The sequence below is a fragment of the Pongo pygmaeus genome, chromosome 17 (assembly GCF_028885625.2).
Source record: "Pongo pygmaeus isolate AG05252 chromosome 17, NHGRI_mPonPyg2-v2.0_pri, whole genome shotgun sequence".
Lineage (NCBI taxonomy): Eukaryota > Metazoa > Chordata > Mammalia > Primates > Hominidae > Pongo > Pongo pygmaeus.
Window position 1 is genome coordinate 76264699 of NC_072390.2, and position 288358 is coordinate 76553056.

Genomic DNA, 288358 nt, shown 5'->3' on the forward strand with positions numbered 1-288358 from the left:
TTTCTATCTCCACTCCCCTTTCTCATCCTGCTTCCAGGTTCCTGGTTCAGGCCATTATCACATCTTGCTTCAGCGACTACAAGTCTCCCACCTGCACCCCATCCCTTCAGTCTCCCACCTGTGAAATGTCCCACTCTCAAATAAAAAAACAGCTGTAGTTGTGTCACTTCCCAGCTCAAAAGCAGCACCATCTTCATTGCCTTTAGAATAACATATCCATTTCTCCACACGGTGTCTAAGGCCCTCTGGGCTCCACCTACCTTTCAAGTCTTATCTCCTTTTAATGTCGTGTGTTCCAGGACTCGATGCAATCATAGCCGTCCCTGAAATCCCTGCTGTGCTTTCCCAGCTCCGTGTCTCTACCACTGACAGTCACTCCACCCTTTTCCCCTTATCCAAATGATGTCCATTCTTCAGAAACCAGACGAACAATCACTCCTTCCATGGAACATTCTTCTGTCCCTCCCCTACTGAAAAGAATCTTTCTCTACTCACGGGGCCCCCACAGCCCTTCATTTTAGATCCTTTACTAGGAAATCTCCATTTCTGCCTTAGATCTTTTCTTTTGCTAAATATCAAGGCCCCTCTCCCAGATTATAAACTCCTTGAGAGCAGTCATTGGTTTTATTCCTCTTTGAAACATTTACAATCACTTGCACAGCACCTTGCCCATGGCAAGGACATTGTGTCAGATTCAACGGAATGGATCAGTAGTGTCAACTTAAGAAGGTTGTCACAAGCACTGTTTCTACAGCTAGTTCTTCTTGGAGGTGATGGTGGTGAGATACATTTTTTCTCTATTTTATTCATGAACACAGTGAGACATAGACAGGAATCGACAGATATCTACAGTGAGGGAACCAATTTCTTCTTCTGAAAATGACTGAAAGTCACGGATTAACCCATAAATTTAAAGGACAAAATAAGTGTATGTTACACAAAAACAAAAGTAAGATAACACAAAACTGCAAATGTCCTTAATAAAATCAGTCCAGAAACATCATCTGAATTATATACAACTGCTACAGAAAATAATCTGTAGATTAGTAGGAATTCCTGACTTTGTGAATGTTGTCTGTGTGTATTTTTTTAATCAACTGTTCATTAATGAATATGTATGGAAAAGACAGGCTATGAAGGCATAAAAGTGTTTTTGGTGTGTCATTGTCATCAGTTCTACTAAATAATTATCATTACACATCCAAAAATATCTTGAATGGATAATACTGAATAATCTAGATTGCCAAATTGCATCAGAAGGGTATTAGCTGACTCAGGAGACTAATTATAATGAGGTATTGAACTGCTTATCTCTCATCTCAATCTTAAAACCATAAACCACACTGTATGGGCAGTGGCTGCCAATCAGGGCCAGTGTGGGGTAGTGAAAATAGCCTTGAACAAGGGGTCAGGAGCCTCAGCTCTGTCATTAACTCTGTAACCTTGGGAGTGCTTCATAAAGATCATCCTATATGAGAAAAGCAGAGCCCTTCTTTAGAGAAATACAGCTGTACTAGTGGCTGAGACTGCTTATTCACGAAAAAATACTCTTAAAATGCAGAAAGACTGCACACACACACACACATGCACACACACATACACACACGGACACACACACATTCTGACTCACCTCTCCCAGACGAATACCTTCTTGCTTAATGGGCCAGTTTAGTGCTACTATTAACCAGATGATTATAATCTGAGCAAGTGTTATCCATCCATGTCCCAAAAACAGAAACTGACATAAAAGTTATCAAACGCTTTTCTCACCCATAGAATTTATCAGCCAGAGGTCAAGGCTGAAATTATTATACTTGTTTCGGAATCTACTTTTGAATAACAATAATATCTTTATATGGTATTTTTAAATTTCCAGACACCTACCAACTATTTCATTTATTCCTGATAGCCCAGTAGAGTCAATGGAACACATTTTCAGAAGTGTGATAGGACTGGTGTTGGTGCTGAGTGCTTCCCATTCAGCTAAATTTGGGGACACAAAAATTATTAAGACAAAGTTTCTGACTTCAGGTTGCTTTTGATTACTGGTAGAAACAACTCATTGTGTTGTAACTATTTATTTACACATCTTAGATGTCCTAAGGGAGCACAAAGGAGGGAATTGTTATTTCCACCGGAAAAAGAAGTGTGTGTGTGCATGGCAGGGCTGAGGGAGGGAAGGCAGAGGGAGATGTCAAAGACAGTTTCACTGAGAAGGTGACTTTGTTCTTGTATTAAAGTCCCTGTTCTATCCCTTCCTAGGAGAAGCTCTGAATGTTACTGAATCTCTGTGAGCTTGAGATTCCTCATCAATTAAATATAGATAATAATGCTGAATTCATAGGGTTGCCGGAAGCATGGAATGAGAAAGCATATGGGAGAGCAATTTGCAAGTAGCAAATACTCAGTAAAGAGAGTATTATTCTTTCCACTTTGCACACTCACTAACTTGGTTCACTCCAAAGAAGAATGGCTTGTCCAAGAGGGCCCACACCCGCAACAAGGAGCCAGTGTCCCCGCTCAGACTCCAGTGGTCTTCCCCCAACTCCGCCCACTGAGACTCTTGAGGAAATATAGAAAGCACTCATCCTGATAACATTTTATGGCTCTAAAATCATGTTAACATATTCATATAAATACATATTCTAACATCGAAAGACATTTCTGTGAAATGTTGCTTCTAAATCCTAAGTGGATTCTCTCTATAAAAGGAAGAACTAACAGAGCATTGTAAGGGAGGAATCATGATTGGGAAAATCATCAGTATTTAATATGAGAATGAAACAGTCATACACTTTTTTAACATAAAAAGTTTTAAACTACCCAAAGTTTCAGAGAATAAAATATGGCAGATCCCCAACGTTTAAAAGTGATTTAACTGTGGATTTGAACAGAAAACATTTGAATAGACATGTGCCTTGCATTTAGTGGGTACTCAACAACTGTTGAATTCAAAGATTTAAGCTGATCATTCTTATCCCTAAAATTATAATACTCAAATTTCTCCCTTTATATAATATCTATAAATTTTGCTTTAATCTAATATATTATAGTCCATTTTCAGTACTTGAAATATAAAATGTTATTTCAGTCTGGTAGTCTCACCCATGTTTAAAAAAACAGGAAAAATAAAATTGTTCTGACCTTATTAATAATAGGCCTGGAAAATCTTAAGTAAAAAAACTGCACACTGTGTACCAGTGTATTGGGAGATGGAGACATTTGATATCCATGGGAGATTCACAAATACTTGTGTTTACTGAATATATCAATTTGTATTAGTTGAAGTTCTCCAAAGAAACAGAACCAACTAAAGGTAGGTAGGTAGGTGGGTAGATATAGTATAAGGAATTGACTCATGCAATTAGGGAGGCTAGCAAATCCATAATCTGCAGAGATGATGTCTGAGTTTGAAGGCCATCAGGCCAGAAAATTCTTTCCATCAGGCCAGAAAATTTTACCATCGTAGAAGATAAGACATTTCTCATCCCAAAGGCTTTTCATAAGACCTATAAAAATATGCAAATATCTAGTCCTAAAAAATAGACACAAGCTCTGTGCAGAGAAATAGCCCTTTATAATGTGCTGTTTCCTTTCAGTAAATGGAATATAATTTTGGTAAAAAAAAGTTTTCAAACACACGTTTTGTAGAAGGTAAAAGAAGACATTTCTCACCCCAAAGACTTCTCATAAGAACCTATAAAAACATGAGAAAAGCCAGCTCTTATTTGAGGGTAGATCAACCTTTTGGTCTATTCAGTCCTTCAACTGATTGGATGAGGCCCACCCACATTATGGAAGGCAATCTGCCTCACCCAGCCTGCCAATTTAAATGCTAATCTTATCCAAAAAACACACTCACAAAAACTTCCAGCATAATGTTCCACCAGATATCTGAGTACCCTACGGCTCAGTTAAGTTGACCCATAAAATTAACCATCACACTATCGAAAAAAAGAAAAGGCTCATGATTTTCTCTAAATTTTGGGTAAGAAATTGATCACCAAAAACAAGTTACTTCAACAAAACACCAAGAAAGCAATTTTCTTTTTAGACAAGAAGACAGTGTAAGCTGCTAGAGACCGGAAGGCCCTGGACCACTAATCAGAGTCCTTTGGGTCAAAGTTGACCTCCCCACTTATGAGCTATATGACCTGGACACACTACAGTTGATCCTTGAACAACAAAAGTTTGAACTCTATGAGTCCACTTAGGCATGGATTTTCTCCCATCTGTCATCCCTGACAGGGCAAGACCAAGCCTCCCTCTTCCTCCTTCTCCTTCACCTACTCAACATGAAGACAACAAGGATGAAGACCTTTATGATGATCCACCTCCACTTAATGAACAGTAAATACATTTCATTTTCCTTAGTATTTCCTTAATATCATTTTCTTTCCTCCAGACTATTGTTAAGAATACAGCATATAAAATATGTGTTAGTCGACTGCTTATGTTATCCATAAAGTTTCCAGACAACAGTAGGCTATTAGTAGTTAAGTTTTGGGAGTCAAAAGTTATATGCGGATTTTTGACTACACGAGGGTCAGTGTTCCTGACCCCCATGTTGTTCAAGGGTCAACTGCCCTTACTTTTTTGAGCCACACCTGCATCATCTATTAAAATAGAGAAATAATAGTCTAGACTGAATAGAGTTGTTGGAAAAATGAAATGAAATAACATGTGTAACACATGTCTGTCATATAACAAGTTCTCCATAAACATTAGCTATTCTGCTATTAATAATCATTGTTATAACTATGAGTTCTAATTCTAGGCCTGCTGAAAGCTATTAAAATATGGCATGACTGCCTTAACTGGGATACTATTTCTATTGTCACACACTTGGGAATCTTATTGGATATTTATATATATCATTTTATCAGTTCTTTACGCACATTGATCATTTGGCCACAGAGCAGTTGTACAAATAGATTATTTAGTAACCTATCAATTCAATCAAAATAACTTGCTGTATTACAATCAGTGATGGGGGAGGAAATCCTCCAAGCACCTTGCCTGAAGAGAAATGTAGAAACTGCATCGGGCAAAAAGTCCCCCTCCAGCCACTGTGAAACCCAAGTTGTCATCAATAACTTGACATTCTAGGGTAGGAATCAGGACAGGAGAGAGGTGATCTCTCCTTTTGACCTTGTGTATTCTGACCTCAGAAATAAGAACTTGAACTACAGAACTGGAATTGCCTTCTGGAATGGGCCTGTCACTGTATTGTGTGATTTGGGGGACCCTCTTCATCTGGGGCAGAAGGGTGGTCTCAGCTTCCACCTCAGAAATTTCTGACCCTTAATATACCTCCACCCCATCTCTAGTTAAAGGCTTAAAACTCTAAGATTTTCCTATGAGGACAAAAAGAAAAGGAAATCTGAGCATTTGAAGAAATTCTTGAAAGTCGATGAGTGAGGTTTCCCTCACATATGCCATCTTCCCCTACCTCTCCTCTTGAAAACAATTAGTCTTTTGCACCTTCAAGGTCAAGGTTAAACCTGGGTTGGTACTCATTTCCTTTCTGATCTTATTTGCCTTATCCTGTTCTACTCCTCAATTGCCTCTTCCAGAATCTGTGCAAAATAATTACCTCAACTTCAGGGGAAAGTTTAGATGTAAATACCCCCGCCCCCCTCCCCACGTCCACACATCCCCTTTCTTCTCTCTTCCTCTTAACATTTCCTTACGCTCTCAGCCAATAGAAGAGTTGAAACATTTAAATGCGGTATCTAAACTGCATTTAAAGAATTAACCCATTTTGCCCCTCACTGGTCTAAACCACGGGGTGCCAACCGGACGTTAATTGCTTTCATCTGGTGGGATTCCAGACAGCTCCTCAGAAGGAAGGAGCGCACATTCCTGGCACCAATTGGCTAATTCAATTTACTTCAGCGGCATTAGCCTCTGTCAGAATATTCATGAGCAGGGGAATGAGGACCCGCGGCACAGGCAGGCAGCAGCCACTCCGGCTAGGGAAGGCGCGAGGGAGGGGAAGCGGACCGCGCGCCACGCTCGGGGGACGGTGACCGCGACCAGGGGGCTCTCCTCACTGGACAGGCCGAACGCGGCGGCCGCGGGAGGGCAGGGCAGGGCATCGGCGGGGTTGACGCACTTGGCAGTGCCCCCCAACTCCTGGCAACCGCACGGAGACTTTGCGAAACATCCGAAGGCAGACAAGCTGTGACACTTCTGACAGAAGGGGTAGGGGGGTGGGGGGCGGGGACAGCGCCGCGAGCAGGGGCGAAGAGACCCAGCGGGGCACCAGCCACCCAGTGGGGGAGGCAGCGATGTGAGCAGGACGCCCGCCCTGGAGCAGTCAGGACCGAAGGTCTCCGGAGAGTCGCCGGCCGTGCCAGGTAACGCAGAGGGCTCGGGTCGGGCCCCGTTTCTGGGGCTCGGGACTCTGGGCGCGCCGAGCCAGCCCTCTGGGGCGAGAGCCCCGGGCGCCGCGCGCGGTCCCGCTCCGCGCTGCGCTTTCCCAGCAACTCCCTGCCACCTCGGCAAGCCTACCGGCCGCTCCGAGTTCGACTTCCTCGGACTTAGTGGAAGAAGGGGATGGAAAGGGGCTGCCGGGACTCGGGGAGCTGCTCTCTGGAAGCAGGGAAGCTGGGGTGCACCGGGGCAGATGGAGGACGTGGCGCGCTGGGAGCCGGGACTGTGCGCGCCTGGGGATGGTGACTGGGGATCCAGGAGCGCGGCTTGTGGGGGCGCTTGGCACCGGCTTCACCCTCGCTGGCCCCGCGGGCGGAGGCGCCTCCCTCCGCCTGCAGAGGGGACAGGGTGGCCGCGGTCCTCGCACAGAGATGTGCGCCGGGAAGGGGACCAGAGAGCGAGGCTCCGGGGAGGTGCAGGCACCTACGGGGCCGATCCCTGGTCCGCGCCTCGCGCCGCGCCCCCGCCAGAGCTCGGCTGTGGGAGGAGAATGTGGTGGGTACTCGCGTCCCCGCCACCTGCCGGACTTCGCCAACTCCCCGGATTTCCTGTCCTCGGTCCCTGACACTCCCAAGGAAAGCTCTGAATTGCGCGCGCGCTGGTTGGTTTTTGCTTGTTGTAGTTACTCTGGGGGAAGAGCCAGGGGCAAGGGGGTCAAGTAGGGTGAAAGTTTCAGATTTGCAAAGAAAACGTTACGGAGGAGTCCGAACGTGTCCTTAGCAATCGGAGAGACTGCAGCAGCCTTTGCCTAGCTATCCGCCTCTGGGGCAGCAGTGGGGGCTGAAATCTGGAGGGCAGCCCGGAGGCAGCGCCAGAGCCTTGTTTTGTTTCATTTGTTTCTGCTGAGACCAGGCTGTAAGTGAGAGGGGCTAGCACCAGAGAATCTGGGAGTTGGTCGCCTGGTAGATTCGGAGTTTACTATGTTGTTGCTACTATTATTAATGCTCTTGTTATTGGCACGAGCACCAGGAACAATTTTGTTTTTTTCTGATTGTTATAAATCGCCTGCAAATTGAATCTGCAGCCGCCTCCCCTCAAATGAAATGTCCCCGGACCTCTTTTAGTCTCTGATGTGTGTCTTTCCACCAAAGGAAATTACCCACTCAGAGCTGTGCTTCTGTCAGGGACTTAGCTAAGGAATTGGATCTACCTAAGGACAACAAAAAGTTGAAACTGGATGTGTTTGAACCCACGCTTATAGATGAGTATTATGTTCCTATCTGCTCACCTTCCTCAGCCGCCTCTGGCTGGGGAACACTGAAGGCATAACCATCTTGAGCTCCATAGTTGACCCAGCGTTTCCCTTTCATTTATTTATACAACCTGGGAAAATCTTTTCCCTTTAGTGTTACCCTTGCAGTCTCGTTGGACATGCTGAAAGGATTCAGATCCTGACACTGGAGGAATCCATAAGGGCACCTGTGGTTGCCAACTCTTGGCTTGACCCTGTTCAGATGTTGCCCAGGGCGCAGCCTTGGGCAGCTGATGCAGCAGAAAGCTGGGCGAGGGTGTGGGAGAACAGCATGGCAGAGTTAAGCTGAGTGCAGGAGATGAGGTCAAGCCTCCACGCTGGCCACATCCCTTCCTGCCAGAGAAAAAAGAGACAAATGAAGAGCAGGAGGGAAGTATTATAAATTGGAACCGAGCTCTTAGAGTCTACTTAGGCTGTGAACCAAGCTCTCAGCATCTACTGAGGCTCTGGCCATTGACTTTGGCATGACCTTCCTTTCCAGTGCTTCTGATTTTCACTCCCTGCAGATACTCAAGTAACTGTGCCTTTCTAACAGGACAGTTGTCATGAGATGATCTAATTTTGTACCCAAAAAAATGCCTTGAGCATCCTGGGAAAGGACAGTCTATAAAATATGCCATTTTAATGTTTTGTGAAAAGTTTGCTACACTGCAGGTTAAGGAGATACATTTTTAGCATGTGTGCCATGTGGCAGTGTAAAATTAAAATGGAAAAGGAAAGTACAAACATAAAAATGACTTAGCATTCTTGACATTCTTGTGCATACTTGTAGAAAAATTATCTTTCGTTTGGGGAGAGTTGCCGGGAAATTTAATCAGTGTTTATACTACTGAAACGCCCCCTTCTACCTTTCTGCCCTGTAAAATTTTATGACCCAGTTCTCACCGGAAAGGCGATGTGACTGTAGTAAGTGCTGAGGGCTGAGAGGAGAGATTGAGAGTTGTTAGGGGAACTGTTACACAGGGTTCAGAGACTGGAATCGGAAGGAAGACGCCACTATCCTGAAAGAGCAGAGCAATGTTCGTCTGGAGAAAGCAGTTGAGCAGCATAGGATAACAGATCTAGCATTGCTTGTCCTCTGCTCTCAGATTCAGGAAGAGGACTCCCTGAGATAGCCCAGAGGGCTAACCAAGGTATTTTTCCCTCCTCCATTGGATAAAAGCACTGCCTCCTTCTAGACTTTGGATTGGTATTAACTTCTCTCTTCCTGTCTGTCACAGTGCAGTATTCTTCTCTTACCATCTCCAAGAGACTCAGATGTACCCTATACCCTCTCAGACTCGTATACATTTGTAAATATCCCCCAAGTTCTGAAGCTTCTCAAAGACCTGCAGCTGTTGGTGGATTTAAGTAAATAGTTGGAAGTCATCAAGAGAGCCACTGAAAAGTGGACATGTTTTTCCCCTGGTGGAGAAATTATTGAATGCCTTTTGAGCTAGAAAATTAGCAGTTCAGAAAAGCAGGAGGGAGTCCCTTGACTTCCCTCTACCCATAAACCAGTAGTTGTATTTTTCTTTCCCTCATAGTAGTGAGCACTGTTTGGCCAAGCATTTTTTTACAATTTTGGACTTAAAATGGGGTTTTGCTGATGGTGTTCTATGGAGAAAGGAAAAACGTAAAGAGACACGGAAGGAAGAGCTGCAGTGGCGAGAACATAAATCAGCCAGAATATATGGGGGGCGGTGATGAGAATAGGTCTTTTCACCCTAAAAAAAAAATGTCCACTTTGGAAGAAAAAGAAGTCTGATTATTGGCATCCAGGGCTGAAACCGAGGCAGCTGATGCCGAGAGGAGCCAAAGGGCAGTTCTTCTTAGTTTAGAAACAGCAAGACAGCCTCTGCCAAAGATTGCTGTAAACACGGAATAAAGATTTCATTGTGGGCTGGTGTGACTAGAATAATTAGACAGTTAATTGTTCATTGTGATCTGGTGGTGCTGCCATCAGTAGGGCAGGGTGGCGAAAATAAGAGAAGAGAGAAATGGAAAAGTAACATTTATCACTTTTATATTCATTTGTTTTACTTTAGTGGTACTTTGGGAAATCCTCCTTATTTCCCCTTTCCCCCAAAGGCATACCCCCAGAATACCAGAGAGCTAAGACTCAGGGCTGCCATTTTTTATTCCCTCCACATTCTACTTCGGATATGGGGAAAATTTCTTGTCCTCTAAAAACAGCATGTGAAGTTATAATAAAAATAAATGTGTTACCTAATTCTAGTATTAAATATATTTTATTTATACGTAAACTCCATGTCAACTCAATCAACATATATGCAAATAGCACCAGATTGTTATGCTTCTCCAATACTTTTTTCTTGGACATATAAGACTTAAAAAGTAAATATTTCATTTTTGACATTTAATTATTGTCTATTGTGAAACAAATTGCTACAGTGATTAATCTTTCACATTGAATTGAAGAAACAACCTCCTCTGTATTTTCATACTAATTTAGAGACCAAGAAAACATATTTTATGTAATAAAGGTGGTCTTAAGCAACTGAGCATCTACAGGTTTTATATTCAGGAGACTGTGACTTATTGTTATTTACTAAAAGAAGGCACTGTCATCAACTCCTTCTAAAATGACTACTGCAAATGTAGACATAAGGGACTATACACAGCATTAAGCACACGGTGTCTGGGGAGGGGTAAATGAAGAACCATGTGTTCATTAGGTTCAGCCCTCCCTGAATCCTGATATTGACACGAAATATAGAGCAAAGTTGTCATTAGTTGAATATAAAAAAGGAACATCTTTAAGTGTCAATGTTAAGTATAATTGTTCTGGGAATAAAAGCATTGTTATAAAAGCATTATACATTAGCATAAATATAACGTAACTGTATAACATAAGGTCATACAGTCTCATAAAGAGAAATACTTAGTTTCTCCAAATATTCTTGTCTGTTTGCTTAAGAGGTGCAACACTATCTTTACTAACCTTTAGTTTATTTTACCCATCACAAATCAAAAGGGATTGCAAAAGCAGAAGACTTACTGAAGTGTTAAATAGCATAAGTAGTACAAAATTACAAAACTAGCTCTCAGAAGACAAAATTTTGCTTTAAAAAATGCACTGTCTACAGCAATTAAAAATAGAAAATCATATTACCACATTAAGTTATTGCAACAACCTATTTTAAAGAGCATTTTATTCTTTTTTTTTTAATTTAATTGCTATCCATGGTTTGCTAACTAGTGTTTCAGAATAATCTGCCAATCTCTTGCTAACCAGGACTCTCTAGTTAAGAATGTTCCTAATTACATATGGATTAATTTAATTTTAGAACCCTGAGAACATTCAACTCGAAACATTACTCAAATGCAATGCAAAATAGAAATGATCCAATTCACCTCAAGGTGTATGTAATTTTTATTTTTAGCTTAAGAGATCATAAAAGAGAGGACATCTGGCCTACAAATATATCATTGAATAACCACTATAAAAGAGAAAAGGAAGCTATAAACTATTACATCCTTAAAACATAAAGTTTTAACAATACCACTCATCTCTTCTTCCTAAGCAGTAAGGGCTAGCATGTAAAGTATCATGCAAAAGTGCAAATGTCAGAAACGTGCACAGCATAGCCTGAAATGGGGGTATCCTTGCTATTTATAAGAATGTTTAACAATCTAATCACAAGTTTAGAGTGTATTCTGACTAATGCCATTACCTCCAAAGAGTAAAGAGGTATCTTGCACGGGAGCCCTTTCTTCTTCTTTATAGTTCTACAACTCCTAACTAGAATCTTGCTCATAATAGATTCTTTAAAAATATGTGTTGATTTGGTTTTTAATAAGGAATATAAAATTGAATCAATTGAATTTTCAAGTTAAATAAATTTGTAATATTTAATCAAATATTTAGTCAAATATTTGAATGGTCCTTGTTACTTTGAATTATTTCTTTCAATTGACAAGACTTGCCTGTGACCGTTAGTAATAATTATTGGCAATATTCTGGTGTGGACACGAGCGGGGTAAGAAAGTAGGAAATCTTTAAGTTAATGGGTTTTTTTTTCTAAGTTTTACCTAACTCTTAAATGGGCATATGCATATATAAGTTGTTAAAATGTACAATATCTCTTTATAAAAAAAGTGGTATTATCTCTGAATTATTATTTACAAGTAGTAACACAAACAGATTCTACTCTTTAAGTACTGAGTCTTTTTTATTTTAGATTCAAGTGGTACATGTGCAAGTTTATTACACACACACACACACACACACATATATATATATTGCATAAGGAGAGATTGGACTTCTAGTGTATGCATCACCCAAATAATGACCATTGTACCCCATAGATAATAATTTTTCAACTGCCAACTTCCTTCCAGCCTTCCCACTTTTGAAGCCCCCAGTGTCTATTCTTTCCATCTTTGCATTCGTGTATTAAGTGCTGAGTCTTAGACCAATCATGACTAAATAACTGCATGTCCTCTGTTGTATCAACTAATTAAAGGGTAACTAATAAAGTGATAATTTGATTCCATGCAATGGATACATCTGACGAGCATAGAATTTTTTTTTTTTTTTTTTTTTTTTTTTTTTTTTTTTTTAAGATGGAGTCTCCCTCTGTCGCCCAGGCTGGAGTGCAGTGGCATGATCTTGGCTCACTACAAGCTCCGCCTCCTGGGTTCACACCACTCTCCTGCCCGCCACCACACCTGGCTAATTTTTTTGCATTTTTAGTAGAGACGGGGTTTCACCGTGTTAGCCAGGATGGTCTCGATCTGCTGACCTCGTAATCTGCCTGCCTCGGCCTCCCAAAGTGCTGGGATTACAGGCGTGAGCCACCGTGCCCGGCCAGGTCATAGAAATTTCTTTGACATGTAGCCCCCAACACCCCAACACTCCAACCATACAACTACAACTCTGTGTTCAACATCTGACAGGATAACAAAAACTTAATTCTTAATACACTCCTACTTATCTGTTCCTGCACCTGGTTTATAACTAAAATAAGCTATGTTAACCTTCCACCCAAAATGAAAACCAGATGTTTGTTAGGAACTAAATTGTCTTTAGCTAAATCTTCAGCCTTCTTTTTTTTTTTTTTTTAAGGTCTGACCTTAGCTGAATGAACAAGGTAGTCTTAGCATTTTCCCAGAGAACAGTACATAGTGTAATACGTTGGCATAATTGGGAGCTAAAGCCAGGATAGAATCAGCATGAAGATTCAATTACCACTTGTTCCCAGAGAGGGTTGTTTACTAGGATTAGAGTTAAGGTTGTGGGCAAAATAGCATGGAAAGAGGTACAGGAGTTTTTTTGTTGCTATTCTTTAGCTGGTATCTTTGGACAGAACCAAAGTTTGATTTCCACTTTCCCCCAATAATTTAAAAATATAGCTTACTAAATAGCAGCTTACATAAATTGAGCACTAAGTGTACTCATAAGTATTATAGATATATTTATACAAATCTTTGGTCAAAGCTATTAATACAAAATATTTTCTGAAGGAATAGCATACATCTTTTATCATATTCACGATTGTTTCACTTGGTAAACTCAGCATCTTTGAACCCCTTACCAATCCTAATAAGGGATTAAATTGTACATATTATACATAATTGATGAACTTACCATAATTTGTTTTTAAGACAACAGATGTAATTTCCTTTAGCAATTTAATTAAAAATTGGCTAAAGAAATTTTATTTAGAAGTAATCTTATCTATATTTGAAAGGGCTACCAAATATATGTTTCTTTTTAATTTGAAAGATGTTGAGCACTAAAATAAGAGTAACAAAACAGATAGAAATGAACATTTAATCTTTGCATCAAAGGATATCTTTTTCCATGCAAATGGCTTGAATAAACATGTAGAGTAGGCAGTATCACCTACCTACCACTGTTGAAGGTCAGAGAAGGACTAGGAGAAACTAACTGGATGATACAGCCATCTCCATGCCCACCTCCCACAGCGGTGCCAATATTCTCTTATGCTTTACTCTGTCCAGGCTGTTATGACAAAATACCATAGACTTGGCGACTAATAACAGAAATGTATTTGTCATGGTCCTGGAGGCTGAAGTCCAAGATCAAGGTGCCAGCATGGTCCGTTTCTGGTGACGGCCTTCTCCTGAGCTGCAGACTGCTATCATCTCATTGTATTCTCACATGACAGAAAGAGGGCAAGAGAGCTCCCTGGGGTCCCCTTTTTTTTAAGGGCAAGAATTTCATTCATAAGGGCTCTATCTACCCTGATTACACAATGACTGCCTTGAGTCCCCCCCTCCTAATGCCGTTCCATTGTGGGTTAGGATTTCAATGTGTGAACGTGGGGGAGACACAAACACTCACAGGTCATTGCATCTCATCTTCATTTTCTAATGCAAGAAACAATACAATTTTCAGTATTCCTTTTTCAAATCCCTTGATTCCCTGCATCAAAGACTTCATATCAATTTGCAGAGGCACCATCATTACATCATTGAAAGCAAGCACCACACTTGAGACCATGTGTCTTGTAGGCTTTTTTGGAATATTAAGTAAGAATCTAAATGTATGCCTATACTTTGCACAAACTGGCAAGATCTCCCAAGGATGTTCGTCTTATAAAGATTAAATAACACTTTTGTGCTACCATTAATATCAAATTGCATTTAAAGCAAATAATAGCTGGCAACCAAAGTACATCTTCATTAACATCACAGTTTTGAAGTGTTATAGTTGCATCTACCTTTATGCTTAGCTGATACTCTCATCTCCATAATATTGGGAACATTTATTTCAGTCTAAAAATATGAGGCATACTCATATTTGAAAATAAACTCTTTGATCAGTCATTAAAATATTAATCCATTTGGCAGTTAGCATCTCAGTGGAATACTTCAGGCAGCTCAGCACAGAGGATATTATTTGACTCGTGGAGCTGGCTAACATTTGAAGATCAAATTGTTTAGAGTTGTTTCTTTAAACACAGGAAAACAACAGATTTCTTCATGAAATACCAAGTGTTATACATTTCTCTGGCTACATCTATCTATTTCACTCATGTCAAAACATGTAGTATTCAGAGGAAAAACTGACAGAGCAAAAAAATAAATAAATAAATAACCGCCATTTATTTAGCCATACCTCTCTGCCAGACACTGTGAGTGCTTCATGTGCATTACCTCTCTAATCCTCTCTTTGAATTCAGTATTGTTACCATCTTCACTTTGTAGATGCAGAAACTGAGGCAGGATGAAGTAGTCACCACAAGAGGTTTCAAACACAGGACTCTCTGGCTCCCACGCTTGTGGTCTTCACCACTCAGTTCTACTGCTTCCTCTTCCCAAGCAGGGTTTCTCACCCTGGCTATCACTACTGACATTTTGCCTGGCAAATTCTTTGGAACAGGAAGTCCCCTATGCATTGTAGGATATTTAACAGCATCTCTATCTTCTACTCACTAGATACCAATAATATCTTCCCACTTGGGACAACGGAAAATGTCTCCAGACATTGCCAAATGTCAAATCCAGAAGCAGAAGTACGCCTAGTTGAGAACCACTGCCATAGTAAAGTTCAATTTTGATGTATTCCTTATTATAGTATACATTTTCAATTTAAGAGTAGGGCATCTATTTTCCAGATCATAATGTAGATAGTTCCCATGGTTACATCAGCCACATTATATATGATTTGTAAAAAAGATATCTATCGGACAAAACTTTAGGAGAAAAAAATCATTAAGTCAACATGCCTTCATTAAGATCAGGTTTTTCCCTACTAAACTGGTTTCCTTTGGGACCATACTGGGTGATCAGGGGATTGCCATGTTTATATCTTTGTACCAACAAAAGCTGGAACAATGGTTGAAAGGGCATTGTCCACAGTGCCCCCAAAAGCCCATTAATAGATGGTCTATTAGACTCCAAGCTCCTTGAGGGTAAGGATGGGAACTCTCTTGTTCATCTTCATAAGCCCTGAACCCAATATCTTACCTGGCACATAATCAGTGCACAACAAGTACTTCTTTAACAAACCACTGAAGCCCTGGTTACCCTAGTACAGGTTCCCAATGCTCTGCTCTAGGCTTCTAGCTGGATTTGCCGTGTATTACATTTTGCTTTAATTTGTGGCATGGACATGCACATCATGGTATGCCAGTCATACAAATTTAATGAAACCTGAATGAATAGTTTATATTAGATGAAGAAATGGGGTCAAAAAGGCTGATATGATCCGCTATATATGACTAGATCAAATTGAACACAAACATGTGCCAGTGAGAAAAGCAAACCATGTGGAGATTGAGTGCCTCACCCAAGACCACTCTGCTGGAGAAAGGCAGACCCAGGATGCAAATTCAGGCCTTTAGATACCCAGTGTTTCCAGGGATAGCTCCAACCTGCTTTACTTTCTCTTGATCAGGGTGCACTGAGATGTCCTGTTCTCTTCCACTCATCACACCGTACCTGAGCTGTGTAGAAAGTAGCCACTGGCTGGGAAAGGGCTCAACAACATGCCTTCCACATGAGAAATGGTTGAAGGTCTTCAAAATAGCTGAACGGACACAGAAAAGACTTAGAGGGAGCACAATAATCCTCTTCAAGTATCTGAAATATCTTCATGTGAAATAGAAAATATATTTATTCTACATTGCTATGGAGGCCTGGACCAGGGTCAATGAATGGGAAGCATATTTTATCCCAGGGAAGCATATTTTATCCTAGCAAAATGATGAGCTTCCTAATGGTGAATTGCCCTACATTGAAGTGAGCTTTCCTGGAGAGCAGTGAGTTCCCAGCAGCCAGAGGGGAACGTGCAGATGACTGGCCTATAGGAGTCTGAGCACAGACATCAGATCAGGGAAGGTATCAGAGGTCCTCCAAGGTGCTTCCTAGCCTGTGGTGCTTGCGAACTCTTTCTTAGAGGCTATTGGTTGACCTTGTAAACTACTCTGTGTAATTTTGTTAAGAAAAGCGAGATGTACTATTTTCTCTAACCCACATAGTTACTCAGAGGGGTAAATTAGAGGGAATACACAGGAAACACGATCCTACCATATGCCATATAAAATAAGAATCAGTTGCCATGGGCCAAGCCCTGTCAAAAGCACTTCATCAGTATTATCCCATCAATTCCTGATAATGCCATGAGGTACAAATATCATCACCATTTAGTAGCTGAAGAAATGAAGTCACAGAGAAGATAAATACGTTGCCCAAGATCACATAGCTAGTTATTCTAGCCTTACTGCTTGAACCTGAGTCTGTCCAAAATTATGAAGCCTGTTTTGTAACTATAATACTACAGCATACCACCTCATCCTTTCAGCAGGGATGCACTATGTAATTTGAAATGTTGCCAGTTTCTAGAGTTTGAGACATATGGCTATTTAAATGCAGATACCTAAAATATCTTCCGAAGAATAAAATACGTCATTTAAAAAATTATTTGCTGTTTTCTGTTAACCATGATATCACTTCCTTCAAATAGTGCAAATTACCATGAGATGACTTTAAGTAAATGAGCAAAATAAGGTTTTTAGGGCTTAAAAAATGTCTATAGAAGAAAGATTGGTAATGGCATTTCAGATGCTGTTCTATAAATTAGGGAATTAGAACCTAGGTCTCCAGACTGCAAGGCACTAGTGCAAAACAAGATCATGACTTTCGTTTCCACAAGTTCAGAAAATTCTAATGGTCAAGGGTTTTTTTTAAGATAATTTTATCATTACAGATCATGCTGTCTTCTGATTATGATTATCTCCTTTGGTTATCTTCTGTCTTATGATTATTCTGGTGAACATTTCATAAAACCAAACTGACTTTGAAAACTACTTTCTCTGCCTTTATCATTTCAATGCCAGAAAGACACTGAAAACCTCTAAACCATTGTGCCAGTGAACTCTGATTTAGTTGCAAATTAAATCGGGTGACTTCCTGTTCTTAGGTAGGACTGCTTCATGCCCACCGTTCCGGACAATATTGAGCAAAAGACTTAAAACACTGTTCAGCATTTGCCGTCTAAAGTTATTGCTGCCCTGGTGCTCACATGCACTTAAACGTTTATGGAAGTCTATAAGTCTATGTTTACCATTCTTGCAAAGTACCAAGATGGCTGTAGGAGGGAGCCCAAGCACTTATCATAGGACTTAAAAAGCATCTTATGCAGCTCTTGGTGGGATGGTTATTTTGCCAAGAGGCTTTGCTGGGCCCTGTGGCTTGCAGAGCTGAGGAAAGACCCATTTCTTCACCTGTCAGTGACCAGGGTCATCTGCTGTTAATGAGACAGTTTTAGGCTGAATGTTCACAACCCGCCCAGGCACATGGCTAAAATAACTGTCTCAATGAACCTCTTACCATAACATTTGCTCACTAGTGTACCATTCCTTCATGTCAAATTGTGGCTTGAAGAACATTTATATGAATTTGTGAAGTGGAATGGAGATTAGCACATCGATGTTTTTCACCCTAGTTTTTTACGTTATTTCTTAGGGGAAAACCTATATAAAAGAATGCTCTCAGGATACTTCCTGATGATGGGAAATGTTCTGAATCAAGAACCCAGATGTCTTAATGAATCATGGGAAACATCTCTAAGAAGTACGCAGGATGGAGTGCGAACCCAGGAGAGCAGCCCTTCCATCCTCCACGAGCCACCCAGAACATAAGATCTGAGAGGTTGTTTGGGGATTTGGACAAAACAGACTAGGATTGACATGGGAAGGAAACAGGGATGCCACCCTTTCTGGATTCACCAAACTTAAGACCAGACAGATCCTATGACCACTGAAGAATATACCAGGCAAGTGCTGCCAGTACCTTGGCCCTGGGCTTTCCAAGTTCCTTTAGCCAATGTGTGACAGAAGTCATTATGGCATCCATCTCTACCCTTATGTCTAATTCTGGAAAGCGTAGCTGACCTTAGGTGGTGGCACCTTTAGAAGTCATTGGCTAGGTATCTGAATAACTAGGGCAGGAGTAAGTGAGAAATAGAAAAGAAAAAGAATGACCACTAAGTCATGGTCTTGTTTATCAGAAGGGAAGAGAGGAATTGCATCATTGTTATGAGCTATTTCTATTACAATATGCAGTCGTTAAGTTAGAGGGATCTGCTAACTTCCTTCCCCACCTTGACCCCACCATTATTAATTTCCCATAGAAGATAACAAAATAACTTGCATCCTTGAGATGAAAGGAAACCTATTATGCATTTGATTCTGGGTAAAAGAAATATTTACACCAAATTGAAGGCATGAAAAATAAGTAACTGCATTGAAAAGTCACAGCCATATTGAACAATAAACAATTTATGGAAGGAGCTTAGAAAAAAATTGTTTTTTAAAAAATTGAAAAGCATAGCTCTGACAAGTATTCTTTATTTATGAGAGTAGAATTTTCAAGGAAAACGAAAATATTAAAATAAAATACAAGTTTGACACACGTTTCTCTTTGAGGTTTTGCAAAAAAAGAAAAATCTAGGTAGATATGAGGTTAATTACACAGTTTAGTTCAATTATCATTATCTACACTAATTGAGAGAAAAGAAGAGGTCAGGATTATGTGAAATTGTAAATGATCTGAAATAATTTACAGTTGAGTAGGTGAGTGATTTTTTATATTTGAGCTGAACACAGGTAAGCCCTGGATCTAGCAATTTAATTTTTCAAAAGAAAAGTCAAATAAGTGAAGTCCAGGTGCCCAAGCTTGGAAGTTGCTCTTATTCCACTTCCTATCTCATTTCAGCTCCTCCCAGCATGTCCATCTGGGGTGCTGTCATGCTGTACCCACCTGGCCAGTGCTGGGCTTATCTTCTGCAGGGTGTACCAGATAACCCAATGGTCCATCGGTTCCATTTTTGCTCTTGCTTTCTGTTCCTTTATAGTTGCTGTGATTTTATACATTTGATAGTCTGAGAGCAAGGAATGGGAGAATGTGTGGAAAGGGTTAACCGAGGAAGTTTTTTGCCAACAAATGTTAATGTCACAACCCCACGTCTAACAGTCCCCAGAGTGGTTAGTACTATCAAAAACACAAAAACAGGCCAGGCTCAGTGGTTCATGCCTGTAATCCTAGCACTTAGGGAGGGCAAGGTGGGTAGATCAACTTGAGACCAGGAGTTTGAGACCAGCCTGGCCAACATGGTGAAACCGTATCTCTGCTAAATATATATATATATATATATATATAGATAGATATCTATATATATATATATAGATACATATAGATATATATATCTAGATATATATATACACACACAAAAATTAGCCTGGTGTGGTGGCACACACCTGTCATCCCCGCTACATGGGAGGCTGAGGCATGAGAATCACTTGAACCTGGGAGGTGGAAGTTGCAGTGAGCCGAGATCATGCCACCATACTCCAGCTGGGGTGGAGTGACACCCTGCCTCGAAAAACACACACACACACACGCACACACACACACACACATGCTTTGTTGAACATTTCTCTGGTTCCAAGGCAAATTGGAATATTCATTGTTTCAAATTCTATGTACACAAAGTGACTAGCTGTCAAAAAAGATATAATTAAGGAGGTGTTGTCAATAAATTTGAAATAATAATTTACCTTGGAACAGCCTCTCCTCACAGGGCCTCCTCTAGGATAATCTAGAGTTTCCGCAATAAAATTAGGAGGGGAAATGCCATATGTAAGTTTTTAGAGACTTTGAGAAATTCATAAACAATACTTTTTTTTCAGATGGACATGTGGCTAACATTTTCTTAAAACTCACGATGTATTTTTGGCCAAATATTATCAACTGACCACCCCCCACACACATAAACAACTCAAACATAGTTTTATTAGTTGATAATTATAGCAATAAAGATACTTCCTGAGCCTATAGAATCTTACCTTTGCAAAGTTTGGCTTCACGTATATTATTTCATGTTTTCAGAGCTACCTACCATCAACCTTTCTCCTGGTTATAATTGATTTCATTTGTTTTGGGGGGGTGGTCCACTGGAACATTTTAGGTCTCAATTAATGTTTTTAAGCCAAAGTGTGTTTGTGCCAAATGTGTTACTTTCCTTACTCTTAGGAACTGTTTCTGCCGCAGGCTTGCTCCTATCATTCCCACACCTTGAGGAAACTGTATTTCTTTTGAACTCTCTGATCCTTTCCCAAAAGATGGTTCAAAATTACTCTGTCTGAATGAGACCTTAATTAGTCATAGATTACTCTGCCCCACCCCAAGACTCTGATGTTCTCCCCTATATTAAATTACACTTGTGCACCATGTTTGATGGTATCCTCACCAGTTGTTATCTCGGGTGTTGAATTTCTCTCCCCCCAGCTGAGTCATAACCTTCTTCAAAGCAGACTGGGGTTCTGATTTCTGATGGAAGAGTTCTCCATTCTGAATGGTGGGGCACATGGATACCAACGGCCCTGGGCTTTACAACACCCCTGAAACATACCACTGTGTCAGTTCAGTGCTGGGAAGGTTCTAAGTCCACATTCCTGTCAGTCAGCCGATTATCCAATCCACATAGCCGTAAAAACATGAGAAATCTAGATTGTCACCTCGTCTAAAGAAAGGAGGGATTGCAAAGGTAGAAAGTGGGGGTAAGAGAGCACAACTAGCATGGAGAGAAGAAAAGGAACATTCAGAGGGGAATTGGGAGGGAGCAGTAAGGCAAGATTGTGTGAAAAAGGAACAAACTTCAGCTTGGTAAAACTATGAATAACTACATTTTATTTTTATTCCTTGGAATCTAGGTGTAGCTTTGTGGGGCAGTAAAGCAGGATTGTGTGGAAAGGGGGAAATTTTTCAGCACGAATAGCTAGATTTTGTTTTTACTTAGAATCTAGGCGTTGCTTTGTAATGCATTGGAGGAAGTAAATTTATTTTTAAACTGCATGTAGGCTGTGCTTTTAAGACTGTGGGGGTTGAAATGTGTATTCTTTTTAAATGATCACTTTAGAGTGGCTGTTAGAAACATTGGAATTACCAGAACAACTAACCATGGTCTCCATCTCTGAATTCTAGACAATAAATGGCATTTTGGCAAATCTGTTCTGTGTGCCCTACCAGCTAAAAAATCTCCTGTTTGATTTTCACCATCTGCTTCCTCCTAGCAGATCCAACCCAAATCCAAAAATGAACAGGTGAATTTAAGCCCCAGAGATTGGCGCTTTCCCAGGGAAAACAGGAGACGTTCATGAACTGTTAGCAGTTTGAAATTCTAATTTACAGGCTGAACGTAGAAGACTCCTTCTCTGAATATGTCTTCCCAGGTTGAGATGTATGAATATGAGACATCCAGGAAATAGGCTAATTTAGAAGGAATTTAAGTTCTTAATGAATGTTTCCTACAGATTCTATAATGACTCCATTCTGTTTTTGCCATGCAAAGAAGTATGCCCTTTTCACTGTTGTTGGCATGAACTTTTTAAAGATTCACTCCTACACAGCACAGTGACAATTATTTTTCCATGGATATCTACAGATTCAGCACCTAGGAGTTCTGCAATGAGTATTAGAACTTCTTCATTCAAGCCATATCTCTCCTAAGACTAAAAATCCAAATGCCGCAACATCCTAAATTAGGCCAGAGAGTATATAAACTTCTAAATTGTCACATGCAAGTGACAGATGAAAAAAAAAAAAAGAGAAGAGCAAACAATATCAAAATTAGGTATTTTAATCTATCTCACATTGCAGGTTGTCACATGTAATTTGGCTTATATTTCCACAAACTACATGAGCTGAATATTTAAATGGATGACTAAAAAATCAAGGCAAAGATGCCATTTCCACCAATAAAGCTTATTAGCTAATGTATTTGTTACATTTACATTGACTCAAGCACTAAGAAATCACTGCATGTTGTTTGGAATCCACTGAGTTTAAGTGACTTTCCTAGCAGTCACACAGTAGTTGACTAATCTGAGACTAGATTCCAGGACCTCCATGCCGTTGCTCCTGCTTGTACAATATATTATCCTCCCACTAGGTCCCCTCTCTCCCTGCTAAACTGCCTGTATACTACTTTGGTGGACACTGCATTTCACATTGCTTAGCAGTGTTTATTGCTGTCTTCTTCAGAAATACCCAAAGAATCTACGTTATTCTCTCTATTCTACCACTTTATGTTCTGGCCCTCATAATTTTTATTTAAATTTCCATAAAAAATTATTGCTGATCTCCAAGCCTTCATTTTCTTCCTTTTTGCAGGACATTTAACTTCCTAATGGGACTGCACTCCCTTTAATAATCACCTTGGTTGTAGAACAGGACTTCCAGCGGTCTTGAATTATGTAGATGGAGGGCGATTCCATGCAAGATTCCACCCTTAATCCAAAGGAACCATAAGTGAATGACTGGAACTTATTATCTTCTTGGGAAGAGGAAAGGGTGCTATCTGGGGGTTCAAAGCCATTACTGCAAACAGGGTTGAGGTGTGAACTGCCCGCTAAATAGGGTAATATATGCTAGTTACTCTAAGAAAAACACCAAGTCTCAGTGGCTTCACACCATAGTCTATTTCTTGCTCACCTCATAGTTCAGCTTTATGTCAGGTGATCCTTCAGAGTGCTTTTGCTCTAAGCAATGACTCAGAAATTTGGGCTGCTTCCATCTGGTGGCTCTACCTCCTGTAGGTAGAAGGCAGAAATCTTTCCTCAAAGTCACCAGGGGAGCAAAGACAGAAAGTGCAGAGGATCTTTCAGAGTGTTTTACAGTTAGTAATAAAGATGCCTTTCTGTGGCCAGAACACTGCCTCAACCTAACAGCAAGGGAAGGAGGCAAACATTCTCTTCCTGTGTGCCCAGGAAGATGAAATGGGACACATTAGCGTCTTCCAGTCTCTGATACAGCTCACAACCTTTTCTTCATTAGCAAGCAGCATCTTGGTGCCTATCTGAATTCTTGTAGTTTGATGGCACTGATGGTGGGTGAAGGAAGTACACCAAATAATTGTCAATAAGTCCACATTAGCTGTAACATGAGATGCAAACTCCCTAACAAATCTTGGAAGACACAACGTAGCAGTACTGTGTATTGGTTAAGTGCATTGTCTACCGAGTAAGACCATCTGGATATAGATGCTGCCGGTCCCAGGGTTACTTGTTGAGAGCCACTGCCATAAGCCTTCCCATTTCACTCCCCCCATCCTCTGGTAAGCTCCTATAGCCTCAGGTGCGGGTTCAGCCACAGATGTTGCAGTCTGGTTGACTTTAAATCATGCTCTTGCCTCTCCCTGAGCAAGTTACTTAAATTTCCAGACAAGTTACTTAATCTCTTTGATCAGGTTCACTCATTTGAAAAGTGGGAGTAACAATGCTGATCTCAAAGGAATTACATTTGATTATCAATATAAAACATTTTGTACCTTGCCTAGTACATAGGAAACACACAATAAATGGTAGCTGCAAATATTATCAGGAGAGAAGAACTTGTTTAGTTTGCCTCTATGTTACTTTTGGAAAACAAAAATAACTGCAAAGTCTAATTAAAAAAAAAATTTTTTTTTCAGGCGATATGGGGGGTAGTTTTAAAAAGCAGCACCTTTGGGATGCCTAAATCTGTGTACAAGCTCTGTGATATCTGCCAGGTAACTTGATGTCTTTCTTTAAAATATATTCCTACTACCTGTGTCATGAGATTGATGTCATGAATACCTGTGTCATAAGAAAACTTGTAGACACATCTAGTATGTTCCTGTCACATGGTAGATTCTCAATACATGTTGAGTTACAAATATCAACCTCCTCTCAAAATGCTTCTTCAATGAAAAGTGATTTTCAAACTGTGAGAGCAAGATAAAGCCATGCATAAAGACTTGAGAAAATAAATGATTATCGTTTAAAAGTGCTTATTAAGATGTTTTTGATCTGACCTTCATCACTGCCCACTCCTTCCTTGGAGAACAGCTTCTCTATGCCTCTATTTAAATGATAATCACTGTTCAAAACTCAAAGTCTCTTCTTTCAGTAACTTACAGTACACATCTTAATAAACCATAATGAACTGGAAACATGAAGAATAACTGGATAAACAGGCCTCTCTCTCCAGCTGTCATGTCTGTTTGTGACAGCAACTGGTATTTCATTGTAAAAGATGCTAATTTCAATCTGAGCTGTAGCAGCATTGAGAGGAGCATAAAAGGAATTCTTGATTATCTATATCAGTAACTGTGGTCCCTGGGGATGCACTCAGAACTTCAGATCACATATGGCAAGAGTGCTGTGATAAAATATGCATCAATGGAGCTTTGTGATTTATGATAATAAAGAAATGGAAAGTTTTGCCCTCTATGATAACTATTTGTGGCTGGTATTTCTCTTTTTACTATTTCTGGAGTTGTAAATGACATTTGTTGTACTAATTATTACAGCATTCGGTACCTGGATCACCGTATCATTTCTATGACTTCTGTCAAGCTCCTGAGGGCCTGCCATGATACTGTTTTAATGATGATGATTCTCCCAATCTAAATAATGATAATATTATAATAAATATAAATATAATATTTATAATAATAAATAATAATTACCTTAGTTGCTGGACCACATTGGCAAGTAAGACCACACTATTCTTACTTGACAAAATTAAACGTTAGTAACTCTGACTCCTCCCTTTGGCTGTTTTGACCAATTCTTGAAATTTCAAAATCTAGAAACTACTTGGACTCTTTCCTGTAACCGCCCAACACAAAATCCTTGGGTGGCCAAGGGCTTACTCACTATTTCACAAGGTATCTGTTTCATTCATAGATGTTCTCATTGTTAGGAACTTACTTGTTTTATTGATCGAAATCGGCCTGCGTAAAAACGCTATCTTGGCCCCTTATAGTGCTGCATAGAATAATTCTCATTCCTTTTGACATAACAGCTCTTCAAACATATAAACAAAGCCAACGTGGTCTCCCAGTCAGCCTCTTATCTAGCAACGTTCACATGCTGTCCATGGCTTCTATTTTATGGCTACCCTCGTCACCTCCCCTGCAATCACCTCCATGATGTGTGCCCCAACAAAGGCGTGGGTCTGATACATCAGTTTCTAACTTAGGAACATTCATTTAATTGTCTACATAACAAAGTTCAGAGTTTTTAGCGTGGCATTAGTTTCTCTACCATCTATATCCAGATAACTCTCTTGCATGATACACACCGATACACATTCTTTCCTTTGTTCTTATACTTCTCTGGCCCTGGGCTTTTCTCATCTACATGCTGTTCTCGATCTCTCTACATCTGACAACTCATCAAGGCTCACCTCTCCACAAAGCCTTTTCAATTTTATGGGTCAATAGTTACTTCTTCTTCCCCTAGATTCTCATAAAATGGACTTCATATTGCAGTACCAGAACTAATCATTTGTCTACTTGTGGTCCTCTTGTTTTTTCTAGAAGATGATCTGTAATTGTATAGACACAGCTTTACTTTTGAATATCCAGTAGTGTGTATCACAGTGCTTTGCACATATTTTAGTGTTTGTTAAGATTTTGTTCAGTTAAATTTAATGGACCCTCAAATTTAACGGACCACCACCTATCAAATGTCCTTCGGCCAACTCCAAACCCACTGAGATCACTCTTGATCTTGGCCTGCACTAGCCAATACAGTAGCTACTAACTACACAAGGACATTCAGCTTTAAACTTACGTTAATAAAAAGTTAAAAAAATCTTTCATTTCCAGCCGGTCATGGTGGCTCATGCCTGTAATCCCAGCACTTTAGGAGGCTGGGGCAGTTGGATTGCCTGAACTCAGTAGTTCATAACCAGCCTGGGCAACATAGCAAAACCCCACCTCTACCAAAAATACAAAATATTAGCTGGGCATGGCGGCATGCACCTGTGGTCCCAGCTACTTGGGAGGTTGCAAGTGAGCCAAGATTGGGTCATGCACTCAGCCTGGGTGACAGACGGAGACCCTGTCAAAAAAGAAAAAGAAAAAGAAGGCTTTCAGTTTCTCCATCTCATGAGCCACATTTCCAGGGCACAGCAGCCATTCAGGGCTGTTAACTCCCACACTGGATGACACTGATCTGGAACACTTCCATCTCTGCAGATGGTTCTCTTAGTGAGTGCTGGTCTCGACACCATTCTACTTTTCCAACAGTGATAACATTGCCTTCTTTCCTGTGGAATTACACACATTGGCAAAAGTCACGCAAGCCTCTGGCAAATTAAAACCACTAGGTCTCCCGGTGTGGTGGCTCACGCCTGTGATCCCAGAACTTTGGGAGGCCAAGGAGGGCAGATCACCTGAGGTCAGACATTTGAGAGCAGCCTGGCCAACAGAGTGAAACCCCATCTCTACAAGAAATACAAAAAATTAGCCAGGTGTGATAGTAGTAGGCACCTGCAATCCCAACTACTTGGGAGGTTGAGGCAGGAGAATTGCTTGAACCTGGGAGGCAGACGTTGTAGTGAGCTGAGATAGCGCCACTGCACTCCAGACTGGGCGACAGAGTGAAACTTCATCTCAAAATAAATAAATACATAAATAAAACCCCTAGGTTTCTTTTCAAATGAGTAGCTAAACTTCCCTCATGCTGTACTGAGACAATTACTTTTGGGGATCTAAAAGTAACCCCCTCTGCATTAAACCCTAACATACATTCATATTATTTTTTCTATTTTATTTCATCTGCTCAGCTTATCCAGATCTTTATTTTTAATTCTGTCATATTTTGGGCTATTCTATTCTAGGTTGGAGCTACCTACACATTTGTAAGTACTTCTGACATCATATCAGTTGTTAATAAACATGTTGTCCATAAATAGGGTGACTATATAATTTGTCATTCAAATGGGTACACTTCTCAGAGTGAAAGGCAATGCTGTAAAAAACTGTGCTTAGGCACTGGCCTTAACTGGTACTGTCCGAGGCTGACCAGGAGAGATTGCACTCCACCCTTAGAAGGTCACATCTAGAACCACTGCTGCATCACTGGAGCTCTTCCTCCAGATTAGGACTAATGTAACATTCAATAATCTGTTAATATGTTGACTAAATTCTACCTTATTTCAGATCATATTGCTTTTTTTATTTATATGATTATCATGAGAAATAAAATATTTTGCTTGAGTTCAAATTATTCTACTGCTTTTAGCATTCAATAGAAGAACCAATGTAGCTTTTTTTTCTTTTTTCAGAAAAAGAAAACACACTAGGAAATAAAATTACTTATACATTAGGACAATTTGAGCAGAATAAGTGAATTTGTAAAGTTTTGATATAGTATCATTCTTACTGGGACTAAAGGACTCCAAAGGTTTGCAGAATATCTGCCTGTACATGAGAGGCTAACAATGACTGGTAGCTACATTTTAGGATTTACACACAAGGAAAGAACACATGTAGCCAAGTATACTTGAGAAAGTTATTCAACATGTATCACTTTATTTGTGAAAGTGTCTATATGGAGGCAAACCACAGCTGATAGTGGTCATTAACTATCACTTGCCATTCGTCTATGGCTAGTGGACCAAAAAAGTCCCTGTAAACTCTAAACCATAAAACACAGGCTCTGATTAAAATAAACAAGTAAATATAAACAAAAACAAGTACAGATGCCGAAAGAATGAAGAAAATGGAGTAGCACTGTCAAGCCCCCAATAAAATAAAATCAAAAGATTCATGTGGAATTCTGTTTTCATGGATTTTATACACAGAAACATTAATAAATTTGGGCAAAAATTGGGCAAAAAATCCATAAACTAATGTAGTGAAAAGTCAGATAAAAGTCTTAGCATAAGATTGAAGGAAAGAGATAAAAGTATACTATTAAACTGAAACCAGAGGAGAGGGACCAACTTTGAGCTCCACTTCTAATTTGCTCTGTAAACTTAGTCAGGTCTCTCTTAATCTCTGCACTTCATTCTTCATCATTCAAGAAACAATTCTTGGCCCTCAGGGTGGGCTGGGGAAGAGTAAAGAGTGATTCCACCCCTCAAAATCTACACTCATGGACTTGAACCCAAGGGTTCTCCAGCTTTAAAATTCTGTAATGCTAGACATGAGTTTAGAAGGAAATACTTAAGCTTCTCATATCCATTGAAAATATAGTTCTAAATTATAATTGCAATAAACTCTTTTCAGAGTTATGATTTATTTCATGGATCTTTGCAATGTGCAGCAAATGTATGCATTCTATCTTTTGTACTTTTAAGACATTTTTAAAGCGCTATACAGTATGACTCCACTTATTTCTTCTGCTTTTCAAAATATATTTTTCTCACATAGTATTTTTCTTAATTTTTAAATCAGGCATTTGTAATTAAGTACTTACAAGTGAACTATTATTTCAACAAAATCTTACACCTTTAATAATACTAAAATGAAGATTATATTATCTCTTAAGAAAATACTTATTTTCCTCTGCAGCCTAGATATACAAAGGAAAACAATTTACCAACCCATAATTTGTGGGATAAGTATAAGTTATTATTTTACTTTGGTTCTTATTTTAATTCCCAAGCTAATAGCAATTCACAGGCAGTTAAGTAACTCAATTTGGTCAATTTTCTAACTTCCTTGTTTTTCATTAGGATGATCCTTAAGGCAGGTGGCTTTCAATTAGTTTGGCTGACAGCTCTCACTAATGTTTTAATGATCCCTAGCAAAGGAAACAAAAAAGAGGAGAAAATATAAGGTAGAGGGAGATTTACAATGACGAGGATAATCTAGATCAGGCAGGGAGACAGAGCACATAAACCACTAATTAACGTTCGTCATAGTCATTTAAACATCTGCAAGCAAAAGGAGATACCCAAGTATACCTATACTGCTGACAAAGTTCTTGAAGTATTTAAAGAGTGTCTCCTAATTCCATATTCCCAGACATGTAGAAACTAGTTCAATAGCCTGCCTGATAGTACTATTACAACATCTAATTCTTGAAGGCTTAACTATACCAAGATACTTTTAGTAAAACAAATGGAAGGGACAACAACTGTCTCTTGCCTTCTAATTGTTCTCTCTGCTCCCAACTTGCCTCGCTGCTGTCTCATTTACACAAAGCAGCCAGAATACTCTCCAAGAAAAAACTAGATTATACCAGTCTTTTGCTTAAACTCCTCTGAAGGCTTCCTGTTGCAATTAGAATAAAATGCAAAAATCTTTACCATGGCAAATATAAACCCTACAGAATCTGGCCCTAACCATTTGTACTTTTAGCTGCATGAATCAGAAACCCATCTATAATGGCTTAAATATTCTAACCCCTAAACAAGCAAGAGATTTAAGCTCATCACCATTAAACAACTAAGAGGGTTTTTCCCCCCTCCTATAACAAGCCTAGAGGTTGACAGTACAGGGCAGATACAGCTACTCAACAAAGTCATTAAGGGGCCAAATTCTATCCGGATTTCTGCTCTGCTGTACTTAGCATGTGGTTTTTGTCCTCGTGGTTGCAAAATGGCTGCTTTGTCTCCAGGACTGTGTCTATATTCCAGGCAGGAAGAGAGAAACAGCAAAAGGTGAAAGTATTGCATGCCAGCCAACTGTGTCTTTTAATCAGGAAAACAATTGTTTTCCTAGAATAACCAATAGTCTTTATCTCACTAGCCAGAACAATGTTGCAAGGCTGTTGAAACACAACAAAATCAAGTGTTTGTTTTTTTCTAAGTGGGTACATGACCCCCAAACACAAATTTCGAGTAAGGAGAGGAGACTGAAGAGGGTAAGCAACTGGCACAGCTGCCGCCCAATCTTTCTGACTTCATCTCCTGATCTCTTCACTCCCTTTTCAAGTATAGCCTCTCTGGCCCTCAGATACCCCCTTCTTCATTCCTGCCTCTTGATTCTAGCAGTTGCTGTTCCCTCTGCCTAGACTTCTCTTCCCCGAATTGCTGCATGGTTCATGTCTATGCACCATTCAGATTTCTGCACAAATCGTCAATTCCTACAGGAGGCCTTATCCAATCCCTTCAGCGAACATAGTCTTATTCCACCTCCAATCCCTTTCTTTTATTTTGCTTCTGTATTGTTCCTTTATTTTCTCTATAGCATTTCTTGATATTTGAAATATTTTGTTTTTCTTTATGTGCTTCTCATCTACCCCTTGTATTTATATACATAATGGTGTGGACTCCCTGTATTTTGTCTGTTACATACAGTGGCTGGAAGAGAGCCAAGCATAGGGTAGGTGCTGAGTTAATAGTTTGATTCTGACTTAATGAATGGATCAGTGGTTTTCCTCACCTGTCCTGAACTGTTGACCCTTCTCTTCACTACACACTTACCCATTTTTGACTCTGAAATGAACAATAGCATAATGCTGCTTAATTCTATTTGAATTTTTAATTATATTTCATGTTTTCTTTAATTTCCATATTGCTTAGTTGGCTTATGTAAGCATGATTTTTTTGGTCATAAAATATGAGGAAATGATTTCAAGTTGTTTGATATATCCATTGGACTTTTCGTTTCCCTATTTTATAAGCCTCTGATTTTAATTATTCTATAATAAATATTGGTGCCATGGACTTTTTTTTCTGAGTGACTATATTCTGGGGTGTATTATTCACAATTGGTCTCACAACCTTCCGTTTTTAAAATCTAAGCTCACACATTAAGTAGTTCCTCGCAAACATCTCTAGAAACCTTTCTGAAATAAATAATTAAGACATTCAATTTTCACATTCTACTATCAGACAAATCTCTAAATCTTTGAATACTAATATTTTTAGCTATTTGAGTTTTGTTTCTGATTCCAACTTGGTAAATATAATAAGTGACCATAATGTGACGTTCCTTATTCCATCTACATTTTGCATTCCCTATAATACATTTTGCAGAGCATTTTATAGGGACTCAATTTTCCTTATCCCAAAGATTTAACATTTATTATGCTTAAATCTTCTAAAGATTTTTTTGGCATAGACTTTTCCTTTATATTCATTTGTTCTGCTGCAGGGACAAAAAGCTAGGTGAGCAGCAGAAAAAAAAAATAAAAAAGAAAGAAAGAAAAAAAAAGAAACCCGCAAAGCTTAGAAATCTTTTTCCCTTTCCCTCATGGGTATAAATGAGAACCTTTTTATGACCAATCTTCTAAGAATTCACTTTTCTTTTCACTCTAACTTCACTGAATAAGGGTGGGGAGCATGGATTATGTGGGCAAAGTAGAAATAAAAATAGTGCTAAACTAAGATATGTGCTTCTTGAGAAGCTTGAGGCATGGTTTATTTAAAAAAAGAAAGTTATCAAATTGTCTCCCATCCCTGGGGATAATTTCTAAAGAGTCAAGAGCATTTGGATATACTGAGGTGAGTTTAACATGTATGGAAACAATAGATGTTCCTTATAGGTGACCCAAAATTGATCTTTCTGGCCTTAGGTTCTAGTCACTGGTGATCACGAGTCATCCATAATTACAGCTATTTCTTCTGCAGCCTATACTGTGTGGTAGGTGCTGGGCTGGCGTTCTGATTCCCAAACTCCATCTATGTGCACCAAGAGACAAGAGATACAGGCAGCTATTCCTTGAGCAAGGTCAACTCTTCCAGTCAATTACAGAAAATCGTTAGCAACATCCTAAAGGAAAAGTCGCCGTCAAATTTAAGTGTGTATGAGAATCACCGGAGGGCTTGTCAAAAATGCACCCATTTCCCTTTTCACTTTAATTTCATTGAATAAGAGTGGGGAGCATGGAGTATCTGGGCAAACAGGGAGGAAAAATAGCGCTGAACTAGGATCTGATATTCAATGGGTTGATGTGGAGCCTAGGAACCCACATTTAACAAGCTCTTCAGACAATTTTGCTGCTAAATGATCTGCAGGTTACCCTTTGAGAAAAAGTCCCCAAAACTACTTAAGTGGGCATAAGGGAACAGCATGGCTCATGCCTTGACAAGTCAGCTTGTTCTCAAAAGTTGGCATTAGATTGATATTAGATATTAGATTGATGAATGGATGGGGGAAAAGTGCATGAATGAATGAATGAATGGTTTTCTTCATTAACACTTAATGGAGGGAATACAAAATGAAAGACCCAGTTCCTGCCCTAGAAGTGCTCAGGGTCTCTGGAATGAGGCACATGCAACCACCACACCCCATGTTGTGTGTAAAGGAGGAGCCCAGGCAGGAGGCGAGGGGAGGGGAGGGGAGGAGAGAGCTGAGATTTATGGAGCAGTTAGACTGTGCAAAGCACTGAGGAGGCAGAAACTGTGCAGGCTCTGCCTGGTGGCATTGAGTCAGACCTCACAGGGGAGATGACATTTGAAGAATGGACAATAATTTACCTGGCAACTAAAGTGGGAATATTCCAGGGAGAAGGAACAGTGCATGACCAGTTAAGTGAATACCAAAGCCCAGCCAGGCAAAAGGACCCAACACATTTCTAACACCACTTGCCCCAGGGCTGGATACGGACAAAGGAGTGGGGAACAGCATTTGCTAAAGTGGCGATCAAAACCATAAATGTTTTCCCACATTCAATACTTCCTTTTTCTGTTTTAGTTTCAATTTGCAGACATCATGTTATATTTCTCACACTGATGTCAGCAATAAGGAAATGACTGTGATTTATGCCTCAGTATTTTGAAGCAAGTGTGCATGTTAAATCTCAGTCGGGGTTCTTGGTACTATATCATTAAGGTGGACAATTAATTTGATTATCATTCAGACAGATTATTTCTCTGAATGTATGTAACAAACCCTGTATGGTGACTACAAGTATTTCAATTAGTTTGCAAAAGCAAATGCCATTCCCTTCTTCCCTTTGCTTTGTGGGTACCTTCCTCTTCTGCTGTAGGTTTGCTGCATGGCGGTAACAGAGCTAGGGGGAAGGAAGTAAACAGATGAACTCAAGGACATCCATCATACCCACACTTAACAGATGCCTTTGCTGTATGTGCTGTACACCTGAAAGAAACTTTAACATGAGGTGACAAATTATCTTTCTAGAAAATGTACAGCACTGTACCTTGTTTTCAATTATTAGTTGTTCAATTTGCATGATTTTTGTTTATAAATTTTATCATCTGGGCAAACTGGCAGTAAAAATAGTGCTGAACTAAGATCATCAAAATCGATCAGCCTTTTGAAATAAATGTATAAGGGAAAATTACAACTGTTGAGCTAAGACCAGATTAATATTTTTAAAAAATGCATCTCTTTGCTCACTCACTCACTGGATACAGTAATAGGACCAGAAGAATCATAAGAGGTCACCTAAGTGCCAACCAGTGCCTGCCCGTGACAAGTATAGAAATTGAGAGTAAGGTTAGCAATATGTATAGCAATTTGACAGAAATACTTTGTCTGTTAAGTCTAAAAATAAATTTAAAATTGTGGCTCATTTAAAATTTTTTTTTCATTTTGTTTTTCTAGCAAGTCATTTTATTGTATTTTATAAAAGCATGAGAACAGAATAGATTAGAAAATAAAACCAGCCTTTCCATAAGAACCAATGATACAAGATGCCCTCATCTAAGATGATCTCTGGCATTCTACAGACCTATAATGATTATAATTACAGTATTAGTTACAGTTGTACAATGCTTTATGTTTATTCTCTTGGTCTTATAGCAGCCCTGTTAGTTATTAATCTCCATTTTACAGGAGAAGAAATTCATCTCCAGGGAGGGTGAGTGAATCACCCAGGGTCACACAGCAAGTCTGAGGCAGATGGAGGAGCAGAGCCCATAAATCCACTTACTCCAAGAAACGATTTTCATATCTTCCCATAACCCAAAACCATCACTTAAAAAGCAAAATTACAGAAAACTTAAGAAAATCTAACAACATAGGAATACATGATTTTACATTTTTTTAGGATAGAGTTCAATGTAGTGTTTAAAAATTATTTTTTGTTTATATGTGAGTAACCCACATACCCCCTTTTCTGCATTATACATATGGAAACATAGAGACCTAAAAACAGAAATGCTGTTTAGCAGCAGAGTCAATGCTGTACAGATGCTAAATCTCCTGGTCCAATGTCCTTTCCACTTGTCGGCACTTTCATGAATTTATTCAACACATATTGATTGAGGATCCATGATGCACCAAGGGCTCTCCTCAGAGTTGAGGATACAAACAAAAAAAAATCCCAGCCCTCCTGCAGCTTGCATTTTAGTGGGGACAGACAGATAATAAATATAAAAAATAAGTAAATTAGACATTCTGTTAGACAGTAATAAGGTACTATGGAGATAAAAGTATGAGGAAGGGGAGCATGAGAGCAAGAAAGCAACAATTCTGAGTAATCATAGTAGACTTTATAAAGTAGGTCTTTGCTTGAATATACATATTACGTATATACATGTTTAATTTACTTATCCAAAATTTCTCAAAAATGTCATCACTTTTGGCCAATGATGAAATGCATTAGGAGCAAAATCATAGTTAACTAACCTCCACAGAAGATAAAGCCTGTGAGTCAAGAGACTGAATACTTAAATGTCCTGGAGAAGTTGTCTTCTTGCCATCATCGTGACTTAAGGGGCAGAAATTAAGGAGAGCAGATGCACCTTTTATGATTAATTAATGAGTGTTTATCTTGGGCCCTTAATATGCCCAGATCTGTGCTTGATTTGTGAGGAAAACAAAAAGAAGATATTTGATCTTCTCTTTGGAAAGTTTACAGTCTAGCTTGGATGATAAAAAATAACATACTTAAAGCATCTCAGGAGCCACTTGGGATTAAGGTAAGCAGTACTGGCAGCAATACACAGCATGGTATATTGTGCAGGTTGTTTACAGAAGCCCTCGGTGCAGATCTCTTTATTGAGCTGTGTACTTTTTATGACACCCAAGAATTTTCCTACTTAGGAATTCTACTCTCCATCAAGTAATAATGTAACATGGCATAATATCATCCTTTCTATTATAGCTAATTTATAGTGGGAGAAAAAGTATCTCTCACGGATAAGAACTAAGACTAAACATAGATGAATAAGAGACATCAGGAAAATTAAAATATAGCATTCCTTTAATGTATTTGGTATTATTTTAATTAACAAATAAAAAGGTGTGTTTTTAGTAAATTTGAAGCATTTTTTGTTCTTTTGGCTGAAAGAGTGTCAACCTTGAATATTCGTGTGGTTTAAAGTGATGCTTGTTTTCTGGACTTGTGCTACGTGCCAAAAGAGAATAGTGACTTACTTATTGCGGATTTATGAAGAAGGTCTATAAAATTTTATTTTGTCTTACTTAAAACAAGAGTGAGGGAATTCGTCCCACCGGATGGTAGTAACAGCCTTTTATTACATCAAAGTTGGTGGTAGCTTACAGAGGAAAAATTGGCCTTCCATGGTGTGTAACTTTATGACCTAAATGAAATGAGATAGATGATCCTCCCCCGGGTGAATTTTTATATTGTTTTACAAAAGAATAGAGAGAATGAAAAGAAGAAAGAAAGGGAAGCGCTAGTCAAGCTCATCTGACTGCACAGGTGCATCTGTGCTGCTGAGTGAGGTGGTACCAGATACACTTGGAACTGCACCTTGAGTCCAACTCACAAAATGGCCATCTCTATCATGACATTAAATTTATTATAACTCCTCGGATTATATGTGTAAAAAGTCAACTGCTGGTGGGGGGAGGGAACATGATAAAGCTATGGTGCTGTAGTTTGGATGTCTGTTCCCTCCAAACCTCACATTTAAGTTTGGTTCTCAGCATTGGGGGTGGGGCCTAATGGGAGGTGTTTGGGACACCAGGGCGGATACTCTCTGAATAGATTAGCGTCCTCCATAGGTGGAGAAGTGAATGAGGTGTGTTGGTTTGTTTTAGACCGAGTTTCGCTCTTGTTGCCCAGGTTGGAGTGCAATGGCGTGATCTTGGCTCACCACAACTTCCACCTCCCCCGTTCAAGCGATTCTCCTGCCTCAGCCTCCCTAGTAGCTGGAATTACAGGCATGCGCCACCACACCCGGCTTTGTATTTTTAGTAGAGATGTGGTTTCTCCATGTTGGTCAGGCTGGTCTCGAACTTCCAACCACAGGTGATCTGCCCACCTCGGCCTCCCAAAGTGCTGGGATTACAGGCGTGAGCCACTGTGCCCAGCCATGAGTTCTTACTCTAATTATTTCCTGAGCGAGCTGGTTATTACAAAGTGCCTGGCACCCCTCCCCACCACCTGCTTTCCTGCCATGTGATCTCTGCACATGTCAGCTCTCCTTCCCCTTCCACAATGAATGGAAGCAGCCTGAGGCTTGCTCCAGATTCCAGTCTTCCAGCCAGCAGCACTGTGAGCCAAATAACCCTTTTTTCTTTCAAAATTACCCAGTCTCAGGTGTTCCTTCAGAGCAACACCAGTGGACTAAGACATGGCTACAACTAATGTTTGAGAAATGAGTCATTCTAAATAGCTACACTAAAGTTGAGGTATAAAACCTCAATTTTAAGCATCTAAAACTATTTTTATTATTTTAATGTTGACAGAATCACATTTCCTTAATCAGGGAAAGCCTGTGCTTCCCTACTATTATGTCTCTACTTCCAAGACATTTAACTCACTATCTAGAAATTACTTATTTTCACATCTGTCTGCCACCCCAATAGATCTTACATACACTGTCTAGGAGCAGACACTGTCCTTCATTCTACTTTGCTTCACACAGAGGAGGTGATCAATACCCTTCATAGAATAAATCAACAGTGGCTTCACCATTACTACTGCAGCATCTTGGAAAGGATTCCCTCCATGAGTAATGAAAGACATCATTATGAACATTCATTATTGGGTTAGACTACAACACAGTAATTCCATCTTCTGTCGGGTCCCACTGAAGATTCTGAAAACTGTCTGCCTCTATATTAAATGGTCCCAGATGCCATGGGTTTCTAAATTCCTATTCTAAGTTTTGGAGTTTTAGCTATTTCTAATCTGCTGGGTAAAGCAGATAATCACACTTTTTTTTTTTCCAGATGCCTTGGCATAGAAATGGGTTTCCAGTGAGAGTACCAGGAATAAAAAAGGTCCACTGAGTAAAAATTGGAGTTTTAATCAAAGGTTTTTGTAAACTCACTTCTGGCAACTCAAAACAACCCCCTTCCTCTTTTTTTTTAAACTTATATTTTAGTTGTCAGTTATGTATCAGAGAGATAAGGTTGCTCACTGTATAGCTGAAATGTTATATTTTCCAATCCTGAAAACTCCTGTAGTTCTAGTAGGTTTACAGGTTCCTGGTAATTGAATCCCTAAGCAGGCAAATGTTTTCTGGAATTCATGGATTCTACAAACTTGTAAGCTACTGAAGTAGTAAAAGTTCCTGTGCAATGTGATACAACATTTGGCCATACCCTAGCTATCACAAGTCTTAAGTCTCTTCACAAAATAAAAATTGACCTTTGAGGGTGTAGGTGTTTAATATTTCTAAAATATTTAAAACTCCTTAGGTAAAATTTTTTTGGTAGAAATATTGGGGGGTTTTGTTACATTTATCACATTAAAAAAGAACATGACTTGCAACATTGCACATTTTAAGCCTCTTATAGTTTTCATATGCATTATCTAATTTGATTTTCATAATAATTCATAAATACAGGCTTTTGTGAGATCTTTATCAATTTATCTGTAATACTGAACTCTCAAATTTCATTTGGTTCTAAAACTGACCTCCTAAATTCTCTTATCCTACGTATTATTCATTTCTTGTGTAAATGTCAGGGGCCAGAGAAAAATAAACTCACATTCTGCTGCTTGGTATAAAGTAAGGAATCTAAACCAATATCATTAGTGTGGACAGTGTTTGTGGTAAGCACTGCAAATACTGAGAATGTTTTTTAAAGTTAGAAGGAAAGGGCTTTTGCTTCCCTTATGGCCTTCCTTTGACCATTTTAAATTTCCTTAGACTTTATTAAAGTACATCAGTTACATAGTTAAGAAAATTTAAATTAATGTTTATAATATGAATGTGGTATTATATCTCCAAGATATACATTAAAGAACTGGACATTACATAAATCCTTATTCTTTTTTATAACAAGTATTTGATTTTTTAAAAGATTAGCAGGTGGTATGAGTTAAAGTAGGATTTGGATTTCTTAATTTTTGATGTGAAATTAATCTGAGTAGCTAGCATATCTGATTTTAGACATGCCTTAATTATAATTTAAAATAATTTGTTATACAAATTAGCCTAGAAAAATTTGAATGCTACTTGAAGATTTATAATGTTGCCCCTTCCCTCTTCCCTCACACACATCAACTTTTCATAATTCCCTTTTCCAATTTCATTTCCAACAGTGAAACAAAGCAGAGATGTTGTAAAAAAAATTTCTTCCTGCATGGTTATATTTTTACCTAAAGATTATCTATTAATTGTTCCTTTATACAATGCTAAATTACCTTGAAAAATTATGGGATTATAGATGAGGCTTATGAGAATATAAGATGAATATATTAGGACTCAAACAGGTAAAATCAATTCCTAATTCTTATGTCCATCTGTGGTATGACTTAGAGGTGCATCTGGGATTATAAAGTAATTTCAGACAGGAAGAGAGAAATAAGAAAATGAGTCTATTGTGTGCCTTAGTATAAAGGGCTTCTCTAGCCTTTTTACAAAAGGTGCACACTTTTAAAACATTTCCTCTCATGTAAAGCAAGGGAACATCCTAAAAGAGTTTGCCAATTCTTAAGAAAGTAAGAAGAGAAGCACGACAAGTTCCTTTAAAAATGTTTTACATGTTCTCTACAATAGCCGACACGGAAAAATGGGCGAGAGCCCAAATGCTTTGAACCCAAAAGAGATGAAACCAGCACAAAAGGAAGTCAAGTAAGATCCTAAGGAAGTCAGATTTCATACTAAGAGAAATTAAACTCACTCACTGTATATGTTTTCTGTGGTGGCTGTAACAAATTATTATTTCGTGGCTGGAGATAACAGATTTATTATCTAACAGATCTGTACTTCACAAGTCTAAAATGGTTCTCACTGGTCTAAAATCAAGCGGTCAGCAGAGCTTCGTTTATTTCTGGAGGTCCTGTGGGAGAATCTGTTTCCTTGACTTCCCCAGTCTCTAGATGCTGCTGGTATTCCTTGGCTCGTGGTCCCTTCTGCCTTCAAAGTCCACAACGGCCAGTCCAGTCTTTCTCACCTTGAATCATTCTATGACTCTTCTGCCCGCCTCTTCTACATTTAAAGAACCTGCATTAGTTTCCTGGGGCTGCCTAACAAAGTACCACAAACTGGGTGGCTTAAACAATATAAATATATTGTCTTACAATTCTGGAGGTTAGAAGTCCAACCTCCAGACTTCTGGGTGTCGGCAGAGCTGGTTCTTCCTGAAGGCTGTGAGAGAAGGATCTGTTCCAGGTCTCTCTCTTTGGCTTGTAGATGGCCGTCTTCTCTTTGTGTTTTTGTATCATTTCCCCTCTTGTCTTGTACTTGTCTGTGTCCAAATGTCCTTTTCTTATAACGACACCAGTCATATTTGATTAGGACTTACTCTGATGACCTCATTTTAACCTGATTACCTGTGCCGAGACCCTATCTTCAAATAAGGTCACGTTCTGAAGTACTGGGGGTTGGGACTTCAACATATGAATTTTTTTGGGAGACACAACCTAACCCATAACAGGACCCTTGTGATTACATTGGGCCTGCTTGGATAATCCAGGATAATCTTATTTTAAGGTCAGCTGATTAACAACCTTGACTCCATCTGCTGCCTTAATCGCCCCTTTGCCATATTACATAACATATTCACAGGTTCTGGGAATAAGGATGTGGACACCTAGGGGGAGGGGGAATTATTTTACTGATCATACTGTCTCCTTTTCTTCTTTTTCTTTAATTTCAAGTGTTTATTAGGAAATCTACAGTATGATGGTGACTTAGATATTTTAGATAATTGATAAAAGGAGACTGTTGGAAGGACTGCTGGGTCAGGGGGTGGGGGGCAACAACTACTAAATGTAACAGACTGACAACATATGTTTGGGGGTAAATAGATATTTTTACAAATCATAAAAACAGATGTAATATAATATTTTAAGAGATTAAAAACAAATATTTTTGGACATTAGAAGACTATGTTTTACACTGATACTATTATGTCTAAATATCATATAATGTTGAAAAAACTGTATGGTGATAACATTACATACCTTATCTCCCATTAAACACAATTAGTAACCAATTGCATCAAAGTAAAAGTACACTATTTAATAAAAATTCACTTTCAAAGACATGCTTGGGAAGAAGAAGACAGACATTTTCTCAAATGTCAAAAACAAAACAAAATCTATAAGCTGCAGAGGTCATATAAAGCCAGGCTGGAATAAAGTAAAATAGAAACTAGTTCTTTTTCAAAAAAAAAAAAAAAAAAAGTTCCCAGTAACTTGGGAGTTCTATAAATCATGCTTTCCCACTCTACTAGTCACATGGAAAAGCTGTGCCTTGCATGTAGTAATTTAAAAACCTAGCTTCTGATTAAATGATATTTTACTGAAAATAAGTCATCAGATACAGATAACTTGTAGGACCTGGAAATGTTCTACAGAAACTGGAATTTGGGATTTGGGTTCAAACAAACCAGCAAGAGGAAAAAGAGAAGTAGCACCATTTATTATGCCGGTCTACTCTGCATCTGGTGGATATGTATATTTCAAATAAGGCTACAAAGTAGAGAAGGAGGACTTACAAATGTGAAACTGAGGATCAGAAAACTTGCATGATTTATACAAGGTCAAATACTTCTAGGGGAGGAATTGGAATATGAACTCAGGTTTATCTGACTGCAAAGCCCATATTCACTCCACGCAGCTTCCCTGGATCAGAACAAAATATCCAGGATGGGTTTTTAATCTCTTTAACTGTATGACAGACTTTTAATGGGAGTCTATAACTTGAAGCATAATATATATTCAAACTAAATAATCTAAAAATACCCAGCTTGAATGTTGATTACATACATTGAGCATCATAGTTTTAGGCAATGTATTTTAAAAGAGGTGTATGTTCCATGTTTATATTGTCATTTCCTATCATTTGACCCAGGAGTCCCATTACTGGGTATATATCTAAAGGAATATAAATCATTCTGTGGCAAAAACACATGCACACGTATGCTCATCCCAGCCCTATTCACAAGAGGAAAGACATGGAATCAACCTAAATGTTCATCAGTCATAGACTGGATATAGAAGATGTGGAACATACACACCATGAAATATTATGCCATAAAAAAGAATGAGATCATGTCCTTCGTAGGAACATGGATGGAGCTGGAGGCCATTATCCTTAGCAAATGAATGCAGGAACAGAAAACCAAATGCCACATGTCCTCACTTACAAGTGGGAGCTAATTGATGAGAACACATGGACACATAGACGGGAACAACACACACTGGGGCCCAATGGCAGGTGGAAGGTGGGAGGAGGGAGAGGATCAGGAAAAATAACTAATGGGTACTGGGCTTAATACTTGGATGATGAAACAATCTGTACAACAAAGCCCCATGACACAAGTTTACCTATGTAACAAACCTGTACATGTGCCTCTCAACTTAAAAATAAAAGTTAGATAAAGATAAAGTAAAATAAATTTCCAAGAGTTGTCCCTTAATTATGACTAAAAATTTCTGCTCTTATGAAGAGAGTTAAAACTTCATGGGGTGCTTTTTCTGTTGTTTTGTCCATGTGATTTTTCTTTTTTTTTTTTTTGTATTCATAACAAGTCCTGTATATATTTCAGATACAGCATATATAACATCTTTCTTATTCTAGTCATGTTGAACATGTAGCATTACAAAAAATTAAAAATCACTTTACATTTTAAAATGTGACTAACATTGTTTATTTATTTATTATTATTATACTTTAGGTTTTAGGGTACATGTGCGCAATGTGCAGCTTAGTTACATATGTATACATGTGCCATGCTGGTGCGCTGCACCCACTAACTCGTCATCTAGCATTAGGTATATCTCCCAATGCTATCCCTCCCCACTCCCCCCACCCCACAACAGTCCCCAGAGTGTGATGTTCCCCTTCCTGTGTCCATGTGTTCTCATTGTTCAATTCCCACCTATGAGTGAGAATATGCGGTGTTTGGTTTTTTGTTCTTGTGATAGTTTACTGAGAATGATGATTTCCAATTTCATCCATGTCCCTACAAAGGACATGAACTCATCAATTTTTATGGCTGCATAGTATTCCATGGTGTATATGTGCCACATTTTCTTAATCCAGTCTATCATTGTTGGACATTTGGGTCGGTTCCAAGTCTTTGCTATTGTGAATAATGCCGCAATAAACATACGTGTGCATGTGTCTTTATAGCAGCATGATTTATAGTCCTTTGGGTATATACCCAGTAACGGGATGGCTGGTCAAATGGTATTTCTAGTTCTAGATCCCTGAGGAATCACCACACTAACTTCCACAATGGTTGAACTAGTTTACAGTCCCACCAACAGTGTAAAAGTGTTCCTATTTCTCCACATCCTCTCCAGCACCTGTTGTTTCCTGACTTTTTAATGATTGCTATTCTAACTGGTGTGAGATGGTATCTCATTGTGGTTTTGATTTGCATTTCTCTGATGGCCAGTGATGGTGAGCATTTTTTACCATGTGATTTTTCTTAGTAAGTCCTTTGTGCTAAGGAAATGAAACAATATCAAGTCTCCCATCTTGGGGCGTAGGGTATGGTGTTTACAAAGACACTATCCTAAGCTCATAGGATGCTTGCTGCCTGACATGTCCTTTTCCGAAAGGCATTTCAGGTGTAATTTAATAACTTAGATAGCTTAAAAGTGAATATATCTATGCTTCAGGTCCAGAAGTCTAATAGCTACTGGATATAGAATAGTTTTCATAGTTCTATGAAGTTTTCATAATTAAGTAATATGGTGATAAACGATCACCATATTACTTCTCCTCTATTAACATTTTTTTCTTTTCAACAAATAAAAATTGTATATATTTAAGGTGTACAACGTGATGTTTGCTAAACATATACACTGTGAAATAATCACCACAAACTTATTAAAACAACTCATCACCTCACAAAGTTATTATTTTCATGGTTTTTTTTTCTTTTGTTTTGTGGTGATGGCACTTAAAATGCACCCTCCGCAAATTTCAAGTATACAATACAGGATTATTAACTATAGTCTGATTGCTATAAATTGGATCTCCAGAATTTATTCATTTTGCTTAACTGAGACTTGGTGAAAGAGTACAAAGTCTCAGTACTAATATTTCCTTTGCAATATTGGCCCTTTCATACTTTGGATCAACATCCAAAGTATCTTTTTTGAAAAGTATTCAGTGACAAATCAATTTTTAAGTTGAAAACCATAATCAGGACATTCTTTTTAAATAGTGATGGTATTTTCTCCAACTATAAAAAAAGTTAGACTAGGCATGTAGCCCCTGAAATAGTTATTGATGGTAATAAAATCTATATTACTGAACAACAAAGGAACATTTTTAATACAACTCTTTGTTGATGGGGCTATGATCTCAGATCAGAGCTTCTGGATTAAGAATGAATTTTAACAACAAGAAATATTCTTTTAAAAGAGAGATTATCTTCCCTTGCATTTGTGTTTTCTAGGTTTTAAAAGGGGCAGAGAGGATTAGTAACCTGTAATTAACCTGCTGTATTTTCAAACTTCTCATTAATCAGAGTGCTTTCCCTTGTACCTGATGAGACAGAGCAGCAGGGTAATATTTCTTCATTAGTGCTGGTTGACTTGTTTTTGGTTTTTGTTTCCTACTGAACAAAAAATTAACTGGTGATGATGAAATGGTAACTGTCTTGAATTGTCCCTTGTTATAGGTACTGTATAGTGAATCACTACAATCTTCTTTGAGGTTGTTATTCATATATTGAAACATGATATTGAGTGAATTAAAGAGGCCGACTCAAGAAAATGAGGTCACACATATTTTGGAATCCATTTATATGCATGGATATAAAATATGCATTGTCTTAGATATAAGGAGAAAAATCTTTTAAATAAAACTAAAGAGAAAAATGAGGTATTTTCTTTCCAAAAATATCCATGCCTTCTGTGTCACTACACAAAAATGACTGACAGCTGCCCAGAGGGTTTGGTCTCAAGAAAGGCTAATAAATGGCCAAAAGAAAAGTAGCTCATTAGGAGTTAGAGAGCAATGATTTTTCATATCCTACAGCTAAATTTGTGACAAATATGATTATTGGCCTTATATTTTCCAAATGGTCTTCTTTCTTTCATTACAGCACAGGAATACACGCCCCACTGCAAGTCAGCATCTCTTATAGATGACTCCAGTAGAGGACTGCTAGGTAGCAGGTAAATACCTTGATTACTCAAAAATGTACTAACTTCTAAAACAATATCTTAAATGCAGTCATTTCTCCCTCATACTTTAAGGCTATGTTCTTAAATATCCCTGTGGGAGTTAAATTGCAAGTTGAAGAAACTATCACTGTAGTAAAAACATGAGACTGGAGTTTATAGTCAGGAAAGAACCTATAGGAACCCTTCTACTTTTCACTCACACAGTATGTGTGTATGTAAACAGTGCACACTAAATAAAAGTTATTTTTAAAGTTTTATGCATTTTCAAATTTGAAATAATGGGTACTATACTATTAATTTATATTTGTCTTTCCTAGCTCTCTAGAAGTTTTTCAGGATTTCTTCTCCCCACAATTTTACTAAATTCATTTCATTTTGTCCTAAATTTCATTTTGTTCTGTTGCACAGAATACCCATGCTAAAACATTTTCTGTGTCTATTGATCCTTTCAAATGCTCAACTCATTTTTAAGTTTGATAATGCCTTATCAATAAAAGAAAAATATTTATCATAAAGTAACAGGTATTTCAGCATGTAAATACTCAGGAAATACTTTATCAGAAGACAAAAAATATTCCCATAAATTATTTAAATTCTCCCTAGGGGGCAATATCTACGCCAATAAGAACGTCTAATTCTGACTGGAGGTCAGTCAACTGTGGCCCACTGGTGGTTTAACTAGAACCCACAAGCTTAAGAACAGATTTTCATCTTTAAATGGTTGGGAAAAAAAATAAAAAGAAGGGTATTCTGTGATATTAAAAATTCTATAAAATTCAATTTCAGGTTCTGTAAATAAAGCTTTATTGGAAAACAGCTACGCTTGTTCATTTATGGATTGTCTATGTCTGCTTTTGTTCTGTAACTGCAGAGTTGAGTAGGTGTGACAGAGACTGAATGGTACACAAAGCCTAAGGTATTTCCTATCTGGCCCCTTATAGAAAATGTTTGCAGACTCCTAATTTAGACTAAAACTTCCCCCAGTACATCGTCAAGTTGTATATTCTCTGTCCATGATAATCCTATGACAAAGCCTATGCTATGAACAACCTCTCACTGATAGAACATAATTCTAAGGCAGGATTTTACTTTGTCTTCTTTTATCTTCCCCCCACCCCACCCCCATCTCAATGTATCTAACTTTTCTACTTTGGGTTTTGTTTTGTTGTCTTGTTTTAATTCTCTCCAATAAGAGTGACTTTTATTGTGCATAAAACCCACAGATTGCTGACCCTATTCAATAACAGATTATATGTATTTTATATCCCCTAATGACTATTACCTGAGACTACTTCACCTAACTGCCAGAAATGCATCCTCAGCAGATTTCAAACTATTGTTCAGGCCACTGCCTTCCATCTTCCGTCATGGCACTGCCCCAACACCCACTCTGATTTTGAGTTGTCGACTATTCTTCTCCAGGGCTCCTTCCAAAGCATGGGATACACCTTAATTCCCCACCATATGTGTGTATGGGACCAAGTCTTTAATGAAGGCTCAGGGATGACAGAAGAAAGTATAACACAAAACATAACTAACAACTGCTACTAGAATGGCTACTTTTAAACCTGCCCAGAACCACTCATTTCCAGGAAATCACCACCTGCCTCCTCCTTGCCTTGGCATCTGGGACCAACTGAGACCCCATCAGATGTGGAGGAAGTTGCCCTCTCCAATACAGCACCCACTTCACATTTTATGTCATGTCTGGGAAGATCAACTTTCTCCCCAGATATTTATCTTCTCAAGGGAAACCAGTTCCTCAGAGACAAGGGACTGAGTTGGCACCATGGCTCAGATAACAAAAGCCCAAGTCTTTCAATACAGTTTTCCCAAAGTCTGAATTGTGTTCGATGCTTTGTCAGTCTTTTCTGTAAGTTTGAGAGACAAGGAAATCAGGTATGCTCTTCTCTCTGAGTCTCTCATGATCGTATCTAAATCAATTCATAATTTTCAGGCATACAACAGTCTGTATTCAAATCTAGAGTGTGTGCATATTGGAGCAGGAATGGAAGGGGAAAGATTTTTCACCCTTGGTAGCCATATACCCAGTCTCCATCATTAAACATAACTCTTAACACCTCAGTGTGAAACGCCTTCACTGAGTTGTCTTGTCAACACTTTCTGAGAGTAGTGAGTAGGTGCATAACCAACTACACCTACCATCATAGGGGCTTCTCCAAAATTTAAAGAAACATAGTCTTCCCCAAATGAGGGGAAATTCCTGTAACTCTTTAAAAGGTCATTTTTCCATCTAAAAACCAAAAACAAAGTAAGACTCCAGGTCCAGTCTTTTGAATGGAAACTGTAACCAAAATTATTACCATTTACAAAAGAGTATATAGAAAGAAATTTGTGTACATTACTTTCCCCAAAAATGAAAATTATTGTCTTATTAGAGAGAAATATTTTTATATTCTGCCCATGTTTGTTTTTCAAAACATTAGGATGAGATCGACTGGCATTTTGCACAGAATTATCTACTCACCTTTTTCAAAACTTATACAAAATTTTTATGTTTAAAATGCTTAAACCATTTTTAAACACTTTCAGAGTTTTTAGATTCTTATGGACTTGAATACCTTGCCTTCCAGCTGTGTGTTAAAGAGCTAATTTTGTCCTTGCAGTTTCAGATACAGGTCACTAGATGCACCTGTCTACACAAAGCAAGCGCAACCAAAAGACACAGTCTCAGTGCATTTTGTAAAGTATGTTTCTTTCCTGGCTATCCACCCTGGGCACAACTTCTTATTTTATCATTTGTCAGTTCCTCTACCCAATTTACATGTCTTTAGCAATCTCTAAAAAGGTTATTTTATTGTGGGCGTTTATAAGGACAGCAAAAAGATTAGATTAGTTGAAAGTTACTGAACTCATAGTGCAGGGTAAATCTTACAGAATTTACTAAAAAGTATTTAGAAATGTACGTCAATCAAGTAATATATAATGTGAATCCAGCTTTAATTCCCATCCCTATTCATCAGAGAGGCTAAGGGACATGTCTCATTGTGCGCCGCTCTTCATCTGGGGTTCCGTCCAGGCCAGTCCACACTGGACCAGTCACTTCCTAGCATTAGAACTGATATAGCGGTAGCAGATAATCTTCAGGATTTGTCTATGGTTACTGATAGTTCATAATTGAAGTATTCACAGAAGGTGTTTAAAAGCTCTAACTTTGCTCTTACAATTACTGAAGCATTCCACACAGCGCTGAATTCTGCAGGATTCATCCTTCCACAGACCCTACAAATTTCTGCTCTAGTTGGAAATGCCTGGGAGTGGCTTCTTTCTCTCTCTTGGCTTATACAGACTACCTTAGATTTTAGTGAAAAGAAAGTTGCCACGCTGAATGCAGTGAAAAACGATCCTTTGTGCTACTTCCACCCTCCCTTCTTCCATCACACAGACTTCCTGTAGGTCACTGAACAAGGAAGCTGTTTCATTCTTCAGTATTTTGTATGTGCTATTCTCCACCTGGAATGCTTCCTCATCTTCCCCTTCCATCCATCTAGTCAACTCCTTCTTCATCATTTAAAGACCAACTCAAGTGTCACCCATTACCCCATCCCCTCCCTAGGAGGTATTATTCATTCATTTAATAACAAACTTTAATTAACAGGATACCATATGCCAGACACTGCCCTTAAATTTTTTTCCTCACTTTTAATAATATCAGGGACCAGAACAACAATTTCACTACAACTGTCTTTAATCTCTTACATTTTCCGGGGCTCATCTGGTTTAAAAGAAAAAAGTTAAGTATCCAACTGCATTATCCTTCCACCACCATCTTTCTTTGTATAGACTTAATTATTTAAGTTTTATTTGATTAAGATTCAATGGTTAAAATTATCAACATTTAAAATAACACCTAATAGTAACCTAATAGTACTTGACTGCTTAAAATATATGAATTATTGCATTTATTAACAAAATAACTTCGTCTATAATTCTTAGAAAGGTTATTTATTCATTCTTGCAGATAATATTATAGAATTTGAGGCCCCTAGTAGTCTAGTGACTAGGATTTTGTTCCTTATCTTGATTTTCGTATCAAATGTATGAAAGACACAAAGCAGCACTACTAAAATCACTTAAGGCAGCATTTCTACAAACCAACAAATTCATTTATTTAAAAAAAGGAATTAGGGTTATATATTTTTATTGAATTTTTACATGTACATTTTTAGGAATTTTAGTTCACATTTTGATACAAAATTCACCTATCTGCTATTTTTTAGAGAGTTACTTTTCTCCAAACTACTAGTAGTACTGTTCACATTATCTAAGAGAGATTTCTAGCATTAAATGTGGAACACAAATGGAGAGCTTCTTAGATGCCGATTCTTTTGAAAACTGAAGTTTTCCAATTTGATATTTCCTTCAAAAAAGTTGCCTTTTATTGGACTTATGTATATGTGAGACACACAGAGAGAAAATAAAAAGAGAAAATAAAAATAAACATATTAAAAACCTTAAGCCCTAAACTTTGATGGGATTATTGATGAGAAAAGGTACTCTGAAGACAGTTTCTTTATGAGTAAAATAAGTTTGGCATGTGTGTGTATTTGGAGGTATAACTTTAAGTTATTCACAAGATTCTTCTTATAACTTGTGAGCTATCTGAGGGTGTAACAGCTTTCAAAAGGTCAGGAATCAGGGAGATAATGGCTAGGAACAGGTGTGTATGCAGGCAGAGTTGGTTATGTGTGGAGGGGAGGTATCAGAGGAGACAATGAGGTAAACTGAAGGATTCTTCTGCTGTTTCATTAAGAAAGATAAGTAGCTGTATTAGCTAGGCTCAATAAAGGCTTAGCTGATATGACCAGAAAAGTAGAGAATAATTTATTCTTCTTTCATGACAGAAAGCGAGGCAGCTCTGCTCCATGAGGTCATTCAGGGACATGAGTCCCTTCCAGCTTGGAGCCCTTAGAATTTACACAGTCAAAACTGATTCACCCCCATTGCCTTTTCCTCACCAGAAAAGTGAGAAAAGGAAGTCTGAAACAGGTAATTTCCTTCTGGGCAATTTATTATAGAAGTTGTACTTGGTACACCCATTCACATTTCACTGGAGAAACAGAATTTCATGACAGTATTTAGACACAAAGGAGTCTGAGAATGTGGCCTCTAGCTGGGTAGTCAAGCCCCCAGATAAACCCTATTACAATGGAACAGGGGAGAACAACAGGGAGAAAACCAGGAGGGAGCCTCAGTAGAACTGAAACATTAAACCTGGCCACATAAGTTTCCATTACTTGTATCTTACTCAGATTTCATCAGACACGCAAAGCCTCTTAAGTGGCCAGCCTCTTAGCCCTCCTCCAGATTGTCCACCGAGAGCCCAATCCACTCTGAGTTTTTACTTGGCTGCATTGTTAAATTTTTGGTGACCACTTCAGAAATATATTTTATTTCTTAAATTAAAATGAACTAAAATTAATATTTTTAAATATTTTCCAACAAGCGCACACATCCCTTTTTTTAGTAAATGGAGTTTATTTGGCTGTCACCAAATCAAGATTAGGGATTCCTACCTCAGCGGCTCATTTGCACACTCTATCATGGGTTTCTCAATATTACGATATATCTGTTTTTTACATTGTGGGCCTACATCTTGAGGGAAGAAATTATGTATTGGATCTATGTTACGGTTCACTCCACAGACCTGCACATATTGGGCCACTTACTAACTCTTATACTAATTAGACTGAGTTCACATTCTGACAAACAATGACTTATCTACTTCACATTTTTGAAATGTCAGGACTTTAAGGAAGGGTCCACCCAAGCAGGAGAAATCTTTACCTTTCTTAAGCTGAGAAAGTCTGTGGGGGACCCAGGAGTTCCCCGTTTTCCTAGTAGATTCCCAAGGGTCAACAGGGCTCTGTTCAGATCAGAAATGGCTAAAATACTGAAGAACAGATTGCTCACTATTGGCTCGTTCTACCCCAGGAGCAGACTAAATACTTGTATGGGCATTCTAAATTAAATTTTAATATAATAGGTGTATAGAACACCTTCATTTTCAAAATTCTGTGGACTCTGGTTAGCTGATGTATTTGCCATGGTACTCTAGTGAAACAGAACCAATGGTAGACGTGTATCTGAGCCTGAGAAGTCTCAAGATCTGCAGGTAGCAAACTAGAGACCCAGAAGACTAATGGTGAAAGTTCCAGTCCAAGTTCAGGTCCAAAGGTGGGAGAAGACTGATGTCCCAGCTCAAAGACAGGCAGAACAAGCAAACTTCCCCCTTACACAGCCTTTTTATTCTATTCAGGCAGCCAACGGATTAGATGATGCCTGCTCGCTTTGGAGAGGGCAAGCTGCTTTACTCAGTCTACTGGCTCAGATTTTAATCTCATCCAGAAACATCCTCTTTACTCAGTCTACTGGCTCAGATTTTAATCTCATCCAGAAACACCCTCATGAAGACATCCAGAATAATGTTTGGCCAAATGTTTGGCACGCCACAGCCCAGTCAAATTGATGTAAAATTAACCATTACAACTGGTGACTGTTGTTTTTGTCTTAGTAAAAGCTCTGATTTAGATCAAATGTGACAAAACTTTCAGGTAGATAATAAGGGAAATAGTTGTGCTTTTTTCAAAATTAATTTCTAAAGAACTGGCATTTGGTGCTTCAGCTTAGGTGTGACTTGGGGTGTATTTTAAGGAAACAGCCACACTCTAAGCACAATTAATATGAAACACTCAGGATTGTTTGCAGGAATAGAATATATACTGCAAGTGATTTAAGAAAATCTTATAATAAATTAAATTGTGGCCTTTTTCTCCCCCTCAGTAGTTTTACTATAGTATTAAAGACTTCCTGAGATTACTTAGATAAATATGATATAAAATTAAAATTTAAGAAGAAAATCTACAATTAGGTTTTTCCCCTTATAAGTTTCAGGCTTTTAGGCTGTATCTCTTGAAGTGATGTATAAAAATGATAATGACTCAGATACGGTTAACACAGGTAATCAGTTTAGATAATTACCGCAGAAGAGTGGCTCTCTTTTATTTCAACTGGCTATTTTATCAGATAAGCCTAATAATAATCAAGCAATTTCTCCTTAATTTGTGCTGGGCACATAAAATTTCAATAGCTGTGAAGCATTATTATGCTCCCTTCAAATTTTTCTTAGGGCTCTTTGAGAAACTTGTAATGCTGAAATATTAATCGCTTTATTGAGGATGCCAAACCTTAGAACATTAATAGAAAAGTCCCTTCCCAGGATTGCATTGACTTCTCTGGCTTTAAGATACAGAATAGACAAACTTAGTGTCTTTTCTCTTTCTAGGCTCCACAATATAAAGCTTACTAGAGAAAAGGAAAGTCTATGGAATATTCTTTAGGGCCACAGACAGAGTATCTATTATTAACCGATAATTTTGGTATTGTGAGATAGTTCCCAATATGAATCCCAAAGATAAAGTTTTAGTGGGCATTAAGTGCTAAGAAACCATCAGAAAGGAGCCTTGCCTGCAAAACTATGGGCTTGATATATACATCTATTTCCTCATCTAGTGTCTTTGTATACAAAATAGTATTGTTGGAGTCTCCTGATGTAATTTGCTGACTGATCCAAGAGTTTCACTTACATGAGATAACTATTACAATTGAGAAACCTGTCAAGAGGCGGAAAGCAGAGAGGTAGGTCTTTGACGGTTTCATTTGGATTTTAACATCCTTAACCATTCAAAATTAGACTTCAGGCCTTATAGCTACTCTCCCTCAGCCACTGAACCAAGGCAATAAGCAAAGTGCTTCTAAGGACTGTCAGCTTGTAGTTGATACAGGCAAAGCATCCTTGTCAGGATTCTTAATGCAGGCAGACACGCGGATGTTTATTTTAGATCATTTGCTCTGACAAGACTGTCGATTTGGAGTTCTGCGACTGTGGGTTAGGGAAGTACTGAAAGTGGCTGCAGGCAGATAAAACCCCCTGAAGGGGGCTTCAGGGGAGAAAGGCCAATATCCTGATGAAAAGTCTTCTTGAATTTATCCACAGTTAGCTTTGAGCTTGCAAAAACTAAAGTGAAATCAGTGTATTTTCAGGAGTTAATGCAATAAAGAAATAACCATGGCAATTTCCTGCATTTCATGAGACCGTGGAAAGAAAAGGGGAGGAGGTGAATTCAAACTGCACATATATATTATAAATACCATCGTAAAATAAGTAAGAAACACTGGAAAGAGTGAAGTATATGAAAAACAGAGGACAAAGTATGGGTTGCTTTTTTGTTGTTCACACAAGTAGAAATTAAAGCCAGTCCATATTTCCATGTTTTAATTTCTGCAACTTTTGTTGTAAAAATTATCAAGACAGCCAGGCACAGTGGCTCATGCCAGTAATCCCAGTAGTTTGGGAGGCCAAGGTGGGTGGATCACCTGAGGTCAGGAGTTCTAGACCAGCCTGACCAACATGTTGAAATCCGGTCTCTACTAAAACTACAAAATTAGCCCGGCGTGGTGGCACATGCCTGTAATCCCAGCTGCTTGGGAGGCTGAGGCAGGAGAATCACTTGAACCCAGGAGGCAGAGGTTGCAGTGAGCCGAGATCGTGCCACTGCACTCCAGCCTGGACAACAAGAGCGAAACTCCATCTCAAAAAAAAAATAAATAAATAAAAAAGCAAGACTCAAGATTTAGAAAAAAGTCAGCACAGAAATACTTCTTGGTCAGTTGGTAGCATATATTGCTGAAGTAAGATAAACGGCTTCTGATTTTGAAAAAAGCAGTTTTTCTGCAGAAAGCATATAGCCATACTTTTAGTGTGATGAACAATATGTTTACTATAAAATGCTAATTAGCCCTTCAAATTATTAATGTAATTGTTGTTCATCTAAGGACATAAACCTGACAGCCCCTAAGGACAGGGGTGTTTCTCATTTTAAAGAAGCATGCTAAAGCACTTTTGTACTTACCTATGTGCTTATTTTAAACTAAATCACACTTAAAAGAAAGAAGAAATTTAAATATCACCGAGTTGCCAGTCATTTGAAGAGGACAAAGATGCTTGGAGCTAACAAAAGAAATTCTGAAACACACTGAAACTTGTAATTATAAGTAAGACATTATTTTTAGGCCTAACAAGCAGATTTAAAGGTATGTACTGTGAATTTCTCATTTAATCTCTGATCAGGCATTTTATTTGAGTACTCTCTGAAAGAATCATTGGGACAAGGAATAATACAAAAAGTAATGTTACTCTGTTCCCTAAATATAGAAAACTTTGGAATGGGTCTATTTATTTGTAGTTCTTACAAAACTCCAAAGTTATGTGTCCTCAGGGTTATCTTGCTCTCCTATCCTTCCTGCCTTCTTTGAATAAAGAGGTACCACTTTGGTCACCTGCAATAAATAAAATTATCTTGCTGCAAAGATGAAAAGCACATTAGAAATTCACCAATCATGTTCTAGGGGGAAAGTCAGTAATTTCAAGAAAGACAAAAGGGAGACGGATGTTAGAGAGGCAATCCAAAAATGTCTGATATACAAGACGATCTACCTTCATCAAAAACACCATTCAAGTTGCTCATTAGGACCCTGTAGAATCTCTAAGAGCTGCAAATATTGTCAGAAGGCAGACCCTCATTTTCAGATGTCTGAGATTTCTTCTTGAACATCCCACAAGTTTAGCACATTCAAATGTTTAAAATAAAACTGACCTTCCCTCTCAAAAGTTGTTCCATCTTTTATATTCTGCATCTCAACACATGAGATCTCTTCTACCAATTCAAATAAACTGGAAATTTCAAAGCTGTCCTTGACCCTTCTTTCATTACTATCCCTCCAGTATGGTCACAACTTCTGCTAATTCCATATCCAAAACATCTCTTGGCTCTATCTCTTGCTCATCAATCCCATTTCCTTCCCCTAATCCATGCCGCATGCTCTACTGAAACGATGCCTTGCTGACTTCTAAACTTCAGACACATCTAACTCCAATCCATCATTTCATTGCTATTAAAATTACAAACATCATGGACTGTTTAAAATCACCCTTCAAAAAGTTTCTTTTACTATTATTGATATAAAGCCTCGGATCACTTTCCTCCTTAAGTCTACACTTCAAAACATTCTTCTAAATGCATCATAGTAATCAGGCTAACAACAAGAAAGATTACTTAAATTGAAAAGTGTTTGCTAAAGAAACTAGAGTAAAACGTAATGACCAAAAAGTAGAACAAGAAAAGGGCTTTGGAGTCAAGAAGTCCTGGAATGTTTCCTTACTTAGCTGAGGGTAGATTCATCAAATCCCTTAACCTCCCAGTGGTAGTTTTCCACTCTTAACATGCGGAATATAGTCCCCACTTTGGGAGCTGTCCAGGGCTTTAAATGTGGTAACAGAATCTACAATGAACTCCAACAAATTTACAAGAAAAAAACAAACAACCCCATCAAAAAGTGGGCGAAGGACATGAACAGACACTTCTCAAAAGAAGACATTTATGCAGCCAAAAAACACATGAAAAAATGCTCACCATCACTGGCCATCAGAGAAATGCAAATCAAAACCACAATGAGATACCATCTCACACCAGTTAGAATGGCAATCATTCAAAAGTCAGGAAACAACAGGTGCTGGAGAGGATGTGGAGAAATAGGAACACTTTTACACTGTTGGTGGGACTGTAAACTAGTTCAACCCTTGTGGAAGTCAGTGTGGCGATTCCTCAGGGATCTAGAACTAGAAATTCCATTCGACCCAGCCATCCCATTACTGGGTATATACCCAAAGGACTACAAATCATGCTGCTATAAAGACACATGCACACGTATGTTTATTGCAGCATTATTCACAATAGCAAAGACTTGGAACCAACCCAAATGTCCAACAATGATAGACTGGATTAAGAAAATGTGGCACATATACACCATGGAATACTATGCAGCCATAAAAAATGATGAGTTCACGTCCTTTGTAGGGACATGGATGAAATTGGAAATCATCATTCTCAGTAAACTATCGCAAGAACAAAAAACCAAACACCGCATATTCTCACTCATAGGTGGGAATTGAACAATGAGAACACATGGACACAGGAAGGGGAACATTACACTCTGGGGACTGTTGTGGGGTGGGGGGAGGGGGGAGGGATAGCATTGGGAGATATACCTAATGCTAGATGACGAGTTGGTGGGTGCAGCGCACCAGCATGGCACATGTATACATATGTAACTTACCTGCACATTGCGCACATGTACCATAAAACCTAAAGTATAATAATAATAATAATAATAAAGGAAAAAAAAATGTGGTAACAGGGTTAAGTATCTAATGTAGAATGTCAGATCTCAACACACAATTGCTATTATTATGCTTTGTACTAGGTACTTCCAAAATTCTGGTTTTTCTTCCTTATCCAAAACTAAACCTATTGCAGAATTCATATTCGATGATGGTACACAATTCTAATAAGTTTTATTCTGATTTTCCAGCCCAAATCCTGTGAATGGCAGCAAATTGAAAAGCAGGAAGAGTGAAAATGGTGAGAAATAGTAGATGACAGCAGGGTAGCTTAAGGAGACATGTTAATGTACACATGTAAGAACTCAAAATGAACAGTAATAAGGCAAACAGCCCTTGCTAGCCCAGAGGCATCCACCGTGTAAGGCACAAGGAAAGAATATAATATGGTGGTGAAGGCACAGATTGTGAACTCTGGCAGCATGGGTTTGAATCTCAGCTTCTCTGCTGACTAGATTACAGTCTTGGACAAGCTTTCAATCTCTCTGGGCCTCAGTTTCCTCCCTATAAATGAAGGTAATCATGGTACCTATGACATAGAGTTATATTTAAGTAAACATAGAAGTAAATAACTTATTTGCTGAAAGGCAGTTAGAACAGTGCTGGACCCATAAGGAATGACCACAAAAGCACTCACTTATATTATTATAGCGCAGTATCATCAATAACGCTTATCTGAAAGACTGAACCATCAAAAAGTTCAATTATGTTGTGTATCTTCTGTTTCTAAAGAGAAGTGGTAATACCTTTGAGAATTAGTTCAATCAAAAATGTTACATTCCGGCCAGACGTGGTGGCTCACACCTGTAATCTCAGCACTTTGGGAGGCCGAGGCAGGTGGATCACCTGAGGTCAGGAGTTCAAGACCAGCCTGGCCAACATGGTAAAAACCCGTCTTTACTAAAAATACAAAAATTAGCCAGGCATGGTGGCATGGGCCTGTAATCCCAGCTACTTGGTAGACCAAAGCAGGAGAATTGCTTGAACCCAGGAGGCGGAGGTTGCAGTGAGCCTAGATTGTGCCACTGCACTCCAGCCTGGGAGACAGAGCTAGACTCTGTCTAAAAAAAAATAAAAAATAAAAAATACATTCTAATGAAGGTCTGGTGCTTAAGATAGAAAATTTCAGTTACCTGAAATATTTACATATCTGAAATTCTACTGAGAGTAACAGAAAAATGAGATACATTTAGAAGCTGAATTTTTAAGTTGATGTTATTTTCAGTACATTAAAAAGAGTCATTTTGTTTTTCCGTGCCTCCAGAATTGAAAGGAGAGACAGGCTCTTTCAAAAAGAGTTCCTGAGCACAGCCATGGTGAGGCTCAGCCTCAGCAGAACTTTCTAGGGTGGGGAGAGGGAGAAGCTGAAGTAGTAGGGGAAGAATGGGACATGATTCAAATGTTCCTAAGTGACCTGAAGATCCCATATATGAGATTGCCAGATCTCAGAAGAAGCCTCTCCTACCATGCACACAAGTGTGTCACAGACACCTTTCTTCTCTTTTCTGAAAAGAAACCACAAAACAAATCTACTTATTCCTGTTCCCTTAATTAAGAGAAACAGGGGGTGGTGGTTCTCGAATTTTTACAGATGGGTGAAAATGGCTTACAAAACTCTTGTGAATAGACTGTCTCAGGCTACCAGGTATCTTCACATTAGAGACCTTTAAAAATAGTAAATCATTCCAAAAATGCTGCACTGAATGTTCAATCCAAAAGAAGATTAAAATCATTTATCATCATCATTCATAACTGTTTCATTGTATCTCATCAGGAGAACGAAAATAAGAATTGTATTGATAAATGGCCCCAGTTCATGCTAATTTTGACAGTAAGTTAACATAGGCTTCAATATTTCAATCTCAATTTTTGGAATAAATCTTCTGAAGGTAGAAAGAAATGCCTGCCCTATGCCGAGAAAACTTAAAACCAGTGTGCTGTCTTACAATGTAGCATCTTTTCTCAAGTAATCCCTACCAATAATATTAGAAAACCTAAACAAAAAGATTGCTAGGCCTTTGTAGCCAAAAAGATTGGCTGACGTTGTCTTTCGACTATAGTTGTGAGCACTAAATAAATATCTGATAGGTAATTCAAGGAGATACTGATTTTATTTCCTAACAGAATCTACAGGATTCTCTTAGCATTCATGGCTTAGCCCCAAACAATAACCAATTTTTTCATGGATAACATCCAGCTTAAGGATTATTAAAAGCCCAACATTAATATTTACATTTAAAAAAAACTAAAGAGCAAATTTGAGAGCATATAAAAATAAAAATCCACTGAAGCCAAGTACTTTATCCCATCAATAGAAGAATATCTATTAGTATTAAGCGTGATATGATTAGCTCAATAAATACAAGGAATTTCACAAAATTCCCACCTTTTTCTAAGAATAGCAAAAATAATGGCTGACATTTATTAAACACCTCCTACTTTCCAGGCCCTATGCTAAGGGGTTTAGATGCATTATCTCCTTTTACCATCTCATTAACCCTATCAAGAAGGTAGCATCACAGACTCCATTTAATAACTAACGTTTAGAAACACTAAAGAACATGACCAACATCTTACATCCAAATCTGCCTTTAATTCATCATAATATACAAATTTTATTTGTAGTAGATAAAGGAATATAAGTCAACAACTTTAACATAATAAACTATATTTACCTTAAGCTGACAGCCAATATCTACTAATGGCAAACAAAAAAATCTATGCTTACTATCACCATGATTATGTGAGACTGTCAGTAAGCTCTTGTTAATGCAATAAGACAGAACAAAAAATAAAACAGATTTAAACATAGAAAAGAAACAAGAATATAGATTAAAATACAAATAAATATCAATACTTAGGTTAGGAAGATTCTTTTATTGAAGGAGATACATTTTCTAAGCATAAATATATGAAAGGAAATATATACCACTGATACATTTCACTACACTCAAAACATCAAAATCAAAAGGCAAAAATAGACAGTAAAAATACGTAATATCAATGCATATAATGGACCATACCTCAAGGAAAAAAAATGAAATGAAAAGGCAAAAAAAATTGGGGGGAAAAAATACCTTACCGTAGTTATGAAGAACACAAAGACCCTGTATAAAAGATATTCACAGTGTACAGCTGAGCGCGGTGGCTCATGCCTGTAATCCTAGCACTTTGGGAGGTCGAGGCGGGCAGATCACAAGGTCAGGAGTTTGAGACCAGCTGGCCAACATGGTGAAACCCCATCTCTACTAAAAATACAAAAATTACCCGGGTGTGGTGGCACGTGCTTGTAGTCCCTGCTAATCAGGAGGCTGAGGCAGGAGAATCACCTGAACCTGGGAGGCAGAGTTTGCAGTGAGCTGAGATTGCACCATTGCACTGCAGCCTGGGCAACAGAGTGAGACTCTTGTCTCACAAAAAAAAAAAAAAAAAAAAAAAAAAAAAAAGATATTAACAGTTTACATAGAAAATGCAAGTGGATTAATATGTAAAAAAAAAATAACTTCACTAGTAATTGAGTGTAATCTTAAAAAATAAGGTATGCTTTATACCTACCAAAATAGCAAACATTTCAAATATTTTTTGAGGATATACTGCAAAAATTACTTGTAGAAGGGTAAATGTCTCTAACTTCTCTGGTCAGAAATTTATCAATAAATACAGACTCTTAGACACTTCCTATCCTTTGCTATGGTCTGAATGTTTGTGTTTCCTCAAAATTCATATGTGAAAACCTAATCACCAAGGTGAGGATATTTGGAGGTGGGACCTTTGGCAGTTGACTTGGCAGTTGATTAGGCCCTTTTATAAGGTCACACAGGGATTAGTGCCCTTTTTATAAAAGGCCTGAGAGAGACACTCTCAACCTTCCTTTCTTTTGAGGTCTCATGGAGAAGGCACTGTCTATGAACAAGGAACTGAATCTGCCTATGATGTGATTTTGGACTTCCCAGCCTCCAGAACTGTGAGAAGTTAATTTCTGTTGCTGATAAGCTACCCATTTTTGATATTTTGTTGTAGAAACCCAAATGAATTAAGACACCCTTTGGTGAATAATTCCTGTGATACATATTTCCCCTAAGGAAATAATTAAAATTTGAACAATAATTTACATAGAAAAAAATTCTTTGAAATTTTATATCTAGCATTGAAAAGAATGAAACCAGCCTAGCTATTGAATAATAGAAGAATGGTTAATTTTATTTCATCCTTTTGACAGAATGTTAAGCTTTTAAAATGTTTGAATATTTACTTACTTAAAAGTGATCTATCTCAAAATGTAAATATCAAAAGCTAAATTAGAAAAGGATAGAATATTTATATACAATATGATCTCATGTATCTGTATATTAAGAGAAAAAGATTGAAAGTAAAATATATGAAAATGCTGTGAGTCAGTATTTCTGTGTGGCAGGTATATAGTTGATTTTGATTTACATTTTTATCCATTTCTACATTTTACAAAGTTTCTACAAGGAACTGTTATAACTCTTACACTTAAAAAAAAGTTATAAATATGACAGTGCCTAAATTAATAGTATCCTGTAGATGAATAATCTGGTACTATCTCAATTTTTGTCAGCCAGGAACTCTGGTATTAGTCATCTATTTTCATCCATACATCTATTCAACCTTCACAAATAAAACAGCTTCCATGTCATTGTTGATGTCCATTAGAGTGAACTAATGCTAATGACCAACAGTGTGGTCCTGACGGCAAGCACACCTCTCAGACTGCAGTTCTGGAGCCCAGCTTTGTTACCACAGCACAGACTGTCAGTCCTACCAAAAGAAGTAGAGAATGGAAGAGTGGGAAGCCGGAGGTAGACAATTGCCAGGGTCTGAACTCAAAGTTGCAGCAACATGTTCTTCAGTGCAATGATGAATCTGTCAAGGCAACATGGTACTCACTCCTGATTACCCTCAGGAACTGTGAGAACCTACAGGAGCATGTCTCCACCATTTGGGATGTGTGTCAGTTTGCTCAATTCAATAAATAACCAGTTCTCACTCGACAAAACAGTTGGAATTCATTAAAGTCTGCTAAATTTTGTGATAAGGACGCATGTGATTTCCAGAGTCAAGTGCCTTCACGAAATACTTCCCAAACAAGCTTGTCCATACTTTGAGCAAAACCCTTCTTTATTCTAAATATCTACAGAATTGTATGTGTATACATAGACATCATTATATGTCTGCCAGCCAACTACACTGTACATCAAGAGTCACACAGAGACAGAGAGATTTACAGTCTTCTAGTGCTTTGAAATCAACAATGTCCACCCAATTAAACCCAATGCTTGTCCATGGCGGAGGAAACATTAGATGAATTATTTCAAATTCTAAGCACTGATTGTATAGGGGCAATGGATAAGTGAAATGATTCTTTTTCATTTTAAATTCTGTTGCATTTTCCCAAATTTTGTCTCATTGAATGTATGTTACTTTTATAGTGGGGAATAAAAACCCTTACAATATTTAATGTTCTCTGCCCTTGCAGAAATTAAAACCTGGCAAGGAAGACAGATTTTAAAGGGAGCTATATGGTAGCTTTTGAATGCTATACCTACAGTGCAAAGTTCTAGGGGAGTTAACAGGGGAAGGAGAAGATTAATTCTATCCAGGAAGCAGGAGGCGCCATGAGGATGAGTGAGCTAAACAGAGGAAGCAGTTTATGAAATGAGCCTTGATGGATGAGTAATATTTTTATCTGGCCAAGAAGAGTGTTCCAAGAGAAAGATCAGCGTGTAGAAACTCAAACATGAGAGTACAGAACATACTAGGGGAAGGACAGTTAATCTGGAGTGACAGCCCTTATCTGATGTGGCAACCCCAATTGTCAACCCCTTCCAACTCAATGTTTAGTCTTGATTAACTTTTAATTTCTCAATAAGCATTTGGTTTAAAACTGATTTCTTATTTTACCATGGTTCACAATAAGTGGACTGCATGCCTCATCTGTCTCAATCTGAAGATTATTTCAAAAATGAAAATAATTTCAAAATTAAAAGCATTTTAGAGATTTCTGTTGAGAAATTATAATGATTCCTCACAGCTCATTATTTTTCACAATTTGATTAAAGGTTCTGTAACTTAGCTAACTCAGGTGTGGAAAAACATTTAGGCAAACACTTTTAAGTGGTTTTATGACATGCGTGTGGATGCGAACAGCAATACAAGTTAGAAATTCTTTCAGGAATTTTAGTCAGAGTCTTCCCTGAACCAACAGAAAGCCAGGTGAGGGAAATCATTTGATGGCAACAAAAGGACTGGGGCTCTCATCTATGCTCCTCCATCTACTAGGCAAGAAATTACAGCAAATGATAAACTCTGAACCTTGTTTTCCCATCCTTGAAACAGACATAATAGTACCATGCACTCTTTACTTCACAGGACGATTAAAATCACATCAGGTAGCACATGCCATAGTTTATGCAATTCTTAAAGACCTTAGAGATCATCTTATGAGGTCTGTAAATTTTGCTCTGAGAAGCTCCATTCAGGGTCCCCTCACAGCAAAATGAAGGCAGGGTTGAGACAGGCTCAAGGACACTGCTGCAGGATGGGTGGGGGCTCCCCCTCTCACATCTCTACTTTCGTCTGAGGAGTCCTCGATTACCTGCTTTACATAGTAGGCTCCAGAAAACCTTTCATACGAAGAAAATATCCAACAGTTTAAAAGGATGGAAAACCACTGATTTATCCCAACTGGCTTATTTTACAACGAGAAAAGTAAAACCCAGAGAAGCTAAATAACTTCCCCAGCTTTAAGTAACTACAAACTGGCAAGGCAGATGATTGAATCCAAGCCTTCTGTTTCCAAGTTCAATGCCTTTTCTACTACACCATATGGTGAAGTTACACAAATATTACATACTGACATGCAAGTACTAAGAACCAGGAAAGTTTTGTATAGGAGATATGACATCACCTAGACAGTGCGAAAATTCCATTCAGCAGTATAAAATGAATTTGTGTACTTATTCAATAAATATTAAGTGTCATATATGTCCCAGACATTGTTCTAAGCACTGCTTTCAGCCCTATAAAATTCAGTTTCCAACAAAGAAGTTATGACATCTAAGCTTAACACTGGAATAAAACATCCTCATTTTTGCTGAAATGGATGAATAATTAGTATAGTAGTATAAATGTGGTTATTGCCCATGCAAAAATACCTCTTTAGTTTCCGCAGTGAAATAAACACTAATCTGCTTGTACCTGGGCCCACTCTTTCTAAAATTTCTATTATTAATTTGCTCCTTCTATCAAAGGCTAACATGCCACTTGTGGAGTACAGTCCATCTACTTTCACCTTGAAGGAGCTGGATCCTGCAAGCATCTCCTTTCTCTTCTGTGTATTTATTTTCTCTCTTTCTGGTGATCATTTTGCAGCACATAAATATGCTCCAGTGACAGTCATCTTAAAAATAAAACAAAAACCTTCCTTGCCCCCATGACCAACTGCCACTCAATTTCCTTTCTTCCTTTCCAAGCAAGTATTTTTGGAAAGACTTGTCTGCAGTCACTGTGGCCTTCCCACCCTTACCCCCACCCCATCTGTTGTCAAAGGCAAGCTCCACTGCTTCTCCCCTCTGGAATATGAGAACAGGGATCCTGCCATTCACCATGTATCCCAGCACCTGAAACAGCACCCAGCATATGCTTAGCTCAGTAAATATTTGTGGAATGAATAAATCATCTAGAACCATATAGTGATTTTGTGAAATACATAATGTACAGCTTGCCTGTTTCTCATATATTTCAGAAAGATAGGTCACAATATATGCCAAATTTTACTTGATTGCAAATTAAATTACTTTAGCCACTATTTGAAAAAATTTGTAATGGCCCAGAATGCTAGAGTAAAGCAAACGTATAAATGTAATATAAGTCCTACCAAACTTGCGACAGGATATTTTTGTATAAGTTGGGAAAATAATTCTAAAATCCATTTTGAAGAATAAATATTTAAAAATAACCAGGAAGACTTGACAAAGAAGAATAATGTGGATAAAACTGCACTGCCAGATATAAATTCTGTGTTACAAAATAACAGTAATTAAAACAGCGTGAATCTGGCACAGGGGATGAGAGATCAAAAACAGAATACAGAGTTCAGAATTGAGCTCAAATGTATTTGGGGATTTGGTAAATAAAAAAGATAGCATTTCTAATCAGGGAAGGAAATAGTGGTTATTCAAGACAATTGCCTAGGTTAGGGAAGGAAATAGTGGTTATTCAAGACAATTGCCTAGGTGCTTGCTAAATAAATAAGTGTCTCTCCCTTACTCCTCACACAGAATTCCAAATAAATTCATAATAGAAAATATAGCATTGGAAAACCTTTTTCTAGCCTTGGAGTGAGGAAGGCCTTTTGAATATATCAACAAAACTACAACCATAAAGAAAACCACTGACAGATGACAGACGCTACTTAGAAGTGAAAAAAATATATATATGGTAAAAGCAGAACAAAGTAGAATAGGAAACCCTGTCAACAAAATTAAAACACAAACAAAAATCTAGCAAACACTTTTGCTATGTACATATGACAAAGGGTTACAAAAAAGTTATGTTTCATCAACAGGGAAAAGAATATCCTGAGACATAAATAGGCAAAAGAAATAGATAATCTACAAAATAATAAATAGAAATGGTCAGTAAACACATGAAAAGATGGCCAGTCTCATGAGTAATCAGAAGAATGCAAGTTAAACTACTGAATTTTGTTTACCTATTAACCAGCTAAAATTAAAAAGATTGACAATACACTGGGGTTTGAAAGGGGATAGACAATGGAAGTCTTATGCGCTATTAGTGAGAGAATAAACTAGTATGTTTCTGAGAGTTGGTTTGGCAACTAATATAAAATATCCATTAAGGGAACAATCAGACAATTAATACATAATACAATTTGCAGAGTCATTTGTAATTGAAAAAAGTCCATCAGTAGGAGATTATTGAATATGTAATAATTGATCCATACAAGGAACTATCATAGAGACCTGATTATGGAGATCAACATTTTTGAAATGTAGAGACAGACCCACGGTGCTCGCTTCAGCAGCACATATATACTAAAATTGGACTGATACAGAGAAGATTAGCATGGCCCCTGTGCAAAGATGACACGCAAATTCGTGAAGCATTCCATATTTTTACAAACCTGCACGTCCTGTACATGTATCCTGGAACTTAAAATGAAAAAAAAAATACAAATGAAAAAGAAAACATAATAATCCAATAACAAATGAAATCAGGCAAAAATTTGAAAAAAAGATAAAAAGACAGAGATTCACAATATGTCAAGTGGAAAAAGCAGATTCTAAAACTATTCTACCTCAATATTTCTTGACCCAATCCCCGTCCTCCATCTCCATCATTACTCTGCAACATCCTCTCTCTCCTGGTCCTCCAGCCTCCTCTCATGCCTTCCTCCTGTTGATCTTCCACACTGCAGCTGTGGGGAAAGTCCTACAATGCTAGCATCTGAATCTTTTGCCCCTCACTTAAAAATTGTAATAGCTTACCATTGCTCAGAAGGGTTACTGCCCTTGCCTGATCTGCTCACACCTCCAGCCCCCTCTCTTGCCTCTCTCTCCCACTTGCTCTAGTGACCTTTTCAGTTCTGTTCCCACCCCACCCCACCCCCGACTCCAACCTTGCTCCTTTGCACTTGTTCTCTGTGTGGAAACTTCTTGCTCACACTCCACCTCCCATCTCCACATTGTGCCCATTAATGCCTCTAGACCTTTATGCACTCAGCACAGACGTCATGTCCTCAGGGAAGTCTTCCCGGTTTACCCACTCTAAATCAGCTCCCCTTTTGTATACAGTCGGTATCTGCAGATGCAGAAGCTGTGGATACAGGCTGGCTGTAAAGGACTTGAGGGGTTGAAGTATCCACAGGGAGTCCTGGAACCAATCCCCATGGATACAGAGGACAGGCTGTAGTCTCACAGCTCTCTTCCTTCTTCCTCAGTCACCTTGTTACAGCTTGGAATTATGTATTTCTAGATTATATCATGACTATCCATCTCCCTCTCCATGCTGAGGACAAGGACCATGTCTCTTTTCCTCATCATTATATCTTTGCTATATATTAAACACATTTTAGGGACTGACATGATCAGACACTGAAGCATCTTGAGTGAAGAAAGGAAAGGCTAGAATAAGGATTTGCTACTCTATTACTTGACAATTGGTAAGAAATAGACGAAGAGCTATAAGAACTTTTTAATTACTATGGTAAAAAAATGTGGATAATTCATCACAAATTTTGAACCATGAAAGCAGCAAGGTATTTTTTTCCTAGTATATTTGTCCTTCCCAAATCAGAGACTCAGTTGTGCACTGTCTGGCTGTTGCACCTCACTTCCAGAAACAAGAGGGCAGTGTCATCCCCAGTGGCAGGATCACTGCCCAAGTCAAATTTGCAGCAAACTGTGGAATTCTGATGCTGAGAACCAGACCCTCTTGAACCTAGTGGCCTTACTTCCTAAATGTTGTCCATAATGAAGCCAGTTTTATTTTCCATTTGTAAACTATAAATCAGAAATTCAATGTTGAATTGATTCCAGATTTCTTCTTCTTACTCTCTGTTGCCATGTTCCTAAGATAGTCTCACTTTCTTGAAAAATTTCACTATAAACCAGAAAAGGGGAAGATCAACTACCCCTTCATCTTCTTTCTCTTTTTCTAGGCTTTCCACACCACACTTCACAGTGCCCGCCAAATCCAGCCATACCCACCTAGGAAACTCAGGACAGACATTTTGCTTCCCACAGCCATCAAGTGGCTCCCAGCTCAACAATGTATTTTTAAAATTTGGAATTGTCAATGTTTATCTGTCAATGCAGTGAAGAATCCAGGCCTTTGCATAGAGCCCAGCCGTTTCTCCCAGGTAGGCTACTCTTACCTCACTTAAGAAGGTGAAGGATATTTGAAGAAGACGACTGCAGTGGTTTAAGGTGGCTAATGGTTTTATTTTTTAAGGATGCAAGAAACTTACAGTGCATTTTGGCATCAAATACAAATTATATTAATTGTGTATAGCTGTAGGCAGATTGGCACCTGTGGATAGTGGGTGGTTGAAGATTTATAGTCAATATTTAGTCAACAGCTCAGTCACTGTCATAGAAATGTCTCTGACTTCTTTTAAACATTATTTGCTACTTCATGTTCATAAGTTTAGGTAATCATTTTCCTGACCAGTTATATAAAAATAATTTTTAAAATAATACATCTCAAAGACGTTTGACATAATAGAAAATGGGGTTGGATGTGTGCTTATATACATGGTGTAACTGAAAGAGCATATTTCCAGTTGGCAGACCTGCAGCAGACCATTTAACATTTCTAGAACTAAGATTCCTTACCTGCAAAATTTAAAAATAAACCAAATTAAGTCCAAAGCCCTACTCTGCTTCTCATTAATTTTTTAATTTACATAATAATCTGATGGTATCTCACAGCATTAATCAGATCTGACTTGTGTTTTAGGCATCTGAGTTTGTCATACTTTACCCACTCCCTCTACCTCCCCCAAGTTCAGGCCCTGGGAGCCAGAGATTTTGTTTCATTCATTTGTATGTTCCCTGCTATACCCAGAAAGTGCCTTGAATGCTCAGGTGCTCAGAACAGATTCCCAATCGAATGCGAGTGGCCAGGAGTGAGCGGTGCCCCTAACACCACAGTTATATAGTCAGGATTGTCTCCCCAAAATTCCATTGTTGAGGTTCTACCCTGCAGGACCTCAGAACACAATTTTATTTGGAAATAGGGTTCTTACAGATGTAATTAGTTGTTAAGATGAGGTCATTAGGGTGGGCCTTAATCCAATATGACTGGGGTCCATATAAAAATGGGAAACTTGTGCACAGACACACACACACAGGAAGAATGTCATGCAAGGATGAAGGCAATGATTGGGGTGAGGCTTCTACACCCCCAAGGAATGCCAGTGATCACCAGCAAATGCCCAGAAACCAAAGGAGAGGCTTGGAACATCCCTCAGAAGGAAACAACCCTGCAAACACCTTGATCTTGGAATTCCAGCCTCCAGAACTGTGAGACAACAGATTACTGTTGTTTAAGCCACTCCATCTGTGGTACTTTGTTACTGCAGCTCTAGGAAGGAATATGCTCACTGCTTTACCACTTGCTGCCTCAATAGAGGTAGAGCAACAAACTCCTCAGGGCCTCCATGGTGTTTACCAATGTCGCTGCCAGAGGGCTGAGCCCACCTGGCAGTTGTCACCATTATCTTCATCCTCATATAATCTCTGCATCTGACTACCTCCCTCACCCTGTCTCTCTCCATCCACCCTCCTGCTTGGCCTTGGCGTATTTCAATATTCTCCACCTTTTCTTGGAATAGTCCTTCCACCTCCTTGACCTAAGAGGAACCTGTGTTCCCCTGGAGGAAACCACTGTCTAGAATCTGCAGCTACCTTCAGTGGAGACTACTGTTCATTCACACTCCTCATGCCTCAAGGCCAAGACTTTGAGTTGTTCAAGACTACTTCTTCCTCTTCCCTTTGCAAAACCTCCCACTTCTTTAAGGTTCACACTGTACCCTCTGCCGTCTGTCCCCTGGCCATAGTTACATCATTCACAGATACTGAGAGAAAAGTGGTAAAGAATGCAGGCTCTGGGGCCAGGCTGTCTGGGTCTGAGAACTAACAGACTTCACACTCACTAGCAGTGGTGCTTGGCAAAGTTTACAAACCTTTGTAACCCTCACTGTTCTCATCTATAAAATAAATGTAACAATAATATATAAAATTCATAGTGCAGTGCCTGGTACTTGATAAGCACTGAATAAACATTAGCTATTATTATGTGAGTTTTTAGGACTGAGTCATCTTCATCTGCACCTTAATGACCATATTCTTTGTCGATGCCTTCCATACATGTGGGATGATCCATCCCAACCCTGGATTGTTGGTTCTTTGATCTCCTTACCTCCAATGACCTTCTCCTTCACAAGGCCTGAACCACTGATGCCCCTGGTCACATTCCAGCCTTGTCAACTCCGAAATCTGTATTACCTCCAACTTCTGAAATTAAAAAGATCCCCTACTCCGATCACAGATGTTAATGTTTTGTCATATGTGCTTTGTATTTTTTGAAATAAATTTATCTACTAGTAAAAATATATATATTTTCAAATGCTCTCACTACAAAAATTATATGACCTTGGCCAGGCGCAGTGGCTTATGCCTGTAATCCCAGCACTTTGGGAGGCCGAGGTGGGCGGATCATGAGGTCAGGAGATCGTGACCATCCTGGCCCATATGGTGAAACCCTGTCTGTACTGAAAATACAAAAATTAGCTGGGTGTGGTGGCACGTGCCTGTAATCCCAGCTACTTTTTCGATAGTGTTAGAAACCATCACCCTCTGAGACTGTGCACTGGCCTTGCAGTGAAGTGAAGATTGTTCCCCAATCTCTCTCCAGGCATAGTATCTCTCCTGTGCACTCACACACTGTGTGTGTGTTCATGCACACACACCATGTGGAGAGGTACATCTTGGTAAATTAGGAACAAGCACCACTGAGGGCATTCAATTCACTTTAACCTTAATAGCTATTTCTTAGAGAGACTACAGAAGAGTGTTCTCTCTCTAGTGGCTGCTGCTATTAATAGTATTGCCCTTTCCTCTCCTGAAAGAGTATTAGTTCATTCAGAAAAATCACCATCCAAGTTAGAAGCCATAAAAATCATTTTCCAAACTCTTCCTTCCTAGGTATTCTTCTGGAGATCAATAATTTAATTTACTAAAAATTAACAATTTTTTAAAACCTCTATGGTACCTTCACCTGTTCATCCTTTTTTCTAAAGACCAGTTTTTATCTGCTCAGAGGGCTTAAAACATTCTCTTGTACTTTTTCAAACTCAGCCTCATCACAGCCCACTGATATTTCCAGAATCAACAGTGACTTCTAGGAATCGAGCTCCTTTCTGTTAGACAGCTCTCCCACAGGGTTACACGTGTTGCCTCCAGATGACTTGGCTTTCATCCTGGAGTTTGTAATCAACCCAGGGTGTGGATATGTGCTGCAGGTGAATTTTTAGCAAACTTGGAAGATATCTCCACATGAAGCAGGTAGGAACTTCAGTCCATAAACACACATGTGCAAGACACCAACTTTATTTTTTCATTATTCCCTTTCCATTCTGAGCCTCTATCCTGCAGAGGTAGCAGGCAGTTAATCCCCAGCAAACAGCAACTCTGCTTTTCCTGGGGTTGACTTAACTTCCTGGGGCCAGGGGAAGCCTTCATAGTAGTAAGACATTGCTGAAGGCATTTGCAATTTGTCCACACAGTCTCCTCTGAGACATCTCTCATTGCTGTCTGTTTATCCCTTCAAGCCTGGCTGTTCTTGCCACTATGTATGTTCCCGAGGACCATGAACTATTTGGTTTCTATGCTGTACTTGGGCACCAGAGTCTCTGTGAAACTATCCAAGACCCCAGATATAATGTGCTGCCAGTTACTCTAGTGGGAGAGATAGGTGTTGCTTCCATGGGCATCTAGCCTAGGATATAAGAAACAGATTGCCCAACCTTAGTATCTTCTGGATTCTTGGGGGTTGACTACTTCCCTAAGACTTTCTCTGGAACCCACCTACATCTCTGCCCTCCTTACTCCCCTTCCATCTATTTCCCATCCTCACCCAACCTCCCCATAATGAAGGAATATTTTATCTCATCCAGGAGAATAATTTTCTCTGCCTCATAAAATTTCTTCCAGGCATTTTTCCTGGAGTCCTCCTGGCCTGGCCCACCCGCTCCTGAAGCAACAAAGCACATGACTGCCTGCTGCAGCCCTGCAGCCCTGTGGAGTTTCTTGAGCATCCAAGGCCCTCCCAGGGCCTGGATACTCTCAGGGCTCTCTGGCTGGCTCCTTTTAACCAATCCTGCCTCCATTTAAATGTCACTTCCCTGACCATCCTATGTAGCCACCCATCACCCTCCACTACCTTGCTTGTTACAGTTCATCATTTTTTGTTTCTTTCTTGCTTGCCTGTTTATTGTCTGTATTCCCTCTGGACTGTAAATTCCAGGAGGACAGAGACTGCCTCTGTCTTGTGGTTAAGAACACAAACTTTGGAGCCAGCCTACCTGGGTTCTAATCTCTGCTCTGCCACTTACTAGCTGTGTAACCTTAGGCAAGTTACTCAACCTCTGTGACTTGGTTCCCTCATCTGTAAAATGAGGGAAACACACCTCATAGAGTCATTACGAGAATTAAATGAGTCAATGCCTGGCACACAGTAAGTACTAAAAAGTGTTTATTAAAAGAAGTATGTAGCACTTAGCATAATGCCTTAATCGTAAGAGATGCAGGAAACGTTTTTGTTGAAAGTAGGAATTAATAAAAGAATGAATGAATGCTACAACTCCAAACAAATGTAGTCTTCCGACTGTGATTCACTTGCTCTGCTAGCTAAGTCAGAATGCAACAAGATCAAGGCTATTTGTTTGAATCCTAACAAGGGCAGCGGAACTTATGGCCTCGTACCAACTAACTACATCCCTATCCTGTGTAGCCATCTAGCAATTGCATTGTGCTGTTTACAGGCTGTAATGAATGAGAGTCTGAATGGGTCAATATTTGTCGGTCACAACTAGTATACGAATCATACATGGTACATGTCTTATTTACTCTAATTTTGTAGTTTTATCTGCTTTGTAAATGATAGTTCTTGTTTCTAATCATCCTATAAAAACTATGTAATTTGCCAACAATTCCAGAACCTGAAAAGAGTAATATCAATTTAATTATGGTCTTAATTTATATACATATATCTATATGTACATATTTACTCAAGTAGCTGGTTATGATTAGGAGATCATAATTAGAAGATTAAATGATGAGCCAAGTATTTAAGGGATAATCTATGGAAGTGTCTGAAAAACCTTTCTGCTGATCAGCATATTGACATTTTATTTTGAATGTGTAAAAACAACAACAAAAAAGGAAAATATAAGATATTTAAGAAGATATAAAAATGGTTCTTACAGATGAGTTATTACGAGTTTAAGATGGTCTCCCCTATCTACAGAGCACAGGCCTTCTTGTTTTATTCATTTGTGGGCTTTGAGACTCCTGAGTATATACTTTTCTGTTGGGTTTGCTTTTCCTCTGTCCACTCCAGGTCACTCTACAGGAATCAATGGCATTGTCAGCATGGCCCAGTCACAAAGAAGCATGGCCCAGTAAGAAAGAAGATTACACTAATATTAACAAATAGAAATGAGTTGGAAGGATGTATTTACTGTGGGAAGATCTGGCTTATATCAATATGTTCTGAGTGGCCAGCACAAGACTGCCAGGGAAGACAGGGTGGTCCCCTTGACCCCATGATGAAGGGAAAATTACTATTTCCCTGGCCCAAACTTATCAGCTTTTGAGGAGCACGGGGTTATCATGGGTAAATGAGAGTCCCTTCATCTACCTGTTCATAGAGTACATTTGAAGTTTAGTCAAGCATGGAAAATATGAAACTTTTATCCACATGACTAATGGAATGAAGACATAAGTCAGACACATTTTGCAGTGACCAACCTCTCTGATCCTGACTGCACAGTAATTCACTAGTAATACACATTGGGTTTTCAGTGGGGTTCACAGAACACCAGCAGTTGTCTGTACCTCACAGAGCAGGACGTCTAAGTTTAGTGAATGTTCCTCGCAGCAACATGTTCTATATTCCACCATTAATTCCATAAAGTACTCGAGTAGCCTAACTTCTAATTTAACGTCTTCTTTCTGCTTTCCTTGGGTCTCATGTTCCAATTCTAAAATCCATATAGCTAGAAGGCCACATATGGAAATGATATCTCCCTGTTACACTTGACTTTGTGTCAATGATACATTTCATACCTTTCTTCTCCAGCCTGAAATCCCATCATGTTTTATTCAGCTCACTGGATCAAAATTACATCACCACATTGTTTCCCCACTGGAAAATGTACTACTGCCATTTTTTTCATGGAAATCAGTCTTTAATATTTGTTCACTGATCTTCACCTCCCCCACCAATGCCTCTTTCCACTCCTGCCTAAAATTACTCATCATTCCAATAAGTTAATACATTGGAATGGAAAAAAATTGATTTCAGTCTCAGGGATCAATTTATGATCATCTTAAATCAGCCTCTTTTTAACTGATGAGTCTACTGCAAATTGCATACCTTGGTTTACTCTGTAAAAAATACAATTACACTAAGGCAAAGCTGGTTATGACTCATGTATAATGAAATGAAAACAGTATCATCATTAAGCACCAAATAAAGTCATGGATTCCGTGTATTATTCTGTCAGTTTTAATTGAATTGCATTTCCCCCTTTCAGTTCTTAATTATGCAGTTCATGCCGAATCTTTATTTTTATGCACAGAATGGGATAATGTTCCCTTCCTCCTTACCTTAGTGTCTAAAAATATAAGCCTATTGAGAACAGAAAAGTCTTTGTTGGTCTTAATTAAAGCAAAACACCTGCTTTTATCCTGGGATCTGAATGTGTTGCTGTACTGTGAGACTGTTACCAAGTGAGGGGACAATAGGGCTGCTTCCTGTTGTATGTCCACCTCTCTGACCTGTAGTCTCAGCCTCTTTCCAAATTCTATCAGAAGAAGAAAACATCACACTATCTGGCAAAGGAGGTCCATGGGGCCTCTCCAGCCTGCTAATGAGCATTAACTCTTGTCTAGACTGTCAGGTCTAGACAGAGCAAGGCAAAGTAGATACTGCTTAACTTGGGGGCAGATATGATTAGTGAAATAACAGTCAATCTGAAAATTCATTCTTTTCTTCAGTTAACTTGTGAAAGACCTAAAGGCAAAAGCAGGACTCTCTTCTCTGATATATGTCGCATAACAGAGATTATGTGCGAGTGAAAATGAGCAAAGGGAGATGGAATATCTATCGAACCTAGATTTAAAGGAAATCCTGCTACCACAGTGTAATTTCTGCACTGAAAAAGAGACAAAGGGAACACAACCTCTACACTCCTCTCGTTCCATAATTGTGTTAGCTGGATCGAAAGTGCTTCTGCCAGATTCAGGTAAATGCATCACCCTAATACCTGCACAATTTTATTTCTAGGATTCAATTCTCAGAAGGCAAATGTTCTTGTGTAAAGATATCAAGTCATAGTGTTAGGAAGTTATTCATCTTGGACCATATAATAAAGGCTATCTTGGGATTGAGAACCAAAGAATGAGCTCTGGTCAGTCTTTGGTGTCCCAATTGTATTCGATATAAACTGAAAGATTATTATCATTGGCTCGAAACCCCAAATGACAAGGGTCTGACTCATAATAAGTATTTAGCGGGAAAGAGGAAGTGGCTGCTATTTAGACTTAACCTTAGAGTTGAGGGATTGGCTTCCTCGGGCTGAGAACATTTGATCTAATGCGTTGAAGGGCTGGCCCTCCCTGGAATATCTCCTACCTCTGGCATATCAAACTATGCGCTCCGTGCAGCTGCATCTCCAGCATCCATGCTAATAGAGGACACTATCTTGGAATGAGAAGAGGCACTAATCATTCTTGTACTTATTTTACCCATGTTCAAACTCATCTGCCAATATTTCCTTGTGCAATGTGCTGCAAAGCATTCTAATAAGCTTATTCCAGTTCCATCTTTTTTAAATTCCCAACCTATCCTTTGATAAAAGTGAGGAGAGAAAGGAAAATGCCCAAGAAATAAGAAAAGGGATTTAGGATGGGAAGAAGGAACTCACATTTATTGCGTTCGTTTATGTTACAGGCACTATTGGGTTCTATACATTAGTGACCCGTTTTTGTTTTTGTTGCTGTTGTTTTTATATCAATGATCAGGGGTTTGTGTGCGTGTTTACACACATATATTTATGTAGAGGATAACAGGGAAACAAGATAAAGTGACTTAGATATTAGACAACCAAGGGTTAAATGTAAATGCTAGGACATGACTCTACATATTTATAATATCCCTGACTTCAGATTCTACAGTAACAGGTAGCTGGTAAGTCTATAAATAATGTTGATTTTCCATGTTCATTGTTCCTAATGTTGCAGACTAATGCATATGCCACGGTAACATCTATTTCAAATCAATTTCCTACAAATGCCTTTCACAACTATTTTGTTTTTATTAATAAATTAAAACACAGCATATTTGAGAAATGTATTTTTGTTCCATGCAAATTCACAGAGATCAAAAAGATTATGAAGGAGATAAAATTTGCATTTACAAGAGACTCTCCTTCAGAAGCGTTTATGAAATTATTCTTTCACTATTCAAAATAGGAAACCATAAAACAAGGAGATTATAATAAATCCTTGGCAAAAATTTACATGAATACTTCCTGCCAACATTTTAATTAAGAATAATAGGTTGGCTTATCAAATATAATTGAGGGAATATTGACCAAAGGTTGGTTTATCTAAGGGGCAGGCAATGGAACATAAGGTTCTAGTCACAGCCTCTCTCACATTTCCCCTTGACTCCCTTTGTAAAGAGACATTTTCCCTCACCTTGCCTTCTCAGACCTAGAAACAGATAAATTAGAAGGCGCAGCTGGATCTGACCCCCAGGTTCTGTGGAAGTGGAAAGCATTCTGGTGCTGATGGAACTTTTCAAAGTTAGACACTAAAGGGATCCCCATGCCTTTGGGGATCCAGTAGGATTCTCATGCCAGAGGAAGGCTCATTCTTCACCCTGCTGTAACTTGGGCTTCAGCAAATTCTCTGATAAGATTTACTGAAAAACTTCCAAATGTAGGACAACATAGATTTCCCCTGCCAGCACAAAGGAATAACTTTCCTGAGATTTAAAAACCATCACATATTCAAGGGAAAAAAAAAGGAATTTGACGAGCAAAACTACCTCATGAAATACATCTCTTGATTCCTTAATGTCATCCTCTTTATGAACCAGATTTTCTATTGGCCTAAACTACTCCCTGATTATAAATTAAGCACCATATGAATAACTTGCCTGATGGTATTACAGTGATCTAAGGTTAATGTTTAACTATTAACAGAAAATAGGATTCCAGGTACTATAACCTGAGAAGAGTACCATTAGGGTACCATTTAGAAAATTCTGCTTAAGTCTTATAATAAGGGAGCAACTTAACTGCTAGAGAAATTTGAGCCAATGAAGAAATTGATGTGAAACGAATCTATCCCCTGGGCTGGGGTATTTTATGTTTCAATATTGAAACTTGAACATTTTTTTACACCAGAAAAGTTATTCTTAGTAGTTGGCAGAGTAAATCCATGTTATCGTGCATTCTGAAGCAGTTCAGCTGAATCTAATTAGAACATCTGCAGATTTATGCAGCTTTCTGTATATTAAAGTCCTAACCCTTGTGAAATAAATATTTCTCCTCAATCCTTTATTTTTACCCTTCTCAGGGTTAATCAGACTAATATGGTATAAATTTTAACAATCATTTTTATGATCCCAGGATGAATGGTGCAATACAAGTCTAAAATATCAAGATCTTATAAATAGTGTCAGTATGTACTGGCTTTCAATGCCTTCCTCCTGGCCATCAATTTTGGCTTAGAGAAAGGGAGACAATTATGAACTCAGTCACTCAGTCACTTGCTTCTTTTTATTAGTTTTTCAGAGATTTTCAAGGTGATCCATGCATTTCTGGGATGTTGAGGAGAACGTGTTTGGTCTTACTGTCTCTCGATAGAGAATTCATTGAATCATGTAGGCAATTAAGCAAAAAAGGTCAGTTTGGTTTTGCCACTTAGACAAATTACTCAAACTCATGTAGAAAATGAGTGTTTTGCTAGAGTTATCTTTAAAATACTTCTTAAGAAACAAGGCTACCATGTTTCTTGGGTAACAAAACACCTAGATGTAACACTTCACATTAGGACTTTTGCCTTAACCAGCCTTCTATGTTAGATCAGGCTGATAAGTAATTTCTACTTCAGTCATGTAATACCTCAAGGTGTTACCAATTAGTCTTAAAATTAGTTTTATCTCAGGCTGAGAAGCATTGTAGCAAAAAGAGGCCTAATCCTGGAGACAGAGAGCCCTGTGGAAGCACCAGCTATATCACTGGTCAGAAGTGAACCACTGTGCAATAATCACACTACCTAGAAGCTTAGATAATTCATGGGTAAAGAAATACCATTTGACCCAGCAATCCCATTACTGGGTATATATCCAAAGGAATATAAATCATTCTATTACAAAGATACATGCACACGTATATTTACTGCAGCACTATTCACCATAGCACATTAATGACAGACTGGATAAAGAAAATGTACATATACACCATGGAATACTATGCAGCCATAAAAAGGGATGAGATCATGTCCTTTGCAGGGACATGGATGGAGCTGGAAGCCATTATCCTCTGTAGACTAACACGGGAACAGAATACCAAACAACACATGTTCTCACTTCTAAGTAGTAGCTGAAGAATGAGAACACATGGACACAGGGAGGGGAAGAACACACTGTCAGAGTTGTGGGGGGCAAGAAGAGCATCAGAATAAATAGCCAATGCATGCGAGGCTTAATACCTATGGTGGGTTGATAGGTGCAGCAAACCACCATGGCACACCTTTACCTATGTAACAAACCTGCACATCCTGCACATGTATTCTGGAACTTAAAATACAATTCAAGCATGGACAAGGACTTCATGTCTCAAACACCAAAAGCAATGGCAACAAAAGCCAAAATTGACAAATGGGATCTAATTAAACTAAAGAACTTCTGCACAGCAAAAGAAACTACCATCAGAGTGAACAGGCAACCTACAAAATGGGAGAAAATTTTCGCAACCTACTCATCTGACAAAGGGCTAATATCCAGAATCTACAATGAACTCAAACAAATTTACAAGAAAAAAACAAACAACCCCATCAAAAAGTGGGTGAAGGACATAAACAGACACTTCTCAAAAGAAGACATTTATGCAGCCAAAAAACACATGAAAAAATGCTTACCATCACTGGCCATCAGAAAAATGAAAATCAAAACCACAATGAGATACCATCTCACACCAGTTAGAATGGCAATCATTAAAAAGTCAGGAAACAACAGGTGCTGGAGAGGATGTGGAGAAATAGGAACACTTTTACACTGTTGGTGGGACTGTAAACTAGTTCACCCTTGTGGAAGTCAGTGTGGTGATTCCTCAGGGATCTAGAACTAGAAATACCATTTGACCCAGCCATCCCATTACTGGGTATATACCCAAAGGACTATAAATCATGCTGCTATAAAGACACATGCACACGTATGTTTATTGTGGCATTATTCGCAATAGCAAAGACTTGGAACCAACCCAAATGTCCAACAATGATAGACTAGATTAAGAAAATGTGGCACATATACACCATGGAATACTATGCAGCCATAAAAAATGATGAGTTCATGTCCTTTGTAGGGACATGGATGAAATTGGAAATCATCATTCTCAGTAAACTATCGCAAGAACAAAAAACCAAACACCGCATACTCTCACTCATAGGTGGGAATTGAACAATGAGAACACACGGACACAGGAAGGGGAACATCACACTCTGGGGACGGTTGTGGGGTGGGGGGAGGGGGGAGGGATAGCATTGGGAGATATACCTAATGCTAAATGACGAGTTAATGGGTGCAGCACACCAGCATGGCACATGTATACATATGTAACTAACCTGCACATTGGGCACATGTACCCTAAAACTTAAAGTATAATAATAATAAAATAAAAATAAAAAAATAAAGAAACTACTAACAGAAAATTCTATGATTCCAGAGTGAGGAGTAATGCATCTGATCAGAGAAATACATGGTTTATTACTTAAAAAGATAGGTGTATTTTGTCTTTGAATCTTGAATTTTAATTATTTGTTTTGAGAATAAAGGCCACTAACCCACCAAAATATAATAAGGTCTGGTTAAGGAGGAAAACCCCTAGGGAAAGTTTTCAGCCGATTTCTTCAATATCATATTACAGACTCCCACATATAGAAATCCAGAGTGGATCTGTAGGGAGCAATGAAATTCTACATCGTGATATGAGGCAAGATATTGAAAATGCTATATGAAATCTTGGTTCTGTCACCCAAGATGCAATAATAATCCATGGGTAAAATAAGGATTTACCCACCAATTTTAAAGATTAAATAAAATAATGTGTATAACTAGTACATGATCAATAAATGAGAGCTGAGATACAGAGATGGGACCTTTAAAAATGGAGCATAAAAAAGAGACCCTTTTCCTTGGCAGTTAAAAAAATGGAACATTTGTTTAATTAAAAAAAAATTGTCAACTGTTTTTTTTTTTTAACAAGCTCCGGCAAATTTTATTAAGGGGAAATTTTGCATGGTTTATTTTTCACCAGTCTGTTCTGGCATGCTTCTAATGGTGTCAGAATCACCTGGATCAATGACAGCCAGTGTGCATACTCTGTAGTTTTTTTCCTCATGCTGTGCCCACTTCAGTATTATTGCCACTGTAGTGATGGACACCAGTTTTAACCAACATTGCATAGTACTCTATTTCTGATTTCTTCGAAGTTGGACAGTTGTTACAGAGAATGACCAATTTCGCTTTGCCTTGTCTGATCATCTTCAGAGTCTGCTTGTACCCCAGCACGTGCTTTTCACTTTTTATAACAAGTTAGAGCCTAGAATTGATCAACTCCAGTGACTTTTTTGTCTTCTTTGCAGCCACTATCTTTCTGCCTTAGGTGCGGGACGGCCCCCAACCAAGAGCTGCTGCTAAGATGGCCCGGGAGCGAGAAAGGCCATTGTCAACTCTTAAAAGACTGTTATAGGGTTGGGTTTGGTGGCTCATGCCTTTGATCCCAGCACTTTGCAAAGCCAAAGTGAAAGATGGCTTGAGGCCAGGAGTCTGAGACCAGCCTGGGCAATATACCAAGACCCCCATCTTTAAAAAATAAAAATAAAACCCTAAAAATTAGCTGTGGTAGGCCAAGCTACTCCAGGAGACTGAGGCAGGAGGATTGCTTCAGCCCAGGAGTTCAAGACTGCAGTGAGTTATGATCACACTACTGCACTCCAGGTTGGGTGACAGAGCAAGACCCTATTTCTAAATAATTAAATAAAATAAATTTTAAAAAACTATTATAAACAAATTCCATCAGGTTCTTCTAGTCAATCAGTGCTTTAAAGCAGTGGTTCTCAAAGTGTGGAGCCTGGATCAATGTCAGCAGTATCATTTGAGAACTTGTTAAAATGCAAATTCTTGGGTCCCAAGGCCTACAGAATCAGAAACTTCTAGGATGAGGCCAAGCAGCCTGTGTTAACAAACCTTCCAGAGGACTGTGCCACATGCTTAAGGTTGAGAAACACTGTGTTAAGCCTTCCTTCAAATATCAGCATAATTTCAAGGCTTCCACTGTCTCAAGGGTCTTGCAGAAGGTCCCTTCTTTGTCTGTTAGGATGTGCAGATTCCTAGTAGATTTGCTGAACAATCTGAGTCTCCACTTCCTCCTTCTTGGCATTCATCTCCTGCTCTTTATTCAGGACTAATTGATGTTCACACTGGCCAATTAGTCAATGCTACAATTCAAATGGCCCCAGCTGTATCCAGAATTAACATGAAAGCTTTCCTAAAATATTTGAGTGGGTTTAAAAAAAAAATCACAGATTTTCCTTTTCAAAATAAGCATTCGGGCCCATTTTTGTTCAAGTATGAAGGTGAATTTTTCATGTATTATTTCCTTAATATAATTATTTTATGTGTTCGTTAAATACAGAGACTGCTAAAACTTGCTTGTTGAGACTTTCACAAGTTGATAAGGAATAGGATAAAATGGACATCTCCATTATTTAACTACCCTAACCTGCTTATCAGTCTCATCTCACTCATTAGTTCATTCTACAAATATGCATCAAGCACCTATTATGTGCCAGGCACTGCTCTAGGTATGAAGGCTTCGGCCATAAACAAGATAGATGGGGTGAGATTGGACAGATTGGAGGGGAGTCTCTTCCTGCTACAGCTTGCATTGTAGTGGAGGACAGAACACTATAAATAAATCAACAAATTAATAAGTACAATAATTACAGGTTGTATTAAATACTCTGTAAGATAGAAACAGGATAATGTGATAGAATCTCCGGAAGGGGTGGCTTCCTTAGACAGGGTGGTTGAGAAAGGTGTCTTTAGGGACATTATATCTGAACTTAGTCCTGGAGAGTGAAAGGAGCTACTTAAACGAAGAGGTGGAGGAAAGTGGAGGAATTCAGGGAGAGGATTATACAGCAAGCAACAGTTCTGCACTTTATGAAACATGAAATAAAGCCATAGTAAGTCAGCGGGAAAGAGTATTGGGGAAACATCATTAAAAACAAAATCTCCTCCCAACACAGAAAACCTCTCTACAGACTAGAAGAGAAAGAAAGTAATCTTATTATTGAAAAAGCATTGAATATGTTAACTATCACAGGTAATCCATTAAGAGATTCCAAAATTCAAAAGACATCTCATCCTCTTACCATGTGGTACATACTTGTCATCAAGATAAACAATAACTAGTCCTCAAGTAAGAGGACTTGGCAACATCATTTGTCACACATAGCTCTTCCTAAATTTACTTGGTAGTTGAGGTGACCATCTGTGTTAACTATTGGCTTTATTCAACAGAAAAATAAACTTCTCTTTATGATAAGAGATAGGTTTGCAACTTGGAGTGAGGCACATGCCCTCTCACAGAAATGGAGAAATAGGGGCACTATCTTCCTTGATTCCATTTGAAAAAGATGGCTCCCAGGGCCTTGAGAAAGACATTCCTGGGTCTAAAACTGGCCAGAAGCTTATTTAGCTTTCAAAAAGATTTACATATATTTCACAGAGACAGAGAAAGAAGTTAACAATTACAAGTTTTCTAAGTAAATGCTCTAAGAATAAGAGGTTGGGGCGGGAGAAGTCCTTCCTTCTATTTTCAACAACAAGAATTAAGACTCTTAATTTTAAATTGTATTGGCCCTTACAAAAGGCATGTTAAAGTAACAGGGACCAAATTATGCAGGATCTTAGAAGAGTTTGCCTTTTATCCTCAGAGAAATGGAAACCCACTGAAGGTTTGTAACATGATCAAACTTATATCTTTAACAAGGCATTTAGCCACCGATAGAATGTACTGAGAAGGACACAACGTCACTTTTGTGATAATTCTTGTTAAAAATGCATAACCCAATCCAGTCATAGAAAACAGCAGATGAACCTAAATTGGGGAACATTCTATCAATCAACTGACCAGTACTTTTAACAAATGTCAATGTTATAAAAGGAAGACTAAAGATCTGTCACAAATTGAAGGACGCTAAAGAGATATGACAAGCAAATGTAATGTGGGTCACTGGATTGTATCCTGGACCAGAAACATTAGTGGAAAAACTGGTGAAAATCGAATAAGGCCTGTAGCTTAGTTAATAGTATTACATCAATGTTAATTTCCTGCTTTCCAAAATTGGTTATATATGTAAGATGTTAAAATTAGGAGAAGTTGGATGAAGAATATATGAGAACTCTCTGCACTATTTTTGTAACTTTTTTATAAATTTAAAATCATTTCAAAATAAAAAATTTAAAAGCGAAAGAGCTTTAAAAACATTTTAAAATATCATTTAGGATACTGAGTTAATAAATTATTAACGGGGAAAATAGAAGTGGGGAGGCCAGATAGGAGGCTAATGAAAAAAAAATTGCAAGAAATAAGGGTTTGAAGATGGTGGCAGAAATTATGGAGAAAATTAAGAATCAAGATGCATTTTGGGTTCAGAACTGACAGTACTGGTGTATCTATTGAGTGTGAGAACTGTAGGACAAAGGTAGTTTCTAGAACTTTGCATAAGTAACTGTTGGGATGTGCCATTTTTTCAAAGAGAAGGAACTAAGAGAGACATAAGGTTTTAGGCTGGATGATCTCTGGTTTCAATCTCTCCTCTACAATGTTATATCACAAATCCAGCTCCCTCTGAGAGAGCAGCGAGCATTGATCAATGTTGTAATGAATGATATATGATTTTAACATTATTCTTCATAGAGGTGGCCACAGACACTTCAAATCCCAGTTTAGACCTATGTACAAGGTACAACCATCAAGTAAACTAGTCTAAGACTTGTTTCTTACCAGTTTAGTTTTTAGATTGATTTTTCTTTTCCTCCTCTCACCCCATTACTTTAGATAGCAAACTAGTCAGCAACAAGTTGTTAATCAGAACCCTGGCTAAACCATTTGGTCCTCTTAATTTAGCCAACTGTGGAAGCCAAAAAAAAAAAAAAAAAAAAAATAAAACCCACCACCTATTTTTTTACTCAAAAAGTCAAATTGCACTATGTGGACTTATAGATTGTCTAATTTTAACTAAACTAAACGTCACAAAATTGACAAGTATGGATAAAAGATAATACTAATACAAAAAAAGACAGACCAGACCTTTTTAATTCTAGCATCAGCTCCTCATCTGCCACACTACAACTTAAAAGCAAGCACAAATTTAATCAGAAAAAACAGTAGCATCTGACTCTATATTTTTAAAAGAATAAATAATTACAACTTACCCCTTCCAGGAAAGGATGACTTTTTACAGAAACTGAAAATGTCTTTACTTTTGAAAAGAAGTCTATGCTATGCCTCCAACCCATTCTGAGCATTTTTGAACTGGTTGCTTAGAAATTTTTTCGTTAATACATGATTTTGCCACCATAAACCATGCAAGTCTTCCAGACAGTTCTCACTGTGGAGAAGGGAGGTCCCTACAGTGCTTCTGTGTCCCACTCCGCAACCTCATCTCCACTTTTCCAGAGATTTTAAGACCCTGACTTTTAAGGGGACAGGCACCTGTTTCTGTCTTTGCTGGCCTGAGCCTGGGACAGGCTCCTTCAGCATGATCCTGTGGCAGTCCCGGGGAAAGGATGGCACATCTCAGCAGACCCTTTGATGGGGACATTTGGACTCAGAAGTCACACCACTTGGATTCACAAAGTGGCCCGGCCGCTTGCCAGCTCTGTGACCTTAGGCAAGTTGTGTATCTCCTTGAGCCCCAGTTTTTCATTAGAAAGTGGGGATGGACATAGTGCCTCCACACAGTAGTGAGAAGATCTCATAAGCCAGAGAATATAAAGCTTTTAAGACAAAGCTTAATAAAGGCTGGCAACTGTTAAACTAAATTAAAATTGTGCCTGAGGATGCCCCTGTCCTAAGTCCTTAAGTAATGAACTGCAACATAATATAGTACATTAACTAAACCCTAACTTAGGAGTTTACCCAAGTAACAAATATTAATAGCTGGTCTGAGTCAATCACAGATCACAGTAGCTGAGCTCCAGCCAATCACAGTAGCTGAGCTCCAGCCAATCACAGTCAGCCAGCTGATTTGAATTAGGCAAAACACCAACCTGTTGCCTATGACAGTGACAGGGAAGTCACTGTCCCTGTGACTTCCATTTTCTGTCCATAGACGTCTGACCACATTGCAGCCAGGGAATTCTTTGAACCTTTTCTGGTTCTGAGAACCAGGTGCTAGAATCTTATTTATGATTTTTAAATTGTAAATAAAAGCCAATTCAGATAATGAAAGTAAATTTGTTGTAATTTTGCCTTTTGACACTACTATTGTCCTACTATGTTTCCTAGAGGCAGGGAGCTCCTTAGTTTTTGCTTTCAGAATTGTCCTGTCCTGGGTCAACCACTGTGTTCTCCTTAGTTCAAGCATGAGCCATTTCTAAAACACACAGGTCTCCTAACATGAGCACATTAAACTGAATAGAAAATATTAAAAAATAATAGCAAAACTGAATGACAGTATCAAGAAGAGCTCAGCTATCCTAGTAATCAATGTACAATAAAGCTTATGACATAACATTTTTATCTATGAAATTTGAAATTTTAAAAAATACATGTAAAACATTAAATACATATGTACAAGTATTAGTAAGGTGAGGCGAAATAAGCATTTGCATATGCTTCTAGTGAAACTGTAAATTAGTTCAGCCTTCCCAGAACCCCAAATCAATTTGACCCAACAATTTTGCTTGAGGAAGTAATGCCATTTTCTTCCTTCCACATAGCAGAACACATATAAGGCTATAATAATTAAAACAGTATATGATTTAAACAGAGAACAGAGATATGACCTTTTGATATATTAAGTTGATATTTAAAATCAGTGGCAAATGATGGAATGGAAAATAAATGGTTTAAAAACAACTAAATATTATTTGGAAAAAGCATGAAGTTGGATCCCCTCCTCTTACCATTAAGCAAAAACAAATTTCGAGTAGATTAAATATCACAACATAATAGCCCTAGAAGGAAACATATGTAAGTATTTTTATAATCTTTGAAAGGAGATAGCCTTTCTCAGCATAGGCATAAGACCTAGAGCTCATGAAGAAAATGACTGAATTTGTACTGCAATTAAAAATATGTATATGGCAGGGCTGGGCGCAGTGGCTCACGCCTGTAATCCCAGCACTTTGGGAGGCCGAGGCGGGCGGATCACAAGGTCAGGAGATCAAGACCATCCTGGCTAACACGGTGAAACCCTGTCTCTACTAAAAATACAAAAAATTAGCAGGGTGTGGTGGCGGGCGCCTGTAGTCCCAGCTACTCGGGAGGCTGAGGCAGGAGAATGGCGTGAACCGGGAGGCAGAGCTTGCAGTGAGCCGAGATTGTGCCACTGCACTCCAGCCTGGGCGACAGAGCAAGACTCCGTCTCAAAAAAAAAAAAAAAAAAAAAAAAAAGTACATGGCAAGAATGGCCATAATAAAAAAAATCAAAAAATAATAGATGTTGGCATGGATGTGGTGAAAAGGGAACACTTCTACACTGCTGGTGAGAATGTAAACTAGTACAGCCACTATGGAAAACAGTGTGGAGATTTCTTAAAGAACTAAAAGTAGAACTACCATTTGATCCAGCACTCCCACTACTGGATATCTACCCAGAGGAAATGAAGTCATTATATGAAAAAGATAGTCGCACATGCATATTTATAGCAGCACAATTCACAATTGCAAAAATGTGGAACCAACCCAAATGCCCATCAATCAATGAGTGGATAAAGAAACTGCGATGTGATATGTATGTGTGTGTATATATGTGAGATATATATACACACACACACGCTATGGAACACTACTCAGCCATAAAAAGGAATGAGTTAATGGCATCTGCAGCAACCTGGATGGGATTGGAGACAATTATTCTAAGGGAAGTAATTCAGGAATGGAAAACCAAATATCATATGTGGGAACGAAGCTATGACAATGCAAAAGCATAAGAATGATACAGTGGACTTTGGGACTTGGGTGGAGAGGGAAGTTGTGGGAAGGGGTAAGGGGAAAAAGACTACAAATTGGAGTCAGTGTATACTGCTCAGGTGATGGGTGCACCAAAATCTCACAAATCACCACTAAAGAACTTATTCATGTAACCAAATACCACCGGTTCCCCAAAAACCTATGGAAATAAACAATTTTAAAAATAATTTTAAAAAGTGAAAAAATGAAGAAAACACATCTATGGCAAAAAAAAAAAGCACTATAAGTAAAATTAAAAGATACGTGATGGATTGAAAGAACACATTTGCCAGACATAGAAAACAAAGAGTTAAAAGTTTCCATAAATCAGTTAAAAAGATATAATTTAATAGAAAAATATATACATAATTCAAAGAGAAAATTCACTGAAATGGAAATACAAACGGACATAAACATTGAAAAGATTATCAGTTTTAAAAATTATTATGGCAATATAAATTAAGCAACATATTCTACTTATAAGGTTGGCAGAATTTTGTAATGTTAAAGAAAGTGCAGAAAAATGGAAATTCACACTGCTGTTGAGGGTGTAAATTGGTACAACCTTTTAACAACAATTTGGAAATATTTATCAAAATTAAAAAGCCACACATCTTGTTACTCTTCTAGGAAGCTATATTATATAAATACTCAACATGTACACAGATATATGTCCAGAAAAGATTATAACAGGTTTGTTTATAATAAATAGAAAAACAAACAAAAAGGAATAGTCCAACAACCCATCTGCTGGAGAAGTATGGGTGGCGCAAAGACACAGTGATTCAGCTGAAAGGGGAAGTGGAATCAAAAAAGATTTTAAATAGCAATTAAAAAATAAAAATAGCCCAAGTGTTATAATTAAGCTATTGCTTTAAATAGTTAATCTATAATAAAATACAGCCATTAAAAATGATGCTTTTGAATATTTATTTAAATAGGAAAAGATTCATGGTATACCAATTAGAATGAGGCTATGATATCATATGTTGGGTATGACCCATATTTGCAACATACATACTCCAAGGAAGGATACACACAAGTATGTGAACAATGGATATCTCTGGGTCAGGTAGGAAAGAGGTTACAAGGTAGTTTAATTTATACTTTATGTTTGTATTTTCCAATTTCTTCAATAGTCACATTTAACTTTTGTAATTAAGAAAGTGAAAGCTTAACAACAACAAAAAATGAAGTCAGGAGAAGGAGACGAATCCCTGAACTACAGCAGAGTACTTATTTTATCTTTCTCTGCAAACCCCAACTACCTAAAATGAAATGCTTTATGTTTATTTTACACATGCAAATACAAAGTGTTTTAATTTCATCTTCAAAGCATCCACTGTACCATCCACATCCGCATCTCTTAATCTCTAATTTTGGGGTTTCAGAAATCGTATGGTGGGATTTATGAAATCCACATTCTGCTGTCAGTCTTCACACTAGGGGTTTTAGAAAATAGCATGAATGAAATGTGCTAACCCTGGCCTTGGAATGCAATCATTCTAGAAAGTATATTTATTTTTTATTTTTTTTAACCAAAGGATCAATAGACGTTTCAGCTACTATATAGAAAAATACTCGCTTTCAATATGAAAGCTCAGCAGCAATGGGAAGAAACTATAATGCACTGCAAGAAAAGTTTAAAGTTATAAACTTGTGTGGCCGTGCATAAAAACTCCTAAAAACTGTGACCATCCAAGGGTTTCTTTCTGAATGGGTCTTTTATTCCAATGAGTTGGCACAGTGAAAGATGCACTGCATTGTTCTGACATCACACCAGGGTGAAAACACATAGTTCTGTTGACATCAATACAATGAACTACAATATATTTTTTATATCCTCGGTAGGTGTTCTGAAAGGAACCTATTGGTGGAAATGTTAAAAAAAAAAATTGCAGGAAAATCCCTGCAATGAATGGAGTACTAAAGCATTCCAATTTCCTAGGAAAAACTGGAGTCTACTTAAAAATGTGATGGTAACATGAAGCATACAAATGGAGAAAAATTTTCAAAGGGAACACACAAAACACTTTTCCTGTGTCACGGTTTATTATGCAAATTCCATACATCTTAGTATAATGCAGTATGCATAAGAAAATTAGTTTGTCAGGAAACCTGTTCATAATACACCTCAGTAGGTCAAGAGAAACGTAATTTTGATGTAGACATAATTTTATTTCTCACTCTGCTCTGTTGTTTTCATGCTTTCTGGTCTTAATCAAAATTGTCTTTTATTTGAATTCTTATGAATGAGTCTTCTTGTAGACTGCATGGTCCCTCCATCGTATTTTAGAAACTAAAAAATAATTACCAAATGTCGATGTGGTTGGTACTATAGATAGCAAGAGATGAAATAAAGCCAGTGGGAAGTCAGACAAGTAAGGAACAGATGCAAAGTGTGGACTCTAAGGGGTCTTGGATGCTGAATATTCAATTATAAGATCTCAGAGTCTTGTTACATGCAGCTTGATTCAGAAACAAGAGAAGCACAAGGGAAGCTACTCAGCAAAACTAATTCATCTCAGCCGTGTGAATGTATTCATCTCCTATGACCCTCACATTGCACAAGACAGTAGCTCCAAAAGAACTAAAGGAATTAGGGCACTTCATCATTTTCTAGTTTAATTAGATTTTTTATGCATATTAATTGAAAACAGTATAGTATAGCGTGCTCAAATTAATATAGCCTGCATTGTATACAAGTGTCAAAATGAGTGATTTGGGATTCTCTATGCTAGCATTTGCTTTCTTACATGAGCCTATCTGTATAGTATACTATCCATATAGTATAGTAATTCTGTCTAAAAATGTGGAGAACACCTAAAATAAAGGCATGAATGGGACAAATCTTCAATGAAAGCATTTTATAGAAACCAATTTAAGTTTTAATTTGATTAATGTACATGATTGTCAGAGAAGAGGAGGTGAGAATTTTTTTGTTTATTAAAATAATTATTAAGAATTTTAAATATTTATAATTGGATAGAATATAAATAACATAAAATTTACTATTTTAATTATTTTCAAGTGTACAATTTTGTGGCATTAAGTACATTTTTATTGTTGGGCAAACATCACCACCATCCATCTCCAGAACTTTGTATTTCCAAACTGAAACTCCATATCCATTAAACAATAACTCCCTACAGTAAGAAATTCTAAATGCAGGAAAAATATCAACATGTATACAATGACATCATTTGCAAGTCAAAGTTAAAATAATGAGAAAAGGTTTTGATGTGATATGTTTCCCCAGCTATATATGTAACCTCTTTTGTGACTTTTTGCTATATTCTAGCATTTTTATTCACTAGTACTATCATTAACTGTGTATTTATCATCTACTTGGCTATCTATTTTCAATTAACCCCCAACATACCAGAAAAAAATCATCGGCATTTATCATCTGAGTCCAATGGGTCCTTTCTAAAATATATATTTTAAGTCATTTTACAAATAATTTACGGAACAATAAAGAGATAATGAAAAACTTATTTAAAATTTCATAAGAAGTTAAACACGGCACACTTCACTGGGTCAAGTAAATGCTGGAGCACAGGCATTGTAAAGGATGAAATAGCACTGTCACACACTTTGTGTGAGTCCCATCAGAAAATATGGGTGGACTGGATTGAATCCTTCCTTACTGAATGACAAACTGAATGAAAATACCATATTTTCTTTTGTATCCCTAGAAATGTATTGTTCACTCATCTTTTCTTGAGTTGGAGAAAATTCAGGCAGAATATCACCCTCCAAAAACTCATAATCTCAATTTTTGTGTGTATGATTAATTTCAACATCATCACTCAAAAGTAGAATGCTGCTCTCTGCCTCTTTGCATGTATGCATTGATTCATCTTAAATTTTTGAACCAGATGTATCTATCTCTTTCCTTTATCATTTTGGGCAGAAAATATAAACTTTGAAATTCTTCACTCTTTTTAATGGAAGCTAAAAGCAGACCACAAAGATGGTGTCTTCCATCTCCTCTTATACTATTCTTAAAAAATGATATAATACTTTGGGCAATGTAATTAGAAAGCTGAAGAATTACTAATATATTATTCTTCAGCCTCAAATTTAGGGAATTCCATGATTCTTATGTCTTAGTATTTTAGTCTGCTTAGCCTAATTGTTAATAATTGATGAGTAATGATGAAATAATTCCTAAGATGATGTACTAGCACAATGTTCTAAGATGTAAAAAAAAATATTAAGATCACTATAAGAACTCATTATGTATCTTGGATTTTCAAAAGGTTTAATGGGCCTATATAGTAACTGCAAGATTTAATTTTTTTCTGTTTAAAGTAATAGCAAATTTTCTCTTTGTTCTTTGGAAGGCTTTGAATAAATAATAAACTATCAGTCCTTACAAATAGTTAAAACCATTTTTAAAAATTTCAAATGCAAATCAGATCCAATGGGACTTAATGGCATACCAATGACATAGCTTTATTTTAGAACTAAATTTTGTATCACTAACATGGGAAAACCAATAACATTTGCCATTTCGGTTAGGATTGTGTCCCTTTATATACTCCACCTAAAGTGGCAATGGCTTTAACAGGTATATTTCTCACAGAAATGTAGTCCAGAGAGAGACAGTCCAACCTTAGAAATGGCAGCGTCATGGCCATTAGGGACAAGTATCCTTCTACTTTTCTGCTCTGTCATTCTCAGGATTGCCTCATTATCCAATTTAGCTGTTGTTGCTCCAGCCATCTCATCTATATGACAGGCAAGAAGGAAAAATGGGCCTAGGGAAGAAAGTGTGCATGTCCTAGATTAGTCAGCGTCCTGTGAGCATTTTTACCAGGTGTCACCAATGGCATTTCTGCTTATCTCACTGGCCGGGACAAAGACACATGACCACACCTAGGTGCAAGGAAGGCTAGGCCTTTATAGCCTTTTAGCTGGTACACTGCCACTACCAATAATGGGATTCCTTAGGAAAGAAGAAGCAAATAATGGATATTGGATGGCAAACAATATTTTATGCCACAACTACCAAAAACAGAAGATGACTACAAACACATACATGAAAAACAAACTATGATTAATAGATATATACTGTTTATAACTAAAGTTCAAAGTCCAAAGTCTTCTCACATTTGGTTTAAAAGGGAAAATATAAAGCACCAGAAAAATATTAAAAATCTTCTCTTTGACCCCAATCAAAAGCACTGAAAGAGAAAATAACTATTTTCCTTTAGTGATTTGATAATTTAGTGATTTAGTATTATTTAATGTCATATTTGTGTAACATGTAAAAATCACTTTCTAAATGACCAGTGGTATGCAGCTCGCATTTGGGGAAAGTCTGGCTTTCACAAAGAAATCATGAAAGGAGATAAGATTATAGAGGTAAAATGAGGATAAAGAGTGATAAAAGACTTTGGTGCTAAATCAAAAAATTCTAAATTAGAATTTTGGAATTTATACCTGTAAGGGTATTTAGACATTATCCAACCATAGAATCATAATATCACTGTTTATTGCAGCACTGTTCACAACAGCCAAGATAAGGAATCAACCTAAGTGTCCATCAGTGAATGAATGGATAATGAAATTACATACATATATACAACAGAATAGTATTCAGTCATAAAAAAGAGTGAAATCTTGTAATTTGCAACAACATGGATGGAACTGGAGGACGTCATGTTAAATGAAATAAGCCAGGCACAAAAAGAAAAATACTGTATGTTCTTACTCAGATGTGGGAGGTAAAAAAAAAAAAAAAAAAAAAAAAAAAATTGAATTCATGGAGATAGGGAGTAGAATAATGGTTACCAGAGGCTGGGAAGGGTAGTGTGGAGGGGGCAGATAGAAACAGATTGGCTAATGGGTACAAAATACAGTTAGATAGAAGGAGTAAGATCTACTGTTTGGTAGCAAAATAGTGTGACTATAGTCAACAATAATTTTATTGTATTTTTCAAAATAACTAAGAGTAGAATTGCAATGTTCCTAACACAAATAAATGATAAATACTTGAGGTGATGGGTACCTCAGTTACACACATATGCAGTCACACAGCATATGCTTGCATCAAAATATCACATGTACCTCATGAATATGTATAACTGTTATGTATCCATAATAACTAAAAATTAAAAATCCAAAACAGTTGTCCTGATTTTCTTAAAAATGTCAAGTTGACTTGAAATAATCATAATAAACATGACAAAAATTAAGACAATAAAGAATATCATAAGTTAAAAAGCAACAACAAAAAGTATCATAACCTTATAAAGTTGAAATTTATTTTAGAAGTAATCTTGCCCGTTGAATAGAACAATTCTTTTTAAAACATCTTTGGAACCTAGTTATTTAAGCTGTTTCAACCTTTTCAATGAGAATAAAATCAATAATAGGCAACCAATTCCATTTTAAAACATTTCTAATCCTAAAAAATCCTGGCCGGGCATGGTGGCTCACGCCTGTAACCCCAGCACTTTGGGAGGCCAAGGTGGGTGGATCACAAAGTCAGGAGATCGAGACCATCCTGGCTAACATGGTGAAACCCCGTCTCTACTAAAAATACAAAAAATTAGCCAGGGGAGGTGGCGGGCGCCTGTAGTCCCAGCTACTTGGGAGGCTGAGGCAGGAGAATGGCATGAACCCGGGAGGCGGAGTTTGCAGTGAGCCGAGATTGTGCCACTGCACTCCAGCCTGGGCGACAGAGGGAGACTCTGTCTCAAAAAAAAAAAAAAAAAAAATGCTTCCTTATATGCATGTAAATAACTTTTTTCTAATACAATTTGCCATTTCTCCTCTGGACCAATAATAAAGCAATTTAACAAGTTTTCCAGGTATAAAAGCTATATAAATTCTATTCACTCAGTTTTATTTATTTATAACTTCCATTTATTGGTTCTTATAGAGACCTGAATACATTTTTATGCAAAAAATACAATTTATACAAATAAGGAGCCCTTTGACTCACCCTTAGTCCTACTTAGTAAGCCATTATTACTAATGGTTTAATAATTATGAATTATTCCAGATATTTATCTCTTTATGCACATAGGGAAATATTTTGTTTTATGGATTTTTTCCATAAACCATAATACATATATATTATATGCAATATGCTTTTATTTGAGTTTGATAAATCTTGCTGATCTCTGTACATCAGAACCCATATATCTTCTTTTATTTTAACTGCTGCATGGTATTCCATAGCTATGCCATGTATATAACATAATTATGATACGCCCTTAGAGTATCTTCTTTTTAAGACAGGATCTTGCTCTGTCATCCAGATTGGAGTACAGTGGTGCAATCATAGCTCACTGTACTCTGGAACACCTGAGTTCAAGTGATTCTCCTGCCTCAGCCTCTCGAGAAGCTGAGACTACAGGTATGCACTCCCATGGCCTGGCTAATTATTACATTTTTTTGTAGAGACAGGGTCTTGCTGTATTGCCCAGGCTGGTCTTAAACTCTTGGCCTCAAGCAATCCTACTATCTCAGCCTCTCAAAGTGCTAGGATTACAGGTGGATATTTTCAGTTTAGGGCAAATAATAAAATTGCTAAACATCCTTGTAAATGTTTTTGTGTATGTACCTTTGTGTATATTCATTTGTGTACAAAAGTTCAAAATTACATATAAACAAATGTGCATTTTTAAAGTACTGATCATACCAAATTACTCTGCAATACAACCATGCAATTTTATACCCACTAGCAGATTACAAGAATCTCCATTTCCTCACATTCTCATCAATACTTTATATATCAGTATTTGTATCTTTTCCCAATCTGAAACAAGTACTTTTTTGAAGTCATATGCAATATTTCTGTAAAATCTCTTCTTTTTCAATACTCTCTGGTTCCTTTAATCCCATCTTTATAGGTCATGATTTTCAGACCTTCCACTATCCCAGCTTGCCTCCCAGAGATACTTCAATTTATCAATGTCTCTCTTACAATGTATTTCCAATAACTGATTATAATGGTACAAGTGTACTTTGACCTGACCTGCGTACAAAATAGAACTATTACCTACCTTGTTCTGAGCTAGTAGATCTTAATATTTTGTGAGTCACTGTTCTCATTGAGAATCTAACAAAAGAAATGAGCTTTTCTGCCCTCCCCACCACCCAACCAAAATATACAGGCATGCAATATGTACACAAGGTCAAAGATTTTGTGAAGCACAGACCCAACATTAATCATTTATTAATGCAGCCCCATATCACATTTATATTTTGGTAGTGACTTCACAATATTGTTGATTTGTATTGAGTTTGCAATCAACTACATCTCAAGTCTTGTTTACATTAACTACTGAAACATTACATCTTTCTCAGCCTATATTTTTTATACTTTTTAAAGCTGGCTACTGAGCATTTGCATTATTCTTTTTAATTTTGTCTGTTCCATCAGCCCATTGAGCTGTTTGTTAACTGTAAGTCTGCTGCTAACCTAATTTATGAATGTCTTCATTCATGTCAATGAAAATGATTTAAGTAGGAGCACAACAATATGTCATTCAGCCTGTCTTCACAGGCTTTTTTTTTTTTTTTTTTTTTCAACAAATATTTTTTGAGTGAGCTCCGTGGGCCAGGCTATGGAGTAACTATACTGTGACCTGACACACTTTTCTTCCCTGCAAATTGTTCAATATACTTGCTGAAATTCAGCTCTACTTCATGCGTGGTACCCACAGCCTACCAAATTAGTAACCTAAACACTAGAATAGGAATTGATATCAGTTTTCATTTCCTGATTTGTTTATTCTTTCAAAAAATTTTTTGAGTGGTTTCCAGGGGAGAGGTGCTGTGCCTGGGGCTGGAACTGCAGGGGTACACAGGACAGAATGAGGCCTCCTTTGCAGCTTGAACTCTGGGAAGGAATTGCAATGCTCAGGCTGACTCCTACTCATCACCGCATTCCTTGCTGATCCTGCAAAAACTCCTATTAAACAATCTGGCTGGGCACGGTGGCTCACTCCTGTAATCCCAGCACTTTGGGAGGCTGAGGCGGGCGGATCGCCTGAGATCAGGAGTTCGAGGCTAGCCTGGCCAACATGGCAAAACCCTGTCTCTACTAAAAATACACAAACTAGCTGGGCGTGGTGGCGTGCGTGTAATCCCAGCTACTTGGGAGGCTGAGGCAGGAGAACTGCTTGAACCTGGGAGGCAGAGGTTGCAGGGAGCTGAGATTGTACCACTGCACTCCAGTCTGGGTGACAGAGCGATACTGTCTCCAAAAAAATAATAATAATACACACTAAAATTTGCCAACTATAAAGAACAAAGAGAGAGGGTCATGACCTTGCTCTTTCCAAACTTAAATAGCTAACGATTAAACTTGACATTATTTGATCAACAGAGTGGTAAAATTAATGAAATGGTGTCTAAAATAATGTTCGAGAAATATTTTGTAAATAAATGAAGCAGAGAAGTAAAACAAAGAGAGCAAAAATATTGCAGCTAATACAGAACATTAAAAACTAGTGTAATCTAATCCATGGACCATGAAGATAAATTTCACTTAATGAAATTCGTAATATTCTCTCTTATTATCTTTGCAAATTCACTGTTATCACCAGAGGCATAACTCCTACTTTATATTCCAAAAAAGAAGTCCCAGATCTAAATCTCTGAGTCTCTGGCAATCGGGCTTAAATGTTTCACTATCTAATCATGTCATTTACAATTATAAAGTGTACAGCTCTATTCCTGGATTTGTGGGTCTCTCACAAATATAAACTATCGCCTGGTGTTCAATAGATCAGTAGAGTGACTATAGTTAACACAAATCAATTATACATTTCAAAATAGCCAGAAGATAATATTTTGAATGTCTGTAGCATAAAAAAGAATAAATCTTTGGGGTGGTGGATATATATACCAATTAACCTGACCTGATTATATGAATGTATCAAATTATCACATGTACCTCAAAAATATGTATACCTAATATGTATCAATAATAAACCAGATAGATAGATAGATAGATAATCATGAGTCTTGCTTCTCCAGAGGGGCACATAACATAGAATTAATTCCAATTCCACTGGAAAAATTTTGTTTGGTCTGATTAGTGTCAATGAGCGGGGAAAATTCAGTAGTTTTCATCTAAATAGTCACAAATTCCATTTTCAATAATGTTCATATCATACAATGAGCTCATTTTTCAAGCAACTTTTCAAAAATCTATACACTACCATGCTTACTGTACTCAATATCTAAAATAACAAAAGAAGCATACTGATTTGGGATTAATATGGCTTCTAGTGCATGCATTCATGGACCTTAATGAGGATGGTAATACTTTTAAAAATACATGAAATTCACGGTTCTTTAGCTCCATAGGACAGAAAAGTGATTTCCTACACAAGCTTAAAGACATAATTAAACATATATTTCATTTCTCTTTCAAGAATGTTCTTCTGAGCTTATCGAATACAGCTGCAGGGAAAGCAACTGGCAGTTTCCAGGGAAAAGGAAAACTATCAGTTCTTTATAAGCTGCTTCATGGGTTGTCAATTTCTCTTTCTGTCTTTCCACATTGGCGTCTTCTGTCTTGATATCATTTAAATTAAATTAGAAATTAGTGTTTTACTGGGAAAAAATAATGTTGCTACAAGTCAAAAAATAAATAAAATAAACAAATAGCCAAATTAATAAGAATTTTTCTAATTACTTCCTAGTTAGCCGGCAGTTCTGTTGACCTTTGCTCTGTGTTTTTAGGAGAAGCTGTTATCAGAAGAAAACTCCACAGTTATAACTGCACATTACATTTTTTAAAAAACCTCAATACTTCAGGGAAAATACTTCAGGGAAAATACTTCAGGGAAAAATACTTCAGGGAAGTATTTTTACTCAGCATGGGAGCCAAGATTCTGAAAAAGATTATCATACTGTGAGCTTTTGATTACATGACATTTAATAAAAAATTACTCACAGTATACAATATAAAAAGAGAACAAAAAATACTTTTGTTAAATGTTTTAAATATACAAAATATATTTATAAATATATACTTATATAAATGGTCACATTTTATACAATAGTTACCAAGTGTGAACAAGCCTATCATTCATAAATAAAACTGTCCATGACTCATCTAACAAATTTTATGAAAGAGTAGGAGAAAATAGTTCCAATGATTATATTTTGCTTTTGACTATGTTTATAACAGAATTCTCTTTTACATAGAGCGCGCAATTGTTATTTTTGTAATTTAGGATAAGTCTTGTGGGTAGATGAATGATTTAGCTACTAAATAAAAATACAACTTTATCATTACCAGTTGGTTTTTATTTCTTTCTGTTCTTTTTATCAAGAATATTCAATGGCTGGTCCAATGGGAGAAGAAGAAACAGGGCAAATCCTGGGGAGGTCCCGAATCACGTCAAGTGTGGACCAGTAAAGAATGTGGTCAGCAGCCTCAGATCAGCATCAAAGATGCAGAAGGATGAGGTATACAGAGCGCAGGGAGAAGGATTTGGGGAGGGCCCCCTGCCCTCTCAGGGTCTCTCTTTTCAGCTAGGGCAGCCCCCATCAGAGCACTTAGTGTTACAGAGACACAGCCTGGACCCTCTTCCTGCTTGAGCTCCTCTAAGTGTGTCTGAGGACTCATGCCTTCTTGTAAAGAACTCACTTATCTGAGAGTCATAGTTTCATAGTACAATCCCATTCACTTGTTTGTGAATAATCTCTGCATCATCCATCAGGGCCAAGGCTCTATGTTACCTCTACCCTGACTTCCCTGAATATGATATACTACAAGATTAAGCATCTATTAAGTCCAGGCTGACTCTCTCTGGAAATTTCTTTTTTCTTCTTTTTAATTTAATATATGTATGCTACATTTTATAACATCTAGCAGTAAAAGCCACTGTTTAATCATGATGTATATCAGACTCCCCATTCCTGCTTCTGGCCAGCCTTCTTCCTATAAAAAAAGTTGCTAAATTCAAAGCTTTTTGATCTCATTCTATAAATCTGAAGTTCTGGAAAATTATTTTATTCAATATAAGCTGTCTATATTTCCCTTCCAAATGCTAGATTAAATTCTTTCAATGTGACAGTGTTTTATAGTTTTCTAAAATACAAAAATTAATTAAAGAGTATAGCATATGCACAGAGACAATGATATCATTTTCAAAGATTTTAATCCTTTCTAAATGTTTATATTTTTTCTAATTTTATCTTCCCTCATTCTCTGGCAAGTATACCCTTCTTCGCCTCCTACGCTCATCAAAAAAATGGCAGCAAGACAACCTCCAGCACTGCATTCTATGCAGACTTGAGTATGTGCGACAGTGTCTTCAACTCATGTTTGTTTGTTTTAGTAATACATAATTGTACATACTTATGGGGTACATGTGATATTTTGATACATGCATATGATGTGTAATGATCGAACCAGAGCAATTATGATATCCATCACCTCAAACATTTATGACTTTTTTGTGTTGGAAACGTTTCAAGTCCTCTCTTCTAGTTCATCTATTTTGAAATATACAATAGATTATTGTTAGCTACAGTGAGCGTTTCACCAGCAGACTTAATCAACTCATGTTTACAAGCAGTGTGCTACAAGCACTGAAGACTTGCCTGCCATCTTGTGCAATGTTTACTAAACGGGAGGCCAACAGAAACCAAAATGTGTCTCTCTGAGCATTGGAAAGCATGGCAGTGTTAGCATTGATTATTATTTGTGCCTAAATTGGACTTAATTTGCTCTAGGTTAGATACTATGTCCTTCTCAATCAATACAATATTCATCATGCTATGGAAAATTGTAAAATATACAGTGATTGCTGAGATCTCATCCATCTAGAATTTGTAAGTACTAATTTTATTTAATGTCAAATAGCATTGATTTAGACTTAGTCAATGTAGTATGTGAAAAAACATTTCTCAGAATGCATATTCTTTTTCATATTTACTTTGAGGTAGACTTCTTAGTATCATTAGGATAATATTGGAATCCAATCTGATATAAGAACTTACCCTCTGCTAATAAAATTTTAACTAATGTATTTCTTCTTCTTCCTTCATATTTTTGTTTTCTAACAATAAAAAATATGAAATAAGAACCTAGCCCTGGGCCACAAACCATTTGAGGAAATTCCTCAGTATTCTCATCTCAATTTTTTAACTAGAGAGAAAACAAATCAATAATTGGATTAATAATTAGGTTCTTGAGCTTCTAAAATGTCTCTCATTACTTGATAGGTTCTTTATTTTTTTATCCTTCTTCCAGTTACTCTCCCTCTCTCTCCCACTTCGCTGCCCCCCCCCCCCCTCACTCTCACTCACTCAGGCTCTAGGTATAGGTTTATCTCAACTCCTTCCCTCCCCGCCCACTTCCTGAAGACATCTTACTGAAGATGCAAGACAAAGCTGAGGTATGTTGAGGGGAACCAAAGTCCTAGAGAGGCTTATGTCAGATCATAGGGTCTGTATTTACAGTTCAGTTTCCCCATCCCTCCTGTTCAGGTTTGTTCTCCAGCACAGGAAGATGGACAGGGAAGTGATGGGAACTTCCAGTAATGACCCTGTCATTGACCCATAGAAAAGAAAGTATCCTATACCTTCAGAGAAGCTCTGAAGGAGACAGAGATACAAAAGAAGGGGTGTGAGGAATGGCTGAGGGGGCAGAGGCATGAGTAGGGCCCAGTGCCTCTCTCACTGCCCCTCAGATGGTGGTGCCCAGGTAACCACAGCAAAGGCCTGCCCAGAGCACGTTTGTACCAACTCAATGCAGCATTCAGTGCCCCAAAATTTTTCAGCAACTTGGATGGAGTTGGAGGCCATTATTCTAAGTGAAGTAACTCAGGAATGGAAAACCAAATATTGTATGTTCTCACTTATAAGTGGGAGCTAAGCTATGAGGATGCAAAGGCATAAGAATTATATAATGGACTTAGGGGACTCGGGGGGAAAGGAGAGGGGGGTGAGTGATAAAACATTACACATTGGGTACAGCGTATACTGCTCAGATGACGGATACACCAAAAACCTCAGAAATAACCACTAAAGAACTTATCCATGTAAACAAAAACCACCTGTTCCCCAAAAACTATTGAAATAAATTTTTTTAAAAATAACTAATTAAAGACCTAAATAAATGAAAACATGTTCCATGTTCATGGATTGAAAGACTTAATATTGTTAAGATGGCAACACTCCCAGTACTTCATTCTCTTCGATGCTATTACAAATGGAATTTAATTTGCAAATCGTTCATTGCTAGTGTACAGAAACACAACTGATTTTCATTTGTTGATCTTGTATCCGGCAACTTTGTTGAACTCATTCATTACCTCTCATGGTTTTGGGGTTTAATGTTAATTCTTTGGGATTTTCTATCTATACTATTGTGTCATCTGGAAATAAAGTCATTTTACTTCTTCCTTTCCAAAAAATAAAATAAAAGGGGAAAAAGAGAGCCCCTTTTCTAGGTTGTTGTGAGGATTAAATGAGTTAACGAACGTAAAGCTCTAGAACAGGGCCCAGTACACAACCAACTCTCCCTCAATCATTTTATAAGAAATACAATATGGTGTACAAGACGGCAAAGGATATAAAATTTAGAAAGGGTTTGAAAATGACTCTTCAAAGCCTTAGGGGAGGAGAAGGATTATAGGAGGAAAATGGCATTTTTTATCTTCTCAAAATATAGAATTTTTTAATAGAACTAGCAAACTGGCAAGGGAGCTGTTTTTCAGTTTATTTGCTTGTTTTGCTTTCCAACAAAACCTAAGTAAAGCTCCCTAACTGCAGCCTTACAGTTAAATCGGTTCCTTTGCTTGGGTGGAGACTGAGTAGAATTAATACATCTGCCCATTGACTCCCAGAGTTCTCTCCATGACAGGTCAGTATTGCTTGTCCCACAAGGACTAACTTAATGGCCTGCATCAGCAGCATATTGTGTGATTCATTTTCTTTGCAGGGAAGTCAGCCATAATTTTAATAAACATTTGCAGTCACTACTCATCTTTGCTGCAGTGTTCCTGGGACACGTCCTTGTGGTTTTGTTAAGCAGCAGAGCCTGTGTGCTCTGTCAGGACATCAAGTATCCCTGGTAATCTCTGTGATGACTCCAGCAGACAAATTAGAGCCCCGAACGAGGAAGCGCAGTCATTGGGTCTGTAGTCAGTTAAGTGGGGACCTGACTGAGACTGCAATGACTGAAGCATGTGTTAAGAAGCAACAGTATGAAGGGGATGCAGAGCAAATCAGGGGTCAGAACAGAGTGAGGGGCAAGAACAGAAGAATTAAGAAAATATTATTATTGTTGGTAGGGGGAGATTTGGGATAAAGAGAGGAAATAGGATCAAGAAAGAAGAGTCCGCTGAGAAGTATGGGAATGTAGATTTCCTTTCACTTCCCTAAGTCTGTTTTTCACCTGTATAATCAATAACGACCAATAATTGTAAGGCATTTGCTATGTGGCAGGCCCCATTCTGTTTTAAATGTTTCAACCCATTTTATCCTGATGACAACCCAGTGAAGTGCGTACTAACATGTTTGTCTTTATCATAACCCATTTTATAGCAAAGTGAGGAACAGAGATTTAAATCATTTGCCCAAGGTCACCCACCTAGAAAGCAGAGGAATCATGATTCCCACCTAGATAGCCTTGCTTCAGGGCCTATGTGCTTAACCATTATGCTGTACTGAAAAGGTAGAGAACTAACTACAAATGTGGTCTCAAACTTTTGTCTGAGACTACCAAAAAGTCAGAGCCTTTGTTCTTTTCATTTCCTATCCTTCATAAAGCAAGACGACTTGAATAACACCACAAAGGTGAAATACTAAAATAAGATTGCATGATTGGATGTTGCAGCAGTGTCAAATTACAATAAAATTTCTAAATGTTTTCTATTTCTGTGCATCTCTTATCACAAACTGATAAACAGTTCACAGCACTAGCTGGTTGATCGCACTGTATGCAGTGCTAAACTGCATGATCTCTAAAATCCCCTCCAGCTCTGTGGTTCTGAAGAACAAATTTTGAAAAGCTAGCCAGGTTTCCCTCTTCTCTACAAAAACTAACTTCCAAAGGAGGTTAAAATTAAGCCTAAATAAAACTTCTAAAACAATGCCAGATTTATGTTAGACATCTTCCATTCACCTACAAGCATTTGCTGAGCACATACTTTGTTTCTGGTGTTGTCATGGGTGTTAAAGATAGAAGGATAAAGATATAGCCCCCTCCACAAACTTACACTCTAGATGAGAGGATAAAAATACATCAAATGCTGTAAGATTGGCACAAGCTGATGACATTTAAAGCTAAAAAAGCAAAAAGAAGAGACACTCTTTTCTCCCTCCCTTGAGTCCCTTTCAAGGAATAAAAGGAATGAATCCTGTGTTTCCCAAGTAATCCTTTTTACCTGCTGAGTATAGGGTGGGGAGGTGTCAGGGTGGTATAAAAATGGAATCTGCAATCAAGTAAGAGATTTCTCGGGCTCTGTTTTTACCCATGCTACAGCACCTCTGACCTACTGTCACCTTAATATTACTACCAAAGAAGTGTAGGCGGCCCCAGATGTCTCATGTGTGCTCCTCCATAATGAATATTTTTTGACACCCCTGGAACATCATGGGCCATTTTTCTCCTCCTTTGATCTGGTTCATTGTGTTGATGGCTTCTGCAGTGCATGTGCATAAGTGGTAGCACAGCCACAGATGGCTGCTGGGGTCTCCTGTGTGTGATAATGAGGGTCTTGCTATTGGGTCAAGAGCTCCATTTCCCATAACTGTAGAAGATCCCCATCAACACTGACACCTTGCATCTCAATATCTCAGCTCTCTTAGCTTCCACTGATTCTTCCATTGTGCCTGCCTTATTTCCTTTGTATAGAACTCAAGTATCAGTTCACAGTGGTTGGGAAGACACAGATGGACTCTGCATAGAATCACCACATCTCTCAGACACTAGCCCATGGTTCCTGAACAGACATTTTCCTCTGAAATGTGCATTTCACCTCTTCATCTGAGATAAAATTATCCAAATTCCCTTAGTTCTTTCCAATAAAACAGACCCATAAGGGGCCCACCCACCAGCCCTCCAGCCATTCCTGATACAGGTTTACGCTAGAACACCTATTCAAGAATATGCCAAGGCTCAACCATATGCCCCCTCTTCTTTTCTTTATTTTTAACGAGTACCACTTGTCTATGCCACAGTAGTTCCTAGCTTCAGTTAGCCTCCACAGCACCACACCCTGTGACATATCTTAGGGCACACACCAGTGGAGAGTGTTATGTAGGAATTTCTGGGTGGTGAGGGGGGTTTTATCGAATTTCTGAGAGGTGTGGGAGTATGCAAAAAATCACAAGTTTTTGACTCCCTTGCTACAGTCACGGTTCTTTTCATTTCAAACAAGGAGAAATTTTAGGAAAATCATAATGTGCTGGATTTTTAAAATGCTAATTCACATGTCTTTAGACTTTTGTTTCTTAATTGTCCTCATCCCAAACACAGACCATTGTACTGACTGTTGATTCTGTGACTACATTTGGGAATTTTGCAAGATACCTCCTACTTCTTAGAGTTGCATTTCCTCTCACAGTTGTTCCAACTTGACTAAAAGTTGGCTTTAGAATGGGATTGTTTGTGTGTGTTTTCTGACCTTTCAGTTGTTTATAATCCCCAAAATAATCACAATTGTTATGTATGTTGTTCAAGTACAGAGCAAGCCAAGTCAACTTCTCCCATGACTTCAGCTCCAAAGAGAAATCGTGTTTTTCTACTGTAGCCACAACTTAATTTTTTTTTTAGCTTTTGTCAAATTTGGCTTATCTTCTCCAAACCACCTGGAGGAAGTCCAGAACACTCTACCCACCTCTTCTCCCCAGCACACCTGGACAGCCTCATCTCCCCCGATTCTCTCCACATGAAAGAGTTAAATCACCTCGGCAATTCTCTCTAATTCCCAGTAAGATGCCTGTCAAATCAAGAGCATAGAGATGCTTTGAGGAGTTCATTTGAGAAGTTGTCCCTTTCCAGATAAACAGTGATGGTTTACAATTATTACTTCTTCACTGGAATAATACTCTTCCCACTCAGATTCCAACAAACTATGTTCCTTTGTAGTGGGTACTCTGAAAAGAGGACTGTAAGCATCCTGACACTTTGGCTCCTATATATTGTGTCACATATACGTGTAACTTCAAGGGAGCTATAACATCAGAGGCAACCCACAGGGGTCATCCTGACAGCACAGGCTCTATGGAGTGGCTCAGCAACCAGAGTAGAATTTCCACTCCTGGCTTTTTTTTTTTCATTGTCCCCTTACTCCTAGGCATCTTTTTTATTTTATTGTTTTTAGAAAAACAAAATGCCTGACTTTTGCAGTTTGGTCTTGGTCATGCTTGCAAGCATAAATCTCACAGTATCTGGATTACACAGTATCTAGATTATAAACTCTCTGAGAATAAGAATATATCCCTCTGCTTTTTTTGGTCGAACAGTGATGGGTCTACATAGGGTCCTCAGTAACTACCAATCAGTTGATTTCAGAGGTAAGCCAGGAAAGGAGAAGACCACAGAGGTAAAGTACTATTCTCATCACATCATATCAGGATACATGTTGATAGTATCAACATGGCGTCACTGTTGATGTTAACCTTGCTCACCTTGCTGATACAGTGTTGTCAGGTTTCTCCACTATAAAATTACTCTTTTTCCATACTGTACTCTTTGGAAGGAAGTTACTCTGAAGCCCACATTGAAGGACTTGGAAGCTATGCTCCACATCTCTGAAAGCAAAGTATCTACACACATTATTTGGAATTATTCTGCAATGAGATTTATCCCTTCTCTCCCATTTAATTAATAATTTTTTTCAGTATGAACTAATGGATATTCATTGTATACTTTGGGTTATAATCCCATACTATATCATTTATTTTATTGTTCAAATTGTTCCAGCTTCGGCCCTTGGGAGCTCTTCCAGATTGGCTCTTGTGACCCTTTGACATGCCATCATTTGTTGTTCAAGCACTTTCTTACTTTCTGGCAGTATAAGACCCTCTGGGTCCATCTTGGGTATTTCCTGCCCCAATCCTAGAATCAGCCATTTCTTCAAGGAGCCCTGGTTCCTTTCCCTGGAGAATGGTATTGGAAACCAAGATCTGGGCCCTAGGTGTGCTTGTATTTACAAGGGTTTTGTTACTTCTAGGATCTCTCAAGTGACAGAGATAGGAAATATATGTATATATGTGAACTTGTAGACCTATGTATCTGTAATTCTCTGTTTCTATCCATCTGTATCTGTGTTAAGCTAAATATGAGTTCATACTTGTATCTTGGACTCATCCAGCACCACATAGTTCTTTCTAGCATCCCATGTTGCCTTCCTGCAACCTCCCCTTCTACAGTGAGAAATCTCTCTGTAACTCCTATGTAACCATAAGAAAAACATCAGACAAACCCAAATTGAAGGACATCCTACAAAATATCATAAATGACAAGGTCATCAAAGACAATGAAAGTCTGAGAAACGAAAGAAATATCATGACTAAATGTAGCCTGGATGAGATCCTGGGACAGACAAAGGATGTTAGGGAAACACTAAGGAAACCCAAATAAAGTATGGACGTTAGTTAATAATGATGTATCAATATTGATTCATTAACTAATTTAATTAAGTCCATTAAAGTATGGACTAGTTAATAATAACATATTGATATTTGTTCATTGGTTCTAATGTACCATAGTAAAGTGAGAGGAAACTAAGAATAGGGTATATGAGAACTCTGTAACATCCTTGCAACTTTTCTGTAAATCTAAAATGATTCTAAAATGAAAAGTGCATATCTTAAAGAAAAAAAGACCTAGAAAGTGCCTACCATATATAGTTCAATAAATGATAGCCCTATTATTTTTTTACAATAATTTTTGCCATCTTGAAAAGTGAAAAGAAACATTTTTGTTGCTTTAATTTGAATTTCTTTGATGATTAGCGAGGCTGAGCTTCTATAAAAGTTTGGTGTTGCTTTTTGTATCTACACCCTTTATCTGTTTTTTGTAGCTTCTTGATTCTTCTGAATTGTCTGGCTACGCGGGTAATCAAACACTTCCCAGTTTCTCAGGGACAGTCCTGATTCCTGTCTGCTGTACCAACTGATGATTAACATGAATGCTTTGTATTTAGAAAGATAAATTATAGGCAGGACATGGTGACTCACACCTGTAATCCCAGCATTTTGGGAGGTCGAGGCGGGCAGATCACCTGAAGTAATGAGGTCCAGAGTTTGAGACCAGCTTGGCCAACATGGTGAAACCCCATCTGTACTAAAAATACAAAAAAAAATTTGGTGGGCATGATGGCGGGCGCCTATAATCCCAGCTACTCGAGAGACTGAGGCAGGAGGATCACTTCTGGGAAACGGAGGTTGCAGTGAGCTGAGACCATGCCATTGCACTCCAGCCTGGGTGACAAGAACGAAACTCTATCTCAAAAAAAAAAAACAAAAAACAAAAAACAGAAAGATTAATTATATGGTCACCCTACTGTGCCACGGCACTGCCCTGACCAGCATGCTTTTCGTCTGTTCTCCCACACATATTTCCCAGCACCCCAGCTGCTGCTTCTTACTCCATCCCCATCCACAACTGGTGCCCAGACCTTGGCAGTTAAACAGGGTACTTTTTTTGGCAGATAATAGTCTTCTGCCAAAAAACTCAAAACATTTTCCTAAATAACAACTCTTTGGAGGAGATACGACCTTCTATATAAATTACTACCCAGTTCAGTACTGCAATACTAAACCTTCCACAGTTGAAAGTACCCTAAACGTATAGCGGTCCCTTTCCCAAACCCTTGTGTTTTGAAGGGCATTTTCCTCTGCTCCTGTCCACCTTGTTGAACTGCATTCAGCGTCACCCCCAAGAGAAGGGGTGATGGCACAGAGCTGTGCACACACAGTCTTACAGCCATCTGAGGAAGACAGCCCTCCTCTCGCCTTCCTCTTGTTCTTCCTCTCCCTTCCCTTTTCCTTCCTCTTCCTTTCTTACTTTCTTTTTACTTTCCCTTCTTCCTTTCTTCCCTCACCTCCTCCTACTGCTTTGGCAAGGGAAAGTTGTTTGTGGTTCTATTTATTTTTCCCCTTTATTTATTATGCAAATAATACATGTTAATTGAAGAAAATTAGAAAACACAGATAAGCAAAAAGAAAAAACATACACCACATACAGATAGCAATTAACATTTTAATGTATCTTTCTCTGTCCTATTAGGAGCAGTGTAACTACATGGAGAGCACTGTTAGACTTAAGATCTTCTCGACTTGGCTATGTGACCTTGAATGAGCTACCTCTCTAGGCCTCAGTTTTCACATCTGTAAAATGGGGATAAATGGTGTGTTATTTATTATTATAATAAAATATCACATTATTATACCAAGATTAAACAAGGTAATGTGTATATATCACCAATCACCATGCTAAACACAGAATAGGGGCAGAATAAATGGCAAGTGTTACTAATATATGTCTAGTCAAACATCTCAGTAGGGGCACCTTGTGTTTTGTTCAACAAAATATAGAACTGTTTGTGATTAAATCTAGATCTGTATTATCATTTTTGGTGTTTATTTCTTTGTATTGCCTTTTTTATTTTGAAATATAATGAAGACAAATATATGTTAAAACATAATCAATAAACATCATGTATTGCCACTACTTTAGACACACTCTGGGAATTATCATTTCCCCAGGATTTTTAAATTTCAGTCTCACGCGTGAAAATGTGTGGGGCCACTTCAAAGTAGAAACATGAGGCCAATGATATCCTTGGATACCCTTGCTTTCATAAACACCAGCTCTTCACCCATATGTACATTCTGGGTCGCGGTTTGATCTTGAGGAATAATGAGCTCCAAGGACAATCTAAGTTGAATATAGTATTGATCACCGAAATATGAATGGAAGGTGTTTTCTGAATTTTACTTGGGCACTTGCCTCTCCTGGTGTTTGCTATTACATTTGGGAAAATATTCTTTGCTGTTGTCACTGTTTGTGTTGTTCAAGAGCAGGATTTGGGCTTGTATTGGCTTTCCTAACTGAGAAATAAGAACCCAAGAAACAGTATAGAAAATGTCACTTCTGTTTACTCTTAGAAAACAGAACCTTAGAAACAAATTCAGGGGTAGAATCAATACAACACAGAGAAGGTATTGAGTTCATGGGTGTTTGACCAGATTTTCCCTGAAGAAAGGTCTGGGACGGCTGATATTTGGGGACTACATATGTATATGTACTCTTTTAGGCCCCCAAATCTGAGCAGTAACAGCGCTTTATACTGCGACATATGATACAGGACATAAGCAGCCTGTGTGTTTCTAGATGTATTTTCACATAGCATTCTATATGAAAAGAAAACCAGGATGTGTATAAAATCAGTGAAAGGAGGCTTCATGACATAAATCTTGTCAGTTAATTGGCCCATTTCATCTATTAGAAGAAGTCCACAATAGGGCCAGCTAGCATAGCCCCTGGCATTACAGGCAATGATAGATACCCGTTGAACTGATTTGAAGGTAAACTGTTAGAAAACATGGTACAGGATTCTGTATTTAGTGTACAGGTTATGTGGTGACAAACCACATTTTATGTCTTCAAAGTATCCTTCAGAATTCAGCATAATTATTAAACGCTAACTAAGTGCCAGACATCATAATAAGTATTTTGCATGGTAACCTCACTTTATCACCTCAGGCCCTGTAAGGGAGCTATTATAATTACCTGATTCTTACAGACAGGGAAACTGAGGCCTCAAGAGGCCTCACAGCCGACAGGAGGCAGAGTGAAGTAGACACTTACCCACTTCTCCCCACTGCAAAATTTGTCCTGGGAGGTGTGGTGGTCCATGAGGTCTGTGGGCTGCTCACTGTGCCTGCACCCCAAGCTCCCTGAGCCAGAACTTTCTTCCTAAGTCTTAATTTGTCATGAAGTTTTCCTCCTACAGCTTATTAATTATTGAGGTAAGGCTGATGAGAAGTATTAATATAACACAAATTAAAATCATGATGCAGGAGAACATTTTGACCCATAAAGTGAATGTTAATTGAATTTATTTCTAATTTTTATACATCTTCACAGTTCCTTTAGAATATTTTCTCTTAGGTGTCTAAGATAAGGACTGAGACAGAAAACACATAGTTCCTAGAGTTCCTGTGTTTACCCTTTTATTATGACAGTGTCTGGGGACAAAACTAAAAGTCAAAATAATAATATAAAGACAACAAAGTATTTTCCCCCATATTACAGACAACTTTATGTGCATTCTCATTGAATCTTCGCAATTCCTATACATAAGACTTACTGTCCTTTTTCTACATATCAGGAAATTGATCTGTAGAAAATTTCAGGGGAAAAAGAGTTATTCAGGTCACCTAGCTGTGTTCACACCCTGGCTCCATCATTTACTATCCCCGTGATCTTGAGCAAGGCTGACATTCTGCCCATTACAAAATATTGCCTCTAGTGGTACCACTGTATACTACACACAGGACCAATCCCAGGCAAAATCGTGATGTAGGCAGGATGCTGTCAATACCTAGCATACGCCATACTCCGCCCTTTTTCCTCCTTTCAATGTACCCTCCTCTCCTAGGTTCTCAGGACTCGCAGACTGTCCAGGATCTCCATGGCACAGAGAAAAATCCTTCTGTCTTTCCCAGGACAGTTTGCATCATAAAGAGAACCTAATACAGGCCAGGCATAATGCTAGATGCAGGTAGATAAATGGAAATAAGAAGTTGACCTTTATAAAGAACACACAATATAGCCAGAAAATGCAGGAGGGATGGCATTATCCCAGAAAGAGGAAATATCAGAAGAAGCAGATTCATAGGCAGACATAGGACAAGTAAATTCAAAGTTTTAAAAAATATATATATATAACAGCTTTAAATTATATATTGAATGTATTATATTAAATTATAACATAAATATAAAAATATATATGTATATACATAAAAGATTTGTTGAGATAGAATTCAAACACTATATAATTCACCCATTTAAAGTGCAAATTCAATGGCTTTTAATATATTCACAAAGTTCTGTAACAATCACCACAATCAATTTTGGGACATTTTCAATACCCCAAAAAGAAACCCAACACACATTAACCATTACTCCCCCATTTCTGCACACTCGCCACCACAGCCCTAAGAAACCACTAATCTACTTTCCGCATCTCCCAAGTTGCCTATTCTGGGCATTTCATATAAATGAAATCATATATAGTATGTGGTCACTGTAATTCTTTTACTTAGCATAATGTTTTCAAGGTTCATCTGTGTTGTAGCACATTTTAGGACTTCATTTCTTTTCATTTCTGAATAATATTCAATGATGTGGCTACACCACATTTTATGTATCCAATCATCAGTTGACAAATATTTGGGTTGTTTCCACCTTTTGGCTATTATGAATAGCACTGCCATAAACACGTACAAGATTTTGTATAGACATATGTTTTCAGTTCTCTTACATAAATATCTAGGAGTGAAATTGCTGGGTAACTATATATGTAACCTTCTGAGAAACCACCATACTGTTTTTCAAAGCAGCATTTTACATTCCCATCAGCAGTGCATGAGGGTTCCAACTTCTCCACGTCCTCACCAACACTTGCTATTATCTGTCTTTTTATTCTAGCTATCCTAGTGGATGTAAAGTGCTGTCTCATTGTGGTGTTCATTTCCTGATGACTAATGAAGTTCAGTTTTAGATACCTGGATTTGACATGCCTGTGAAACATCTAGGAAGCTTCTGGAAATTCAGCTTTAAGTATACAGCAAGTCTAAACTGGGGATAGAGCCGGTGTTTACATTTGAGAGTCATCAGCGTAATAATATCAAATAAAGTATATTTGTGGGATTTTTAGGCACTGTAGCATTAGGTAGAAACTATTTGGGACATGAGATTCTCCCAAGAACCTCAGATTGTACCATGTGGGTACCTACCAGCTCCATTCACATTCAAGACCAGCCTTGGCTAAGCAAATCAGGCTTTTCCTGTCCCGCGTTGCATCTGGAGACTTTCTGAGGACCGGAGAGGCTATATAATTAGTAGTTAAAAGTACAGCCTGGGACAATAAATAGCTGTGTGAATTAGGGACACAGAATTTCACTTAACCTCTCCAGTCTGTTTCCTTTGCTTGTAAATGAAGAATAAAAATTGTGTTCCTATATCATAAAGTTAACATGAGGAATAAAAAAAGAAGTAGAACAATTCCTGGAACACAGTAGGCACTCAATGAATAATCGTTGAATGAATGTACTTAGCACAGTGTCCTGCACTTGGTATCTGTTCAACAGTCACAGTTAATATTCAATACACTCAAGCAGTAAAGAATAATGTGCGGCAAGGGCAAACGTTCCATTGCCACCATCAGCCTTTGACCAAAACAAAACATAAATGGCAGATGTCTTTATATGTTCTGCCCACTTGCCAGGTAGCTCCCTGGGGGCCTGTCAGACAAGAAGGGTTCATGTCCACAGTCTCTCAGCTCTTTGAGCCAAGCAAATGTAATCTGTGAGCTGCCATGTTCATCATCCTCTTCCATCAGGCCATTTATGGCCCTTACAATTTCACTCTTGATGAGAATGCATAAAATATTATTGGCCCTGTGTGCTTACTGTATAATATATGGAACTTACAATAGACATTATTCAATATTGTTAAATGAAGGGCTGAATAGACACCCTAAAACACTTTCATGTTGAAAGGATTTGTTAACCCCACTGGTGCCATAAGATGTAACTTCAACATTTCCCTGATTCCTCCTTGCACAAAAGTCACTGGCAAATGGTTCAAAGAGGTTATGCAGAAATGAAGTTCTGGGTTAAGAACAGTATCCTGGAGATAGGAGCCTCGGTTCAAATATTGGCTCTGGCATTCACATTACCTTAAGCAAGTTACTTTACTTCTCTGGACATCAGCTCATGTATAAAATGAGAGGTTGACCATTACAGTGACTAGGTTCATTTCTAGCCCTCAAATACTATGATTCCATAAAACTATTCAGTGTAGATTTTATTTCTTCTACTCTTTCCCCCATGTGAATTTTCTATTCATTCTGTCCATACTACGTTTTCACGTTGGGTTAAATGACTAATACAGGGAATTCTCAAAGTGGAATTGCCTAAATTACTTTCATTTAACAATTTATTAAATTGCTCCAACCAAAAAGAGAGGATTTGAGCAGTAGAGCAAAATCCTGTGGACGAGCAAGAATAAATATTTTGAGGCTAGAAAGTGAGATCAATGGTATCTAAACAGGTGCATTTCAGCTTGGCTGGCTGGTTTCCAACTCTCCTACATTCAAACTTACTATGTCTCAGTTTCCACCTATGGCTAGTCCACCTATTTCCTACTCTGCATTAGCTCTCTATTCTTTGTTGCTTTTCTGCCCATTTCTTTTGTTTTCTTTCCCCTTGACTCCTCTGACAATGAGTGTTTCTAAGGAACATAACAAATTTCTTCTCTGGCATCATGTGTGCTTGGGTATATGGGTGGTGACAGGAAAAAGAGAGGAGTTAATTCAGAGATGTAGTGGAGGTGGAGAAGGGTTCCTGGAGAAGGCAGAACTCTCTCTCAAGCACCTGTGCTCCTGCCAGAGGTGCTCTGACACTTTTGATACAGGAAGACAGACAGGCAGAGGTTACCTTTAAAGAATAAATCCACAGGATACACTGATCCAAAATATTTACGGTACTTACATTTTTTTCAAAATGTTATTAATGATGAAAATCAAAACCACAATGAGATATTGCACACCAGTCAGAATGGCTACTATTAAGTCAAAAAACAACAGATGCTGGTGAGGCTACGGAGAAAAGGGAACGCTTATACATTGTTAGTGGGAATATTAATTCAGCCACTGTGGAAAGGAGTTTGGAGATTTCTCAAAGAACTTAAAACAGAACTAACCAATCAACCCAGCAATCCCATTACTGGATATTCAAAAGAAAATAAATCATTCTACCAAAAAGACACATGCACTTGTATGTTCATCACAGCACCATTCGCAATACCAAAGACATGGAATCAACCCAGGTACCCATCAATGGTGGATTGGATAAAGAAAATGTGGTACACATATGCCATGGAATACTACCCAGCCATAAATATGAATGAAATCATGTCCTTTGCAGCAATATGGATGCAGCTGGAGGCCATTATCCTAAGTGAATTAATGCAGGCACAGAAAATCAAATACTGCTTGTTCTCACTTACAAGTGGGGGCAAAACATTAGGTAATCATGAACATAAAGATGAGAACAATAGAAACTGGGTACTACTAAATGGGGGAATCAAGGGAGGGGAGCAAGGGTTGAAAATCTAACTATTGAGTACTATGCTTACTACCTGGATGACGAGATTAAATTGTACCCCAAGCCTCAGCATAACGCAATATATCCATGTAACAAACCCACGCATGTATACCCTAATCTAAAATAAAACTTGAAATTATTTTAAATGTTATTTCAAATCAGCTCTTTTAATAAATGGTTGACACTGAGACACTAGTATATATTCATTTTTAACAAAGAAAAATGGTTTTCTGACTGTCACATTTTCCAAATAATAAATGGACACTGTTCAAGGAAAGACCTGTCAATGAAAGAAGCAGTATTGAGAATAAACTACAACAAGCAATGTCTAGATTCTGAAACTCTCAGATAAAGAAGATTCCAATATACCATATATAATAGGTGTTAGAGCACTTTTCTGTGTAGCATGTTGTGTACAAGGTAAAGTCCTACATTTCTATAATAATATTAATTTAGTCTCTGATTTACCTGTTTCAATTCAGACTAAAAATCATTTTATAATTAGAGTGCATAATAGCCTACAGTAGCACATATGACTTTTTCTGGCTCTACAATTTTTTAGAGTAGAAGAAATATATTCCTATTTTTATTATACTGCAAACCCAAGGAAACCTCACTAAATATGGGGTAGATAAAATTATAAAACCAAGAGAAAAAGCATCACATAACCCCCATATGTGGAGAACATCAAGAAAAACTGGAGTCAGGTGAGTTGACTAAGGAAAATGAAAACATTTTTGGCATATTCCTATTTCAAAGAATTTATGTTTCAGGAAAACAATATACTACATTCATACTAGCATATTAATTGTTACAGGTCTTTGACGGGTTATTTTGGCTTTTTCTATGGCAAACTCTTACTGCATTAATGAGTTCCATCAAGTATTCCAGAAAGCAGTTTCCCCATTTTGCCTTCTGAAGAGTTCTTCCTGTAGCCAATGATTATTACTAATTCCTTGTATCTTTCCTTAATACGATTACACCTCACTCCTTTGCCTATGACTTTGCAGAGCCTCAAGTAGTGTAGATAAAGTATGCATAGTCACACTGGCTTTTGGCTTAGCCATGTAACTTTGCTTTCCCAATAGGATGTAAGTAGGCATGATACAAGCAAAGACTTTATATTTGCTTGCATAATTTAACTTGACTCTGGTGTTTCTGCTATCATGAGAGACATGGGCAACAGTCCTGGACCCTACCCACAGCCTGAAGTAGAGGTACCACAGCTAACCTCAATGCTATCAGAGAAATAAAAAAGGAAAAGAAATAGTAAAAACTACTACTATTTAGGAGTTTTTTCACAGCTTTATTGCAGCCATAGCCGACTAATACACTCCTTCTGTGTCAGTTATCTATTGCCACAATAATGGTATGTAACAAAGCAACAGACTTATAGCTTAAATCAACACCCACTTATAATCACAAAACTAAAATCAACTTGACAGTTCTGGCCTCAGCTGGGTTCAAGGAAACTCACCATGAACCTGTAGTCAGCTTCAAGCCAGCCAGGAACAGTTTCTGGTCTTGGCTAGGCGTCTCAACATCTGGGAGCTTGCCTGGGGCAAATGGGCTTATTTGGCTCTGCCCCACATGGTCTCTCCCCCTTCAACAGGCCAGGCTTGTTCTCATGGTGTGAGTTCTGAGATGGGAAAGAGGGAACATGGGATGGGGGAAGGGCACAGGCCTCTTGAGGTCTAAGCTTGGAACTTCTGCAGGTCAAATCAGGTCACAAGGCCAACCCAAATTCAAAGAGTCAAGGGAGCAGACTCTACCTCTTGATGGACGGAGCTGCAGTCACATGGCAGAGTATGTGGATACAGGAAAGGGTAAGAAATTGCAGCTACTTTTGCAATCAATCTAACAAGTCTCAAAGCACACGGAGAAATAGCAAACTAAGAAGCCCAAACAGAATGTAGTGAATATTTACAGTAAATGACTGTTATTAATAGTTCTTGATCTAAGATCTTCCTACCTTCAAAAACTGATTGATCATGGGATCAGGTATAAGCTCCCTGTGATATAATAGCCCTCTAAGGTGCCATCCTCTCACCTTTGCATAACTCACTTTTCTTAAAATTCACCTCCTTAATTTCCCAGGTGGGAAAATGCATGATGATTTTATATACAGTTGTGTTTGGGTTTACAACTCCAATCTACTCAGTGGTGGTATTCTAATTATTATAATTTTCTAAATCCTTTTCATAATTTTACTTTTTAAATTCCCTCCCTATATTCGTCTTGTAAAGTACTAAGTGAAACATATTTATGTCTCATGTGTGTTAAACATTCTGATGAATCAATTTTACTGAACTTCAGAAAGCACCAAATTAAGGGACTGGAGCTTATCCAGATACTGTCTGTTCTTTTTATTAGGTGAACCAAATAAGCAATAAATATAGACTTTACACACAGAAAGTTTCCAATAAATTACATTGAAGATAGTAAGACAAAGAAAAAAAATGAATAGTTTTGTGCCTGTAAAATAGTCGTGTGGATAGGGGCCCCATACCTTTACAAAGGCAACTTAAGTATTTGATAGTACTCAGCTTTGGTCATTCCTTTATTGTGTGTCCCTTTCAACATTTTTATATTGTTTATCCTATAGAGTATTTTCTATTTAGTAAAAGTACTTTATTTTTTATTTGTACAATGTGTGTCTAGAAGTATATGATCTAGATTATTAATTAATTAATAAACTAATAATGTAGTTTTTAAGACTTTCTTGTACACAATTCCACATTCTCTGCCAAGCCACCTCCCTGTGTTACGAAACTTACGAACTATATCCTTTTTGTGTTCTCTACCCGCATGTCTTGCTTCAAATCCTGAATCAGTTGGCTTCAGATTGAGGAAAAGACGACCCCAGTACCTGATTCTCCTCCTGTCTCTCTCAGTTCAGGACCCACAAAATCTTTTAGGATTTTATAGCAAGTAAATAAGTAAAAACAAGGAAAATGCCAAACAAAACCCAAATGGACCTGGTGGCTCATGCCTTTAATCCTAGCACTTTGGGAGGTCAAGGCAGGAAGACTGCAGGAGGCCAGGAATTCGAGACCAGGCTGGGCAACATGGCAAGACTCTCTCTCTACGTAAAAAAACTGAAAATTGGCCAGGCATGGTGGCATGTGACTGTAGTCACAGCTACTTGGGAGGCTGAGGCGGGAGGATCTCTTGAACCTAAGAGCTCAAGGCTGCATTGAACTACAATCGCACCAATGTACTCCAGCCTGCACAACAGAGTGAGACCCTGTCTTAAAAGAAAAGAAAAAAAAAAAAAGACAGAAGCAAATGCTGGTCATGAGGACTTCCAGGCAGGGCATCTGTCTTAGAACATCACAGTGGTTTTCCAGAACTTTACCTAAGTCTGGCCAAATGAGGGCTGCCCAAAATCAAGTCTGCTGCATCATAACAAGTACTCACTTATAATTTTCACTTTCAATTAGTATACTTCATATGGCACAGAAGAATACAATTAAGTCTTCAAACCAATGGGAAAATGGCATCAAAAAGACTCTAACTAAAACTGCAGACTATTATGTGCTTTCACAGAAGTCAGATCAAACACCATTTTGTAAAATTTGTAAGGATTAGAGGGAGCAGTGAAAGGAGAATCTTTGTAACAAGAAGATCATTGAACCATTAGAAACCAAAAGGCACTTTCTAAAGCAATACTTTGATTTGACCTGCTCTCTTGGGAAGGTTAGCAGTAATTCATCTCTGAGCAGTTAGCAATGGTATACAGATCTGGCCTTCTGAGGCCCTCAGTGATTTACCCTCAGATTTAAAGATCTAATTCCCCGGGATCCTGAAAAAAAAACAGTGCTTGCCAGATTGGAACTACTTACTAGTGATTTTGCTATGAGTGAGAGAGCATATGCATATTCACCTTTCCCACTCTCATCACTGAGCAGCTTCCACGCGATAAGTTGTGAGTACTTTTATGATGGAAAGGACGGGAGAGAAGACCTCATGAATGGGTGAAAGAATAAAGGAAGGAAGAAAAGGGACATTCTTAATCACACTCCTACCAGGTTTTTCCTCCCAGGGCTGAGCAACAATTGTGCTTGTTCAGTGAGCCCACTGATCCTTAGAGGTTTTGAAATCAAATGCCTCTAAGGGCCAGCAAACAGCATAAATGAACAAACTGGGCCAAACATGTCCCTTGAGTTCTTTAAAGGTACAGGCCCCATATAAAAGGGATAATCACTTCTCAGTTCCATCTTTCTTTTGCTACGTAGGAATATGGAATCTCTACATACCAACTGTTGGAGGGACACAAAGACATGATGAAGAGCTATTGAAAATGTGGAATTTTATTTAAAATATTTATATTTTCAAATGTTGACAACGGTATGCAGGCCAAAGAAAACACGACTGCAGGCTGGATGCAGCCACATGGATCCCAGATGTACAGTCTATGATCCAGAGCCGTGCTACTCAGTGTGGCCCTCAGACCAGCACCTGTCCACAAACTATTTGTTCCCAGTCTGCAACAAGAGAGGGAGCACACAAAAGAATGCAAATCAGCTGCATGACTAAGCACACCCTTTCGTTCAGATGACATTTTTTTCCATAGCGAGATTTCCTTTTATAGAGGATGCAGGGCACTGATTTACATTCTGGCATAAGCTCGTTATCCCATTGTGGGTTGCGATTTGGACAGCCTTGCTCTCTAGAGAAACTTTCAGGACCCCTCTCCCCATGGTGCTCTAGTAGGAATCTGAATGGCCCAACAGACCATGTTGGGGACAGAAAGGGAAAAGGAGAGAGTACAACACCAGTAAGGATCTGGGAAATTGCAGATGGCCCTAGATAGCCAGGGTATGGGTAGTCCACCACTGGGAATCTCCAGTGACTCCCAGTGCACAGGGTCAGCAGGAAGTCAGCTGTTTGGACCCGTTACTCTTTCCCCTGAATATACCCAATACCTGGACTCTCTCAGGCCCTTTAGAGTTTGGGGCTTATAGCTAGTCAAGGTATATTGCATGTCTTGTACGTTCTTAAATAAATACTTGTGTATTTATTTATTTATGGTCCATCTCTCTGTCACTGCTGTCTCCTTCCCCATTCTCCACCATAGATTTCAACCTCCAAAAGGGTAGGGTATCTAGACTAGTATCTAATACATAGTAGATACTCAGTAAATGTCAGATGAATGGGTGATGTTATATCAAAGGTATGGGTATATAAGACAGGTGTATACATGATTAGACAGATAAAACAATTTTTTAAAAATGTTTCCAGATGCTGACGTATATCTTTCTTGGGAACTGTTGAGTATATCTTGTTTTTATGTCCAGACCAAAAGGGATGTTCAATGGCTATTAAATATGGTATGGGATATGCTTGAAGGCTAATACCCTTGTAAAAACAGACTGAAGTTGGCAGCTATGGGAAAAGTTGGTAAATGGAGGTTCTCAGGCATTGAGATAGTCAATTACTTGCTGGTAGTCTTTTAAAGGAAAATAGATTAATCTGTCTGAGAAAGTTCAAGAGAGATTCAACCCAAAGGTGGAGGGCTGCCGGAGAGGTGCAAGTCCTGTGCAAGGCTACATGAGTAGCTAATGTTACACGACACAGCAAACTACAGCCATGAGCTGTCTGTTGAATGAGGCAGAGCTTTAAACCTTCCTCTTCTTTACTAAAATTCCTCAAAATAATCCTGCTTATCAATCATATTACTTTCCTGCCAGTCTCTTGACCTCCCTTGTTCTCCATAATTTCAAATTCATTATGTTGGAGTTTTGTGGCCTTTTCTAATATTTAGAAACTCATTACTTTTTAAATCTCCTTATCCTATTTCCTCCCATTCCCAGTACTAGTGGAAGAAAGGGGTTGCTCTAAATGCTATTCTAAGTCTTTATTCTACTCTCATCATTCAAAAGTTTCTTCTTTGAAAATTTATATCATTTATTAATATCATCCTTTCTGAAACTTCATTACTATCTTCTACTAATGCCTACCACCTTCTTATAATTCCTTCAAAGGTTTTAAAGCTTGGCTATGAATTTTCTCATATGCCCTACTCCTGCCAGCAGCCATAATAAGTTTAGAGTTAAAATAGTAATTATTCTATTTATAATTGTATCTACTATTTATTTAGTGCCTACCATGTGCTGGTCACTATATGGTGTCTTACAGGCACTGTTTCTAATCTATAACAACCCTGCAAGGTAGGTTTTATCCTCCATTTACACAAAAAAAATCCACAAATCAGAGAAGTTCTATAACCTGCCCTAAGCCACAGAGTTGTTAGCAATGGAACCAGAAAGAAAACACAAATCTAATTGATGCTAAATCCTAACCTCTAAGTTTCCCTAATAATAAAAAGAATAGCCACCATTTTTTTTAACTGGCAGCCATTAGCTTTATATTAATTACTTCCAAATGTCACAACAATCCCACAAGGTCCCATTATTCTCATTTTAAAGATAGGAAAAATGAAGCTCAGAAATGCTAAGTAACCTATTCCAAGTCACATAAGTGGTCAAAGATTTGAACTCAGATTATTCAAAGTCCAACATTCTTGCTCTTTGGACAACCACACTGACAGATACAGAAATGTCTGTTTAGTACATTGCTAAAACCCTATTCCAATTTTCTATTGCTACAAACAAACCACTCAGACTTAATGGCTTAAGACAACTATAATCATTTATCTTTCTTACAAATCTCCATTGTGGGCAGGGCTTGGGAGAGAGGGCTCCTCTGTGCTCTGCATGGCCTCAGCTGGGGCTGGTCAACCCAAGATTTGAGGGACTGCTTTCCAGATGGTTCACCTCCAGGACTGCTAAGCTAGTGCTGGATTTGTCCAGGAGCTTAGCCTAGGCTGAGGGTCCCAGGCTTAAGTGCCCCTCTATATAGATCTCTCCATGTAGCCTGGGCTTCCTCAAAGCATAGCAGCTGGGTTCCAATGGCAAGCATCCCAAGAGAGAGATAGACAGAAGCCATATCACCTCTTAGGGCCTAGTCTCAGAACCCACACAGCATCATATGCATTGCATTTTATTTGTTAGAAACATATGACTAAGGCTAGCCATACCTAAGGAGAAGGAAATTATACTATACTTCACGAGGGAAAAATATCAAAGAATTTACAGACATGTTACACACACACTGTTTCACACTTTCTCACCCACTTCACCTCCATTCTGCTCAACTATTCATAAAAATAACACACTTCAACCGCATCAGCATCACTGAAGAAACCATCAAACACAAGATTTTCACTCTGGAGCTCTCCTTCTTTAACTGTTTCCTGCTCTCACCTCTCTCACTACCTTACTTGCTTCTGAACATGACCTTCTCCGTCAAGAACTTGAATCTTTTTCTCCATATCCTTCAAGTCTGTCATCTCTCAGTTTGGGTTCCGTGGTCAGGAATTTCATGGCTGCCTTTTCCAGTACCTTGTAAGTTTTTACACCCTCTTCATTATCTACTCTCTTTTTCATCACCTTGTAATCTTTCTTTTCCACAATTTCCCTCAGTTTACTCAAATTACTCAGAGGAAGAGGTACTCCTAATCCCCCTAATTACCTTTTCTCATTTCTCATTCTTTTTGTTTCTGTATCATTTGATATAGTTGCTTACTCTGTCCTTCTTTAAAGTTTTCTCTTTTTGATATCCTTGGATAGGTTTGTCCTTGTCTCAACTCATTTCCATTTAACAGAGTAGTCCAAACCAAACTGTCAGGAAGGCTCATCCTAAAGGCAGAACTAGGTGTAAACACACGAGGATTGGTAGCACAGCAAAGCAAGTTGCCACATGTGGAAACCAAGTAATTGTGTTATATCCATGAGAGGCATGAGATTTAGATGAGAAATATTGCAATATCCAACATTTTTAAATCTGCACAGAAGTATCTGCCCCAACCACTGGGATTGTGATTCAAGGGAAAGAGTTTTCTCTTAGGAAGAATGCAAAGTAGTTCTATATTTTTCTTGGGCCACAGAACTTTTAAAGTAGCTAATGAAAGTTCTAGACCTTCCCCTTGAGGGAAAAATTTATACTGAGAGAGAAACACGAATGTTTGAATATGGGGACCTAGTGAGTTCAGTTGGGACATAATAGATTTATTGATGTTGAGATGCCTGTGGGAATCCAAAGTGGAGTTTACTAGGAGATAGTTGGACATACAGCTATGTTGCTCAGGAGAGAAATTTAAACTGAATTCACAATACTGGAGGCATTAGACAGGATAGCTAAAGCCACTGATTGGAGTTCATAACCCCCCTAAAACATAAGTATTGTCATGGGGGGAAGATATGGACACTTAACATGTGTGGTAAGGGTGGACTCTTCAAACATCAAGAGATCTAAGAGAAAACACAACACACAAAGAGATTGGTGAGGAGCAGCCAGGCAGTTGGGAGGACAATCTGGATTGTGCAGTTTCCTAGATGTTAGAGAATTTCAAGAGGAAAGGGAATTGTAACATTCAATAAACATTTATTAATTGTCTTTGTATTAAAGCTTAAGGATGCAGCAATGAAAAAGGTGAGCAAAGTCTATGATTTATGCGGTAAGCAGACATTTATTCATTGCAAGTTTGAAGAGCTAAGCCAACAATTCTCCTTGGGGAGAGTTTAAATTTAATTTCACATCATGACTTTAGTCACTGTCCTCTGCTCCCCTGGATGGCCAGTCTGAATCCGTGTTGCCGACTCTCATATATATGTAAGGTTACTCCTTCACTCCCAGCCTCCTCTTTTCAGTAACATTCTACCATCCCAACTAATACTTGCTCCTGCCACTGCAACAGATGTCCTGGGCAGCCGATTTCTACCCACACAAGAGCTGCTCTCAGCAGTCCTCTGGTACTCTATATCAAACAAGGACTCAATGCTGGTTTTGAACTCAGGCTCCACCACTTAGCTAGGTATATAAACCTGAGCAACCCTCACTATGAACTTCAGTTTTCTCATCAGTAAAATGAAGGTAAAGCTATCAAATACTGACATTGCAGGGCACTGAATCAGATAACTAAGACAGAGAACACAATGCTTGGCCTAGTGCTCATTAAATATCAAAAAGGAAAAGAATAGACATGTTCAGGACAGTTCAACTCCTCTCGATTTTGAGGGGGATCTATAGAAAGCCCAGCCCTCACCCAATTACAGCATGTATGGGAATAATGAGATTCCATGTATTTCAGAATACTTGTAAGTGCTTTCCCCGTCCATCAGATACATTAGAGAGGCCAAGTAATTTAAGTCTAAACAGAGTCTGGGGACTGGGCACAAACATCTTGAGTTTCAAAGCCATTTCAATTGATGAGAAAAGGCAAAAGCCAGTTCTCACCAGGTGATATAGAAAGAGATGAATAAGAGGTGAGGAAGTGAAAATTATGTAAACTGCCCTTTCAGGAAGTGCGACTGTGGCAGGAGGAAGTTAAACTAGTTGTTATTTAATTAATAATTAGCTCATGCTTTTCTACAGTCAGTCACCTGAGCCTTCCCTGCTGAATCGAGCTGAATTGGTGTTACTGGCCTTATTTGAACAAAACTCCTTTGTTTTCATGAAGACATGGGACATATTAAGGTTGTTTTAAATATTCTGTCCTAATCATCACCTTTCTATCCTGCCAATTTGATGACAGTTCCATACTAAGAGAAGTGACTAAATCTCTCTCTGGAGGCATTTAAGAAGTGGATAGACTGTTAAAAGGATTAAACTTTGGTTTAAACAAGGTGACCTCTGAAGTTCCTTTCTCAACAGCAGAAATCAACACTCTTCAGGTTCCTCTACATAAAATCAATTCTAAGTGGCCATAGCAATCTCTTGACTGAGAAAGGAAAGCATATATTCCTATGCTACCTTCCCTTGCTGATGATATCAGATGTACACCCGACTCCAGGTACTTACAGAAGCTACTGATGGTTTTCAACCTCATTGCCCCATTTATATTTTGCTTTCAGTGCCAAAAAATTAAGAGGACCATATTCCCATAGCACTTTTCTCATTAAAGTCAAACATGAGCCCAAACCCTCCACCTTTACCACTCAAACCTATAACGACCTCATTTCATTCCAGCACAGAACAATGTCTTTCACTTAAAATTAATGTCTTGTCCACATAAAACTGAAATACAGAATGCAGCCTTCCTGATAAGTAGAAAGCATAAAGGTGACTTTTAAGGAGATAAATTTATTCTGTCAGGGAAGGAATAAAAACCTTTTGCTATTCACCTGTGACTTGAACACTCTAAGCAATGAGTTCTTCCCTTATTTGTAGCTAAATATGATCTGCCACTCAGCCTTACCTTGCTGTCATGTGTTAAATTAAAATATATCATTTATATATATATTGTCTCTGATTCTCACATGGTTAATGGCTCCTCAATAATAGACCAGGCAGCATGTTGGCATCCGATAGCCACGTACACAGAATAATATATTGTCCAAGCGAATAGGTGGTAGGGAACATGGCACTTTAAATTATTTAAAATAGCATAATTGTATGGCTTCCATTTACAGAGAATATCAAGTAAGGCAGTACAAATTGTTTTGAGTTAATGGAATCATAAAGAATTAGGAGGATACAACAGAGATTTCTGGAAATAAAATTACACAATATTATTTGTGTTGCTTAATAAGACAGCCCAGATTTTAAAATAGAAAAAAATATATATATATACACACACACACACACACATACATATGCACACTGGATAATTGAACAGGAGGGAGTATTTTCTTTAATAAATGAAATCAAGAGTCTTGCATTCAATCTTTTATTATTTAGATTCTGGATATGACATGGGATAAATTATATTGGCTGTTCTCTAGAAATAAACAAAACTTAGGCTATGTTTTTATTCTGTTACTTTCAGTGTAGATGCAACTTGTATTTGTTGAATACTTACTAGGTGTAAGTATCTTAGTAAACGCAATCCCCACAACAAATCTTTGAGGCATATTTTAGTAACAGCAGCAGCAGCATCCTATTCTGTATGTAATAAGAATAACCAAAACCTATTCAATACCAGGCACAGTATTTTACTCCATTTAATACAATAACCCTATTAAATAGGTACCACTATTACCATTATCCCCATTTCCCATAGGGAAACTAAACAGCAGAACATTTAAATAACTGGTTCAAAGTCATCAGTGAGAGAGTAAATAGCATGAACGAGAACACAGTCTACCTCCCTCTCAGATAAGGAAAATAAGGCTCAGAGTAGGTAATTATCCCAATCAAGGTCACACAGCCAGAAGAAAATGAAGATGAAAGGCAAACCCCTTTTTTTTTAAAAAAAAAAAAAAAGAAACGTTTTACCATGAGAATTTTCAAAGAGATACCCAACTAAATGGAATGATAAAGATATTAAAACCCCAAAGACTTAGTTTCAAGTCTAAAGCTCCTTTTCTAGAACATTCTTCAACTATGAGATAGAAGTATTTATCACAGCAATTTTTAATAAAAAGAACTTTTTTTATTATAGAGGTAATGCATGTTCACTATAAGCCATTCATTCAAAATAGAAAGGTTTGCCTCTTTAACAATTTGTACATATCCTTCCAGATTTTCTCTACACATATATGTGCATGTATAGAGATATAATTTTTTACAAAATGAGATCATACTATACATACTCTTAAGGCCTAATGGTTTTGCTTTTAAGTATACCACGGCCATATTTCCATTACTATAAACATTGATCTCCAGCTTTATTTTTAATGTTCACTTTGTATTCCGTTATATCAATGAACCATCATTTACTTAGCCAATCCCGTGTTGGTGAACACTTACATTTTTTTGACTTTTTTGTTATAATAAAAACATTGTGGTAAGCCTCCTCCTTATACATCTTTATACACTTGTGAAATTAATTCTTAAAACTTGCTGGCCCATAATATACTCTCATTAATGTGTTGAATTAATGGATAAAATATGGCTTGGTCAAAGAATTGGTAAAGTTTATATTTTGATACACATTGCTAAATTGCCTTTCAGAAAGGCAATTAATCAATTTTCTGTTATTTACATCTCTTTTTTTTTTTTTACTTTATGATTTAAATATTTCAGGAAGTTTAAAATCTTTTACTTTGTGGTTCTGCCTCAGGGACAGTGGTATGTTGGAGTAAAAGCCCAACAGCTTATGAAAGCCAACTGTCAAGTTTTCAGAAATTTTCAACTACTTGTAAAATGCAGCCATTATTTTAAAATTATGGAAAATTATTAAATTATATAAAAAACAAAGGCAATAAATACTCAAAGTATAGTGGCTCCTAATTATTTGCTATTATCTATGCTCTTGAAGTCAGTTATGACTATCACATCTGGATAGTGGGAATACCTGGCAGTGGTGTACTGCCCTGCATCTCTTCCCAATTCCACACTCAGTGACTACGTCGATAGCTTAATATTGCTCATGGTGGAAGTATTTATACTATGGAAATCAGCAAGTGCTAGAAATCGGGGCCTGATTTAGTACTGAAGCTAAAAGAGTTTTTAATTTAATTAATAACTTATACAAGGGTGAGAAGTAGTTTAACAATAAGCCACATATCAGATTTAATGGCAATAAATTTATTGGGAAAAGAGTTAGACTGGAATAAGCTCCATTTGTCAAATCATGGCTGAATGTTGACTACGGAGTCAAAGAAAAAAAAATCGAGAGAAGCATTCTTGGAGAATCAGGTGACTGAAAAGTTTACATACTTTTTCAGAGAGCTGAGAGTTAAACGTCTAATAGCACACTACTGCTTAGGGATGCTTTGAGAAGCTTTCTCTTTATAAGAACTGAAATACCACATGCACTGAATTCTAAGTTCCTATTTGTGGTCAGCTATTTCTGAAATTTGTGTTCTTCTCCATTGATCTTTCTGTCTGTTGTGGTCTTAGTACCATTATGATTCAATCATTATAGCTTTAAAATACATTTAGTATCTGGAAGGACAAATACTAGTCACTATTTTCCATAGCGCTGGTTATTCCAGATGAACTAAAAAACAAAAAACAAGAAACACCCCCTCCCAACAGTCCTCCAGTGATATCTCCTCCTTCCATTCAGTTCTTATATTGTTAAACTCTTATCATTGTCTTCATCTATGTCCGATTCATTTCCAGTCTTCATAACTCTAGGTATTTGATATTTTTGTTTTTTACGTACTATATGTGTGAAATTTTATGTTTTTAAAAATTATTTATCACAGATGTTTTATCACCACTTAGAATTATCACAAAACTCTTGCACCAAAAACTAAGTTAAAAAGAGCGGTTACAAACCAATTCCAACAAGAATAATGGCTGGATCGTTCTATGTTTGTTATCATTCTTCCAAAAATTCTCAGTTCTTTCCACCTAGAAATTGTGTTTATTTTCTTTAAATTTTCTGTTTTATAAGAAGAAAAGTGTGGGTCATTGTATTGAAAAGTGAGTTCTTGAATCCCAAAGTTTTATAATACCAATAAAAGCATGAATGTATTTGTCTACCAAGAATCGCCATACACAAACAGGTATAAATAAGGCATTTCTAATATGCTTTTTATACTGCATAATATGAAAATAATCTTGGCCCCAAATATGCACCAGTCTTTGAATTACTTGTATTTTTCCATCTACATGACAGCTATGTAACACTTGTATGTTTCCCTCTTGGCTGTGACTGAAGGGAAGCAATGAGCCAAGTTCTGTGTCTTCACAGTTCCTTAATTAAGACCCACAACTGTTTTACATTCTCCTTCCCTCTCCTATTTGATATTTTTATTGCACTAATAATTTGTGAATATCTGATCATTTTTAAAAATTCAAACAAAGGTATTTTCAATAAAAAGCAGGCCCCCTTTCTTTCCAAACTCTTTGTTTTGAGGAAATTATAAGTTCACATAAGGTTATGAAGAAATAATACAGTGAGATCCTGACTACACTTTACCCAGTGCACCCCACTGCTAACTTCTTGGTAACTATAGTCCAGCATCCCAGCCAGGATATTGAGACTGATATAGTCCAGATACAAAACATTTCCATCACCACAGGGCCCTTTATGTTACCCTTTTATAGCCACACCCACTTCCCTCCCACCTCCACTCACTCCTTAATCCTTGGCAACCATTAATATGACCTCCATTTCTATAATTTTGTCATTCTAAAAATGTTATACAAAAGGAACCACATGAGGCCTAACCTTTTCTGTTTGTTCGTGTTTTTGAGATGGAGTCTTGCTCTGTCACCCAGGCTAGAGTGCAGTGGCACAATCTCAGCTCACTGCAACCTCCACCTCCCAGGTTCAAGTGATTCTCCTGCCTCAGCCTCCTAAATAGCTGGGATTATAGGCATGTGCCACTGTGCCCGGCTAATTTTTTTTGTGTTTTTAGTAGAGATGGGGTTTCACCATGTTGACCAGGCTGGTCTCGAACCCCTGACCCTGTGATTCGCCTGCCTCAGCCTCCCAAAGTGCTGAGATTACAGGCGTGAGCCACCACGCCCAGCCGATCTAACCTTTTCAGATTTGCTTTTTTCACTCAGCAATCTATCCAAGGCATTGCATATATCAATAACTTCCTTTATTGCTGAGTATTTTCTGCTTTGTGGAGGTGGCCCAATGTGTTTATCCTTTCACTCACTGAAGGACAACTGGGTTGTTTCTAGTTTGAGGGCATTATCAGTAAAGCTGATATAAACATTCATGTACATATTTTTGTGTAAACATGTCTTCATTTCTCTGGGATAAATGCCCAAGAGTGCAACTGTTGGATGGTATGGCAGTTGCATGTTTAATTTTTTTTAAGAAACTGCCAAAGTATTTTCCAGAGCATTTGTACCATTTTACATTCTCCTCAGCAATGTATGAGTAACACAGCTCCTCCACTTCCTCACCAGCATTTGGTGTTGGCACCGTTTTATGTCAGCCATTCTGATTGGTATATGGCACTATGTCATAGTGGCTTTAATTTGCATTTCTCTAATGACCAACGATGTTTAACATCTTTTCATGTGCCTATTGGCTATCTGGATATCTTCTTTGGTGATACGTTTCTTCATGTCTTTTACCCACCTCCTAATTAGATTGTTTGCTTTTTCCACTGTTGAGTTTTGAGAGTTCTTTATGTGGTCTAAATACTAGTTTTTTATTAGATATGTGGTTTGCAAATCTTTTATCCCGCTCTGTTATCTTACGTATCTTACTTTGGTAACTATAGCAAAACTCCACCTTAACACAGACAGTAGAGATACAGGAAGTTCTGTTACATAAAATATGGAGTTATGAATTACAAGGTTAATGAAAACAGTGTTTGAGTTTTTGTTTTGGTTTGGAGTTGGTCAGCCTTCCAGTACCTGTCTGTAATGAAGAGGGAGGAATAAAACTTATTTTCATTTATTTGACATGTAAGGAAAAGAATGATTATTGCAAAGAAAACACACACTGCACATTGAAATAAGAAAGTCTCAAGTAAAAGGAGGAGTCACTTCCTACCTCAGTCCCTTGCCAAAAAAGATAAAAATTTCTGCCTTTCAGCCACCCCCTTCTAAAAATAAGGTCTGGGTAGAAGACTAGGACCACTTGCCAATCATATTATATCCAAATAACCTGCAGGATCTTGCTATATGTTTATTTCACTCTCTTTTATTATAAGCCACCTCCAATCATCTTATATATAGTTCAAGTAGACATAGTACAATCTGATTTTGTAACTGCATTCACAAGACATTCTATGTGAACAATGCCCCTGCAGCATAAAACAGCATCCTCGGGGTTTGTAGGTCCCCATTGTGGTAAGGTGTTTATTGGGTAGAGACAGATGCATTATTTGCATGGTGCCTTGGAAAAGCATCATGTGTGAGGCAAAAGAACTGAGTACTGATCCTGGCCCTGCTTCAGCAGGCATCTGACTACAGGGAAGCCATTTAAACCACAGAGGCCTTGCTTTCCAAGGCAGTAAAACCAGGAATTTGGACTCATCAATACAATGATTTCTGAAGTCACTTCCAGCTCATAAATTCTATGATTTCTATTTTTAAGGTATGAAAATTTTACTAAATGGTATGGCAGGCATTCTATAAAATACCCACCCAGTACTCTTCAAAAGTGTCAATATCATGAAAGACAAGGAGAACTTAAGAAATTGTCACAGATTAGAGGAGACTAAAGAGCTGTGACAACTAAATACAATGTGGGATCCTGGGTTGAATCTTGGAATAGAAAACAGATATTAGTGAGAAAATTGGGGAAATCCAAATAAAGTCTGTAGTTTAGTTAATTAAAACATACGATTGATGGGTAAAATTTTTAATAGACCAGTTTGTAAGACAAAGATTCCGGAGCCATTAATGAAATTATTTTTGGGGAAAAAGGGCAGCTCTTCTTTTTTTAATATGAATATGAAAATTTAAATAACCTTAAGGAGGCACAAATTTTGAGTCATTTATTCTATGTTTTGGGTTTCTTCAATATGGCTATTTATAAAACCACTGGAAGGTCATATTCTCCTAACAATATTTTTGACTACATAATCATCTTCTAAGAGATTCTACAAATTTAAAATTATTTGCCAGATGTGGGAATATAAAGATATGAGAACTCAAGTTGGAGAAGCAAGCAAAAGAACATGATTTATCATAAAGAATAAGAACCTTATAATTCTGTTCTAAATGACGTTAAAATGATGAACTTTCAATTTTATGTCAAATTAATATTTGTTATCTAAATTGTATAGGTAACAGCATCTTCATGTTGAGCATTGCTTTTGTAAAGAACTTTTCATAAATTACTGGAAAACGTTTAAAGAGAGACATTTCAGTTTAAATTCTGGACCCCCTTCACTGTAGAATTTACCCTACAGAGTTCTAAAAAATGAACTCTCGTAACCCTGTCATTTAACAAGCTTCACCATTTGGGGTGGCCCCATTCCACAGTCTATTGCTAACCTCAATCCTCTAGCCTATGGTTTGGGTGCCCCCATTCCTTTATTTGCTCCTAGGTGGGTATAGAAACCAAGTGGCTGCTACATAATAAACTTCAATGTATTTGAAGTAGTAGGCTCGAATTTTTTCTTTCCTTCTTTCAGTTATCAAATGCAAAGCGTGACCTGGCCTGGATATTCTATGTTCTCTACATGATTTGGGAGTTACCCCTCTGAGGTTTTCTCATACCTAGGATTGTCTCTTTTTTTTGTCATTGTCCCTGGGTAAGACCACAAGATGATGTACTTTTTATATTTGGCAGTTAAAACCTACAAACCAAATCTCCCTCCAATGCTTCAAGGACTTCTAATCTTAATAGAGCTGCTTTTATGTTTAAAAATTAAAACTATGAATGGTTAAACAGATAATATAATTACATAACTTTTTAAAAACAAACAAAAAGTTTAGAGAGAGATGTCTTGGGAGCAAAACATTTTTAGCCACAAAAACCTAGTTTTGGATGGGAGACATTTTGCAATGGAAACACTTTATCTTAAAAAAAAAAAACAAAAAACACAAAAAAAGACTTCTTGATTAATGAGTCTGTCTCAGGCAGTTCAGGCTTCTAACAGAATACTGTAGATTAAGTGGCTGAAACAACAAACATTTATTTCTCACAGTTCTGAAAATTGGGAAGCCCAAGATCAAGGTGCTGGCAGATCTGGCGTCTGGTGAGGGTTCTCTTCCTGGTGTGCAGAGGGTTGTCTCCTGGCTGTATCCTCAAATGGTTGAGAGAGAAATCATCCCCCTTGTATCTCTTTTTATTAGGCCACTAATCTCATTCCTTAAGGCTCCACCTTTATGACCTAAGTACCTCCCAAAGGCCCCACCTTCTAGGGAGTTAGAATTGCATATGAATTTTAGGGCAGAGATAAACATTCAGTGCATGAATGCATTTCTGGTAGAACTTTTTCCAGTCAGAAACCTTCTAAATAGATCTTATGTTGTGCTTGAAACCTCTGTTTTTTCTTCCATTGTAGAGCATCATGTGTGTTTGACACATTCCCTGATTCTGAAAAGAGGTAGTAATCTCTGATTTCTCACTGATTCCTCAGTGGTTGTCTAATTATAGTTTATTAAAATGAGCTCTGGGATGTGAATCTAGAACACCTGGTCTGAATAGCTTAATGTCTCTTAATAATTACAGTCATACCCAGCATTTATTTAGCACTTAAGGGTTTTGCCAAATGCTGTTCAAAGTGCTTGTTGTACTATCTCATTTAATGCTAACAACCGCCCTAAAAGTCAGGTGTTCTTATTATCATTCTCATTTTCCTCATAGATGAGGAAACTGAGGCACAGAAAAGTTAAATTACTTGCCCAAAATATCCCGGTGGCAGAGCCACTCCCTATGTACCCACTATGAATATGACTACTTCTTCCTAGCTGGGTAATTTTCTCCAAGAAATTCAATGCCAGGTCTGTTTCCTCATTTGCCTTTTGACTGGATGACACTGGTATGAATGCCTGTTCCTTCTACTTCTCAGACTTGTTGGAAGGATCAAATATGATGGTGGGGGAATATGTTTGGAGGTTTTCCCTCATCGTTGGTGTTTTTTTTTAAAAATATAAAATATGTAAAATATGTAGCAAGATCTTAACTCTTTGGGAATTGAGGAAAACCAAAACTTAAAACAGAGAAAGCTGAGAATTCTCCAGCCTCTACCCCACCCCGTTTTCCATCCAGGCAATCCATAGCTGGCTGTGTCCCAGTTGACCTCACACAGCTGCTACCCTCTTATGTCCTAATTTTAAAATGTAGATTATTGGGGAATAATCTGGGTTATCAGTCAACTCCTTTTATGAGTAAAGGAGCTAGTCTTCCTTCAAACACTCTTAAATAAGACCCATCTACAGCATAATGTGTGCGTTTAAACAAACATGACTGTCTTTCTGCTCACGGCATTTCCTCTGCATCCTGTCTCTTCTCTCCAGCTCTGCTTCTCTTTTGTTGTCTGCCTGAGTGTTGCTATGAGACCTTCTCCATCTGGTTGCCTTCTCATTCCCTACAACCTCCTTCCTGTGTCCCTCCATCCTCTTATTTTACTGTAAGTGATAATATTGAAACATTCTGTAGTATTTATTCTATTTCAGAATAGGGTCTTCCTTACTAAAGAGGAATAGTGGAACATTCTAAAAATCCTGTTCTAAAAAGAACTCCAAAACACCAAAAGTTGTTAATGATGTATTTGGCCCTCAATCATAATTTATTAGGCCCATTCTTTGCCATATTTGGGGGAAAGGAGGGTCAGGAAAGTTGCCCATCAAAAAGGCATCTTGGAAAATATCTCTTCCCACACGAGGCCACCACAGCCCTCTCCCTTCCAGAGCCAAGCAGCTGGGTCTGAGTTCCGCCAGACAATTGGCAAGCAATTGTTCACCACAAACACCTTTGATTCTGTATACAGCAATAGAGCCTCCCTCAGGGTTGGGGAATCAGGCTTAAGGCATATGATGTGTATAACCTGTGATTCCTTCAGGATCTGAACAGAGGCTAAAGGGCCCTATAGGCAGTAATTTAACTTGAAGCTAGATTGCACATAAGCATCTGAAAGCAGAAATCAGCCCTGCAATTGCATGTGAATTAATGAAGGCAAATTAGCCCAGGATTTGTGTTTGTTGTGTGGGAAGGTGATGGCAGAGTAAATCTTCCAAATTTAAGTATATTTTATGTTAATTGCATAAAGTAGCATAGATTTGTTGCGTTAAATCTCATCCATGGGGAGCTGGAGTTGACTTGTTGATTTCTTTTTATTATCCACTAAAATGACTGCAGTCCTTGTTTGTATTTACTTGAGAAGCACAGATCTATTTCTGAACAGCTTTACAACTTTAAGTGTGTTAAGAAACTTCTTTTTAATACCATCTAGTTAATCGTACGGTAATAGCTCCTAAGTGGAACATTATATCTATCAGTCTTAAGTGCTGCTGTGGATATAATAGCTTTGGTCATATTATTATCATCTTTTTTATTTAGAGCTTTTGAAAAGCTGAAAATTAAATATGTCTCAATTTGCTATCATTGTGGCTATTACTTACCTTAGTGCTAAGTACATAGTAAGGACACTCTAACACCTCTGGTAAAATTATATTCTGAATTCTCTGATGATGGAATATAGGTTCAATGTAGATAAACCTCTTCCCTTGTTTTCTCACACTCATCTCAATTATAAATGTTTGTTCTGCAATGGCAAGTTTCTATGCACACTGATTTTTAAAATATTAGTTAGTGCATCTCGTGGGGAGAAATTTGGGATGAAGGAGGAAGAGGAAGTGGTGGAATCACATCCATGTGTGGTAGATATTAATGCTAAGTCCTATACTCACACCACCATACTAAGCCCAGAAATGGCCAGGTGTTGGGAGAAAGTCTGGACCAAAAAAGTTGACCTAAACTAGATGTTCTCAAAGTGTGCCACTCCTTGCTACTCAAGATGTGGTCCACCAACTAGCAGTTGTTGGTACCACCTAGGAGCTTTTCAGAAATGCAAAAGCTCAGGCCCCACCCCGGGGTGACCTAAGAAAAATCTGCAGGCTGGCACGACCCTCAGAGGATTCCTATGCACTTTCAAGTCTGAGAAACCCTGTCTACACCACTCCAGGAGCCTCCCCTGGGAAGATGGAAAAGTGTTGTTCCCCTCTGCTTAACCTCAGGTTATTAACTAGGAATACTCTAATCATTCCTCTTAGGAGAGAATGGTGCTATACTGACAACTGAGAGTGAAAGGCTGTAACTCTTCAAAAATTTAAATCAGCCATCAAGATTTGGTGTCTGGGAAGGAGAGACAGGGAAGAGGGAAATTGTCCCATACTCAATTCCAACCAACTGTTGAAAAGAAAAGCTCTTGTTGGAACAATTTGACCTTCTTCTCTGTGTGACGTTATTGGATTTGAGTTCCTTTCTTCTAGAGGAAGACACACTGGTTTTAAAAACAAACAAAAAAAATGACCTAAATTCAGTATTCCATCCAGATGCTTTCAATTTGGCAGGCGGGAAGCAAGTTTTGCATAGAGACTGAGCTCACTGAAAGGGATTAGAATTTTGAGTTTAAAATTCCAAAGGCATTTTAAAGTCAAGAAACGTTTAGGGGGGAAAAAATAAATACAAGTGACCTTGATATGATTCTGCAATGATATTCACATCTCAGAGCCATCTTGGAATGAACTCCTTTGGGTACATTTGCATTTAGTCTTCCTGGCACTGAATTCAAAACAACAGACTTTATGATAAATTTCACTTAGGCAAATGACAAAAAAGTAAGAAGCTGAGTAGGATCCAAAACACATCTAATTTAACAGGAGGAGCAGCTCACAGAAGCCTTATGCAGGGCAGGGAGGCAATAGCGTAAACAGGCAACCACCACTACAAAGGCTGTACTTACTCAGCTAATCACATCTCAGAACTGGCTGCCGTCTTTGCTGTTTAAAACAGTCCTGGAAGTCACACGCATGACAGACACCCACGGGAGTGACTAGGGTAGCACCACCATCTTTCCCTGAAGGTAATTTGCAGGATCAGATGGACTCTGGTCTCAAAATAAATTTGAGACTTTTGATATCCCTTGACCATATGGTTTATTTATTGCATAAGCTGTTTTGCAGAGGCTTTTTACTTAGCCATTTGTGATTTTCTCTTCTTTTTGCCATCGTTTTCAATAATTAGATGTCCCAGACACAAATAGTGACTGTCAGGCAATATTTAAAAACTTATTTAAAAGTATTTATTTTGAAGTAATTTTTTGATTTAGGAGTAAATATATCTTTTGGTATTTTTAAGTCAGAATCTTATTTAGAATATCTCAGGTAATAAGTACTAAAAAATCATATGACATTGTTATTTATATTTTCTGTTCACTAATGGTAATACATTAATTTTTTAGTTTTAAAAGGAAAATAGCAATTTTGCATTTTGTGAAAAGGTAAATTTGAGTCATCACATATATAAATGTTACATACATGGCCTATACAAGTAGGGTATTTGAATTTAATATTAATTGGGAAAATATTTTGGATTTTTATTACTCACGAGTAGTCTATCTCACACAGTATATAAAACTAAAGAACTCATTCAAAATAGGATCATAATGATTACTAGCTATAGAAAAATAATTACGCATGGTGTATTAGTTCCCTAAGTTGACGTAACAAAGTGCCACAAACTGGGTGACTTAAAAAAAAAAAAACTAAACAGAAATTTATTTTCTCAGTTCTGGAAGGTAGAAGTTTAAAATTAAGATGTTGGGAGGGCCATGCTCCCTCCAAAGCCACTAGGGGAGGAGCTGCCTTGGCTCCTCCGGCTTCTCATGGCCCCAGGCATCCCTTGGTGTGTAGCAGCATGAGCCCAACCTCTGTCTCTCCCATCTTCTCAAGACCTCCTTCCCTGTATGTCTGTCTGCTCCTGTTCTTAGAAGGACATCAGTCATATTGTTACCAGTGGAGGGTGTCCAGGTTCTTGGCATTTTGAACAAATAATTGGACAAAATGCACAAAGCGAGGAAAGAATGAAGCAACAAAGCAGAGGTTTATTGCAAATGAAAGTTCACTCCACAGGGTGGGAGCCGGCCAAGTAGAGGGGCTCAAGAGCCCTGTTACAGAATTTTCTGGGGTCCAAATATCTTCCAGAGGTTTCCCATTGGCCATTTGGTACACGCCCCTTGCAAATCAAGTAGTGGCCCTCAATCAGACACTGAAGTGAAGTTATAAAGGTTACACTCCTATGCGAACCTCTGATTGGTTGCTTTCCACAACCAATCAGAGGCTAAATCGTTACGAAGTTGCACTCCTATGCAAACGAAGACTTGGCCTGCATTCAGAGGCTGCAGTGAAGTTACAAAGTTACACTCCTATGCAATTGGTTTGCATGGGAGTACCAATCAGAGGTACTCTCAATCTTCCATCTGCCAGGCAAAAAGGGGAGGGGAGTGCAAAGGAAGCAGCCTCTGGTCCTTTTGTTACTTAGGCGTGAAAAGTTGGGGTTTTCCTTTTCCTTTTGATTGCTAAGACAGTAAATTTCAAATGTTCTCACCATTAAAAATAATAAGACTGTGAGGTGATGGATATATTAATTAGCTTGCTTTAGTCATTCCACAATGTATACATATATCAAAACATCACCTTGTACCCCACAAATATATTACAATTATAATTTGTCAATTAAAAATAAGGAAGTCAGCATGAATCAGCCTTAGGTTCTCTGCCTTCAGACCCTATTCTCCTGCCTCAATATTGGGTTAAGGACCCATTCTAACAGCCTCATCTTAACTTGATTATATCTGCAAAGACCCTATTTCCAAACAACGCCACATTCATAGGTACTAGAGGTAAGGACTTCAACATATCTTCTAGGAGGGACACAATTCAACCAATCACATATGGCTAGCATTTTCTCAGTGATGGAATATAGCCAGTAACTTTACCAAAATGACATATTATCCTCTCTGCTCCAAAAACTGGAATAATTTTTTTTCACTTCACCAAAAGGAAACAGAAATCAAACAATAGTTGTTAATGTAAGATGCCTGACTAGTATTCAATAATGAATCTCTTACAAAAAAAAAGGGGGGGGGGCATCTAGGGCATGTCAATGGTGGCAGCACCAATAATAAGGGCTAATAACTCAAGATCCTTGAAGTTTTCCAGTAACACACCTGCCTGGATGGCATAGAGTTCAAGAAAACAAAGTTCAAAAGATTCCTCAGAGGAAGAGATAAAAGCCTTAGTGCCTAAAGTCATTTGCTCCACAAATATAAATAATTTAGCATGGCAATTATTCTTTCATAGCAGTTGAATGTCTAGAAAGCATAATTCACACTAAGTTATATACCATTCAGGATTTAACATATTGTAGTAAACAACTTCTTGTTATTGCAATTCTGTGTTTGTATCTAAATAACTCACTTTCTTCCCTGACTTAATTGTCTTCCTGGACTTACAATTTCCCATCTCCCCCTTGGAGTACCATTTCAAGGGCCCTTTCTGTTGTCTCTTTTCCCTTTTCCCCTCTGGGCTCCTTCTCTCTTCCTTGTAGGCACCTTCATGAGTGCTCTCAGCACTGTTCTCCTACTCCTTGCTTCTTCTAATCTCAGCCCCAGCTCCTCACCCCATCCCAGTATCATCCTCAAAAGAATCAATGGCTGATAGACTCTCAACTACCCTCCCTCATCCTCCCAGAGCTTTTCCTTGGTGGTCTGTGTGAATCTCTAAATCGAGGAATGTTAACCTGAAGTGTAAATATTGGTACATTTTTCTGAAGAGTGTAGTCAAGGTTGTTGTCAGACCTTCAAAGAATTCCCTAATCCCAAAAGATGAAAGAGCCAGACTCTAAATAGTGAAATGCTATTGTCAATGAACATGTTTGGAAGGGCATAAGAGGGGTGAAGGTGGTGGGGCCTTCTCTGAAACACACCCTTTGGCTTCCTTCTCTTCTCTTTGGGAGGCTGTGCATTGGGAGAGAAAGAGGAGAGCAGTGCTGGGGGCTGCAGTGAGTCTCCTGTTCACATTCTCCTCAAAAACTATTGACTTACTCTGAGTTCTGCTTCCTGGTTTTCAAGCAGAAATCCCATCTGAAGGTAGGTTCAAGCATAACTCCCAACTCTGGGCGCTATGTCCTTACTCTGTCCAGGGGTGACTAAGATTCCAGGGCTCAGGAAACACAAATTCCTAAACCAAGGAGATGTGACAGATGCCTGGACCAATGGGAAAATGTGTGCCCCTGACAAGGAAAAGAGAATTCTGTATCTTTAGAAGGGCCCAGAAGTATCATTTCTCCCTCCTCTGCCCACACTGAGCCTGGAAACACCTCGTTAGCTATACATTAAATGAGATAACATATGTAAAGCACCCAGCATGGAGCCCGGCAGATATTAGGGATTCAATAAATATTAGTTACCTTCCCTATTAAAAGTAACACCAGCTACAGTGTTTATGTGATTCGCTTGCTATTATTACTATATAGCACAGTAAGAAGTGTGTGCATAATTAAATATGTACCACTATGGTAATTCTGTTTTAAAATTTTATTGATAACATCATTATACGCTTTGTGTAAGCTCAGAGTTTTTGTGCTTATCTAGCATGGTTATGCTTCTAACTTTCAAAAAAAAATCAAGGGCACATCTGAGGGAAAAAGAGTTTGGTGGTTTAGCAAGGTGTTAAAAAAAAAAGTTAACATATTGCACAATTCTTATTATTTTTCCTGTCCAAACCTAGTCTCACCCCTTCCCACTGATTTCTCCACCAACCCACTGTCCTCTCTGCCCATCACACAACACTCCCTCCCTTTGTCTCCATTAAAAAAATTGGTAGATAAGCTAAAAAACTTCACATGTCACTGCTAGCAAAGACCAGGCTATGTCCAGGAATATCCCCTCCCATCTGTTTTCTGGATGCTTTGATTCACTGTGCTGGTCAACTTAGAGTCTGGGAACCCCAGCAGGGTAGAGCTTGCTACAGGAGCTGACAGTTCCCTGCCAAAACTATCCTCACTACAGAATCACTGATCAAAACACTGGCTAGAAGTGAATGTGGGCTGTGACTCAAAGCCACAGGGAGCTGAAAGCAACCACACCCATTTATCAATATCTAGGACTAGGAGGAAACATTAGCATCACAGTGAATAATAGCCAGACTTCTCAGACTTGAAAGCAGACATTAATGAAGCAAGCCCAGAGCTGACGTTGAAGTCAAGGTTGCGGCAAAACCAGTTAGAATCCTCTATCATGCTCTAGATGTGAATGATTAGTACTAAAATAAAATGTAGGAAGCCACTGGACATATTTAGAAAATCCTCAACAGGGTCTATCAATGTTTAACAATAATCTTGACTCATAACTAACTTCAGGAAATGACACTATCCACAAATGGAATCAATCATTTCAAAATAAGCCTTGTAATATCGAACAACTTCAGCTCCCAAGTAAACCCTCAGGAGTATTTTAAACATGCTCTTCACAGAGCTCACTAGAAATAAACCAATTGGCCTGGCTGCCCAAGAATATGCCCTAGATATTGTTTTCAACTGAAATTGAAAATAGGGTCACTGTCTGCAGGAACTGGAACACATTACTTTCTACACATATACCCCTACAGCTACTAAAAAGAAAACCAAAAAAAGCAAAGAACAGCACCAAATCTATTAACTCTAGTCATTCTCCAGCCCCCTGGCCTCTCTCAGTCATAACTTTGGATCTGATAGTTACAATTGTCATTTTTTACAAAGAATGGCACGTTGGCTCATCTTCTAACTGCATGGACCTTTTGCTAGTAGCACACATACTTCCCATTGTACTAAATAAAATAAAATAGAAGTAGCAATAAGAATCTCAGAGTTTTTAGAGTTACCAGATTTGCAAAACTGAATTGACATTTTGATCTCCAAAACATTTTTAAATTTTGATAGTTTGGAAATAAATTCTTAACTCTCAGAAAGAATTACATGGGAAAAAAAAAAAGAACTAGGTAGGCTGGAATTTTGTTTTCAAATCAAGTGAATTGTAATGGTCCATTTTGAAAATTAACATTGAAATGAAGCAAGAAGGTCAACAGCATAGAGGATCAAAGCATCCAGAAAACATATGGAAAGGAATATTTATGCGTTTCTAATTCTATTTCTAATTCTACAGAGAAACTTAGTGAGGAACCGAGATATGGAATCTGCTCTGGGAAGGAGGTATACTAGTCACATAAACAATATAGCTCTCTCCCTCTCCCTCTCCCTGTCCCTGTCCCCCTCCTTCGGTCTCCCTCTGTTGCCGAAGCTGGACTGTACTGCCGTGATCTCGGCTCGCTGCAACCTCCCTGCCTCGGGCTCCTGTGACTCTCCTGCCTGGGCCTGCCAAGTGCCTGGGATTGCAGGCGCGCGCCGCCACGCCTGAATGGTTTTTGTATTTTTGGTGGAGACGGGGTTTCGCCGTTGTTGACCGGGCTGGTCTCCAGCTCCTGGCCTCGAGTGATCTGCCCACTTCGGCCTCCCGAGGTGCTGGGATTGCAGACGGAGTCTCGCTCACTCAATGCTCAATGGTGCTCAGGCTGGAGTGCAGTGGCATGATCTCGGCTGGCTACAACCTCCACCTACCAGCCTCCTGCCTTGGCCTCTTAAAGTGCTAAGATTACAGCCTCTGCCCCGCCGCCACCCCGTCTAGGAAGTGAGGAGCGCCTCTGCCTGGCCGCTCTGTCTGGGAAGTGAGGAGCGCCTCTGCCCGGCTGCCCTGTCTGGGAGGTGAGGAGCGCCTCTGCCCGGCCGCCCCGTCTGGGAGGTGAGGAGCGCCTCTGCCCGGCTGCCACCCCGTCTGGGAGGAAGTGAGGAGCACCTCTGCCCGGCCGCCCCGTCTGGGAAGTGAGGAGCGCCTCTGCCTGGCCGCCACCCCGTCTGGGAGGAAGTGAGGAGCGTCTCTGCCCGGCCGCCCCCTCTGGGAAGTGAGGAGCGCCTCTGCCCGGCCGCCCTGTCTGGGAAGCGAGGAGCGCCTCTGCCCGGCCGCCCCGTCTGGGAGATGAGGAGCGCCTCTGCCCGGCCGCCCCGTCTGGGAAGTGAGGAGCACCTCTGCCCGGCGGCCCCGTCTGGGAAGTGAGGAGCGCCTCTGCCCGGCCGCCCTGTCTGGGAGGTGTACCCAACAGCTCTGAAGAGACAGCGACCATAGGGAGCGGGCCATGAGGACGATGGTGGTTTTGTTGAAAAGAAGAGGGGAAGTGTGGGGAAAGGAAGGAGAGATAAGATTGTTGCTGTGTCTGTGTAGAAAGAGGTGGGCATAGGAGACTCCATTTTGTTCTAACTAGGAGAAATTCTTCTGCCTTGGGATGCTGTTGATCTATGGCCTTTCCCCCAGCCCCGTGCTCTCTGAAACATGTGCTGTGTCAACTCAGGGTTAAATGGATTAAGGGCGGTGCAAGATGTGCTTTGTTAAACAGATGCTTGAAGGCAGCATGCTCTTTAAGAGTCATCACCACTCCCTAATCTCAAGTACCCAGGGGCACAAACACTGCAGAAGGCCGCAGGGTCCTCTGCCTAGGAAAACCAGAGACCTCTGTTCATGTGTTTATCTCCTGACCTTCTCTCCACTATTATCCTATGACCCTCCCATATCCCCCTCTCCGAGAAACACCCAAGAATCATCAATAAATACTTCATAAATTAAAAAAAAAAAAAAGAAAAGAAAAAAATAGAGAAATCAAAAAAAAAATACAAAATAAAAAATAAAAAAATGATTGCCAAGCCAATCAACATTATTAGCCATCAGGTATATGCAAATCAAAACTACAATAAGACACTACTTCACATACATGAGTGGCTATAATCAGAAAGACAATAACAAGTATTGGTGAGATATGGAGAAATCAGAACACTCATTTGTTCTGGTGGGAATGGAAAACTGACTGATCACTTTGGAAAATAGTCTGGCAGTTCCTCAAATGGTTACATATAGACTTAACATAGGTCCAACAATTTTACTCTCAGGTATATATCCAAAAGATATATACCAAAGATATATATATATATATAGGTCCACTCAGAAATTTGTACACAAATGCTCATAGCAGCATTATTCACAACGGTCAAAAAGAGGAAACAACCCAAATGCCCATCAACTAATAAATGAATAAGCAACATGTAGTGTGTTCACAAACAGCATGTTATTTAGTCATGAAAGGGAATTGGGTACTGATACATTCTACAAGATGGGTGAACCTTGAAAACATGCTAACTGAAAAAAAGCCAGTCACAAAAGACTGTATCTTGCATGGTTTCATTTGTATGAAATGTCTGTAATAGGCATATCCAAAGAGGAAAAAAAAAGTATATTAGTGATTGCCCAGGTCTGGAAGGACTCCTAAAGAGTATGGAATTTCTTTTTAGAATCATTAATATGTTCTAAAATTAATTGTGGTAATGGTTGCACAATTCTGTAAGTATTCTAAAAACCATTGGTTTGTACACTTTAAATGGGTGAATTGTATGGTACGTGAATTATAGCTCAATAAAGTTGTTACCAAAAAAAAAAAACAATATAAAGCTCTGACCTGGGCAACCTGGAGGAACCTTGTCTCTATAAAAAAAAATTTACAAATTAGCCAGGAATGGTGATATAGGCCTGTAGTCTTAGCTCCTCAAGAGGCTGAGGCAGGAGGATGACTTGAGCCCAGGTGGTTGAGGCTGCAGTGAGCCATGATTGTGCCACTGCACTCCAGCCTAGGCAATAAAGCAAGACCTTGTCACTTAAAATATATATATTTTCTCATTAAGCTATTTATATATAGCTTAATGAAGACATATTTCTCAAGAGAAGCAAATAGCTTTTTACTGTGTGAATAGTAACTCATTACTTTTTTTTGAAATAAATGGTAATTTACAAAAGGTAAATAATTCCGATAGTGATTCTCTATTCACCATTTTACAAACAATTCCTGTTAGTATTGTTGTACTTACAACATTTACAATAGAAACTTAGTATTTTACAAACATTTACAATAACTTGCAACATTTACAATAGAAACTTACCATTTTACTTAATGCTATATCATACTGCATTTCCTTAAAAATGAGTATTCAAAAATCCTTTCATGACATGATGTTCTAGTCACACAGTTACGGGACATGCAGCTCATGATGTCACCACCATTTCTTCAAAGGCCATCTTGTTACGACTTTACCTACCACAGTTCACCTAATTAATAATGATGTTCGAAACAATCTAGGAGACAGAGAAGAGGATTAAGTCCATGGAAATCTCTCAATGGTTTTTCCCTGGATCCACAACTTGAGGCCAGTTTCCCATGAGGTATCTATCTAGGGACTAACCTAGTAAAGTTTTGGGAACTCCTCCTAGTAAAGTTTAGGTCTGAGGAAAACAACATTCCCTCAAGACGGCTTTAAGGCAAAGGAAGAAATTAGTGCACAATTACAGAGGTAACCCATAGAATCCACATGTAGAAGTTTGGGCTCAGCCTCCAGAGGGACTGAAACAAGGAGCAAGAGCCTGCCCTCTTCCCGTGCCCTCCCCACCTCCCTCTTCTCTGTCCCACTTCCTCGGCTCTGCTTCTGCAGGGCACAGCGCCCCAGCCATCCTTGCAGGTTCCCTTCCATGCTCCCAGCAAACAATGTGCTTGGCCTGGCTTGGCTAAGTGTCCATCCTGTTCCAGTTTCAGCTTGGGGGACGGGCAAGTTCTTTGTTACAAACAAGGCTGCAGGGGCCAGTCCTTTAAGGATGGAAGTCAGTTCTAATACAGAAATATGCTAGACAGACACTCCAAAAGGTGTCTGGTACCATCTCTAATAAGAGTATATATATATATAATGATCAGCTGCCACTAGGGAGACATATTGCCACGATATCTCCTCAGATTTTCTCATTAGAATCATGTGCAAATTATAGTATTGGAAAATCAGTTTCCTATTCTCTCTGTATTTGGAGAGGCTTGTGAGGCCTAATTTGGCTTCTTCTCTGCTTGAGAATCTGACAATTTCCACATCATCACAATGAAGAAGCATATTTATGGTGTTTGGGGTTTTTTTCCCCCAAAAAAGTCAGGTATAGAGTGTCTTTTTGACAAGCCAGGTACAATTCTATGTCTCATTACTAACAAGCTTCCATTTCTCACTAGCCATCAAATACAGAGTTTGCAACTTCAGTCACTTTGAGGAACCACCACTCCTGGCCAATAACTACCATGAAATCCCAAGTTAGAAAAATTCACTCCCTCACTCCAAAAATAATGAAGGAAAAGATCCAAACAATTATGAGGAAAGATGAACATGATAGTTTATACCATAGGGATATTTTCTTCTCTACTTTTGGAAAGACAAACTTTTACTGAGCATCTCTTATGTTCTACACACTGGGCCTTCCTGTGGCACACAAGAGGATTTCACGCTTATAGCAACCCTGCAATTCTATGCATTGGAAACTGTCTGGGCCTCAGAAATATTAAATCATTTGCCAAAAAACATAGAAGTAGAATCTAAAGCTGATTCTGCCTAACCCCAAGGCTTACGTTCTCTTACTAGTACTAATAACTAGTATCTATTGAGCATTTGCTGTGTGCGAAGGCTCTGCCCCATTGCCTCACATATAGTGACTTATGTAGTAGACATAGGAACTACTATTAGCTTCATTTTACAGGTGTGGAAGGGGATGCACAAAGAGGTTAAGTACCTGCCCAAGTTTACACATCCTCTACACAGTGGAGCAGAGGTTAGAACCCCGGCAATGCATCCATACTTCCCATCAAGTTGCCTCCCCTGGAGAATGTGATTCTGTACATATCACGGGTCCCTTTGTGATTACTCTCAAGTTACTAGGCCTCAACTGTATCTGCAAGAGCAGCCGTGATCCAATCACCAGCATCCAAATGAAACTAAGTCAAAATTGCATGGTTTGCCTTTCACTGCGTGTGTGGAGAACAGAAATGACAATCTTGATAGCCAAGATTCTCAAATCCTTATTTCTCCCTAAAACAAGTATTTTTCCTTATGGCCCCAAAAGATTCAAGACATCAAGATATGCTAAGGTTGTTCTGAGTGAGGGAAATCCCTTTTCATTTCTCTCTGTAGGGATGTGTAGGTGTGGGTGTATGTGTGTTTGGGGAGGGGAAGGACGTACTACTAAAGAATAATGGTAAATCTTTTCTAAGAATATTCTTTTTCTTATCTCTCCTAAGCATATTTAATGCTGAGAGACTTTTAATGCACTGTGTTTCTCTAGTACCCCTTTTTCCCCCCTACTTGCTCCACTAAGTGTCTTCCAATTTCAAATCACTACAGTGCAACTGGCTTAGATAATGTACTGTCATCCATACCTCATACATCGTGTCCAGAGAACTCGCCTTACGGTAAGCGTTACTTCAATTGCAGCACGCTGGCTATGGGCCATGACCTGTGGGGGCCCCAGTGCCCATTTATTGTAAACTATGGCTTGTGGGTGATGCTAATGAAGTTCCTTAAAAAGCCACATTTGTATGACTTCACATTTTGCTGTGTTTCCTTAAAAATTGCCAGTAAAAGACTGGCAAAGGTGTTCTTTATTATGAATTTGTTTCCCCATTTCTTGATCCCTCCTGTATAGGGGAAACTAGTTCCGTTCATCCCACAAATCTCAACAAATCCCTTCCTAACCACTAAAAATCAAACCCCTCCCCTCAAAAATCCTAAAACACAAATGTCGTCATTACCTCCAGATTTGGAGCTTTATATGCAAATTGTTTATGTCATTCACAAAGCTAGGAAGGAACTGCAATAGCACTGTCATTCTGGAAAGATGAAGCCAACTTCAGAATTCAATTTTCAAAAGGAAATGCTATGTTTGTTTCATGTCAGCCTCTGCTTCAGATCAGAATAACAACAACAAATGAATAAAGCTAAAACCATTGCTCTGGCTGGTTATTTCCAAGCAAAGCAGAGGCAGATGGAAAGCCACTCTGTTGGCTGTAGCTCCTCATGTTGTCTACTTCCAGTCACTTTGAAAGCAGCTGAGCAAAGCTTAACCCCAGTTGGATGAGAATGAATACACACACACACACACACACACACACCCCTCTATATAAATAACATTATTTTAGAAATACAGACTGGGTTGTCACACGCACAGGTGATCTGGCTGCTTTAGCAGTTTTGAAACGACAGTCTGGCTGCCCAGTTAGGCTAAGGCCTTGTCTCCTCTCCCCTCTCAACCATCCTATAGTGGGCAACACAGTATGCAACCTTGGTTGTGTATGTGACCCTCAAGCAAATCCAACACAATATCTCATTAAGGAAAGATTTCTAGCAGGGAGCCTGTGGCATTTTGTAGATTTAGAATCAACCTTTGGAGTATAAACATACGTATGTATGTAAAGAGAAAATCACCCATGCCATTGCATGTTTGCATTTACATTTATGTATATACATTATCATTTCCAGTTACCTATATACACATGAAATTAACACAATAAAAAATGTTAGTTACACATACACATACATACACACATACTTACTACACCGAACACGGGGAGAGGGATGTAGGTACATGAAATATATCAATGATTCATAGAGATTCCGATAAAGACTTGTGCAGGGAAAAAAAGAAAGTGTAACATGATTTTTAAATGAGTTTCTTTCCCCTATATGTACAGATTTCTTACCAAAGACCATTTTTCTGATTGCAATCTGGTGAAAACAGTTTGACAGTTGCCTCTGCTGGTCTTCACCAGATGCAAAAAGAACACAAGCACCAACCCATCACATCTTTTGTTCTCACCTCTGCCGGCGGTCTGTGTGTCAGTTCCAACAACTCCCCTGCCAATGGCTATATATGCATATCATACACACCAGAGCACCCTGGGGGGTGTGGGGAAATCGGGGCTCGGTTAGCTGTGTGATTACAGGGTCGCATCTTATCATCCCTGTACACAACCTATCCCAAGACTGTTTGCAACATGACTGGGCACTGGCTGTATCCAATCTATTTCTACGCCGTATTTGTTAATGGTCAAAACTGGCCTTGTTCCCCTATTCCCTCCATTTTCCAATGGAAAAAGGAAAGGAACCGATAAGCCTGAGCTCAATTTGTTCTGGCAATTATTGCAAAATTCCTACTGTGAGGGAGGCCCTGCCCGTTGGTGCGGAATGACACGCAGCCATCCAGGGTCCAGACAAAAGGAGACCCTGCTTTTCACCAAGTGTATTCAGCCATGTATAGACATATTGGCTGAGATGCCTGCTCATTCATGCCTTAACGGGAAAAAGAGACAAGAACCTGGAAAGAAAAAAAAAAAGAGAGAATGAAAGATTATCAAGTGACACCAGATAGAGAAAGGATAAAAATAAGACATGAACTTGGTGAAGAGGAAGAAAGGAAAGAATTTTGACCACAGGACAGTAAATCACTGATATAATATGGGTATATACGTTTTAGTACTATTCACCTAAATTATGCTTTTATTACAGATAGAGGTTTCTATAATGATACTGAAACATGAAACTGAGGAAAGTTATGCTTGGAGGTTGGATTATATGAGCCTTCTTCTATCTTCTCCTCTTCCTCTCCCTCCCTCCGTCTCTCTCCCTCCACTAAGCCACAGCTGCACATTAATTCAACCAAATGAAACTGTTGGAATGAAATACCACCAAGACGCTTTCTAAAGTGTAATTTTTCTGAAACAAGTATGTAACTTGATTAAAAAACCAAAGTACCAGTCAAAAGGTGAAAGAAATTTATATTATGATGAAAAAGAGGTCATTTAAGAAAAGGCTGAAATAGCGCTTCTTTTTGAAATGGCATATGGAGACTTTTATAACTCTGAAAAAAAGGTGACTTTTTCTTAATACTTGTCCTTATTCTCTGCTCATGAACAGAAGGAAAATGTTTGTAGATAAGGTCACTTTAAATTCTAGGCCATAGCACATGTTGCTCTCTGCAGCCAAATGCCCTCATCTGTCTCCCTTTCAACTCCATCCAGTGATAATTGTTCCACCTACCTAACTCTCCTGTCTACTAGGAAAACAGTTGACAAGAGATAATGTCAGAGTTAGGTCCATGACATACCAGAAATTATATCTCCCAGCAAAAGTCATTTATTTCAAAGGATAAGTAATATAATGAACTGGAGGAAATTAAGTTAATTTTAAAATCTGTTATCAATTGCTTCTCTTTAGTCATAATGGAACTGGGGAGAAATTACAGATTCAATAGCAACATGCATGTTTTCCATTATGAAGAATGGCTAATTCAATGGATGAATCATTAGAGAATGATCCCTGTGGCCCTGTGGAACTCCACACGTAGAAGCAAAAAGCAAAAGTTTAAGATGTAAAACATACTATAAAATTGTTGGAAAAAGTGAACTACAATCCCCAATGAAATTACCTCTTATGGCAATTAAGAGCCCGTTTGTTGGAGCATTTATAGCCTCAGGCAAACTCAACAAACCCATTCCTGGCTGCCGGTAATGACAGATTTCTTAGGGAGTATTATTTAATTAACAATAATTTGAAAGAGCAGCTCAGCTGAGATACTGCATTTACTTACTGGAAACACTAAGTAATGGTAAGTGGAAAAGACATGTGATTTGTTAGACTTCCCATTATCTTTTGTTTCTGAAATGCATCAGTAGCTGATAGGTATTTGCCACTAGATATTTTCAGCTGTCTGTGAGGACAACATGTCCAAAGAACTTTAGCTCTTACTGTACAAGGCTGCACATAGTCCTGTGCTGTTTGATTCCGTTAAGAAATCCCCCAGGGCCTCAAATGTTCAGGGCCAGCATTCTTTGTCCTTCCCCCTCCAGACAAGGGCAACTGCCAGCTCCCCTTCCTTGTATACCAGGCTCCCTCCCACTCCCATACATCATTTGCTGCTAATCACCTAACTTAAGAGATGCCTTTTGTTCCCACTCCCTTCCAAAGTCGCTTTAGGCTGCATCAGCAACTTGGGGGCTGGCTGGGTCTTACTTCCCCCCAAGAGACGTGCTCAAACTCCAGGGCACAGGCAGCAAGGGAAGGAAAACCTTCTTCCCTCAAAGTTACTGGGCTGAAGTCCTCGCATCCGATGGCCTCTTTCATCACTGATTCTAGTTTAAAGACTAATCTGGAACTGGCAAAAGGAGGGCCACTTTAAGTTGTCCTGACATACAGTGGGAGCTGGCATCAGGAAGGGAACTCCACCACTCAGTGGCAAGCTCGGGAAAATGCAAAAATAGCGCACTCCGTGAAAGAAGAAAAGTAAGTTATAAAACTTTTCATCTTGTCTGTTTTTTCTTTGCCATATCTTCACAAAATGTTCAAGATTGGTCAATGAAATAGAAAGACTGTCTTGGGAAATGAATGTGTCAATTTAATTCCTGTGGGAGCCAAACAAAGTGATCTGAGATAGTCATTTTAAATTATTATTGGGTGGCTGTTAATTGTAGTCACCAGTGTCCATTAAAATTCCTGCCAACAGAAAATCTTTATCTTGACTTGATTTGTGATAAACTTAGAAATGAGCAGTCTGTGTGGAACATGGTTATTAAGCAAAACAGATTTCTTTCATGGCTTCTGAAAAAGACAAATCTGAAATCCCAGCCAGCTAGGTCGTGCTTATGTCTGTGAGTAGATTAGGACAGGGTGTGTACACAGCACTAGCTTCCACAGTGGGTTAAGACTGATTGCAGGAGCAAAAGATTTTTCTCTTTGATTCTTTTGAGTCTAAAGTAGTTTTCGCTAAAATAATATCAAAGGCATCTGATTAAACACATCTCCCAGCAGGATTCTATCACAGGGCATACTTTATTACGAACAGTATAATCAGATTGATGTAATATGGCATCAGCCAGTGAATGTCTTGTTTTGAAACAACTTGTGGAAACAGATTTTTATCTCTCTCTTTAATCCTAATTTGATGCTATTAACCAATTCTATTATTTAAATTGACTATTAAGATTGAAATCAGTTTGATTTATCAGAATGTATTTCCCATTAATAAGGCTTTCTTTTTAGCCTCCTTCTTCAACCTTCATTTACTTTTAATACTGTGAAGAGAAATGTTTGCAAAATCTTTTTTCCTTATTATGGATTAAAGCATGTGGCTTGGTTCCTGTTAGACTGTTCTTAACCTTATAAGAACAAAAACTGGTAAAGTTTACACGGGTTTCTTTTAATAATCAGTTACTATATGGAAAAGATAAAAGGGATTATAAGGAAAAAAATAATGAATTTTGCAAAAGATACATAAGAGCATTTTCCATTCCAAGAAAACCTAAATTCTTTTACCAACATAGAAAAGAAATATACCACAATTTTAACTGGTAATGCAGTTTCCACTAGAAACATTTGAACATCTTTGTGGCTTCATTACATGGTATTTACATATCAGAAAGGGGAAAAAATATCAGCATAAAAGCAGTGGAAGCTGACTTGTAATTCCCAAATAACAGCGATTTTTGCAGACAGCAGAGCTAACAATTTTGCCTTGCTCCAAGTGCAACCTGGGATCAATCAGCAGGTCATAAAAAATATTTTTTTAACTGACACTTTATAGCCAGTAAGAGTAGAAATAGCTAGAATCAAGCATCATCATCAATTGATTGCACTCGGAAAGGACAGCTCGTTCCTTTCACTGTGTGCTTCTAAATTCAACATTTCTCCTAGGCAAAAATGAGTGAAATGTTATAAATGCTTACTACTATGTAAAATCAGCATTTTAAAACATCATTGATTTCTAGTGTTTGTAAAAGACCCTAAAATCCTTTGCTTCCATCTCCCACCCCTGGCAGGTCTTCCTGCCAAAGTCAGTGTTACACTTCCTTCCCTGCAGTCTCTTGTCCCTATCATCACTCTCTACCTAAAGAAGGGCAGGAGATTTCTAAATCTCCCTAAGCAACCTGTCCCAGTTCATAAGCTTCAAGAAATCTGATGTTGTTTAAATTTCTTCTGCCACTGATTAACGCCGTCTTCCCTGTTCCTGGTTCCTAAAGAGATGCTCATCTTCTGTGAAGATGAATTTTTAAAATGTAGATATCATTATTAAGCCGCACTTTGACCTTTTCTCCCCTTGCCTTAAAGATTTTCTTTTTTCAGACACTTAGATTTCATCTTTAGGGCTCCATGGATTTCTTTGAACCTGCTCCAAGTTTCAAGCCTTCCTCACTCTCCAAACCTCTTTTCGTTGTGTAGCTCTCAGAAACTGACAACTTCTGGAGAGGATCCCAGTCCCACCTGCTGGTTCCTCGGGATTCCACTCTTTTAATATTGCCGTACAAGTGCCAAGATTCTCTTCAAGATGAGAATGTTATATTGCTGAATCGTTGTTCACTTTTTATTTAAATAATTCAACTCCAAGTTTTATTACATTCCTGGTGGTGCCGACGCCATGCTAATGCTGAGAATACAGAGATGACAGCCACTGTCCTCAGAGAATTTGCAGGCTAGCATGAAAAGCAACCATGTGGGCTGTGCTGGCATCATGGCCAGAGTGGCAGGGGGCACAGAAGGCAGGCCTGGGGATTAATAGATATTCCCTGGAAGAGAGATTCCTTAGCAAAGAAGGGCTGGGGAAAGGCATCTGTCTTCGAGCAAAAACATGAAGGTATTAAAATACAGCATCTATAGTTTATCAGAGGGACCCCAAAAGGTTGAGGAACAGGGAAAGATGAGACAGAATGGTAGAGGGGGAGCCAGGTTGTGTAGGTCCTTAAGGTCCTGTCAAGGAGTATAGATATTATCAGTTAAAAAATGAGGATCCATTAGAGAACTTTTAGCAGGTGAGTGGTCCGATAAGATCACTCTGGCAGATAACAGGATAGATGAGAACAGGAATACCAGCCAGAGGGCTGCTGAAGGGATGGAATTTACAACACCAGAACTATGGCAATGGCAGAAGGAATGGAGAGGAAAGACAGATCTGAGAAAGACTTACAAGGTAGAACTGGTAGAATTTGACAGGTCTAAGTAACCAGATATGGGGGTGTGAAGGTGGGAATGGAAGAAATCTTGCCCTGACTTCTGGATTTTGACTTGGATGGCTAGAAGTGCCAATCTTTGGGCTAGAATCAGCAGAGCAAAGGAAGCTCTTAATAAAATCAGGAGTCAAACTGGAAATAAATGATATCCACTGTGACTCACTAATCTTACATTGTTCAATGAGTATCTCACTTCCAGAAGTTACTAGGTTTTATTTTATTCATCATCACTCTGTTTATCTCCTAGTACTTCTCCAGTGATCCATGTGTCTAAAGCCAAGCCACAGATTTTACCATCGCTTTTACTTGTTGCATATTTGGAAAAATTTCAATGCTTAGTGATCATGACTTTAGACATCCTTAAAAGTATGAATAGATATCACTGATATAGAACCTACTGTATAATAGCAAGTGTTATTGCACTAAAGTTGAAAATGATTGATTGATAATAATTCTCTACTCAGTACTGAACCATCAGAATGTTTTCTCTTTTGTTATTCCTGAACAGACATAATCCAAAGTTTTGTACATATAGCCTGCGTAGAATTCTCTTCTTTAGAGACACCTATCATAAATGAAAATTAGACCAGTCTGACTAAACTTGTTCTGTTTTTTAAATAGAAAAATAACTGTTTTTCTCACCCCCTTCTAAATGCAAAAACTTGCCTTTTCATCCTTGAGGGGGATTGGCTTCTTGTATTCTGAGATTGCTAAAGTTCTTCAACATTGAACTCAGTGGTCCTGGATGCCTGTCTGGAATTCCAGGTGTGGCAGAGTGCATTTTCTAAAGAGAGCCACAATACTATCTCCCACCCCGCAGGCTCTTCTGGAGTCTCGCCACATCCCCGTTAAGATGCATGTGGACTTGCAGTGACTCATAACCAAGAGAATGCCGCAGAAGACATGGCTTCTGCTTCGAGAACAGCAGCATTCACACCAGAGCCTTGATTGCAACTGCCATCCCCAAAGTCATCACGCTGTGACAAAGCCCAAATTAGTGCATGTGGAAACCTCATGTAAAGGTGCTAAATGAGACCATATGGAGAGACAAAGATGCCCGGCAGCCCCCAGTGACACCGGACCCCAGCTATCCAAGTTCTAGCCACTATCTGATAGCAAATGCGTGAAAAACCCCACACCAGAACCACATAGCCAAGATACATACAAATTCCTGCTCCATAGAAAACTGTGAAAAGTAATAAAATGATTGCTGTATTAACTATATTTTGAGGTGATTTATAACAAAATCTAGCTAGAAAATATGATTTAGTGCCAAAATGATCCAGTAGAAGGTCAAATGATAAAGGACCACTGGATGAAATCTCCCTTCCCTCATTACAGGAGAATACAACTGTGTCCCTTAATTCAGGCCTCGGTCTAGTTGGTTACCTTGATACCAAAACTAGGCTGATTTCTGATGCACCTGAAATGGCTGAGAAGATTCTGACTTAAACAGTTCTCATTCCTGATGGTGCCAGTTACTTCTGGGATTCACGATGGCTTCGCTTTACATTAAAGTATACCTAGTTGCAGATCAATTTGTCTTGGGCCATTTGGGAATCTCTCTTTTTTAATAAGTCCTTTGTTAACAGAGAACTTCCCAAGAAAAATTAAAATGTAAGTATATATTCAATGATCTTATCAGAGGCTAACCGGACAGGACTTTGGGAGGGCACAAGCACTCGGAATGTGCTGAGAATCTTCATTGAGAACACCTCACACACGTGCTTGAAAGGTGGTTCCAGTTACTAAACTAGAGAACACTACTCATCCGGGAACTAAAAAAACAGGCTGGGAAAATGAGGACATTGAGCCAATCCTTGCCCCATCATTTTATTACTATGATATAATCAGAGGCAGGTTGCTGCTGCAGTCTCTAGGTCAAATAACAACTCTTATCATATACATGCGGCTGGGCATGGTCTGTTGGGGAGATCCAAGACCCAGTGGTACCAAGGAGAAGACAATGTTGCATCTCAGGCTGATAAACAACACCTTCTACAATTACCTTCCATAAAGGTAATTGGGATGTGTAGATAATGGATACTGTCACGCTACCAGTCTAGGGTCAGCTAATTCCAACATAACTTGACTCACTGGACTAGTTTATTCTGAAGTATTTCTATAGAATAGATTTTGTACTTATAAAACTGCAAAGTGGCTAAATTCTGTTTTCTGCAGTTAAAAGGTGTGTGGCAACAATGTTAGAAATTGATAATAAACAGTGTTCTTGAGAACAGGTTTAAAACCAATTCTCTATCTTCCTTCAAAGATAGTTGCATAGTATTCCTATGCATGAGTATGTCATAATGTTTAGACTCATCTATTGTTGCAAATATGGATTACACTGATTTTTTGCTCTAATAATGCTAATAAAAATTAAAATATATATTATAATTAGCTCCTTAAGATCCACCAGTAATTTTAAAGACGTGGCACATCATGCAAAATTGTCTTCCAGAAAGCTTTTATCAACCCACACTCCCATCCATATGTATATGAACAACATATGCTCAGAAACATTGGTTGGCTTAGTTCTTTTTTAATGTTTGCTAATTTAATATGTTGAAATGATATTTTATTATTTGTATTCTTAAGCTAATTGTGAAAGTAAAATGTTTTTTGAGGCCAGGCACGGTGGCTCACTCCTGTAATCCCAGCACTTTGGGAGGTCGAGATGGGCAGATCACTTGAGGTCAGGAGTTCAAGACCAGCCTGGCCAACATGGCGAAACCGTCTCTACTAAAAATTAAAAAATTAGTCAGATGTGGTGGCACATGCCTGTAGTCCCAACTACTTGGGAGGCTGAGGCAGAAGAATCACTTGAACCCAAAAGGCGGAGGTTACAGTGAGCTGAGATTGTGCCACTGCACTCCAGCCTGGGCAACAGAGACTCTGTCTCAAAAAAAAAAAAAAAAAAAAGTAAAATGTTTTTCATATATTTATTGATCATTTTATTTCTGCCTTTACGAATTTTTCTTATTGTCATTTGATCACTGTTTTTTGGAATAATCATATTTTAAATGTTGAGCATAAAGATTTCTAAATATGTTAAGGATAATAAGTCCTCGTTTTCTCATGCATGTTGCCTGTTTTTAATGTATAAAATATAACAATTTCTAATAACTGTTTAATTCAATCTCTCAACATTGTTCTTTTCTACCTTTGATAAAGGTAGAAAGGTAGGGATAAAGGTTCTCTGGGAACCTTTATCCCTACCTTTCTTATAATACTGGGAACCCAGTATTATAAAAACAGTATTCACCTGCATGTTTTCTCAGTAGCTTGTTGTTTTTGTTTTTGTTTTTCCATGTATTCTACTAACCCACATGTTGTAATTTTTCCCATTTAACTATTCAGTGCATGAGGAGTAAACAGTGGATGGTGAAGAATAGAGATGTAGCCTCTTCTTTACCCCCAGTTAACCAACTTAGTGAAGAAGTCTTTCTTGCCAAATATGTAACACAGATTAAGGTGGAGCTTAGTAAAAGGGAAAGTGGTAATAAAGAAAGGGGGAAATAAGAAGACAGCTGAGCCTAGAAGCTTCATAATAGATCTTGAAAAAGCTTTAGAATTTCTAATGTCTAGAAGAGCATAGTTCCGAAAATCTCTGTACTAAAGTATTTCCACTTCCTTGATCCTGTGAAACTGCAATTGAAAGACACCATAAATATAAATTTATATTGTATAAATATAATAGTCTCAAGTTTTGGAGGAATAAACACACTAACATATAAGTGTGTATACTGATATATCCATTCTGCTCTCAGAAACACTTAAAGGGTGGAAAAAATAGTTCTGAAGTATATAAAATATATTCACTACATCTATTTCAAACCTTTCTTTTCTATTTAATTCCTTAATATTTATTTTGCTTATTTGAATATGTTCTTTTAAATTTTTCAGTCATTTTTTATTTTATTGCAAGTAGAATATTTGCATGGGCCAAAAAAACCCCCAAGATGGCTCTGAAAGACTTATAATAAAAGGAAAAACCATCCCCTGCTCCAACCTCAAAACCCAATCTCAAAAGGTAAACCCCAAAGTTATTTATTCAAGTATTTTCCAATACATTTCTAAGTCATATGCTTATATGTATTTATTGAAATACCTATTCTAGATATTAGCAGTTGGTGTTCCAGTAGGGTAATTGAGCTCTTAGTTCTTTTTACACATATTCCCATCCACTCTCCCCTCCTTCACCCTTCAACATAGTTATATTTCAGTACTCACTAAAAGAATAGCCAATGTTTATTTATTATAGATAAATGTTGTTTTCTACTGAGCAATCTTACACCTGGAGATTTAATGCCTTTCTTATAGAACTTTATGTTTTTCTTGGTTAACAATTGCCTAGGGTTTTCTTTTCTTGTCTTCTCTATGTATATGTGACTATTTTTTTCCCCCAAATGCTCAAAAAAATCTGTCCTGTGCCTATCAATAATTCATCCAAATCCTGGAAACTTCTGAGTCACTTCAACACTTCATTTCTTTCCTGGAACCCTCCCCCTCCCCTCACCTGGCTGCTGTACTCACAGCCTGGTAAGCAACTGCTATTCTGGGCCTTCTCCTTGCCAGTCTCCTATGTTGGATCCCCTTTCTCTTGGGCCCCATATCTTTGTAAGTTTACCATTTTGCTAAAATACACTGAATTTCTCATTAGTAATACTAGGTGCTAGAAGACAGTGGAGCAATTTTCATCATAGATTTCCATGGTGAAAGTCTATCTTGAAAAAGCTGTCACTGAAATGTAAGGGTAGAATAAAAACATTCTAAAAGGAGATGTGAACATAGTCTTATAGTGGGGATTGGACTAATGAAGAGATTATAGGTTCAAGAAAAAGGGAATAACCAAAGAATAGGTGGAGGCTGACCTTGAAAAGAATTAGAGGAAAAAAGATCTTCTCATATCACCTTCCCTCCCCCAAATTAAGAAAGTTAAAATCTAAGCAATCAGAGATAACTCTGATGGTCATATCCCTTTAACTTAACAATATTACATATTATTAGGTGCGAACCTCGAATATCTGAGACAGGTCTTAGTTAATTTAGAAAGTTTATTTTGCCAAGGTTGAGGACTCGTGCCTGTGACACAGCCTCAGGAGGTCCTGACGACATGTGCCCAGGATGGTCAGGGCACACCTTGATTTTATACATTTTAGGGAGACATGAGACATCAATCAATTTATATAAGATGTACATTGGTTCTGTCCAGAAAGATGGGACAACTCAAAGCAGGGACAGGACTTCCAGGTCACAGGTAGGTGAGAGACAAATGGTTGCACTGAGTTTCTCATTAGCTTTTTCAAAGGAGGGACTCATATATGCATTTATCTCAGTGACCAGAGGGATGACTTCAAATAGGATGGGAGGCAGGGTTGCCCTAAGCAGTTCTCAGATTGACTTTTCCCTTTAACTTAGAGATCTTGGATCCCAAGATTTATTTTCCTTTCACATATGTCACTGTAATTTTTCAAATCCCAATTTCCTCATAAGATTTCCAAGTACTTCTGCAAATGATGCTTTAACTTTACAAGTGATCCCACAGTTCTAGAAGACTTCTGACACATAAGGATTATGTTGTCTGCTCAAGAACAAAAATAGCATTTGTGAAAACTCACTGCTTTCTTGACTTTTATTGACTTTGTATTGTCTTTATCTCTGCCTCTTAATACGTTCACTAATTGTTGCAGGTGTGAACAGACATTAAAATCAGTATGGGAATACACTGATTAAATCAAAGTAAAAGCTTGAAGGCAGAAAGAATAACATTAAACTGTTAAATACTTTTTTACCGTTTAAAAATACATTGACAGTTAATATTTACTGAGCACCTAGTATGTGCCAAGTACTGCCCATAGATACATGGATAAAAGATATTACCCATGTCTTCAAAGAGCTTACAATATGGAGAAAAACCAGGCAAGTAAATAATTACAATACAGAATAATGAAGTGCCAGGAAAGAAAAGGCAAAAACTGCTTTGAATAGATAGATAAAAAGGGAAACACGTAGGAAGTTAAAAATACATATATATTTTCAACTTAATCTATAGTATTAGGTCATGATAATCTGTAATACTCCTTTAAAGAAGATTATTATTCTCATATTTGAGGCTCAAAAGGATTAAGCAATATACTGGATGTCACACATCGAGTGGCAGAGCTGGAATTGGTCTTAAACCACGATGTCCTGATTCCAAATGATACATTATGCTCCAAAAGAGGTTTCTTTTCCTGAAAGCATGTATTAGAAGACAAGGTTTCACTTTCCTTCAACAAGATACATAATAAACATCAGTGAGATTTTTGGTTTGTTTTGTTAGGGCATTAAAAGGCAAATTTTTCTCTTTCTTGAACAGATTGCCCTTTTCTTTTGTTTTCTTTACATTTATATGGCATCAGCTGCCATTGCCCATACACATTAGTATCATATTAATTTTTTTACATATATATTTTTTAATAGAGACGAGGTTTTGCCCTGTTGCCCAGACTGGTCTTGAATTCCTAGCCTCAAGCAATTCTCCCCATACCCAGCCTTCCAAAGTGCTAGGATTACAAGTATGAACCCACCATGCCTGGCCCAACATTACTTTGGCATGCTCAAAAACCTTCAGTTGCTCACTATGAACTATCAAGCATATTTCAAATGTTTCAATCCAATATCCCCAGCTCCTAGCTAGACCACATTATTCTAGTGTGAGAGGCGATTGTGTAAAGTAAATAAGATCCAACAAACAGACAAATCAAAAAAATCCTAGCTAAGTTGAAGTTAAAGATAAATTTTACCAGGTTAGCCACAGAGAAGCCACGTCCAGGTACAGCACCAGGACAGGGAAGCTGGATTCAGAGCTGTATCTCAGGGAGGGGTAAGATGTGCTCTAAGAGAAAGAAGCTCACATTCGTTATGCCCAAAGCCCCTTTGAAGTGTTGGACTAAAAAGAGAAAGTTCCTGCCTCTTTAAATAATCAGAGTAGAATGATGAATTTTTTATTCCTGCGTATAAAACCAAATGCACCTCCTCCCAACTTCGTGCCCTAACCCAGGCATAGAAGTTTAAGTCATGACGGTTTCATCTTTTCCAGTTCTCACTTTTCTTCATATCCAGTTAGTCTGCAACTGTTAGAGACTCTGCCTCCTTGATGTTTCAGACATCTGGCCAATCCTTCCCTCCCCTGGATCCTTGGTTGAAGTTCTTACCAATTTTCCCTGGACTCTCAACTGATTTTCCCACCTTCTCTCCAGAAACACTACTAAACAGAGATTTATCAACATTACTTTGTTCTTTTTCTTTTTTCTTTACATATATATGGCCTCAGATGCCATCGCCCATATATATTAGTATCATATTAAGTTTACTTTTTTTTACATATATATATTTTAAATAGAGACGGGGTCTTGCCCTGTTGCCCAGGCTGGTCTTGAACTCCTAATCACAAGCAACCCTCCCCCAACTCAGCCTTCCAAAGTGCTAAGATTACAAGTGTGAACCACCACGCCTGGCCCAACATTACTTTGGCATGCTCAAAAACCTTCAGTTGCTCACTATGAACTATGGAGTATATTCCAAATACTTCAATCCAATATCCCCAGCTCCTAGCTAGTGGTTTTTATCTGGATTTCCCGTCTCCCTCGTCCCCTCCTCAGTCTCCTAAAGTGACCTATTCTCTAAGCAAATTAAATTATTATTATTCTCCCAGACAGGCCCTTTGCATCCTGCATCTGCACGATGGTATCTGCGTTTTCTTTAACTTGGAACGCCATTTTTCAGGGTCTAGTTCATATGTTCCCTTAAGCCTTCATCCTCCTGATGGAAACCATTTCTCCCTTTTCTGATCTGGCCTAGCATTTTGTTTTTTAAGGGGTCCTGTAACCCTCATCACCAATAGATCTGTGCTAGTCAGTCACATACTAAGCGGCTCTTGTACAGTCACTCCTGAGGAAGAATTCCAGTTCATCCTCTTCCTAACTGTGTAGCATTTGCCAATACCCATGGTATAAATACACCATGGCCAATTTCAAGGCATTGAGAGGCCTTGAGGCATTCAGAGGCTCCGGTGAAAGGTGATAGGAGCTGACCCCAGCATCCCACTGTTTCTTTGTAAACTGAGGAAACAAAATATTTTTGTGGAATTCTTGTAAAGATTAAATGACAAAGTAAATGTAAATTACTTGACACAGCCTGGCGTAAACACTCCATGTCATTATCTCTGCTGTTATTGCTTCTGTTGCTGCTGCTGCTACACTGTTATTGTTAATAATGGTATTTATACCTATGCCTATTCCTATTATTATTTCTCTCACTAGTATTAATGGTAATACCTCCCTCCTAAACTGTAAACTCCTTGAAGGAGGAAACGGAAACCAATATTTATTGAGCATCTACTATTTTTCAGGCACAAGACTTTAACCATCTCTCAAATGTCTAAGAGTTTCATATATATTTTTTCTCACTTAATTCTGACAATCACCCTGTGAGGTAGTCTATAATTACCTCCAGTTTGTAAATGGCAAACAGAGATGTAAAGAGTTGAAGTCACTTGTTCAAGATTGCATAAATAGTAAGAGGTAGGGCTGAAACTCACTGAAGTTTGTCTGGCTTTGCAATCCATTCTTTGATTAAACATATTGATCCTCAAGATTTACATCTTACGTTTAGGTAGCAAACTTATCTTTGCCAAAAAAATCTTCTTCCTGTGAATTATTTTTATGGGTCCAGGGAAAACTTCAGGGTTTTCCTAACTTCCTAAAATGCTGTACAAAGGCAAAGTCATAAGAGAAAACACTGAGTAGCAATTACTTGCAACTTCTTATCAAAGAATGTTAGCCACATAATTTCATTTTAAATACATGCTTTTTATAAAGAACGAGCACAGATTTAATGCAATTATAAATGTCACATAAAACAAGAAATTAGTAGGCATGTGGAACAAGTCTCAGAAATCAAAATTGATCATTCTTGTCTAACTGTAGTCAGAGAAATTGCCCATAGACTGGGCTGTAGTTTCATTAGCTTGATTAAAAGTGAAAACTGGAGGAAGGGTAAAGTAGGTCAAAAACTTCCTGACTCCTTGAGGATTAAAACATTCACTAGATACTAAGTATGGGTGAAAGGATCAGTAAGAATCTATTTGCCAGCCTTGGTGGATAGGGCAAGAAAGACAGGGCACCCTGGACTGCAAAAATTGATTATAACAAGAATGAAAAGCACAGAAGAATTGGGCATGAACTCTAGAGCAAGGATTTCTAAAGTGAAAATGCCTTTATTTATGACCCAAGCTAGGGAATTCATAGCTAGAGGGTCAGCATGTATACAGGTAACATACGGTAAGTTTTATTATGGGACTGATCAAGTCTTTCAAAGCCAGGGCTTTAATTATATAATTCAAGTTTTCTACCAATTTTTTTTGCTCTACTCCACACACACACACACACACACACACACACACCCCTACCATTATACAAAACTAGATATTTCAACTTCAATTAAGCTACTGTATACCTTCCCCTCACCCACATCCACCCCATAGTTCCATTTATGAGCTCCCAGTTTCATTTAGAAAATAGCACTCTCGCATAAACTGGTTGACTGGTGGGAAGGAGAGGGAAAATAAGTAGGAGTGGTAGGAAAGAGAAGATTTCAGAGAACTGACAATGGCGTGAGTGAACATGATAACAGCTGAACCTTTAGGCTCAGGAGTGCCACCATTTTGGAGGAACTTGATGGAGAAGGAATTCATAGAAAGATAAATAATGAGAATTAGAATAAGCAAGAGTGGTGACCATCTTTTCTAAGAAATCTCCGTGGAAATTAAGTATTCTTTTTCTTCTTCTGTTCAATTTCTTAAAAAGGTAATACTATAATTCCTCGATTCTGCATACAACATCAATGTATTAACAGCTTCTCTGAGGAGTGAGGGAATCCTACTGTGAGAACATTAAATGCATAAACATTGATTTTTAAGATATATCTCATTTCAGAAATGTTAAGTTGGGAGGAGGGGTGTGGTGAAGCAGGTGAGGGTTAGGTAGGGGAGTGGAAGTGAGAGTACAACTCAAAATTCAGCAAATCTAGTACCTGGACTACCTCTTCTGGCCCTGTTGGGAGTTGGTGGCTTTGGGTGGGCTGGTGAGTTGATGACCACAAAAGAACCATGGAGCTTCCACTCACCTAATGACTGTCCCAGAAGAAACTGTGATGGATAGAACCTCTGTAGTAAATGAAAATTAAGCTATCACTTTTACTTATAGAAAGAGCCTGAAAAATGCACTTAGAAGAGAGACTTTATGGAGATCTTAGGTATTACAACAAAACATGACAGTGTATCATAAGGTGCGTCAACATTAAATCAGAATACAGCTCAATGTCATAGTGCTATTCCACCCTCCAATCAAGGTTCTCTCTTGAGAAATAGAAAAAAAAAAAAACATTTTGGCCAGGCGCTGTGGCTCACGCCTGTAATCCCAGCACTTTGGGAGGCCGAGGTGGGTGGATCACGAGGTCAGAAGATAGAGACCATCCTGGCTAACACGATGAAACCCCGTATCTACTAAAAATACAAAAAATTAGCCGGGTGCGGTGGCGGGCGCCTGTAGTCCCAGCTACACGGGCGGCTAAGGCAGGAGAATGGCGTGAACCCGGGAGGCGGAGCTTGCAGTGAGCCGAGACTGGGCCACTGCACTCCAGCCTGGGTGACAGAGTGAGACTCTGTCTCAAAAAATAAATAAATAAATAAACAAACAAACAAACAAACCCATTTTACTTAGGAGTTAAAATCCTTCTGTATAAAGTACAGAAGAGAAGAAAGAAAAACTTAGTAAATGAAAACAACTTCCGGTCAGAGAACTGTGTCCCCTTCCAGCATATAAAACCATACTATCCACCCTGTCCAAGACAGATCCCTAGTGCTGGACTTTGGTCAGTAGCACAAACATACACAAACAAATCCAGAAACGTTGAAAGTTTATTTAGAGAAGCACTCAAACTATTTTCTTTATGGGATTCTACAATGGGAATATTGTTGTTTGTGAACCATACATATTGAAATACACAAACAACTTTTTACTCCAATTTATACCCGTGACCACCTGTGTCATTCTCTGGGGTTTTGTACTCTATACAAAAGGATTTTAACTCCTAAGTAAAATGGGTTTGTTGCTATTTCTCAAGAGAGAACCTTGATTGGGAGGTGGAATAGCATTGTGACATTAAGTTGCGTTCTGATTTAATGTTGATGCACCTTATGGTACACTGTCATGTTTCATTGTACTATCTAAGATCTCCATAAAGTCTCTCTTTTAAGTGCATTTTTGAGGCTCTTTCTATAAGCAAAAGTGATAGCTTAAGAAGTTTAGCTCTTAAAACCATGACACCACTGTCTGCATTTACCTCTGTTGAAGGCATTAGGCCACATCTGAACCTTAAAACACCCCGTCTTCTTATAAGGAGTCACAGAGTCGACTGACTGCTTCTATAGAGATGTCATTTGAGCTTTGCTAAGTAGTACTTCCATTAACCATGAAAAGCTCAGGAAAACTGGAATAATGAGGAAAGAAATCAGAGCAAGACCATAAAAGCCCAGTTCATTTCAAGGAGAAAGCAGTAACCATCCCTCCCCACTACACTTTAAATATCACAACGAATTTAAGTAACGAAATAAACAATTCACTGAAAGCACACTTTATGTACAACTTTAATTTCTTCCTACTGTGTTCATTACCAAGCTGTTTTCTTTCTTTAGGGAGGATGAGAGGGAAACTTTTAAAAGACTCATTTAACACAGAAGTCAATTTCCACTAATGTATTCTTCATGTGGCATATGTAGTCTTCCAAAGCAGATCTATATATACAAATACACATGTATCAGTATCTTCTTTTATAAGAACGACAGCAATTAGCCCACCCCAAACACATTATTGCTATTCATATCCTCTAGGGAAAAAACATGAATATGAGAACCACCTCATTTATAATAAATGCAAACTGATTAGTATTTCTGATAGAACGGTTTTGTAAAAAACACCTCTAATTGTGAAAAAAATAATGCGACTATTGTATAACCTAGCTTTTACCTTCTAGAAAGTTAGGCAGGGAGTCTTTTTCATGCATTCATCCCTGAGGAAGTAGAAATAAAGTGCTTTGCACCAACTGTTGCTATCAAGTTATGTAAGAGAAAGAGTTGGTATGACACTGCGGTCTTTGTGATTTGGGGTGTGTAAAGGTACCATCAGCTTTCACAGAATCACCAAGGGCTCCCCAGGTCAAGATCCCAAAGCCACCTTTGTATGTGTTCAGTGGAGGGGAGGAAAATAAGAATTTGCATTAGTGTGTAGGAGGCCAAAGTAGAAAAGAGAGGGAGATGAAAACAGAGGCAACCTGACCGCCTACAAAATATTCATCACAGATTTCAAAGAAGGCTTTTCTCCTTGAGCTCTTCAGATCACGCCTCAGGTAGGGGGATGGGGGTTTTAATTGGGAGGAACACATGCCTAGTTTGTTAGAAATGGGGAATATAAAAGACACTACTTAAAATTCCTCAAATCTCATTCTGTACATAAAATGTAGCCAGTGGAAGCAGGAGAGGAGACATCTGCACGTACCACACATGCATGCACACGCACTCTTAGATTCAAAGCAAGTTGCTACAACTAGCCAGAGAAAATAACAGACATGTGTGCTTAGACAAAATATAGGTAAGAAACAAAGACATTAAAGGGAATACACTAAATAGAATACATATATGTGTGTGTGTATATATATGTATGTATGTATATATGTATAGTGAGTTCTCACTTTAATCAACGCAATCCGCAAAATAATTTTCTCTACTGTTGAAGAGTTTTCTAATAGCTAGCCCTTCATGAAATCTCCTCAGATGGAACGCCAGTATTTGGTTATTACAGAATTAGACTGAGCCAGAATCTGATACCAGACAGTACTTATCACAGATGTAGAGATCTGAAAAATAACAAATACATATTACAAGCTCTTTCAGAATTCTGGCCCCAAAGATGCCCATAAAATATATATTTCTGGCTTAGCTCCATGATTTTTACATATGACCCAGGTACTTTATCTGACTGTTCAAATGTCAGTTGGCACCTTAGTCATTTACAGGGCACTTTTTTGCCTGCATGATCCCATCAGACTCTTGTGATGGTCCAGTGAGGTAGGTGAGAGAATTACTGTCCCTGCTTAATAGATGAGGAAACAAATTCATACAACTAAATAAGTCAGAGGTAATGAAGAGAACCAGTAACCAAACTGTCTCTTAGTCTAATGCACCTTGAGGAATTATAGATACATTGTGTCTTACAATATACAGAATATTGCTTTTATGGTTTACTAATCACAGTATTCTGGCAGTGGCTTTTTTATTTTAATTTTTTTTTTGGCAATGCCCTTTAGTCTGCCTTCTAGGTCCCTAAAACAACACAGCTACTTCTCACTAATCTTTCTCATCAAGTTGTTTCCTGGGTTAAATTCCTTCTTCCCGAACATCTCCCTGTAGACAGGGATCAGAGAAACATGAACTGGGCTTCTCTGTTCCCTAAGGGAAGATGTCCAACAGTCCAAAGAGAGAGAGAACAGCTAATATTTGGTAACCCACCTGCTAGCAGCACCATTGTTCTTTATTAGCAAACGCATTGCCCTCAATGAGATGCACCTGGCTTGCTTTTTCTTAACAATTAATCTGCCTCCAGAGCTTCAGCTCATAAGAGGCACAGCCTCCCATTCTGTTACAAAAATGCTATAGTCTCCTCAGCTACTTTCTCTTTATCATTTCTCATTAAAGTGATTTCTTATACAGAAATGAAATGGCATATTGTATTAAATAAGTATAAAATATTTTAAAATTTCTTTTGTATATTTCAATCATGAGTATTTGAGAGGAAGCTGAAACCAGTTCTGATGATGACAGGTTGAAGGTAGTAATTGAATTAGCATCAATGCATTCACTTCAAACCACTTGTAGAAATGAAGTGTTATTTAGTTGCACAGAGCTGCAATCTCTAAATACACACATTTGTTCTCAGAGGACAGCAGTTCTTCAAATTAACAGTGAAAATATTAAGCCAACGGAAGACATTTTGGTTGTTTTGACAGGTTGACTTGAGTGTTATGCCATCTCATTAAACCAAGCCAAGTAAGGGAAGAAAAGATTGATGAGGCCATAGCCCAGGAGTGAGGTCACCAGCTAAATGTGACTGCATAGCAACAAAAGAAGTTTGACTGATAAAGATGTGTCCCCAGGGTAGAAGTCCCTTTGCCTAAATGAGTCCTTCAGGTCAAGAAAGGAAATTTGTTGACTAGATTCTCTTAGCTTGCTCCCATAGGCATGTGACTAATAGCACTTCAAAGTCTGTTGTGAAGGATATAATGATTAACTGACCATTTAAATCCTAGAAAGGTCACATTAACAGCCCCTATCAGTGCTTCGGAGCCAAAACAGTAGAGTGTGAAACTTGAAATCCACTATGAGCTCAGAAAATGATTAAAGTCAGAAGTGATCCATGGCTGCTTATAAATGAAGTCCAAGATTTCTAGCATTATCAGTAGCAGCAGTAGGCACAAGATCATTGTGGGTGACTAAAAAAAAAAAAGGTAGTTGATTTTCCTATTTTTTTAATAAGCAAAGAAAAGCAGTTGGGCTAATGGAAATATTAGCTATTAGCTGTAAATTTTGTAAATGAATGCTGCTTTTAAGAGTTTAAGAGGCTGTCTGATCATAAATACTTCAAAGAACACACTATTAATTCAAACCAATCAATAATACAGTATAACCCTCCAGCTAAGTTACCAGTAAGAAATTTATTCATCACTTTTATTCCCACCGAATCTATATCCAAAGGTTTGGGATTGATTATAGCAAGACGTGTTGTCTTATTAAAATAGAATTTATTACTCAAACATTTCTAAAGCAATAACCTGTTATGACTTTTTAACTCATTGAATAGAAAGTCGAATATTTACTGACATTTCTTGAAAACTTGCAACCTGCCTGCAGGAAAGAATTTGACATCATCACATTGTGTTTTCCTTAACTTGACAGGAAGTCAACTTCAAGCAGATTGACTTGAAACAGGATCTCATTTGGGAAGCATAAGTGTCCAATAAAAACTGTGTATTTTTTTAAATTTGGAAAATACTCAAGTTCCAGTTGCTTATCATTCTCCTTCACTTTCTGAAAACCTGGCAATCCCATGTGGACTTCTGGTAGAATGAGCAATGCAAAGAACTGGCTTGGACTTGGCATGTCCTTGTACTTCTGGGGACTGATGGACCTTACGACCACCGTTCTCTCGGATACCCCAACACCACAAGGTGAATTAGAAGCACTCCTGTCAGACAAGCCACAGTCACATCAACGGACCAAGAGGAGCTGGGTTTGGAACCAGTTTTTCGTTCTGGAAGAGTACACTGGGACCGATCCTTTGTATGTCGGCAAGGTAAGAAATGCCAAGCAGAAATGACCCGGGTATTGGATATTGAAATTGAATATGAATTGAGTATCAAAGTTGACCTAGCCTTTATCTGAGGCCTGAGAAAAACTAGAACAAGTGGTACGTTACTTGACACCTAGCTAAAATGTAACTTCTGCTTTGTCAGAGACCAGTCTGAAAGGAAAGATTTATTTCCTTGTCCATGTCTCTGTTATGAATGGGAAAAACTGGGAACTGGGATTTGGAGGAAAAGGCTCAGACCCTGCAAGAGCTATTCAAGTCCTAAAAGAGGCAGCAGCAGCTGTCTGGGAATGACAGAATGGGGGAGAGGGAAACTTGGAAATACAAGAAGAGTACAGAGTTTTTTGCTTTGTGTTTTTGTGGGTTTTTTTTCAGAGCATTTCCAGAGGTATTGCCTGAGGTGCAAATTTAATGAAAAAAATAAAAATAAAACATTTTTCATTTCAGAAGATCTTAGCACGTGATTTAGGATAGTTGGAGACAATAAATATATTTATAAATGTTATATTTGAATTCCCTTGATTTAATCTATCATTATTTCATCTTTAATCCTGGATTTTTCCTGTGTTTACTTTATTGGGGTGTTAATTACAGACCATTTTGTGAAAGCAACCAAGTGAGAGAGAATGGGAGACAAGGAACTAATTAGAAAATAAATAATTCATTCAAATGGTAACTGAAACGCTTGTTTAGCACAGAGGCTGGGAGCATGGGTTTCAGATTCAAACACAGGTGGGTTCAAAGCCCAGCCCTGCCAATTATTTCTAGAGGAACTTTGGACAGGTCACCAAGCCCTGCTCATCTCGGCTTCCTCAAATTCAAATGAGGAGGTTGAGAGAACTGCTCCTTCTCAAGTGTTGTCTACCCAAGTTCTTTCCCCAGTGTCCACTCACTTCTTAACCCAGGTATCTGGCTTCGGTCCCTACCACTGACCCAAAGTTGTGTTTTCATTGCTTCTCAAGACCTCCCTACTGCCCAATCACACCTACCAGTCACAACCTCAGACACTGCTGACCTGTCTCTCCTTGACTCGTTGTCCTATCTGTGCCACGACCTTCACAATCCCATTTTTCCTTCTTTTTTCTCAGCCGCGTTTGTGGGTCCTCTCTTTTCACCTGACCCCATTTGTTGGTGGGCTTGTCACCTTTGCCCTAGCCTCTTCTCCACACACTCATTCCCTGGGTGGACTCGCCACCTCTGCAGTTTTGAATGCCATGTCTATGCCAATGAATGCAAAACCTCTATCTCTGGCTTAGGCCACTTTGGGTTATAAATTCTACTGCATATGTGACACCTCCACATCTTTTACTCACAGGCCTTTCCAATGTAGTGTGTCCAGTAAGAAACTCTCGTTTTTTTCTCCTAAACGTAGTCTGTCCCAACACCCATCCATCACCCATTTCCTAAAACCAGAGAACTGGGGATCATTCCTCCGTTTCCCCTGCCCACACATTCTCTCCCCCTCTGCAAATTCTGCTAGTCCTATGCCAGAATCAACCCCAAATCCTGCATTTCTCTTATCCCTGCTTCCACCATCATCTGTCACCTGGGCAAGTACCTAGCCTCCCAACCAGTCTCCTCATGTCCACCTGCATCTCCCTCCAATCTGTTCTCCACCATGGTCTTTTTAAAATTTAAGTCAGATCATGTCACTCCTCTACTTACGTCTCTTTAATGTTTTCCTACTGTGCAATGAATCCTCCAGACACCTCCCCACAGCTTACAAGACCATCCCTTTCTGGATCAGCCTGCCTCCTGGCATCCATCCATGGCCCATGCTACTCTCTCCCTCATTCTCGCGTTGCAGCGGTGTGACCTTCGACAGTTCCTGCAACCTGTCAAGCACTGCCTTTACTGCTCCCCCAAAATGAAATGCCCTTCCCCTGGCTTCTCTCATGCCTTCCTTGGCCACTCTCTAAGGCAAGCCCCTCTGTTAGACTCTCACAGCCCTAATCACAACCACCATATTTGTTTATTTACATGTTTATTGTCTGAAGCCTCTGACTAGAACTAGAAGCTCAATGAAAGCAAGAACATTGCTCCCATTTTATCCCCAAGACCTAACACAGCATTTATCTTATAGAAGGTGCTCAAGATGATATTTGATAAATGAATGTCTCACTGTGTAGTAAGGATTAAATAAGCTAATGCATGTAAAGCACTTTGCACAGTACTCAATCCAGAGTAAAACTTTAATTATCCTTAACCTGTAGTAGTAAATAGTACTATAGTAGCAATAGTATTAGTAGTGGTAATAGTAACAGCATTTAAGGAGTTCATTATGGGAACTCAGCAGCTCAATAATACCTAATGCAGCTGCAAATCCCTTGGCCTCAAAACTTGTGAGTTTTCATTGACTTCTCCTTTCCTTATCTCCTTTTACCTTCACGTGCAATCGGTCCCCATATCTGCCAATATTTCTGTGCCAGTTTCTCTCGGATGCATCTCCTCCTCTCTAGGCTCTGTCATGACCATGATCCTTTGTTCTTCCTGATTAGATTAACTATGCCGGTGCTGCCTGTCTCCCTGTGGAGTGACTCTTCCCATCCCTCCTCCAGGATGCTAAGCTCATTCCTCTCCCTGAAGCACCCTTTCTATCATGTTGCTCCTCTGATTAAGAAAGCACTACAGGGCTTTTGAATGCTATCAGAGCTCCTAGCATACAGTTCAAGGACTTCTTCCTCCCTCACTCAGCCCTCTTGCACAATTTCTCAAATCAGGTCCTCATCCCAATCAAGCTGGACCTCCTTAACTGGTTCTGTCACACATACCACATTTGTCTCTGACCCCACACGTGTGCCCACGCTGCTGCCCTGCCCAGGACAGGCCCTGACTTCCGCTCATCAGGCCGCATTCAAATTCCTCAAAGTTTTAGCTTAAAATCAGACAATTCTATCATGAACATATCTTGTATCTACTCAGAATTCCAAAGACTTCTAGCTTCTCCATATCTATATAACATTTTTTCCAAATAGACATACATGGCCACTAAGTTCAAGAAAAGAGTATGTTTGTATTCAGCAATTTTCAGTAATTACTTCTGTGCACATACAATTTAGGGCTCTCTTCCCTCCTCCCAAGGGTAGAAATTGAGACACCACTCCCCAACTTTGTCTACACCTCCCTGATGCTGAGTACTTGGCACAGAACTGGCCACACACAGAGTGCAGAAGAAAAGGGTAGCTAACGTTTTATTGGACTACCACAGTACTATGTGTTGGTCACAATCACATCAAAGCAGATCATTTAATCATCATAACAATGCTGTGAGGTGCATATAACACAGGGAACTAGGCTCAGAGAGGTTATTTATGTTCATTGCCCAAAGTTACACCGAAGGTAGCAGGGAAGCCTGGACTGAAATACACATCGCTCCTACCCCAAAGCCCCAGCTTTCATTTACATTGCCTTGTCTGTGGTCAGTGGCTTTAGACTAAGCCCGGAGGACACACACAGGAGTCAGTGGTGTTTAGGTGGGATCAGGAATCTGAGCCAGACTGTTTCCTGAACGCTTTATCTCTGACGCTGGGTAGTTCTTAGCTGTGTGGCACCCTTGCATACTCACAATTAGTGCTCGCCCTTTCCAAATAACCCCAACCAAGATACAAGACACCCATGCATCTCAACAGTCATCTGATCCAATCCTCACACCAGCAACCAAGTGAAGATTTTTACCCTGCATTAGGTGTGTTACCTCTACATGAAGATAATTACATATTCACTTTTCCCCTTTACTTTCTTTTGAAAGGGAATTCATCCACTTTCATTCTCTTTACCCAGGGGCATTCTGCTTGTCACCTTGAGCTCCAGAAGATGTCTGTTTAGAGAGCTCACCAGAGTATTTGCTTATTTCAGAAAGGAGTATGGCAACAATTATCAGCTGTAATTGGTATGGCCTTACAAAATCCACACTGGGCTTTCCAGGGACAAGGCGGTGTCAAGTTAAAGCTAGATTATATTGACATATGCAAAGAGAGGGATGCTGAGAGCTTGTGCTTGTGCACGAATCTGTGGGTCCAAATCATGCTGAGGTTAACAACTACATGGAAGCTGCCTAACCACAAACTGTAAGCACTCACTGCATTCTCGAAATTATTCAAGGCACTCTGAAAGATGACAAAAGGAGTGAACATCATTCTTGTTTTTGAAATCCTAAATCAGCTAAGATTCTTCAGAACCTGCTTGTACTTCCCATCACTCACTACTCCTTTGGCTGAAGATCTTAAAAACTAAAGAATGATTAGGACAAGTGAGACATTCACTTGTCTTATTCTGCCTAAAATATTTTTTTAGGAAGAAAAAAATATTTTCCCAAGATATACGTAACTGTGCTGCTGACTCTGCTCGGGAGCTTCTTACCTTCCTCCAAATAGCTGGTGCGCAGTCAGTGTTAGTTGAATTAAATATGGGTAAATATAAAACACATTTTTATTACACTGCCAATTTGCTGAGTGACTTGGAGAAAAGCTGTTAATGTCTGTTCTTTGCCATTTTTGAAACCAAATGTGTATTCTACGGCTGGTAAAGCGGAATATTAAATGTGCATTGCTGCACGGGTTATTAAGCTGGTGTCTCAGCCCCATGCTCACCTTTCCATATTCTGCTTTGGGTGCTGGGGCTGAAACTCTCCAAGCCATAATTTCTCCTCTTCCAACCAGCTCCTCTCCCAGGTAGGTTCTGCCTGCTGGTAGAAGGTACTAGAGGGAGACCAGGAGGTAGGAGGAGGGAGGAGTGACTTGCTCCTCATCACACCTACTTCTAAGAGGTCTGAGTCCCAGGGAACAGGGGCACCTCCTCGAAGCTCCTGAGGCAACAGCCCAAGGAGCAGCACTCCCTCCTCAGGGGTCTCAGGCCCAACCTCAAGGGGCTCCCCTCCAAACCTGCAGATGCCAGAATCCCCACCTCCGTCCTGTGTTGCCCCAGCCAGAGAGGCACTGGCTGTTTTTCCTGGAGTTGCGCTCTGTCGCGCGCTCTCTCCCTCTCTGATGCCTCGGGCTTCCTTCTGGCCTTTCAGCCCTCCACTCCAAATTCTCCCTGCTGAAACCAGGTGTGAGTTTTGTTTCCTGACTAGACCTCGAATTGATAGGCTTATGGGCCTCAGAAACCACCTCTATGTAAGTAGATCCTAACATGCTTCAAAGCTGAGACGCTTCCTGCTTCCCTGGGGGTGTTCTCTACCCCCTCCCCACTCCTTTTCCCTTCCCCCGCCTTCTTCCCCCTCCCCTCCTCCCTTCCTCCCCCTCCCCTCCTCCCTTCCTCTCCCCCCTCTCCTCCCTTCCTCTCCCCCTCTCTCCTCCCTTCCTCTCCCCCTCTCTCCTCCCTTCCTCTCCCCCTCTCTCCTCCCTTCCTCTCCCCCTCTCTCCTCCCTTCCTCTCCCCCTCTCTCCTCCCTTCCTCTCCCCCTCTCTCCTCCCTTCCTCTCCCCCTCTCTCCTCCCTTCCTCTCACCCCTCTATCCCTCTCCCTCCCTTTCCCTTTTCCCCCTCTCCTTCTCCCCCCCTTCTCCCTTCCTCTCCCGCCCTTTCCCTTCCCTCTTTTCTCTCCCGTCCTCCCTTCCTCTCCCCCTGCTCATGTGCACACTTGCACATGCAGACCGGTGCTCCGAACCTCCTGGAAAGCTGCTCTTAGCTCTGTTAACCAGGACTAGCACCATTCATACGGAGCTTTCGCCCTCCCCCAGACCCTTCTTCCAATACAGTTTAATTGCGCACTTACAAGACGTCAGGCCCACATCAAGATGAAGGTCACACAGAAGGCGAAGGCCTCACACCCAAGCCTCAGCCCAGACTCCAGGGCACCAGCCAGCTCCCAGGAGTCAGGGGCACCCTGCAGTGAGCTCTGCCGCTGTCGTTTCTTAAAGCACTTAAAACACGCTCACCTGCAGCCTGCCGGGATCACAGGTGTGCTGAATATTTCAAGGATCACGGAACAAACAGTTTTATTTGATAAACAGAGCACCTCGGAACAGGCCTGGGGTGGCCTTTCTGTCAGCTTCTGTTTTTCCTTCCCTACATAATCAGCAGTGCCCTAAATTAAACCAATTTCATTAAAAGTCCTATGCCAGATGCCATAAAATTACATACATACACTGTTATATATGTAAACATACACCCATATGCATACGTATACATGTTTTTAATTTAAAACACCTTCTGAAATCCTTGTTCTCCCCACACTTCTGTTCCTCTGCCTGAGAACACAGGTCCAAATGGAATAGATTTTCATTTGTTTGTACCCAGGTCCAAATGAAATGGCTTTCTATTCTACACAACAAGAGTTGGGCACCTCTACTTTTTTAACTGCATAAATAGAAGATTTGGATTGTAAAAAAAAAAAGAAAGAAAGAAAGAAAAAAGAAAATACTGTATATGAAATGAGGAAATGTGAGAACTTCATATTCTAAATAAAATAAGTAGAAAAAAGTCCACAACTATCTTTTCAGTCAATTTTATTCCCTTATTTCCCTTTTCTAGATAAGACGCAGCTGAGTTCCTCTAGGCAGCAAAACCATTGCCTGCATGATTTGGCCGTGAGTCAATCTGAGCCAGCCACAACCTCCAAACCCATCCCTGTTGGAAGCTGTTGTGGATGCATTTGCAGGTGTTTTATTGGTGTTCATGCCGTTTAATCCTCAGAGTAACACTGTCTCAGCCATGCTTCAGGCGGCCTTCTGCAGCTTTTACCATGAGACTGTGCATAACAAAAAAGCCAACAGGTTGTTTTTGCCTCTCTGCCACCCTCCTGGAGGTCTGTAGGGAGCAGAGAAGAGCTGAGTGTGCTAATACCCTTTTCTCTATGCACGTGTGTCATGGTTGGCCCCATTTATGGCCTTCCTACGATGGGAAATGCACTGTGCTGGGTGCCTCACGTGCATTAATCTCTAATGATCCCAGTGACCCTTCAGAATAAGTATTAGTGCTGTCCTCACACTTATAAGGAAATTAATGGTTATAAACATAAAATAACTCATCAAGGGCCCTGAATTTATAACTGGCCTAGACAGTGTTCAGGCCAGATATATTGGCCTCCCTGCCCCAAGCCTAATGCTGGCTGTTTTATCAACTAATCTCATGAACTTCACCCTGGACTATGCAAAGTGCTAACAATCCAGGCAACAACGGGAGTGGCTGACTAAATTTAACTAATTGTTTCGTTACCACCTTTAGAAAGAGACCATTACCTATAGGGTTGCTCAAAATTACAGGGTTCTTGCCACCCCATACACACTATCTGCAATTAATTCGATATTACAGATGCAGAAATATGTTTATAGGCCTGAAATTTTAAAAATATAGTACTCCTGGACTCCTTTTGAGAGTTATTAAAAGTATTCTGGCTGGGTGTGGTGGCTCACACCTATAATCCCAGCACTTTGGGAGGCCGAGGCAGGTAGATCACCTGAGGTCAGGAGTTCAAGACCAACCTGACCAATGTGGTGAAACCCCTTCTCTACTAAAAATATAAAAACTAGCCAGGCATGGTGGTGCATGCCTGTAATCCCAGCTACTTGGGAGCCTGAGGCAGGAGAATCGCTTCAACCTGGGAGGTGGAGGTTGCAGTGAGCTAAAATCATGCCACTGCACTCCAGCCTGGGTGACACAGTGAAACTCTGTCTCAAAAAAAAAAAAAAAAAAAAAAAAAAGGATTCTGAGTGCGAATATAGCTGCATGGCCAGATAAAAGCATGTCCCTAACTCAACCATCCACATATAGATTTAAGTGACTCAGTTATGAACCCAAGAACCAGTCCCATCTAAAGGAGACACACACTGATGTAAAGAATCATAACCAGCAGTTAAATTCCATTTGACACCTGAAACACAAGCCCAGTTCTACTGAATGAAACTACGGAACTAGGATCACAGAATAGGAGGAAGAATCCACGGAGGTCATTCACTTTTCTCACTGCAGTGCCCTTAACCTTTCTATAAACTACTTCCATCAGCTTATCAGCCAACTTGAATTGTCATAAAACTGTTTGATACTCCAAAACTTACGGCAATTTCTTCATTTTAACATGTTTAGGCTTATCCATTTTATTTTTATTTTTCTTAAATGGAAAGGCAGGATTCCTCCTTATTAAATTTGTTCTTATCCTAACATTGGGGATCTTCACTTTCCGGAGTTCCTGTTTTCCATACTTATCAGGGAGAAGAATTTTGTTTAAATAATGGTAATTTCAGGATAAAGAATGGGACATGGAAAATTTTACTTAATCAACCTACACCCACTCCTTGATACAATCGTGTCCAATGCATACTAGTTCTTTATAGACAAACTTATTAAACATTTGAAAAATCTCCTTATGTAAAGGGAGGTTATAAGTTTGTAACAAACCGAAAATCAATGTGTTTTCTGACACCTGTTGACATTCATGATGAGAATTAGGTGCTTTCCTCTCCCAGCTTCATTCAGATATGGACAGGGGAGACGGATCCATCAAATACATCCTCTCGGGAGAAGGTGCTGGCATCGTGTTTACCATCGACGACACCACTGGAGACATCCACGCCATTCAGAGGCTCGATCGAGAGGAAAGAGCCCAGTATACTTTAAGGGCTCAAGCCCTAGACAGGCGGACGGGCAGGCCCATGGAACCAGAGTCAGAGTTCATCATCAAAATTCAAGACATCAATGACAATGAGCCCAAGTTCCTGGACGGACCTTATGTCGCCACTGTGCCAGAAATGTCCCCTGTGGGTAAGGTGGTGACTCGCTGATTTTCACAAATAGCACCTCCTATACACACACACACACACACACACACACACGTAGATACACATATATTCAGAACAGGAGAGCATGAGAGAAGCAGCTCACAAATTATAAAGCAACCAAAAATGACGACCAAGCCCTTCAGCTGGCAGGAAGCTACTTAGACATTGGAATCAGCCAGAGCAAGTAATAATAATAAGCCTATTATTGTTTTTTAGTTCTGATTCTTTAAAAACAAAATATTAGCTACACAGATAAATCAATAAATGGTTGAATAATATTTGTTTCATAAGGGAGAAATGTTTTGTTATTATCAAAAGGGCAATAGGGCTGGGCACGGTGGCTCACGCCTGTAATCCCAGAACTTTGGGAGGCTGAGGCAGGTGGACCACAAGGTCAGGAGATCCTGGCCAAAATGGTGAAACCCCGTCTCTACTAAATACCCTGTCTCTACTAAAATACCAAAAAAATTAGCCGGGTGTGGTGGTACACACCTGTAGTCCCAGCTACTCAGGAGGCTGAGGCAGGGGAATCACTTGAAACAGGGAGGTGGAGATTTCAGTGAGCTGAGATCACGCCACTGCACTCCAGCCTGGCGACAGAGTGAGACTCCATCTTAAAAAAAAAAGAAAAAAAAAAAAAAAAGCAACGAAGAGCCCAAAGGCTGCGTTCTTACCGGTCATTCAGAATTTAAAGCACAAATAACCCTTATCCCTACTAAACAGGTACAAGGTAAGAGTTATAGAAGCTTGACCTAGAAAGGGGACTCTCCCAATGAAGCAAACACATTTGCAAATGCTTTAAGATGGACCGTTCAGGATTGCATCCAGCCTTTAGCTATTAGACTTGAACAGGTTTCTACCTCTTCTCTTCCCCAGGTACCTCTGTCATCCAAGTGACAGCCACAGATGCAGATGACCCGACCTACGGCAACAGTGCCCGGGTGGTGTACAGCATTCTTCAAGGCCAGCCATATTTTTCTGTGGACTCTAAAACAGGTATCTGATACAAGGGTCGAGTTAGAGGTGTTTATTCCCTGATCGTTTATAACTGCTGCTATGACAGACCCAACTCTCCTTTTCAAGGACTCTCCAGGGAGTGTATTAACCAGAGAAGACTGCTATTAGCTTTAGGATTAAGAAAGCAAACTAGCACTGCCCTGATGGGTAAGAGCAGCACTATGCATAGACAGTGGGCAAGGTCTGATTGGAGAGGCAAAAAGCCCCTCTGCGCACACACACAAAATAGCTCCCCAATAGCCTTCAAAAAATCCTATGGTTATATTTATTCCCAGGGACTAAGGTCTTTTATAACCCCATGAAGACCCAAGAGGATTGACACATTCACCTGGGTCATTAGAGAACTAGAAGCATTGATTGTGAAACTGGAAAGAGCCTCGGGGGAATCATCCAGTCCGTCACCATTTGCTTAACAGATAAAGCAATTGGGAAATTGAGAGCTACCAAAGTTCATCTAGTGTAGAGAGGTCTCTTGACATCTGGTCTGATGTTCTTTCTATTGAACCAACCACTGTGCACTCAGCAGAGAAGTCCAAAATGAATGGTTGCTGGGGCAGACAGGTTTTGATGAGGGAGGAAAGACCAGGTGGGATGTGGCCCCCGAAAGGCAGGTCCTGATTGGGAAGCTCTCACAGGGAGGACATCAGAGAGAACTGAATGGGCAAGGAGCAATGCGGCAGAAAAGACAAACAGAAGTTTGGTGTTTTGTTTGTTTATTTATTTCTGTCTTACCTGAGAGCTTTGACTACAGAATTTACGTTTGGATGTATGAAAGATTTCATTTAATATGTTTGAGCTTGGCAAAGTTATTGTGATGTCATTATTATCTTATACTTGTGCCAGGCTTCCCCTCTTATTAATACTTTCATAAACATTGCCATATTTGAGCTTCCCAATAATCTTGTAAACTAGCAAAAGATATAGGAAGTATTATTACTTCCATTTTATATGAGGGTAAACAGGGGACCTAGGAGTAATTAACAAGGAACTTGAGTAAAGAAACTTTCAGCCACAGAATAAAGTTAATGGTGAACACTCAAAGTCACCTCTTTATTTGAAAAAGAAAAAATACATTTCTATTATTAGCAACCTGATTGAATTTTTTTCCCAGAAGTCCTGAGGGAAACCAGACATTCAGAAAATTGTATCATAAAAGTAGTAAGGGAGTGTAAATTAGGAGGAGGAAAGAAAAAACATTGCAGTTAGAGACTTCTATAAAACAGTAACTTTAACAATTCTACTAAGGGCAAGGGGGAGAATGAAGAGATGAAGGGTGCCCACAGGGAGGAAAAATACAGGGAGGAAGAGGGTAATGTGTCCTTTATATCCTAAGAAGAGTCTTACATTATTTTGACAGCTCCCGGGGGGCATCTGTAGTGTTAAGGTCAAAAATACATGAACAGATAGTTATTGCTGTGCCTATGGGGGGGGGCCTTTTAAAAAAGAAAATGCTGCATATATCACTTGAGAATGTTATACTATAATGCAATATATACATTATAGGGGTAAACTGGGGACGGATTATTATTCCCAATCCCTTCCATTTTCATGCAAAAGGTCTATCTAGCCAAGAGTCATGTTGTAAAGCTGTAGTAAATAAGCCTTTAATCTTTGCCTAGAGTGTAGAGAAGTCAACTTTTTTAAGTTGAAGGGTTAAAAGGGAGATAAAACATTACTGTACAGGCTTGGCAGGATCACAACACATTTCAACGGATTGTGGTGTAGGCCCCTCTCCTTAAATGAAACCGTATCTGCTGCTTGCTGTCTGGGGAAGTTCATCTCTTATGCATGGTAAAAATAAACAGCTCACCGAGCATCTTTCATGTCCTAGCTCATAGAATTAAGTAAAACACAGAGGTAAACAGAAGACTGTCACAAAACAGAATGAATATGTAACAACAGGAAAATCCAATTAGAATTCCAACCCTGCTTACAAGTAATGGGGAGGCAAGAAAAAGCAGGAATCAGTTACCTAAAGAAGAGCCATTCACACTACAAGGGCTCTAGGGGCTGAAGAAACTGAGGGAGAATTGTCTAAATTCACAGATTTGTAGACATATGAGGCTTTGTTTTCTGGACCCAAAGCCCCCGGTTTTCCTTGGTGAGACAGCACTGTGTGTAATCACCTTGGACTGCAATTTCCCAGATCTGTAAGAGAGACATTGCTGCCACCTCCTGTTCACTTTCAGTAATGCTGCCAGAAGAAACCAGCCCTCTGAGCTCTTCCTGCTGGAATAAAAGTTTTCATTCACCACTGGTTTCAGTACAGCTCATTTTTGAAGCTGAGATTTTTTACCTCAAATTTAAAAGCACAGGTGACTTGCACCTCACTTCTAGGCATTAACAGTGCACCAGGGAGACACCTAGAAACCAATCTTTAAAAACTGGACCTGTGGTTTTATTTTTAAAAACAAAGTCATTTCTATCCTGCAGGTGTAATTAGGACAGCGCTCATGAACATGGACAGAGAAGCCAAAGAATACTACGAAGTGATTATCCAAGCCAAGGACATGGGAGGGCAGCTTGGAGGATTAGCTGGGACCACAACAGTCAACATCACCCTCTCAGATGTCAATGATAACCCACCCCGCTTTCCCCAGAGTGAGTACCTAACCCAAGAGAGCACAGACCTTGGGCCCAGAGGGACGCACCTGTTGCAGAGGTGCGGGAGAAAGCCCAGTTTGAGTTTCCTCGTTAAATTCAATTATCTTACCCAGAGATTCCTTTCTTACATTCATCATGCAATTCTCGTTTCAGGGTTCCAGCTTCCCATAGTACTAAACCAGGATTTCTCAAACATATTTTTCCATTTTCTCCTCCCTGTGGAATCTTTTTAGTCTCTCTTTCCTGACTGCCATGTCCACCCACCCTACATAAAATGCAATACTAAGGAATAAGGTTTGTTGGGTAGAACTGACCTTTAGTGGGCCACAAACTGGTAATGCTGAGATTTTTTTCATCACACCCCTGGAAACCTATTTTTGCCCCCAGGAGGCAATATTGATCCATTGAGAATGCATTCACTGATATCCAAAGCTGTAGACGGACACACCTGCCCATGTGACGATCTTCAGCAATCACTCCAGTAGGTACCAAGCACTTGCTTGGTGAGACCACTGGGCATGAAGGGCACAAGAGGCTTAGAATCCAGTCTCTGCCCTTGTGAAGCTTCAAATCCACTTGGGAGGACACATTCTACACACAGGAAAAATTAAACCATAGTAGCACTTGGTGCCACTTGAATAGTGCAAAATGATGCCTTCACATAAACTGAGATGAATGAAGCCTCCACAGAAGGATGAGATTTCAACAGGGGGTTAAAGAATATAACAGGCTTATATAGGCAGAAAAGAAAACATTCCAGAAGGGGAAGTCATTCACTTATTTATTCATTCAAAAAAATATTTATTCCAGGCACTATTCTATGAATGGAACACAAAGCTGTGTACAGACAAAACAAGGTCTCTACTGTCCTGGAGCTCATTTGAGTAAAAACCTTAATGGAGGAAAAAAAAAACTCCTGCCTGGAAATAAGTTTCAATGTCACTTTATGTTCAAAGACTCCTAAAATTAAAACCTGCTCTTTCAAATGTGCTGTATCTCCAGTGGAAGCCACAGAAAAGTTTTTGAGCAAAAGGGAGACATAAAGAAAGGTTAATTTGGTAGCCATGTAGAGGAGGGGTTGGCAAGGGCAGAGACTAGGAGCAGGGGAGTCAGTTAGGAGGCATTTAGAGAGGTCCAGACTTGAACTGCTAAGGACTTAAGGAAGTAGCAGGAGGAGTGGAATGGGACAAATAAGAAAACATGGACTTCTGCCTCTTGATTTCCTGGCTAAAGGAACCACGGCAGAGGGTGGAGTCAAAGATGACAACAACGTTTTCACTCTGGATGACAGGGAGAAGGATTGTACTACTAATAAAAATAGAGGACGCATAATGGAACGAGTGGTAGTGAAGGAGGGAGACAAATTCAGATTTGAATATGAAGTGACAGCAGGACAATCAGGTTGAATGTCCTTAAGGAAAGTGGAAATATAGAGCTATGAACGTGGAACAGAGCCCAGGAATGAAGACGTGAGTTTGAGAAGCAGATGCCTGAAGGAAGCAGCGGGAGATATGAGAGCAGGAAGTGCAGTTCCAGGTGAAACACTTAGCTAGGGAAATGGGGCTTAAAAAAAAAAAAACTAAACTAAAAGGAGGAAGAGTCTAGCCAGACTAGCCAGACTGTCAGATGAATAGTTGCATTTTGAATCAGCCAGACCAACTGAACCTTCCCTTGTATCTATGTAAACACAGGAGAGCTCAAATATTTACAAATGGAATACACAAAGTCCCCATGAGCATTCATGATGGAAAAAGCAGGATACTAGATAAGCATTTCACAAAGGGTGCAAGTAAGTAAGTTCCTAAGTTGCTTGGTCCGACAGTGCAGAATACGAGAGCATCACGGAACAGTTTGTGAAATGCCACATGGATGGACTTTGTGTTGCTTTGGTGATTCTGTGGGTTCCATCTTCATTACTTCATGAAGGGCTCATATTACTCACACTATAGACTATAAATTCTTGAACACCCTTGAACTATTTGGCTTTTTACATTTGACACTAGACAGGTGTCTCTGACGGAGGCAGAAGGGACAGTAGAACCAGCTTATTACATAGCTTAGATTATCACATAGCTCAAAGGTAGACGGATTCGGACATATTGCCAGGAGTCATGTTACCCCAAACATGGCAGCTTCACAAGAGCAGAACACAATACAAGGATTACTGGGGTTTTAGTCTTGCCTCCCAAACCAATGTGTTTTTTTGTGTTTTTTTTTTTTTTTTTTTTTTTGAGACAGGGTCTTGCTCTGTCACCCAGGCTGGACTGCAGTGGTGCAATCACAGCTCACTGTAGCCTCAACCCCCTGGCTCAAGCAATCCTCCCATCTCAGCTCCTGAATAGCCGGAACTACAGGTGCACACCACCATGCCCAGCTAATTTTTGTATTTTTTGTAGGGACGGGATTTTGTCATGTTGCCCAGGCTGGTCTTGAACTCCTGGGCTCAAATCATCTGCCTTCCTCAGGCTCCCAAGGTGCTGATATTACAGGCATGAGCCACCACACCCAGCCCCAAACCAACATCCTAATACCATTCTAAAGCACACATTTTAAGTTGTCACTTTTTCAAAATATAGTTTTAATGGAGACTCTAGGATAGAGTGGAAGCATGGATTATGTTTCATGGAAGACAAAACAAAAATATAAAAAAATTTAAATCTCTGTGTCTCTATGCATTCTACACACATTATCGCTGCTTCCTCCTTTTTGACCTTTTAAAACTTTGCATTTTCTCTTCATTAAACAGTTCCCCATCTGTTTGCTAAAACTAAGTTTAGATGACCTTGATATTCCATAAACCTATCTTGGCTATACTCTTATGCCTAATTAATCTAATGAGTCCTCATTGTAGGAATTCCATTTTGTTTCTTTTTCACAAATATTACTATAACTGATTATGGAATGTTGACAAAATGATACACCTACTATTTTACATCGAACAAGCTAAGTCACCTTTAATAGAACCAAATATAATGAAACATCAAGATCTCAAGCTATTTATTTATAATATAATGTATCGTGTAGAAATTGTATGTAGATGTTTAAACATATAACATAGCTTTATTGGGATGAGGAAAATTGTAGGCAGATGCTTGTTTTTCCCAAAAGTTCTGCAACAGCGAAGCGTAATCCATCAACAACTTTGGAAGTAAATGAAAAGAGATCATGAAATCCAATTCCTTGCCAGCTTAGTATAAACTTTAAAGATCTCCTGGCTCATATTTGTAAAGAACAAGCATCATTTCTTCTGTGCAAGGCAGGGTGCTGTGAGCTGGCTGGGTGCTGTCAACCTCCCTGAATCTTTGTGAAACTTGAGCCCTCACACCCGAGGCTATAGCTTACAAAGCATATTAGAATAAAAGGGAACACGTACATATTGAAAATGTGATTGTGTGATTTTTCTTTGTTATTTAGTCAGTCACATTATGATTGACAAAATAACAAAAAATGTCAAAAAGTTGAGCCCCAGAAAAGGTAAGTTGGTAAAAATACGAATTCATGGAGATGAAAGTGAACTAAATTTAATTGTGAGCTCGGGATATCATGTCCAAAAGGAGATGACCAACTCTGAGCTTCTTACATATGTGAGAACCTTTTTAGTATTTTATTCTGGAATAAGAAAACAAGAAGCATGAAGGGTCTGTCCATGGAGAGGCAGCCCGGGGTAGTCTGGGGTGCAAGGACACACTGAGGGGCAGCACATGGAGCTGATGGAGCTTGCTCTCCACAGCTGCTCCCCCTTTATAGATCACTGATCTCCATGACCTCTGAGCAGGTGGTTGTAGACAGGCACTCAGCACACAGGCCAGACCATGAAAGAAAAGATGGACATTTGAAGCGTAAACAGAATAAATATGCACTTTGTGACCACAGTGTTTACTTTATCACTCTCAGAAGGAACTGCAATTTAAGGAAATACTTCAGTTCACTAAGAAGTACTAAAAGATTTGAATTCAAGGTACTTCCTACCACTCAAACTACAGTCACTAGGACTAAGTCGTTTAGCTTTCACCCTGTTCTACTCAAGCTTTTTTGACTCCTCTTTATTGAACATCCAATACAGGCTATGGCCTGTATGACCGTTTGCTCAGCCTTTCTGGACTTTAGTTTTTATCTGTAAAAACTCAAGTTTTACTTTTTGAACCCAGAAAAAAAGATATTTTGCACAGCACTCCTAATATGATAATGATGAGGCATTTTTTATAGTGACGGATTATCAAGAATGCGTGTCCTGGCTTTTCTTCGTAGAACATTACCAGATGAGTGTGTTGGAATCAGCTCCAATTAGCTCCACTGTCGGGAGAGTGTTTGCCAAGGACTTGGATGAAGGCATCAATGCAGAGATGAAATATACTATTGTGGATGGAGATGGTGCAGATGCCTTTGACATTAGCACAGATCCCAATTTCCAAGTTGGTATCATAACTGTGAAGAAGGTAATCCAACTCCTTTTTCTAAACCACTTTCATGGGTGCTTTGAATGTTTATGAAATGCTAGTAAGGACTGTTGTATTATTGATATGCATTGCTTCAAATCCTCTGATAAAAGCGCTTTCCTATTATTTAAAAAAAAAAACACACAGAAAACCTCTTAACCCTTATGTTTACATGAAAACACTGGCTGTGCCATCATTTTACTGAAAAGGTACCAGGTCATGATAAAAATATATTATAAATATATTTCTAAATACATTCCTTCTACCCAGCCACTTAAAAAACTGTTGTAGCTTAATTTTCTAATGATGTTAATGACTTGATCAACATTTGCACTTGAATAACACATGCATTGTAGCATACCATACATAACAATAAAGCAAGCCATAATATTATTTATGAATCAATAAATAACATGCAAGGGTTTTTTAATTGCTTCTCAAAGATCTGTAAATTCTAATTAAACTTGAAAAAGCTTTATCAAACATAGCTGCTGAATGGCTGTTATCACTTGAAATTCCTTTGTTTTATAAGGTACCAAGATAAGCTATCAATTCTTTCTGTGACATAAAGCACATATGGATATACTCAGCTAGAAGATAAAACTTTTTAAAAATTGAATCTTTAACTCCATAGTAAATATATATCTAATGAAATACATTAATTTTAAAACTCATTGACTTAATCTTGCTTCTCTATGTTGAATGCATTTTAAAACCCAATATATTTTAAATGATATTCTCAACAAATATTTATTGAGCGCCACCTATGTGCCAGATATTGTTACAGGCATTTAATATAGAGTAAATAAAACAACCAAAAATCTCTGCCCTCATGGAGTTTACATTCTAGCAAGGGAAAAAGACAATCAAAACATCAAGTCACTAAAGTAGTTTATTAGAAGGTAATAATTGATATCGGGGGGGGGGGCAGGAAGCAGAACAGAACAAAATAAGTGAGGCCAGGAAAGCTAAGATGATTTCAAACTTAAATTGGATGGTTGGCTAAATGCCCATCAATCAAAGAGTGGATTAAAAAACTGTGGTAAATATAAATGATGGAATACTACACAGCCATAAAAAGGAATGGACTAACAGCATTTTCAGTGACCTGGATGAGATTGGAGACTATTATTATTATTATTATTTTTCGTTTTTGACACAGAGTCTTGCTTTGTCACTCAGGCTGGAGTACAGTAGTGCAATCTCGGCTCACTGCAACCTCCGCCTCCCAGGTTCAAGCAATTCTCCTGCCTCAGCCTCCTGAGTAGCTGGGACTACAGGGGCACACTGCCACGCATGGCTAACTTTTTGTATTTTAGTAGAGACAGGGTTTCACTGTGTTACCCAGGCTGGTTGTGAACTCCTGAGCTCAGGCAATCTGCCCGCCTCAGCCTCCCAAAGTGCTGGGATTACAGGTGTGAGCCACTGCACCCGGCCGACTGGAGACTATTATTCTAAGTGATGAAACTCAGGAATGGAAAACCAAATATAGTCTGTTCTCACTGATATGTAGGAGCTAAGCTTTGAGGGTGCAAAGGCATAAGAATGATACAATGGACTTTGGGGACTTGGAGGGAAGAGTGGTAGGGGGGCAAGGGATAAAAGATTACAAATATGGTACAGTGTATACTGCTCAGGTGATGGGTGCACCAAAATCTCACAAATCACCACTAAAGAACTTACTCATGTAACCAAATACCACCTGTACCCCAATAACTTATGGAAAAATAAAATTAAATAAATAAATTGGGTGGTTGGGACTGGTATCACAGAGAAGTGGCATTTATGCAAAGATTTACTTACAATGAGCAGAGTCATACCACTGAGTTAAGCAGGTTGACAGTGTGGGAGGTGCCCTATAAATGACTCTTTGTGAAAAGTGTACATGGCAGTCCTAAAGAGAAGAAATGGGCATGAACTATTGAGGAAAGAGTTCCAACAAAAGGACAGTCAGTGCAAAAGCTTTGAGGTGGGACCAGGCCTGTTGTATTTCAAGAACAGCAACAGTGGGATCATAAGGCTGAATGGAGGGGGGAACTCTTAGGAGATGAGGTCTGAAAAGTAACAAAGGAGCTAGATCATTTAGGACCATATAAGCTAACCATAAGGACTTTGGTTTTTACTCTGAGTAAAGTGGGAAATGACTGAAGGATTTTTAAGAGATGTATGACATGACTCAGTTTTCATTATAAAATACTCAGTAGGCTGTGTTGAGGTCGGGGGAGCTTAAGAAGAAAAGGACAGAAAGAGGGAGACCAGCTGAGAAGCTATTGCAATAATCCAGGTAAGAGATGATGAGGGTTTCATCTAAGTAGTGGGAATGGAGGTGATAATAAGTGGTCAGAATCTGTACATATTTTGAAAGTAGAGCCAGCAGGATTTCCTAAAAACATGGATGAGGACATGGAAGAAAGAGAAGAGTCAAACGAGCAACAAGAAGAATGGAGCTGCCATTAACTGAGATAGGGAAGTCTGCAAGTAGAGCAGGTGGCAGGGGTGACAAGTATTGGAATTCAGTTCTGGACATACATGTGACATTTGCAGAGTCTCTTAGACATCAAGTAGAGACGTGTCATGGCTTTGGTTATAAGAGTGAGGAGTTTGTAGAAGGGTCCTGTGCTGGAAATATGAATCTGGGAGTCATAAGCATATAGATGGTACTTAAAGCAAATAAAACAAATGAGATTCCAAGGGACTGAGCATAGACAGAGAGAGGACAGTGAAACGAGCCCTGAGGCACCCCCACATGAAGAGGTCGGGGAAGTGTAAGGACAGGCAAGGAGACTGAGGGGCGACTAGGGAGGCAGGAGGAAAATGGAGGAAGTGTAGCATCCTGAAGGCATGAAGAACATACTTCCAAGGGATGGAGTGATCACCTGTGACAAACGCTGATACAGGTCAAATAAGAACATCAGGAATTCACCACAGACTTTAGGAACATGGAAGCCACTGACAACCTTGACAAAAACTACAGTTATAACATTAAAATGTAACTCAAGTTAATGTGTATCTATAATAACTTTTTTCTACGCTATTTGACAGAACTGAATTAACACTGCTTCAGAAGGCAATAAGGGACAAGTTCATATGTTTGTTCTGTATTTATTTAAGATGCAATCAATCACAGCAAAGGAAAAGAATCACAGCAAAGGATCCAGAATTCCACCAACCAGAAATCTTTCTATACTGTAAACAATGACCTTGAAACAATGCAAAAGGCTGAGATTGACTTCTAAATCATCAAATAAATCTAGATGTAATATAAAATACTATAATTTCTTATTCTCATTCTTTGAGAATTAATAACACATGCTAGAATTATAATAGGTGATTAAAATAACAATACTATCTTGGTATATGTCATAGGTTCCCCTACTATGTGGCTGCCTCAAGTAAACAACAATACATTGCTAACCATAACTAGTAACTGTAAATAAGGGAAATGCTCAAATTTTTGAATTATTGGGTTTTTTCTTTCTTTCTTTTTTTTTTGTTTATTTGTTTGAACAGAGTCTCACTCTGTCACCCAAGCTGGGGTGCAGTGGCACAATCATGGCTCACTGCAGCCTTGACCTCTTGGGCTCAAGCAATCCTTCCACCTCACCATCCCAACTAGCTGGGACTATAGGCATGTGCCACCACAGCCACCTAATTTTTGTGTTGTTGTTTGTTTGAGACAGGGTCTCTCTCTGTCGCCCAAGCTGGAGTGCAATGGCATGCTCATGGCTCACTGCAGCCTGTAGTTCCAGCTACTCAGGAGGATGAGGTGGAAGGATTGCTTGAGCCCAAGAGGTCAAGGCTGCAGTAAGCCATGATCATGCCACAGCTACCTATTTTTGTTGTTGTTGTTGTTTTGTTTTGTTTTTGTAGAGACAAGGTCTCCCTATGTTTTCCAGGCTGGTCTCAAACTCCTGAGCTCAAGCTGGGATTACAGGCGTGAGTCACTGCAACCAGCTATATTGTTTCTTTAGTACGAAAACTCTATTCAAACAATTAAGCAATCAGAAAAAGAACTTTCAGGATTCTCAATATTTAAATGTTATCTTATGTCTTAAAATAATGTCTGAGATAATTCTAAACAATAAAATAATATTAATTTATGTCAGATTATCACAATATAGTTTAGACTCTATTACAAGCCATTTGTTTTTAAAAGTCTATTACCTGTAACAACTCTGTCTCTGAAAGAAATCTCCAAACATGTTTTCTTCAGCTCCCTTACCTGCAGAAAAGATGAAGCCTCTTAAGACGGAGTACTGTTTTTCACTGTCATTACTAAAATGATATCCATGTTTAATCAAAATACATATCAATTTTGCCAAGGTCACTTTGATTTCTCTTCTGAACTTATGAGCTGCCAGAAAATGGAATTAAGAAAAAGGTCAATAAGTTGGGTAGATGGACAAATCACATATAATAAATACTTTAGAGGCCACTGACTGCTCAGTCTATGCCTTTGGAACAACATTCACTCAGATGTCTGCTGCACGCCCATCTTCCCACTTTGTCATTAATAATGTCACATAAAATTGAAACAAAAGTTCTGCTTTTGATTTATTTCCCTTAGGCTATTATTTGTCTAAGAAGCACATACATTTTCAAAAAGAGAAATTGAGTTGAATTGATAGAATTGGGTCTTTAGGAAACCACACTGATTACTACCCAGTACCTTGAGTCTTTTTAGCTTTTAAGTAATCAATCAATCGATTTTCAGTCTCTTAAATGCTTGAAGTATAACTTGAAATATGTAATTTTCAGGCTGTTCTTTATTCTGAATGAGCATGATGTACCATTTTCTAGTCTTCTGCATATCTTCCGTCTTACGACAAGAAGAAGCAATTGTTTAGAGTCCATTCTCTTCTTAGGCAGGTCACAAAGAACAAAAATTCTATATTTCATCAAATCTGAGATGTCATGAATTATAAATCTCATCATTGTTTTATGGGTCATTTAAGAAAAGTTCTTGCCAATTTAAATCATACAATGCTTTCTTATTTCTTAGTTTAGTGTTTATAAAGTACTCTTGTAGGCACAGTTAGACAAATTTGTTTCAACAATGTTAGATTCACTCCATGCTGCTGTTTCCATGCCGTTCTCCCTACACAATAAATCTTGTTTCAATGCCAAATCATAATATAATATTTTTAAAGACATTTTAGGAGGCAATAAAGCTCAACATGTGCAGTACCAACAATGTGCAGAACTCCGCTAAAGTACAACATGGACAGCTTTGACTAGGTCTGGCTTGCATGGGCAGTAACAACTACTGCTTATAAAGATCCCTTTGCCTCCCATTGACACTATAGCAATTATAAGGTGTTATCAATTGGAGAAGCAACGCTATTTCAAAAATATCAAAATATGAAAAACTGTGCATCATAACTTACTGAAATACATTAATAAAATCTGTATATACTATCACTCAACCAGTAAATGTTAATACTTACATTGAGAAACTTTTTGCACTGTTCAATGTAACAATTTTTTTAGGTTTTTGCTACCCTTTGAGTTTCTGGTTTTGCTAGGCACTGGGGAATAAAAATCTGACTAAGTCACAGCTTTTGCCCTTGAGTATGGGGAGTGGGATCAACACAGAAAGAAATATTTGTAATACAACAGAAAAGCTATAAAGGAAGTATAATAATGTGCTGTGAGAACAAAGAAGGGAATGCTTAATCCTCCTTTATTAGTAATTAAAGTTTCATTACTATTTTGTGCCATAATTTTCATGACTCAATTTTTAAGGATATAATGGCTTTTTGTTTTTGTATCCTCTAACTTGAAGAAATTTCTTGAATTTGGAGATTGGGTTCTCAGATATTATTACTTTATTTTCTATTATGAATACAGAAATAAATAATTATTTGATATTTAAAATAAAAAGAACACAAACTATTCAAGAGGGAAAAGCCAAAACTCATATACCAAGTGTGGACAATTTAAATTTTAAATGCTGAGCATGGTGGTTGCAGCTTCTTGGGATGGAGGTGGGAGGATCTCTTAAGCCTAGGAGTTTCAGACCAGCCTGGGCAACATAAGCAAGAGTTTGTCTCCTACATAAATAATTAAATAAATAATAAAGTTTAGAGTATTGAGGGCAATGTTTTATTTCCATTTTAAATGTGGAAGTGAGGGAGACAATAACCTTAGATACTTTAAGAGTCTTAAGTAACTTACTTAAAAAGAATTTCAATAATAATTAAAAACTCACTCTAGTGCTTTCAACAGATGCTGGAACAAGTGGATGCCATTTGCAAAAAAATAAATAAACAAACCTCAATTATACGGCCACAAAAATCTCAAAATGAATCATGTACCTAAATGTAAAAACCTAAAGCTATAAAATTTCTAAAAGGAAACATAGGAGAAAATCTTTGTAATCCTGATTGGACAAAGATGTGTTCCATATTACACCAGAATCCCAACCTACCAAAGAAAAAGTAAGACTTCATCAAAGTTAAGAGTTTCTGCTCTTCAAAGGACACTGTTGTGGCAAGATGGTTGAATAGGAAAAGCTCTGGTCTGTAGCTCCCAGCGAGATCAATGCAGAAGGCAGGTGATTTCTACATTTCCAGCTGAGGTACCTGGCTCATCTCAATGGGACTGGTTAGACAGTGGGTGCAGCCCATGGAGGGCGAGCTGAAGCAGGGTGGGGCATCGCCTCACCTGGGAAGTGCAAGGGGTCCGGGAACTCCCTCTCCTAGCAAAGGGAAGCCATGGGGGATTGTGCTGTGAGGAACAGTGCATTCTGGCCCAGATATTATGCTTTTCCCATGTTCTTTGCAACCAGCAGACCAGGAGACTCCCTTGGGTGCCTACGCCTCCAGGGACCTGGGTTTCAAGCATAAAACTGGGCAGCCATTTGGGCAGACACCGAACAAGCTGCAGGAGTTTTTTTTTTTTTTTTTGAAACCCCAGTGACACCTGGAATGCCAGCAAGACAGAACCATTTCACTCCCCTGGAAAGGAGGCTGAAGCCAGGGAGCCAAGTGGTCTGGCTCAGTGGATCCCACCCCCATGGAGCCCAGCAAGCTAAGATCCACTGGCTTGAAATTCTCGCTGCCAGCCCAGCAGTCTGTAGTCGACCTGGGACGCTGGAGCTTGGTGGAGGGAGGGGGGTCCACCATTACTGAAGACTGAGTGGGCAGTTTTCCCCTCACAGTGTAAACAAAGCCACCAGGAAGTTCAAACTGGGCGAAGCCCACCTCAGCTCTGCAAAGCCATGACCTAGACTGCCTCTCTAGATTCCTCCTCTCTGTGCAGGGCATCTCTGAAAGAAAGGCAGCAGCCCCAGTCAGGGGCTTATAGATAAAACTCCCATCTCCCTGGGAAAGAGCACCTGGGGGAAGGGGCGGCTGTGGGCGCAGCTTCAGCAGACTTAAATGCTTCTGCCTGCCGGCTCTGAAGAAAGCAGTGAATCTCCCAGCACAGCACTCAAGTTCTAAGGGACAAACTGCCTCCTCAAGTGGGTCCTTGACCCCCATGCCTCCTGACTGGGAGACACCTCTGAGCAGGGGTCAACAGACACCTCATACAGGAGAGCTCCGGCTGGCATCTGGCAGGTGCCCCTCTGTGAAGAAGCTTCCAGAGGAAGGATCGGCAGCAATCTTTGCTGTTCTGCAGCCTCCGCTAGTGATACCCACGCAAACAGTCTGGAGTGGACCTCCAGCAAACTCCAGCAGACCTGCAGCAGAGGGACCTGACTGTTAGAAGGAAAACTAACAAACAGAAAGGGATAGCATCAATATCAACAAAAAGGAAGTCCACACAGAAACCCCATCCAAAGGTCACCAACATCAAAGACCAAAGGTAGATAAATCCATGAAGATGAGGAAAAACCAGCACAAAAAGGCTGAAAATTCCAAAAACCAGAATGCCTCTTCTCCTCCAAAGGATCATAACTCCTCACCAGCAATGGAACAAAACTGGATGAAGAATGAGTTTGACAAACTGACAGAAGTGGGCTTCAGAAAGTGGGTAATAACAAACTTTTCTGAGCTAAAGGAGCATGTTCTAACCGACTGCAAGGAAGCTAAGAACCTTGAAAAAACATTAGAGGAATTGCTAACTAGAATAACCAGTTTAAAGAAGAATGTAAATGACCTGATGAAGCTGAAAAACACAGCACAAGAAATTCGTTAAGCATACACAAGTACGAATAGTCAAATCGATCAAGTGGAAGAAAGGATATCAGAAATTGAAGATCAACTTAATGAAAAAAGCATAAAGACAAGATGAGAGAAAAAAAGAATGAAAAGGTATGAACAAAGCCTCCAAGAAATATGGGACTATGTGAAAAGACCAAACCTATGTTTGATTGGTGTACCTGAAAGTGACAGGGAGAATGGAACCAAGTTGGAAAACACTCTTCAGGGTATTATCCAGGAGAACTTCCCCAACCTAGCAAGATAGGCCAACATTCAAATTCAGGAAATAAAGAGAACACCACAAAGATACTCCTCGAGAAGGGCAACCCCAAGACACATAATCATCAGATTCACCAAGGTTGAAATGAAGGAAAAATGTTAAGCGCAGCCAGAGAGAAAGATCAGGTACCTACAAAGGGAAGCCCATCAGACTAACAGTGGATATCTTTGCAGAAACCCTACAAGCCAGAAGAGATTGGGAGCCAACATTCAACATTCTTAAAGAATTTTCAACCCAGAATTTCATATCCAAACTAAGCTTCATAAGTGAAGGAGAAATAAAATACTTTACAGACAAGCAAATGCTGAGAGATTTTGTCACCACCAGGCCTCCCTTAAAAGAACTCCTCAAGGAAGCACTAAATACGGAAAGGAAAAACTGGTACCAGCCACTGCAAAAACATACCAAATTGTAAAGACCATTGACACTATGAAGAAACTGCATCAATTAACGGGCAAAATAACCAGCTGGCATCATAAGGACAGGATCAAATTCACACATAACAATATGAACCTTAAATGTAAACAGGCTAAATGCCCCAATTAAAAGACACAGACTGGCAAGTTGGATAAAGAGTCAAGATCCATCGGTGTGCTGTATTCAGGAGACACATCTAACATGCAAAGACAAACACAGGCTCAAAATAAAGGGATGGAGGAATATTTACCAAGCAAATGGAAAGCAAAAAAAAAAAAAAGAAAAAAGTAGGGGCTGCAATCCTAGTCTCTGATAAAACAGACTTTAAACCAACAAAGATCAAAAAAGACAAAGAGGCCGGGTGCGGTGGCTGACGCCTGTAATCCCAACACTTTGGGAGGCCAAGGTGGGTGGATCGCAAGGTCAGGAGATCGAGACCATCCTGGCTAACACAATGAAACCCCATCTCTACTAAAAATACAAAAAATTAGCCGGACGTGGTGGTGGGCACCTGTAGTCCCAGCTACTCAGGAGGCTGAGGCAGGAGAATGGTGTGAACCTGGGAGGCGGAGCTTGCAGTGAGCCGAGATCATGCCACTGCACTCCAGCCTGAGTGACAGAGCAAGACTCCGTCTCAAAAAAAAAAAAAAAAAAAAAGACAAAGAAGGACATTACAGAATGGTAAAGGTATCAATGCAACAAGAATAGCTAAATATCCTAAATATATATGCACCCAATACAGGAGCACCCAGATTCATAAAGCAAGTTCTTAGAGACCTACAAAGAGACTTAGACTCCCACTCAATAATAGTGGGAGACTTTAACACCCTACTGTCAATATTAGACAGATCAATGAGATAGAAAATTAACAAGGATATTCAGGACTTGAACTCAGCTCTGGACCAAGCAGACCTAATAGTCATCTACAGAACTCTCCATCCCAAATCAACAGAATATACATTCTTCTCAGCACGACATCACCAATCTAAAATTGACCACATAATTGGAAGTAAAACACTCCTCAGCAAATGCAAAATAATGGAAATCATAGCAAACAGCATCTCAGACCACAATGCAATCAAATTAGAACTCAGGATTAAAAAACTCACTCAAAACACACAACTACATGGAAACTAAATAACCTGCTCCTGAATGACTACTGGGTAAATAACAAAATTAAGGCAGAAATAAGGTTCTTTGAAACCAGAACAACATACCAGAATCTCTGGGACACAGCTAAAGCAGTGTTTACAGGGAAATTTATAACACTAAATGCCCACAGGAGAAGGTGGGAAAGATCTAAAATCGACACCCTAATATCACAATTAAAAGAACTAGAGAAGCAAGAGCAAATAAATTCAAAAGCTAGCAGAAGACAAGAAGTAACTAAGATCAGCACAGAACTGAAGGAGATAGAGACACAAAAAAACCTTCAAAAAATCAGTGAATCCAGGAGCTGGTTTTTTGAAAAGATTAACAAAATAGATAGATTGCTAGCCAGACTAATAAAAAAGAAAAGAGAAGAATCAAATAGACACAATAAAAAATGATAAAGGGGATATCACCACTGATCCCACAGAAATACAAACTACCATCAGAGAATACTATAAACACTTCTATGCAAATAAACTAGAAAATCTAGAAGAAATGGATACATTCCTGGACACATCCACCCTCCCAAGACTAAACCAGGAAGAAGTCAAATCCCTGAATAGACCAATAACAAGTTCTGAAATTGAGGCAATAATTGAGGCCTACCAACCAAAAAAGCCCAGGATCATACAGAGTCACAGCCGAATTCTACCAGAGGTACAATGAGGAGCTGGTAGCATTCCTTCTGAAACTATTCCAAACAGTACAAAAAGAAGAACTCCACCCTAACTCACTTTATGAGGCCAAGATCACCCTGATACCAAACCCTGGCAGAGACACAACAAAAAAAGAAAATTTCAGGCCAATATTCCTGACGAACGTTGATGTGAAAATCCTCAATAAAATACTGGCAAACTGAATCCAGCAGCACATCCAAAAGTTATCCACCATGATCAAGTTGGCTTCATCTCTGCGATGCAAGGCTGGTTCAACATATGCAAATCAATAAATGTAATCCATCACATAAACAGAACCAATGACAAAAACCACATGATTATCTCAATAGTGCAGAAAAGGTCTTCAATAAAATTCAATACCCCTTCATGCTAAAAACTCTAAATAAACTAGGTATTGATGGAATGTATCTCAAAATAATAAAAGCTATTTATGACAAACCCACGGCCAATATCATACTGATTGGGCAAAAGCTGGAAGCATTCCCTTTGAAAACTGGCCCACGACAAGGATGGCCTCACCCACCACTCCTATTCAACACAGTACTGGAAGTTTTGGCCAGGGCAATCAGGCAAGAGAAAGAAATAAAGGGTATTCGAATAGGAAAAGAGGAAGTCAAATTGTCTTTGTTTGCAGATGACATGATTGTATATTTAGAAAACCCCATCATCTCAGCCCAAAATCTCCTTAAGCTGATAAGCAACTATAGCAAAGTCTCAGGATACAAAATCAATGTGCAAAAATCACAAGAATTCCTATACATCAATAATAGACAGACAGAGAGCCAATTCATGAGTGAACTCTCATTCACAATTGCTACAGAGAGAATAAAATATCTAGGAATCAAACTTACAAGTGATGTGAAGGACCTCTTCAAGGAGAACTGTAAACCACTACTCAAGGAAATAAGAGAGGACACAAACAAATGAAAAAACATTCCATGCTCATGGATAGGAACACTCAATATTGTGAAAATGGCCATACTGCCCAAAGTAATTTATAGATTCAATGCTATCCCCATTAAGCTACCATTGACTTTCTTCACAGAATTAGAAAAAACTTCTTTAAATTTCATATGGAACCAAAAAAGAGCCTGTATAGCCAAGACAATCCTAAGCAAAAATAACAAAGCTGGAGGCATCACAGTACCTGACTTCAAACTATAGTACAAGGCTACAGTAACCAAAACAGCATGGTACTGGTACCAAAACAGATATATAGACCAATGGAACAGAACAGAAGCCTCAGAAGTAATGCCACACACCTACAACCATCTGATATTTAACAAACCTGACAAAAACAATCAATGGGGAAAGGATTTCCTAGTTAATAAATGATGTTGGGAAAACTGGCTAGCCATATGCAGAATACTGAAACTGGACCCCTTCCTTACACCTTATACAAACATTAACTCAAGATGGATTAAAAACTTAAACATAAGACCTAAAACCATAAAAACCCTAGAAGAAAACTTAGGCAATACCATTCAGGACATAGGCATGGGCAAAGGCTTTGACTAAAACACCAAAAGCAATGGCAACAAAAGCCAAAATTGACAAATGGGATTGAATTAAACTAAAGAGCTTCTCTGCAGCAAAAGAAACTATCATCAAATTCAACAGGCAACCTATAGAATGGGAGAAAATTTTTGCAATCTATCCATCTGACAAAGGTCTAATATACAGAATCTACAAGGAACTTAAACAAATTTACAAGAAAAAAAACAAACAACCACATCAAAAAGTAGGCAAAGGATATGAACAGACACTTCTCAAAAGAAGACATTTATGCAGCCAACAAACATGAAAAAAAGCTCATCATCACTGGTCATTAGAGAAATGCAAATCAGAACTACATTGAGATACCATCTTATGCCAGTTAGAATGGTGATCATTAAAAAAGTCAGGAAACAACAGATGTTGGAGAGGATGTGGAGAAATAGGAATGCTTTTTTACACTCTTGGTGGGAGTATAAATTAGTTCAACCATTGTGGAAGACAATGTGGTGATTCCTCAAGGATCTAAAACCAGAAATACCATATGACCCAGCAATCCCATTACTGGGTATATACCCAAAGGATTATAAATCTTTCTACTATAAAGACACATGCACACGTATGTTTATTACAGCACTGTTCACAATAGCAAAGACTTGGAACCAACCCAAATGCCCATCAATGATAGACTGGATAAAGAAAATGTGGCACATATACAATATGGAATACTATGCAGCCATAAAAAAAGGATTAGTTCATGTCCTTTTCAGGGACATGGATGAAACCATCATTCTCAGCAAGCTAACACATGAACAAAAAACTAAACACTGCATGTTCTCATTCATAAGTGGGAGGTGAACAATGAGAACACATGGACACAGGGAGGGGAACATCACACACCAGGGCCTGTCAGGGGTGGGGGGCTAGGGGAGGGATAGCATTAGGAGAAATACCTAATGTAGATGACAGGTTGATAGGTGCAGCAAACCACCATGGCACAGGTATACCTATGTAACAAACCTGCATATTCTACACATGTATCCCAGGACTTAAAGTATAATAATAATAATAATAATAATAATAATAATAAAGGACACTGTTAAGAGAATGAAAAGACAAATTACAGACTAGGAGAAAATATTTGCAAATCATACGTCTGATAATGGACTTGAATATAAAATATACAAAGACCTCCTCAAGAAGACATAGAAAGATGTATCACGAGGCAGTAAGGAAGTGCAAATCAGAACCACAATGAGATACCACTTAACACACACTAGGATAGATAAAAATTTTAACACTGGCAAAACCAAGGGCTGACAAAGATGTGGAGAAACTAGAGCTTTCATACACTCCTGGTGGGAATTCAAACTGGTACTGCCTTTCAGAAAATTCATTTGGAAGTTTCTTATAAAGTTAAAAATATATTTACTATACAATCCCACAACTCCAGTCCTAGGTATTTACCCCACTGAAATGAAATTTTATCCTCACACAAAAACCTCTATGTAAATATTTATAGGTTTACTCATAACTGTCAGAAATTGGAAAAAAACACAAATGTATCTCTAGTGAAGAATGGATAAATCATCTGTTGTGCATCCATACAACAAAATACTACTTGGAAATTAAAAAAAAACAAACTCACCAGGCACAGTGGCTCACGCCAGTAATCCCAGCACTTTGGGAGGCCAAGGCCAAGGTGGGCCTATCACCTGAGGTCAAGAGTTCAAGACCAGCCTGGCCCACATAGTGAAACCCCGCCTCTACTGAAAATACAAAAATTAGCCAGGCGTGGTGGCACACACCTGTAGTCCCAGCTACTTGGGAGGCTGAGGCAGAAGAGTCGCTTGAACCCGGGAGGCAGACGTTGCAGTGAGCCCAGATTATGCCACTGCACTCCAGCCTGGGTAACAGAGTGAGACTCTGTCTAAAAAAAAACTCCTCATTCATGCAACATGGATGAATCTCAAATGCATCATGTTAAGTGAAAGAACCCTAACTCAAAAGATTACATACTGAATGTCATTTATCTGACATTATATGACATTCTTGCAATAGAGACAGAACATACATGAATCAGTGTTTGCCAGGGGCTGGGTGTGAGGGGAGAGGCTGACTACAAAGGGGCACAGAGAGAGGGTCACGGGCATTTTGAAACAGCTCTATAGCTCGATTATCACAGTAGACACATGACTGAATACACTAGTCAAAACCTGCAAACTTTATACTAAAAAAGAAATTTTAATGTATGTAAATATATAAATGTATGTAAATATCTTATTTTTAAAAACATACAAATTTCACACAAAATTAGAAAAATGATTTAAAATTAAAGGGAAAACAAGTTTTGCCTAGCTCAAACCTAACACGAACAACAGTGTAACACAACTGTGTTACAAATACATAAAGAATTTTAAAAGCGTATAAATGTAATCTACCAGGAAAGAAGAATGTTTTGATTTAGGGAGCAAGCATTAAATGAATTGGTAAAATAGTCCTTCAAATATATCATTAATCTGACTGGCAGATTTCCCTGTTTATGAAAACCTTGCCTTTTCAATGACAACTAACTAGGGAGGCAGGCTGGCTGGTGGAGATGGGCGTCTGGGTTTGAATGGGGCTTCTTGGTTTGGATGGAAATGGCTGGCGACCCATGAAACAGGAAGCACTATGTCTGCTACTAAGTAAATGATAAACAAGCAGTAACCCAACAACAGCAACAAAACAAAAAAACTTTATTAAAATTTGAAAATAACAATTATATGAATGCATTAAATTATTACATGTACCCTGAAAATACGTACATCTATTATGTATCCATTTTTAATGTAATTTTTTTGAGACAAGGTGTCTCTCTGTCACTCAGGCTACAGTGCAGTGGTGCCATCATAGCTCACTCTAAACTGAGCTCAAACCATCCTCCTGCCTCTGCCTCCCAAGTAGCTGGGATTACAGGCACATGCCACCATGCCCAGCTAATTTTTTTTTTTTTTTGGTAGCAATGTAGGTCTCATTAAGTTGTCTTGGCTGGTCTCGAAATCTTGGCCTCAAGCGATCCTCCCACCTCAGCTTCCTATAACGTCAGGTTTACAGGCATGAACCACTGCTCCTGGCCAAAAAGTTGACTTTTTTTTTTTTTGAGACAGAGTTTCACTCTTATTGCCCAGGCTGGAGTGCAATGGCTTGATCTCGGCTCACCGCAACCTCCATCTCCTGGGTTCAAGTGATTCTCCTGCCTCAGCCTCCCAAGTAGCTGGGATTACAGGCATGTGCCACCATACCCAGCTAATTTTTGTATTTTTAGTAGAGATGATTTTTTTTTAAAGAAAGAAAAGAACAAATCTAGTTAAAGCAACACCTACCGACATTTTTTTCTGAAAAGCAAAGCAGTTGTTTAAATGGGTACATGCCTCTCTCTAACATGAAATGTGCTGCCATTCAACATATTTTATGAAAAAAGTGATGTTTAGCTAGAAAAATGTAAGTTATTGCTATGTTGACACACAACTTTTAAGTTCTAGTAACTGCTTTGCTAACCACTTTTATTTTGTGGGACTTAACATTCCGAGATGTTCTGAAATACTTGTTGCTTAAAACACACATGTTCATCAGCTTTAAACAAAAATAGATTGTCTTCAGAAATAGCATTTTAAGTTCACGTTCTGCCCTGGAGCACTGTATTTATTTTGAAAAAAATTCTGAAGATAGGAATAAATCAAAAAAGAGAACAACCAAAAAAATTGTATTTTATGCGATGGAATTTTATAGACAAAATTAAAGTCCTTGTGGATGAGCTGTAACCACGTCAGCATACTCCAGGCTTCTGAGCTTCCTGAGTCTTGGGTTCTTCAACTCTAAAACGTCAAATAAGGGTTTTAAAGGGGATTGTCAGCAGGGTGTGGTGGCTTATGCCTGTAATCCCAGCACTTTGGAAGGTTGAGGTGGGTGGATCATCTGAGATCACAAGTTCAAGACCAGCCTGACCAACATGGCGAAACTCTGTCTCTACTAAAAATACAAAATTAGGCAGGCATGGTAGCACATGCCTGTAATCCCAGCTACTTAGGAGGCTGAGGCAGGAGAATCGCTTTAACTTGGGAGGTGGAGGTTGCAGTGAGCTGAGATCACACTGTTTCACTCTAGCCTGGGTGACAGAGCGAGACACCGTCTCAAAAAATAATAGTAACAATAAAAGGGATTGTGCATGATGAACTAAATATACAAACATTGATCTGACACATCACCTGAGAACCTTGTGTGGCACAGTTTCTTGAAAAGAATCAATATTGCCTTTGTACTCAAGAATAATTTTTTAAGGAAAAAAACAAAAGCCTAGGCCTCAGTTGCATGAATATTCTAACAGATAGATAGATAGATAGATAGATAGATAGATAGATAGATAGATAGATAGATAGATAGATAGAATAGATATGGAATATATATGGACGTTTGTGTTTGGAATACAAACTTGCTCTTAATTGTTGTGAAGTCTTTTCAAATGAGCAAGCACCTCTAAAGATAATGTGACCAACCATCCTGGTTTGCCTGGGACAGAATAGAGTCCTAGGAAATGAAACTTTTCATTTTAGAACTGAGACAGTCCCAGGCAAATTGGGCCCAGGAGTGAGGGGATTCCTCAGATCTCTCTAAAGACCAGGCTGATTGAAGGGTAGATAAGTTAAAGCCAAGTTTGCCCCAGAATAAATGGGCAAACTATTATCAAACTGGCTTCCTCAACTATCTCTGCAGTGACTGATATCTTATCTTCTTTACCCAAAGTGTTGAAACTGACATTAAGACCAAGAACTACAGAACAAGACAAAGATTTCCCTTCTTTCCCCTTTACCTTTTTCCCACTTAATGAATTGGAGAATCTTCCCACCAGCCATCGATATTGGGCATCCTTTTGAACCTTGACCTATTTTGAATCTTGAACCTCAGTAGCGAATCAATTTTCCTGTCATTACTTTTCAGCCCCTGAGTTTTGAAAGCAAGAAAAGCTACACCTTAAAGGTGGAGGGAGCCAATCCTCACCTAGAGATGCGTTTTCTGAACTTGGGCCCATTTCAGGACACAACAACAGTGCACATCAGTGTGGAAGACGTGGATGAGCCCCCCGTGTTTGAACCTGGCTTTTACTTTGTGGAGGTGCCTGAGGATGTGGTAATTGGAACAACCATACAGATCATTTCTGCCAAGGACCCAGATGTGACCAACAACTCAATCAGGTTTTTCCACAGATTTCACCTTTTCCTTATATGCTGGAATCTTCCCTTCCCTTGTATGTAATTTTCTAGCACTTTTCCCTTTGTTTCTTTCTTCTCTATCCCATTTCTGGAGACTCTCCTCTGAGTTTTTTGTGTTGTTTTTTTTTTCTTAAATAACATGGCCTTGCCAGGTTATTTAGAAGTGAAGTGTCATTATGTTTACAACTCACTTTCAATTGGTTGAGACACACACACACATACACACATACACATACACACACACACACACACACATCCCTTAGTTCTCAATCATGGTCCTGTTGACATTTGCGGGTGGATAATTCTGTGTTGTGGAGGGGTTCTCCTGTGCACTGAACCATGTTTAGCAGCATCTCTGGCCTTTACCCACGAAATGCAGTAGCACTCTCTGAGTTGTAACCACCTAAAATGTCCCCAGATATTGCCAAATGTCCAGGGAAGTGGTGCAAAATCACCCCAGGTTGAGAGCTACTGATTCAGATAAAGTATAATCAGACACACGATGTCAAAATGTTAAAAATCCATTGACTCTCAGTGGTAAACATAAAGGAAATCATTATGCATTCTTCCATCTTTTATGAATCTTTGACATGTTTTACTTTTTAAAACTGGGGAAAACAATATATACTATATACATTCCACATACTATAGAAAGAGCAGACATAGAAACTACTTCTGTTGTCAGCAACTTCAATGCCTTGTAGACTGGCCAGATAGATAGGTCTCTGTATGGCAATACCACATATCTATCTCTCCAAAGCATGTTTTGGAATTAAAGATTCCAACCAAGATGCTTCCGCTCAAGAAGATGAGAACTGCTCTTACAGTCATTGCCATCTCTCATCAACTGGAACCAAAGTGCAAATAGTTGATGGACAGGTTGACACCACAACCTTCCAGAGCAGCTGCCAAACCTATGAGGCTTGACACAAAAGATCAGAATTCCAAGGCTGTTGGAAGCCATCTGTCACATTAATTGTTGAAAGCCACACAGTAAAATGAATCTGGGGCTTTGGTGCAGATAACACATGTTAAACATACCGCACTTTATCAAATGCGTTTTCTGTAAGCTGGCTGCTTCACTCACTTAGTGCTGTTTTGTATTTAATGAAAACGTGCTTCTGTAGTTTAACAAGAACGGCTTTCTCCAAAGAATAACCGTACTAGGGGCAAATTCACTTCCTCTAACCAACCAGTAAACATTTTACATGTTCAGGCATTAAAATGGCAAAAACTATTTTATTTGAATTCTGATATTTGATTTTTTCAAAGACAACTAATGTATTATGTAACAACTTTATAGATGTTGTATTTCAACCTGAAGCTTTTTAAATATAAACCAGGATGGGGAGAGATTAGTCAACCATATTATCTCCAAAGCAATCACAATGAAAACAAAACATTTTAAGTGTGTATTTTCAGAAGCCAAGAATATATACCTTCCGATTCTAATTTATTAATTATATATGTATTAATCCACCATAGGCTAATTAATCTAGTCCTATAACAGAAGACCCTATGAGAGAAACTTTAAAGAATAAAACTTTCACCACAGGCATGAAGTAAAATGAGGTAGACAAAATGAAGAAATCTTGTCTGGCTAACAGAAAATGCTGCTTCAGATGATGACCAATTGAAAACTATCAGTTGGCCAGCACATCCGTTAGCATCAGGGAGGTTCATATTGGAGTGTCTGGCTACTCCACTAGAACCCAGGCAGGATGAATGCAAGAGTGAACAGGCCAGAGGCACAGGGCAGGGTCCACTGGGCTGTTCTGGGGCAGGACTGCAGATCCTGAGATGAAAATTGGTGAGAACAAGGCCACAAGGCCAGAGGTAGTAAGACATGGCTCAGGCACAGGGGATAATGCAAAATTCCAGTGATCAGATCTGGGGATAATTCTCCCTCTGCATTTTGGTTGCAAAGAAAGAGAGGAATTCTTATTGCTAGGTATGAGGTCTCTGACTCTTTGTACTATCCAATAGCAACAAAGAATGGTCCCTGGACCCAGGAAGAACACTGGGGGTCCTAGACTCTCAGAGGGAAAAGCACTTAATGAACTCTCTGGCTGTCATTTAAAAGCCCATTTGGGAATTCCTTTCTTCTGTTATCTTTCACCAAACTGCTCTTCTTATCCTTATTTTTCATATTAAAGTTACTTTCTTTTAAAATAATGTATATAGTTATATGCTGCATGGCTAATTCATCATCTGCATTTTTGTTACAAAGAATAAATGAGATTTATATTCTTAAAGAGAAAATATCTATTAAATAATTCAAAAAATCAACACATCACCTGAAGTTAAAATGTTACAGATAAAAGGCCATTTAACAAATTATTAGGACTTTTATAATCTCCTTTCTAGAAAGTTGATGGTGTGTTCAGGAATATATGCTGGTCCTCATTTACTTATAATCCCCAAAACAAAATCTCCAGATTTAGTGATATTTACATGGAGAGGCAATGTTTGGATCCCCTGATTTTTTAACACATGCTCGAGGACTTTTTGGCAGGCAGGATACTGAGCCATTTGGCAACTGAAAGAGGCTTCTGCTGATGTGGAAACTGCCTGCCCCCCAGTTCCTTCCCAGAATGTGTGTGGATTTAACCAGCCTGCTCATGACACACCACCTCCAAATTGCTCCCAAATTCAGAGGATGTCCTCAGCTAAGCGACAAGCAGGGAGCCCAGAAAGCACCAGCTACTGCTGGCTCTGGGCAACTTTGTACCTGCATGATGCTGATTCTGCTCATAGGAGGTTAGAATGTAATGGTTAAGAAAAGAAAACCACCTACATAATTCACAAGTGTGTCCCAATTTCCTCGTTTTCCATCTGTATCTACACCTTTAATTTTTCTCCTACCTCCTGAAAATTGACCCAGCATCCCATTCAGGGAAACAAAGGCTATTATTCCCTCAATTCAGGCCCAAATGGGGAAATCAGAGAGGGATTCCCCTCGATGAGGGAGGCTTCTCTGAGGAAGGCTCCTGGTGTGTCAGCCTGGCAGTGCTGTCAGGGGTCCTGTGGGTTAGTTATTTCTATCATTCCCTCTCCCATGCCATCTGTGACATTCGCTACAGTGCCATAGGTCTGAGTATAGAAAGCTGCTTTATCATAGGCTGCCTCTCCCCTGGGCATCATGCCTGCAGCCTGGAGAGCTGCCATCAGGGACATGGCTCCGCAGACCACATGGCTGGCTCTTTGCATGTGTGGGGAGCTGAAAGAGAAGACTGTCATGAGCCAATCGGTGTGTTTTTTTTTTTTAATTTTAGAGAAAATTCAATTCTGAAAATAGTAAACTTTAAAACTAAATAACAATTTATGCTTAAAAAGTAATAATCTAGTCCATTTTAAATGAACTCTGAAGCATGTTTTTCTTTATTAAAAAGGCAACTATTTGCTGTCACTCTGATGTGATTTGGCTCTCTGTCCCCACCCAAATCTCACCTTGAATTGTAATAATCTCCATGTGTCAAGGGCGGGACCAGGTAGAGATAACCGAATCATGGGGGTGGTTTCCCCCATGCTGTTCTCATGATAGTGAGTGAGTTCTCACGAGATCTGATGGTTTTATAAGGGGCTTCCCCCTTCCCTTGGCACTCATTCTCTCTCCTACCACCATGTGAAGGACATGTTTTCGTCCCTTTCCACTACGATTGTAAGTGTGCTGAGGCCTTCCCAGCCATGCTGAACTGTGAGTCAAATAAACCTCTTTCCCTATAAATACCCTGTCTTGGATATGTCTTTATTAGCAGTGTGAGAACGGACTAATACTCTTATCTTTAAAAGATAAAGTCTTGTTTCCTTAGACAATCTCTTATAGACTATGTGTCAATAAGGCAGCATGGCCTGGTAGCTGGGAGCAGAACCTGCAGCCAGACTGCCTGGGCTTGATTCCCAGCACTGTGAACTTGGGCAAGGGACCTAACCTCTCTACTCCTCAGACTTCTTACCTGTAAAACAAGGATCATAATGGTGCCTACCTCATGGTGTTATTGTAAAGATTAAATGAATCCATATAGGTGATGTGTGCTGAGCAGTGCCTGGCATACAGTGAATGTTCATTAAATAGGGTCACAGGCAGAGAGAAACATTAATTTTCTTCCTTAAATTTTCTAACTCTTAGGGAGTCGTAACTTAAATGATTCTGATTTCTCTAGCTCTTACTCATCAGCTTTCTCTTTAATTCCGAATTCCTAAATAGTCATCCTGAATCTCTGCAGGAAAAGATATACATTGTATTTGATATTTTACCAACAATAGATATATATGCACAACTGTATATGTGTGTATTGTGTATATATATATACACACACACACACACATATATATATAAAACAAAAGCTTTACATCAATATTTACCCTTACTGCATGTGATAGTCTGGCATGCATATATTCTATTCTATTTCATTTTCTTTCTATGCTAATCATAACCCACCAAATTGATTTCACAATCCACTAAGCTACATCTGAAAAACAATGCACTATAGTAAAGAAAATGTTTATTCCTTCCAAAATTGCTGCTTCTCCGTCTCCACAACGTTAAGATATGGATTGCAGTTGCTGGCAACTTTAAATCAAATTTTGAACCCAATATATTTCCCAGTCCCTATTTAAATAATTTGTAAGAACATAGTAGTTATAACTTTGTATATATGGCTTCAAATCAAACACAGTAGTTATAACTCCATAAAGATGGCTTCAAGTCTTATCTCTGTAAATTATTACCTGTGTAATTGCATAAAAGTGACTTCCGCTAGTTGCAGTGGCTCATGCCTATAATCCCAGCTACTTGGGAGACTGAAGCAGGAAAATCACTTGAGTGTAGGAGTTTGAGGAGTTTGAGGCCAGCCTGGGCAACACAGCAAGACTCTGTCTTTTAAAATAATATAAAATAAATTTTAATTATCCAAGTGGGGTGGTACCTGCCTCTAGTCCCAACTACTCAGGAGGCTGAGGCAGAAGGATCACTGGAGCCGAGGAGTTTGAGGCTGCAGTGAGTTTGGTCATGCCATTGCACCACTCCAGCCTGGATGACAGGAAGAGAACCCATTTCTAAAGAAAGAAAAAAAAGTGACTTATTTAAGCCTCAGTTTCCTTATCTGTTGATTGGGATAATAACTACCTCCCAGAGATGTTGGAAAAATTTTAAAAGAAGCTGTTTATTTAGTACATAGTAAAGTGCCTGATATTCAGCAAATGGCAGCTATTGTAATTACTGGTCTTTTAAAACTAGGGTTGTTTTCTTGTTATTGAGTTATTTATATATTTTGGATATTAGCCCCTTATTTTATGAAAAGAATATTTTCTTCCAATTTGTGGGTTGTCTCTTCACTCTGTTGTTTCCTTTGTTGTGCAGAAGTTTTTAGTTTGATACAATCCCATTTGTCTATTTTTGCTTTTGCATGTGCTTTTGGGGTCATATCCAAGAAATCATTGCCCAGACCAACATTGTGGAGCTTTTCCCCTAAGGTTTCTTCTAGTAGTCTGATGGTTTCAGGCCTTAACATTTAAGTCTTTAATCCATTTTAAGTTGATTCTTGTATAAGGGGTTAGATAAGGGTCCATTTCCATTCTTCTGCATGTGGGTATCTAGTTTTCTCAACACTTTATTGGAGAGACTGTCCTTTCCCCATTATGTGTTCTTGAAATCTTTGTCAAAAATCAGTTAATTCACTGTAGACCCATGAGTTTATTTCTCAGCTCTCTATCCTATTTAGTTGATGTGTCTGTTTTAATTCCAGCTGTTTTAATTACTATAGCTTTATAATATTATTTCAAAATTAGGACAAATGACCCTGTTAAAAAAAATGTGCAAAATGCCTAAACAGACATTTCTCAAAAGAAGACATACAAATGACCAATAGATACATGAAAAAATGCTCAACATCACTAATCATCAGGAAAATGCTAATTAAAACCACAATGAGATATCACCTCACACATGTTAGAATGTCTGTTGTCAAAAACATGAAACATAAGTGTTGGCTGGGGTGTGTAGAAAAAGGGAACCCTTGCACACTGTTGATGAGAATGTTAGTACAGCCATTTTAGAAAACAGTATGGAGGTTCCTCAAAAAACTAAAAAGAGAATTACCATATGATCCAACAATCCCATTTCTGGGTATATATCCAAAGGAACTGGAATTAATATGTCAAAGAATTTCTCTACTTTCATATTCACTGCAGCATTATTCACAATAGCCAAGATACAGAAACAACCTTAGTGCCCATCAACAGATGAATGGGTAAAAATAATGTGGTATACATACACAATGGAATATTCATTTCAGCCTTAAATATTCAATACAGCTTTAAAAAAGAAAGAAATTCTGTCATTTGCAACATGGATGAATCTAGACGACATTATGCTAAATTAGCCAAGCACAGAAAGACAAATACCACATGATCTCAGTTATATGCAGAATGTAAGAAAGTCAAACTCATAGAAGTAGATAGTACAATGGTGATTGCCAGAGGCTGGTGGGTAAAAAGGGAAAAGAGTCAAAAAGTTCAAAGCTTCAGTAAGGGGTAGTAAGTTCCTGTGATCTATTGCACAGCATGGTAACTATAGTTCATAATAATGTATTGTATATTTCAAAATAGCTAAAAGAACATATTTTAAATGGTATCATTGCAAAAAACAAATACATAGGTGAGGTAATAGACATGTTAATTAGCCTGATTTGATCATTCTATGACGTATACATGTATCTAAATACCACATTGTATGCCATAAATATATATAATTATTACTTGTCAATTAAAAAAATAAAAATCGCCAGACACGGTGGCTCACACCTGTAATCCCAGCACTTTGGGAGGCTGAGGCAGGTGGATCACTTGAGGTCAGGAGTTTGAGACCCAACTGGCCAACGTGGCAAAACCTTGTCTCTACTAAAAATATAAAAATTAGCCAGGGATGGTGGCAGGCACCTGTAATCCCAGTTACTTGGAAGGCTGAGGCAGGAGAATCCCTTGAACCCAGGAGGCAGAGGCTACAATGAGCTGAGATCATGCCACTGCACTCCAGCCTGGGCAAGACGGCAAGACTCCACCTCAGAAAAAAAAAAGAATTAAAAAATAAAAATGATAAAAATTACCTGGCCTTTACCAAGGACTACATAAGGTTCTCATTGATGGTTCTCAATCATGGCTACATATCAAAATCCCTTATGGAGGGTTTTTAATATCCACATGCCTGAGCCGCCATCCATATTTGTTGAATCTTCCAAGATGGGGACCAGATGAGATAACACAGGTGAGATAACACAACAGAATTGGATTGCCAAATCAGGTTCAACAGGAAATATAGATCCTACCTAGGACCTAGTTAACTAACGGCTCAAATGATACAGACAACAGCAAAATATGAGTCATTCTCCCCTTGGAGAGCTCTGAAACTGTCAGGCACAGGTGCCTATAAATGACCTTTTCTTGCATAAAGATGCATGTTGGTCCAGATTGAACATGAAAGGTAGAAGCAATGGACGAAGTGCATTGCTTGAACGCAAAGATCCATTTTTGTGATAGAACATTTGCTTGTTATACATCATTAATTACATAGCTTATATGATATTTTCCAGCAGGCTATACCCCACAAATTTATAAACTCTAGGTTTATTTACAGTAAACAACCTAGTCAGATCTGGTCCATCCTGCTAAAAGCATACCATAGTTAAGGACTCTCCAGCTAGCAAATACATTATCATTATTGTGTTTGCCAGAAGGTGGGTCATCCGCATGTTAAGAAAGGGCCTGGTACAAGGCTTTTCTTTTCAATAGTTGATACAAATTATAAGGACTGGAACCACAAATTATAAGGACTGGAACCACAAATTATAAGGACTGGAACCACTTCTCCTTTTCTAGTTTCAGATTAGCATTTGAGAACTCATTTGAATACAATTCTTTTTAAACGAATATATACAGGACTTGATACTCAGGATGTCCCAAAATTCTTGGGGTAATTCCAAGCATTACATAGCATAAACCAATATTTAAATAGCTTAAAACTCCCCCAAGACTGTGGGCACCCTGCTTATTTCATTTTTTGAATGAGAAAATTGAAGCAATATTTGTTCTATTTATTGGAGGAGGAGGTGACTTTTGTTTTTGAACAAATAAAACCACGAATGCAGTCTTCCAGTAGCCATAACTCAGAAGTGGTGGAACCATGTTTCATGTGGTATGCTGTCATATGCTTACCCAAATGCAAATGATGTACATAATCCATGTTTCTGCAGATACTCCATTGATAGAAGCAGTGACCCTGGAAGATTTTTCTATGTTGACATTACAACAGGTGCCCTAATGACAGCAAGACCCCTAGACCGGGAAGAATTTTCTTGGCATAATATCACTGTCCTTGCTATGGAAATGAGTAAGTAGCACAGTAAGTTGGTCTCCATGCAGTGATAAAATATAGGTGTTACAGAAAGTGGAAGTTTCTAGAACTTGTTGTAACAAAAATTGTATCCTTTAAGGGAAGAAATGGAAATCATGCTTTATGCAAGTAAGTAAATGCATTCAGTTCAAATACTTTTTTGAGGCTCTCTTGTATACTTAGTCCTGTGCTAGAGATAAAAGCAAACAAAACATGGAAAAGCAGTGAAAGACAGCATTCTTATCCCAAGTAGCTATGAGGAAAAGGGAAGATTCCTGAGAAATCTAACAGGCTTTCAATCTTTAATATGATTGTGAATGTACAAAAAGTATAAAATATTACTGTATGAAAGGAAGCATTTATAACATATCACTCTTATTATACAAACATATACATATCTATACCCACAAGAATTTGAGATATCTTACAATAAAAGGCAAATTGATTAACATAATAAACTTATAAATGGAATGGAAAATTAATAACTAGATTAATATATATTATAAATGTAATAAAAATTAGATTATATACTACTACATTCCTTTTTTTTTTTCATACTGGTGATAGTAAAGGCTTAGAAAAATGGCAGTCCCTAACCTATTGGCTATATAACTAAACAGCCATTCAGGAGGGCACTTTGGCAATATGTATTGAGATTCTCCAAAATATTTATACTCTTTCAGGAATTCTACTGCTAGTCATCATATTAAGGAAATAATTACAGATATCAACAAAGATTTAAATGTGAAAATTTCCACTGCCATGTTATTTTAAAATAAGGAGAAAATGGAAATTACTTAAATATCTAATAATAGGAGATTAAATAAATTATGGTATGACCTATAGTAAAATGACAATATAATACAGATGCTTTCAAAACATATTCAATGACAAAGGATAACCTTACCCTAAAATATTAATGTTCTGAATTCGATTTTTCTATTTTGCTTAACTGTAACTTGTGTGTCAGGGGGAGGGTGTATAACTCCAATTTTAGACACCCATGCTGTATAATGTCATATATCTAATGGATATCTCTGGTAGTAGGATTGCAGATCATATTCATGGATTCATCTATGCTTTTCTGGAATTTTCATTATTCCTTAGACAAACACCACTGTTATAATGAATAAATAAATTTTAATTTTGCTAGCACATTCTGGTAACTAAGCAATAAAAGTATTTAGGGGGGGAACAGTACAGCATAATTTTTTGGGAAAGAAAGGAAGAAAAATATGATTCAGAAGAACAATGCATTTTGGGATTTAGTAAAATTATTAACCAAGAATAATTTCTGTGTCTTGCAATTTCTGTTTTGTCTCCTTGGGGTAGTGACCAAAACAGAAAAAGACAGGAGGAGCACTACCAGAGCTGTGAAATTGTCTCTGCATGGCAGCGCCAAGCAGAAGACACAGATCACAAAGACACAGTTCCCCATGAGTGACTATGACCCCAGCCAAAGATATGTATTTGGTGTGTGTTTGATCCTGTAATATCCTGTTAGTCCCTAAGCAGAAATAAATGTGCAGTGTTATCTTTATTCCAGTGAATAACTCAAAACCTTTGGAAATGTAATTCAAAGAACTGATGATTCCACAGGAAGAAAGCCAAGCAGTGCCACACAGTATGCATCCGATTGGCAATGGGCTCCTTTAAAGACCAGAATACAGAAATGACCTGCCTTTAATTCCAGAACTTAAAGTCTGAGCCAAATGGGAGACTGAAAACCTCTTTTTAAGATTCGTTTTGTGACACTTGCTCCCTTTGTCTCACCCTCCCTTCATACTGCTGATAGCAAACGTTCACCAACACACACCTTGTTCTGTCCAAACTTCTCATGTCCGGCCACACTCTTAGTAGGCAACACATGGATCCTATGCTCTTGCTACCATCTCCATGTACTTTATCCACTCCTTTCAAACCCAGACTCACCAAGTAAATACCTACTTTTTTTTTTTTTTTTTTTTTTTTGAGACAGAGTCTCACTCTTTTGCCCAGGCCAGACTGCAGTGGTGCTATCTCGGCTCACTGCAAGCTCCGACTCCTGGGTTCACGCCGTTCTCCTGCCTCAGCCTCCCTAGTAGCTGGGATTACAGGCGCCCGCCACCACGCCCGGCTAATTTTTTGTATTTTTAGTAGAGACGGGGTTTCACTGTGTTATCCAGGATGCTCTCGATCTCCTGACCTCGTGATCCGCCCACCTAGGCCTCCCAAAGTGCTGGGATTACAGGCATGAGCCACCGCGCCCAGTCGTAAATACCGACTTCTAGCAAAGACCATTACTCTTGTTTTTTTTTTTTTTCTTTTGGCATGACTAAACTCTCAGATTTGGTTTTCCTTGTGTTCCCTTTAGACAATCCCTCCCAGGTTGGAAGTGTTCCTGTCACAATCAAAGTCTTAGATGTGAATGACAATGCTCCGGAGTTCCCCAGATTCTATGAAGCTTTTGTCTGTGAGAACGCCAAGGCAGGAGAGGTAAGGCGGCCTGTGGGTGGTGCACTCTGCTTAACCCCTAACTTCTGGAAACAATTGTTAGATAACCAAATTCACAGTCAAAGCCATTTTGACTCCAGAAACGAACAGTTCACAAAACAGAGTCCCCAGTTCCCGTATATCAGGTTTCAACCATTTATTTATTAAGACAACTATTTGAGGCTAGGTGTGGTGGCTCATGCCTGTAATCCTAGCATTTTTGGAGGCCAAGGCAGGAAGATAGCTTGAGCCCAGGAGTTTGAGACCAGCCTGGGCAACATCGTGAGACCCTGTCTCTAAAAAAGTAAAAAAACAAAAGGACAACTATTTGGAACCTACATTACCTTTTATGGCCTAAACAGCACTTTGAGGGTGGCTTGATGCACAGGATGGCTGTATAAGGTATGTGTCCACCTGGAAACTGAATTGTGTAGCACCAGTGGCAGTAACACCTGCTCTGAGGCCTGAAAGTGAGGGACCAGGAAGACCAGGAAAAGGAGGAAAAAGCTGCTCTTTTCCTGAGTGTGGTACCAATTCCTCAAAATATTTTGCAGTAGGACAAGTTTATTTTCTGTATCTTTCCACCTCCCTTTCTTAACTTCTGGCAAGAAGTACCTTATTTAGGGACTCCCTGGCCTATCTCAGAATGCTGCCACCTATAATGACCTACCTTCTCTCCTCCCTCAATTAAAACATCCATTTTCTTAGTGCTGCTCATGTCAGGTAAGTTTTGAGAGGAAAGTAATCCGAAAGGACGAAGGTCTACTTATTTGAAATATACCTCCATAATCTTCAGAGACATATTTGTGTATTTTTTAAGTATGCCCTTAAAACTAACTGAATATTTAGTTGATCAAATTCTAAGTGGTGTAATTGAGAAACATCTGGAACTCCATTTGGAGTGCCCATGTAGCAATGCATGTGTCAGGCTGTTGCCTGCCCTATAATTTGTCCATCTCCTCCATTCTGCTCCTGCTTTTGTAAGATGCTTTCCTGCCCTGCCTATGACCCAGCAACCCAACAGATCCCCTAATAGTCCTCATTTACTCCCCGTCCCCACCCCAGTGTATCCTGTTGTCCTGTGGATGCTGGTGCTGGATCAAATGGGCTGCACTGTTTTAACATGAAAGCTGGGGAAGCGCATATTGATAAGGCAGGGACTCATGCATTGGTAATTCAGGCCCCTGACTGTAATCTAACTTTGCCTTCATGTATTAGTCCATTTTCATGCTGCTGATAAACACATACCCAAGACTGGGTAATTTATAAAGAAAAAGAAGGTTAATGGACTCACAGTTCCACGTGGCTGGGGAAGCCTCACAATCATGGTGGAAGGCGAAAAGCACATCTTACATGGCGGCAGGCAAGACAGACTAAGAGCCAAGTGAAAAGGGAAACCCCTTATAAAACTATCAGATCTTGTGAGACTTATTCACTACCATGAAAACAGTATGGGGGAAACTGCCCCCACGATTCAATTATCTCCCATCAGGTCCCTCCCACAACATGTGGGAATTATGGGAGCTACAATTCAAGATGAGATTTGGGTGGGGACACAGCCAAACCATATAAATTCACTTCTCTCACTCCCTGGGAGTAGTACCTCCAGCATCTTGCTGCACAGAGAGACTAGGTCTGCATAACCAAAACTTATGTTAGCTCCCTGAACTCGCCAAAGATGGACTCGATGACACATCTTTACCGTTTACTCAGCCAAAGCAAAAAGTGATTTATGTCGCTCAGGGGAAGAAAGATGTTCCATCACGATTCTGATCTAAATTTATCTGTCAGTCCTTGAAATTTGGTGCAATGGTCTATAGCCCTCCTAAAAAATTCTTTTCAACAAGTCTAGGATAACTCTCTTTCCACATCTAGTGAATTTCTAGTCTACTAAGACCTGAAATATTATGCAGCTAATAAAAGTTACAATGCAGAATTTACAGCCCAAGAAATGATCCATGTTATTATAAGTAAAGAAGGGAGGTATAAAAACTACACCTACATGCTTTCAGTCATGTAAAATTATGACTACAAGCGAACAATGATCGAGAGGAAAGATGCAAAAATAGTATAGTTACTGTGCTAAGGTAGTTGAGTTTAAGTGAGGAGGTTTGGGTCTTTAATAATTTTTGTTTTATATTATAAAATTTATATATATGTAATATAAACTTTTGTTTATGTTATAAAATTATATGAATATTTTGTCATGATAAAATAAGCTAATTTTAATCTATAATACAAAGAGGGTGATAAGTAGCAGAGTAAATTAAACCTCCCTCTCCCCAAAATAAAGCACTCTCTTTTAAAGGGCTTCAGAGTAGGAGAGGTTGCATTCTAACAAGTGAAGAACATTTTAACTATCTCTCCTGTTTTTGTAATCAAACAAACATAGTCCCCATTTCTAAATGCATCTTTTAATAGTTTGTTATACAGTGATCTGAAGTACAGATCTTTCACTTCAAGTTCAGTCTGTCCCATTTGTCACCTTTAGGCCAAGATACTGAAAATATTAACCTTTGATTTGGGCTCTGGGAAATGTTTTGAAGATTTTTCAAAAGCATACAGCTCAGAGATACATCTGGTTTATAAAGAATCAGGCCTCGTTGTGTTTACTTGTTGGACACTATCGTCAGCTTCACGTCTGACAAGTCCAGATACATGCTTTCCTCTTAGTAAGCAGCCCTGAAGGAAGCCCATAAAGAAATCAGATAACATACTTGGCGATGGCCAAGGGTGGAATGAAACCAGCTGAGCAGAATATTGCATGACAAGTGGGGCTGAGGAAGACATCTGACCTGCTGGGAGAACAGAGAGCAGGAGAGCGGGCCATGCGCTCCCAACCCAGACTTAGCGATTTGTATCTTCACTCACCCATGCTTTAAAGCCCTGTAAGCAACCAGCTCTGTGCCTCAGGCCCCAGTCTCACCAATATATACACAATACGCAGGCCAGATATTCTGAAACGACTTTCCCAACTATGTTTATCAAGTTACATAGAATCACCTATGTGTACCATGCCTCAAGAAATATGTTACCTCTCTATGTGTTTAGCACTACAAGCAAGCTGAAAAGTGCCAGCTCTGTCTCCAGGCGGGATAGGACAGGAGGGTAATCCTGGAGTATGAGCAGCACTGATACGAGGATTGGCTGTGGGCAAGTTGATCTCCATTACTCTCCTGAACCTCACCTTCCTGGCAACTCCATTCCCCCTACTTTCAGGTTCAACAGTTGGGGTCTCCAGGAGGCATACCCTGAGATGGAGTTCCAGTATAAGGTGTTTATTAAGGAGGGTCGTTGGGGCCAGCACCTGTGGGAGGGAAGCGAAGGAAGCAGGACTGGGCAAAAGAAGTCCAGCTGCCATGCAGACTAACTGCCTCAGCTGACTTCTCAGAGAGTTCCAGAACTAGAGTTTCCCCAAGTTGAGATGGGATAGGCAGACCTGTATACTATCACATTAATTAGTCACTGGATGTCTGTTGCCCTGGAAGGATGTGGTGACCGTGGGTGTCTTAGTCAGTTTGTATTGCTATAAAGGATTACCTGAGGGTGAGTAATTTATAAAGAAAAGAGGTTCATTTGGCTCATGGTTCTACAGGCTGTATAAGCAGCATGGTGCCAGCATCTGCATCTAGGGAGGGCCTCAAGCTGCTTCCACGCATGGAGGAAGGGGGAGGGAAGCCGACATGTGCAGATCACATGGTGAGGGGAAGCAAGGCAGAAGGGGAAGGTGCCAGGCTCTTTCTAACAATCAGCTATCACGGGAACAAAGAGAGTAAGAACTCAACTCATTATCAGGACGACTGCACCAAAACATTCATGAGGGATCCACCTGGATGACCCCAATACCTCCTACCAGGCCCCACCTCCAACAACGGGGATCAGATTTCAACATGAGATTTGGTGGGGTCAAACATCCAAACCATAGGAGTGGGTAGGTGGCTCTCTGCAATTGGCAATCCCCAAAGGGACTGGTAGGTGACTGGGGGAAAAATCCTTCATTGAAGGGGGATCTGAGCAACACAGTGTCCAAAAGGGCTCCTGACGGGAGCTCCCCCCACCACCACCCCCAGTTATTTAATCTTCGGCATATTGTGAGAGTAGCTTCGGCTCCCCTAATTTACAGATGAAGAAATACAAACTAAGCAAGCCCACCTGGGACCTCAAACTGACCTTTGATGTCCCGGTTCCTATGGTGGTAGAAGCACAGCTGGCTTTTAAACAGCAGGATTGGCAAGTCTACAGGGCTGAACCCAAGATGGGTAGGAGTAGTCTGTGCTGTTGCTTGGTACAACAGGAAACACATATGAAGGAGGCTGCGGTTCAATGCCTCTTCTGTATCCCCCTCAGCCTGCCAGCTCCCGTTCCAGTCGTCTGTTTCACACAGATTTCTTTAATAGCTTTTACATCATGGTCTCCACAGACTTCATGCAACTTACTCCCTTGAAAAACATTATGGAAAAGGCAAAACGTGGCCAGTGAGTCCAAGAAGAAGCCACCTGACCTCCTGCTCTCCCCACTCCCGAGTTCTGCTTCTGACTCTTGTCTGTTCTGCATTTCCACTCTGGGGATCCTGTGCTATCTTTGCTAGCTCTCCCTCCTGCCAACAAAATGTGACTCCCTGTGACCCATTCCCTCATGTCTGTTTTCTGTTAACCTGACATGGCCAATGCCGATGTGTCACTCACTTCTCTTCAGGTCATGGTCATTCTTAAATAGGGGCTTCTTAAAGACAGCAATTTAGCCCTGAAATATTGGGCCAGTGATGAGGTTAAGTAGATGAGGTGAGAAGAAAATATGGGGTCAAGCAGGACTTTGCGGCACCCGAGCCCTTTAACTCAAAGTCTCTTATTTTTTAGACTGCCTAGAAACGGCTGGCCGTGGTGGAAGAATATATGTTATTTTGATGTCTAACATCTGAAGTATTTAGGTAACATTTATCCTATGCCTACTAACATACTCAAGCCCAACCCTAAAGCAAAATTAAATCCTGAGGTGTGTGATGGCATGGAGACTGTGCAGGGAAGTTTCATATGGAACGGGAGAGTTCCCTTATCCCCCTTGCAGAACAGGGGTGTGCCCCGCTGCTCAAACCCCTAGGGGAAGCATGCAGATGGGCAGGTGCAGAAGCCATGGGGAGCGCTTTTGTGCTCTGGCCCCATGGCAGCGTCTAGGACTCCTGAAGCCCAAGTGGGCGTGTGTTACAGTGTGCTCGCTCTCAGCTATGCCTTCTGCAGACGGCTTGTATTAGCTCAATAGACCCTCTGCCTTATCACAAGGACAGACGGCCAGTGTGACAGCCTGAGTTCTTGCCCAGTGAACTGGAAGAATCAGATCACACATGGGCTGGAAGGCTGAGTGCAACGTTTATTGAGTGGTGAAGGTGGCTCTTAGTGAGATGAATGGGAAGCCAGAAGCGGGGGATGGAGTGGGAAGGTGATCTTCCCCCAGATTCAGGCTGCCCAGTGGCCAGACTCTTCTCCAACTGTCCCGGGCTGAACTTCCCTTGGCATCTGCATCATTCCACCATTGCTAGTCTGCCAGTGTCTGCTGGTGTGCTCTTCTCCTCTCAACATCCAGCTGCTTGTGTCTGTGCCCGCTAAGGTCTCGGGTTTATATGGGTACAGAATGGGGGGCATGGGGGCCAGAGTGGTCTTGGAAAATGCAACATTTGGGCCCGAAAACAGGAGTCCCTATTCTCACTTAGATCCGTGGGCACAGGCCAGAGGATGGAGCCCTCGCCAGGGACCCTGCCCTTCTCTACCCAGCATTTCCCTGCCCCTCTCCTATATCAATGATATCCTTCTCATAAGGTAAAACAACCCACCATTGTGTTTCCAGGTTTGGGATTTAACTGGGCCCTGGTGCTTTTTCCTTTGGCTCCAGCTCACCTGATTTCATGTCCCTCCCTCAGCTGATCCAGACAGTGAGTGCAGTGGACCACGATGACCCACGCAATGGTCAGCATTTCTACTACAGCTTGGCTCCTGAGGCTGCTAACAACCCCAACTTTACCATAAGGGACAACCAAGGTAATCAGGCGGATGGTTGGCTAACTATGCTTTTCTACAGCATAGGCCAGCTACTTTGAGTTATTGTCTTATGCAAACAGTGTCAAAGGCTACCTGCTCCTTACCAGCAGGGAGGATGTTAATAATTGTTTTTTTGGTTTTTTTTTTGAGATGGAGGTCTATGTTGGCCAGGTTGGTCTTGGACTCTTGGCTTCAAGCAATCCTCCCGTCTCAGCCTCCCAAAGTGCTAGGATTACAGGCATGACCCACTGCACCCAGCCTCACAGTGTCTTTTAAAGTTTTGTTTCAGAACAACAAACACAGAGAACCCTTTGCCAACTCTAAAACTCATTCAGTCAGTAAGTTGACAGGTGTTTACTGAGTGCCTGTCCTGTGCCAGAAACACTGCAAAGCACAGAGGCAAAATCCTTCATTCCCACTGGTAGCAGCCCTGTTCATATGTTCTGTAACAATGGGAAAAATCTGAGAAAGAAAGTGACCCAGGATAAAAATAAAATAAAATTTAAAAAACCCTGGGGGCACATTTCTAGGCAGGGATCAAAGCAGGAAACAGTAAAAAGCTCTCCAAACAAAAAGGAGACAAAGGATAAGTAATAGAGATAACAAAGGGCAAATATAGGACCATAAACACAGTTTTGGCACTGAAACAGCTTTATTACTTTAGAATGATTTAGAGACATACTTTCAGGTAGGGTTCCCTATCCAGAAACTGTTCCCCACTATAGCTTTGATGGAACAGAATTCTAGGCCCCTCTTTTCCAACAAGCATTCAGACCAGCTAAGGGGCTCACAGACCCAGCACAGTCTTCTTTGGGCACAGATGGGAAAAGGAAGGACTTTTGTTCTGTAGCCAGATGATTTGCTTCAAAAGAAAAATAAAAGGTCAGGGCAATGGAAAAAATAAGTTAAACTGTCAAATGAACCTCATCTGTTGTTAATTCTGCTGCCAGCTAGCCATCTGACCCTGGGAAGGTCATCACTTCTCGAGACTGCAGTAGCCTCATTTTCATTTCGATTCTAAAATATTAATTGCCACTTTGTAAAAATCTAAGCAAAGGGTAACAAAAAGTCATGATTAGGTTAGGCACGCCTGGTTTTAGTTTCAAACATCAATTATTTGAGATTAAAAGTATTACTTCAACCCCACATGACAGTTTTCTGCTGTAAAACTTGAGAATCTCAAACCTGTTTTCTTCTAAATGGGAAAGCATTCTTCTAAGTCATCCCTTCAACCTCCTACATGTCATCATAAAAATACCATAATAATTCTGGAAGGAATGGTAATATGAATTATAAAGGCAAAAATACTTCAATTAAATATCCTGAAGTTTTTATTGGGTCAAAATTTTGAACTATTCATTTATCTGCTTCGCAGGGAAACTATTCCCGCAAAAAAGTGCTTTCAACCTAGGATTGGCTTTACAAAGGCAACCCCGGGGGGGGAAAAAATAACACATTGTAACACATCATATTTTTTCTTCAACTGTTCAGCTAAGCTATCATTCTAATAAGTGAAACAAAATGCAGCAAAATGCTGCAAATTTCTTAGAGGACTTTGGGCACCAACTTATGGAACCAATTCCTTAAAAAGATGGGCCACCAGCACTGGATGACTATAGTAAGACGTGACTCATCTCTTGGAAGGTTTCCCAAAACAGAAGTCAGCACATCTTCAACAGAAAGCATGAACTCTTAATCTCCAAATGACAATTCATCTCACGAGTATCCTTTACTGAGGCTCATTTTAAAACTGAACAAGTCTAGGCACAGTGGCTCATGCCTGTTACTCCAACACTTTGGGAGGCTGAGGCAGGAGAACTGCTTGATACCAAGAGTTCAAGACCAGCCTGGGCAACACAGCAAGACCCTGTCTCTGAAAAACATATTTTAAAAATTAGCCAGGCATGGTGGCACACACCTGTAGTCCCAGCTAGTTGGGAGCCTGAGACAGGAGGATCACTTGAGGCCAGGAGTTTGAGATCAGCCTGAGCAACACACCAAGATCCCATCCCCACCAATTTTTTTTTAATTAGCCAGACATGGTGGCATGCACCTGTAGTCCCAGCTACTTGGGAGGCTAAGGTGGGAGGATCACTTGAGCCCAGGAGTTCAAGGCTGCAGTGAGCTATGATCAGACCACTGTACTCCAGACTGGGTGACAGAGTACAATCCCGTCTCTAAAAAAAGCCACAACAAAAACTGACTAATATAGGGCAGATCTACTGTCAACTACCTCTGTTCCTGTGCCTGAAACATGATGTCCTTTTATGAACACAACAGGGCACTATCTCCAGTAAAGCCTTTTTTTACTTTTCAGCCCCAAAACATTATGAAAAGAATTATGTGTATATAGTACTTTACAGTTTCAAAGTATTTTCCCATACCTTATTTGATATTTACAATAATTCTGTGAGGCTTTAAGGAAGTTATTAATCCCTCTGATTCTTATTGTCCCATCTGATAGATGAGGAAGGTAAGCAAATGGCCCAAGACCAGAGAGTCAATAAGCTGAATAAGCATTAAAATTGGGATTAGAAATCGAGTCCTGTTTTACCATGCGCCCCCACTACACCCCTGCCCCACAAACAGTGTTCTGTGTCACCTTAGGAAAAAATGCTGTTTCCAAATAAGTTACTAAAGCCCTCATTATCACATTCAACAAAAATTTTCCAAGTGGCTACTATATGCCAGGCCCCTTCCAGCACTGGACTCAGCAATGTGATGCTCTGATATTTGTCTTTAATCTTAAATAATTCTTAGATCAAGAAACATATATATTATAGGTATAATACTTTTATGAATTTCGGCTCTAGTCAGAGTTTCTAAAAGTCTCACGACCTCGCCTGGATTAAACCAAAAAAATTAAAAAATAAAAAAATAGTTCTGATTAGAGAAAAACCTGCTTTCTGAAAAAACAAGCAATTAAAGCTACAAAGTGGAATTGATAGTATTTAGCTATTAAGTCTGGAAAACAGAAAGGTGCATGGGTTGTGTGGTAGGTGGAAATATGAATATAATCCTCAGGTAGGCATCCTTTCTCCATTGAGAAGAAAATAAGAAGTAGCATGTATCAAAGCAGGAAGAGATTATGCTTATCTGAATTTTTTTTGACAGTTAATATTACTAAACTAAATAAGCAGTTATATAGCACAATGGAAGGTGTGCATGTTTTGGAGACAGAGAGACCAGAGTTCAAATCCCAGCTCTGCTACTAACTAGGTTAGTGGCTTCAAACAAGTAATAAAATCACTCTAGGCCTTACTTCTATTTCTGAAAAGGAGTAAGATTATTACTATGTCCAAATTGTGAAGATTGAGTGAGATACTGCATGCAAAGTGCAGGTACATGGCACATGAGCCTTTCGTAACAATAGCTGTTAGCATAAAAAGCAGGGTGGAGGAGGAAAAGTTAATTAAGGGGTAATGTGTTACTCAGAATAGCCCAGATTATGCTACGGGAACAACTACCACGAAAATCTCAGTGGCTTAGCACAACTACAGTTAATTTCTTGCTCACACACAGCCTACTGTGGGTCTGAGCTTAGTGTCTCAAGCCGCCCCGCTCTGCATCTCACACCCTGTGGTTCCTTCTCAGTAACTACAGCAAGGAAAGAGCATGGAGACTCATACACCGGCTCATACAGACTTCTGCCTAGAAGTAACACAAATCACTATTGCTCAGCTAAAGCAAATCACACAGACATACCCACATTTAAGAGGATAGAAAAGTATAATCCTTTATTATGTCCAAAAAGGGAAGAAGAACCAGAAATATTGATGATCACTAATAATGTTTTCTTAGGTTAGGCTCTCAGAATTTTTTGTGATGTTCTAGACTTTTTCCTATGAAATATGAAACACATCCATGGGACCTCTGTGTTGGTGGTATTAGCTTTGAGAATCACTTCTTGCGTGTCCTACTACATCTCTCAAATTTTTCCTCTGCTGAAAATAATCTGAGCTTTGTGAAAGTATATCTACTTTAGAATTCAAACCTACTGCAGGAAACTTGAGAATGTAGATTTTAAAAATGAAAACTCCCACAACACAATATGTGAATATAAATGTAAACACACACACGTACACATCCCGATTTTGTAGAAAATATCTAATAATTTCCAGTTTCATCCATGTCCCTACAAAGGACGTGAACTCATCATTTTTTATGGCTGCATAGTATTCCATGGTGTATATGTGCCACATTTTCTTAATCCAGTCTATCATTGTTGGACATTTGGGTTGGTTCCAAGTCTTTGCTATTGTGAATAATGCGGCAATAAACATACGTGTGCATGTGTCTTTATAGCAGCATGATTTATAGTCCTTTGGGTATATACCCAGTAATGGGATGGCTGGGTCAAATGGAATTTCTAGTTCTAGATCCCTGAGGAATCGCCACACTGACTTCCACAAGGGTTGAACTAGTTTACAGTCCCTCCAACAGTGAAACTATCGCAAGAACAAAAAACCAAACACCGCATATTCTCACTCATAGGTGGGTATTGAACAATGAGAACACATGGACACAGGAAGGGGAACATCACACTTCGGGGACTGTTGTGGGGTGGGGGGAGGGGGGAGGGATAGCATTGGGAGATATACCTAATGCTAGATGACAAGTTGGTAGGTGCAGCGCACCAGCATGGCACATGTATACATATGTAACTTACCTGCACATTGCGCACATGTACCATAAAACCTAAAGTATAATAATAATAATAATAATAATAAAAGAAAAAAAAAAGAAAATATCTAATAATTTGACTAATCCCCTTTAAAACTGGAGGAAAGATTTCTAGTATTGATCAGGAACAAAGTTTCACCAAGTTCATGTTAACTGCTTAAAGTGAGACCACCAACCCAGGAGAAATAACAAGGTGTGTCATGTGACTAGGGGATTTCAAAGAAGCTTCTACTAAATGAGCAGGTTCTTTAGGAAACACAGGAGTTGGTGACTGCATTTCAGAGGCATAAAAGAAAATAGTAAAAGACGTGAATTCCAGCCAAAGTGGCAAAAATAAGTAATCTGCCACAGTCACACAGGCTCCTCAGCATTCTTTTCCTGGAGGCACAAAGCAGCACTGGGGCCTTGGCAAGCTGCTGAGCAGGAACAAACAGGGACCACAAGTCACCAGTGATTGTTCTTTTCTGTCAAGCTTTCCCAGGGACATTTTTGTTAGATCTGAAGTCTGACAGTTTGCCTTGGGCCTTTTATGTCACAAAGGATAAGACAGACTCAAAAAAAAAGGCTTTCTCTTCTAGGCCTCGGGGTTTTGCCTAAAAGCAAGCAAAAAGCATGGTTTCTGAATCCAAATGCTGATCCAGGCAAACCCGCCATGGCTGACCACTACCAGGGAATATCTGACTATCCTCTTTCCTTCCTACACCCTGCTCCTGACCCCTTGCTTTCCTCAATCCAAGAAATTAATTCATCTTCCCTTTTCCAATCCTGGAACCCCTCCTTCTTTCAGATAACACAGCACGGATTCTAACCAGGAGATCTGGTTTCCGGCAGCAGGAGCAGAGTGTCTTTCACCTGCCTATCCTGATAGCAGACAGCGGGCAGCCCGTGCTGAGCAGCACAGGCACACTGACCATCCAAGTGTGCAGCTGTGACGACGATGGCCACGTCATGTCCTGCAGCCCAGAGGCCTACATGCTCCCAGTCAGTTTGAGCCGGGGCGCCCTCATTGCCATCCTCGCCTGCATCTTTGTCCTCTTAGGTGAGTAAGGGGCTGCTTTCCCTTCTGTGGAGTCCTGCCAGTGCTCACTCAGACATCTGTTCATAACCTTCCTGATACAGCTATTCAGAACTGGTCTTCCACACCTTGCTTACTCAAAAGGTGGTAGAGTGAGGCTGCAAAAAACAGTAAAGAAACTGAGGACAGTCCCTTCTTCAAGGTGTCTGTGGCAAGATCAAAGCACATATAAAGTATCTACTATGAGCTGGGGCACCATACAAGATGCTAGGATTAATAAAACAGACAAGTTCTGGCCTTCCTGAGTTTACTTCAGAACAAAGCAGGTTCATTTTGACATCATAGAATCAAAATTACTATTTAGACAGGATTTGATGATCACCTCTTCTAACCCCTTCATTTAAGTAGTAGCTAAGTCACAAACGGGTAAGTGACAGGCTCAAAACCAAAGTCAGAGGCAGAGCCAGGGCTGAAATGCAGGCAGGCCATACACACTGGGCACCCCTGTGGCTCAATGGCACTGCCTTTCTCCTAAACGCTCATCCCGATTCTGGAGGTGGTATTACAGGGAAGGGAAGAGGGATAAGGTATCCTGGTTGGACAAGTGACAGGGATAGATGCCATTTCAAACAGGGTAGTCAGGGAATCCCTCACTGGTAAGACCTTTGAGCAGAGAGCAGAAGGAAGTGATGGTGTGAACCACACAGATTTCTGGAGAATAAGCTGTTTGGGGTGATTAGTACCCCTCCCAGGCACCATGGCCATCTAACCAGGAACAGTGACTACACAGGGTCAGTCTGCCTCTGCTGATGAAATAAGGACATAACAGGCTAGTAGTGGCAGAACACTACTGGGGTAAGGAACCCTTCCTTCTTCCTCTCAAGTCATACTGCAAGGTGGCGCCCCAACTCCCTGGTATGTAAGGCCATCCTTGCAATTCTTTTCTAATTCCACACTCAAAAACAGTGAAACAAAAACACCTAAACCAACTCTTGCAAAAAAGAAAGTATCTGTACATATATCCTTGCTCTTCTTATTGAACTAATCTATAGCATATATATCTTGCTTAGAGAAAAACAGATTTAGTAGATACTAGTATTATTCAATATAAAAGAAATCCGAGTTTTCTGAGGGAAAAAGCCCTGAGGATTGAAATTAGAATAGAGGTACAGATATTCACCTACATCCTTGATCCCAAGTTCACCTCTATACCAAGAGACAGACCAAAGAAAGAAGTTCCTGTGTAAAATGTCAACCCTCGATTTTCTAGGTAGGTCTGTGGAATGTGCTTCTCAAAATACATTTAAAAACACAACATGTGGTTTAATTTTGTTGTTTTAGTTCAGTCCTACGTAAAGAGAGAAAGAGTATAAATAAGCAACCTTTCTAAGTTCTGGGATCCCTGTGTCAGAGAAAATTGTTATGGTTTCTGGACCTTGACTGCATTGACAAGTAAAACCTCCCTGCAATTCCTTGAGTTTCCATAAGGTGGCATTGGGAGTCCTTTAGCACAGAAGTGGACAACCTGTAGGAGGACTTTGAAGAAACTTGTTCCTGGGAGGAATTTCCAGACTGGCTGTCCTTACTTCTATCTTTGGAAAATGTCGAAGTTAAAAGTTCACCCTGGCCCACAAAAAGCCATCATTACAGAAATACTGATTTCAAGAGACTGGCTTGGAGAGGCTCTCTAGTTTTTTAAAAATGGTGTACAAGGGACAATTTATTTTATCCCTTCCCACTCATGATGATGTCTTGTCTTTTAAACTGTACAGAAAAAGTAAACAGTTTTCAGGAGCTAAATTGAGCAGAGCTGTCATAAAATCCTCACAGTTTTAAGTATCCTTACTTCTAAGAGCACACATCCCACATTAAAAATAATTCATCAAACTTTAAGATTTGACTTGCATTTGTCAACAAAATACTACATTTTATGGACAACTAAATAAATTAATTCTGACTTCCTGTTTTTTTTTTCATGCCTCATATATGTATCTAGTTCCTAGAAAATCTCGTAAGCTCTACGCACCATGCCTATAGTGGTAGGCATGAAGAATAAACCATCCCTAGAACTAATTCTCTTCTGTCAGAGAAGCCTTTCAGCTGAATAAGACCATTTTCCTCAAAATCTGATTTTCAGGGCATTATGTAATATTTGTTATTTAAATTAGATTACCTAAAAAAAAAAAAAGACATGTAGCAATCTTTATTTTTCAAGAGACGGACTAGTTCTATATAAACAGCCTAATTCTCCGTGACCATCAGAATTCTCTCCAGCAAGGTATTCAAAAGACTTCCAATTTTGCTTCCTAGCATTTTCCGAAATACCACCCCTACCACTTCAAGGTCACTTCTGTGAAGCCCTACCCAGTCTCCCAGGTAAAATTCACCGGCCCTACCTCTGTACTCTCCTGGTGACACTTGTGGCTCTAACAGCCCTTATCACTGTCTGACTTGCAATTCCAGCATCCATAATCTCCTTAGATTACAAACTCACAAGAGCAGAATCCATGTCACACTCAATATTGTTTCCCCATTGCTTAGCATAGAGGATTAAAAATATTTGGGTTTAATAACTTTACTGAATCCTGCAAACACAGCATGCTCACTTCGAATCTCACATCTCCAACCTGCATCAATCCAAATCACACTCCAACCTTTCATGCTCGATTCAAGCCCACGCTTCCTTAGAGTCCTATTAGTCTCTTTTTCTCTAGAAATCCCACCCTCCTTTTAGTGCACGCCTCGTATTTTTGCACACAGTTTGGAAAATACACACGAGCATATCATCGTTTCCTGTGTATGTTTTGTCACCAAAGCTATCCGGGAAAATATTACATATTAATGTCATTAGTTGCAATTTATAAAAAAGCACACATCTACATTCAAAAAAATTTTTAAATCATTGTTGTGAGTTTTATTAGTCTGTAATCTTTTACTGCTTGTATGAATGTACTCCACTTTTTCCCCTTGGATAAACTGGGGTCTTATTTTGCAGTGCTGTCAAACTGTCACTGTTCACCAGCTGTAACAAAGCACACCAGAAAAAAAAAAAAATCAATAGCAGTTCTACAGCTAAAACCTCAACACTCTTCCTGGAAAACGTTTTCAGTCAGAGAGATAAATAGCTCAATGGGATTATCTCTATCTCTCCTTTAAACCCCGGCGAACACATTCTAGGGGGGAAAAATGCATTTGTTGGGATAAAATTTTATCCAAACCTGCAAGGGCACATCTAACAGTGTGGTGTTTCTTTGATAACATGAATTATATAAAAGGCCACTGCTCATTCTCTGCCTTCCATAAACACCCTTGGGTCCAGAAAGCCATAACCACCTCTTTAATGAAAGGCTTCTCTGAGGAACCTGAGTTTATTGGACCCCAGGGATCACTTATGTTCTGTTGTTTTTTTAGAGGTATAAAAAGACTACAACTTTGGTGCATACTTAGTATGTATGTCTCTGTGCATATTAAGATGTGATTATATACAGAGTAGAATCCTATTAAGATGCTAATATACGGAAGCAGAATTCCACCTACATAAGACTTTCACATTACAAGAGAAGAAATGTATATTTATCATCATATAAACAGAGCACGTGATCTGGTCCTTAGAGTATGTTGGTCCATAGCAGGCCTTTGTGCTTTGTTAGTGGGATTTTAAATTGGGTGTTAGGTGTAGACACATAATTTCAAAACAGCAAGCTGATGTTAAGCGACTATATGCAACTTTTTCTAATTAAACCATTTGAAGAAATACAGGGCTTCATTGTCCACAACCTGACTTACAGAAAGAGAACAAGGTGGACTTAAATTAGAACTCCCCGAGGTTACAGAGATCCAAAAGCTATCTCTGAGCTCTCCACTCGGTAGCCCTTCCCCTATCCGTGGTGAATAAAGACTATTTCTAGTCACCGCACACACAGCCACATCTCCTCTGTAAACACACTCTCCTTTTTGTTCCTCGCAGTGCTGGTGTTGCTCATTTTGTCCATGAGGCGGCACCGGAAACAACCATACATCATCGACGACGAGGAAAACATCCACGAGAACATCGTCCGCTACGACGACGAGGGCGGCGGAGAGGAGGACACGGAGGCCTTCGACATCGCAGCCATGTGGAACCCCCGGGAGGCGCAGGCGGGGGCCGCCCCCAAGACGCGGCAGGACATGCTGCCCGAGATCGAGAGCCTCTCCCGCTACGTGCCTCAGACGTGCGCAGTGAACAGCACCGTCCACAGCTACGTGCTGGCCAAGCTCTACGAGGCCGACATGGACCTGTGGGCGCCACCCTTCGACTCCCTTCAGACGTATATGTTCGAGGGGGACGGCTCTGTGGCGGGGTCGCTGAGCTCCCTGCAGTCGGCCACTTCGGACTCGGAACAGAGCTTCGACTTCCTGACGGACTGGGGGCCCCGCTTCCGGAAGCTGGCCGAGCTCTACGGGGCGTCGGAGGGACCCGCGCCGCTGTGGTGACGGAAGCCAGGAGGCAGGCGCGCGTCCAAATCCAGACGTTCTCCGCGGGTGCTTCGCGGACAAGGTGCAGCCAACCACACGAGCAATACTGTGCTGGAGAGTGAGAATGGGGGTGAGCAGGCGAACAGAGCTCTCTCTGGATCAGCTTTACTTGGGTAGATTAAGTTAAATAAGCAAAAGGAAACCCAGGAAGAAGAGGGCAGAGCCTGTAATTACCTTTTTTTCTTTTCTTTTTGATTTTTCTGACACTCTATGTGAAGGCTTGGAGTCCAAGGTGTTATGACAAGGGTGGCTTTTCTCTGCCATTCGCTAAGGCCTTTGTCACTTTTCCACCACAGAAAGCCTCTGGCCTTGGGTACAGAGATGCCAGTTGAAAGCAGAAAGTTCTACTCTCGTATCTGTTTTTTATCTTATCTTATTCTCCATTTAAGAGTTTTGCTGGCTCTTCAAACCACAGAAACCAACCCACAAGAACAAAAAGCTTGTTACTCAATGAAATTAACCTACGTGTTCTGAGATGGATGGAATTTCCCGTAACCCTTTTGAGACAAGGTTAAGACTGAATCAGCCTTGCATGGGGGTGGATGGGTGGGAGGGTGGGTGAAGGAAGAGACATTGACTTTATGCTCAAGTTTAGTGGCTGAACCAAGAGATGTTGGCATTACAGCTCATCCAGCGCCATCAAATTAGAGTGCTCGTGTCTCCTCTCAGCTCTTTAACTGTGCCCCTGCAAAATTGTTCAGAATGAAACCAGAAAAATCTGCCTCTTTTGCACTGTAGATGTCTCTTCCATGTGCCAAATGTGGAGATTAGATGCTACAAATGAAAGCCAAATAAAAAAGAAGTATCTGACAAAAGCATGGGTTAGAGGGCTTTCCTAATCTGTGTGAGGTCAATCCAAGGGATGTTTACATACTGTAGATAACCTACTTGAACAAAAATCAGTATTATAGAGAATAAATGGATGTAAGAAAATTACATGTACAAGTTTTGTATATTTGTTAATAATTTTGGTAATAAATATGATGTACTGCATCTCAGTACCTTAGCACTTCTTTTAATAAAAGTTAAATAGAAGGAAAAGTCTATTGTGAATTTGTTTAATTGCTGAACAGGTAGAAGATGACTTTGTAATCCTGATCTAGCCTCAGGCTCCCGGGGTTGGGGATAATTTGTAAGGCAAAAGCAATGGGAAAGAAGTGTGAGGCAGCATTCTATTTCAGTCGCTAACCGTATGAACATTATGGTTCAAACTGTTAAGCTTTTAATGAACACCCTCGATTTCTTCATCCCTGAAAAGAGCAAAGGGTGGTTTGGTAATATCAATGATACAATGGTGAATTTAGCCCATATTTTTCATTTTGCAAAAGGGTATTACACATAGCCCCCAATGAGGCAGGCTACTGTGCTACTTACATCTCTATTTCATTGGCAAATTGAGCTCACAGATGGTTGAAACAATATTTTACTCATCTTTCCTTTTGCTACAATAGCTAGCATACTCTTCTGCATACAGTAGGTGCTTAACACTTCGTGGCTACATGATGGGAGGGATCTCTATTTGACATTCTATTACTAAAAAATGTTTTACACAACTGTCCTCACAATTGAGGACAAATTGTGAACAAAATTGTGAGAGCCTTAATTATAGCCAACAGTTCTCAAACTTTAATGCATCACAATCACTTGAAGAAACTGTTAAACTACCTCACCCCTAGAATTTATGATTCAGTCGATTTGGGGCAGTTTGTATTTCTAACATGTTCCCAGGAGATGCTGATGCTGCTGGTCCAGGAACCACATTTTGAAAACCTCTGATATGTAGTTACTCACTCTCTAACACATGAAGATTAAACTATATCCCATCTGTACTGGGTCCCATCTTCCCGCAGAGTGGTGTTGTGAATTGTTTTCTCAGTAAAACATGAACAGTTTACAGAAATGTATGAGAAAGCTGATGAGGGTCTGGGAGGCAGTAGGATGTGCTTTTTTGCATATTACACACTACATGGTACCATTATATGGTACATTAACAGCCACCAAATTCTCTTCAGCCTTCAGCGTACTAACCCTTTCTTCCCATGAAAGGCAGGCAGCTCTCACACATCCTCTTCAAGGATAGAGTGCAATGTAAAAATAAATACATTTAACAAAGCAAAAGAAAAAGCATGGACTTGAGTCCAAACTAGGCTTTACAATATACCAATTATATGGATGTGGGCAAATCAACCTCTGTAACATTCTTTCTTCCTACCACAGCCCTGAGGATGATTTTGTGAGTATTTCACTTTGTATTGCTTGTGTTACAACTGAGAACAGCTGTTATCCTAACCACAGGGGATTATCGTGCCTCACATCCTGCAAATGTGGTCCCCATGATACTGGGCATGAAGTGATTAAACAAAATCTCCTGAATCTTCTGGTCCCTGGGAGGATATTTAATGGTGTAATACAGGAAGCGTGAATGAAGCACAAAATAGATCTATTTCAGCTCCATACTCTAAGTTAAGAGATTCCCACTCCAAATGAGTTTTAAAATTCCCTTTCTACTGCCACAATGTAATACAAATGCTGATCCCTCTGGGAACAAAGAAAAAGAAAACCATCATCATCTCTATACAGACAATGTGATCAGGTTAGGCCGGAGAGCTGTAAAATTATTCAGCTATTTCTTTGTCAACAGGGACGACAGCTAGCCTGTAATTTACATGTTGGAGGGAAACAGGAGAATCTGTAGAAACCAATTGATGAGACTCAATCTGAAAATGTATTCTGAATTAGAACACAAGCAAAGATAAAAATTAGCAATGAAAAAATTAAAAAAGAGAATATCTAAAAAAGAGAATATTCAAGCATGGCATATAGCAAAGACAAAGATGGGGTGGTTCACACAAGAAAGAATCTATGAATCCTGAAAATGGAATTCAACAAGTTAAAAATCAGTGCAGGCACACTGATTAAAAGTTGTCATTAATTCGCTAGTAATGCAGAACTAGGCCTTGATGACAGAATTCACAGTATTTCCATATAGTGCTGGGACTATATGAATGTAGGACAGACACACTTTACAAGTAATTCTCATTGGACATTGACTCACTGTCACATCCATTTGTCATTTTTACAATAAAGAACCTTCAACAGATTATTACATATAAATATCTGGATTGGGAAACGTTCTGCTTTATTCTTAAAAATCAAGTTTCTGATAGAGGAAGTGGATAAAATTAGGCCAAGTGGTCCTCTTTTATTTTTTATTTTTTTAAATTATACTTTAAGTTCTAGGGTACATGTGCACAACGTGCAGTTTTGTTACATATGTGTATATGTGCCATGTTGGTGTGCTGCACCCATTAACTCATCATTTTCATTAGGTATTTCCCCTAATGCTATCCCTCCACCCTCCCCCCCACCACACGACAGGCCCTGGTGTATGATGATCCCCACCCTGTGTCCAAGTGTTCTCATTGTTCAATTCCCACCTATGAGTGAGAACATGCGGTGTTTGGTTTTCTGTTCTTGCGAAACTTTGCTCAGAATGATGGTTTCCAGCTTCATCCATGTCCCTACAAAGGACATGAACTCATCCTTTTTCATGGCTGCATAGTATTCTATGGTGAATATGTGCCACATTTTCTTAATCCAGTCTATCATTGATGGACATTTGGGTTGGTTTCAAGTCTTTGCTATTGTGAATAGTGCCACAATAAATATATGTGTGCATGTGTCTATATAGTAGCATGATTTATAATCCTTTGGTATATATCCAGTAATGAGATTGCTGGGTCAAATGGTATTTCTGGTTCTAGATCCTTGAGGAATCACCACACTGTCTTCCACAATGGTAACTAGTTTACACTCCCACCAACAGTGTAAAAGTGTTACTATTTCTCCATATCCTCTCCAGCACCTGTTGTCCCGACTTTTTAATGATCGCCATTCTTACTGGTGTGAGATGGTATCTCATTGTGGTTTTGATTTGCATTTCTCTGATGGCCAGTGATGATGAGCATTTTTTCATGTGTCTGTTGGCTGCATAAATGTCTTCTTTTGAGAAGTGTCTATTCATATCCTTCACCCACTTTTTGATGGGGTTGTTTGATTTTTTTTCTTGTAAACTTGTTTAACTTCTTTGTAGATTCTGGATATTAGCCCTTTGTCTGATGGGTAGATTGCAAAAATGTTCTCCCATTCTGTAGGTTGCCTGTTCACTCTGATGGTAGTTTCTTTTGCTGTGCAGAAGCTCTTTAGTTTAATTAGATCCCATTTGTCTATTTTGGCTTTTGTTGCCACTGCTTTTGGTGTTTTAGTCATGAAGTCCTTGCCCATGCCTATGTCCTGAATGGTATCGCCTAGGTTTTCTTCTAGGGTTTTTATGGTTTTAGGTCTAACATTTAAGTCTTTAATCCATCTTGAATAAATTTTTTTACAAGGTGTAAGGAAGGGATCCAGTTTCAGCTTTCTACATATGGCTAGCCAGTTTTCCCAGCACCATTTATTAAATAGGGAATCCTTTCCCAGTATCTTGTTTTTGTCTGGTTTGTCAAAGATCAGATGGTTGTAGATGTGTGGTATTATTTCTGAGGGCTCTGTTCTGTTCCATTGGTCTATATCTCTGTTTTGGTACCAGTACCATGCTGTTTTGGTTACTGTAGCCTTGTAGTATAGTTTAAAGTCAGGTAGTGTGATGCCTCCAGCTTTGTTCTTTTTGCTTAGGATTGTCTTGGCAATGTGGGCTCTTTTTTGGTTCCATATGAACTTTAAAGTAGTTTTTTCCAATTCTGTGAAGAAAGTCATTGGTAGCTTGATGGGGATGGCATTGAATCTATAAATTACCTTGGGCAGCATGGCCGTTTTCACAATATTGATTCTCCCTATCCATAAGCTTGGAATGTTCTTCCATTTGTTTGTGTCCTCTTTTATTTCGTTGAGCAGTGGTTTGTAGTTCTCCTTGAAGAGGTCATTCACATCCCTTATAAGTTGGATTCCTAGGTATTTTATTCTCTTTGAAGCAATTGTGAATGTGAGCTCACTCGTGATTTGGCTCTCTGTTTGTCTGTTATTGGTGTATAGGAAGGCTCGTGATTTTTGCACATTGATTTTGTATCCTGAGACTTTGCTGAAGTTGCTTATCAGCTTAAGGAGATTTGGGGCTGAGATGATGGGATTTTCTAAATATACAATCATGTCATCTGCAAACAGGGACAATTTGACTTCCTCTTTTCCTAATTGAATACCATTTATTTCTTTCTCTTGCCTGATTGCCCTGGCCAGAACTTCGAACACTATGTTGAATAGGAGTGGTGAGAGAAGGCATCCCTGTCTTGTGCCAGTTTTCAAAGGGAATGCTTCCAGTTTTTGCCCATTCAGTATGATATTGGCTGTGGGTTTGTCATAAATAGCTTTTATTATTTTGAGATACGTTCCATCAATACCTAGTTTATTGAGAGTTTATAGCATGAATGGCTGTTGAATTTTGTCAAAGGCCTTTTCTGCATCTATTGAGATAATCAGATGGTTTTTGTCTTTGGTTCTGTTTATATGCTGGATTACGTATATTGATTTGCGTGTGTTGAACCAGCCTTGCATCTCAGGGATGAAGCCAACTTGATTGTGGTGGATAAGCTTTTTGATGTGCTGCTGGATTTGGTTTGCCAGTATTTTATTGAGGATTTTTGCATCGACGTTCATCGGGGATATTGCTCTAAAATTCTCTTTTTTGTGTCTCTGCCAGGCTTTGGTATCAGGATGATGTTGGCCTCATAAAATGAGTTAGGGAGGATTCCCTCTTTTTCTATTGATTGTAAAAGTTTCAGAATGAATGGTACCAGCTCTTCTTTGTACCTCTGGTAGAATTCGGCTGTGAATCCATCTGGTCCTGGACTTTTTTTGGTTGGTAGGCTATTAATTATTGCCTCAATTTCAGAGCCTGTTATTGTTCTATTCAGAGATTCAATTTCTTCCTGGTTTAGTCTTGGGAGGGTGTATGTGTCCAGGAATTTATCCATTTCTTCTAGGTTTTCTAGTTTATTTGCGTAGAGGTGTTTATAGGATTCTCTGATGGTAGTTTGTATTTCTGTGGGATTGGTGGTGATAACCCCTTTATCATTTTTTATTGCATCTATTTGATTCTTCTCTCCTTTCTTCTTTATTAGTCTTGCTAGTGGTCTATTTTGTTGATCTTTTCAAAAAACCAGCTCCTGGATTCATTGATTTTTTTTGAAGGGTTTTTTTGTGTCTCTATCTCCTTCAGTTCTGCTCTGATCTTAGTTATTTCTTGCCTTTTGCTAGCTTTTGAATGTGTTTGCTCTTGCTTCTCTAGTTCCTCCTTCTCTAGGGTGTTGATTTTAGATCTTTCCTGCCTTCTCTTGTGGGCATTTAGTGCCATAAATTTCCCTCTACACACTGCTTTAAATGTGTCCCAGAGATTCTGGTATGTTGTGTCTTTGTTCTCATTGGTTTCAAAGAACATCTTTATTTCTGCCTTCATTTCGTTATGTACCCAGTAGTCATTCAGGAGCAGGTTGCTTAGTTTCCATGTAGTTGTGTAGTTTTGAGTGAGTTTCTTAATCCTGAGTTCTAATTTGATTGCACTGTGGTCTGAGAGACAGTTTGTTAAGATTTCTGTTCTTTTACATTTGCTGAGGAGTGCTTTACTTCCAACTATGTGGTCAATTTTGGAATAAGTGCGATGTGGTGCTGAGAAGAATGTATATTCTGTTGATTTGGGGTGGAGAGTGCTGTGGATGTCTATTAGGTCTGCTTGGTCCAGAGCTGAGTTCAAGTCCTGGATATCCTTGTTAACTTTCTGTCTCATTGATCTGTCTGATGTTGACAGTGGGGTGTTAAAGTCTCCCATTATTATTGTGTGGGAGTCTAAGTCTCTTTGTAGGTCTTTAAGAACTTGCTTTATGAATCTGGGTGCTCCTGTATTGGGTGCATATATATTTAGGATAGTTAGCTCTTCTTGTTGCATTGATACCTTTACCATTATGTAATGGCCTTCTTTGTCTCTTTTGATCTTTGTTGGTTTTATCCAAGACTAGGATTGCAACCCCTGCTTTTTTTCTTTGTTTGTTTTCCATTTGCTTGGTAGATCTTCCTCCATCCCTTTATTTTGAGCCTATGTGTGACTCTGTACGTGAGATGGGTCTGCTGAATACAGCGTACTGATGGGTCTTGACTCTTTATCCAATTTGCCAGTCTGTGTCTTTTAATTGAAGCATTTAGCCCATTTTCATTTAAGGTTAATATTGTTATGTGTGAATTTGATCCTGTCATTATGATGTTAGCTGGTTATTTTGCTCGTTAGTTGATGCAGTTTCTTCCTAGCATTGATGGTCTTTACAATTTGGCATGTTTTTGCAGTGGCTGGTACCGGTTGTTCCTTTCCGTGTTTAGTGCTTCCTTCAGGAGCTCTTGTAAGGCAGGCCTGGTGGTAACAAAATCTCTCAGCATTTGCTTGTCTGTAAAGTATTTTATTTCTCCTTCACTTATGAAGCTTAGTTTGGCTGGATATGAAATTCTGGGTTGAAAATTCTTTTCTTTAAGAATGTTGAATGTTGGCTCCCACTCTCTTCTGGCTTGTAGAGTTTCTGCAGAGAGATCCGCTGTTAGTCTGATGGGCTTCCCTTTGTGGGTAACCCGACGTTTCTCTCTGGCTGCCTTTAACATTTTTTCCTTCATTTCAACCTTGGTGAATCTGATAATTTTGTGTCTTGGGGTTGCTCTTCTTGAGGAGTATCTTTGTGACATTCTCTGTATTTCCTGAATTTGAATGTTGGCCTGCCTTGCTAGATTGGGGAAGTTCTCCTGGATAATATCCTGAAGAATGTTTTCCAACTTGGTTCCATTCTCCCCATCAGTTTCAGGTACACCAGTCAAACATATATTTGGTCTTTTCACATAGTCCCATATTTGTTGGAGCTTTGTTCACTTGTTTTTACTCTTTTTTCTCTAAACTTCTCTTCTCACTTCATTTAATTTGATCTTCAATCACTGATACCCTTTCCTCCACTTGATCGAATTGGCTACTGAAGCTTGTGCATGCGTCACGTAGTTCTCATGCCATGGTTTTCAGCTCCATCAGGTCATTTAAGGTCTTCTCTATGCTGTTTATTCTAGTTAGCCATTCTTCTAATCTTTTTTCAAGGTTTTTAGCTTCCTTGAGATGGGTCCGAACATCCTCCTTTAGCTTGGAGATGTTTGTTATTACCAATCTTCTAAAGCCTACTTCTGTCAACTCATCAAAGTCATTCTCTGTCCTGTTTTGTTCCGTTGCTGGTGACGAGCTGCGATACTTCGGAGGAGAAGAGGCGCTCTGGTTTTTAGAATTTTCAGCTTTTCTGCTCTGGTTTCTCCCCATCTTTGTGGTTTTATCTACTTTTGGTCTTTGATGATGGTGACCTGCAGATGGGGTTTTGGTGTGGATGTCCTTTTTGTTGATGTTGATGCTATTCCTTTCTGTTTGTTAGTTTTCCTTTTAACAGTCAGGACCCTCAGCTGCAGGTCTGTTGGAGTTTTCTGGAGGTCCACTCCAGACTCTGTTTGCCTGGGTATCACCAGCAGGGGCTGCAGAACAGCAAATATTGCAGAACAGCAAATGTTGCTGCCTGATCCTTCCTCTGGAAGCTTCGTCTCAGAGGGGCATCCAGCTATATGAGGTGTCAGTCGGCCCCTACTGGGAGGTGTCTCCCAGTTAGGCTACTCGGAGGTCAGGGACCCACTTGAGGAGGCAGTCTGTCTGTTCTCAGATCTCACACTCCATGCTGGGAGAACCACTGCTCTCTTCAAATCTCAGTTGGAAATGCAGAAATCAACCATGTTCTGCGTCACTCATGCTGGGAGCTATAGACTGGAGCTGTTCCTATTTGGCCATCTTGGAGCTCAGTCGTGGCCCTCTTTTAAAATGATATTCTAGTGACTTTTTTCTCACTTGTGATTCATGTTATGCAAAAATACACATGAATACTAATTTATATACTATGTAATTAACTATAACGCCAACCCAATTTTTCTTACATCTTTCTTCCTGGGACAGGAAGCTGGCAAATCCTACCTCATTTGTTTGGCCACACTGTTGGTTTTATAAGGATGATCAGATGACTGATGATGACAGAGTTTCTTCCACTCTATTGCTTTAGCTACTGTGGTCACCTTCCTGGTGCCTATGATGCCAGGCGCTCTATCTCCTATCCCAGAAAGCCTTACATCACTTATCTGAGAGTAGACACTCTCAAAAACTGTTACACCTACCCATAGAATCTTCTCTAATCTTTTGGGAGGGCTGGATCCTTGGTCTTTTTTACTGTTATTTCCATTTCTTCCCCTTCTTTCCTATCACCCGTTTCAGTTACCATTGTTGCTGCATAAAAAAATTTTTAATTAAAAAAGCTGGTGAAAATGATAACCATTTTATTATACTCATATGTTCTGTGGGTCAGGAATTCAGAAAGGGTGCATCTGACACTTTGTGACACTCTGTCTCTGCTCCATAGTGTCTGGGGTCTCAGCCGGGAAGGGTCAAAGGCTGAGGGTGATTCATGGGATAGGACTTGACACATCCATTGGTTTGTTCACCCATGTCTTGGTGGTTGACACTGATCATCAACAAGGATATCAAATGGAGCAACTGTCAGCCAAACCTTGGTATGTAGCTGCTTGGGCATCCTCCCAGCATGGAGGCTGAGTTACAAGAGTATAAACATCACAAGAAAACCAAGCAGAAGCTAAATCACCTTTAATGACTTCAGAAGTCATGTAGCATTACCTCTATGGCAGCCACAAGCTTCCCCATATTGAAGAAGGGGGAATGTGGGCTCCACCTCTCAGCGAGAAGAGTGTCAGAGCTAGATCTATATTATAAGAAATAACGTTGCCCGTTGTTGGAAAATACAATCTGCCATATTGTCGTTTCCTTTTTTAATACCCTGCCTCTTTTTCTTACTCCAGGAAATCACTTTTGGTTCCATTCATCATTTCCTTTCTTCCACTCCCTTTCTTCATTATAGAATATATTCTTATTTCCATAGATATATTATTATTCTTTGAAATTCAGCACTCTCCCTACCACAAAGTACTTTCAGAAGTAAATGAGTATTTCATGAAAACACCTAGCAAAATATCTGATGTATAAGAAGCATTCAATATATATATTTTATTGAGGTATAATTGACCTCAATAAAAGGTCAATTATATTGAATTTTTACTGAGGTATAATAAACTGCACATATCTAAAGCATAGAATTTGTTTTGACATATGTGTACACCCATGAAACCATCACCACAGTCACAATGGTGAGTATACTTGTCACCCTCAAAAGTTTTCTCCTGCCCCTCTGTAACACCTGCCTCCCATCCTGACCTACTCCCCTCCAACCCCAAGCAACTGCTGCTATGCTTTCTATCACTATAGATTGGTTTGCATTTTCTAGACTTTTATATAAATGGAATCATGCAATAGATACTTTTTTCTTTGATCTCGCCTCTTTCACGCATCATAATTATTTTGGTATTCATCAGTGTCATTGTGTGTATCAATAGTTTATTGGGTTTTGTTGCTGAGTAACATTTCATTGTATAGCTATAGGACAATTTGTTTATTGATTTGCATATGGATGGATAATTGGGTTGTTTGCGGTTTTTGGCTATTGTAAGCAAAGCTGCTATGAACATTTATGTATGAGTCTTCAAATGGACATATATTTCCTCTTCTTGGTAAATGCCTAGTTGTGGAATGGATAGAATATACAGTAGGTATATGCTTTAAGAAAACAAAAAAAACCCTGTAAAACTGCTTTCCAAAGTATTTTTACCATTTTCTATTCCCACTAGCAATAAATGAAAGTTTCATTTTTTTCACATCCACACCAACACTTGGTGTGGCTGGACTTTTTATAATAGGAGAGTTGTGGCATCTCACTGTGGCTTTAGCTTACGATATCCTAATGACTAATAATGTCGAGCATCTTCTCATGCACTTTTTTGCCATCCATATATCTGCTTTGATGCTGTTTCCAGATGTTTTGTCCATTTTTAATTGGGTTGTTTCTTATTATTGAGTTCTGAGATTTATTTATATTTTCTGGATACAAATTCCTTATATACTGTATATGCTTTTTTATGTTTTAGATGCTATTTAAAAATTACTTATATGCTTTGCAAAGATATAGTCCCAGTCTGTAGTTTGCATTTTTATTCTCTTAACAATATCTTTGAAAAGTCAGAAGTTTTTGAGTTTGATAACATCCATTTTATCATTTTTTTTTTCATTTATGGATTGTACCCTTGGCGTCATTTCTAACAAACCTTTATCTAACTCAAGGTCACAAAGTTGTTTTTTCATGTTCTCTCCTGGAAGTTTTGTGCTTTTAGGCTTTACATTTAGGTCTGTATTCATTTCTGAGTTTATTTTTGTAGATTGTTAGATATGATCAATGTCCTTTTGTTTTTTATTTATTTTTTATTTTGTTTTGTTTTGCATATTGGGTATCCAACTGCTCTGGCACCATTTATTGAAAAGGGCTATTTTTTTTCACTGCATTGTCTTTGAGCCTTGTTGTGGGTTGAACTGTGTCCTCTAAAAAGATACATTTAAGTCCTAACACCCAGTATCTGGGAATGTGACCTTATTTGGAAATTGGGTCTTTGTTTATTGACATAAAATAAGATGAGGTCAGGCTGGATTACAGTGGGTCCTAATCCAATGACAAGTATCCTTATAAAAAGAGGGAGATTTGTACACTGAGACAGAGACACAGAGAAGATACCATGTTGATGATGGAGACAGAAATTGGAGTGATGCTGCTACACACCAAGGAAGGCCAAGGACTGTTGGTAATACCAAAAGCTGGGAGGGAGGCCTGGTACAGATTCTCCCCCAACACCTCCAAGAGGAACCATGCCTGTCAACACCTTGACTTCCTACTTCTGGCCTCCAGAACCATGAGATTTTTTAGTCTTCAACTCCTATTTTAAGTTCAGGGGTACATGTGCAGGATGTACAGTTTTGTTACATAGGTAAATGTGTACCATGGTAGTTTGCTGCACAAATCAACCCATCACCTATGTATTAAGCCCTGCATTCATTTGCTATTCTTCCTGATGCGCTCCCTCCTCTCACCCTCCCCAACAGGCCCTAGTGTCCATATGCTCTCATCATTCAGCTCCCACTTATAAGTGAGAACATGCAGTGTTTGGTTATCTGTTCCTGCATTAGTTTGCTGAGGATAATGGCTTCCAGCTCCATCTATGTCCCTGCAAAGGACATGATCTCATTCCTTTTTATGACTGCATAGTATTCCATAGAATATATGTACCACATTTTCTTTATCTAGTCTATCATTGATGAGCAGTTGGGTCGATTCCATGTCTTTGCTATTGTGAATAGTGCTGCAATGAACATACATGTGCATGCATCTTTATAAAAGAATGGTTTATATTCCTCTGGGTATGTACTCAGTAATAGGATTGCTGGGTCAAGTGGTATTTCTGCATTTAGGTCTTTAAGAAATTGCCACACTGCTTGCCACAATGGTTGAACTAATTTATACTCCCACCAACAGTGTAAATGCATTCCTTTCTCTGCAAACTCAGCAGCATCTGTTGTTTTTTGACTTTTTAATTATCACCATTCAGACTGGTGTGAGATGGTATCTCATTGTGGTTTTGATTTGCATTTCTCTAATGATCAGTGATGTTGAGGTTTTTTTTCATATGTTTGTTGGCTATATGCATGTCTTCTTTTGAGAAGTGCCTGTTCATGTCCTTTGTCCACTTTTTAATGGGGTCTTTTTTTCTTGTAAATTGTTTTATTAGACCTTTGTTAGATGGATAGATTGCAAAAATGTTCTCCCATTTTGTAGGTTGTCTGTTCACCCTGATGATAGTTTATTTTGTTGTGCAAAAGCTCTTTAGTTTAACTAGATCACATTTGTCAATTTTTGCTTTTGTTGCAATTGCTTTTTGTCACGAAATCTTTGTCCATGTCTATGTCCTGATTCATATTGCCTAGACTTTCTTCTGCAAAAATGTTCTCCCATTCTGTAGGTTGTCTGTTCACCCTGATGATAGTTTATTTTGTTGTGAAAAAGCTCTTTAATTAGACTGCATTTGTCAATTTTTGCTTTTGTTGCAATTGCTTTTGGCATTTTCGTCATGAAATCTTTGCCCATGCCTGTGTCCTGATTGATATTGCCTAGATTTTCTTCTAGGATTTTTATAGTTTTGGGTTTTAAGTCTTTAATCCATCTCAAGTTAATTTTTGCATAAGGTGTAAGAAAGGGGTCCAGTTTCAATTTTCTACATATGTCTAGCCAGTTCTCCCAGAACAATTTATGAAATAGGGAATCTTTTCCCCATTGCTTGTTTTTGTCAGATTTGTTGAAGATCAGATGGTTGTAGGTGTGTGGTTTTATTTCTGAGTTCTCTATTCTGTTCCATTGGTCTACGTGTCTGTTTTTTTGTACCAGTACCATGCTGTTTTGGTTACTGTAGCCTTGTAGTGTAGTTTGAAGTCAGGTAGTGTGATGCCTCCAGCTTTGTTCTTTTTGCTTAGGACTGTCTTGGCTATTTGGGCTCTTTTCTGGAAGAACCATGAGATTTTTAAGCCACCCAGTTTATGGCAGTTTGTTACAGCCACCCTAAGATATATACATACATAATGAACACATAAATGTATGTAACATATTTTAATCTATTTAAACATTAAAAATACTGAAACACAAGGCTTTTATGTGCCCTTGCCACTTTGACTGTACCTACAACACATGCATAACACACACACACACACACACACGCACCAGTTTACCTATTAACTAGTGCATTCTTTTTGTGAGATTTTCTTTTTAACTTTAACTTTGCCATCACACACAGTTTGAGTGCATAGAGAGGACCTCTGAATGTGCCACTGAAGTCTGGCAGGCCACGATGGCAGCATTCCTCTCTAGCTGACTTGGCAGTGTGTGAGCAGCTCTCTCACGATGCCAGACAGGGGGTAGGGAAGAATGAATCACCAGATGGCTGAAAAGAGATGCTTCCATTCGTGTGACCCCACTGATATGGGCCATGCAGAGAGATTGCTGAGAATGGAGACAGGCCCACGCTTGCTAGAAACAGTACTCAGTGCCCCTGGGTCCTCAGGTACAACAGCAAAGAAACGGTGTTCAGAAAGGTGCCCCACACTCTGCTTGACTGCAGAGCATATGGACCAGGCTGGCGAATTCCCCCTTGCCATGACTCTGTAAGTGAAGAGCTGCCCTGCAAAGTGAAAGAATTAACCTTCAAAGAGCAGGCTGTGTGGTTTCCTTCTGTCTCTCATGCTTGACATTCCCTGACTGCCCCAGGAACCTGATGCAATCCCTTGCGTTTCCCTGCCAGGCCCATATGCAATGACGTTCACTCATCCTGATTTCTTTTCTTCGCTAGCCTACTGAGGGGCACTCGCAGTCTGGCCTGGTGTCTACCCCCAGGATTAGCTTCATCAACCTCAAATTTTTACATTTGCCAGTGACTTTTTGGGACTTCGACTAATGGACTGTATGACAGTCAGTACAAGACAAGATTCTCAAATGAGAGTCATTACCTGAGGATATATATTAACTACACCCAAGAGGCACACCGGGCCTCATCAGCATTCTCCAGGCTGACATCCCCACTGCTGAGCTGTAAGGTTTAGAAAAAGGAGTGGAGAAGGAAGATGCCAACTATTGAGCACCTATTGTATGGAAGCACCGTGCTAGGTACTTGCACATACATTGCCATATTAAAAAATAGACTAAGCAAAAACCTGAAACCAGAAAAGGAAACGGAGGCTGTGTGTGAAACACTAGCCTTGGATATGGATATCACTGACTCCTCCAAGAATAGTAACGCATAGAATGTTCTCTGAGAACGTTGCTGACCTTTGATTGTTGATACTCCCTCTAAACCTTAAGCTCTGGAGAACTGAAGATTGGCCCTAACAGTGAGCAGTAAAACCAAAGGACACTGGTATGAATCCTCTGAGAATCAATGAGTGATCATTATTTCAAAATTCCACTCTTCAGTTCTTTCCTGAAAGCATGATTTCACTATAATATGTAAAGATTTAAAAAAAATAGATGTCAGCCAGGCACGGTGGCTCATGCCTGTAATCCCAGCGCTTTGGGAGCCAAGGTGGCTGGATCACCTGAAGTCAGGAGTTCCAGAATAGCCTGGCTAACATGGCAAAACCCTGTCTCTACTAAAAATACAAAAATTAGCTGGGCATGTTGACAGGTGCCTGTAATCCCAGCTACTTGGGAGGCTGAGATAGGAGAATTGCTTGAACCCAGGAGGCGGAGGTTGCAGTGAGCTGAGATCGTGCAACTGCACTCCAGCCTGGGAGACAGAGCGAGACTTCATCTCTTTAAAAATAATAATAATAATAGATGTCATCATGTAAGATTTTGTTATCAGGGACCTTGTATGCCCAGGTTAATTGTCTCTCAAAACAGCAGGGGTCTCTTTCTGGAGGACATGGGCACACAGCCATATTTGCAGTATGTCCCTTCCCTACAAACAGGTACAAATACTCGGTAAACTCAAGGCCATGAGCCACATCCAGACTCCGACATGGATCTAAGCATATGCCATGTACATCTCAGCACATTTGGCAAACAGATTATTTATGGGACTTGGCAGAAAAGTCTTTATTAGGGTTTTCAGTCACAGTCTTCATAACAGCACCCACTGTGACATTGAGCAGGTAAAGTGAATAATAATATATGCAACTTGGAAGGTCAATTCTTGCTCATAGTTCTAATTATTAAATACATCATAATTGAGGGCCTCCCTGTAGAACAGCGTCCTGCTGTGAAGATAGACTGTTCATTATTCAAAGTTGTTTTTTGGTTGCAGGCAACAATAACAGCACAGCACATGTGGAAACCCTATTGCTATTATTAGCTAGAGCATCCTTTTTTCAAAGAAAATAAGACAAGGTTTTTAGGCTTCTAGTACTTGTTTCTTCTCTTTTTATTCCAGTGCCATCCTCACTGTTAGAGTTCATTGGCGAATCTCAACTCTCCACCAAAATATAACTGTATCAAGGATCATCCTTTGATATCACCTTAATTGGTTTGTTTCCCTTCTGACCAAACACGTTTCCATGAGGAAAAAGAAAACCATGGGAACCTCCATTTGATCTAAAAGAGAAGAAACAAAATTTGAGGTTGCACAAATAGAAACTCACAGCATAGAAGTTTCTATAGGCTCTCCCTAGCCAAAGTTAGACTGTTGACGGCTGTTGTGAGACCTCGGTTCTTGTCTTCTTAGCTTAAAATAATTTAAACAAGAGACATACAGCAAAGGAGATAGAGCGTGGAACAATTTGCTGCAAAGGAAAAAAATATATATTTTGAAATTTAGGCTCAGTGCTGGGAGCAGTGGCTCACGCCTATAATCCCAGCACTTTGGGAGGCCAAGGCAGGCAGATCACCCAAGGTCAGGAGTTCGAGACCGGTCTGGCCCACATGGCGAAACTCCTTCTCTACTGAAAATACAAAAAATTAGCCAGGTGTGGTGGCACATGTTTGTAGTCCAAGCTACTCGGGAGGCTGAGGCAGGAGAATCACTTGAACCTGGGAGGCAGAGGTTGCAGTAAGCCAAGATCATGCCACTGCACTTTAGCCTGGGCAACAGAGCCTGACTCCATCTCAAAATAAATAAATAATTAAAAAATTAGAGTTAGGTGCAGAATGGACAGTACACCCTGAGAGAGAGAGAATGGAGGGGGGCGGGCTGCTCATAAGGATGAAACAGCATTGATTCTTGCTGGAGAAACTCCCTTTATGGGAATTTACATGATTATTCATAAGGAAGTAAGAAGAGGTGTTACTAGTAAGCATGTTCTGGGTGGTCCTCTGGGTACACATGAACAGTAGCTGTCCGTGTTTGTCCATACATTACATGTCTCATTAGCATCTTAAATCTCCCCTAAGGGGTGTATTTTTTACTATCATAATGAGCAAAGGGTCACTGTGAGGACAGGTAAAATCAAAATGCACATGCTCTCTATGGGGAAAATTCCCTACTGAAGAGAGCTTTGCTTGAATGAGCTCAGTTACAATGTAAATGCTGAGATTTGTTTTGTTGATTGTATGATCACCAAGGTTGCTGCATCCCAAGAACATGGTTACTTCCTTGGATACCTCTCCTGCCTCAAAAGTAGATGTAAAAATGCCAATACAGGAGAAACGTGGCCATCTAACTGAGGGGCACATTAATTGTATTATTCAACTGTCCTTGGCCAAGTTTTCTAATAAGGCCTAAATGGATAAACTACATGAATAGCAAGCTTAAGTAGATATATTATTTTTATAGCCTGTATGGTAACTAGCACACTTGAGAGCCTAAATTATGGAATACTAATCCTAAAACTCTTCAAGGGATGGCCATAGATCCTTTGTCCTTCTATTTTAAGTCTTTGATTACAAATAGAACTATCACCCATGGCAATGTTCTAAGAGGCTTCTCAGCATTGTATTCAGCTGTTTGGCCAAAGTTCCACACTGCAGGAGAGAGTTCTCACTCTCCTGAACTGAAAAGAATGATGGTGTCAATGTGTAGGAACTCTAAAGCACAAGAAATCTACATCTTGATGTGGTAGTCATTAGGGCTGTTCCCAGATATTCCAGTAACTCCTCTGTTATAAACTGCATTCTTGTGTTTATAAATTCATATGTTGAAATCTTAACTTCCAACGCAATAGTATTAGGAGGTGGGGCCTTCTGGAAGGTAATTAGGTTTAAATGAGTTCATAAGGGTGGAACCCCCATCATGGGATTATTGACCTTATAAAAAGAAAAAGAGACTAGAGCTTACTCTCTTGGCCACGTGAGGACACAGCAAGACAGCAGCTGAGTACAAGCCAGGAAGAGAGACCACATCAAAAACCAAATCTGCTGGTGCCTTGATCTTAGACTTTCCTGCCTCCAGGACTGTAAGAAATAAACATTGTTTAAGCCACCCAGTCTATGATGTTCTGTTATAACAGCCCAAACTGACTAAGACATCCTCCTTCCAGGTACACAGTGAGACTCCATTTTGTCACTTCTTTATAGTTAAATATGGCTGTGTGACCCCATTTAGCTAATGAAATATGAACATGATCCCTAAGAGCTAGTGCATGATTTGCTATGTTCTCTTCTCCCTGCTATGGTGACCTTTATAGCTTATGCCGAGATGGCGCCTCTGCTGCTTGGGGTCTCTGAGCGACTGTATTGAGTAGACATAACAGCTGTCACGTGACAGAGACACCAACTTTTATAGTGCTAAGCTACTAAGATTTTGGAGTTATTTGTTACTTCAGCATAACTTAGCCTATCCTGACTGATACAACAACAATTGTTAACTTCTCTTAAGAAGAGAAACTAACCGTATTAATCTATTCTCACACTGCTAATAAAGACATACCTGAAACTGAGTAATTTATAAAGGAAAGAGGTTTAACTGACTCGCAGTTCTGAAGGACTGAGGAGGCCTCAGGAAACTTACAATCATGGAGGAAGGGAAACAAACACATCCTTCTTCACATGGTGGCAGCGAGGAAAACTGCAGAGTGAAGGCGGAGGGAAAGCACCTTATAAAACCATAAGATCTTGTGAGAACTCACTCACTATCATGAGAACAGCATGGAGGTAACTGCCCCCATGATTCAGTTACCTCCCACTGGGTCCCTCCCACAATGCATGGGAATTATGGGAGCTACAATTCAAGATGAGATTTGGGTGGGGACACAGCCAAATCATATCAATAATCAATGGTATGACTATGACCAATATGAATAGGATAATGACTACTGATGCCTCATCAAAAAACATGTACCCCAGTTTTGGGTTTTTTTTTCCATGAATAAGAATGGATTTCATTGACCAATTAACTTTCTTCTATTTCTTTTCAAAATTAGCAGCACACATTTTTGAGATTGGAGATATCAAATAGCACTGTAGTCTGTGGTTCTTCCCCATCTGCAACTATCAAAAACATACCTCAGCCTTCCAGCTCCATCTCGTGAAGCCTTCTGATCCAGAGACAGTTAGCACTTCAGAGTTCTTATGTACAGAGTTAATACCTCTCCCAGAATTCAGCACATTCACTGGCATTGCAACTATTTTGTGCCTGGCTATTTAGCATTCTTCACCCTCTGGACACAACATTTTCAGTAGTCGTAGAGATTGAGGGGAAACACAATTAAATGCACATTATTATTCCAGGAGAAAAGTCTGTCTTAAATTTCTGACTTCTTTTGTCTCCAAGTGAGCTATTCTGGAGATGTTAGAATGAACCCCAAAAGGTCCTATTTCTGTGTTTTCCCAAGCCTAGAGCAAACCTAAATCACCTATTCCAGGCTTTCTTTCTCATCCTGTTCCACAATTTCTCCAGAGTTAAAGTAAAGCCAAAGCCAGTTTATCTTCCAACACCACAAAAAGTCAGGAAAGAGTAAACTGCATCTACTTCATAATATAAAATATCCCAGGGCTGAGGGCAGTGACTCATTCCTGCAATCCTAGCTCTTTTTGAGGCTGAGGCAGGAGGATTTCTTGAGCCCAGGAGTTTGAGACCAGCCTAGTCAATATAGTGAGACCTCGTATCTATAAAAAATTTTAGAGTATTAGCCAGGCATGGTGGCACGTGCCCGTGGTTCCAGCTACTCAGGAAGCTGAGGTGGGAGGATCACTTGGGCCCTGGAGGTCAAGGCTGCAGTGAGCCAAGATTGTACCACTGCACTGCTGGGCAACAGAGCAAGACCCTGTCAAAAAAAAAAAAAAAAAAGCCCCTACATTTTCCTCTGAAAGTAATTATCATATTAGTTCTGCTACAGTCGTACTTCAAGTTTTGGTGCCTGTATTAAAGTCAGGGGAGAGGAATAGAAAAACGATACCTTTCTTCTCTTTTCTTCTTTCTTGGAAGTACATTGTTTCACTTCTTTACTCTCCTGCCCTGCTGATTTTGTCAACATTTGTAGGTATGTCGGTTGGTGAAAAGTTTGGTTGAGTAGTGTCCCCACACATACCCCCAAACTGCCAGAACTTCAGAATGTGACCTTATTTGGAAATAGGGTCATTGCAGATGTCATTTGTTAAACTGAGGTCATACTTGAGTAGTTTTAATTCAGTATTTCTTGGTGTCCTTATAAGAAGAAGTGAAGAAAGCTAGAGATGGAAAGGTATAGAGGGATGATGGCCATGTGACAACCTATGTAAAGGTTGAAGCTATGCAGTTGCAAGCCAAGGAATGCCAAGAATTTCCAGCAACCACCAGAAGCCAAAAGAGAGGCATCTTCAGACTCTTTCTCTAAACCTCCAGGAAGGAATCAACTCTACCGACACCTTGATTTTGGATTCTGGCATCTAGAACTGTGAGAAAGTAAATTCTTGATATTTTAAGCCACCAATTTGTGTTCCCTTGTTACAGCAGCCCTAGGAAACTAAAACAGTGTCTTTTAATTATGTTCTCTCTACTGCTTCTCAGACTGCTTGGCATTTTTATAATGAGTCTTTATGCAATGATCTCACACGTTCCTGCATTTTAAATCTTAATGCTTCTCGGGTCTCTGCCCTGAGTTGAGCAAAATAGGATATGAGGCCCGAACTCTTCTTTCTCCAAATACAAACGCATCAAGATCAGAAGCAATATCTTGTTCACCTTTTAATCTCTCCTCCAACACCCTGTCAGAACCTAGAACAGCACTCAGCCCACAGCAGCGCCTCAAAAATATTTAACAAAATCATAGAACTAACACTAGACATTATTCCCATTCTTCTCTCATCTCATACCAAACAGTGATTTAGAATAACTGAATCACCAAGTATGTTAGTGTTGGCTCACTTCATGGCCAATTATCAAACAATAAACTGGGTCACTTTAACAGTCAATCTAAGTCAGTCCATCCACATATGGATGCCAACTATTCCACGGTCCATTAATGCCATTCCCTTCAATGATTACATCAGGGCAACCAAATGAACATCCAATTGCCAGAGCCAGGTTTCGGGCGTCTGAAGTAACAGAACATCATTAATCATTGAGGACAGAATGAGAAACCTCATATCTAAGAAGCAAAAGTAAAAGCTAAAACTATCCTACTGATCTGACAGAGTGAGTCTCCGTGTGCACATAGCCATGTCATCAATGACTGGGTACACATGCCACATCCCTCAACAGAATTTCTGTTTATTCATTTGCTATTAACCTTAATGAGTTGAGTGGCAGGTGAAATATCTACTGGCTTCCATATACATTCCACTTTCTTTCCAAGCATAAGGCAAAGCCAATTTTCTCGATTGGGCTGGGAAGGAGTCCTAATTACCTAAGAACCAGCACATTTCAATCTTATAGGGACTAAGTCTCTCTGTATTGGAATGCAACCCAAACACAGTTTTCTGTTTCATGAACAAAGAGAAAGCCAATGAAGATCTTCTTGAAAACCACTTAATGCCTAGGAGGTTCTCCAGTCAACTTTGCCATTTGAAATCATACTCCTTACAGGCAACCAATGGTGCTCAAAGCATCTCTTTCAGCATCAATCTTCCTACTTTGTGATGTTTGGGGGATGTCTTAATTAGATCAGTTACTTTTCCATTCCTTTAAGTATTATATCTGGAGGTACCTGTTGGCTTCTTACAGGTCTCAGGAAGACAGCTCCATTTTTTAGAGGTAGCTAGGAAATATATAGCTGCTTTCAAAGTTCTATCGCTTTCTGGGACAAGCAGTTCATCTTATTTCTTCTCTGTGGCTAGTCATTAACTGTTGAAGGTCTTGGCTAATTCTGGGTACTCTAATCTGCAGTGAGTCTGAAAGAACGGAAAGTCAACTAAAAGCCAGACTGTGGATGTTCATGTACTCATTTTAGGAATGGGCTGGTCACAACGGTAGAATAACTGACTGCTTTGGGCTTCAGAAAAGGTCTTGAACTTTTCAACATTTTCCCTACAGATTATCTCTGAAAATGCAAACACCCTGGGGGAGATAAACCTCTTTTATCAGGACTTTTTAAAAAATCCATCACAGCATTGATCAGGGTACTGAAGTGGTAATAATTTTCATAGAGCCAAGACAAACACGGCCCTAACAGTGTCCTGTTAGGTACGTACTGTGGAGTCAGAAAGAATCCAAAGAGCTTAGAGGACTGGATCTTCAGTCTCTGAGCAGACAAAATACTGTTATCTCCATTTCAGAGATAAGACAACTGAGTCCCCTGGGATTAAAAATGGTATCCTATTGAACACCAAAAAGGCACTAGATGCTTGAAAACTTTTTTATGAGCAGAGGATAGACTAGATAGAACAGAAAAGGGCAAGAGAAGGGTGCCTAGCTTCATGATTTGCCAAGTTCTCTCCACTATGTGAAAATGCCATACTACCTGGGAAGGTGACCTCTTAGGCCAGCAACAGTTGGGGCTGTGAAGACCAAAGAGGTCAGAGAGAGAGGTTTGAATGGAGATGAGAAACAAGGTACAGAGTCAGGGACATTGAGGGCTCTGAATATATGGATCCGAATGCTGAGAAATGATACAAGTCAGAAACAGAAAATCAAATACCTCAGGTTCTCACTTATAAGTGGGAGCTAAATAATGTGTACGCATAGACAAAGAGTGTGGGCTGATGGACAGTGGACACTCAGAAGGGTGGAGGGACAAGAGAGGCGAGAGTGATGAGAAATTACTTAATGGGTACTATGTACATTATTGGGGTGATGGCTACACTAAAAACCAAGATTTTGCCACTACATGATATACACATGTAACAAAATTGCTTCTGTACAACCTAAATTTATATAAATTCTAAAAAGAAATGGGAAAGAGAAAAGCCAAAGCTTACCTCCCTATTACTTGGAAACTGGCTCTAGTATTGATTTTATTCCTGCACTCAGGATAGATCATTTGATGAGTAGCTGGCTAAAAGAGTAGCCCAAAGGAAAACAAAGCAGGGTAGAAAATGAGCAAAGCCAAAGATTTTCTGTGTAAAATTCAGCATTCCAAAACCTCTACAGTAACACTCCAGGTCAGATAATCTGTGACGCCCCCTGGATCTGAGCCACCACACCATGATTGACACAGCCATCAGTTCAACTACTGGTATCTGTCTATAAGGAACAGAAGAATCATGCGGATGATGGTTTAAGCAAAGATTTGTTTTTATCACAAACAAGAAATGCCATGCTGTTTCAGGGACTCAATGGTGTCGGGCCAATGTTGCTGAGTTCTCTTGGATTCCCCATTGGTTTGTAAGATGTCATCAGCAGCTTCAAGGTTCAGATCTTAAACTGTGTTCAAGGGCAGGAAGCTGAGCATAGGGCTAGAAGATTTTCTGTGACTTCCTCTTATTAGGGAGGAAAAATTTTTCCTGGAAGGTCCAAGCAGACTTCTTACATTCTCCCTAATCTATGTCACATTCCCATCCTTAGGCCAGGGACTACATCTACATTCCCTAAGAATAACTGAACCCCATCTGATGCCTGTCCAAAGTGGGTTACACTTGCTCCATCCAAAAGGCATGGAAGGTCAGGGGCTGGCACTTTTGGGGACTGTACCTTCTACTGTTAATGGGATCCAGGTAGACTGAGTGCCACTAGATCAGAGCAGAACCATCAAGGCCAGCATAAGCAGGAGGCTACTGGGGCTGCCAGTCGAGAGAAAACAATCTGTCCCAGGCAGGCATCCTCTCCAAATTTAGAAGCAAGAGCTAGCCTTTCCAGAGCGTCCTTTGAAAATGTTAGAAAATTATAATTAGACTTTGTGCTTCTACCAAGCCTTTTGTCCCAGGAGCTCAGGGCACTTCTCTGCATCATCTCATTAATCTTCACCATGCCATTCGAGGCAGCCTGCATCTATTGTCATCTTTATTTTCAGGATGAAAGAACTGAGACGTAGAAACAGGTCAATGGCTTGCCTAGTGTCATATACTCAGTGAGGCACCAGCAGCTGAGGACAGGACCAAAACTTATCACTGAAGACCTGGGACAAGTACTTGGATGGCATTTACTTACCCAGAAAGCATGAGACTTGCAAGGTGACTTGACAGAAGAATGTCAAAGCTCTGTGCAAAGAGGTGAGAGGAACAGAGCACAAGCCATGATTCACTATCCAGGGAACCTTGGGCAAGTCACTTACACTTTCTGAACACCTCCTCATCTAAAAAATGAAAGTAACATCTACCACATCGAATCTCACTTGGCTGTTTCAAAGACAAAAGAAGTATTTTAAACAAAACCATGTGACCTAGGACATTTTATAAAATCTAAGTCAATATAAGGCATTGTTATTTGAGAGGATTTGTAGAATTAACATTTAAAATGAGCCTGCAGCTGTTGGCACACAATGATAATCCTGAATTGCAACCAGACAATTATAGAAAATGCATCCTAGGAGATGACCAAGAAGTTCCTTTTTGCCATTCAATGTGCTATGAACATTTTCACCACTTACTCTATGGAAAGTGCTACAAAGCATGCAAGGACAACTGGGCTGTGACCCACATCCTCTAGGAAATACGGTCTGGTAGAGGAGACAGATAAACCACTCAGTTCACTGTGAGGAAAAATGAAACAAAACATGTAATAGCCAAGGAGACCAAATGTGGGGGGTCCAGAGGAGGCTTGGGTCAATTCCCATTTAGCAGCTCAGAGGAAGCTTTTGGGAAGCTGCAGGGTGATAGGAAAAGAGACCCCAGATGGCAGGAATATTGCAGTGGGGAGAAATGGAAGCCAAGAACATACAATATTATATGACTAAAGAAAAAGGTACATGGAAGATTGTAGACATTCTAATAAAAGTTTGTGCAACATGGTATTAAGTGGGATGATTTTTCTTGTTGTCTTGAAAATGTGGTAGCTCCTCAGTGAAGCTGAAACTGAACACAGCTCCTAAACAACCACAAACACCAGCTATGACAGCAACACCACTACAGTGGAGCCCCCCACCGCAGAAGGACCAGAAGTGGCCAGGGTAAGGCTGGTGCAGACATACTTCGCTAATCTGCAGCAGGGAGTCCCTCAAGATTCCTCTTTCTGCTCTCTTCTCCCTTCCCCTTCCCCTGCACCCCATCTTCCTTTGCCCAAACAAGAAGCCACATCTACAACAGTGACTTTCTTTCTTTTTTTTTCTTTTAAAGACAAGGTCTTTCTCTGTCACCCAGGCTGGAGTGCAATGATACAATCACAGCTCACTGCAACCTCCATCTCCACAGCTCAAGAGATTCTCCTGCCTCAGCCTCCTGGGTAGCAGGGACCACAAGTGCATGTCCACCACCCCTGGCTAAAACAATGACTTTCAAGCTTCTCTAAGCATGACCCACGGTAAATATTTTACATTATGACATGATTCACACAATTCCAGGCAGCTGACATCTATTACCACATTTATTTTCACACACACACACACACATATACACACACCTGAAACAAAGCTTTTTGAGGAAATCATACTCTATTACTTGGAATGTACTTTGTAATTTGTATTCCATTCTACTCCTTTAAAAAAAATAAAGATTGTGACTTTCTAAATTGATGTCATGAGCCAGTAATGGCTCAGCCTAGGACAATATGGGAAGGGCATGGGTTACACACACACACTCACACATACACACACACACACACAGGGCCAGATCCACGGCTCCAGCCTCACCTGAGGAAAACAGCTGTGGAGGGAGTTTAAACAAAATTTTAAATAATGGGGCTGGGCATGGTGACTCATGCCTGTAATCCCAGCACTTTTGGAGGCCGAGACAGGTGGATCACCTGAGGTCAGGAGTTCAAGAGCAGCCTGGCCAACATAATGAAGTCCCGTCTCTACTAAAAATACAAAAATTATCCAGGTGTGGTGGTGCACACCTGTAGTCCCAGTTACTTGGGAAGCTGAGGCAAGAGAATTGCTTGAACCCGGGAAGCGGAGGCTGCAGTGAGCAGAGATCGTGCCACTGCACTTCAGCCTGGGCGACAGTGAGTTTCTGCCTCAAAAAAATAAAAGCAAAGATAGTAATAAATGATATTTTTTTAAAATTTTTCTGAATAATGAACAGGACTGAAATGAAATTGCTCTAATACCCCAAACAAAAGCCTGGCTGTTTTCAAGGGACTTGCTCCCACACTGGGAAGTCGTCACAGTGGGAGAGGGTGGTAGAGTCAAGTTCAAGCCTGTTCTAAAACACACACACACATTTTATGTCCGTACTCCCAATTTTGAGACCCCGAATTAAAGTTGGATGGGGCAATACCATAAAGGCCACTGCAGGATCATGCAAAAAAAAAAAAAAAAAGACACACTGGGGAAAAGAAAGTGTGCCCCTCAAACACCAGGCAAACACTGGAGAAGGAAGGACCTTTGGGTCAGCAATAAGAAAGCCGTCCCCCTCAGTCAGCACAAAAGCTCACCCCCAGGGAGAAACAGGAAGATCCTTAGCTCTTCTTTTCCTTCCCCAGCGCCCATCATCCTCCCTCCTGAGAAAACGGAAGAAAGGGTAGCACAGCAGCCTAAAGGAGTTTGGGTTTGCTTTGCTTCCATCTGCGGACAAGGCTCTTTGCAGAGAAAGCCCAGCCTCCAGGTGCCCGGGCCCCTCAGGCAGTCTCTCTTTCGGCCACCAGAGGGCGCTCTCCTCCTCCCCGGCCTCCAGCCACACCTGGCCGAGGGGCGTCCTTGCCCCACTCCTGCAGCCCAGAAGCGCACTCACTGCACAGCTGCGGAACCTGCAAGACGCGCCACAGGCACGCCCCGCTGCCAGCCGCTTAGCTTTTTAAAACAAGCCAGCATAGATGTTCACAATTATTCTCCCCTCAACGGTGGACACTGTCAGGTCAGCAATCCCTAGGAAGCTCCTGGGGGCGCTGTTGGAAGACTTTCCCAGAGCTCAGACTCATCGAGAGGGGGAAATCGGTTCTCTGGCTGCCCCTGGCAGCGGGGCTCCCCCACCCCAAGCTTAAAATAGGGAGGAAACCCTTTGACATCGAAGGACACAGGGTCCCTTCCCACTGACGTCCGTTGTGGCGCTGAGGGACCCAGGAGAGCAAAAGGGCTTCCAGATCGGAGACATCACCAAAGAGGGAACGCAGCCACTTTTATTTTTGCCTTGACAATTATTAAAATACCCAGAGGAAGGAAACTATTCAGGCTGGCTGTGTACAAGGCAATCATTCCCAAATTGCACCAAATTGGCTGCTCCCCAAAGTCCGTGTGTTCTCTCCACACCCTCATATAAACACACACACCCACCAACACCCTGTGTTATTTGTCTTCAATGAGTTAGAAAGAAGTCTTTAAGATAAGGCAGGGTGAAACTCTGACAGCTAGTACCCAAAACTCCCCCTCAACATTAATGGGAGACTTGCTTGTATGTTTTTGCCCCCTAAGGGTAACTGATTCCCATGACTTTGCTTTAGCCAAGGGAATGAAGTGGCTTTTGGGGTAGAAACAGCCTAAACTTACACAAACTTTGAGATAAACAAGCACTATCACAGCACATAAAAACGAAAACTACCAGCAGGTTAAAATTATCCCTATGAAGAAAAAGGAATTTCGTGTTATGAAAAGTGTTTTTTTTTAATAATCTGCTAAGTACACACTAATACCCAAAACAGGCCTTAAACAGTCTGAGGGATGCTTGAGCTAAAATCTCATAAATTGCTCTGGAATATTTGTCAAACCACCTGCCCAGAACATACTGTATATATTCATAGTGCTGTCAAATAAGTGGACTACCATCATTGGATGAGTGGTTTGTCAGCCAGAGGCTGGCTCAGACAGAGACTATAGTTAAAGGTTTCTAACCCTAATTTTTCCCTTTAGTGATTGAGCCTGGACCCCATTGTTTGGGATACCTGTGGGGACATGGACTGCGTTCTGTCTTATATTGCAGATGCTAAAGAAAACATCTTTCCAGTCCCCCGTTCCCACAGCAGAACACCATGGATTAAATCTGAAACAGTGTAAGTGTTCACATCTGGAAAATTGAGCTGAATCTGTCTGGAGACATCTGTATGGATCCTATGGACTAGTATGAAAAATGATGATTTCTGTGTTTTCTATAGTGGTTTCCACCCTCATGCTAAGGTTTACGTTTCTGAAATCACACCACAGCCACCCATTTTAAGGAAGTAGGAGGTTAGAAACATTAAGGAAATTAAGATTGGAGGACAAAGATTATGTGATGGTTAATCTTATATGTCAACTTGGCTAGGCTATAATGCCTTGTTGTTTGGCCAAACACTAGACTAGATGTTGCTGTGAAAGTATTTTGTAGATGTGATTAACATTTACAGTTGATTTTGAGTAAAGGAGATTACCCTCAATCATATGGGTGGGCCTTTTCCAATCAGGTGAAGGCCTTAATAGTGAAGACTGAGGCTTATCAAAGAAGGAGGAATTCTGCCTCAAGACTTGCAACATCAGCTCTTCCCTGGGTTTGCGTGCTGGTCTGCTGTAAGATTTCAGATTTTAGCTTGGCATGGTGGTGCACGCCTGTAATCCCAGCTGCTCAGGAGGCTGAGGCAGGAGAATCACTTGAACCCAGGAGGCGGAGGTTGCAGTGAGCCAAGATGGCACACTGCACTCCAGCCTGGGTGACAGAGCGAGACTTGGTAAGAAGGAAGGAAGAAAGGAAGGAAGGGAGGAAGGGAGGGAGGGAGGGAGGCAGGGGGGAGAGAGAGAGAGAGAGAGAAAGGGAGAGATTTCAGGTTTGCCAGCTCCCACAATGGTGTGAGCCAATTCTTTAAAATAACTCTCTCTCTCTCTCTCTCTCTCCGTGTGTGTGTGTGTGTGTGTGTGTGTGTGTGTGTGTGTATGTGTGTCCTATTGGTTTGGTTTTTATGGAGAATACTGATTGATACAGATTTCAAGTGGGAATCTATTTTATTTTGTACATATTATAAATCAAAACAATGATGAGAGGTTAAGTGCTGCCATTCTACACGATATTACACATATCCCAGATTTCTGATTTTGTTTAGGTGCCCAGACCCTCCTTAATACCCCATGGGACACACTGGAAGCTGGCCTGACCCCCAGCCATAGGTGTGGTCCTGATTGGTCTAAGGGTGAACCATCCCCTTCCCAATGATTGGCTCAGGGGAGGGGTCATGTGATTTAGTAAAAACCAATGAGCTATGAGAAGAGGTTTGCTGTAAACTTTTACTAAGGTTTGTCGTCATTTTTCCAAGAGGCTTTACAGAAGCAGCATTCTCTCTCCCCCGTTGGAGGGGAATAAAGAAGCAGTAGCTACCGCCATGATGCCCCCATTGTTACTGACAACCCCTGGCACTTGCCCTCTGGTAGAAAATAACATGAGCTTCTGAAAATGTTGTTGAGCTGATTGAATCTCCCAGCCCCAAAGCCTCCACTGACTCTGGGCTTCCTTTTAGGTGAACCAATCCATTTTCTTATTATGGAAGCCAGTTTGAGCCTGGCTTCTTGACAGTTGCAGCCAAATGACCAAGTTTCCTTGTCCTTAATTTCTTCTCTACAAACTGGGAGAGTAGAATTAGATAATCTAAGTTTTCCTCAAACTCTCAATGTCTGTGAATTGCACAGACAATATTAACACTATTTGTCAATTACACGTACCAGCACTAACAATATTAACACTATTTGTCAATTACTAAAGAAGATAAATGTTATTATAGGTATGTTTCTAAATAACTTTCATTTTTAGAAACAGTAAAATGACATGTTAAAGTTCATAAAGTATAATTTAATGCCATTTTTTCCAGTGATCTTAACCCTAGTGAACCACTGTCAGCAACAATAACTTTCGCTAATTTTTTTTAACACAGCAAAAGCTCTAACAAATACAGTAAAAAGAAAAACCTAATAGAAAAATGAGGAAAGGATAAGAACAAACTTCCCAGCAAAGAAAATACAAATGAGTCTTAAAATCCATTTATCTCTAGTTTTCCATTATTGGAACCCTAAGCATGTGGGAGTTATTTATATCCTACTGCTCAAGGTCATTGCTAACGTCTGATTGCAAAAATGCAAAAAATTGCAACCTCAGGCATAAATGGGTTAAACCAATGAAGAGATGTTCAACCTCACTCATAGGGAAGAGGAGAATTAAAGAGAAATGCTAATTAAAACGATGGCAAGGTTTTTTCTACCTACAAGATTGGCAAGTTACCAAAAAGTTTAATAACACGCTGTTGGTGAAGATCTTTTAAAATCAACTTTTATATCAATAATGAGAATTATCACTGATGACCAGCAATTGAAGGTTTCTTAGACCATTTTTTGTTGCTACAACAGAATACCACAGATTGTGTAATTTATGAAGAAAAGAGGTTTATTTGGCTCACAGTTCTGGAGGCTGAGAAGTCCAGGACTGAGGGACTACAACTGGTGAGGGCCTTCTTGTTGCATCATAACATCACGGAAGGTAACACATGGCAAGGTGTACCCTAGAGACAGAGAGACAGACATTTTCAAAACATTGAGTCTGAAAAGTGGAGTAACTAACTCACTCCCACAACAACTAACCCACTCCTGTGGTTATGGCGTTAACTCATGAGGGCTTTGCCCTCATAACTTAGTCACCTGTTAATACTGCCTCAATGGCAATTAAATGTCAACATAAGTTCTGGAGGGGACATTCAAATCATAACAAGGGGTAAAAGTGAAATAGTGCAACTTTCATGGAAGGCAATTTGACATCATCTGTAAAAATTACAAATGCATATACCCCTTGGCCCAACAATTCTCCTTCTGGAACTTTGTCCTACACTTATACTTGCCCATGTATAAAGTGTTATTTGTAATTGCAATGTTTGGAAACAACTTCAATATGTGTCAATAAAAAAGATTGCTATCCTAGATTTATATACTAGAATAATTCCCAGATGTTAAAGAAATGAAGTAGCTCTCTAGACAATAAAGTGGAATGATCTCTATCTTAGTCCATTCAGGATGCTATAACAAAATGCCATCAACTGTGTGGCTTAAAAAGAACAAACATTTATTGCTCACAGTTCTGGAGGCTGTGAAATCCAAGATTAAGGGACGAGAAGATTTAGTGTCAGGTGAGGGCTCCCTCTCTGGTTCATAGATGGCAGCTTCTTGCTGTGTGCTCACGTGGTGGAAGGGAATAGCTGGCTCTTTTATAAGGGCACGAATTAATCCCAATCATAAGAGTTCTGCCTTCAATTTAATTACCTCCCGAGGGCCCCACACCCTGAACCATCACTTTGGGGGTTAAGATTTCAACATATGAATTTTAAGGGTAAATAAACAATCAGATCATAACAATCTCTATATTCAATGTGAAATAAAAAGAGCAAGATGGACTGGGCATGGTTGCTCATGCCTGTAATCCAAGCACTTTGGGAGGCCAAGGCAGGAGGATTGCTTGAGTGCAGGAGTTCAAGACTAGCCTGGGCAACACAGGGAAACCCAGTCTCTATTAAAAAAAAATTTAAAACTGCAAGATAAAGAACAGTGAGTACATGCTACCATTTATATTTTCAAAAAAGAACAACTAAATATATATGTAGAGATAAACTAGGAAGCTATAGAAGAAACTGGGAATTGTTATTAACCTAGAGATTAATGACAGAAACTAGAAGACAGGAGTGAGAGAGTGACTTAACTTTTCACTAGATATCTTCAAAAAAATTTTTTGACATCTGAGTCTATATCGTTTATTTTTTAAATTAATAAACGGGGAAAAGTCAAGTTATTATAAATACATTTCCTGATTTGCTGTAATGACAGTAATTCTGAAGCTAAATTACAGAGCTTATATTTTGGATAAATAATTCATGATCAGATATAAACAATGATTTGGCACATTTGTTCTCATTCCCCTTTGTGTCTAAGTAAGGGCAATAGAAAAAAGATCTTCAATTAAGGGAACAAAATGAATCTTACAACATTTGAAAAACTACTTTTGGGGGCATTTGGCTTTTCCATGCATTCTACCCTGATGTGCAGATGTCTTCTAACTCAGTGGCTTATCATTCATTTAAATCCACTTGTTCTACAAATATTCACAAAATGCTTTTCCTGCACCAGGCACTGGAGCCCCACTAGAAAATAAGCTCAGCACTACTGCTATTTTCATGAGCTCAGTTTTCTCACGATTGTCATCCTTCAAGCCATGTGTAACGGATGATGATGTAATCAATAAACTGAGAACTGCAGGTCCTAAAATATGGAGAAACCACAAGCACAAAAGCTTACCATCTGGGAAAATAAGACAGCAAGCACTCATGATCCATGGAAAACCATTCTAGAATTAACCTTTTTTAGTCTGGGATTGAAATGCCTTAATAAATATTTATTTTAGGAAGACAAATAAGAAGGAAGAGAGGGAGGGAGGGAAAAACAAAGAAAAGAAAGGGCCCAGCTGTAAAATAATCCAGAAGAAATAACCTCTGAACTTGAGATCAGTACATTTTAACACATTCATTAATTCATTTGCTTGTTTGACAAATATTTACTGAGAGCATACTAAGTGCAAGGCACTCACCTAAAAAGCAGAGATGAACCAAAAGCCTCTGCCTTCATGAAGCTAATATGAAAGACAGATAGATAATAAATAATTTGATGCATAACCTATTGGCAGGCGGTAATAAGTGCTATGAATAACGTAGAGTAGGGTATGAAGGTAGACGAAGGGATGGGGCTACCGTTCTAGGCAGGCACAGGGGAAGTTCTCTCTAAAAGATGCTATTTGAGCAGAGATTCTGAGGAAGTGCAGGAGCCATGTAGCTACCTGGGAGAGCATTTTCTAGGCAGAGGAAAGAACAAAACAGCAGCAAAAACCCTCACATAGATGTGTACTTAGGAGGTTGAAAACTCAAGAGGCAAAGATGAGTGGATGACTTTATGGAGTTTAACAAAACATAGCTGAGAAACAATGTCAGTGTTTCTTCCAGAAGACACACCCAACAGTTATGTAATTTCACACAATGATCCTGGATCTTTAAAGCAGAAAAGAATCTTCTTATTTACAGACAAGGTAGGAGCCTGCCTACGTGGGCCAGTGTCAGTAACACTGACCAATTGCCCTGTGACCAAGAAATATAATATTTCCCCAGCACTCACTGATCTATGGATTTCCTTCTATAAGAACAATGCTTTGAGACCCATATTTTGAAGTGAGCTTCAAAATATCAAATGCCTCAGAAAGATAATGCATAGATTTGAATTCATACCAAGGTAAAAATAACTATTATTTGATACTGCTCTGAGCAGTATAGGTTTTCTGAATTCAGGGGAGGACAGGGCATTGAAAAAATTAAACACATACAATATAAAAGCTAGAAGTCCTCAAACCAAGCCTCAGCTGCTGTGCTACTTTCTCTCAGACAATGGCTGAATAGAAATATTCTTTCTCCCCAGAGAGAAGAAAGGTATTTCTGTGAAGCTACCATGGCTTGTTAGAAGTACCTCTTGGGGACATATGACTCCCTTTGGAGTCTAATTATATATTCACCCAGCGGTATTCTGATCTAAATTTAGTTATCTGAGAAATACCCAGAAAGGGAATACTATTTGCAGACAGCTGCACTAGGTAATTACACATTGTAAATTAATAAATTGACCTTGTTTTATATAACTCCAATGTGATGAATTCTGCAAGTGTAATAGAGCCAAAGACACAAATCTGAAATAACCTAATGAATAGATGGAAGTGTCTCTGGACTTTAAATCTGTGAACTCCTTGGTTAGATCTCACTATTCTAAAACCTTTCCAGATTCAGTATTTAAGGAAAATCATTTCTTGAATGCAGACCGTGGAAGAATTCATTCATTCTACAAAAGATATGGATACCCTGGGCTAGGCATAGGATTTCTAAGGAAAAAAATAGGACCTACCCTGCCCTCTCCACATGAGGCCACCATGTCTAGCAATGAAGCAGTGGAACCAAGATCCTCAAGGCCAAGTTAATACTCACATTCATGATCCTTAACTACCATTGTTTTATTGTCTCAAAGAAACTGCAACACAGGAGTTACCAGTAGATCTTAGATTCTTCAGTTTGGAGCAGACCTCTTTGTTCTAAACAAGCCACTGGAGTGACCCTTTGGTGACTTAAATGTAAATCTGGTAACTTCCTCTTCTGTTGGGGCGAGGGTGGAGAGGTTTGCACAAGAAGCACAGGCCCTCACTGAGACCTACACCCCTTCTTGTTAAGATCCAAACTGGTGATTTGCACTCCAAGTTTCCTAGCTGATGACAGATACCAGAGGGAAAAGGTGGGGTTCAGGATGGGAAGCTTAGCAAAAGAAGGAAAGGGGAGCTCTAGACCTGTGGCCTGGATCCAAACATCCAGGAGCAGACATTCATATCAGAAGGCAGGATCTAAACATGATGTCTAGTTGATGCTGATACCCACGCTGACCCAGCTGATCTAAGAAGATAGTCATTACTTAGTAAACACTGAGTGAGTGCATGTGGGAGAGAGAAAGAGGGATAAATGAAAGAGCTCATCACAGAGAACCTTGGGACCGCAGGTCTGATGAAATGCAACATGAGGATGTTCCCATAAAAATGTCTGAAGTTACCATTTTGGTAAAAACGTCTGCAATGTGTAAAATGCAAAAACCTGAGAATGACAGTTCAGCATCACAGCATCATTCTGCTCCACTCCCCAGGCAAACGTATGCCATGCCCATACAGGCTTCATTCTCTTGACACTCCCTGCATGTCGGACAGCTGAAAGCCTCAGAAACTTAAGCAAAAGGAAAGTTGTTGGAAGGCTGCCAAATAGCACACAGAATCCACAGGATGACTAAAGAAGTAAGCTTGGAAAATGGTCAGGAATAAGGCTGGACAGCAGGAAGAATGGCTCCAGGACAGAGCCGCTGGCTCTGCTTCCATTGGACACTCAAGGCCAAGACCGATATGGGCTCTGAACACCAGAAGGCATCCTCTCTTAGCTGTTCCTGCATCTTTGTATCACTCCCTGGACATGTAAAGTCCAGGCTGGAAGGTCCTGTCCTTCACTCTGGCTGTCAAGGGCCAGGGACGGGGAGGCTCTGTCAATCTCAGGTTCTGTACTGTGAGGACGACCCTGCCTCCCTCCCCTTCTTCGTCCCCACTCTCCCCAACCCTACAAGACTCACACCGTTGGAGGAGGCTCTGAAACTAGAAAGTATGTGTGGTTTGGGGCAGTCAAAAAATGACATTTGGATGACAGTTGGTGTGGGAAGTTGGAGATGGAGGCAACAAAGATAAAGGAGGAATAAATTCAGCAGACAGCAAATCTAAAACTCCATGTAATTTAGACAGGGTCTGTCTTTAAATGTGTAAAGATGCTGAAATGAAAAGAATGAATCCAACTGTGAGAGTAATCCTGAGAAGAACTCCTTGATTGACTACAAAAGATACCTCTACAAAAAAAAAAAAAATGACAGTCCTACCTTCCTTGAACAGTATTATGAAAGATTTTGAGAAACAGGCTATTGAAAGCACACCTCAACCACATCTTGGAATTAAAAGTCAAAGAAATTTAATGTTGATCATATGTTTGTCTACATGCTAGTTATAAATCAAATTTATGATATAGTAAAGTTGCATTTTTAACATAACCCATAATTTAACATAAAATAAATTAGTGCCTATTTTATAATTCAGGTATATTTTATTCTATAATACATTAGAGCCTATTTTATAATCCATGTACTTAGTACATTTATGCCTATTTTATGACCTCAAACATAATTTTACTACTTGTATGATTATAAAGGTTTATAGATGTTGTGGTTTTACATATATTTTATATTCTTAGTCTGGTTTATAATTTCTTTCAAACAAGAGTGTAACCTCCAAAGCATTTAAGACTGATCCTGCATCCTACAAGAATCTACATGATGGCATGGTCTCTGGAGACACAGAGCAAAAACTGATGCCTGGCCACATGCCACAGATAATTTTATATAAAATTTGATTTATTATCATAATAAAATGGTCAGGATTTTTTGGCTGGTTTTTCCTTGAACCTATAATTTTACAAAATTACAAACACCTATGGGGGTTTTCCATAGTTTGTATTTTCCAAAATAACATGTTCTAGTAATGTGCTGGGGCTATGATGGACATTTCTGTTGACCAATATAGGAGGAGGCTATAAGGAATGTGTACAGGATGAAAAGCTGAGTGGATAGCAAGCATGGGCTCCACTACTTACCTGGGTTAATGGCTTATACCAAAGCTGATTGCAAGGAAGTATTTCAAATTGGTCTTTCCCCAGCATTGCTTTTCTATTACACTGGCCCCAAATGCCTGCCTCCTGAGAGTTCTCCAGGAGCTCAATGTTCTGCTCTGGCTATGCTGTGCTTTTGATGTGGGTTGATGACAGAAGCAATTCTGGAATATACCTCAAACTCATGGAACAAAAACATGACTTGCATTTTCATAATTGCAACAATCTAAAAGTCTACAGTCTTGGTATGATGGACTGATTTGTGTCACACCAAAATTCATATGTTGAAGTCCTAACACCCTCTCAGAATGTGGCCATGTTTGAAGGTAGGACCTTTAAAGAAGTAATTCAGTTAAATGAGGTCAATTTCTAGAGGCTGCCCACATTCCCTGGCTCGTGACCCCTCCTACCCTCATCAAAGCCAACAATGTCACATGTGTCTGATACTGCTTTCTTTGTCACATCTTTCTCTGACCACAACTGGGAAAGGTTCTCTGCTTTTAAGGACTCCAGTGATTAGGACCAGCAGGATAATCTGGGAGACTTTTAAGGTCAGTTGATTTGCAACATTGATATGGTTTGGACCTGTGTGTCTGCACAAATCTCATGTTCAATTGTAATTCCCATAGTTAGAGGTAGGGCCGTGTGAGAGGTGACTGGATCATGGGGATGGATCCTTCATAAATGGTTTAGCTCCATCCCCTTGATGCTGTTCTCTTGATGGTGAGTGAGTTCTTATAAGATCTGCTCATTTAAAAGTGTGTAGCACCTCCCCCCACTTCTCTCTCTCTCTCTCTTCCTCCTGCTCCAGTCCTGTGAAGTACCTTGCTCCTTTGCCTTTCACCATGATTGGAAGCTTCCTGAGGGCTCCCCAGAAACAGAAGCCACTATGCTTCCTGTACAGCCTGCAAAACCATGAACCAAGTAATCCTCTTTTCTTTATAAATTACCCAGGCTCAGGTATTTCTTTATAGCAGTGTAAGGACAGACTAATACAAACCTTAATTTGATCTGCTATGTGACTGCTACCGTCATGTAACAACATATTCACAGGTTCCAGAAATGAGGATTTGAACATCTTTAATGGATGTCAGGGGAGAGTGGGCCATTTTTATGCCTTCCACGCTATATTACCTTGAAATGACAGAAGCTTAACATACTTAAAGTTTATTTCTCTTTCACCCCAAACTTATTAAGGTTCATGTGTTTTCTCCTTGGTGCCTCGTGTCCACGTGGTGGCTCAGGAACCTGGGTTCTTTTCATCATGGGGCCATCATGTCAGGACTCTCCACTTCCAGGAATGTTTTAGATTCTTGTGGAGCAGGAAAAAAACCAAGATGAGGATATCATGGGATCTTTTAGGGCCCAAGACTGCAATTGGGAAACATTGTTTCTGCCCTTGACTTCATTTGCCAATTCTGAGAGCAGATTTATTATTCCCAAACTCAGTTATGTTGATAGAAGCCTTCTCTGCCTAACAAGATTGTTTATGCCTGGAACCCTACAATTGTCTTGCCACTGCCTCCCAAGAATTAAAACCTGCATCCGAACTCCAGCCTGATGACTAGGATTCAGCATGGGCCTGATGGTCATATATCTCCTTCGGGCCCAAGATCTATATATCCACTTCCATAAATAGCATCCACACCTCAAACTGTCCAGAACTGAACTCATGGACCCACACAAACTTAGTGCTCCTCCAAGGAACTATTTATCCATTTGCTCCAGCCTAAAAATCCTTGCCACTCCTTGTCCCTTCTGCCCCTATCCAATCACTATGGCCTGGTGACTTTTAAAATTTGTGGTAAAATATGTGTAACACAAAATTGACCATCTTAAGCAATTTTATCTCTGCAGCTTCTCATGAATCCATCCACTTTCCACACATCAACAGCAATGACACAAGTCCAAGACGGCATCTCTTGACCAGACTCAGTTTTCTTTCTGACATCTCAGCTCTTTTTCCCTTCTAACCCATAACTCATCAGCCAGAATGACTTCAAAACACACATGATGCTCCCTGTCACACACATGCACACGCACACACACACCTTCCAATCCACTATCTTTAATGTGGCCTTAGAAGAGCTCTGCATGATATAGCACCTTCCCCAGGCCAGCCACTCCTGGCACTTAGTTCTGCAGCTAGGTCTTTATTTATTTGTTTGTTTATTTTTATTTATTTATTTATTCTATTTATTTATTTTGAAATGGAGTCTTGCTTTGTCGCCCAGGCTGGAGTACAGTGGCACAATCTCAGCTCACTGCAACCTCTACCTCCCAGGTTCAAGCAATTCTCCTGCCTTAGCCTCCCAAGTAACTGGGATTATAGGCATGCACCACCATGCCCAGTTAATTTTTGTATTTTTAGTAAAGACAGAGCTTCACCATGTTAGCCAGGCTGGGTCTTGAACTCCTGACCTCAAGTGATCCTCCCACCTTGGCCTCCCAAAGTGCTGGGATTATAGGTGTGAGCCACCAAGCCCGACCAGCAGCCAGGTCTTTAAAGGCCTCAGACTTCTTTTTCCCCGGGCTTCTTTTTTGCCTTGGGATTTTCCTCTTGCTCTCCCTTCAACCTGGAACACCATCGATTCTCCTCTTTACCTAGATCATCTTCTCTTTCTCTCTTCCTCCTGCTCTTGCCATGTGAAGTGCCTCACTCCCTCTTTACCTTCCATCGTGATTGGAAGCTTCCTGAGGCCTCCTCAGAAGCGGAAGCCACTGTGCTTCCTGTACAGCCTGTGGAACCCTGAGCCAATTAATCTTCAGAGCTTTGTTCAAACATCACTACCTCAAGAACATCTTCCCCATGCCCTGCAGACCACACCAGCCCCCACTCCTACTCTCATATCACTGTGTCATATGACTGTCATACTGCTGCCCTGATTGGTTTCCCAGGAACAAACTTTAAAAGGAAGGAAGTTCTGAAACATGCTACAACATCGATGAACCCTGAAAATACCGTGCTATGTGAAATAAGTCAGTTACAAAAGAGCCAATACTGTATGATTCCACTTATATGAGGTATCTGTAGTAGGAAAACTCATAGAAACAGAAAATAGATTAGAAATTACCAGGAGTGGGCTGGGTGCGGCGTCTCATGCCTGCAATCCCAGCACCTTGGGAGGCTGAGGTGGGTGGATCACTTGAGGTCAGGAGTTCAAGACCAGCCTGGCCAACATGGCAAAACCCTGTCTCTACAAAAAATACAAAAATTAGCCAGGCATGGTGGTGGGTGCCTATAGTCCCAGCTACTCAGGAGGCCGAGACAGGAGAATCGCTTGAACCCAGGAAGCGGAGGTTGCAGTCAGCCAAGATCATGCCACTGCACTCCAGCCTGGATGACAGAGCAAGACTGTCTCAAAAAAAAAAAAAAAAAAAAAAAAATTACCTGGGGTGGCCAGGCACAGTGGCTGACTCCTATAATCCCAGCACTTTGAGAGGCCGAGGCCAGTGGATTGCTTGAACCCAGGAGTTTGACACCAGCCTGGGCAACATGGCACGACTCTGTCTCTACAAAAAAAATGCAAACAATTAGCTGGGCATGGTGGTGAGTGCCTGTAGTCCCAGCTACCCAGGAGGCTGAAGTGGGAAGATCACCTGAGCCCAGGAAGTCAAGGCTGCAATGAGCTGTGTGTCACTGCACTCCAGCATGGGCAACAGAGTGGAACCCTGTCTCAAAAAAAAAAAAAAAAAAGAAGAAGAAGAAGAAAAGGAAGAGGAGGAAGAAGGAGGAGGGGGAGGAAGATGAGGAGAAGGAGGAGAAGGAGAAGGAGAAGAAGGAGAAGTTGTTATCAGGGGCTGAGGAAGAAGAAAATGAGGGGTTGTTGCTTAAAGAATATAGTTTCTGTTGGGGGTGATAAAAAACATTTTGGAACTAGATGGTGGTGATAGTTGCACAACTCTGTAAATATAATTAATGCCACTAACTTGCATGCTTCGAAATGGCTGAAATGACAAAAATAAATATTTACCACAAAAAAAAAAAAAGAGTGTGAAAGAGTAGAGGGAAAGCGAGGCCGTTTCTTGATGATCCCTATTTTTCAACCCTAAAAACCTAATTAGAGATCCATTGGTTCCTGCCTACATAGCCTGCAGCATCTTTTTCTTACATTAAAAGATAAGACTCAGGTCCTACCTTCTCATTCGGAGCAAGAATATCAGAAGGGAAGCCACTCTCAGAAATCCATCAGCAGGGAGGGCCTGCCGGCAGCTCCACTGAGCTGCCGCCTTCTCTTTAGTGTATTTGCTACTTGTAGGAAAAGAAAAGCCCTGTGCGCTTCAACTATGACTTTAAGTGTTCTTTTTACTAGGCAGTAGTCCATTAAATTAGATTTAATTAAAGTTGATTTGATTGATGAACTAAGGTCTCATAGTCTTTCCAAAGATAACATAGGTTTGTGTCATCGATCCAAAAACCTCTCACATTTTGGCAACCATGCGGCGAAATGATTTATTTCCTCAGTAAAACCAGGCAATACTATTGATCTACAGAAACATCACTTCAGTCATTCCTACGTAGTAGAGGTTCTTAACTGTTATTAAATCAGCTGTTCACTGGCTGACACATCACAAATTGAAACTACGCACACAAATCACACGACTGAACTTGAAAAGCCAAACCTGTTTTTATTACACCGTGGAAACTAGAAATGGGATTTCACTCTGCCGAGGTTATCACATGGAAATAAAAAGAAATGCAAAACACTCCTCCTTTTAAAAATAATAAATAGCATAAATCATGTGGACAGCTGACTGTTACATGGTAACATTCCTGTGGGTTTTGCACTAATAAGAAGCTGAATTAGATTAATACCTGTGCATTCTCCTAAACAGTTCAAGGAAATTAATTTAGCTCTCCACCTGTCTGAACAAAATGCTTTCGAAATATTAACTATCTGATTCTTATCACTAAAAAACATTTCCTTTACACCTATATGCACATAGGACTTTGCTAAGCACTTTCTAAGCGATTCAGACTGATGGATTATATAATCTAAAAATGCAGTTTTCCTATTAAGAAGACAACCTGGAACTTGTTTATTTAAGTGCGAAGCAGCACTGACTTTTTTTTAAGTTGGATTATTTCTGGTTATAAAAATGTGGGGAGGTCTTATTTCATACAAAAGATATGTCTTGCCAGACCTTGTATAATTCGAACTTGCATAATTCAAGAATGATTTTCTCAAGGGAATAAATATAAAATAAGACAGATGTATTCTCAGAGCACATTTACAAGTTATAACATATTTTTTGCTTTTAAAGCTGTTTTTCCTGTTCCCAGCATTACATCTAATATTTCATGGAGTGCTGTCTCCCATATTAACTGCACCATGTTTCACAGTAGTCGTTTTCCCTCCTTCCTGGCGTCTTATCACATATAACTTCCCTTCAAATGCTATTGATTTGGGGGAACATTTTTCAATGTAAATGCTTGCATCCCTATTTTGTGAACATTTGAATGACATTGTTATGAGTTGTAAAAATATTTTACATAATAATAACCGTGAATGCTAAAACAAAAGCATAATAGTAACTAAAATCACTTGCAGGAGTTCCAAAATGCAAACAACAGCATGGTTTATTGAATCTTGCAAAACCGGATTGGTTTATCTGTTTACCAGCTAAAATGATCATGTTGTAAAAGTGTAAACGAAGATTACAATATTCACTCTGCCTATCAGCTTTAAAATTACATGACTCTTGATAATTTGTTTTAACTTGGTGGATTAACACCTCTTTTTTTTTTTTTTTTTTTTTTTTTGAGACGGAGTCTGGCTCTATTGCCCAGACTGGAGTAGAGTGGCGTGATCTCCACTCACTGCAATCTCCACCTCTTGGGTTTAAGTGATTCTCATGCCTCATCTCCCAAGTAGCTGGGACTACAGGCATGTGCTAACACGCGCAGCTAATTTTTTGTATTTTTAGTAGAGACAGGGTTTCACCATGTTGGCCAGGTTGGTCTTGAACTCCTGATCTTAAGTGATCAGCTCACCTCAGCCTCCCAAAGTGCTGGGATTACAGGTGCGAGCTACCGCACCTGGCCCAGATTAACATCACTTTAATCTTTATGCAAAGTAAGCTTTTACTGGTACTTTTACATGGATGTTTTTGAGTTTACATATTCCAAACTTGCAGAAACAGATTATTTTCACTTCTAACATAGTGTGTCCTCCTCTTGATGGATTAAAGCCAACCATCAACTGACCTCCAGATGGATCCACTTTCACTTTTACTTTCCATTTATGTAGAAAATGTGGTAAGATCTGGATGGGCGTCTTTAGCAGGTACAGTTAGTTGTATCTGCTTCTACTCTAACCTCCATCTTCTTCCTTCTGAACAAAACCTTAACTTTTGTTCAGTTATGCACCCCTCTGCATGGCTTAGAGGAAGATGACCCCAATGTGAGCTCCAGGGTAAGACCCTGAGAAGTCTAAGGTGATCATGGGAGTCCCAGGCCCTCGCCAGTTTAAGACTGGGTAGGCATATGGTGCACTTCTGTCTGTTGATATAAAATGTGAAATCTGCTTGGGGACAGGGGTGGGGAAGGCATGTGGTAAATGCTTCTTCACTTCTTAGAAAGAGACAGTGGAAGTTTGGAAGAGAATGGTCCTTCTTCCTCTGGATGCGGTTATGTCCAAATATGATGCCTAGAATTATAACCCATCTTGATGCCAACCTGAGAATGAGACCAACACTCAGAAGAGAGCAGAGGCAAAAGCATCACAGAGATGTGGATCCTGAGGCCCACCCTACCTCTAAACTCCTCTTAGTGTGAGATCATTGGTTCATTATTAAGTCAATTTAAGTTTTCTCTTCCTTCATCCTCCAATCTAGCAGACACAGCGCCTCTTTCTGTCTTCATTAGCTGACACTCCTGGAAATCAATGTGTGTCCCCTCAGTTTCCCATTGGGGAGCTATGTAGTGTTGGGGTACAAAAAGTGAAAGTATGGCTCTTGGGTATGCTGAGTGCTTTTGAAAATTGAAAGGCCTCAGAACCAAGGCCCTTCTAACCTTGCCTTGTTCCTTTCTCTGCCAAGCACAGGGAGCAACTCTCTCCAGAATTTCCTTATCTGACCAAGAAAGCTTCTTACCAAAGGCAAAACTGCCTTCTATCCCGATATGGTTTGGATGTCTGTCCCCTCCAAATCTCATGTTGAAACTTTATCACCAATGTTGGAGGTGGGGCCTAGTGGGAAGTGTTTGGATCTGGGGGTGGATCCTTCATGAACGGCTTGGTGCCAGCCTCACAATAAGTGAGTTCTTACTGTTAGTTCCCATGAGAACTCCCTGACACCTCCTGTCTCTCTTTCTCTTGCTTCCTTCTTCCCACCATGTGATGCCAGCTCCCCTTCCCTTCTGCCATGAGTGGAAGCTTCCTGAGACCCTCACCAGGAGCAGACGCTGGCACCATGCTTTTTCTACAGTCTGCAGAATTATGAGCCAAATACACCTGTTTTCTTTATAAATTACCCAGCCTCAAGTATTTCTTTATAGCAACACAAACAGACTAAGACATATCCCCTCCCTGAAATCTCATTTAAAAAGAAGACTGAAAAATGCAATCACACTTGAATAGACTTTTTCACAAGATAATGCCTGCCTCTCAAGTTCATTCAAATTCCGAAAAGAATCATTTACAAGTTCATTTCTGTGTCCCTGGTCCAGTTATTCTCCTGAACAATGAGGTACTGGCCCTCAAAATAATTGTCTGCATCTCGCATCTCTTCCCTCCCCTAAGGAAAAGGTATATAAGCTTCTGTACCCCACTAGGGAGGAGATTTCCTCCCCATGCCTCCCACATTAATAAGTGTGTATGGATTTTTTTTCCCTATCAATCTGCCTTTTGTCAGTTGATTTTCAATGACTCTTCAGAGAGCAAGGGGGAAGTTTTCCCTTTGCCCCCACAGTAGACACAAAGCTTAGAGTATGGACCATCTCAGGACCTCAGTGATAAACTGCAGCATATCACCTCTTGGAAACAAAACCAAGACATGATATATTAAAAACATCTGTTAGGATAAGAGCATTTAAAAAAAGAAAAACAAACTGTGAACCAAAATACACATATGAGGAAGGAAACAGCAGATTGACCCAAGCACAAAATAAGAACTATCCACAGCAAACATGAGAAATTCAGAAAATCCAGCAGAAGAGAAATCTGACAAAGCCATTCATCTTCCTTTCTTTTCTCCAGTCCACTTTATTATGAGTAAACTTTCAAACGAAGTGATTCCAACTCACTGTACCAGCCTACTGTAATCTTGAACCTTGTCCTCAACCTTGGAAAATTCCTTGACCCTTATGGCAAGAGGAGTCTTTCAGTTGATTAATTAATTGGAATGGAAACCATGAATATAGGCAACCTTTGAGAAGTTTACGTGTAAACAATCGCAGAAAGATAGGATAAGTGTTAGAGGGTAAGTGGACTATTTAAGATCATCAATGTTTTATTTATTTATAATATTTTTAAACAGGGATGGTGAGTGGGGGGGTTCTCACTATTTTGCTCAGGCTGATCTTGAACTCCTGGCCTCAAGGGATCCTCTGCCACAGCCACTCAAAGAGCCGGGAATACAGATGTAAGCCACTGTGCCCAGCTGAGAACATCAACATTTTAAACATATTCTCTACTTGTAGAGAATATTCAGACTTTTTCTATTTATCAAAAATTATAAATTTGATTTTAAACTTTAAGTCATTTATTATATACAGGTTAATACTCTAACACTGTACTCTTGAAAAGCTTATAATTTTCAAGCCCAGAGGATCCACCGGTAACAAAATAACATCCCTCCCCTGGTGAGACTTACATTCTAAAGATTTGGCAGGATACAAGGAAAAGAGGTGAAGAGAAACAAATATCAAACAAATGTATAAAAATCAGGTGGCGGGAAAAAATAAGAATAAAGCATATAATGTCAGATGTCAAAGTGGCGAGTAGAGACCTTAGGAAAATGAAGGAATTTGCGGACACAACTATGTGGGAGGAAGCTATTACAGATACAGGAGCATCAGACACAAAGGCCTTGAGAACATGTTTGCTTAGAATATTGAAGGGACAGCAAGAAGTCCAGGAGGGCATGAGCAGTGTGTGACAGCTAAAGAGAGTGGTCATAAGTGATATGAAAGAGAGCGGAGGCGGGGAAAGATTGTGCACAGTGTTGTGAGTTATTACAAGGATTTTGAGTTTTAACCCGAATAAAGAAAACCCTGGAAGATTTTGAGCAGATGACAGTCATAATTAGATTTAAAATGTTAAAAGCATCATTCTAGTTTCTGTGTTGAAAATAGATCATGATGCAACAAGTCAAAAAGAGGGATGTCAGTTCAGACATGATTACAAAAACTCAAGGCAGAGACCATGGCAGCTGGGACCAGGGTGATAGTGGTGGAGATGGTGACAGATGGTCAAGTTATGGAGTTATGGGTATACTTTGCAGGAAATTCCAACAGGCTTTGCTGATGATTACATGTAGACTGGGGCAGGAAGAAGAGAATAAAGTTTTTTGCCTGATAACTGAAAGAATGGTTTACACTTTTGGAGAAGAGGACACCTGTTGGACAAGCAGGTTAGAGAGGGGGTGGAAGCGTGATTATCAGAAGTCCAGTTTTGGAAATATTGTTTTTGAAATATCTATTAGATTTCTGTCTTAGCTGGCGAATGCTGAGTCACAAACCACCTCAAAACTCAATAGCATATAAGACGCAAAAAGCACAATGCATAAAAGAAAAAACAAGTGTTGTTAAGAAATCAAAATGGTAAGTCACAGAATAGAGGAAAAAATTCGTAACACGTGTATCTAACAAATAACTTGTATCTAGAAACTATAAAGAGCTCTAATAATTGAAGAATATGAAGATAATTTTAAACGGAGCAAAAGATTTCAACAGTCACAAAAAGAGAATAAACAAATGGCCAATAGGCACATGAAAAGGTATTCAACATTATTAGTCCTCAGGAAAATGAATTAAAACTACAATGAAGGCTACGTGCAGCAGCTCATACCTATAATCCCAGCACTTTGCGGGGCCTAAGTGGGAGGATTGCTTGAGCCCAGGAATTTGAGACCAGCCTGGGCAACATGGCAAAACCCCATCTCTATCAAAAAAATTAGCTGGGCATGGTGGCAAGCACCTGTAGTCCCAGTTACTTGGGAGGCTGAGGTGGGAGGATGGCTTGAGCCCAGGAGGCAAAGGCTGCAGTGAGCTGAAATCTCGCCACTGCACTCCAGCCTGGGTGACAGAGCAAGACCCTGTCTCAAACAAACAAACAAACAAAGCAAAAAAACTACAATGAGATACCCCTACCTACCCATGAGAATGGTTAAAATTTAAAAGACTGACAATGCTAAGTATTTGAGATCACCAATGTATACCCTGTCAAAACTCACTGAACCTTTTAAATGTATGCAATTTATACTACGCAAATTAAATCTAAAATTAATTTTTTTAAAACTCAATGGGTTAAAGCTATAATTTTTATAGCTCATGAGTCTGGGGTTTAAATGTAAGTCAGCTGCTACTCGGGAGGCTGAGGCAGGAGAATGGCATGAACCTGAGAGGTGGAGCTTGCAGTGAGCCAAGATCGTGCCACTGCACTTCAGCCTGGGCGACAGAGCGAGACTCTGTCTCAAAAACAAAACAAAACAAAACAAAAAACAGAGAGAGTCAGCTGCTTAGGGCTTGGCTTAACTAATCTCAGCTGGATTTGTGATCCACTCTAATAGGGCTTGACTGAAGTTCCTTAGGAAGCTCTGCTCCAAATTTCTCATCATATATATATATATATATATATTTTTTTTTTTTTTTTTGAGACGGAGTTTTGCTCTTGTTGCCCAGGCTGGAGTGCAATGGCGTGATCTCGGCTCATCGCAACCTCCGCCTCCCGGGTTCAAGTGATTCTCCTGTCTCAGCCTCCTGAGTAGCTGAGATTACAGGCATACACCACTGCGCCCCACCTTCTCATTCTCCTCTCAGGGCCAGAGGATTAGCTGGGCCTTGTGCTTCTCATGGTAGTAGCAGAAGCGCAAGAGACAATAAGTGGAAATACACAAGCACTCTTGAGGACTAGGCTTAGTATGTGCACACTGTTGGGGTTCAGAACATCTTACCCCAAAATATGGCACCTTGGCATTTGAGAAAACAGCACAAGCAGGAAGGTCACTATCATTCCTCCCTCACCTTTCTCCCTTGAAGCAAGTCATAAAACCTAGGAAGGTCACTCTCTGACCTTCTCCTACCCTTCTCTTCTGAAACAGATCATAAGACCCTCATTCAAGAGGTACCCTTCATATACCCAGAGAAAAGGAAACATCCTTATCTCTGAAGACACAGGGACACAGGGAAAAATCAGAATATACAAGCCTCGCTAAGTTCCTCCCAGTTTAGCACCAGCAGATCACACCTTTTTGTCCTCCAATCATATTTCTCCATGATTGTCCACTCTTCCTACACCTAAGCATAAAAATACACACGTTTAACTGTTTCTTCAGAAGGCTCCCACGTCACACAAAACTTATATTAAATACATGTTTTTGCCTTTGTCTTTTTAATCTGTCTTTTATTATAGGGGCCTCAGCTATGAACATAGTGATAGGTGAGGAAAAGATATTTCCTTTCCCTACAGTACATTGAATTTGGCCTCATCCTGTCAAGCAAGTGACATGACTAAGCCCAGATTCCACAGGCAGGAAGAGTAGATCCTGCCTCTCAGTGAGAGGGAATGCAGAGTCACACAGCAAAGTCTGTGGACATCATACAATCAACCTCAACATCCAAATGGGGATGTCACACATCCTGGAAATATGTGTCTAGGCTGAAGATACAATGTCATGGTTGTCAGAATGGGAAGGTATCTGAGGCTATAGGGGCCAAAGGGAAACCTCTCCTTCACCCTCTGAAGGTTCACTGAAAAATCAACTCACAAAAGACTGGTTAATTGGAGAAAAGGCAAACAAATTTATTTAATGTATATACATGGGGAGAACCACGGAGTGATTGCCCACCCCTCAACAGCATTCAGAAGCTTACACACCATCCTGGTGGAGCAGGTTATGGGAGGGGAGGGAAGAGCGATTCTGTTGAGGGGATTACTAGGGAGAATGAGTGGCTCAGGGAACAGAGATGAACTTGTACATTTTCTTGGAGAAGATTCTGTTCAGGTGTGATTACACTCTTGGTCTTACAGAGAGGGGAAGAAGAAACAATTGTTCCTTTTGGCGTGTCTAGATCTTAGGCAGATAAAGGTTTGAGGAGAGATGTCAGGAGTAGGGAGATGTCAGAGAGACCTTGAGGCTTCTTTAGTTCAGTGTTTAAAAGCACCACATTTGGGGGTATCTGCTTCTGACCCCTAACAAGGCCATGTGACTAAAACAATCACCTAGAGAATGAACAATGACAGAGATGAGAAGAGAGTCAAGGTTGGGGAGATGACAGGAAGATGACAGGAGCCAATGGTGGACACTGAAGTGGCGTGCCAGTGCTGATAAACTCAAGAGAGAACACAGGTAAGAAACTGTTTTCAAAAAGGAGGAGGCATGATCAACTGTGGTGATTACTACTCCATGAAATAAATAAAACTGCAATCGCTGCCTTGTTCTTCTTGAATAGTCACTTCATTATGGATATATCAGTGTGTTCAACTAGGATGCAGTTCGAATCTAAAAAAGAAACTCTGTCCTGCCATACACACCCAGCCAGGTCGATGAACCAGGTGAGATTAGCTGAGCCCAGCCAGAACTATATCTTTTGCTACATTCATTCCTTTATAGATGCTGGGGTCATTTCCAACATTAGTGAGATCTATAGTGTAATTATTTATGTAACAATATTTATTGGGGGCCTACTTTTGTCATACGCTCTTCTAAGCAATGAGGCTTAGAAAAGAAAATAAGAGCTGTCATAGAGTTTGTTTCAGTGGAGGGAACAAACAAGAAACATAAACAAGTACACATATAAATGAGCAAGTAATTTCAGAGAGTGGTGAGTGCTGGGATGAGGATAAAAGAACACTGATGACTAGAGGGCGACTGGGGAAAGTAATTTTGACCATACGGTCAGGGAAGTCTTCTCCAAGGAGATGATAGTTGGCTCAGATCTAAGTTATTGAATTAGACAAATCCTTAGAGAGTTTTATTATAGTTTTTTGACCCTCCGCCAATGCTAGACTGATACTCAGAAAGAATTCCAGCATCGTCTCCTCTTATCTCCCACTCTGCTGAGAGATGTCAATAAAATGGGACAGTAGGCATACCAAGAGAGGTATACGAGATGCCTCCTGGACCGTGGGACCTCAAATCTGGGCTTCTCCTGCCAAAGAAGAATCCTTTTCAAGAAATGTACCTAGTCAAAGCTATTCAAAAAACAGAAAGGCCTTCTTTGGCTCAGCAAGTGTGTTTTTTTTCTGTGGCAGGAAGAAAAGAAGGTATTACACTCTGCAGAAGGAAAAATCGTGATTGACTCAGAGGCCCCTTGACTTGTCATGACCTTCCCACTTTCTGCTATCAGAGAAATGAAATGAGGTGCCAAGTGATATATGTCTTACATCTCCCTGAGACCCATTAGCAAACTCAGATGGTAGGAATAGGTATTGGAATGAAGATACTAGCTCAAAGGAACAAAAGAACTTACCCAATGTCACTCGGTTAATAAGTGACAACATGAGACTATGAACCAAGGACTAGTTGTTTCCAGAGCCCCGTGTTCTTTCAACTAAATGTCTCTGCCAGGCTGCCACACTGGACATTAGAAAATAAAAACCATTCAAAGATACAGGGCAGAACCAATTCATTTGTGGAATTCTTCTAAGAGGAAAAAAAAGAGAGTGAGAGTAAGATCAATAATGCCATGTTGCATTTTCTTTTTTTTTTTTTTCTTTTATTATTATTATTATTATACTTTAGGTTTTATGGTACATGTGCGCAATGTGCAGGTAAGTTACATATGTATACATGTGCCATGCTGGTGCGCTGCACCCACCAACTCATCATCTAGCATTAGGTATATCTCCCAGTGCTATCCCTCCCCCCTCCCCCCACCCCACAACAGTCCCCGAAGTGTGATGTTCCCCTTCCTGTGTCCATGTGTTCTCATTGTTCAATTCCCACCTATGAGTGAGAATATGTGGTGTTTGGTTTTTTGTTCTTGCGATAGTTTACTGAGAATGATGATTTCCAATTTCATCCATGTCCCTACAAAGGACGTGAACTCATCATTTTTTATGGCTGCATAGTATTCCATGGTGTATATGTGCCACATTTACTTAATCCAGTCTATCATTGTTGGACATTTGGGTTGGTTCCAAGCCTTTGCTATTGTGAATAATGTGGCAATAAACATACGTGTGCATGTGTCTTTATAGCAGCATGATTTATAGTCCTTTGGGTATATACCCAGTAATGGGATGGCTGGGTCGAATGGAATTTCTAGTTCTAGATCCCTGAGGAATCGCCACACTGACTTCCACAAGGGTTGAACTAGTTTACAGTCCCACCAACAGTGTAAAAGTGTTCCTATTTCTCCACATCCTCTCCAGCACCTGTTGTTTCCTGACTTTTTAATGATTGCCATTCTAACTGCTGTGAGATGGTATCTCATTGTGGTTTTGATTTGCATTTCTCTGATGGCCAGTGATGGTGAGCATTTTTTCATGTGTTTTTTGGCTGCATAAATGTCTTCTTTTGAGAAGTGTCTGTTCATGTCCTTCGCCCAATTTTTGATGGGGTTGTTTGTTTTTTTCTTGTAAATTTGTTGGAGTTCACTGTAGATTCTGGATATTAGCCCTTTGTCAGATGAGTAGGTTGCGAAAATTTTCTCCCATTTTGTAGGTTGCCTGTTCACTCTGATGGTAGTTTCTTTTGCTGTGCAGAAGCTCTTGAGTTTAATTATATCCCATTTGTCAATTTTGGCTTTTGTTGCCATTGCTTTTGGTGTTTTAGACATGAAGTCCTTGCCCATGCCTATGTCCTGAATGGTAATGCCTAGGTTTTCTTCTAGGGTTTTTATGGTTTTAGGTCTAACATTTAAGTCTTTAATCCATCTTGAATTGATTTTTGTATACGGTGTAAGGAAGGGATCCAGTTTCAGCTTTCTACATATGGCTAGCCAGTTTTCCCAGCACCATTTATTAAATAGGGAATCCTTTCCCCATTTCTTGTTTTTGTCAGGTTTGTCAAAGATCAGATACTTGTAGATATGTGGCATTATTTCTGACGGCTCTGTTCTGTTCCATTGATCTATATCTCTGTTTTGGTACCAGTACCATGCTGTTTTGGTTACTGTAGCCTTGTAGTATAGTTTGAAGTCAGGTAGCGTGATGCCTCCACCTTTGTTCTTTTGGCTTAGGATTGACTTGGCGATGCGGGCTCTTTTTTGGTTCCATATGAACTTTAAAGTAGTTTTTTCCAATTCTGTGAAGAAAGTCATTGGTAGCTTGATGGGGATGGCATTGAATCTGTAAATTACCTTGGGAAGGATGGCCATTTTCATGATATTGATTCTTCCTACCCATGAGCATGGAATGTTCTTCCATTTGTTTGTATCCTCTTTTATTTCCTTGAGCAGTGGTTTGTAGTTCTCCTTGAAGAGGTCCTTCACATCCCTTGTAAGTTGGATTCCTAGGTATTTTATTCTCTTTGAAGCAATTGTGAATGGGAGTTCACTAATGATTTGGCTCTCTGTTTGTCTGTTATTGATGTATAAGAATGCTTGTGATTTTTGCACATTGATTTTGTATCCTGAGACTTTGCTGAAGTTGCTTATCAGTTTAAGGAGATTTTGGGCTGAGACAATGGGGTTTTCTAGATATACTATCATGTCATCTGCAAACAGGGACAATTTGACTTCCTCTTTTCCTAATTGAATACCCTTGATTTCCTTCTCCTGCCTAATTGCCCTGGCCAGAACTTCCAACACTATGTTGAATAGAAGTGGTGAGAGAGGGCATCCCTGTCTTGTGCCAGTTTTCAAAGGGAATGCTTCCAGTTTTTGCCCATTCAGTATGATATTGGCTGTGGGTTTGTCATAAATAGCTCTTATTATTTTGAGATACGTCCCATCAATTCCTAATTTATTGAGAGTTTTTAGCATGAAGGGTTGTTGAATTTTGTCAAAGGCCTTTTCTGCATCTATTGAGATAATCAGGTGGTTTTTGTGAGCACCCAGATTCATAAAGCAAGTCCTGAGTGACCTACAAAGAGACTTAGACTCCCACACATTAATAATGGGAGACTTTAACACCCCACTGTCAACATTAGACAGATCAACGAGACAGAAAGTCAACAAGGATACCCAGGAATTGAACTCAGCTCTGCACCAAGCGGACCTAATAGACATCTACAGAACTCTCCACCCCAAATCAACAGAATATACATTTTTTTCAGCACCACACCACACCTATTCCAAAATTGACCATATACTTGGAAGTAAAGCTCTCCTCAGTAAATGTAAAAGAACAGAAATTGTAACAAACTGTCTCTCAGATCACAGTGCAATCAAGCTAGAAATCAGGATTAAGAATCTCACTCAAAACTGCTCAACTACGTGGAAACTGAACAACCTGCTCCTGAATGACTACTGGGTACATAATGAAATGAAGGCAGAAATAAAGATGTTCTTTGAAACCAACGAGAACCAAGACACAACATACCAGAATCTCTGGGATGCATTCAAAGCAGTGTGTAGAGGGAAATTTATAGCACTAAATGCCCACAAGAGAAAGCAGGAAAGATCCAAAATTGACACCCTAACATCACAATTAAAAGAACTAGAAAAGCAAGAGCAAACACATTCAAAAGCTAGCAGAAGGCAAGAAATAACTAAAATCAGAGCAGAACTGAAGGAAATAGAGACACAAAAAACCCTTCAAAAAATCAATGAATCCAGGAGCTGGTTTTTTGAAAGGATCAACAAAATTGATAGACCGCTAGCAAGATTAATAAAGAAAAAAAGAGAGAAGAATCAAATAGATGCAATAAAAAATGATAAAGGGGATATCACCACCGATCCCACAGAAATACAAACTACCATCAGAGAATATTACAAACACCTCTATGCAAATAAACTAGAAAATCTAGAAGAAATGGATAAATTCCTCAACACATACACCCTCCCAAGACTAAACCAGGAAGAAGTTGAATCTCTGAATAGACCAATAACAGGAGCTGAAATTGTGGCAATAATCAATAGCTTACCAACCAAAAAAAGTCCAGGACCAGATGGGTTCACAGCCGAATTCTACCAGAGGTACAAGGAGGAGCTGGTACCATTCCTTCTGAAACTATTCCAATCAATAGAAAAAGAGGGAATCCTCCCTAACTCATTTTATGAGGCCAGCATCATCCTGATACCAAAGCCTGGCAGAGACACAACAAAAAAAGAGAATTTTAGACCAATATCCTTGATGAACATTGATGCAAAAATCCTCAATAAAATACTGGCAAACAGAATCCAGCAGCACATCAAAAAGCTTATCCACCATGATCAAGTAGGCTTCATCCCTGGGATGCAAGGCTGGTTCAATATACGCAAATCAATAAATGTAATCCAGCATATAAACAGAGCCATGTTGCATTTTCAACAATGGGCAGTGAGAACAGCACACAACAATTTATAGAAAAAGAAGGTATGTGTATTCCCTGGGGCTGGAAAGTTGTTAGACATTAATAGCAAGAAAATTGTTAAGAAGTTGACAAGAGGCAAAGGAAATGTCCTTGCTTTCTCCCTGCAAAAACCTCATTGAAGGAGATGTGGGAGAGAACACAGGATGGAAAATCGAAGCAGATTTGGTATAGAAAAAAAAAAAGAAAAAAAAACTCACAGGAGGGAAATATGAGAAAGCTTGAAAGAAAGCAATATGAAATAAAACAATTTTGGAGTAAAAAGGAAAATAAGCATAGCTGTTGTAAGAAAAGCAGGATAGTTAGTTAACAAGGGGGATAAAAATGTCCTACAGATAATATTTATCATCCTTCCCAGTTTTCCTGTGGCTTTACTTGTGCCCATCTGTCGGCCTGATCTTTTCCAAGTGTCTGTTGCCACATATACAGGCCATTAATTTACTAAAAATATTACTGAAATTAGATTGCTTCTGGCCTTCTTATTGTTTTAACTTCTTTAAAAAATGGTGTTTGTTTGCCTGTTTGTTTTTACATTTGGCAAATAGGGAAACATAGACTTTCCAACCCATAGCATAAGAAAATATGGGAGGGAAACTTCTCTATTCAGAAGCATATTCCTCTACATTTGCAAACCCAGTTTGCCAAATGTACTTGTACACACATTCTTCTTCCCCTGGGGTGAGAAATCTAAACCTGAAACATTCTGACAAGAACAAAGAAAGCAATTGCAAGACTCTATTTATTTGCCTTAGGAAAGAACTTAGCAAAATGGATGATGCTTATTATGAATATGTCCAAGTTAGATTTTTAAAATTATCCATTAGACTCCCTTAGGAAATAAGCAGTTGACACATTCAGATTATACCCATGTTTGTTTCAAAAACAGGGATGAAGAGCCTTCTTGTCGTCAGTCACGGGCTGATAGGAGTCTACTTTTAGCTAGGAACCACCAAAGGAAGATAATTGTGCCATTTTAAATGCCACATAATGTTCTTAATCAGCAACCAAGTGTAGAAGGGAGTCTGTAAAGGGCCTGAGGTCCTGATTCAACTTCTTCAGCTTCCCAAGGCTGCTCCCAAAGAGCAGGCAGGCCACCCAAATCCTGCAGCTTGTCAAACCAGCTCTGGCCCCAGAAGGGATTTATGAGCGCTTCACTTCAAGGAATACCACCCAGGCTGGCTGGCTGCAAGTGCGGGCTGCCTCTTATTTCTCCTTCATTTCCCAGGAAGTGTGAGTGAGAGAGCTCCACACCTCCCGATGGGCGCCAATCCCAGCCTCTTGACATCTCTCGCGCTGAGCAACCTTTTCACTGGAGGATCCCAGCTGTTCTCCACCTCCCCGCTTGCTTGCCGGCAGTCTGGTGTACAAGGCAGAAAGGGCAAGACATACAGAGAAGAACCAAGGGTCTTTTGGAGGCTTGCTTTTGCCTGAAAACAAATACTTGAGGGAGAAAAATATGTTTTAAAGGCTAAAAGATGGGAAATTAAGCAATTCACTTCCGCAAAACCATTTAGAACGTGGGTGGTGAGGTGGTAGGATGGGGTGGCATTGGGAAGAAACTAGTCTTCTTCTAAGTCAGCCCCTCTGCTGCACCCCCTTGCTTGCCAATGTGGCCCTAACGACAGAAGCTCCCTTACCGGGATCCTTTCCATGTTGCTCTAGAGACTGTCTTTTCCTGCTTCAGAGTCTGTGCACTCTTGGCGGCCACCCACTAAGATCCTATTTCCTGTCTGAAGGACGCCTTGGCTCTCTGCAGGGCAGAGATAACTGGTGTGCCAATGAGTGATGAGCTCAGGGATGCAGCCACTTCCCCTCTCTGGAAGGCTCTCTAGTGACTCACTGCTCTGGCATTCCCAAAGGAAGTGGGAAGATTTTCATCAGATTATTAATTTGCATTACATTTTTTTTTTTTTTTTGTAGAGATGGAGGTCTTGCTGTGCTGCTCAGGCTGGTCTTGAACTCCCAGGCTCAAGCAATCCTCCCACCTCAGCCTCCCAAAGTGCTGGGACTACAGATATAAACCACCATGCCTGCCCTAAATTGCACTCTTAAGATTTACACATGAGAACTATATAACTAAGGGTAGACGGTTTTAAATAGTAGGACAATTTAACACCCCCCACAAAAAACCCTTTAAGGGATGCAAGGAGCATGTAGGAGAACAGAATATGCTACCCCATAATATGCCTCTTTGGCATAAGAATTATTTAGAGCTGATTATTTTGAGAAAAATGCAGACATAGGAGAAACTCTGCAAACAGAGTAGAAATTACACAAAGAAAATTTACATCTATGAAGGAAATCTCCATTTCTTGTCTCCTCTCTGTACCAGTCTAAATCACTAGAGATGTAACAATGGAGACAGCATTGACAAATCTCAATAAACCTTACCCTGGTTTGCCATGCTTTTCCTGGTTACCCCCCCATAACCTGCCTTTCCCACACCCTTCTCTGTTTCAGTTAAAGATGGTATTTATGCCTGAACTCAAAGCCATCTCTTTGGGATTTACTCATTTTTCCCTGGGTAACTCTCATGTATATATGAGGCAGACATGTTAATAAACTTCTATTTGTTTTTCTCTTGTTAAGCCATCTTTTGTTACAGTGAGTCCTGGCTAAGAACTCAGAATGGGTAGAAAGAAAATTATCTTTTTCTCCCCTACACTTGCCTGGATGTCTACAGCCAGCCAATGCCTAATGTGGAGTTGTAATGCACCCAGACAATTTCATGTTATTAAAGGATCTAAAATTTATATGCAAAAGCGATGGTCTCAGCAGTCAGCTCTTTTGCAGCCTCATTCAGTCTCAGCCTCCTTTTCCTCTGAGGCTCTGATAAAGGCCAGCGCTCCAGCCTGGAAATGTAATGTCAGCTCATGATCTATCCTAGCAAGTATCACTGTGTTTTCAGAGCACACCAATGGGAGCAATTACCTGCATTTTCAAGAAACCATGTTTGTCTGAAACATCTCCACATTTATTTTCCCAGCTAAAAACAATGAAAATAAATCCTGAGTGGAGAAGTGACCACTTTCATTCTGCACCTGCCAACTTTACTTTGCTACACACATCACTCAAGCCTGACCATTGCAAGCACTTTCCCAGTTTTGTAGAAAGCACAGTTGTTTACTGGTCTTAATTTTAACAAGGGGAAAACTAGACTCTGGGTATGAGACATAGAAACAACCAATCACTGATCTGGTTATTCCTCGACTCCAAGACAAGGCTATATTTAAAACTTACTCCATAAATTGCTCATACACAGTGTTTGTAGTACTCAGCCCTCACTAAAATGTTAGCAATCTACATGGTTACAGCTAGCCCTCCCTCACCCCAGTACTGAAATCTCCTTCCTGAATAGATTCATTATTTATTAATAATGAAGTAAGCTGAGTAAGAGCTCCCCAGGTCTAATTTAAATAAAGCAGAATGTAAATGAACTATTTCCTTGGATTCTATGCCATACTGATTAAGTAACCATGTACAAACCTTCAGGTACACAGCTAAAAATAAGAAGGAATACACATTCCCAGAAAAGACTCATGCTTGTCCTTGACAATACCCTCAAAAGATTAAGAGCACACATCAAATCCCAAGATTCACTTGTCTTCAGTAATTCAGTTCAGTAAACTTTTATCAATCATCTACCACATACAGGTGACTGGGCTCGTCATTTCAGAGGCATAAAGATGAATAAGACATGGTACCTGCACCAGAAGAACTTATTCATTTCTCATCCATTAAGGTATGGACACCTTATTAGTACCAAATTTTATTTTGCATCCCCAACAAGACTTGCATTGGACAGGATCAAACCATGTCCTCATTCTGCGGCATGAATTGAATCCCATAATCAAAATGCCAATGCTGAAATAAAGGAGAAGGGAAATATTAACAATTTTTTCCTAAGAAATTAATTTGTGTTGATTGGAATCTATTTTCCCAGGGCATATTTTTTTCCCAAAAAATTCTTGGATATATTCTCAAATATTTGTCTTCATTGTAATTTTGCTTCTGGTTTGCTATAAGACCTATTATTCTCTATGTTTTATTACATGAAAGGAAGGGAATCCAGCTGCTTTCTCCTCTGCAAAACACAAAACTAGTGAGATAAGGCTGTTAAAAGAATGAATTCTATCATGTCTTGTGCAATTTGGAGAATTTCTCTTTAGCTGAAATTTTGAACACAGACAAAACGCTGAATATGTAATGCCCGGAGACAACTAATTCTAATAAGCCCTAAGAAGAGGCAGTGTTTAAATGGAAATTAGCAGTATGAGATTAAAAAGGAGCATGAGGTAGGCATGTCAGGAAGGCTGAGGCCATAATGAGCAGTAACCTCTTCTCAAACATTCTTAAATCTGTTGCCCAGTCTAGCCGACTAGTCAGCCAAATGCATCATCATTTGAGAAAATGTTCTAACCTGAGTCTAGATTTGCTTGGATATGAAGGGTACTTAATATGTCACCCCCCCCAAAAAAAATATGCCACTTTGGCATGAGGATTATTTTGAGCTAAAGGCAATTGAGAACCAGCAGATGGAGGAAGAGCTCAAATTTCCTCTAACTGCCTAAAACTAAAGAATAAATTTTCCCTTTTGTAAAGAAAATTTATATTTAATAAGGAAATTTTCATTTGTAAAAGTACCTCCATAGCAGGAAGAAAGCTACTCAGGGTACAGCTCTTACCATTGAGACACTCTTATCTGCATAACAAGGCAATCCTTATTTACTATACATTTCCTCCCCTCACCTTCCCATAACTTGTCTTCCCCATACAGAAGCCCCAAGCCCCTTTTCCTTTGCTTAACCTAAGGGGGTATATGAATCTCAATCATCTGGCTGCCTCCTTGAGCCACATTTTTTTTTTTCTGTGATTGAGAGCCACATTTCTTTTCTCTGCTGCATACATATATAATTAGAACTGTGGCTTTTTTTTTTTTCTCTCTCTCTCGTTAATCTGTCTTTCATCAGTTTGATTTATGGGCTTTAGTCATTGAACCTAGAATGAGAGAGTAAAATGGATTTTTTTTCCCTTGCCTTCAGAAGCTGCATACATTCTAGCAAAGATGTTGATGGTTCTATGTACTCTACAACAGCGGTCCCCAACATTTTTGGCACCAGGGACTGGTTTCGTGGAAGATAACTTTTCCACAGATGGGGAGGGGACAGTTTCACTATGAAACTGTTCCATCTCATAAGGAGTGCACAACCTACATTCCACACTTGCACAGTTCATGCTCCTATCAGAATCTAATGCCACCGCTGATCTGACAGGAGGCAGAGCTCAGGCAGTAACACTCACCCACTGCTCACCTCCCCTCTGTGGCCTAGTTTCTAACAAGCCACAGACTGGTACTAGTTGGGGACCCCTGCTCTATAACACCTCTGAAAGGAGTTTAATCTAGATTATAGGGAAACTCAAATATGCTAACATAAGCCAAGAGCTCTTCCTCAAATGGGGAAGATTAATGACAAACTTCTGGGCTGCCCAAGTTCTTGGGGGCACTTCATGGCTCATACAGCTGGCGAAGCTCTACACCATCTTTCTCATGTTTGACCTAACATCCTGTGTCTCCATTGTATTTCATACCACGTGTCTCCCCAGCCCAAATTCAAAAGAGCATTTAAGACCTTCAAACAGGATCTGAAAGGATGACCCTCTGAAATGGGTCATTACTAGTGCAAAGAACAGTTTCCGCCAATAAGAATTTCCCATTTACCCCTAAAGGACAAAGATTATATTTCACTGATATTTGTGGGTTATGTTCCCCACACCTCAACCCCAGTACATGGCATT

General features: G+C 39.4%; 1 protein-coding gene, 1 non-coding gene and 1 pseudogene across 4 annotated transcripts; 2 read left to right on the plus strand and 1 right to left on the minus strand.

The window, feature by feature from the left end:
- The first annotated feature begins 5964 nt into the window (after window positions 1–5964).
- Window positions 5965–229882, plus strand: CDH20 (cadherin 20). 3 transcript variants are annotated; one of them, XM_063653779.1, is made up of 13 exons: window positions 6234–6362; window positions 155994–156120; window positions 167140–167536; window positions 175954–176248; window positions 177142–177261; window positions 179716–179883; window positions 184135–184322; window positions 201467–201720; window positions 209988–210124; window positions 212481–212602; window positions 218511–218628; window positions 224099–224350; window positions 228294–229872. In XM_063653779.1, exons 3-13 carry the CDS (start codon window positions 167291–167293, stop codon window positions 228797–228799), a joined length of 2406 nt encoding a protein of 801 aa, XP_063509849.1. In that variant the 5' UTR covers window positions 6234–6362; window positions 155994–156120; window positions 167140–167290; the 3' UTR covers window positions 228800–229872. The 3 variants fall into 3 exon arrangements, with proteins under 3 accessions (XP_054317250.1, XP_063509849.1, XP_054317249.1); XM_054461275.2 differs by lacking the exon at window positions 155994–156120 and having other exon boundaries at window positions 5965–6362; window positions 228294–229882; XM_054461274.2 differs by lacking the exons at window positions 6234–6362; window positions 155994–156120 and adding an exon at window positions 149027–149370 and having other exon boundaries at window positions 228294–229878.
- LOC129019244 (U6 spliceosomal RNA) lies at window positions 65177–65285 on the plus strand. Its single transcript, XR_008495575.1, has one exon. It is a non-coding gene; the product is annotated as a U6 spliceosomal RNA (small nuclear RNA).
- Window positions 79489–145546, minus strand: LOC129018793 (large ribosomal subunit protein eL30-like; annotated as a pseudogene).
- Window positions 229883–288358: the final 58476 nt, after the last annotated feature.

Bases quoted from the DNA above. Each gene is read 5' to 3' on its own strand.
- CDH20 (XM_054461275.2), top strand. From the start codon at position 167,291: ATGTGGACTTCTGGTAGAATGAGCAATGCAAAGAACTGGCTTGGACTT. The intron at 177,262-179,715 runs GTATCTGATACA...TCTATCCTGCAG, and splicing joins TTCTGTGGACTCTAAAACAG to GTGTAATTAGGACAGCGCTC. The intron at 224,351-228,293 runs GTGAGTAAGGGG...TGTTCCTCGCAG, and splicing joins CTGCATCTTTGTCCTCTTAG to TGCTGGTGTTGCTCATTTTG.